Source organism: Rhinopithecus roxellana, chromosome 4 (assembly GCF_007565055.1).
Source record: "Rhinopithecus roxellana isolate Shanxi Qingling chromosome 4, ASM756505v1, whole genome shotgun sequence".
Lineage (NCBI taxonomy): Eukaryota > Metazoa > Chordata > Mammalia > Primates > Cercopithecidae > Rhinopithecus > Rhinopithecus roxellana.
Window position 1 is genome coordinate 166,304,688 of NC_044552.1, and position 214,000 is coordinate 166,518,687.

The 214,000-nt window shown below is 39.8% G+C and overlaps 1 protein-coding gene across 4 annotated transcripts; it reads right to left on the reverse strand.

The window, feature by feature from the left end:
• Positions 1–10,475: 10,475 nt before the first annotated feature.
• FAM184A (family with sequence similarity 184 member A) lies at positions 10,476–141,846 on the reverse strand. Of its 4 annotated transcripts, XR_004056731.1 has the most exons (19): positions 141,236–141,846; positions 74,019–74,873; positions 72,869–73,004; positions 69,641–69,822; positions 66,728–66,925; positions 62,903–63,025; positions 58,039–58,200; positions 55,100–55,221; positions 54,497–54,647; positions 30,925–31,137; positions 30,167–30,320; positions 25,239–25,366; positions 24,365–24,549; positions 23,771–23,917; positions 17,462–17,579; positions 15,295–15,399; positions 12,400–12,602; positions 11,413–11,507; positions 10,476–10,825 (listed from the first exon to the last, which is right to left on the reverse strand). XR_004056731.1 is itself a non-coding variant. In XM_010353249.2 (18 exons), exons 1-18 carry the CDS (start codon positions 141,401–141,403, stop codon positions 10,744–10,746), a joined length of 3,432 nt encoding a protein of 1,143 aa, XP_010351551.1. In that variant the 5' UTR covers positions 141,404–141,846; the 3' UTR covers positions 10,476–10,743. The 4 variants fall into 4 exon arrangements, 3 of the variants coding, with proteins under 3 accessions (XP_010351551.1, XP_030784218.1, XP_030784219.1); XM_010353249.2 differs by lacking the exon at positions 11,413–11,507; XM_030928358.1 differs by having other exon boundaries at positions 10,476–11,507.
• Between the last annotated feature and the right edge of the window lie 72,154 nt (positions 141,847–214,000).

Below are 214,000 nucleotides of genomic sequence, written 5' to 3' on the forward strand. Positions count from 1 at the left end.
ACAAAAAACTAGTAAAACTGGTAAACAAATTCAGTAAAGTTGCAGGATACAAAATCAACATAAAAATCAGTAGCATTTCTATATGCCAAAAGCAAACAATCTGAAAAGGAATCAATAAATTAAGCCCATTTAGAATAGCTACAAGGAAAATTAAATTCCTAGGAATTAACCTAAGCAAATAAGTGAAATATCTCTATAATGAAAGCATAAAACATTGGTGAAAAGAAAATGAAAAGGACACACACACAAAAGGAAAGATACTCCATTTTCATGGATGGGAAGACTAAATATTGTTAAAATATTCATACTACCCAAAGCAACCTATGGATTCAATGCAATTCCAATCAAAATACCTAAGACATTCTTCACAGAAATAGGAAAAAAAATCTTAAAATATGTATGGAGTTACAAAAGACCCAGAATAGCCAAAGTTATCCTGAACAAAAAGCACATAACTGGAGGAATCGTGTTACCTGACTTCAAATCATGCTACAGAGCTGTAAGTAACCAAAACAGCATGGTACTGGCATAAAAACAGACACATAGACCAAGAGAACAGAATAGAGAATGCAGAAACAAATCCATACATCTCCAGTGAACTCATTTTCAACAAAATTGCCAAGAACATACATTGGGGAAAGGACAATCTCTTCAATAAATAACAGTGCTGGGAAAATGATATACATATTCAGGTGATACTAGACCGCTACCTCTCACCACATACAAAAATTACATCCAAATGGATTAAAGACTTAAATCCAAGACCTCAAACTATAAAACTACTCCAAGAAAACATTGAAGAAACTCTGTAGTACATTGGAGCGGGCAAAGATTTTTTGAGTAATACCCCACAAGCAGAAGTAATCAAAGCAAAATTGGACAAATGGGATTACATCAAAATAAAGACTTCTGCACAGCAAAGTAAACAATCAACAACAAAGTGAAGATCCAACCCACAGCATAGGAAAGAATATTTGCATACTATTCATCTATCAGAGATTAATAACCAGAATGGATAAGAAGCCCAAAAAAACTCAGTGGGAAAAAAATCTAATAATTCAATTAGAAGATGGGCAAAAGATCGAATAGACAAATGGCAAACAGGCATGTGAAAAGGTGCTGAACATCACTGATTGTCAGAGAAATGCAAATCAGAACAACAATAACATCTCACTCCAGTTAAAATGACTTTTATTGGCTGGGCACAGTGGCCCATGCCTGTAATCCCAATACTTTAGGAGGCCGAGGCAGTGGATTACCTGAGGTCAGGAGTTCAAGAGCAGCCTGGCCAACATGGTGAAACCCCATCTCTACTAAGTCTCTACTAAAAATACAAAAAAATTAGCCGGGTGTAGTGGTGCATGCTTGTAGTCCCAGCTACTCGGGAGGCTGAGGCAAGAGAATCACTTGAACCCAGGAGGCAGAGGTTACAGTGAACCAAGATCATGCCATGGCACTCCAGCCTGGATGACAAGAGCAAAACTCTGTTTCAAAAAAGAAAAAAGAAAGGCTTTCATCCAAAAGACAAGCAATAATAAATACTGGTAAGGATATAGTGAAAAGTGAACTCTTGTACACTGTTGGTGGGAATGTAGATGAGTACAGCTACTATGAAGAACAGCTTGGAGGTTCCTCAAAATTTAAAAATGTGATCCAGCAATCCCACTGCTAGGTATATACCCAAAAGAAAGGGAATCAGAATATGGCAGGGCTATCTGCACTCCCATGTTTTTTGCGGCACTATTTACAATAGCTAAGATTTATGAGCAACCTAAGTGTCTATCAACAGACGAATGGATTTTTAAAAATGGGGTACATATACACAATAGAGTACTCTTCAGCCATAAAAAAGAATGTGTTGCTGTCATTTGCAACAACATGGATGGAACTGGAGGTCATTATATTAAATGAAATAAACCAGGCACAGAAAGACGAACTTTGCATGTTCTCACATATTTGTGGGAGCTAAAAATCAAAACTATTGAACTTGTGAAAGGAAAATCTTAGGGCCCCCAAATCGCTAAGCTAAAGGGAAAAGTCAAGCTAGGAAGTGCTTAGGGCCAACCTGCTTCCCAATAGGTGACTTCCTATTCAAAGTCACCCCCTTGCTCACTGAGATAAATACATATCTGATTGCCTCCTTTAGAGAGGCTCATCAGAAACTCAGAAGAATGCAACCATTTGCTTCTTATTTACCTATAATTTGGAAGCCCCCTCCCCACTTCGAGTCTTTGCTTCGAGTTGTCCCACCTTTCCAAACTGAAACAATGTTCATCTTACATATGCTGATTGATGTCTCACGTCTCCCTTAGGAGAGAGCACAGTCAAACTGTGCTCTGACCACCTGAGGCACATGTTGTCAGGACCTCCTGAGGCTGTGTCACGTGCACATCCTTAACCTTGCCCAAATAAACTTCCCAAATTAACTGAGACTGTCTCAGATTTTCGGGGTTCACAAACTCATGGAGATAGAGTTTTCTTGGAGTAGCTTTATAGTTCGAGGTCTTGGATTTAAGTCTTTAATGCATTTGTATGTAATTTTTGTATATGGTGAGAGGTAGCGGTCTAGTCTCACTCTTCTGAATATGTGTATCACTTTCCCAGCACTGTTATTTATTGAAGAGATTGTGTTTTCCCCAATGTATGTTCTTGGCAATTTTGTTGAAAATGAGTTCACTGGAGATGTATGGGTTTGTTTCTGTATTCTCTATTCTGTTCTCTTGGTCTATGTGTCTGTTTTTATGCCAGTACCATGCTGTTTTGGTTACTTACAGCTCTGTAGCATGATTTGAAGTCAGGTAATGTGATTCCTCCAGTTATGTTCTTTTTGCTCAGGATAACGTTGGCTATTCTGGGTCTTTTGTGGCTCCATACACATTTTATTCCTATTTCTGTGAAGAATGTCTTAGGTATTTTGATCAGAATTGCATTGAATCCATAGGTTGCTTTGGGTAGTATGAATATTTTAACAATATTTAGTCTTCCCATCCATGACAATGGAGTATCTTTCCTTTTGTGTGCGTGTGTCCTCTTCAATTTCTTTCACCAATGTTTTATGCTTTCATTATGGAGATACTTCACTTATTTGCTTAATTCTGGCTGGGCACAAAATCCCTATTAATTCTCAGGTGCCCCAAATGTGTAATTTTGTGAAGCCTACACACCTACCCACCAACCCACTCAATAGTGGGACCTGGAACTCCTGTTGCATAACTCATTTTATTAAACATCTAAAATTCAGTACATTATAAACATTTTTAATTACTAGAACACTTTAAATTGGGTTCTGATTGCTAGACTGATCTTTGTGGACTGATCTTTGTGGATGCATATGAGACCTGATGCATGCCTAGCTGTCGTAGCCAATAGAAGGATGAATTTCCTCTATTTGCCGACAACATTCTTTTTTTTTTTACATGAATGTTCATAGCTTTATTCATAAGAATCAAAAACTAGAGACAACCCAAATGTCTATCAACAAGGAAATGGATATACAAATCATGGCATATCTGCAACGAACTACTACTCAGCAAGAAAGAGGAACCAACTACTGATACATACAACAATTTGGATGAATCTCGAATGCATTATACTAAGCAAAAGAAACCTTACATAAAAGAGTGCAATCTGAATGACTTTTTTCCTTCAACTTTTAAGTTCAGGGGTACATGTGCAGGTTTGTTACATAGGTAAACGTGTGCCATGGTGGTTTGCTGCATAGATCATCCCATCACCTAGGTATTAAGCCCAGTATCCATTAGCTATTCTTCCTGATGCTCTCCCTCATGTCCCTCACCCCCAACAGGCCTCAGTGTATGTTGTTCCCCAGCATGTGTCCATTGTTCAGCTCCCAATTATAAATGAGAACATGCGGTGTTTGGTTTTCTGTTCCTGTGGGTAACATTCTTTAGAGCACAAATTGTGGTCCTATTTTTAAATGATTAGTAGAAAAAAGTGGCCTGACATAAATTACAAATGTATTTTCAGTAGTAACTGGTACATAATAGTTATTCAATAAAGCTACTAAATGAAAATAAAATCAGTGACGTTTTCACAATCTATAATTGGTTTATAAGATTGCCACCCAGCCACTGAATTTTAGTTTTCTGGAAGGACATTTTGCAACTAAATCTTACACCGGTAAGTCATGCAGCTCTACAATGATGCTTCGGGTGCATAACTAGGCTCTTCTTTGGCCATGGTAGATGCTATCAACAGCTGCTTTAAAAATGTTCCAGCCAGTTATTTCAGCTATGATTTATGATGTGGAACTCTGGAAATACAGCAAAAAGGGCTTTATAGAACTAAAATATATTCAGTTATTATAGAAGCAGCCTTCTGAGCAAAACTTTCATTGTGCTTGAAATGGTCAGAGAAGATGGCAATAACATAGCTGATCTCTGATTTCATAATTTGATGTCGTCTACTATTTCCATATGGTTCTATCACCAGAAATATAAAATAGCAGCATTACAGGTATTATTATTAACTTGCCAGATTGCAACCTCTTACTGTTAGCCAAAAGCCTGAGAGAAGTGACATTTAAGGAAGGTTGTCCAATGGGCTTTTCATTCCTTTATTCTCAATTTTATCCTTGCATCAGATTAGGCCACTAGACAGCTACTACTTACTAGTCTGGCACATTTTGCAGACTCTTACATTGAATTATTCTTAAATGTTGTAATTTCCCTTTTTATCAAAGGTTGCTTCAAGAAACAGCTTTGTGAAACTTACCGCAGCTTTTGTTGTAAAAATAATTGAGAATATCAATCATGACATCATCTAAATGTCTTCTATTAAAAAGTCCTAAATGAGGAATTCCTTTTAGAACTCAAGGCTAGGAAAGCTTTTTCTCCTGAAAATCCTTCCTCTTTTCTGATAAGGGTCATCAGCTAGCCTTTGAGCATCAGCCTAGCTCAAAGATGCATGGAGAAAACACTGAAGTTGAAGCCTGGTTATGTTGGCCTTCAATTACACATTTGTATTCTCCTTTCAATTAGTCCTGATTTTTCACAACTATTAGTAGTTTAAATAAAGAATATACACTTTTAGTATCTTCTATGTAGTCACTTGTAAACCTTTTTGATTGAAGCAGTGTATGAATTTTTCACATGTATATATATATACATTAAATATAAAATGGTAAACTTTAAAGGAATATATCTATCTACAATCACATACACAAGCATGTGTGTGGACACATACACATGACATCAGTTTTTCTGTTAAAGATAACATACCTGTTTCATTCAATTAATCTAATAACCCAGTAGGAATCAGGCATTGTAGCCTAGGTGTGGTGGCTGCATCTAGTCTGAGTCCATGAGGACAGGGATACATGTGTTTTGTTCAATCTATCCCAACCCCATTAAGTAATACCTGGCACCCAATAAATATGTTGAATAACGAATAGCTGCTAAGTGCTATGGATGCACCTAGGAAGGAATGTATAATTCACTGTGAAGCCATGAAAAAAGCCTTCACGGAGCCCCAAAAACTGAGAGATAAGATGTGTGAATGCCTTGGAGTCAGGCACGGTGGTATGTGCCTGTAATCCCAGCTACTTGGGAGGCTGAGGCAGGAGGATCACATGAGCCCAGGAAGACCAGCCTGGGCAACACAGCCAAGAACCCATCTCTAAAAAATAATAAATAAATAAAAATAAATGCCTTGGTAATACTAAAGATAGAATCCATAAGTTGGTCTGTACATGACACTCCCCAGGCATCCGAGGTGATCTTAGGTTATCGTTCTCTGTGTATTCCAAGCACCTTCTGTTCAGATACTGCTACTTAAACATATGCTGAGGTACCAAATAGCAGAACATTCATACAGAAAATGGCATAGAGAAAAAAGCAAACGCAATGAATCTTAAAACAGGAGCGATTTCACCTTAACTGGCAAATATAGCAATTTATAATATAACTTAATTATTGTGTTTATTCAGAATCCAATGCAGAGTCGCTGAGATAATACATTACTTAGCCCTCTTAAATTGTGGTAAAATACAAATAACTTTAAATTGCCATTTTAATCATATTTAAGTATCCAATTCAGTGGCATTAAGTTCATTGATAATGTTGTGCAACACCACCACTGTCCATCTCCAGAACGCCACAAAAATCATTCCAAACAGAAATGCTGTATCCATTAAATAACTCCCCTGTCCTCCCAACTCTACCCTTGGTAACATCTATTTTTGTTTCCATCTTTATGAATTTGCCTATTCAGGTAAATGGAATCGTACAGCATTTGGTCTTTTGTCTGGCTTATTTTACTTTGTATAACGTTTTCAAGGTTCATTCATGTAAGATATATCAGAATTTTATTTCTTTTTAAGGCTGAATAATGTTCCAAAGTATGTTTATACCATATTCTATTTTTCCATTTCATCTGCTGATGGCCATTTGGGTTGTTTTCACCTCTAGTCTCTTGTGAATAATGATGCACCATTAGTGTACAAATACTGTTTGTGTCCCTGCTTTTGGGTATATACCTAGAAGTAGAATTGCTGGATCATATGGTGATTCTACTTAATTTTTTGAAGAACTGCCTGTTTGCTACAGTGGTTTTGCCATTTGACATTCCCACAAGGGCTCCAGTTTCTCCACATCCTTAGCAACATTTGTTATTTTCTGTTTTTGTCTTATTTTTTATGAAAGCCCTCCTAATTAATAAATTATAATGAAGCATCTTGTCTAATTGTGATTTTGACTTACATTTTCATCATAACTAGTGAGGCTGAGCATGAGCTCAGCATCTTATGAGCTTATTGGCCATTTGTGTATCTTCTTTTGAGAAATATCTATTCTTTTGCCCAATTTTGAATTTTGTGGTTGAGTTTTAGAAATTGTTTTTTTTTTTTTTTTTTTTTTTTTTTTTAAGAGACAGGGTCTCACTGTCACCCAGGCTGGAGTGCAGTGACATGATCATAGCTCGCTGCAGCCTCAGACACCTGGACTCAAGTTATTCTCTTGCCTCTGCCTCCCTAGTAGTTGAGACAAGTGTGTACCATCACATCCAGCTACTTACAAAACAAATTTGTAGAGACAGGGTCTTGCCATGTTGCCCAGGCTGGTCTCTAACTCCTGTCCGCAAGCAATACTCTGGCCTCAGCCTCCCAAAGTGTTAGGGTTACAGGTGTGAGCTGCCACACCCAGGCAGGATTCCTTTATGTATCCTGGATATTAATCCCCTATCAGTTATATGCTTTGCAAATATTTTCTCCCACTTTAAGGGTGTCTTTTCACTCTGTTGATAGTGTCCTTTGATGCACAAAAATTTTAAATTTTTATGAAGTCCAATTATTTTTGCTTGTTGCCTTGCTTTTGGTATCAGATCTAAAAAATCATTACCAAATCCAATGTCATCCAATGTTTACTTCTAAAAGTTTTATAGTTTTAGCTTTTATGTTCAAGTCTTTGTTCCATTTTGAATTTTTGTACATAGTGTTAGAAGGCGAGAGTCCAACTTCGTTCTTTTGCATGTGAATATCAGTTTTTCCAGCACCATTTGTTGAAAAGACTGCTTTTTCCCAATTGAATGGCCCTATCACCCTTGTTGAAAGTCATCTGGCCATATGCGAGGGTTTATTTCTGTGCTCTTTAGTCTATTTCCAACAGGTTTTGACTGCTAATAAAAGCAAATCAGAATATTGTTAAAATTAAATATCGCTACCTTCAGAAAATTACAGAGATAATATTCCTGGGATTACCAGAGGTGGTTAACATGTAGTAACCTTCCAAACCAAAATATGGTTTAATCCAGTATCGCAATGATATCATGTGACAATGTTAGACTATTCGTAGTAAAATGAAAAGAAAATGCAGTAGCATATGCCTGTAATCCCAGTACATTGGGAGGCCAAGGAGTATTGCTTGAGCTCAGGAGTTCGAGACCAACCTGGGCAATGTGGCAAAACCTCATTTCTACAAAAATACAAAAATTAGCTGGGTGTGGTGGTGTACGCCTCTAGTTCGAGCTACTCAGGGCCCTGAGGTGGGAGGATTATTTGAGCCCAGGAGGTTAAGGCTGCAAGTGAGCTGTAATCATGCCACTGCACTCCAGCCTGGGCGAGAGTGAAACCCTGCCTCAAAAATTTAAAAAAAAAAAAAAAAAAAAAAGGAAAAAAATTACGCATCTTATTATTTTCGAAGAATATCTCTATTTCAAATCATGTTGTTGATCTTATTTGTTAGAAAGATAGAATATGTTCTTTGTTTATGAAAATAAATACAAGACTGCCTACGGATAATTTTTAGCTGAACCCAAAGCAAGACATTGTTCGCAAATGTTTTCATATGATTTTATCATGAACACAGTTTTGGAATCTGAATACTTAACTAAGAAATCTGATTGTGATCTATTTCCAAATATTTAATTTGTATTGCTTTTTGACAAACTTTTGTATATGGTTCCTGTGGACATGAATAAAGCATTTCCAACTATGTTGTATTTAACATTTTTCCTTTCCCATCCTCTAATCCGCATTAACACTCTCTACAACATAAGACACAGCAAAACAAACAATTGTGGTTTAGCTCATCAAGATGCCCTCTTTCTGCTTGAGCTGCGGTACACAGTACTGTATATACAAAGAAAATATTCCCTACTATTCACCTCTTAGGACCTATCTCTTCACTCCAGATTTAAAATCATAGTGTTTGGAGAAAAGCCACGAATTAGAAACTCAATGTTTTATGATGATGAAAAGGTAAATATTTTAAGATACAGCATTAGTGAAACTTAATACCTACATATAATTGGTTATGAAGGAGTAATAGAATAAGAACTAAGCATCTTGACCTATATGTAAAAATCAATTTGACATCTCAGGTAATGCAATTAATAGTATCTGTTCACTGTGCTTTTACTTCTAAAATCCTAGCATAAAAGTAGTTAGGCTGTTATAATGATATTTACATTACCACTTTTCTGCAAAAACCCTGGCTCCTTTTACCTCTCTCCTTTATACTTATCCAACACTATCCTAATCCTGGTTAAGTCTAAATATCCCTTCCTAGAAACTTGCTGCTAGTAGCTGAAGATGGTCAAAACCCACAATCATGCTGATGGATTTCAATATATAGTCTGTGATCTCAATTATGCCTGACAATCCTTTTACAGTTTTCTAACACATTTGCTCTTCTACTTTTCAAGACAACAATTTTCTCATCTGTAGCAATTTATACGTTTCCTAAGACTTTTAATAAGCTATCTCATATTATCTTCTAGGAAGGTAGGGTGGAAGGTAATATTTATTATATAGCCCAGGAGACTGAGTCACAGAGGCTAAGACATGTGGTGGCAGCACCAGGCTACCCTCAGAGAAAGGAGTTTCCTATCACTGGAAGTATAAAAGCTCAGTCAGGGATGTTATGAAGAAGATTCAGGTACTCTATGGGAGGTTGGTCCCCTTCTCCTCCTGTCCTTTTAATTTCCCTCTCTCCCCTCCAGCATGAAAGTGTGATAAAGTCTCCTAAAGACACAAACAAAGCCCATCTTGACCCTTCCCAGTCTATGACTTCACTTTCTCTTTCCTCTTCCATGTATTACTAAGTTTTTTTCAGAGAGGTTTTTACTCACTGTCTCAACTTCCTTGACTTCCATTTCCCTCTTTCCTAGACAGTGGCTTTTGTTACCACTGTTACGCTGAATCTGCTTTTGCTAAGACCATCTTGTAGTTGTCAAAGCCAATGGACACTTTTCATTTTTTCCCTTTCCTGATACCTATAGCATTTAACATTGTTGGCTGGCTGCTGGGTCTCTCTGAAACTTTCTTCTTCCAGGACACTATCCTTTTTTGGATCTGTAACTCTACTTCTCATTCTCATTCAAACCCTGTCTGTTCCTGACATGTTGGTTTCTCCCAAAGTTCTATCCTCACCCCCCTTCCTTGTTGTTCTCATCCACACCTGTGGCTTTCTCTATCTCATACATGCCATGTTCCAAAACATCTATAGCTCAGTCTTTCTCTTCCTGAGCTCCAGATCCTTATGTCTCACTCCCTATTAATTATGCCAGTTTAGAAAACTATCAAACTGGCTTTTAAGACAAATTAAAATCAAATTGACTATTTATTCCTTACCCAGTGACTTTTGGCCATAAAACATAGTATTAATTATAGATACTAACTGTACTGCAGTTCTAGATCTCAACTATCAAAACTGAAAAAAAAAAAAACACAACGAACATCTAAAAGTCAACAGTATTTCATATACTTGAAAGTCCACAATTTATACAAGCACTTTCATTCTAGCTTTGTAAATTTAGATAACAATTTAGTTAAAATTACACACTGTAATGGAACAAGGGTTTCTATTTCCCTATCCTGATTTTGTTATGATTACTGAAGTCAAATAATTTGATATGACATGATTATAATGCAGTAAAATTTGTTGATAAGTCTTACCTGGAATTAAAAAATATTTAAAAATTAAAGGAAACTTAGAAAAAATAAAAAGCATTATTTTTTGTTCTAACAAAATTTATTATGCAGTAATTACAAAGGTTAAAGACTCTTCCATCTCAAATAAAAATAACAGTTATAATTACACACATCATATAGTACCTTATAGAATGATTCCAATAAATATCACAGGAAATACAGTGCATTTTCAAACTGGAGAGACAAAGACTTTCTCATTCACAGTGTTTGACATAGGAAAGCCTATTTACATATCAATCTGTATAAAGTCATGCTCTCAGTAACAGTCCACACAGGGCTGTGCCAACACAATTCTTTCAGAATGTGAAGTACCGGGCAAACCACTCCTGGCGCTGAGGATCTGGAGAAGCCACTGGAGAAGCTTCACTCTGAGCAGGACTGAATTCATAAAAAGACAGACATGTAACTCAGCATTAAGTCATTGTGCAAAATGAAGGCAAAAGCACATAAAACATCAGCATAGATTACCACAACAGCTTCCCCATGTTGTAAGTCGTATTTTAAAGATTTGCTACTCCCTCTACACTAGAATCGGTTCTCCACTCCATGAGAGCATAAGAGTGCATCAGCAGCTCAAATGAAGTCAGTTCAGGAGGAGCCACATCACAACAATCACAAAAAACAAAAAACAACTGCAAAAATGTCACCTTCTTTGAATAAAAAATTCAGTAAGAATTGTGGGAAATAAGAGAGAATAAAATAATGATCCTCTCTTTCAGCACCTTTTCTCTTTTAGTTGATTTTACAGATGTGTCCTTAAATATAACTAAAGTAACTAGTATTTTTTTTTACTACATGCATTTTCTATTAAATTTTCATTTCATCATTCCCTATGCAAATACTCCAGGAAAGGGAGTACATTAAAAATATAATTTCCCCCCATCATTGATGTTATATAGTTTATACTTATCTTAATTCTAACTAAAGATTCTTTGGGCTACTTAAGAAAACAAAAGAATCCCTACCGTCTTTGGGGAAAATTACAAGGCACGCAACAATGTGTAATGGAAATTCCAGTAGTCATGTTCCTTGAGCTCATGCACATGCATCTTATTGATACCTGAACATACCCATGCACAAGGGAAAATAAGCAACACAAAATATTTAGCAGGAGACAAATTCAGAGGTGTATTTGACTAATTTTCATTCTTGCTATTTTTTTTTTTTTGTTAATCATTAACTATGTCATTAATCACTTAGCCTAAAAAAACCTGTCTACTTGTAAGACTATCACTAGTGACGCTGCTAAGGTTTAGTAAGAATAAGAAAAAAAAGTAAAGCAGCAAAAAATCAGTAATAGTAAGATAAGCATAAAACAACAGTACTTTCTGACTTTATCTAATGGCTAAATTTCTAATGAAATTTGCATTTCATTCAAAATTTGCTAATACATTTAATCAACAACTGCAAGGTAACTTAAAATGGAATGGAAATTTTAAAAATTATTTATTTCTTCTAAATTTAGTTTTTGCATAAGTATATTTAAGTTCCCAGAGTTTGTGTATGTTTTTATTTTGACAATAAGCATATATATATATTTATAAATAATCCTGGCAAACAAGGGAAAAAATAAACATATATAAAAAATGAAAACCACTTAGTAAACAAAAAATTATTTTAAAGTTCTACAATAAGGATGAATTGTTAATTTAAAAATTGGTGACAACACTAAAAATAAAGTAATCGTGCATAATATTAAAATTCTAACCATATAAATCACATTAACACCTCTTCAAGTACTTAGAAAATTGACTGATGACCAGAAATTAGAAAAAAAATTTTAACACAGTCAAAAAGAAGTTCTCTAGAGAGGTGATAAATATACTTTGAAGAAAATATTTCATAGTAAGTTTTCTTAGGTTGTTCTTAAAGTAGTGATTTCTGCAATGTAAGAAGGTAAATTTCTCAAGTTAAAAAAGAAAAGAAAAAAACATTGGTGAGACGGGTCTCACCTCAAAAATGTCTTGGGCCCTTTAGGTGGCACTGGCTGTGGAAGTGGTTTGCTGCTGCTGAACTCAATATCGTGGACTGGAGAATTAGGAATGGGATCCAGGCGGTTAGGATGTCCATTGCCCACTCCACCAGATTCCAGAGCACTTAGATTGGGAACACTCACAAACCTGTTTGTTGGTGATTTATCATTCTTCTTCTTTTGCTGCATTAAAAATAATACATGTGAGGATAGTCCCTGCATGAGGACAAATGAGAAAATAGGAATGGTAGAAGATAGAAATTTGGCATGGGAAAATTTTGGAAGCTTTATGTTAAATTAAGATGTTAATTAACCAGTGTTACCCAAACTGTGGTCTGGGAATCCTTGGAGGTAATTTTTTATCTACATGGAATCCTCAAAGACAGACATGCTACCAGGACAGAAAGAATGAGGAAGAAACATTCAGGAGTCATTCACGAGGAATGGGAGAGAAGGTAAAAAGAGTGCCAAGGGGTAAAGAATACCCTTTTGGGAAGAAAAGAGGAAAAGGGTTGGGGGAGAAAGCAAGTCTTGCAGATAGAAGGTTAAATGGATTTAGGCTAAAATTAGGAGAAGGGGTGAAGTTAAACATAATTTTAAAAGAGAGGTCCATGAAATTTAGCCATCTGTCAAAGGGAGGCAGTTCTTGCCTGGAAAAAAGAAAGGAATGAGAAAATGCTTGGCAATGTAGTTTGAAACAAATTGCACATTTCTACTAAAGACCTAAAGCTGACTTAGAGAAATAATCTGGTTTTAAATTCACTGTGATATCTATCTTTCTGAAGAGGGAAAGTTTTATTTTCATAATTAAGTCTAATTTCCATATTAATTGGCAGTATCATTAATTGGCTCATATTTTTTAAAATTTAAAGGTTACAAAACAATAGTAATCAGCTGATTTTTAAATGTGACTTTAAAATTAACAGATAAAAAGACAAATTCCACTGTAGATTATCAAAATCTATCAGCTTGCAATTCACGAACTTTAGTCTCAAAGTATTTTATTCACATCTCTAGAATCAATGATCATCATATTGCTATGAGAAATAAAAATTAACATGTTGTTAGATATTTAGAATATTCTCATCTTTTACTAATTAGGTGTATACTAATTAAATTTGTAAGTTTTTTTGGAAAATAACTCGAGTTTGGGAAAAATGCAATTAATATACAAGATGGAACTTTTATTTATATTTATCTTATTGTCTAAACATTTTCTTCTGTCATATTCTGTGACTTGTAGAGTCTCTGACAAAAATCTTATTTTAGCATAACCAGAAAAAGAAAATAATAATAATAGCTTCTTCAGAACTATTTGTGAAAACAAAAGTCACTATTAGGAGTCAAAAGTAGTTTGAAAGTTCTTACAAAGATGTATCTTTTGCATTTTCTTATTCTAGTCACCAGAGGGCATAATTAAACCTACTTAAGGTTTCTATTTTAAGAAATCAAAAGAACACTGGTAAAGTTCTACAGTAATCATTTTGCAGCCAAAAAATTTAATTCCAATAAAATAAATAAAAGGAGTATTTTTAGTATATCTTTTTCCACAAACCTCATAATCTTGCTTTATAATTAAAATATTATTTAACCCTAAATTATGAATTTAAAAACTAAAACTAATTATAATTATTCATTCACCAATTATTCACTCAGAGCTTTCTATCTGCCAGGCAGTATTTCAGACTCTGAGATACAGCTACATGCCTCTCCAGTCATTCTATTTTAGAAAACATTCAAGTTTAAAGTTTGGAACACGTTAACTTGTAAAGGAAGGATAGATTCAGTGTTCTTAACAGAGAAGTTTTACGAGCTGTGAAAGGAAAGGAAAATTTCTGGGTAAAGGCCTAATAAAAATTAGGCATGACGTGAAACTTAAAATCTGAATTTGAAAAACAGCTTTGGAACTATCACTTTTGTTTATTCTACTATTGATTTCTGCCATAAGATTCATAATTCCTATGAAGTCAATATATATATGTATATACATAATCATTTATTCTTTATTACTTGCTTTATTCACAGAATAATTTGTGGTGGCTTATAGGGAATGTGATGAAAATTTGCAACTGAACAAATTATTTACTGAATACCTACTATACCCAAAACATGATTGGAGCCATGGGAAGCTAGGGTACAAAGATTTATAAGACTTGGTCATGTCTATTTCAAGGCTCTTCTATTTGTCCCAAGAAAGTAACACGTATCAAAATAAGTCATATTCAATTTTAATTGTTAAGAACAGTCAGAAAGCCGGGCAAAGTGGCATACACCTGTAATCCCATCCACTCGGGAGCTGGAAGCAGGAGGATCGCTTGAGCCCAAGAGTTTGAGACTAGCCTGAGCAACATAGTGAGATGCCATCTCCAAAACAAAAACAAAAAAACAAACCAAACTAAAAAGAACAGTCAGAAGGCTGAGAGAAGTAAAGTCCTTCTCTGATGATTGGTAGGCAACAAAATACATATCCAACCCAAGGTCCATTAAGATGTTAGGCCTTAAACCAGCAACAGCTGTTGGGTATCCAGGGCTGGAGTCTCTTTCTGGACCATAAGCAGAAGATTGTGAGCAATAAGAAAACGACAAGAAATACTCTTAAGAAGAGTCAGAAGGTTAGTTTTCTTTAGAAATATGTAAAAAAGGTAGAACCAAGTTTTATAATATTGGTAAAATATATTTAAAGGAATATGAGTATTACTCAGTTTCATTCTGAAAATGAACATACAAATAATTCATAAGTTTTAGGGCTAGATTATTAAATAGAAGAAAACATTTTTTGGGAGCTTTATCCAACTATGCTGCTCCAAATATTTTCATCAAATTTTTAACCAACTTTTAAACCACATTGCTATTCTACAGTGTTTACGGCACATACCTTAGCCAATGGATTAATAACACCAACAGTAGGACTTGAGTTAAACACTTTGTTGAAGTTAGTTTCTCGATTGACTAATTCCAGCTGATAAAACTTATTATCCTCCTATGCAAAAGAATTATAAACATCTTTTAAATATTTTCTATGGAATTTTTAAAAACATAAATGTATAAATGCCATTTCATTTAAAATTTAATATAAAACCTGAATGAAGATTTATGTACTTTGTTTAAAGAGTTCTAGACCTGATTGCTGCTGTCTTAAGGAATGTTGGGGGGTAAGTTTTCAACACCTTTTAAACCCTATACCCAAGCACTTGACCCTTTTCCTTCAAGAGTGGACCTAAATGGTTTATTTGGTCCCAGCTCTGTTTCACAGGGCTATGCAGTTTGGGTAGATTTAACTTACATTAATGGGGCTCTGGGCATGACTGAATTATTTCCACAGATAAGGATGACACTACATCATTAATCTTTATTTCTATTTCTTTTTATAGGCGTTTTTCGCCATACCCAGCAATTTTTTTTTTTTTTTTTTTTTTTTTTTTTTTTTGGTGTGTGTAGAGGTAGGGTCTCAGTACGTCACCCAGGTTGGACTCAAACTCCTAGCCTTAAGCAATCCTCCGGCTTCAGCCTCCCAAAGTTTTGGGATTATAAGCATGAGCCATCATATCTGGCCTCATTATTCTTCAGTACTATAAATAGATTCGACTGCATCTAATCTGATATATTAATCTATGATAGCAATGGTAATCAAAGAACAGGGAAAAAGTGAAGGCCCATATAGAGATAAAACCTTTACCTTCAGCTTTACCAACAAGATGTGCTAATTAAGTAAGCAGAATATGGGAAGGCCATAAGTAAACACAACAGTGTGTGGGAGAATGCAGGGCTGTGCTCTAGCAGAACTAGATTCTAGTGAAATCTAGTAGAATTCTTTATGCTTCTCTTAGTCACCACTGTCATTCAAATCATTAATCTCGACCTATGTGCCTCACAGTCCATGGAATTAGGCTGTTGTGGAAGGTGTATGGAACAACCCTTGGCTAAAATCTTGGCTCTTCCCTGGTGAGCTGTGTTGCTTTGGAAAGTTGCTTTACTGTATTTGCTGTGAGGATAAAATACAATTATAATATCTCCTCAGTAAGAACTGGGAATTAATAGCTATTTATATGGAACACAGTTTCAATACATTTACTATGCTTGCTGATTTTATGTATGAAATATAATGTGCCATGAGTCTGCTGCTATCAGATGGAGAAATCTATAAGGCCTGTGCTCATGTTCACAATATGTAGAAAATTGGGTGGTTGGTGGATTGAAGCAGCACACACTCATCTCTCCAAAGCCTGCTCCTGGATTCTACCTGTGATCCCCAAGGTACTACCTATTGCTTTCAGCAGGAACCTCTAGTCTCAGACAACAAGCTGCATCTCTTAAATGCAAACAGAGATGCATTGAGGAAAAAGGACTTCAGAAATACATGTTGCTCTTATGCTCTTTTTGCATGCTAAAGTCCAAAGTCTTCAGCTGAAGATATGAACCGTTAAAGAGTATATTCATTGTTAAATCTGTGCTTTTTTAGCTGATAAACTTCAGAGTCATTAAGAACCCAGTGTTACTGACTTTCCAAGAGAGAACCTAGCATTACTGACCTTCCAGGAGAAAGCATGCAACTTTTCTGAGGCTAGACTATGGAACACTTTTTCTATAGAGTAAAAATTCTGGATTAGTGTTTGCTAGGACACATTTTAGGAAATCAATATGCTCAACTTGTTAGTGTACAATACAGGCTAATGCATGAATGTGCTGGCTTTTCTTTGCTAGCCAAGCCTAATTCTACATGTGTGACACATATACATACACACACTTCAATGGTATATTAATTGTATACTGGCAGTGACATATTATTAAACATTCAATAGGTATCAAAAAGACTTTCTTTTTAAAAATATGAAAGACATACAATTCCCTTCCTCTAATGCCGAATTTAAATTTAAAAAATTACTTTATATTTATTCATAAAAATTCAATAAACTTTCAATCACAATGCACATCTTCTGTGTTTTCTATTTTCAGTTAGCATTACTTAAAAAGACTGTCCCATATTTTCCCAATCAATATCTATTGATTACTAACATGGTTAGACTAAAACCAAAATATCTTACAATTAGTTTCTTTATGATCTGGTCTCTTTCTGTAAGCATGGCTTTTAATTCTGTAATCATCTGTATATCTTCTGGTTTTGATTCTCTCATTAGATATTTTTCTTCCATTTCTTCTAATCTGAAAACATGAAAGACTTTAGCTCATTGATATCACTCAGATACATTCTTCTGTAATACCTACATTAAAAAAATTAGTCTAGTTGAACACACACAAAAATCTGAAACAAAACTTCTTTTTTCCTTAAAACTTTTAAGCATAATGACATGACTGCTGCAAGAGCAGTAGTTACATTAAAGGCTTTAAAGGGTAGATGGTACTATGAAAGGCTTTGCAGGTTATTTTCTGAAGAAGTCACTCATTTTAAGTCATTCCAGAGTATTTGGAGAAGAGGTGAGGAGTATTTGGAGATAAGCTCTGCAGAAGAAATTATATGTTGAATGATACTAACCTGACAAATACAGGTTTGACACTAGAAAGGCAGGCTTACTATTACAACTGCTTATCTCAATACAATATTGTGTGATAACACAAGGCTTGGTAACATATAAAAAGGACAAGAAACAAATACAGATGAAAGAAAAACAAAGGACACACATGTATGACATCATTTTTTCCTGGTTTATAGAAGATAAGGTTTAAAATTCTATATTATCAGCCAGTACATACAAACTGAAAAAAAGGTTCATCAGGTAAGAGAAAAATTATGTGCCCTTCTAAGCCTATTCTGTACTGAATGATATGAGGTGGTAATAGGCCTGAATGCCCTGATCACTAAAATAGAGGCCACTTTTTATAAGCAGGTGACATATCCTGCTGAGTCTAAGAATATAGGATGGGGCAGACTGAAGACAATACAAATGGAAACTGTTGGCTTAGTTTCAGAAAAACCACTTTCAATTTCAGAAAATGCAAATAATTAGAACTATTTAAAAAATCTTATTGTTTTCAGGATATAAAGGATAGAACTTAAACAGAATTTCAATAACATTATTCAATAGAATTATGGTTAATAAAGATTCTTAGAAAAAATTATTCATTCATGAATACTGAGTAACTTGTAGTTGATCTGTCTTCCAGAAGTCAGTTATATACTCCTATTCCCACCCAAAACCCTAGAGAGGTACCTGAATCTCAGTGTATTTGAGTACCATAAAATCCCTCCACAAATTCAGCCCAAGCTAAAGATTTGGAGATAATGTATTAGGCTCTCTATCCAGTCCCCTGGCTAAAGTTCTCAATTAGGGTGTTGGGAGGTATGAAGGTGATGAGGAAATGAGGAAGTGATTGTCTCAGGATCAGCTGGGAGTTTGTCAGATCAGTGTGAGGTAAGTTGTACAACAGGGGTGTCCAATCTTTTGGTTTCCCTGGGCCACATTTAAAGAATTGTCTTCGGGCACACATAAAATACACTAACGATAGCTGATGAGCTAAAAAAAAAAAAAAATCTTACCATGTTTCAAGAAAGTTTACGAATTTGTGTTGGGCCGCATTCAAAGTTGTCCTGGGCCGCATATGGCCTTCGGGCCGTGGGTTGAACAACTTTGCTGTACAACGTGTTAAGTTCCACTATCTTTACTTTCGTTCTTTTGTGACAATAAAGACCAAGTGAAAAATAATGTGATTTGTTAACTCACATAAAGTGACCTTGCATTTTTTCCCAATATGGCAGAGTTAATTCTTACGTATTTTATGGGCAAAGATTTTAAGAAAGTCAAGAAATACTAATCTAGTAAAAGAAATAGCAATTTGGGTTTTATGTTGGAGAAACCACAAGATGTCACTGGAGCACTTTCTTTTATCACTTGATATCACTTTCATTGATATCACTCAGATACATTCTTCTGTAATACCTACATTAAAAAAATTAGTCTAGTTGATTCACAATTAGTCTAGTTAGATTCACAAGTTAAAGTGAATCTAAAGCGATCAGTTAAAATCTCTGAACCACTTATTTTGCATAATAAAGGTCTACCCCTGAATCCAAATTGCAGTGTTTTTACTTAGCTTAAACATCCTTTGCCTACAGAATTACTATCAGTTAATCTTCTGTATAAAATATCTGATACAGTTTGGCTGTATCTCACCCAAATCTCATCCTGAATTTTGTCCTCATAATCCCCATGTGTCATGGGTAAAACCTGGTGGGAGGTAATTGAATCATGGGGACAGGTATCCCCTGCTGTTCTCATGATAGTGAGTTCTCAAAAGATCTGATGGTTTTATAAGGGAAAATCTTTTCCCCCTTTGCTTGGCCCTTCTCCTTCCTGTCACCATGTGAAGAAGGATGTGTTTACTTCCCCTTCCACCATGACTGTAAGTTTCCTGAGGCCTCTCCAGCCATGCTGAACTGTGAGTCAATTAAACCTCTTTCCTTTATAAATTACCTAGTCTCCGGTATGCCTTTATTAGCAGTGTGAGAATGGACTAATACAATATTTTTACATCACCAAAAATGTTTAATAAGAAAAATACCTAGATATTAAATAGGAAAATATAATTGATTATACATAGAAAAAACATAATCCATGTAAACACAAACAGGAAAGCATTAAAGGAGAGAACAAGTAACATGATATATATTTAACTTGCAAATATATTTCAATAATTACTAGTCTTTCAAAATTCTTATAGAAAGAAAACTTGGTACTATTCCAATATCCATTTCAAGCCAAGACTAGTCAATATTTTTCTTTTCTTCAGTTGCTGCAAGCAACCCTCGTACCAGCACTGCTTCTAAAATTTAGTCCAGGTGTGAACAACTGGTAACACAGTTTTTTTTTTTTTTAATTATACTTTAAGTTCTGGGATACATGTGCACAACATGCAGGTTTGTTACATAGGTATACATGTGCCATGGTGGTTTGCTGCACCCATCATCTATATTAGGTATCTCTCCTAATTGCTATCCCTCCCCCTGCCCCCCATCCCCCGACAGGCCCCGATGTGTGATGTTCCTCTTCCTGTGCCCATATGTTCTCGTTGTTCAACTCCCACTTGTGAGTGAGAACATGCGGTGTTTGGTTTTGTTCCTGGATACACAGTTGTTTTTAAGTTTGTTCTTCTTTAATCTTTCTAATCACAAGAAAAAAAATTGTTTGGGTGTGTGTATACACACACACACACACACACACACACACACACACACACATATTTTTTTTTTTCTCTGAGATGGAGTTTTCCTCTGCCGCCCAGGCTGCAGTGCAATGGCACAATCTCAGTTCACTGCAACCTCCACCTCCCGGGTCTGAGCAATTCTCCTGCCTCAGTCTCCTGAGTAGCTGGGATTACAAGTGTCTGCCACCACACCCAGCTACTTTTTGTATTTTTAGTAGAGACGAGGTTTTACCATGTTGGTCAGGCTGGTCTTGAACTCCTGATCTCAGATGATTCACCTGCCTCAGCCTCCCAAAAGTGCTGGGATTACAGGTATGAGCCGCTGTGCCCAGCCGGGTCTATGTATCTAAAATGGCCTTCATAACTTATGTTCATTACTCTAGTTCACAACACTCAGGCAGGACTTCAGCGTAAATGCTAGCTAGAATCTAATAACATTGTTTTTATTTGCACAAAATTTACATTTATATAATTGTAGCTTAGCTTCTATTTAGAATAAAGGATAACATTTTTCAGTAGTGATAAATGTTCTACTGTAGTGATATCAAGTTTTCCTGTTAAATATTTAAGTTAAAATAAGTCAATTAAAAATATTAAGAAAATAATACACGTAGCCAGAAATGACCCAATTCCCAGGGATGTATATGAATGATGAAAGCCTGGGAAATGCCGCCTTGAGAGTACCACACAAGTGTAGCCTTTTACTCAAATTTTACAGATTTCCATTAAAGTAATAGAAGAGAGAAGAGAAAGGGGGAAAAAAGGAGAAAGGAGAAGTAGAACATATAAAATTACTAATTAGGGCCACTGATGGATTCTCACCAGGCATGCATGCCCTGCTTTCTCTGACTCTGACAATATATAGGTCAATATCTGTGATTCATGAACAACACAGGACTAAATTACAAATGCCTAAAAAACTGTATACAACATTTCCAAGTTATAGTCTGGTTAAGAAAAAAAAGGATAAAAAAATAAATCAGTGAATTTTAGAACCAAAAATAGTATACTATCGTTTCATAACCAAACAATAGTATATTATGCACACATATATCCTGGGACTTTAATTTTATAAAGATGAAAAAACTCTTATTATATCATCATTTTCTAAACTCTTAAATAAAGGAAATATACCAATTGAAGCACTGTAACGCTGAACCTTTCTTTTCCCATTAATTATGCACAGACTCTGATTTGTGACAAGACTACTTCCGTACCTCACAAAGCTTACAAAAACAATCTGAATGGTAAATTAATAATCAAGGGACAACCACAACAGTTAATTGAGCATTATAGATGAAAGGACTCAACACGTAAAGACAGTAGTAATTCAGGTATGACGGAGTGCTTCTTTTCAATTGGGGATTACTGACCTATTTCAAATCTAAGTACAGAAACTCAACATTTCTCTCAAGAAGAAATCATCTTGTGTGAAATAAACCTAAACAATCAATAATAATCTCAGAATCATCTTTTTGCATATTAACCTCAAGTTGTAAAGAATGTTTTCATTTAGCTTAAACTTTCTTTACTTACAGAGTAAATCATTTAGATAAAAAGAATCAAACATCCCATTCTCTCTCATTTGTTTCTAAAAGAAACCAGAATCAGGACATTTTTATTAGATATAAAGTTTTTACTACTATATCACTGAAAAATAAAATTTTTACAGAACTCTTTGAAAATCTAAGACTTTAACTTTCAGCACCAGAGAACAGGATTTCTAATAATCATCATTCCATAAGCAATATAGAACTCATCACCATTTCTACAATACTTACGGACTTGGGGTATTTCCCATCCTTCACATGTGTTGCCCCACCCTTCCATCTCCAGGAAGGGAGTTCAACAGGATTTGGGGCAGGAGCAGAAGCAAGAAGGTGCATCTGCCCCAAGCTTCCTCAGCGGCAGGCTGCACCATGTCCTTTCAGCCCCTACCACCCACCGCCTTCCAGGAATCTACAGGACTCTTCTGATTTCAAAGTTTTAAAGCCAGGGTGCAGCTGAGAATAAACTTCAATAGAATTCCCCAGTCCCTGGGAACAGTTCATATATTGCTTCCCACAGCTCCATAGGTTGGAACCAACTCTCTCTGCTCATTACCTATCTAAATCCAAACCATTCAGCAGATCCAAGCAGGCTGCATTCAAGGATATGGAACAGAAACAACCAATTGTCTAAAACTACGCTTTACAACACTGTAACCATTAGTCTGCATATGGCTACTTACATTTAAATTAATTAAAATTAAATGAAATTTAAAAATTCAGTTCCTCAGTTATGCTAACCACAATTCAAGTGTTCAATAGCTATTCTTAGCTAGAAGCTACTAACCTGGACAAAGCAGATACAAAACAGTTTCATTATCACAGACAATCTATTGAATAGTGCTGGTCAAATATCAATTTGATATGTGTTTGTTTTTAACTAAAGGAGTAAACACCTAAAGCTAGGGGGTAATTACCTGCTGGCAGAAGGTTTCTGGTGAAAAAAGAAACATGGTTGGTTAGCATGGACCGAAGCAGAAGCATTAAAATGAAAGGAGCGTCTAGCAAAGCAGGTAGTTTACTTACTTAAAAGCAAATACTAATTTTTCGATTATTAAAAATGATCATAAAATAAAAAACTAAGTTTTTTGCTACCTACTGAAGATTCATAATGTGCAAAACCATATGCAACAGAATAAAGGAAAAACAAGGACACAACCTTTCCTCTTTTAACATTCCTAAGGAGAGAGGACACACAGACAGACTGATGTTATTCTTTCTGTGACCATGCTTTTCAGAGCATGAAGTGGGGGATGCCAAGATTTCAGTCTCTGTCTGAGGAATATCACTGAGGCCAGGAAAAAGGACAGCCAAGGAACTGAGTCTATTGTAAATCATTTCTGCCAAAGCATGAGGTTATGAGCTGTTATACAAGGCAGATACCCGAGCTCATAGTTGGCCCAAAAGGATTTAAAAATCACCTCTAATAACAGCAAACACCAAAATCAGAGTGACCATCATCAATCAACTGTCTCATCCTAATTAAAGAACATACAGCACTGCAATTACCATCTGTAACACAGCACTAAAATTTTCTTTTTGAAGTATCCTTTCTATGAGAGTCAAAATAACAGCTAATCTGAGGTTAAACACAGTGCTCCTAAATTTAGTATCCACATATGAATTTTCTTACATAATATAACTTACGACACTTGTAAAGCTGCATTTATTTCCTTGAGTAGCTCGTTAGTCTTATTAAAATCTGCCCGCATGATATTTTTCTCTCTGAGGTGGTCTGCTGTCATGACATCCAACTCTTTTTCAAGTCTCTTGTTTAAATCTTGTTCATGCAACCTGTTTGATTTATTTTTAGTTAAGAAAATGTTATTCTGAAGTCAAGCTTTCAAAACTTTCTATTATTCTACCAGATTTGAAATGGTTTTTGGTATAATATATAGAAAATTAATGTAAACAGCCTAAATTAAGCTACTTACTTTCTGCTATAAGCTTCTGGCTTTGTTAAAGTTGTCTCCTTTAATGCTTTTTCAAATAACATTTTTAAAAGACTTCAGTTAATTATATACAATTTCCAAAGTGAATGAATACACGTACATCATTCAAGATACAAACATTTCATCTGTGTTCTAGATTATAATATAGTCATCAAATAAAGTAAAAAGTGGTCTTCAATATTTTACGAGAGGTAGTCTAGTCACAAAAATAGGCATAGATTACTAAATATCAGCACAACAGTTTTTCAGATGACACTGCATATTCCTTCCATTGTAATTAATGGCATACCTTATCTGTTGGTTAGATTCACTTCGTATTCTGAGAATTTCTTTCCCCTTAAATTCCAGTTCTTTGGTTAGGGCACTTATATTCTCATGAAGGTGCTGAACCTCCTTATCCAATTCAGAGATGTGATGCTCTCTGTGTCTTAGTTCCTCTTGTAGATCTGTAATTCTACACATGTGCTCCTTACTCTGTAAAAACAAAAAAGTAATTTTTAGAAGTTTTCTACATATTTGATTTCTGTGTTTATCTGCGGGAAAGAAAATGACACACTGGAATGTCAAATGTAATCATTCTGACACTGCTTCTTCAAAAGCAAACTGCTGAAGTGAGAAAACCTCGAGGTCGCTTCTCTTTCCACACATGTAAGTGTGTATATGGATATAGCTTCAATAATGTCAGGTTACAAGGAACCCAAAAGGTCAAAGGACATCTCTCTCATTTTACAGATGAGGAAACCAATGCCCAAAGATGATTTATAACCAGTGGCTGAGTTGAGATTAGAACACAGGGCTCTTACATTCTCAGTAAGTTTTACATGATTTTGAAGAATAATTGTGGCACCACTGCCTAGAATCTAGAGAGAAAGTGCATCTAAGGAGGCCCTCCCAAAAGAACACACATCACATGGCTTACAAAGCAGACTTAGTTTAGTGCTGCTCTAGCAGTTATCTGACAGTTAAGCTCCCTTCTGTGATCGTGCCACTCCTCCAGCCTCGGTGACAAAGTGAGACCCTGTCTCAAATAAATAAATAAATTAAATAAAGCTCTTCAATATAAATAGAATGTGATAACCAGTGAAAATAAGAGTTACTACAAAATAATTTTCAGAAAATTATGAACATTCAATATTCAAACAGTACAGAATACTCTTACTTACCTGTCTTCTGCTGATGTCTATGCTTCTCTCTAATTCCATTTTAGCAGCTGCCAATTCTTGATGATGATTATGCCGTAACAAATCAATTGCAGCTGCATGTTGATGGTTGAGTTCTGAGCGCAAGGAAGCTGGAATTGCAAGGCAAAAATACGTTTGGTACCTTTAAAAAATATTATCAATACTCTAGATAAAAATTATAGAAGTAAAACAAATTATTTAAAAATCAGAACACTTGTGTATGTCCATTAAATTAATAGATTATTACAAACTCACAAATTTAAATATTATAGACTACAATATACTATCATGAATTTAAAGTTAATCTAGCTTTGATGAGGATATAAAAAAACTCAAATGTTTAAGTGGATCAAGGTATTTTTATACATGCTTTCAGTATGCAGGTAAAGTGCTAATGGAGATGAAGTATTTTTAATTCATCTCTTTCACTACTAGAATAATAAAATTTGGTCAGGCACAGGGGCTCATGCCTATAATCCCAGCACTTTGAGGGGCCGAGGTGGGTGGATCACCTGAGGTCAGGAGTTCAAGACCAGCCTGACCAACAAGGTGAAACCCTGTCTCTACTACACATACAACAAATTAGCCGGGTGTGGTGGTGGGTGCCTGTAATCTCAACTACTCAGGAGAATGAGACAGGAGAATTGCGTGAACCTGGGAGGCGGAGGTTACAGTGAGCTGAGATCACACCATTGCACTACAGCCTGGGTGACAGAGTGAGAATCCATCTCAAAAAAAATAAATAAATAAATAAATAAATAAAATTTTAGAGTTTAATGGTACCATAACAAATATTTAGGAGGCAACTTCTCACCCAAGTAAGAATTCTTCAAAAATATCCCTAAAGGAGCCTGGCTGGTCAGTGTTGTTAGTGATCTGAAGGTCATCACCTTCATTTGAGTTTGGGATTATTTCATACAGTCCATAAACATTTACTGAATGCCAGGCACTATTCTAAGGGGGAATGAAATATGACAGTATTTCTATAACTGCATAGGGTTAAGGGGAAGACATTATGCCAGAAAACTAAGTAGGGTATCAGAGATGACTATTAGGTATGACAAAAGCACAGTACTGTAAGAACTCAAATGTTCTAGGAAAGGGAAACTGGGGAAGGGAATTGTCACAGTAACGGTCTGAAGACCAAGTAGGAGTTCTCCAAATAGAGAAGGAAAAAGCATTCAGGAAGAAGGGATATCATATATAAAACAGAAAGAACCTGGTCTGTCTGGCAAACTATAAGAGGGTATGGCAGGAGGCCACAGTGCACATGGTCATACTGTAAAGAAAATGGAACCTAGTGGGAGAAAGTTTTAGTATAAAATGTTTTTTATTTTAACCTAAGGCTCATAGTTCTCAAACTTGGATATGTTTGGTGGTATGCGTGAAGGAACCTGATCATCTTCTGAAACATGAATTTTACTTGAAGATTTTTGGAAAATCCATTAATTATATATTACATAAACAGATTTAAGTGAGTAAAATACACATTTATAAATTTTAAAGTGAAAACATGAGACTTCAAAGACAAGCTGTGCTTGTAGCTAGCCAATTCAGGCTCCTCTTGAGACCGCCATGTAAAGCGTAAGTTGTTTCCCCTGGTGTTAAGGCCTTTTTCAGTGGGAAACCTTGACACGCACTCAAGTAGGACATGAGGAATCACTGAAGGATTTGAAGTGGGCTGTCATATGGTGAGATTTGAGCATTACAAAGTTTACCCTGACTGGAGTTTAGAGAATGTACTGTGTGAAAGGAGATCTGCAAGGTTATGGCAATAATCCAGGTGAGAAATGATACAACCAAAACCAAAGTATGGTAGAGGACTAAAGAAGAGGAAAGAAATAGAAGAAATGTTTAAGAGAGGGAGGAACAGATAGGATGTGGCAGTGAGAGAAAAAAAAGTTAGCCGGGTGTGGTAGCTTACGTAATCCCAGCACTTTGAGAGGCCGTGGCGGGTGGATCACCTGAGGTCAGGAGTTTGAGACCAGCCTGATCAACATGGTGAAACCCTGTCTCTATTAAAAATATAAAAATTATCCAGGTGTGGTGGCGGGCTCCTGTAACCCCAGCTACTTGGGAGACTGAGGCAGGAGAACTGCTTGAACTTGGGAGGCAGAGGTTGCAGTGAGCTGAGATGGCATCACTGTATTCCTGCACAGTGAGACTCGGTCTCAAAAAAAAAAAAAAGAAAAGAAAAAAAGTCAATTGTGACTTCCATTTTCCTGGTTTTGGCAAGTGGGTAAACAGTGATACCATTAATTAGAATAGGAGGTACAGGAATATAAACACATTTTGGACTATGGGAGACAGTGGGTTCATATTTTTAAATGTTGAGTATAAGTTAGAATATCTGTCTAACAATGTGTAAGAAATAGAAACCTAAGGTACAAGAAGAGAGGTGTGGCCTAGAAATGAATATGTGGAATCACCAGCACATAGATGGTGGCTGCAACCATGGATGTGAATGCAATAAACGAAGAAAAGGCTGAAGATTAAAGAAGAGACCAGAAGACTGGGGGCTTACTGCGGTTTAATATGGCTTCTCCCCTCTGAAACACATGTTGAAATTTGACTATCATTGTGGCACTGTTGGGAGGTGGGGCCTTTAGGAGGTTATTAGGCCATTAGGAGGGATCAATGGCTTTCTCGCAGGAATGGTTAGCAAGTATAGGAGCTCCACCCTATTTTTTTCTAGCGCTCAGGCCCTCTCCCCACTTCCACTTTTCCACCAAGCTACAAAGCAGCACAAGGCCCTCGCCAGATGTCGCCAGCTACCTGATCTCAGACTTCTCAGCCTCCAGAATCATAAGCCAAGTAAACCTCTTTCCTTTATAAATTAGCCAGTCTGTGGTATTCTGCGATAGCAACAGAAAACAAACCAAGATAGAGCTGAATCCTGGGAAATCCTAATATTTGATGGATGCATGTGGAAACAGGACAGTATATGAGATGAAGGAGTAGAGGTCAGAAAAGTAGGAATATAGTAAGTATAGTATATTATTATGAAAATCAAGTATTTTTTACTCAAGAAGGTTGTAGTCAAAGGGCTCAAATGTTGAAGATAGGGCAAATAAGATGAAAGCTAGTAAGTGGGAATACTTTGGATTTGGAAGTTCAAAGCTCAGTGGTGATCTCAGGGAGAGCAGTTTCAATGAAATAATGGACAAAATGTAGAACTGAAGGATCCCAACAAGGACCAGTATCTACAATATATAAACAACTCTTAAAATGCAACAGTAAAATGTAAACAATCCAATCAGAAAAGAGATGTACAGATGGCAAATGAGCACATGAAAAATGCTCAATAACATGAGCCATTAGGGAAATGCAAATTAAAACCAGTTTTAATGATGAGTTATCACTACATTCCTATCAGAAAGGATAAAATATAATGACAACATCAAATGTTGGTGAGGATGTGAGCAAAATTTCTATGATGCTAACAGGGATGTAAAATGGTACAGTCACTCTAGAAAACCTTTTGCAGTTTGTTACAAAATTACACATGCAGCTGCCATATGACCCAGCAACCGCTGGGAGTTTTGCTCTTGTTGCCCAGGCTGGAGTGCAATGGTGCGATCTCGGCTCACTGCAACCTCGGCCTCCCAGGTTCAAGTGATTCTCCTGCCTCAGCCTCCCAAGTAGCTTGGATTACAGCTACCATGCCCGGCTAATTCTGTATTTTTAGTAGAGACGGAGTTTCACCATGTTGGTCAGGCTGATCTCAAAATCCTGACCTCAGGATTTCCACTTGCCTCAGCCTCCCAAAGTACTGGGATTACAGGTGTGAGCGACCGTACCCGGCCAACAGAGATATATTTAAATCATGTTTAGTGGAGTATGTTTCAAAGGACCAAATAACAATAGTTCCAACACTAGGACTGTTTCTGCCTGCCCTACAAAGCTGTGGAACATGTGTATTCCCTTTTGGCCACATTTCTATAAAGGCTACCTCTACGTTTGACTGCAATTCCTGTGCAAAGACAGGGCAGTAGTTCATTTTTTAATTCTCCTTGCTCAGCAATCCCTAGCACATGAACAGGTTTTTCACAAATCTTTGACAAATGTCTACATTTAATCTGATTTTCATGCTAGCAGTCATAGTGGGTTTTAAAGGAGGAAGAGGAGAGCTTTAACCACTTCGTCTGGGACTCCAAGCAACATTATAGATGAGAAACAGAGTCAGATGGCTTTCCCTTTGAGGCCCAAAATATTGATAACACTTCAGTCTTCTTTGCTCCAAATTCCTACTTGGAAAGAGTGTGCCACTGAAGTATGACAACATGTTACAAATATTAGGAGAATTTGGAATAAAGCCAAACAGAAGAAAACTGAGATGGTAAGGATAAAAAGTTATTGAATGACATTAAAAAACAAAACCCAAAACAAATCTTTAAATACATACCCAGTTTTTCTTCAAAACTCAACTTATCTCCTTATAAAAAGTAATGATATGAACACCTCATAGGTAGAAATCTCAAAGAAATATATATCTCAACAGAAAAGTCAGACCTAATCCTCACTTTTCCCATTAAAACAAAATCTTGAAGTGGAAAAAACCATATGACCACGCAGTGTAAGGACATGTGGCTCCATGCCCTTTCTATTGGGCAGTGATTGATTTCTGGAACACCTCAATGTGCTGAGTCCACTTAGTCCAAAAAGGACAGATTAGAGTACCAGCAGTGTTGCTTGCATAGCTGGAGTACAGAGACAGCTGAGGCGAATTCACTTTACTGTTTGTGTCCTGTCTACTCATCTGGTAACTTCAAATAAAATATGCAATACACTTAGATATTCATTTTGATGTTTCAAAATTTTAAAATAAAACTTGGTGATTCTATGTTGAATTTAAAAAATGTTAAAAATGTACATATGAATATGACAAGATCGTAATCTTTTCAAAATACCAAGCATAGCCTTTCCTTCATCTTCTAATTCAAACCGAAGAGTCTGAAGTTCCTGTTCCATTTCTATTCGGAAGCCCTCCATTGACTCTCTGTGTGCATCTTTTAATGACTGAAGCTCTGCAGAATGCTTCTGTTGTAAATGATTTTCAAGAGCCTAGAACAAGACAAATTCAAATTATTATGCTAGAATACAGGAAGGAAAATGCAAACAAAATAGAAAACAGTTACTAAAACTCAGTTATTATTTAAGAAATACAAAATGTTTAGGTTCATTTTCAAGAAAACTAGACGTAACATAATCAACATTAGAAAAAATAATTAGGGTCATTTCAGTAGAATTAATAAATCATCATGAAACCAGTTTGATTCAATGTATTTTGTCTATATATTGAATGGGCTGGGCACAGTGGCTCACCCTTGTAATCCCAGCAATTTGGGAGGACAAGGTGAGAGGATTGCTTGAGCCCCAGAATTCAAGACCAGCCTGGGCAACATAGCGAAACCTGTTTCTACAAAAAAAAATTAAAAATTAGTCAGGCATGATGGTGTGTGCCTATAGTCCCAGCTATTCAGGAGGCTGAGGTGGGAAAATCACCAGTCTAGGAAGCTGAGACTACAGTGAGCTATGATCGTGCTGCTGCACCTCAGCCTGGGTGACAGAGACCCTGTCTCAAAAAATAGAAAATCATTTTTTTTAATGTAACTAATTATTATTAGGGTGTTGGATTACATTTGAACGTATGTCACATAAAACTTACTCTCTGCTCCTTTTCCTTTTCCTCTTCCATAGTTTGAAATGCAAGGACATGCGCTTCTTTTAATGATTTGTGTCTTTGCTGATGTTGCTCCTCTAATTCTTCAAGCTCTTGCGTAAGCCGCTGTCGTTCTTGCGTAAACTGGGCTTGCAGTTGTTGCAAAGAAGTCTGAGACTGGGAAAGCTGTATCTCCAGATTCTGTTTCAGCAAGGAAATCTATGCCCCAGAATGGTACACAATGAAGAATAAATACAAGGCAGAGTTCACAAACTACCCATCAAAGGGGGAAAAGCACTTCAAGATATTAATGATAGTAAAACAACTGCCTTAATATTTCCATTTAAAACGTTCTAAAATGTATCACAAAAATAACCATTTACTGTCACCATTTAAAATTCTACTTTCTGTAATTATTCTGAAAACAGTTTATTTACATTGTTTATAGACTGTCTAAAGAACACTGCAGCCCACATTTAGAATACAATGAATACCCATGTTATGTTGCAATAAAAATTCATAATATGAAATAAAAACATAAGACAATTAACATTTTCCTTAGGTTATGGTCACTTCAAGGAAGAGTATGAATAGTTACACCACTTATTTGTAAAGCAGTAAAGTGCAATAGGACTGTGAGCTCTGAGTTAAAATCCTAGCTCTGTCACTTGTTAGTATCAACACCTCACCAGGTTATGTTACTCCATATAGCTCACTTTGAACAGACTCTGGCATGTACTAAGCATTCAACAAATATTAGCTAAGATTATTTGAGAATTAAAAACCTACTCTTTAAAAGATATATCAGTTTATAATTTAGAATCATTATGTAAATTTTTATTTTTTATTTAACTCAAAGTGCTTGAAAACCTTTAAGTTTTCAAAATGTCTCAAATGTCCCACAATCTTTTATTCAACCATTATAACAATGTCAGGTACTTTTCTTTGACTATGGAAAACTGATTTGTCACTCCTTTAGAAAACAGACATCAGCCTCAATATGCCTGTATCACTTCTAGATGTCTTAACATACTTACAATTATTTTGTAAGAATAAAAACATAAAACACAGGTATATGTATAGATCATATATGTTCATATATGCATTTGATAAAACCATTTAACTGACCTATTTCTATTCTCATACACAGGATATTGTAACTTGAGAGTATATAACTGTGTTTTAAAAGAAGTCTAAATCTAAGAGGAACTTAGGAGAACCAGATACAAAGTTGTAAAATGTGTTCCATAAGCAACTTAAAACACTCCATGCTTTTATATACTGGTAAAACAATTTCTGTGGCCAAAAAAAGCCAATGAAAAGAGGAAACTTTAAAGTGAGTTTTTGTAAATGGGAAAAGGCTCTCTTTCAATTGATAGACAGCAGACATAAGTTGCCTCACACGTCTCACAAAGAAAGGTACCTGGGAAAGAAAGAGAAAGGTTTGCCAGTATTTTATTGAGAATTTTTGCATCAATGTTCATCAGGGATATTGGTCTAAAATTCTCTTTTTTTGATGTGTCTCTGCCAGGCTTTGGTATCAGGATGATGTTGGCCTCATAAAATGAGTTAGGGAGGATTCCCTCTTTTTCTATTGATTGGAATAGTTTCAGAAGGAATGGTACCAGCTCCTCCTTGTACCTCTGGTAGAATTCAGCTGTGAATCCATCTGGTCCTGGACTTTTTTTGGTGGGTAGGCTATTAATTGTTGCCTCAATTTCAGAGCCTACTATTGGTCTATTCAGGGATTCAACTTCTTCCTGGTTTAGCCTTGGGAGAGTGTAAGTGTCCAGGAATTTATCCATTTCTTCTAGATTTTCTAGTTGATTTGCGTAGAGGCGTTTATAGTATTCTCTGATGGTAGTTTGTATTTCTGTGGGGTCAGTGGTGATATCCCCTTTATCATTTTTTATTGCATCTATTTGATTCCTCTCTCTTTTCTTCTTTATTAGCCTTGCTAGCGGTCTGTCAATTTTGTTGATCTTTTCAAAAAACCAACTCCTGGATTCATTGATTTTTTGGAGGGTTTTTTTGTGTCTCTATCTCCTTCAGTTCGGCTCTGATCTTAGTTATTTCTTGCCTTCTGCTAGCTTTTGAATGTGTTTGCTCTTGCCTCTCTAGTTCTTTTAATTGTGATGTTAGAGTGTCAATTTTAGATCTTTCCTGCTTTCTCTATAGCAAAGACTTGGAATCAACCCAAATGTCCATCTGTGACAGACTGGATTAAGAAAATGTGGCACATATACACCATGGAATACTATGCAGCCATAAGAAAGGATGAGTTTGCGTCCTTTGTAGGGACATGGATGCAGCTGGAAACCATCATTCTTAGCAAACTATCACAAGAACAGAAAACCAAACACCGCATGTTCTCACTCATAGGTGGGAACTGAACAATGAGATCACTTGGACTCGGGAAGGGGAACATCACGCACTGGGGCCTATCATGGGGAGGGGGGAGGGGGGAGGAGGGAGGGCTTGCATTGGGGAGTTATACAAGATATAAATGATGAATTGATGGGTGCTGACGAGTTGATGGGTGCAGCACACCAACATGGCATAAGTATACATATGTAACAAACCTGCACGTTATGCACATGTACCCTAGAACTTAAAGTATAATAAAAAAAAAAAAAAAAAAAAAAAAAGAAAGAGAAAGGGTGGGGAATCACCAGACATGCAAAAGAAGAACGGAGGAAAGAATCATTAATTGGAAAAAGGAAAAGTCACCATATCCCTTTAAAAAGCAGCAGGAGGAGTCACAGACTGTAGTGAGCTTAGGGTGATGATTAGCCTTCCAGAAGGGTTCTGGACAAAGTTATCAATCAGAGTTAGTTATAAAGGTTAGCACATGGCTTTATGGAAATAGTCAAGCACTGGTGAGAAATCATATAAAACAATCTAGGTTTAATCTGTTTTAATGTATTTCCAAATAAGTGACTCTACCTGTTGAAACTTTATGAATTCTGCTTATTAATTTCTACAAAAAACTAAGGTTTCAGAGGTTATTTTAAAGTTTTGGAGCCAAGGTAGAACTGCAACCCTCTGATTCCAGATATCACAACTCCTTATACCTCTAAGTGGCAGCAGCACCCACGATTTACAGACTGAAATAAATCCTGCAAATGTGATATGTGCATAAGAATGTCACAGCCACAGCTAATGCCATCCTTATGGAATATGATAAATTATACCACGTGACTTCTCACTATTTTATGCAATGAAAATCAGGACAAAATAAATATTGAAGACAGCCTAGAAAGAAAAAATAAACCATAAAAGGGTAACAAGAACAAAAACAGACATTGTGAACACTGATTTGTAACTGGTAGAGCCATTCTCTTCCCAGAAAGTTAGTTCTTGAAATAGAGAAGGCACCAACCCACTCTCTTTGGAAGTTCAACCCTAGTCCCAGCCTAAGCATGGGGACCCATGGGACTGCCTTTCTTGGGGATTAAAATCTACCCAGCATTCTGCTCACCAAGCTGTCTGCCCTGGTACAAATCTGTGTCCATCCAAAAAGAATGGACACGTTTTTCTGCTTTGCACAAAGGTGACATATAGGCTAGTAGTGGCCCTGGATCCTATCCTCAAATTTAGTGTGTACTTCAATTAGTAGGAAACCAATTAGCTCACATTGGTGTTTCTTATTTTCTGCAATACCTACTTCAAAAGTTTGCTGAATTGATAGACCTCTTGTGTTAATTTGACTCACATTTGAACTATTAACAGGTGAAACTTATGAAGAAATACAATATTTAAAGTGAATGATCGGAAGTACCACAGTATATAAGTTACATATTTAAAATCTACAGAGTTTTAAATTTCTCCAGCTAAAATAAAATACACATAAATATTTTACATTGTAATATACTTTACCTTGAAAGAACTCCAAAATAGTACTTTCCATCTTAGGATATGTGATTAATCTTTGTATCTACACTCAAGAAAATAATATAAACTATGTGCAGAAAGATATTATCATGCAGTTTAGTGCTCAAATATACTTAGATATTTTGTATTCTTAACTTTGAAAGCATATCAAAATCATATTAAGGCCATCTAAAATCTCTGAATTCATGCTCAAGACAGTAATGTGAATTATATGCAGAAAGCCTTAATCATGCAACACAGCATCAAAATTTATTTTGTTCCTTTTAAAAATAAATTAGTAGAATTGCAATAAATAGTCAGCCTTTATTCAGCATGGCACTTTAAAAGACAATGAGCAAAGCAATGTAAAGTGTACTAATTTTTATAGCTATAAACAGCTGAGTTTAATATAATCAATAGAAATACATATTAATGTAAAACTTTAACTCAAAAGAAAAAAAAAACCTCTGCATTAAAAGATTTAGGCAATTTTGATAAGTATTTTTACAACAGAATTATAGACTATCTAGAAAGGTATGTGTTGAATAAAGAATGAGAACAAGTAGTTGCTTCAAACTATATATTATATTCAAATTATGTAGTGCATGGTATTAGTTTCTATACATTTGTTAAAATTCAAAAAATTCTATTTCTTATTTTGTTTAAATAAACCAAAACAAATTTTATTTTGGAAAATAATTTAGTCTTTAGTTTTTAAATTCTTAGCACAGCCATTTAGATATGAAATATATAATATATTCTACTGGTTGATAAGTGCCAGATATTTTAGAGACAATTTTAAAGGTCAAACTGCACTGATAGTAATTGCCACCTTCTGTCTCTACCATTTAAAAAATGATTGCCTTTTTGAAAATAAAGTTTTACAGTCTTTTTGAAAATGGAATATTAAAGTTTTATAATAATTTCAAAAAGAAAAAATTAAAAATATATGGGTCGGGCATGGTTGTTGCTCATGCCTATAATCCCTGCATTTTAGGAGGCCAAGACAGGTGGATCACCTGAGGTCAGGAGTTTGAGACCAGCCTGGCCAACATGATGAAACCCTGTCTCTACTAAAAGTACAAAAAATTAGCTGGGAGTGGTGGCGGGTGCCTGTAATCCCAGCTACTTCGGAGGCTGAGGCAGGAGAATCACTTAAACCGGTAGGCGGAGGTTGCAGTGAGCCGAGATAGTACCACTACACTCCAACCTGGGTGACAAGAACAAAACTCCATTTTATATATATATATATATATATATATATATATATACACACACACACACACACACACACACACACACACACACACACACACACACATATATGGCTCACTGCAGCCTCAACCACCTGGGCTCAAGTGATTCTCCCACCTCACCCTCCTAAGTAGCTGGGACCACAGACATGCACCAACTAATTTTAAATTATTTGTAGAGATGAGGTATCACTCTGTTGCCCAGGCTAGTCTTGAACTCCTGGGCTCAAGCGATCCTCCTGCCTCAGCCTCCAAAAGTGCTGGGATTACAGGCATGAGTCACTGTACCCGGCCTACTTTTTACTGACCAGTTTCACAAAGATTCTATACCTCTATAATGGTGTTAGTGGAAGAACTGTCTCAAAACAAAAACTGAAATATCAAATCTGAGGTACGGGGTATGACAGAATGTCAATATGAGACATGCCATTAATTATGTACATCTTACCTACAACCTTTGGTTTTTGATGCAATATCGGTGTTTTTTTTCTTCAAAAACCGTTAGAGTCTTCTTACAAAAATGAAAGAATATAGAAAGTATACAAATGATGTGTCCTTAAAATAGAGCACGTCCCGAGATAGTAAATGTAATCTGTGATTCTCAAACCTGGCTGTGTATCAGAATCATCTCTGTAGATTTTCATAAAGACAGTTGCCTATGCCCTGATCCCTTGAGATTCTGATTTAGTAGGTCTGGAATTGGGCCTAGGCTGCCTAAGATATGTTTATTCCTATTTATCAAAGTAAAAAGTGGTTCATTATTAAAATTTAAAAAATGTAGGAACATATAAATAAAAGGAAAAGTCTCCTTCATTCCCTTTCCTCACCAAATCCCAATCCCTAAGGGTAACCGGTGTTAATATTTTGGTATGCATTACTGTAGACTGTAATGGCTTAGGTCTCTCTTGATATAATTCACTGTTTTGTTTTCTTTTGCTTTCTTACCTAGATCATGTGTAAATGGCTAGATGATTTTACCAAATGTAGAGAATATATCTGATAAAATGTTGGCTATGCCTTATATACAAAAGTTACGGAGGCTCCAGGGCACATCTCAAAAGATCAGTGCTTAATGTCCATAGCAGCTGAAACAGAGACCCCTGGGGCAGCTGATGTGGACAGACATCCTATATGTATCACATAGAGAAATAAACACCACTTCAAATTGTGAAACCATGAGAGTGTCTTGACCTGCAGATGTGGATGAGGTGGTTTTCACACACTCAACTTTATATAGCTTATTCCAAGATGAGTATGCTAAGGATTTAATGGTGTTTAATAATTTTTCCAGTAGAGGGAACAGTCAGTTTGTGTTTTTGTAGTTTTTTCCTTCCCTTCAAAGTGGCATTTATAAGGTACTCATGATATTTAGATATGATCCATTCTTTTTAATAACTACATAGACTTCTTAGGGCTGGCACTGCCCCTCACTTCTCCAACAGCTGTTCTCTCTTTTTCCTTTCTTCCCAGTTGGCTGAACACCTGCGTTTGTTCAGGGATTAAATGGAAATCCCTGGAAGGTAAGCCCCTCTCATAGTACCTTCAGATGAATTAGGACTGGGACAAGAAAATAATCTAATTCTAAGGTACTAATATTAACTCCAATCCTTTCAAATATATAAAACATTAAAAACTGCTAGCCTATCAGTCTGAGCAGCTCTCAGGAAAAAACTGCTAACTGAGGCTTAGTAGAGGACAGTAGGAATAACTTATTATTATGTCAATGACTTAATGAAAATGCTCATGTAAAACGTTTAAAGGTGCTCAAATATTTTAATTATATGATTTATTTTTCTTCTTTAATCACTAATGTGCTATTACTGAGGAAACTAGTTAAGAAAAGTAGATTTAAGCCGGAATTGTGATCATTTAGAAAAAATTCTGAATTGTTCTTTTTTTTTTGTATTTTCTAAGATGTATAAACTGAGTTTATTACTAAAAACCACCACAATGCTGCTAATGTCCTTAAGATATTTGTGGAACATATCCCCAATCATCCCCTTATTATTAACTAAAACTAGAAAGTATCTCTAAAGGACAGATGTAACAATAACAGTCACTTGTTTGTGAATGTGCTAAGCACTGAACTCTTGTATGGAAAGCTGGGGTACATACCATGTACTGAGGGAGTGGGCAGGTGCTCACCCTGCAGAGCACAACACTCTGACAACGTCATGTTTTGTTGTGGATGATGACAGAGTGAAAAGGTGATCCTCAATGACTATAACGTTATAAAAGAGATTTCACTGTTACCAGCCCCTTGTACTCTTTTTGTAGGAGATGAATCGAGGCACTTTCATTCCAGTTATTAATAGGTAATTTCAATAAGGTGGTTTTTGTTTAATGAATAAAAAGTACAACTATTGAAGAAAATGTGGCTGTGTTGTCACAAATATTCTAAAGTATAATTCAATTAATTTTTAAAATAATCATATCCTATTTGGGTTCTTATTTCTATCCCAATTAGCACATATGTCAAAATGTCTGTATTGATATAGCTATCATGCCAAAATTTGTACTATGTTCTATGTGATTGATAACAAGAATTTCTAAATATAACCTATTTCAGCAACACTGAGAGAAATGTTCATTATTTCTTTTAAGACATGAAAGAAAATGCTGCTAAATGTATTTGCATATTTTAATTATTTTTTACATAGAAAAAAGACTGAATATGAAAACTACGTAAAATTTTTATTTTCTTGCAGAGTAGAAAAAACTTACAGGGGTATGAGGAAATAGTTCCATTCCAGAAGTATCAGAATTTCATAGGACATCTCTAGGCTCAAAGCTTTGATTTCTCTAGGGCTGGCATTAGTAAACTACAGTCTGTTTTTGTAAATTGTTACTGGAATATAGTCATACCCATTCATTTACATACTGTCTATAAGTATTTTCACACTACAATGGAAAAGAGTTTCTGCCAGAGAAACTGGCCCACGAAGCCAAAAGTATTTACTATCTGGCCCTTTATAGAAAAGTCTGCTGACTCCTGCTTTAGGACATCAAGAAAAATATTCAACAATGTTCAATTCTCTGTCATCTAATTTTAAAGGACAAGTTGAGTATGGGTTTAGTGTGAAAATAAATTTCATTTTTTCTTATGATATACAAAGAAAAAAATTTTTAAATGAGTGTTAAATGGGATATTATTTTGAAGATGAATTTCTGCATACTTGAGTGTACATAAATAAAAAGTGATCACTTTGTCAATTCTTAGGAAAGGGATTTACTCCATTTTGCTTTTCATCTGTTGATAATTATAACATTACAATGTATAAAATATGTTCTAAATCACATAAACCTTCATAACAATCCAGTACTTTTAAAAAAGGAAGTCACTAATGCTAGTTTTTCAAAAAAATAAACAACAACAAAATTTTACATTTATTTCCATTTTTATGAACCAACTAGTTAACAGTTTTTCAAAAATATTACTATATCTTTCAAAATAAACATAAAAATAATGAAATGCATGTCTGAGATGTAAAATCTCAATTGGCTTTATAATCAATATATGCTTATTAACACATGTGGTAGATGTATGCATAAACAAATGGAAGACTGAACGTTAGAAGCTTTTATTACCCATATACAAAACATATCTTATTGAATGCCCAACTATTTTTTATATAAGTTGAAGCTTTAAAGCAGTGATGTTGTTTATGCAAAATGAAAAGTGCAACATGCCTTTGTGTACAAATTGTAAGTGCCGCTCACTTACATTGTTGATAGATTTATGCAAAGCTTCACCCAGAGAGTGCCGCTATGAAGAAAAGATCACAGGAATAAAGGGAAACATTCAGAAATCAACTAAGTGAAAAAAAGAGTAATATGAACAGAGAGTAAAACACAGAACATTAATTATAATGTGCTCAAGAGAAAACAAGTGAAAACAGTTCTAAGAAACAAACTAAACAAAAAGAAATTAAAGACACACAGTCTAAATTATCTATAATCCCTTAAAACGATGTCTGATATATTTGTGGGCTTGTAGACTTACCTATACAAACTACTAAAGGCTAGGCCATATAAATCAGAGTTCAGTTTAAAAGATGATGGTTATTGAGGGACCTAGAGGGGGTATTACTGTTCTAAATTCCTCCCAGAAAGCTACAAGATAACTATTCAAAGCATTACACCCACTTTGCCGTAGGTTCATGGAGAATTGTGGTGAAAACCGCAACACTAACTTGACTGACCATATAATTTGGGAACCAGAAATAAATATGAGATAATCACTAGAAATTAAAGATTTAATAATAATCTGGTTTTATATTAGGGGGAAAGGAAGAAAGATACCTTTATATCTTTTTAATCCTATTTCCTAGGATATATTTGGCAAAATTATTTACAACATAGGCTCATTTTTCAGAAGTTCATTGAAATTTTAAGTGATATACCGATGGAAAAACCTACATACCACTCCCTCCTAACATGGGGGGAAATGAAAATGTAATTTCATTTTCAGTCACCTCATTTTTTTACCCTCAAAAAATACAAAATAATATTTTACATTTATATTGCTGATTTAAATGGAAAAATTGCTTTAACATGGTTTTTACTCTGGACATGATTTTAAGTGATAAACAACTGGAAAAACCTACATACCCCTCCCTCCCTCCTAATACAGGGGGAAATGAAAATATAATTTCATTTCAACCACCTCATTTTTTACCTTCCAAAAATACAAAATAATATTTTTTATTTATATTGCTATATATTATATTGCCTAATTTTCAAACAGAATGCAATTTTCTTTTGTTTTCATTTTTTGCATATTGTAATTATTTCTTGAAGTGACACAATCTAAAGAGTTTTTATTAGAAAATAATTTTTTACTAATAACTTAGACTAAGATATTCCATGATATAACTTAGCCAAGTTGCAAATATGAGATAAAAAGATTAATTTTCTATGATTACTTCATAACTTCTCAATCTCAACTTTCTCATGCTTTTATGTACATCACTACTTAATTTTACTTCTTTCTTTATTCTTTCCCAAACTTATAATATTCTCTATATAATAATGAGAGACTTAACTTCTCCAGACTTCATAAAACGTAAGAAAATTGGAAGAACTTTTAGTTGTAGTATTTTTACATCTTTTTATTTATTTATTTATTTTTCAGACAGAGTCTTGCTCTGTCACCAGGCTGGAGTGCAGTGGCCGGATCTCAGCTCACTGCAACCAAAGCCTCCCGGATTCAAGCCATTCTCCTGCCTCAGCCTCCCGAGTAGCTGGGATTACAGGCGCCCACCACCACGCCCAGTTAATTTTTGTATTTTTAGTAGAGACAGGGTTTCACCATGTTGGCCAGGATGGTCTTGATCTCCTGACCTTGTGATCCACCCGCCTTGGCCTCCCAAAGTGCTGGGATTACAGGTGTGAGCCACAGCGCCCAGCCAACATCTTTTTACTTCTTAGAACTGATGTCCTAGTACTAGAAGTTAACCTAAAATTTATACCATTTACTCAAGAAGCAGATTTTATTTTCACTCTTTAAGGTGTCATCAGACAAAATATGTATGTTATTTAAGATTCCTGAATTATTTGATAAATTGGAATATGCCAAATCAGAGTGACATGCCAAATCATCCCTTCCCTAGGTGTAGATTTGGGGCTTTATATGACAGAAACATATTTGAACATTTGAAATCTAAACTCATATGGTCACGACCTCTGTCCATACCCAGTTGCAGACCATGAAAATATTGAATCCAATGGGTACAGTTGCCCAAGCTGTGACCTCAAGTGAGCTTACATCACAGACCTGGCATGGCAATTGGTAAAGGCACAATAGTGCTGCTGGGTGGCAATACCACTGTTTGTTAATACATAACTGAAGTAAGCTTTTTCATTTAAAAATCCTAATTAGGCTAGGCATGGTGGCTCACACCGGTAATCCCAGCACTCTGGGAGGCCGACGCAGGTGGATCACTTGAGGTCAGGATTTTGAGACCAGCCTGGCCAACATGGCGAAACCTCATCTCTACTAAAAATACAAAAAAAAAAAAAAAAAAAAGCCAGGAGTCATGGCACACACCTGTAATTCCAGCTGCAGCTACTCGGGAGGCTAAGGCAAAAGAATCGCTTGAACCTGAGACGTGAGGGTTGTGGTGAGCTGAGATTGCACCACTGCACTCCAGCGTGGGCGAGAGTGAGACAAATAAATAAAAAATTCGGCCGGGCGCGGTGGCGGGAGCCTGTAGTTGCAGCACTTTGGGAGGCCAAGACGGGCGGATCACGAGGTCAGGAGATCGAGACCATCCTGGCTAACACGGTGAAACCCTGTCTCTACTAAAAATACAAAAAACTAGCGGGCGAGGTGGTGGGCGCCTGTAGTTCCAGCTACTCGGGAGGCTAAGGCAGGAGAATGGCGTGAACCCGGGAGGCGGAGCTTGCAGTGAGCTGAGATCCGGCCACTGCACTCCAGCCTGGGCGACAGAGTGAGACTCCGTCTCAAAAAAAAAAAAAAAAAAAAAAATTCCAGTACTATTATGCTTCAGAAAACATCTTAAGTGCAGCGTGAGATACAGTGTTGAATAAGACTGTTGAATAAGATTGTAAAACAAATGTATAGAAATAAAAAATAAAGAAAAAATAAGTATTATGATTTTTAAAAAGGTTGGTGTGATAGGGAATGACTGGAGGAGGAGATACTGAGTTGATGGTAAGAAAAGATATTTTGTTTAATTTGTTAATTTTTTTTTTTTTTTTTTTTTTTGAGATGAATGAAGTCTTGCTCTGTCGCTCAGGCCAAGTGCAATGGTATAATCTCGGCTCACTGCAACCTCTGCCTCCTGGATTGAAGCGATTCTCCTGCCTCAGCCTCCTGAGTAGCTGGGATTACAGTAGTGTGTGCGACCATGCCCGGCTAATTTTTAGTTTTAGTAGAGATGGAGTTTCACTATGTTGACTAGGCTGGTCACGAATTCCTGACCTCAAATGATCCACCTGCCTCGACTTTCTAAAGTTCTGGGATTACAGGTGTGAGCCACCACGCCCGGACAGAAAAGGTATTTTAGAAGTGTAACATTTAAACTGGGGTCAACACAGAAGCCAAACAGGAGATAAGTTTGGGGAAAGAGTACCTGGCAAGTGGATCAGCTAGCACAAAGCCCCTGAAGGTGAAAGCAAGCTGGGAGCAAGTGGGTGTGGGAGTGGGGAATGGGTTAGTGAAGGACAGCTGGCTGAAATGAGACAGGTGATACACAAACGGGCCAGCTGGCTTAAGGTTTAGTAGGACAGTGAGAGTCAGAATAACAGAATAACAGCCTGATTTCAATGGAGTGCCCCTGAGAGGATTTTAAGCAGGGGAGTGGCATGATCTAATTTATATCATGAAAGATCAGTTTGAGTGCTGTAAGAAAAGTGAAATTCGTGAGGACAGACAGACAGACAGGAGACAGACCTTGGTAACAGTGGCTTGGACTAGTGTTTACTAGGGAGATGAAAGCAAATAGAGCTAAGATATGTTTCAGAGGTAGAATAAACAGGATTAAAGGATTACATGGGAAGTAAAGGAAAGACATGGATGGTATTTAAACCACAGACTGGCTGAGATCCCCAAGTGCTGTGGACTGCATGTGTTCCCTTATCCCCAAATTCACGTATTGAAAGCCTAACCTCCAATGTGAGGGTAATAGCAAGTGCAGCCTTTGGCAGGTGATTAGTTGATGAGGGCAGTACGCTCGTGAATGAGTTTAATGCCCTTATAAAGAAATCCCAGAGAGCTCCCTTGGTGCTTTTACCATGTGAGGACATACTAAGATAGCTGTCTATGCACCAAGAAGCAGGCTGTCATCAGACACCAGATCTGCTGGCACCCTGATCTTGAACTTCCCAGAATCCAGAACTGTGAGAAATGAATTTCTACTGCAGGAAGGCGCAGTGGCTCATGTCTGTAATCCCAGCATTTTGGAAGGCTGAGGCAGGAGGACTGTTTGAGCTCACAAGTTCAAGACCAGCCTGGGCAATAAAGTAAGACTCTGTTGCTACAAAAAAATAAAAATAAAATTAGCTGGTATAGTGGCGTGTACCTGTAGTGCCAGCTACTCAGGAGGCTGAGGTGAGAGAATCACTTAAGCCCAGGGGGTCAAGACCACACTGAGCCATGATTGTACCACTGCACTCCAGCCTGAGAGACACAGCAAGACCCTATCTCAAAAAATCATAAAATAAATTTTAATTAATTAATGAATTTTGTTTCATAAGCCATCCAATCTATGGTCTTCTGTTATAGCAATCCAAGTGAAGACACCATGTCTGCTTAAAGAAATACTGGATAAACTAAACATTTGTATGTAAAAATACTTATTTGGGAAGCATTCACTATGAGTAAGATCCATGTTAACAAAAAGATGGCCTATATAATAGTCAATGTGTTTTAAAGCATCTTAAGTTTCTTGTTAATTTTTGAGATTCATGAAAAGAGCCTTAAGAGAGACTTTTCAACTGAGAAGACTTGGAGACTTCAACATAGAGAGCTTACTGAATGTATTTCAGGAATTTTATTATTGAAGGATAGATATAATGAGACTTTCAGATAAGTGAGGAAGAAAACTTATAATAACTAAAAAAAGTTGCTGCACTTAATTAGAAATTTAGCACTTGGTACATAAAAAACAATGCTCTTAGTTATCTCATTGTTCTAAATCTCAGTTTAATCATTTAGAAAATAGGATAAGGTTTTACAAGCTTGTAATTTGTAAATATGCTATTATGTAAATACTGAAATCCATTGAATTGTAAGCTTTTAGAGGACAGAAGCCTGTCTTATTCACATTCGGCATCTAAACTGGTACCTGTGGCACAGGGTAAATGATTAACAAATGTTTATTCAAAGACTTAACGAATGATATGAACTCTTAACATTGATTAGTTCTTGCTCTCTCTAACTTAATTCTCTCCTCTCTAATAATAACAGAAACAGTAAAGAGAAAATTCTAGATTACTAAAAAGAAAATATAAATCTGAACACAGAAAGGCTTCTAAGAGGAAAGCAATATTCATTGAGTGACACCTAGCTTGTTCCACCCTAATCTGTTCTTCACACTGCAGCCAGAGTTTTGAAATCACAGTATTTGAATATTTCACCCTCCTGATCAAAGCCCTTCAACAGTTCACTGCTCTTTGGATAAAGTCCCAAATCCCTAACAAGGCAAAGAAGGCCTGGTGTGATCTGATCCTGCCTACCTCCCCAGCTTCCTAGCTCTCACTCTCCAGAATAAAGGTGTCATCAGGGCTTCCTCAGTGGCTGTGCACACACTGCCCCTCTGCTCAGAATGCCTTCTTCTGGCCTGACTTCTCTTACAGGTCTCAGGTAAAGAAATCCACATTTAGAGACACCTTCCCCAAGTTACACATGAATGTTTACCACAGTTGCAATTGAACACCCTATTTGCAGTTTAGATTGTAAGCTCCAGGAAGGTAAAGACCACTCTGAGCCAGTTACTATTCTGGCACAAGGCCTAGCATATCAGAGGCACTTAATTTTCACTGAATAAATGGATAAATGCATGAAAGAACATGCAAAAGTAATTTCTTACTACTGATTTCAACACCTGGAATTAAAATAAATAAATAAATATGGAGGTGATGTGGACCAAGATTAGAGCCAATTAAAAAGCCAGAGGGTTGGCCGGGCGCGGTGGCTCACGTCTGTAATCCCAGCACTTTGGGAGGCCTGGGCAGGTGGATCACGAAGTCAGGAGATCGAGACCACCCTGGCTAACACGGTGAAATCCAATCTCTACTAAAAATATAAAAAATCAGCTGGGCGTGGTGGCATGCGCCTGTAGTCCCAGCTACTCAAGAGGCTGAGGCAGGAGAATCGCTTGAACCCAGGAGGTGGAGGCTGCAGTGAGCCAAGATCGCACCACTGCACTCCAGACTGGGCAACAGAACGAGACTCCATCTAATAAAAACAAAAAAATTTTTTTTAAATTAAAAAGCCAGAGGGTTGTCATCACATAAAGCCCTTGAAGTCATACTGAATACTAGGAGTGGGAAATAGGAGACACCCAGAAGACTAATTGTAATTCATCAGAATCACCATACTATTGTGTAATCAAAGCTACATTGCCATAGGCCTTACTAAAAAGCACTACTAATGCTTTATACATACATGATATTCCATATGCATATATTCATGAATTTTCATAATTGTTATTGCTTGACTTTCAATTCTATTTTGAATAAAAAATCTGAAGCAATAGAATGGAATTCTCATTATTGACAAAAGCTGAGTCATTTAAAAAATTTCTAACTTCCTTGAAACAATATTGATACTAATCTTACATTGCAATTCAAGTAAAATACATTAAAGTTTAAAAAAATTCCAATTTCAGGCTGAGCATGGTGGCTCATGTCTGTAATCCCAGCACTTTGGGAGGCTGAGGCCTAGACCAGCCTGGGTAACATGGTGAAAACCTGTATCTAAAAAAAAAATGCAAAAATTAACTGAATGTGGTGATATGTGCCTGTAGTTTCAGCTACTTGGGAGGCTGAGAAGTGGGAGGATGACTTGAGCCTCAAAGGTTGAGGGTGCAGTGAGCCATGATTGTGCCACTGCACTCCGGCCTAGGCAACAGAGTGAGACTCTGTCTCCAAAAAAGAAAAAAAAAATTCCAATTTCAACATTTAAAATACAACACTATAACTTCTCAAAGCAAATTATGTAAACTCTTTTTCTTTTTTTTTTTTTTTTTTGAGACGGAGTCTCGCTCTGTCGCCCAGACTGGAGTGCAGTGGCCGGATCTCAGCTCACGACAAGCTCCGCCTCCCGGGTTTACGCCATTCCCCTGCCTCAGCCTCCCGAGTAGCTGGGACTACAGGCACCGCCACCTCGCCCGGCTAGCTTTTTTTGTATTTTTTAGTAGAGACAGGGTTTCACCGTGTTAGCCAGGATGGTCTCGAACTCCTGACCTCGTGATCCGCCCGTCTCGGCCTCCCAAAGTGCTGGGATTACAGGCTTGAGCCACCGCGCCCGGCCGTAAACTCTTTTTCTAATGTTAATTTCAACTATACTAATATCTAGAGGAAAGTGACAAACAGATCTAAGATATAGAAGTGGGATTCAAAGCTCTGATAAGTTTCCCAAAACAAAAAGTCACAAACTGTTGTTCGATATTTAACTAAAATTCAACGACATGAATTTCATTCATATAAATAAAATGAAGGTAGAAACAAGCTAATGTGTTAGGTTATGCTTAATACTTTTTCTCAGAGACTCAGGCTAACATAACTTTATAATCATATGACCAATGAACCCTTTCAGATTGAAAATGTTTTAATTATTTTTAGCATCTTGTTGCATGAAAGAGAAACAGATTAAGTTGATTTGTTACCATAATGCTATCTAAATGTTCTTAAGTATTTTTCAAGTGTGTCCTCGGCCGCAGCACCTCTGAAGTCACCGACTGGTTTGCATTTCATCCCAGGTGTTACTACAGTATTTTACAGATCAGATTTTGCTCAGTATTCATTAAAGACTGCCCAGTATTCTTAACACACACTCTCTTTTAAAGCTAGGTACAGATTTCATAGTTCTATCTCTTCATTCTCTTCTCCTAAAGGTGACAATTTAAGAACTGGATGGACTTAAATTCTAATAAGGGAGGTTTGGGTAGGGAAAAGAAAATTAAATATTAATTCATAATAAAATCATTTAGATCAATTCAGAAAACAATTTAGCATCGTTTATCTTAGAAGAAAAACCAATCTTAAGAGGAAGAACACTAACCACATAAGTGTGATAAAAGAGGATATAATGTAGCCAAAGTAATACTGTCATTCAGTTTTTTGACTGAAGAGAAATTAAAGACAAACTTTCATATTTAAAGGAAAATATCAGCAATTAACTTTGAATTCAGGACTTGGCATAGGAAAAATAAGGATGATGGACTTGGGTTGGTTTTGGTAGACTTTAATTCCATTCCACATTTTCTAAGAAAGTGAAATTAGGTCATGCCAGCTATTCTCACTTTCCTTTCTAGCTGGCTTTTCTCTTTTCGTCATGTGCTATTTCTCTTTAGTCTTTTTGTTTCTCTCTCCTATGACTTTCCTTTATCTTACTTTAGTCATCTCTTTCCCCCAGGGATCTGAAAGTACATTCAACATAGGTTCCTACTTTCCTGTCGTCTGGAGAGAGGACTCAGAGCCTTCAGGGAGAGCTTCACTATCTGCTGTCACTGCTCAGGGAACCTGTCAAGGAATCTGACTGAGTTATCTCAGGAAGATATTTTTTTTCTGAGACAGAATCTCACTCCATCACTCAAGTTGGAGTGCAGTGGTGTGATCTCAGCTCACTGCAGCCTCCGCCTCCTATGTTTACGCCATTCTCATGCCTCAGCCTCTCAAGCAGCTGGAATTACACATGTGCATGACCATGCCTGGCTATTTTTTTTATTTTTTATTTTTTGTAGAGACGGGGTTTCTCTGTGTTGGCCAGGCTGGTCTTGAACTACTGGCCTCAAGTGATCCACCCACCTCGGCCTCCCACGTGCTGGGATTACCGGTGTGAGCCACCAGACCCAGCCAGGAAGAGATTATTATTCTAGGTATCTTGCTATTCCCTCTACCTCAGAATCTACTTCCATCTATTCTTCCATTGAAAGTAGTGGTATGGCTGGGCATGGTGGCTCACGCCTGTAATTCCAGCACTTTGGGAGGCAGAGGTGGGCAGATCACTTGAAGTTGGGAGTTCAAGACCAGCCTGGCCAACACGGCAAAACCCATCTCTACTAAAAATACAGAAATAAGCCAGAGGTTGCAGTGAGCCGAGAACACCTCATAGCACTCCAGCCTGGGTGACTAAGTGAGACTCCATCTCAAAAAAAAAAAAGAAAAGAAAAGAAAAGAAAAGAAAAAAAATAAAATTAAAAGAGACAGAATATGTTCCTTGGTAACATAATAGAAAATTTAAAGCTAAGAAAATGAATAGCAGCCAGGCGTGGTGGCTCATGCCTGTAATCCCAGCACTTTGGGAGGCCAAGGCAGGTGGATTCCCTGAGGTCAGGAGTTCAAGACCAGCCTGGCCAACAAGGTGAAACCTCATCTCTACTAAAAATATGAAAATTAACTGGGCAGTGACATGCACCTGTAGTCCCAGCTACTCGAGAGGCTGAGGCTGTAGAATTGCTTCAACCCAGGAGGTAGACGTTGCAGTGATGCAGTGGGCTGAGACTGTGCAACTGAACTTCAGCCTGGGTGACAGAGCAAGACTCCATCTCAGAAAAAAAAAAAAAAAAAAGAATAGCAGAATGAGTACTGAGCTCTAATGCCAAATGTAGTCAATAGTGTCATGATCTAGCTAGTCTGCATCAGTACTCTCTAACTGAAACAGGAATGTGAGCCATGTGTATAATTTAAAGTTTTTCGTAACCATATTTAAAAGAGCAAAAGCAAAAGATACTTAGTATCATATTGGATAGCACTGGTCTAAAAATCAGAAAGCAGTTTACAACAAACCTTACTGAAACGGGCTTTTCAATTGCTCTTGATTAAGAGCATTTATTTTAATGCTGTTTCTTAGTCGAGTCATTGCTCTTTCCTACTGAGCATGAAAAATTCTAAAATACACTATGATTGTAAAATCAATACATCTAAGAGAAAACTTATATCTCATCTCCCCAACCACCCACACCCCACCCCAAATAAATAGCTCATCCTGACTTCCTTGTCTCAGATGATGATTTCCTTTTCGTCTGGCTCAAACCCAAGTCAACTTTAACATTTTCTTCTCTTCTACCAAAGCAGATGATTGATCCTTTTACAGTTTCTCTTGTACCTGCTGTGAGATAAACTTAATCCAGGTCCTAATTGGGCAGAATTATTTGTATTTCATGTATCTGAAAACTTCTTTGGTCTCTGTGCCTCATTCTGTTCACTCCATTCAACAACTGCCAAGTGCTTACTATGTGCCAGGCACAGTTTAAGTGCTGGGGATACCCCAGTGAACACCACAAAGGTCTAGGTCTTATGGAACTTACATGTGAATAGGTGAGATAATCAATATATACTGTGTACAAGTAAATGATCTGAAGGAATACAAAGCAGAATAGGGGGCTAATGAAAGATGATGGTGCTATTTTAGAAAAAGTAAGTCAAGAAAGCTCTTTTTGTGGAGTTAAGATTTGGGTAGATAACTGAATAAAGTGAAGGAAAAAGCTGTGCATATCTCTAGAAAGTGGGTTCCATGTGGAGGGACTGGTAGGTGCAAAGTCCCCAAGATGGGTTCAGCTTGTTGTGTGTGTTCCAAGAACTGCAAGGGTCCAGTATGGCTGTAAAAAAACAAAGGGAGAGAGTGATAGGAGATGATGTTGGCAATGCAGCCAAAGACCAGATCACGAGCGTACTAGAGGATATGGCACGAGAAAGGACTGTATTCTAATTGTGGTAGGAAGTCACTGGACATCTTGACACAGGATAGTAACATAATCCAACTTAATATTTTAAGAGCATCACTTTGGCTGGTTAGAAAATAATCTGTAGGTGGGCAAGAGTAGAAACAAGGTAACAGCTGCAGTGCAGGAAAGAACTACAAGTGTTCTGGAATCAGATGGTGGTAGCGGTAGCAGGGAGAAATAGGCAGGTCCTGGATTTATTTTGAAGGTAGAGCAGTGGGGAGTGCTGATGAACTGGTTGTCTGGTGTACAACACAGGAGTCCAAGACGGCTGAGCAGTGAACAGTGAACGGATGCTAGTTCTAGGAAGAGCAGTTTGGCTGAGGTTGAGGGATGCTGGCGGTACATGGTGTCCATTCAAGAGTTCAGTTCCAAACACTTTAATTTAGATATTTAAATTGAAATATCTCTATTTCATTCTTATTTCAATATAAAAGTCATATTAAGCTTCCTAAAATAAAATTTTCAGCATGTTATTCTCTTTTCCACAAACCTTTGACAGAATCTCATAGTTTACCAAATAATCTTTTAAACTCCTAAGCTTGGAAGTCAAGGTTTTCCACAATAACCTCTATCCAAACTGCCCCCAACTCTGTTTTTCTTATTACTGTATTCCTCGTAGTGCCTGGGAAATATGCACATGTTTAATAAAATGTTTATTAAGTGAAAAAAAACCTTTGTACTTTTGTCACTCCTCTGTGTTCATCCTTTGCCCTATTCATGAGTCCCACTAAAGCTGGCCTCCTCAGTGAAACCTTCCCCAAGCACACTGGCTATATTACACTGTTTTTTGACTGTATACTCCTGACCAGCGGTATTTTGGTAAATGTTTAACAGCTCTCTGAAAAGCAATGACCTGATTTGTAGTATTTCCTACAAATGTTATAAATGCTGTGATGTAAATGCAACTACCACGGGTGACTGCAAGTCATCAACATGATGTCCCCGAATGTAGTCTTGGGAAGAGGTGCACAATTAGCTATGATGAGCTGGTAGGAGCCAGTTCCAATACATCATTACTCAGTATAAACTGCTTGGATCATTTTTAAAGTCACCTACTGCACAGTGGCTTTTATTTTAAGTACCTATATATAAATCTTCCTATTAGACTGTAAATTTGTGAAGTGTAAACATTGTGTCAGATACATGGCTATAATCAGCTAAATGACTTTGTCTCAAAGTTCACATCTACAAAATGGAGAGTCAGTCTCAAATTGTAAAATTCCACAGTTCTGTGTTGAATGGTCTGTGTATCTCGCTTCATTTCTCAGTCCAATGCTTTAAGCCTGAATAAGTAAATCACTATATTGGACCCAAAATAAAATCTGCCTTAAAAAAGATGAAAGAAAGGAACATGTGATGGCATTTTAAGATCACAAATAGAAAATATGATCACAGAAAACTCTATATAATCACTTTTCCTTGGATAGAGTTGAAGCATAAGAATGTAGTTCTTTTGCTTTAAAGAATTCAAATGTATACACTGATCAACCCAAGAAGCATAATTAGCCTTGGACTAAAGTGTAATCATTGGACAGAAAGAGAGAACACAATGAAATATTAAAAGGAAACTAAAAGATACAAAATTGACTGAATCGTAGCACAGAATGAGAATAATAGCTTTTGAAAAATTCCATGAAGTGAAAAACATCTGATTCAAGTAAAATGAAAATTTTATGCTTTTAATGCTCATTTTTAGATAGGCAGGCCATGATGGCTGGCTTAAATCTAATTTAACTCTCAAGAGATTCATAGGAAAGACATTTCATTTCTTTCCTCTAAATAGGATGAAATTCAGGTGTGTTAAGGCATAAAAATCTCATGTTTTCACTCAGAAATAGTTAAAGTATGTGAAAACACACATCCTCTGATACTTTTTCATAGTACATGCCTCTGCCTAAGCCCTAGCCACACCAATTCTATTCCTCAGTCTTACTCCTTTAATATCACGAATGCCAAGCCAGGTCTGTTTCCCTTAACGTGCTGAAGGCTGCTGGCCTTGCAAAGGCTAAAGGAAATGAGTGAGACCAGTAGGAGTGAATGCAGGGAAGGGGTCCTAGGGGTAGGGCTTGGGGTGGAGGTTATGGGGAACAGGGCTTAGCAGCAGGCAAAGGCAAGCAGAAGGTGGTAGAGCAGGCTTTAGAGCACAGGCTCTAGAAATCCATCCAAAGGAGTCCAGAGAACAAGATCCGAAGAGCCAAGAAGGAAGGTTTCGTCCATAATGACATTCCATTTAAAAAGAACCACTGGTCCTACTATAATTTTTTGTCATCTAATATGCCTAGAAAGAATGAAACCTTGAAAGCATCATATCCATTTTTATTTTAATGGGGCATCTTTTTGTGCACCTGCTTTCTTAATTTTCTTCAGGCACAGACAATCCTGGAGTGCAACAGCTACTTGCCAGTTTCTCTATGGCAATGCGTGTGCCTAAACAATTTAGAAGTCGGGAGAAAGGAAGATATTATAATATTGGAAGTGGTCTGATGGCATGGAGCATCAGAGAATAGTTTTACCTTTGGAACCCATTAATTCCTGGTTATCTTGATATTTATGGTTAATCTGCTTTGAAAATTGATTTAGAAATTCTGTAAAGCTGGCAAAAACTGGAGCTAATATGTAAAATTATTTTATGATATACAGAGCCACAAGATGCACAGCATTAGGCCCTCTCAGGAAAGAACACTGCAGAATAGACACCCAAAGGAAAAAGAGAAGAAAACAAAATTCAGAGATGTATGGATGACATCCGACAAATTAATACAAGAGATTAAAGGAGTAACAAATAAAACTATTTAATAGAAAATAGGCAGGAGAAGTGGTAGGCCACTTTACAGTGCAAACCCAGCCAAAAACTGTCTATGTTTAATACTTTCTGGTTGAAAAAATACATATTTATTAAATAATCAAACTAATTTAATCTTTCTAAGTGCAGAATCTTACTACTCGTCTAATAAATCAGTACCACTCCACCCGGCAAAATCTGTCCTTCTGGGTCCCTAAAAGGAATGTAAAGTAAGTCTATCATAAGCAATGCTGATGCGGTGTCCAAATTCTAGTAAAAGCTGTTTCCATGTTCTTACTTTTGTCTGAGTTTCAAAGTGACTGACAAAAGCTCACATATACACAAATGTAAACATACACATGTATTCCCTCTTTTCAGAGTAACATTATAAATTATTATGAGATACCAGACACAAATTGGCAGGCCCCTAGTATTCTTGAAAGACACTGCATGTATGTAGCAATGTAACAAATGACCTTACAAAAAGTCTATCCTGTTTATTTTGAAATTCATCATGCTCACAAAAAGAAAGATAACGGTAGGTTTCTGGCACTACATTATTGAGCTGCTTCCTGTCTAAGTTCTGCACTTGCCTGTCAACTGGTGATTCATGCAGTTAATCCTATTTAATGACTCACTCTGTGGAAGAATGCTAAGAATTAATAAATTTACAAGTTGTGTAAATGAGTGAAAATGTGCAAATTCTTTTAATTACAGTTACAAATGTTATGGAAATAAGCAAGCATAACATAAGAACACAGATTTAGGAATATTACTACCTTTTGTTTATGTTATACTCTAAGGGGCTTAAAGTATTTTGAAGGATAGCAGGCAACGCTCCATTGGTGAGAAAAGTAAGCTGTTCATTTTTGGTAAGTGATTTTAGGTAATCACGATACATATAATAAATTCTACCCTCTGTTGCCCACACAGTATCTAATAACATGAAAAAAGATGGTATACTTTCAAAAAATAGGTAACTTTCCCATTTAAAATCTTAAATATATTCAGGCCAAATATTAAACTAAAAAATCATAATACATTCTTCTCAGTATTCATACTGCATATACAACAATGATTTAGCACAATGTATAAGTTTATAAACACATCTTCCTGGTTTTATGTATTTGTAAAAATGTTAAGTTTGCCCCATGAAAAATGACAAAATACAGTGAATTAACAGAGTTTTACAATGTTTCCCTAGCTAGAGAATGTCAAGGGAAATGAACTTTTACCATGTACAGATTATTAATTACCTGGTTTAAGAGATCTTCTACTTTCTTCTGCCATGAATCTCTTGCTGCGTTTTTCTCTCGCTCTTTCAACTGCAGAAGTTGAGACATTGCTGACTTCTTATCCTCTTCATGTTGGAGCCTTAACTCGTCACGAAGTTTAGAACACTCTTGCCTAAAATAAAACAAACCCATTTACTTTGTAAAGAGAATTATTCCTCTCACTGACTGTAATAGAGTCCACCGGTTTTTTAAGTGCTTAATTAATCCTCTTCAAAAGTCTATGATGCTGAGTAAAAGCAGATTATTTACTTAAGGGCTGTAAAGTAAACTGGTAACTTACCCCAATATCACTGATTTATCAATTTATTAACAGCAGAATAGGTACCAGAACAAATAAGTCTTCTGATTTCAGGTTAGTTTTCTGCCTATTTTATATTCAAGGAAATAAAAAAGTAAATCTGAATTCGAACGGGAAAAAAAATCCAATTTCTCTGTCTCTAATCACAGGAAATTTCAATTTAAAATACTGCAACTATGTCTTTAACAATAGGATAATATGAGTTATACAAGAGAAAAACTTTCTTGTATGTCTTTATTGCGAAGATTACAGAACAGAAAATGTACCTAAGATTTTCAGTCCACTTGATTTCTAAGTCATGGGCCATTTTGTCCACTTTGAGCTTCTCGTCTTCTTTCATGGCAGCAATTGTTTCTTCATGCTGTTGCCTTTCTTGTTCTAGCTCACCCTGAAGAATAAAAACTTTTCAATGAAGACTAAACTTCAAAAACAAACACTGCTGGTTATTTTAAATAAGTGCTTGTATTAAAACTTTTAATTTTAAATACTTACAGCCCAATAATTGATAATGCTATCTATGAAAATGACTCAAGATTTTCTGAAAATAAAATATGTAAAACAAATTTTATATTTTAAATGTTCTTGCCTAAACTATATTTTATTAAGGCTTATATCACAAATTATTTAAATAGTTTAAAGTCAGCACTAATCATCTTAATTACACTTTACATATATTAAGTATCTAATGGTAGATTGATCATCCAATTACCTTCACCTGTACACCCATTACATAGATAGATATGTTATTCAAATTCACTCATACTCATATTCAAAAGTATGTTACTTGCTCAGAACTTAAGTATATAGCTGTACCTAACTGACACGATAAAAATAAGTATGCAGAATTTAGGCTACTGTTTTTATTATGTAACTTCAAACTAATTGTCCATGTGTTTGGTGTTACGGTAATATGCGGCAATATATACAAAATTCCTGTAGATTAGCATGAATCAAGTGGCTCTGTGGAGCCTGGGGATAGAGGTGACCTGTTTGGACAACAGTGGCAGCCATCAGCCCCTGCCAGCAGAGCAGCTGCTCTCGGGGCACAAGGCAGAAGAGGAGCAGATGATGGTCTATCTTCCTGTTATCACAATGACCCTTTCGAGATCACCCATTTGCTGATGACATGTGGTGTGGCAGTTTTTGAAGGGTATACCCAGATTAATGATAAAAAAGCACGCCAATGTTGAAATTGCCATTCTACATTGTCAGCCTGGCTACTAAGCAGTGAGTATTGAAAACTGAAGGCAGCCATCTCAGCCAACTGTTCTTTTTACTAAGTGTTCTGCCTCTAGTAACTTCTATATTTTTCACCAAAGGCAACATTAAATGGAGTAGATTGCTTAAAAAGTATTTCTTTTCCTCAATGCAAAGTACACCATTAGATATTATTGGGGCAGAGGAAAAGAGGTACAAAAAAAAAAAAAAAAACACTTGGTCTTAAGGAGCTTACACAGAGTTGTGGTAAACCAGGATGCAGCATCTATATTTTCTCAGTTAAAATTCTGCCCAGCAGAACAGAAAATGAACAACTGATAGAGTTTTGCTTAAAATGTTTATTATTTTCTACTACTGGACAGAAGTACAATGTAAATATGAAAAAAGACCTGAAAGAAATGAAACTGAATCACTAAGCCCAAAACTCAGTGCCAGGACAGCAGGGGGAAAGGCAACCAGGATAAAATACCTTAAAGTCAGGAACTGGGTGACACCAAGGCAAGAGAGAACATACATTAGACCATATAAACACAACCTATATTCAACTAACATTCATTAGAAATATTTTGACTGTTTACTTTTAAATGTATTTGTATTACCTTAAAATACCATTTTCCTTTTATTTTTTGACAATGGAAAAAACACATCTTAATATAGTTTGGTCACCCAGTTCAGTTTCACACCATAGAATGCTACCATCAAGATTATAGTCAATATATGTGGCATCAGAGAAATTAAATATATCAAGTTGTATATTATACTAGCTTTAAATTCCAATTATTTCTTGTTATATATTAAAACTGTCATATCACACAGCCACTGGAGAAAGGTAAACATAAGGAAATGAAGATTTGAGGAAAATGAAGTAATTTATTGTCACACTAATTCAAAATGGAAGATAATAAATATTCAATGCACACAGAATATAATTATAGATAAAATACAAATGTAATTATTTTCACTAAAGTGCCCTTGTTTATATGCTTTTGAAATGTCACCAATTCTAAACTAAAGAAAATTTGAAATAATATTAGTAAAAGGCAATATTTACTGAGTGTTTACTATTTTGCTAAGCACTATGCTGTAAATGGTTTCTCTCATTCAATTATTACAATAGTGCTGTGAAGAGTATTACTACCCCCACCCCTCCTTCATTGTGCAGATGTGGAAGGTGAGGCTTTGCCCAAAGTTACACACTATGTGGTGGATTCAGAATTTACACACAACCAACCTGACTTCAAAGCCTACAGTCTAAACCATCTCTCTGAAGAAAAAGATTAAAAACTCCCTGGGTACGACACACCCAGTTTTATGGATTATTTTTCTCTACTATCTAAGAAAATCTAAATCTTTGCTGTGCTTCATGAGAGTGGAAGAAAAAAGGCAGAGTCTTCCTGAAATCTGCAGACACAGAGAAGCACTTACTTGCTGTATATGAGAGTTCTAACTCTTACCAGTAAAAGAACTGCACATTCCAATTGTTATGGGTTGAACTGTGTCCCCTAAAAGATATATTGAAGTCCTACCCTCCCAGTACCTCAGAATGTGACTTTATTTGGAAACAGGGTCAGTACAGATGTGTTAAATTTAGATGATGTCAAACTGGAGTAGAGTGAACCCTTGTTCCAATATGACTGGTATCCTTTTAAGATGTGAAGATAGGCAGAGACGGAAATTATGCTGCCGAATGCCAAGGAACGCCTGGTGCTACCAGAAGCTGGAAAATACAAGGATGGATCTTCCCTTAGAGTTTAGGAAGGAACATAGCCGTGCCAACACCTTGATTTTGGACTTCTAGCCTCCAGAGCTGTGAGAGAATAAATTTCTGTTGTTTTAAATTCCCCAGTTTGTAGTATTTTGTTATGGAAGTTCTAAGAACTAATACACTAATTATATACAATCCGCTGTTTAAATAGCTGTAGGTCAAATGGCTAAATTATATTTCTATTTTGCTGCTGTTTAGATTATAGTAGAATTATGAAATTACCTCCACATTTAATAGAGCATCCTTGGTCTCCTTTAGGCTGTCTTTAGTCAAATCAAGCTCATTCTGAAGCCTTTCCTGGGAGTCCTGAAGACTAGCAATAAGACCTTCTGCAGAGCCAAGACCCTGTTCACTTTTCCTTACCAGATCTTGGAGGCGGCCAATCTGTAAGTAAATAGGGTACTTTTAATATACTTCATTGTAATAGAATAGCAAAATAGTCTTACAATTTCTTCCTATTTTGGCTGTAATTTTACTGAATGGACAATTTCCTGATTAATTTGGAAAAAGTACTCGAATAACCATGACAGTTTTCTTCTGTTGTGTTTTGAAAAGACTTTCATATTTAAGATTTTCTTTTTTCAAGACAACCATGTAGAGAAATAGACATACCTTTGTCTAACAAAGAGAATTCCTAGTTCTACCATATAATAAAATACCTATAAGAAGCTGAAGCAAGATAAAGATTATATAAAAGAGTAAAACAAAATTTTAGAGAAAAATATCTTAAAAATCGTTCTTTAAAAGTTAATCGCATATTTCATTTGAGTCTCTATCTCCTATTTGCAAAGGAGATAAATTTAGGTCAATATTGATAAGCTGGTAAATGTATTATCAACTAGAGTAAGTTGTGATTCCTCTGTTTCCATACAAAATTTGTCTCATGAAATCTTTAAGAGTTGAATTCATACACTCTTGAAATTAGGAGCTAACAGACAATTGTTGATTAAGCATATCCCTACTGTAAAGTTACGAATACTAAAATACATACATGAAATATTTCAAATTATTTGGACAATGCTATAAAGTAAAAACCCCTTTCTTACAAAATGGCAAGCCTATGAAATTTCTACAAAAATTAAAATTGATAATTTAAAAATAATACTTATTTCTCCTTGGAAATACAGACATTACAAAAAAACAAATTCTCCTTCAATCCTTCTCTGACCCACTATTCCCTCCCCGGGTGCACAACCTTCTGGTCCCCTCTCCATGCAGGTATATGCTCTGCAATACTGGTGGTGGTAGTATTTTATCTTGTTGGTGTCTCTAAAGGAATGCTAATCTCATAAGATAATTAGGGGAGCTACATATCTTTTCCGTAATCTGAAGTATTTTCACAGCAAAAGAATCACCTGTTTCTTGAAAGTTTGGTAAAATTCTTCCATAAACTAAATTATAAAGAATGCTAGGGCTGGGCGCAGTGGCTCATGCCTGTAATCCCAGCACTTTGCGAGGCCGAGGCAGGTGGATCATCTGGGGTCAGGAGTTCAAGACCAGCCTGGCCAACACGGCGAAACCCCATCTCTACTAAAAATACAAAAAGTAGCCAGGCGTGGTGGCGCGCCACTGTAATCCCAGCTACCTGAGAGGCTGAGGCAGGAGAATTGCTTGAACCTGGGAGGCGGAGGTTGCAGTGAGCGAAACTGCACCACTGCACTCCAGTCTGGCAACAGAGGGAGACTCCGCCTCAAGAAAACACCAAACAAACAAAAAGAATAGTATTCTAGTAACAATGTAAAGAATTCAAAGAGAAGCCCTATTAAAGCCATTACAAATCTAATTAGAGATAGAATATTTAAATAAGCAAAAACTTCAAACTTCTGCAAAGTTAAACGTAACAAAATATAAAAAGCAAAGTAAGTGTTGAACATAACTATCAGTTTGTTTTCTTAAATACAATAAAAATGGATACATGGAGAAAACACCTATTGTCTCCCAATAACAAAATCTCCTTATGGCATTTGGGGCATCTACTCACATTCTTTATCGGTTCATGTGGTCTTAGTAAGCATTCAACTTAAACTCCAGAATGAAGCGCTTCATTGAAGCATAAACCAATAAGGTCATCTCATTTTGTTGGTATGGGGATTGGTTCGGGGCAGGCACATGGTTTAAGCTTATCTAGTCACAGTGATCTCAGGACTTTAAAAGGAGCTCCTAGAAAAGGTTTTTTGCCAGCTGCAGACACACCTCAGGGAATATATGATTGAAGCATGAAGTCAACCCAAAGAACAAACCCAATTTAAGAGAAAAAGAAAAGCTGAGTTCTATTGTCACAATTTCAGTTCTGAATCTAGTCTTGCCTGATGCTAACACTATTCTTGGACTTTACAGTCATATGAGTCAATTATATTTTCTTTCTCTTTAGGCTAGTTTGAGCTAGGATTTCTGTCATTTGCAATAGAAATCAATACACAGATTCTCCTTATTAATGTACAAACTGAGGGAATACAGTAAGTAGAAACCTCCTCCCTGATATATCCATCTCTCTGTATTTGTTCTTCTCTAATCCACTGTCCTTGCAACACCAGAGTGAGGTTTTTATAAATTACAAATACGGACATGAGCATAAGCCCCATCCACTGTGCAAGCATCATATTTGCACTTAGCATCTTTCAACTGTTTTCCACTGCCCTTAGGATAACTTTTGAAATCTTTCATGGGGCTTACAAGACCTCCACGCATAGGCCCTGCTGAAATCTCCAGCCTCAGCATGGCATCTCTTCTTCTTGGTCTTTATATACTCATTGAGAGAAAGAGTAGTGCTAGGGTTAAGAATTGAGCTCTGAAAGCATACTACCTGAAATGGAATTCTGACTTTACCTACTTATTATGTGCTGACGTGGGCAAGTTATTTAACTTTTCTGTGCCTTAGTAACTGGTATCTACTGCACAGGGTTGCTGTGAGGATTAAAGGAGAGAACAGTATAAAGAAGAGGCTATATAAAACAAAGTCTGGGACTCAGTAAGCACTACATAAATATTAATTATTATAGTTGCTATCACACTCCATTTTTTCTGGTGATATGGTTTGGCCATGTCCCCACCCAAATCTCATCTTGAATTGTAACTCCCACAATTCCCATATGTTAAGGGAGGAAACCAGTGGGAGGTGACCGAGTTATGGGTTGTGTCTTTCCTGCACTGTTCTTGTGATAGTGAATGAGTCTCATGAGATCTGATGGTTTTTTAAAAATGGGAGTTTCCCTGCACACGCTCTCTTTTTGCCTGCTGCCATCCATGTAAGATGTCACTTGCTCCTCCTTGTCTTCTGCCATGACTGAGGACTCCCTAGCCACATGAAACTGAGTCCAATTAAACCTCTTTCTTTTGTAAATTGCCCAGTCTCAGGTATGTCTTTATTAGCAGCAGTCAAACAGACTAATACAACTGGTATTCTTACAATTCCTAGAGATTTCTCATGCCTCAGGGCCTTTGCATAAGCTTTCCTAAATTTATTATTTTGACAAGCCCTTGTTAATTACTTACCACCCTTTGTAATATGCATCAAACTTGTATTTACTTGTTTTTGTGTCTGTCTCTCCATAGTAGTGGGCACCACGTCTGACTGACTTATCACTGAAACCACAGTGTGTAACAGTGCTTTGGTACCTAATAGCCACTCAATATTTATTAAATAAATGAATGAATTAGTCAATTACAGAAAAAATTCATATATACTTACTAGCAATTAAGAATAAAATCTCTAACATCTTGGAATGAAGGTATTTAACTCCTAGAAGGACCCTAAATGCCTTCATTTTGTTGACCTTGTATTGTACCAAGGCAGTTGCTAGGCCATGTGTGCCTCTAAGCAGGAAAAAGGCAATAACCCTCAGCGTGGAAGCAGTCCCAGAACATGGAAAGAGAAGCAAACAAAACTTGTGTGAACTAGGAAAAGACTCCCTTTATTCTAGGCAGACAGACTTCCGAGAAAATTTAAGTTTTTCTATACTTCTTCTACTAAAAAAAGTGCTGAAATTTTGTCAACAATCCGTAATTATCTGCGTAGGTTAAATACACAAAAATGAAATTGTTGAGTTAAAGCCTTTCTTTAAGGCTTTCATATGTGCCAATAAATCCCTTCCCAGGAAAATTATACAATTTTGTATCCCCATCAGCAGTTTCTGAGTGCTTATTTCTTTACCCTTATTAACACTGCATGGTCTCAATTTTTTTTTATCATTGTTAATTTTATGGTAATGGAATGGCATCTCATTGATTTCATTTCCAGTTCTTAAATTATACGAAGCAATTTTTTTTTTCACGTTCATCTTTGGCTTGTAAAAAGATAATCTGGGTGTCTGTATTTTTCTTACTGTTTTGTAAATACTCTTAAAGTGTTAAAGACACTGAATTCTTTGTTGGTCAATCTGTCAGTCTCTTACTTCATCTCTCCCAGTTTTTCCTCTTTCTAAATTTTGCTTATGGTGTGTTTTGATATAAAGAAGTTTTAGCTTTAACTGTACAAATATTCTATGTTTCAATTCATAACTTTGTTATCATAATCAAAAAGCCTTCTTTGTCCTCAGGTTTGTTATTTTTGTTTTCATATTTTATTTATATTTATATCCATGATTTTCATATTATATTCCAATCCTTAACCCACCTGGAACTTTGCTGATATGAGGTTGGAGAAGAGCTGTAAGTTCCCTCTTTTCTCCTCTTTCATTTATATCTAGTCTTAAAAGAGCAATGTCACAGACTGTAATTCAGACTAAACCTATTGATTCTAGCTACCATCCTCAGTTTCTGTTGAAATTGTAGAAAAAGAGGCGGTATAGAGAATAATAAGCTATTTTTTGGCAAAAGGGCAGAGAATTCTCTTTTGTACTTTTCCTATGTGGTGATATTTTGTTTTGCTTCTCCCCACAACAGCACCTTAATGCTTTTGACAGTAAATTTTACCTGGTGGAACATAACTAGAGTGTCATGAAAAATTCAACATCAATTAAAGTTTTTAAATTATTTTTATTCTAGATATTTTACCTTCACTGAGACTCACCTACCTATACAATGTCACCAGAATAAGTTATTATTATTAATATCTATAACATAGGCAACAGGTCTAAAGAATTCTTGCCTCTTGATTGGCTGTATTCAGCTTGTCTTCCAGTACTTCCTTTAGGTTTTCTAGCTCTTGTTGAAGCTGATTTTTATCCTCTTCTAGGTTTAGTTTCTCTTTGTTATGTTGTTCTTCCAATTCCTTAGAAAAAGAAATTTTTAAAAAATTACAAAATTGCAAGTATTATATACTTTGAAGACTCCAAGAACAAGACTATTCTGTTTTGTATTTTGAAACTTTGCTCTTCAAATTGGCCTTACCCTTAATTAACAATATCTGAGTTAACAGTGACACCCATAGTGGCTTAGATTCTATCATTCTGACTCATTTACAATGTAGTTATAATTTTTTAAATGGTGAGAGCATGTGACTGGACTAGATCAAGCTGAAGTCAAAAAACAGAAAATGTGAGATACAAAATTCTAACTACGTCTTGAATTCAAAAAAAATTTTCCCTCAAATTCTTTTATGTTCACATAAAAAATGAAATCCAGTAACACTTCTACAAATCAGTGGTCTAGCGCTGGAACATAGTAGAGAATGAGCAAGTACAAAATGAAGGCAAATGAAAGAGAAAAACTGGTAAAACTGATAATTACTGAAGACCACTTACTATTTGCCAGGCACGCTACTTAACACTTGGGTAACAAAGGCAATAAGATATGGAGCCTGCCCTTAATAAGCTCATGGTATCAAGCAATTAAATAACATTAACTAAATTAGACATGCATAGGGAGTACGGGAGTATATCGAAGGGGGACTAATAATGTCTAGGTTGGCAGGGAAACCTTTAGAGAGAAAGCAATGTTTAAGCACAGTTTGAAGAAGAAAAGGTGATGGAGCAGGAGGGGAACATCGCATTCTGGCCATGGGAAAAAGCGTGTGCTAACCACCATGAAGGCACAAAAGAGCAGAGTATGCTACATGCAGTTCAATATTTCTACAGTGTAAAATGAGAAGAAGAATAAATAAGGTTCGGTGTCAGAGACCCCAAAACAAACCCAAGTTTGATGATTTACATTCACGGGTACAGTCACACTCATGGCTGTGATTACAGCACAGGACTCAAAGCACACACCACAAAGGAAGAAGGCACATGGGGTGAAGTCTGCCAGAAACCAGAAACAGGTACAAAGTTTCCAAGAGCCCTCTCACACAGGACACGCTTCATACCTCCAGACATCTGTGACAACTTGTGTGAAATGTTGTCCTTATACAAGACAGGCTGAATACCTCCAGCAACCTGTGACAATTTGTATGAATGTTGTCTACTAGGAAAGCTCATGAGAGACTTAGTACCCAGGTATTTTATCGGCGACCGATCATACAGGTATCATCTTCCTGTCACATGTCAAAATTCCAGATTCCCAGAAGGAAAGCAGGTGTTCAGCATAAACCACATTGTTTGCGTGGTTAGGCCACAGCTTAGGCCAGTGAGTCATTCTTATTAGGGAATGGAGGGATCCCTCCAGAAATCCAAGTTCCCAGATGCCAGCCAAGGGCCAGCTTGCCTTTTTAAGGATGGTAGCCTCAAGTCTCCTATGTTAACAGTTTTCTGCATGGGTTCTCTGTACATTCACTCTCAGTTGTGGTGGGTCAACTACAGTTATGGGCAATACAACTCTTTTTGATAACTGAATAATAAGAAAAGAGAAGTCATCTTCACCTAAATGTTCCTTAAGAGAGAATCTGATACTTGAGGAAGACTATTCTGGAAGGAGGCTGGTTTCAGCTTAGGTTCAGACATGAGGTAGACAGGCAAGAGAGGAAGAAAGAGCAAGTGATACACAAGTTACTCTGATAAAAAAAAAAAGAAAGGTAGAAATAAGGCTGCAATAGGGTGGTGAATATGTTCACATATCAGAAATTTCATGTCATCTGTCTTATGGCAACCATATTTTAAAGAAAGACTTTAAGAAATTTAAGTAGCTTAAGGCAGGTGCTAGAAAATTAAAATTTAATCAGATGAAGGGATAATGAGGAGTAATGAGGTAAAAATGACATTGGTGAAAGATGCCTTGATTCTAGCACTTATAACTTAATAGAGAGGAATAAAGGCTAAAGGCAGGACATATGCAATTTATTCCAATAAGAAAGAAGGTGGTTAAGGTGAAAATGAATGTAGAAATGAAAAATAATACCAAAAGATAGCTAGGAAAGAGAGTACAGAAGAAGCAGTTACCATAGAACACTTTTCTGTAAAACTCTGAACATGTGATATTGGCAACCAGAATTGCTAAGCATGCACATGCCTCATATAACTAATGCTGTGCAAACTGGTTCTGGAATAGTGACCTGGCACACAGAATACTACAGTCAGAGTCTTAAGAAATAATGTGTCATTAATTTTTGTCTCTGGCTACATAAACATATAGTAGTAAGTTTAGAAAGAAATAATATTCTAACAGGAAGTTTTATTTGAATTTTAAATTAAGTTTAGGTCTTAAATATTTTTCCCAGCTAGTCGTGTCACAAAAGGAAAGTACTCTGAGGCAGATCTCAATTCATATCCTATCTCTTCTTAATAGCATTGTGGCTCTGAGGAAATCATCAAGGTTTATGTAACCTATTTTACCATCTATATAATAAAAATAACTTTAATCTCCAAGTCATAAGTATTAAGGTATATATGAGAAAGCTCTTTGTAAACTGTAAAGTACCATTCGTGAAATATATAACAACCATCATTACTAAATGCCTACATGATGGTATTTAGATGTCTGGGGTTTGACAGATCTGGAACCTGAGTTCGAGGCCAGAGTCTCACCGGTTGCATGTGCTTGAGCACATCCCCTCTTCAGTAAAATGAGTCAGAAATCAAACCAATAATGTGTCATAAGAGTTACATTTTTTAAAAGATGCAAAACAGTACTGTATATAGTAAGAAGTACTGATAACTAACTTTTATCATCATGTGCTAGAACATGGCTTGGTACTCAACACTTTATCTGACTTAATCCTCAAAGGAACATTTTAAGATGGATCATATCTTCTGTCAGATGAGGAGCCTGAGGCATAGCTTTTGGGGCCCAAAGTAATACAGCTAATAAGCAAAGAGCTCAGTGTAAGGCCAAGGTCTATCAGATACTTTGCTTTTTCTACTCTGCAATTCTGTCTGTCATATATTACTATTAGCAAGCTGAATACTTAATTGAGGAAGAAACAAACAAAATAAAACATAAATCATTTTCTCAAGGAAGAAAACTAACTACGAGAGAATATGTACTTTCAACTAGTTGAACGTTCCTGAAGAGCACACCTATTAGATTGTCTCATGAAGAGACAGTTCAAGAGCAAAAACAGTGTTTCTACTATGGCTTATATGAAGTAGCAATGTCTCATATCAGTTCAATAAGCTATATCCCATATCAAGAACTATCAGGTATGTTACTCTTTGAACCATAACTTCAAGAATGATTACAAGACAGCAGTCATCAAAATGAAGGAAATCAGCCGAGTACGGTAGCTCATGCCTGTAATTCCAGCACTTTGTGAGGCTGAGGCAGGAGGATCACTTGAGGTCAGGAGTTCGAGACCAGCCTGGCCAACATGGTGAAACCCTGTTTGTACTAAAAATACAAAAATTAGCCAGGTGTACTGGCATGCACCTGTAGTCCCAGCTACTCAGGAGGCTGAGGCAGGGGAGTTGTTTGAACCTGGGAGGCGGAGGTTGCAATGAGCTGAGACTACGCCACTGCACTGCACTCCAGCCTGAGAGACAGAGCAAGACTCTGTCTCAAAAAAAAAAAGAAGCAAATCATTGCTCTACAATATAGGTCACACTGGACTATTACAGAAATCTCATCAATTTACAATGCAATGATAAATTAAATTTTTACTCACCATTTGCAGTTTTTTCTTATCCCTAATTGCATTACTGTGGACAGCTTCAATTGCCATATGGTGCTTCCAAGCTAATTCTTCCAAAGTCTTAGAATGGGCCTCGTTTAATTGAGTCACCTCCTCTTCCAATCTATTTTGCAGGTTTTTAAGTTCCCTTTCATAATATTCTTGTTGAGTTCTCTTTGCTTCACTTACTTTCTAAAATTAAAACAGACAAAGATCAATAACTGGCACCTGCTTTTTTCATTACTGCTATTAGGGTAATTTGAATACCCTATAAATATGGAAGATTGAATAAACTGAGTGCTATGGGATCTAGACTATGAAACATGAGAATAAATCATTAGTGTTCTCAGAAAGTGACAGGTGAGCCCACACAAAATCAAAAATTTTAAAGCAAGAGATAAAATAGACTATTATTATATTAGACTAAATGTGAGTTAATACATCTGCAAGCTTAAGAGTAAAGGGCTTCCTTTTACGTCAAAATAGTACACAAAATGGCTTACCAGTTAACCCACTCAAAGGATATCACTCAATACAATTTTGAATGCCAATCAAGTACCTTTTAGGCATTCACAGTTCTAATAATGAAAAAAAGTCAAAAGACTGTGGCAATACAGTTTTATAAGTTCTATGAAAAAGGGATGTTGACACAGGTTTGCATTTTTTTGTCCCCACCAAATCTCATGTTGACATGTGACCTCCAATGTTGGAGGTATGACTAGTAGGAGGTGTCTGGATCACGGGGGTGAATCCCATATGAATAGCTTGGTGCTGTCCTTGCAATGATAAGTGAGCTCTCACTCTGAGTTCACGTGAGATCTAGTTGTTTAAAGGAGGCTGGCACCTCCTTCCTCTTTCTGCTCCCTCTCTTGTCCTGTGACATGCTGGCTCCCCTTCTCCTTCCACCATGATTGTAAGCTGCCTGAGGACTCAGCAGAAGCAGATGCCAGTACTACATTTCATGCACGGCCTGCAGAACTGCAAGCCAAATATCCCTCTTCTCTTTATGAATTACCCAGTCTCAGGTATTCCATTACAGCAATGCAAAACGAACTAATGCAGATGTATATCCTGTGTTATAAGAGTATATTAGAAGGGTGCCTAACTGGGATGGGGTGGGAAAGTGTGTGTGTGTGTGTGTGTCTGTGTGTGTGTGTGTGTGTGTGTCAGAGAGAGAGAGACAAAGACAGAGACAGAGAGATATCAGGGAAGGCTTTTCAGAAGAGAAAGCGTCTGAGCTGGTGATGACATTCTCTCATTTAACTCTTACAACAAGCCCAGAGGAAATTAATGATAAGAAAATGTCAAGCCTACGTCTGGTGTCAAAAGCCTACATTCATAACCATTTCTATTGTTATGCAGCACTGGAAAGACGACAAGTAGCTAACCAGATGGGAAAGTTTAGGGAGAGAGAAAGTCAGTGCAGCTAAGCAGTCTGGATAGAACACAGGACATAAGGTGATAAAGTGGTGACAGACGGGGCTCAGAAGTAGGCAGGAATAAAATAACAAGAAGGGGTCTTTTACACTAAGAACTCTGAATTTTCTTCTGAAGGGACGGATAAATCACTGAAGTTTAAGTTAATGATATACTTTTAAAAACAATCATCTTGGAAGCAGGCTGGTGAGCCAACTGAAATCAGAGATTGCTGCTAGACAGTTGTCCAGGCAAGCAATAACACGTACCTAAAGCTCCGATCTTTAAATGGGTATGAGCAGGGGAGGATGGAATAAAAATATATTAAGGGAGTAGAACCAACAGAACTCTGTAACAGATAAAGGGATTGAGAAAACAGTAATCAAGAATGACTTTCAGGTTTTTTATTTAGCAACTAGATAGACGGTGGTGCTACTGGTTGAAATAAGGAGTAAAAGAAACTTAGTACTTTTGAAAGGAGAAAGTTCTAGGCATGGTAACTTGATGTTTGTGAAAAACATAAATGGAGATATCTAGTGGAAAGGATAAAAGGACTTAAATTCAGAGAAAATGTCTGGCCTGGACCTAAAGATTTAGAAGCTATCCCTGAATAAGTGACAGTTGATGTTACTGGAATGAATGAGTACACAGAATGAGATGAAAATACTGGAAACATCAATGCTAAGGGAACAGATGGAGGAGGCAAGTTCACAAAGGAGACTGCAAGGCCAAGGAGTTAGGAGAAAAATGTGAAAGAATGTGAAATACCAAGAGATGAGAGATTGTAAATCAGTGGTTAGTAAGTACCATGGTAAGATACGATCCACCAAGTCCACCAATCAGAATGTCACTGAGGGCTGAGGCAAAAGCAAAGTCTGTGCACTGATGGTCAGAGAGGACTACACCAGGTTAAGGAATTAATGGAAGTAAGTAAAGAGCAAAGAGAATAGATATTTTCAAAATACTTAGACGTTGAGGGAAAGAGAAAGAAAAGGATGTCCAAAAACTCCCACTTGGTATTGTGGGCATCTGAAAAACTGGAATATATATACAGCAATTACTCTATAAATGATGTCTCACTTGTTAAACTAGAAATTCAATATGTTGGTATACATTTTCAGAGCTTGAAGCTTGTCATATTTTCAGTTCTACAGAAATTTCCTATGTGTATATGCAGTAATATATTTCATTAATAGAAAACAAATACGATTAACTATAAGTATACACTCCACTGAAATAAGAGTTTATTCAATTTCTGGCTTGAAATAGGTTGAAATGTCTTAAGTTTTTATATTATATAGATTGTTATCCACATATTGTGAACATACACACAGTATAGGATAGTCTAGCTGTATACCCATTTCCTCAAAATTAGAACCAAAAATAACCACTAAAGTAGGAAATAGCAAGGAATACTTCAAATACTTCAAATCTGAAAAAGAGGAAAACTGAACTCTTTTGGGAGGGAATGGAGTGTCCATTACTTTTTACCTTCTCCAGTTCTAGAATCTGTTGCTTCTGCTCTTCATCCAGACTTTGGGTTTTGCTTTGCAAAAAAGCTCTTTCCTCTTCAAGTTGAGATAATCTCTCATTGGCTCTTGATTTTTCTGATTCTAAATCTTTAATTGTAACTTCTTGGGTCATTTGAGTTGCTTGAAGCATTCCAATATGACCTATCCCCCGTAAAAGAAAATCCCTTCAATTTAAAAATCAGTTGTACTATGAGATCAAGTTTATATTTAATAACACAACTGTACTTTAGACTTAAGTAAAATAAACGGTCTATATGTACAAATTTTCCTTTTGTTTCTTCACTATATAAAATGGAAATATTTACATGAAAATACTTATTAGCACATTAGAATAAATTAAAATGCCATTTTCACATGATTAATGTTGCTTCCTGCACCTCCCACCGTTTTCCTGCCTTTTTTTTTTTTTTTTTTGAAGACTGCAAGCTAAACAGGTTGAAGTAGGCACAACTCCTCGGGGCTTCATAAGAAAGTCTCCTGGGAATAAAAGAAGGAGGGAGAGGATGCACTGACACTGTGGGGTCAAAATGAGTGATTTGTTCTTTTCTAATCTCTTTATTTTTAAATTCTAACATAAAGTGGAAGAAATCTGTATGTAGGAAACAAAGATGGCAGAGAGCAGTTTGGTTGAAACTGAATTTGTTTCAGGCAAGAGGCCGGATAAAGACTTAAAGCGGAGCCTGTAATCCCAGCTACTTGGGAGGCTGAGGTAGGAGGACTGTTTGAGCCCAGGAGTTCAAGGTTGCAGTGAGCTATGACTGCACCTGTAACAGTCACTGCACTATGGCCTGCAACATGGTGAGACCTCGTCTCCAAATAAAAACAACCAACAAACCAACAAGGTGGTATAAGACATAGATAAAGACAGCAAGGTTATGAAAGAATCTTTTAAAGGACAGCAAAAAGCAGGGAAGGTGGAGAAAAATGAGGTATGAGACAGAGAGATGAAGAGTAAGTGAAGAAAAAGGTCTCATAGGAAGGACAGTTTAAGGCAGAGGTTCTCAAAGTACCCAGGACCAGCATCACCTGCATCACCTGGGAACTCTGGTTAGAAATGTGAACCACCCCAGACCTACTGAATCAGAAACTCTGAGGGTGGGGCCCAGCATCTGTAGTTTAACAAACCCTTCAGGTCATTCCAACGTGCACTAAAGGTTATTAAAAGCAATTGTTTTAGAGGAAGGAAAATCTGAGATTCATTGATAAGCCAATCAAAATGAAACGAGATCCTCAAAGAACCAGCTCAAACAGCCTTCCTGGGCACACTAAACACTTAGACAAAAGATAACTTCAGAACTGACACAAGTCACCCACCTCCTCCAGTAATGGCTGTGAAACAGCATACCAGCCACTTGAGAAACATGCAAGTATATAAAAATGAACCTTAGTAACAAGCCCTAAGAAATGAACTGCTATAATTTACATGTAGTTCAATTAATTTAAACACTTTAAAATGTATATTTTTTCAGTGAGGCCTCATTTTTAAAAAAGTTAGCCCGTGGCATACCTAGAGTCCCAGCTACTGGGGAGACTAAGGCGAGAGGACTACTTAAGCCCAGGAGTTTGAGGCTGCAGTGAGCTATGAACATGCTACTGCACTCTAGCCTGAGCAACAGAGGAAGATCCCATCTCTAAAAACTAAACAAATGCTGGCATGGTGGCTCACACCTGAAATCTCAGCACTTTGGGAGGCCAAGGCGGGACGACTGCTAGAGCCCAGGAGTTTGAGACCACTCTAGGCAACATGGCAAGAGCCCGTCTTTACAAAAAATTAAAAAATTAGCCAGCCAAGGTGGTGCATGTCTGTGGTCCCAGCTACTCAGGAAGCTGAAGTGGGAGGATCACTTGAGCCCAGGAGGTCCAGGCTACAGTGAGTTGTTTTCATGCCACTGCACTCCAGCCTAGGTGACAGAACAAGACTTTGTCTCAAAAAAATAAATAAAATAAATATATATATATATTTTTTGGGGGGGACGGAGTCTCGCTCTGTTGCCCAGGCTGGAGTGTGGTGGTGTGATCTCCGCTCACTGCAAGCTCTGCCGCCTCCCGGGTTCACGCTATTCTCCTGCTTCAGTCTCCCGAGTAGCTGGGACTACAGGCGCCCACCACAACGCCTGGCTAATTTTTTTGTATTTTTAGTAGAGATGCGGTTTCACCGTGTTAGCCAGGATGGTCTTGATCTCCTGACCCCGTGATCCGCTGGCCTCGGCCTCCCAAACTGCTGGGATTACAGGTGTAAGCCACTGCGCCCAGACAACAAAATGTATGTTTTTAAAAGGCAACACCTCTTGAAAAGGGTGCTTCATTTTTCTTTCTTTTCTTTTCTTTTCTTTTTTTTTTTTCATATAGTCTTGCTCTGTTGCTCAGGCTGAAGTGCACTGGCACAATCTCGTCTCACTGCAACCTCTGCCACCAGGTCCAAGTTATTCTCATGCCTCAGCCTCTTAAGTAGCTGGAATTACAAGCATGCACCACCATGCCCAGCTAATTTTTGTTATTTTTAGTAGAGATGGGGTTTTGCCATGTTGGCCAGGCTGGTCTCGAACTTCTGGCCGCAAGTGATCTGCCCACCTTGGCCTCCCAAAGCACTGGGATTACAGGTATAAGCCACCATGCCCAGCCCGTTTTTCCTTCAGTGACTAATTTATTGGTATTTTACCTGCTAACTCTCAAGTTTTCTATAAAAATATATTCCTAAAAATAAAAAAGTTATTTGTGTATCTTATAAGTAATTAGTAAGATATTGAGTCCTTTAACATATTTACAGTTTAAGTAGTTTTAAAATATTAGAAGAAAAAACAAATGCTACCTTAACTTAACATTTAAGTGTTGGGGCCGGACATGGTGGCTCATGCCTGTAATCCCAGCACTTTGGGAGGCTGAGGCCAGGGGGACTGCCTGAGCTCAGGAGTTCGACACCAGACTGGGCAACACAGCGAAACTCCATCTCTACTAAAAATACAAAAAAATTAGCCAGGCGTGGCGGCGTGCGCCTGTAGTCCCAGCTAGTTAAGGCTGAGGCAGGAGACCTGCTTGAACCCAGGAGACAGAGGTTGCAGTGAGCTGAGATTGCGCCACTGCACTCCAGTCCGGGCGACAGAGCAAGACTCTGTCGCAAAAAAAAAAAAAAAAAAGTGTTGTGTTGGTTTTAGCTAAGCATTACATCAAAAACTGTGGTCAGACATACTAGCTTTGAGGACAAGATCTGAAGCTTGCTGTTGTAAACGTTCTCTGGCAGCTGCTAGCTCACTTTCCACTTCTTTGTGCTTGCTTAATAGGGCCATTTCTCCCTCCTTGGCATCATCAAGCTGTTTTTGAAGACCCTAAGAAAGATTAAATAGCCATTATTAAAATGTAGGAATAATACTAAGCTAAGTAATTCATTTAAATTATAAGGTCAGCTTTCTCCTATCAGAAGTCATACTTAAGTATATACCAATTTTTAAATCTGTAAGTATTGGTGACTTATAACTTGATATTTTCATAAGCCACATGACCCAATCAGGAAAGGCTATTCTACACTTTCTAATCCATTCTAATGTTGCACAGATATTAAAAACATGGCTACAAAATTTTCTAAGCCAACAAAACAAAACTTGTGGACTTCCGGCATTTTTGCCCCCAGACTTGTGCAATACCCCTATTAAATTCAGGTTTGGAAAGTAACCTGAATTACTTTCTAATTTAGTTGAGGACATGCAACTTTGTGCAGAAGCTCAGCATGTCCAAGGCATAGTGACCATGTCTAGAGAAGCTGAAGAGATTAGAAGGAAATCTGAAGAAAAATTACAGAGCTTTGGACAGCTTCAAGTACAGTTTGAAAAATTTCTCAATCAGTGTCTAAATATCAGCTAGCAGACAAACCATTATTAGAGAAAGGAAAAGAAAAAAATGTATTTAAACTTTAAGCCCAACATTAAAACCCTTTTGTAAATAATTAGCAATATTTTCCCCCAGAAACGGTATTATCTCACTAAGTGCACTCACCCAGGCTGGTTTCTAACACCTGGCCTGACGCGATCCTCCTGCCTGGACCTCTCAAAGTGCTGGGATTACAGGTGTGTACCACTGTGCCCAGTCAATAATTAACAAGGTTTTAAGCTTGTCTTTTTGGGCCCCTAATATCTGAAATTCTGAAATAACTACTACAGGGTAATATAAATTATCCTGTCATTAATTTTTCTCACAGAGAAAAAGCAGGAAAGTTAAAAAAAAAAAAAGTCTAAGTGGTGTGAAGCCAGCTGATTCTAAGTGGGCCAGACTGCTCTCCAGCCTACAAAATACATATATTTAAAAGAAAAAAAATCCATTTGTTGAATATAATATTCTTTACTTACCTGAACATTGTTCTCTGCTGTGGCAAGTGCCGTCTGAAGCTTTTGGCATTTGTCAAGAAGACTTCCAGCTTCATCCTGTACCATCTGTAACTCTGTCTTTAATTTTCCTATGGTTTTTCGTAAAATTGCTTCTTGTCCCTGAAATTCTTTTCTAAGATCAGCTTCCTTTTCTTTGCTGGCCTGGAGGCTTTCTGCTGTAAAAAGCTGTGACCTTTTCAAAGTATCAAGCTCACGTTCATAAAAGCACTGAGCTTTATTCAACTTGCCTTCATAATCCTCAATTAGTTTCTTCTGTTCAAGTCTTAGCTCCTCAAGCGTTTTGTTTAAGGACTCCACCTCCATTCTGTGTAGTTCCTCTGCCTTCTCCTGCCCTTTATTTACTGAGGCACTGTGATCCTGCTGTGACTTCAATAGCTCTTGTATCTCCCGTCTGTGTGCAGTTTGCAGGTCTTCCAATGCCAATCGTTTGTCTTTTTCAAACTGTACCTGAAGCTGTCCAAAGCTCCGTAATTTTTCTTCAAATTTCCTTCTAATCTCTTCGACCTCTCTAGACATGGTCACTATGCGTTGGACATGCTGGGCTTCTGCACAAAGTTGCATGTCCTCAACTCTGCGCTTATAAGCTTCAAATTCTGTCAAAGCCTGCTGCTTCATTTTTATGTGATCTTCTAATGATGCTTCTAAAACTTGAATCTTTCTTCTAAGGTCTAGCTCCTCTGTTACTTTGCTTTTATACTGCAATATTCTTTCTCTTGTTTCTGCAAGAATTTGTTGAATTTCTTCTTCATGAGCATCTCTGAGGGCTTGAATTGCAGATTCATGCTCATCATTTTTAGTGTTTAAAGCATATATTACCTGCATGGTTTTGAGTAAGAAGAGAGAAGAATTGTGAATCCATATTATTTTCTAACTTGAAGTTAATTGTTTCATTTGGATTGATATTTTTCTATGCAACACAATATTGGCCACGGCTAATGTTAAATACAGAAACTTGACGCAATTGTTTCTGTACTCACAGAACTGATTTGCTTAGCAAATTTCTACCTTAGCACGATCTTAAGATTTGTATTTAAAGACTTTTTAGTTATAATTTTAAAGCATTCAATTTAAGACTGTTTCTTACTACAAATGAAACAGCGAAGAGGAAATGGACAAAGGAGGCAATTGGCCTAAGAGAAAGGAGTTCTCACATGTCCCAATCTAGCTTACCAGGGACTGTGAAGGGGTGCTCAGGAGATAAAGCCTCATAGGAAGACTCTGCCCTGTGTTGGTGTCCTAGAGATACGAGAGGCTTCACATGAGGAGAAGCCCTAGGCCCTAAGTCTTCCCAAAAGCCTTTTATCTTTGTAATGGCCTGTTTAAATATTTTAAATTTTAAAATTTCCTTTCCCAATTCCCCTACAGTTTGCTTTTAAAGTTGATCCTCTTCTCTCTTCAAGTTTCTAGCGATCTCTTTATAAAACTCAATTTGTACTTTTTCTCTTCATAATTCAAATGCCATAGTTTTTACTCCTTGGCTAATTCTCTCTCTGCCTCCAAGCAACCCAATTCCCTAAGCCAGTGTTTTGAGTACAGGTCTTTATCTTCATTTTAGTTTCTGGGTTTTAATGATTTCACTGAGATGTCCCAACCTTAATTTCAAATGACAACATATTCCCTGTACAGTAACACTCTCCTTCCTTCCCTCTGTTCCTTGGATGCCCTCCATCATACCACTGTGGTCACACGGTGAAATATTCATGACTGTTATTTAAGGCTTAGAGATGTGTCCACTTTCTTTCCCCTGAAGCGAAAAGAAGTAAACACTATACAATCAAAAAATCCAGCAGCTAAAAATCAGTGTCTGGAGATTTGCTCATTTTAATGTGATATTACTCTGACTTTAGAAATGAATTCCAGCATCAGACACCAGAAACTGCAGTTATGATGGAAAAGTGTTGCCATTTTTTGTAGAGAAATTATTCATCCAGCCTGAGGCAACTGTGGCAGACTGGCTGGTTCTCCAAATACCACAGTAACTCCAGATCCTACTTGCTAAAGATAGGCTGTCACTCTCTGGGACTGCAGTTGTGCTTGCAGAAGAAACAAGAAGCCTGCCTCACCACAGGGACATCGCTTTCTCCACACAGGGCTTTGTCTTCCAGATCCAGTGGCCCTGTCCATATACTTGCTTGCTCTGCCATCATACCGAAGGTAAAAAGATTGAGAGATGGTAGGAACCCATCTGTCTTGCCATGCTATCCCTTTTTGCAAAGTCTACAGGAAAAAATGTGAACAGGAGTACCTATTCACATTCTGTTTTTTAAAAAACTCTAATTTCAAATTCCAAATTATGTCCCCAATAAGCTAACACAGATCCCAAGGAGGACTCCCTTCATTTACACACTTACACGTAAAGGTAGCCTATAAACCAAGAAAACTTCCTATTCCCATCCCCTTGGGTTATATCCACCCACCAAGTCAAATGGTCATAAAAGACTGAAAGGATCTGTGATATAACAAGGGTACCAAAAATAAAATTCTAAGCCCCCCAACCGATTAAATGGACCCGCCTCTTAGCCAAGTGGACCCCAAAGAAAACTGAAAAACTAGTTTAGGCCATGACTGAAAGGGAGGGGTCAGACATGCCTCATTATGGATTGGACATGCTGGGCTTTTCTGCACTCTACACTTCGGAGTTTAGACACAACTGACTGATGTTAACATTAAAACAGAGACCATAAGACTGACAAAACAGACTCTTCATAGCAATAAAATACCAAATTCCAAACAACATCATGTGATGCTATACCAAGAGTTAGGTTGGAGTTTGGTATTTTATTGAAGGCCTTGAAGAAAATCAAAGTATTTTACCCTAAAATTTTTTTGTTTGACATTCCATATTCTGAAATGGCCCTGTAAAGCTGCCTCTTGTAAACTAAATTTGCGTTCTGTAGGGAATCTCCTTCCCATACTAGGTCTTCTCCAGAGAGCATGACACATTTTAAGGTCTGATAAGAGACATTTACCACCTATTCTCTCTGAGGCCTGCTACCTAGAGGTTTCATCTACATGACAAGAACCTTGGCTTCCACAACCCCCTTATCTAACTAAACTCAAGCATTTCTTTATGTTGAATTCAACTCTTTAGTCAGGGCTTACCTCTTTCAACAAATTGCCAATCAGGAAATCTTTGAATCCACCTATGACCTAAAACCCCTCTCACGCCCACCTAGAGATGTCCCACTTTCCAGGCTGAACATTATATATACTGATTAATGTCTTTGCCTGTAACTTGTGTTTCCCTACAATGTATAAAACCAAGTTGTAACCTTGGGCACATGTTCTCAAGACTCCCTGAGGCTGTGTCACAGACCATGGTCCTTAAGTTTGGCAAAATAAACCACTAAATTGATTGAGACCTGTCTCTCATACTTTTTGGTTTACATAAGAAATATATATTTGTTCTCTGCCCCCAGTTCCTGACATAAAGCTCCTAAGACTTTTGTAATTTCCTGTGCAATAGGATCATGGGACACAGTGAAATATAGCTGGGACCCCACCTCTCCTTTTAGGGACCTGCAAACCCCCAAACATGGAAATAAAGGAAAATCCCAAAGTTCCTTTAAGAAAAATTCCAGGAGGACGGTTCCAAGATAGCCGAATAGTAACAGCTCTAGTCTACAGCTCTGAGCGTGAGCGATGCAGAAGACAGGTGATTTCTGCATTTCCAACTGAGGTACCGGCTTCATCTCACTGGGGCGTGTCAGACAGTGGGTACACGACAGTGGGTGCAGGACAGTGGGTGCAGCCCACCGAGCGAGAGCCGAAGCAGGGCGGGCATCACCTCACCCGGGAAGCGCAAGGGGTCAGGGAATTCCCGTTCCTAGCCAAGGGAAGCTGTGACAGACGGCACCTGGAAAATCGGGTCACTCCCACCCTAATACTGCGCTTTTCCAATGATCTTAGCAAACAGCACACCAGATTATATCCCATGCCTGGCTCGGAGGGTCCCACGCCCACAGAGCCTCATTCATTGCTAGCACAGCAGTCTGAGATCAAACTGCAAGGTGGCAGGGAGGCTGAGGAGGGGTGCCCGCCATTGCTGAGGCTTGAGTAGGCAAAAAAAGCAGCCGAGAAGCTCGAACTGGGTGAAGCCCACCACAGCTCAAGGAGGCCTACCTGCCTCTGTAGACTCCTCCTCTGGGAGCAGAGCATAGCCAAACAAAAGGCAGCAGAAACCTCTGCAGACTTAAATGTCCCTGTCTGATGGCTTTGAAGAAAGCAGTGGTTCTCCCAGCACGGAGTCTGAGATCTGAGAACAGACAGACTGCCTCCTCAAGTGGGTCCCTGACCCCCAAGTAGCCTAACTGGGAGGCACTCCCGAGTAGGGGCAGACTGACACCTCACGGGGCTGGGTACCCCTCTGAGACGAAGCTTCCAGAGGAACAATCAGGCAGGAAATACTTGCTGTTCAGCAATATTCACGGTTCTGCAGCCTCTGCTGCTGATACCCAGCCAAACAGTGTCTGGAGTAGACCTCTAGCAAACTCCAATAGACCTGCAGCTGAGGGTCCTAACTGTTTGAAGGAAAGCTAACAAATAGAAAGGACATCCACACCAAAACTCCATCTGTACGTCACCATCATCAAAGACCAAAGGTAGATAAAACCACAAAGATGGGGAAAAGACAGAGCAGAAAAGCTGAAAATACTAAAAATCAGAGCGCCTCTCCCCCTCCAAAGGAATGCAGCTCCTCGCCAGCAATGGAACAAAGCTGGATGGAGAATGACTTTGACGAGGTGAGAGAAGAAGGCTTCAGACGATCAAACTTCTTCGAGCTAAAGGAGGAAGTTTGAACCCATTGCAAATAAGCTAAAAACCTTGAAAAAAGATTAGACGAATGGCTAAATAGAATAACCAGTGTAGAGAAGTCCTTAAATGACCTGATGGAGCTGAGAACCAAGGCACGAGAACTACATGATAAATGCACAAGCTTCAGTAGCTGATCTGATCAACTGGAAGAAAGGGAATCAGTGACTGAAGATCAAATGAATGAAATGAAGTGAGAAGAGAAGTTTAGAGAAAAAAGAGTAAAAAGAAATGAACAAAGCCTCCAAGAAATACGGGACTATGTGAAAAGAACAAATCTACGTCTGACTGGTGTACCTGAAAGTGATGGGGAGAATGGAACCAAGTTGGAAAACACTTTGCAGGATGTTATCCAGGAGAACTTCCCCAACCTAGCAAGGCAGGCCAATATTCAAATTCAAGAAATACAGAGAACGCCACAAAGATACTCCTCGAGAAGAGCAACTCCAAGACACATCAGATTCACCAAAGTGGAAATGAAGGAAAAAATGTTAAGGGCAGCCAGAGAGAAAGGTCAGGTTACCCACAAAGGGAAGCCCATCAGACTAACAGCAGATCTCTTGGCAGAAACTCTACAAGCCAGAAGAGAGTGGGGGCCAATATTCAATATTCTTAAAGAAAATAATTTTAAACCCAGAATTTCATATCCAGCCAAACTAAGTTTCATAAGTGAATGAGAAATAAAAGCCTTTACAGACAAGTAAATGCTGAGATTTTGTCACCACCAGGTCTGCCCTACAAGAGCTCCTAAAGGAAGCACTAAACATGGAAAAAAACAACCAGTACCAGCCATTGCAAAAACATGTCAAAATGTAAAGACCATTGCTGTTAGGAAGAAACCGCATCAACTAACGAGCAAAATAACCAGCTAACATCACAATGACAGGATCAAATTCACACGTAACAATAATAACCTTAAACATAAATGGGCTAAATGCTCCAATCAAAAGACACAGACTGGCAAACTGGATAAAGAGTCAAGACCCATCAGTTTGCTGTATTCAGGAGACCCATCTCACATGCAGAGATACACATAGGCTCAAAATAAAGGGATGGAGGAAGATCTATCAAGCAAATGGAGAACAAAAAAAAGCAGGGGTTGTAATCCTAGTCTTTGATAAAACTGACTTTAAACCATCAAAGATCAAAAGAGACAAAGAAGGCCATTACATAATGGTAAAGGGATCAATTCATCAAGAAGAGCTAACTATCCTAAATATATATGCACCTAATACAGGAGCATCCAAATTCATAAAGCAAGTCCTTAGAGACTTACAAAGAGACTTAGAATCCAACATAATAATAGAGACTTTAACACCCTACTGTCAACATTAGACAGATCAACAAGACAGAAAGTTAACAAGGCTATCCAGGAATTGAACTCAGCTCTGCACCAAGTGGACCTAATAGACATGTACAGAACTCTCCACCCCAAATCAAAAGAATATACTCAGCACCACATTGCACTTATTTCAAAATTGACCACATAGTTAAGTAAAGCACTCCTCAGCAAATGTAAAAGAATATAAATTATAACAAACTGTCTCTCAGACCACACTGCAATCGAACTAGAACTCAGGACTAAGAAACTCACTCAAAACCACTCAAATACATGGAAGCTGAACAACCTGCTCCTGAGTGACTACTGGGTACATAACGAAATGAAGGCAGAAATAAAGATGTTCTTTGAAACCAAAGAGAAAAAAGATACAGCATACCAGAATCTCTGGGACACATTTAAAGCAGTGTGTAGAGGGAAATTTATAGCACTAAATGCCCACAAGAGAAAGCAGGAAAGATCTAAAATTGACACCCTAACATCACAATTAAAAGAACTAGAGAAGCAAGAGCAAACACATTCAAAAGCTAGCAGAAGGAAATAAATAACTAAGATCAGAGCAGAACTGAAGGAAATACAGACCAAAAAACCCTTCAAAAAATCAATGAATCCAGGAGCTGGTTTTTTGAAAAGATCAACAAAATTGATAGACCGCTAGCAAGACTAATGAAGAAGAAAAGAATTTTTGCAATCTACTTCATCTGACAAAGGGCTAATATCCAGAACCTACAAAGAACTCAAACAAATTTATGAGAAAAAAACAAACAACCCCATCAAAAAGTGGGCAAAGGACATGAACAGACATTTCTCAAAAGAAGACATTCATACAGCCAACAGACACATGAAAAAATGCTCATCATCACTCGCCATCAGAGAAATGCAAATCAAAACCACAATGAGATACCATCTCACACCAGTTAGAATGGCAATCATTAAAAAGTCAGGAAACAACAGGTGCTGGAGAGGATGTGGAGAAATAGGAAGACTTTTACACTGTTGGTGGGATTGTAAACTGGTTCAACCATTGTGGAAAACAGTATGGCAATTCCTCAAGGATCTAGAACTAGAAATACCATATGACCCAGCCATCCCATTACTGGGTATATACCCAAAGGATTAGAAATCATGCTGCTATAAAGACACATGCACACGTATGTTTACTGCGGCACTATTCACAATAGCAAAGACTTGGAATCAACCCAAATGTTCATCAGTGACAGACTGGATTAAGAAAATGTGGCACATATACACCATGGAATACTATGCAGCCATAAAAAAGGATGAGTTCGTGTCCTTTGTAGGGACATGGATGCAGCTGGAAACTATCATTCTCAGCAAACTATCACAAGAACAGAAAACCAAACTCCACATGTTCTCACTCATAGGTGGGAATTGAACAATGAGATCACTTGGACTCTGGAAGGGGAACATCACACACCGGGGCCTATTATGGGGAGCAGGGAGGGAGGAGGGATGGCATTGTGAGTTATACCTGATGTAAATGATGAGTTGATGGGTGCTGACGAGTTGATGGGTGCAGCACACCAACAGGGCACAAGTATACATATGTAACAAACCTGCACGTTGTGCACATGTACCCTAGAACTTAAAGTATAATAAAAAAGAAAAAAATGAATAAAATAAAAATTAATAAAAACAAGAAAAGACAGAAAAATCAAACAGACACAATAAAAAATGATAAAGGGGATATTACCACTGACCCCAGAGAAATACAAACTACCATCAGAGAATATTTAAACACCTTGAAGCAAATAAACTAGAAAATCTAGAAGAAATGGATAAAATCCTGGACACATACACCCTCCCTAGACTCAACCAGGAAGAAGTTGAATCCCTGAATAGACCAATTAACAGGCTCTGAAATCGAGGCAATAATTAATAGCCTACCAACCAAAGTCCAGGACCAGACGGATTCACAGCTGAATTCTACCAGAGGTACAAGGAGGAGCTGGTACCATTCCTTCTGAAACTGTTCCAATCAACAGAAAAAGAAGGAATCCTCCCTAACTCATTCTATGAGGCCATTATCATCCTGATACCAAAGCCTGGCAGAGCCACAACAAAAACAGAGACTTTTAGACCAATATCCCTGATGAACATCAATGCAAAAATCCTCAATAAAATAGTGGCAAACCAAATCCAGCAGCACATAAAAAAGCTTATCCACCACGATCAAGTGGGCTTCACCCCTGGGATGCAAGGCTAGTTCAACATACGCAAATCAAAAATCCAGCATATAAACAGAACCAAAGACAAAAACCACACAATTATCTCAATAGATGCAGAAAAGGTGTTTGACAAAATTCAACGGCCTTTCATGCTAAAAACTCTCAATAAATTAGGTACTGATGGGACGTACCTCAAAATAGTAAGAGCTATTTATGACAAACCCACAGCCAATATCATACTGAATGGGCAAAAACTGGAAGCATTCCCTTTGAAAACTGGTATAAGACAGGGATGCCCTCTCTCACCACTCCTATTCAACATACTGTTGGAAGTTCTGGCTAGGGCAATCAGGCAGGAGAAAGAAATAAAGGGTATTCAATTAGGAAAAGATGAAGTCAAACTGTCCCTGTTTGAAGATGACATGATTGTATATTTAGAAAACCCTGTCATCTCAGCCCAAAATCTCCTTAAGCTGATAAGCAACTTCAGCAACGTCTCAGGATACAAAATCAATGTGTAAAAATCACAAGCATTCTTATACACCAGTAACAGACAAGCAGAGAGCCAAATCATGAGTGAACTCCCATTCACAATTGCTTCAAAGATAATAAAATACCTAGGAATCCAACTTACAAGGGATGTGAAGGACCTCTTCAAGGAGAACTATAAACCACTGCTCACCAAAATAAAAGAGGACACAAACAAATGGAAGAACATTCCATGCCCATGGATAGGAAGAATCAACATTATAAAAATGGCCATACTGCCCAAGGTAATTTATAGATTAATGCCATCCCTATCAAGCTACCAATGACTTTCTTCACAGAATTGGAAAAAAACTGCTTTAAAGTTCCCATGGAACCAAAAAAGAGCCCACATTGCCAAGACAATCCTAAGCCAAAAGAACAAAGCTGGAGGCATCATGCTACCTGACTTCAAACTATACTGCAAGGCTACAGTAACCAAAACAGCATGGTACTGGTACCAAAACAGAGATGTAGACTAATGGAACAAAAAAGAGCCCTCAGAAATAATCCCACACATCTACAACCATCTGATCTTTGACAAAAGATACAAAAACAAGAAATGGGGAAAGGATTCCCTATTTAATAAAAGGTGCTGGGAAAACTGGCTAGCCATATGTAGAAAGCTGAAACTGGATCCCTTCCTTACACCTTATGCAAAAAATAATTCAAGATGGATTAAAGACTTAAATGTTAGACCTAAAACCATAAAAACCCTAGTAGAAAACCTAGGCAATACCATTCAGGACATAGGCATGGGCAAGGACTTCATGTCTAAAACACCAAAAGCAACGGCAACAAAAGTCAAAATTGACAAATGGGATCTAATTAAACTAAAGAGCTTCTGCACAGCAAAAGAAACTACCATCAGAGTGAACAGGCAACCTACAGAATGGGAGAAAATTTTTGCAATCTACTCATCTGACAAAGGGCTGATATCCAGAATCTACAAAGAACTCAAAGAAACGTACAAGAATAAAACAACCCCATTAAAAAGTGCGCAAAGGATATGAACAGACACTTCTCAAAAGAAGACATTTATGCAGTCAACAGACACATGAAAAAATGCTCATCATCACTGGCCATCAGAGAAATGCAAATCAAACCCACAACAAGATACCATCTCACACCAGTTAGAATGGAGATCATTAAAAAGTCAGGAAACAGCAGGTGTTGGAGAGGATGTGGAGAAATAGGAACACTTTTACACTGTTGGGGGAACTGTAAACTAGTTCAACCATTGTGGAAGACAGTGTGGTGATTCCTCAAGGATCTAGAACTAGAAATACCATTTGACCCAGCCATCCCATTACTGGGTATATACCCAAAGGATTATAAATCATGCTGCTATAAAGACACGTGCACATGTATGTTTATTGCAGCACTATTCACAATAGCAAAGACTTGGAAACAACGCAAATGTACATCAATGATAGACTCGATTAAGAAAATATGGCACATATACATCATGGAATACTATGCAGCCACAAAAAAGGATGAGTTCATGTCCTTTTTAGGGACATGGATGCAGCTGGAAACCATCATTCTCAGCCATCTATCGCAAAAACAAAACCAAACACCGCATGTTCTCACTCATAGGTGAGAACTGAATAATGAGAACACTTGGACACAGAAAGGGGAACATCATACACCAGGGGCCTGTCATGGGGTTGGGGGAGCGCGGAAGGACAGCATTAGGAGATATACCTAATGTAAATGACGAGTTAATGGGTACAGGGATAGCATGAGGAGATACACCTAATGTAAATGACGAATTAATGGGTGCAGCACACCAACATGGCACATGTGTACATCTGTAACAAATCTGCACGTTGTGCACATGTACCCTAGAACTTAAAGTATAATAAAATAAATAAATAAGTAAAAGTAATGGCAAAAACCGCAATTACTTTTGCACCAAGCTGTTCAAAAAAAAAAAAAAAGAAGAAGAAAAAGAAAAATTCTAGGCATGTAGCTAGCCTCAGAGGTAATTCAGCAACTTGTTAAATGAGAAGGTAATAGTATCCTAAGAACAATAGCCAAGGAAGTTAAAGCTCCAGAGATGTTTGCTTTTCTTATAGAAACTAAAGCTAACATCCTAACATACATCCTTGAGTTGTCTTTTAGAGGCTTGAACCCCCACTGAATGGATCTGCTGGCATACAGACTCCAGATAAGAGGGAAATGAAGACTAAATTTTAGTTATTACCCCTTGTTTTATTAATAAGTTTCTTTCTGAGGAACTCAGAGAAAGTCATTCCCTCTAGCAAGTTAACATTTTTCTACTGAACCAAAATGTTTTAAATAAAGCTTCCCTTCCTTAATCAATTGCAAATCCGAAGAGTTCTGAATCTACCTACCACCTGTGAGTGCCCGCCACTTCAAATGTCCTGCCCTTTTAAGCTGAAGCCAATGTGTAACCTCCTTGTATTGACTTATGATTCAGCCTGTAGCTTCTGCTTTCTTGAAATTTACCCCTGCCTTTAAAAATCCTTGCCTGCAAGCCATTGGGGAGGCTGGATTTGAGCATTTAGCTGCTGGTTCCCCCTGCTTAGCGCTCTGCAATAGGCAACTTTCTGTCACTGCAAAAACTTTGAGGTATGCTTTCACTGTGCCAGGCAAGCAGACTCCAGTTCAGTTCTATAACAGCAGAGCTCCTAAATCCCTTGGAATCTCTTGGGTGATACGAGCATCTTTTGTTCTAATGATGTGACTCCTGGTGGGCCCTTGGGATGGCCTCAAGATGGGGGCTGGCTGCCAGAGGAACCCATCATGTGACTATACAGTTGGAACTTTCAGCCCCATACAGGGACCTCTAGGGAGGAGATAAGGTCTGAGGGCTGAATTGATCACCAACAATCAATGACTTAATCAACCACGCCTACATAGTGAAGCCTTCATAAAAACACAAAAGGCAAGTTTCCAGATTTCTGAACACATTGAGGTGCTGGGAGGGTGGCATGCCTGGAAAAGGCAAGGAAACTCCTCATTCCTTCCCATAGACCCTGCCCTATCCATCTCTTCCATCTAACTAACTTCTTCTGTACCCTATAACTGGGGGTAAACGTGTTTTTCCGAGTTCTGAGAGCCATTCTAGCGAATTAATCCAACCCAAGGGAGGGTAGTATGAACCCCCTATTTATGTAAGTTTGCCAGAAGAACTTGCAATTGCCATCTGAATGAGGGCAGTCTTGTGGGATTAAGCCTTTAACCTGTGGGATCTGACGCTATCTTCAGGCAGATAGTGTCAGAAATGAACTGAATTATAGTATACTCATTTGGTGTCCACTAGAGAACTGGTTGTTGGGGGAGAAAAGCCACACACATTTTGGTGACCAGAGGTGAGGTGTTACGTGTTCCTATCCAGTGTAAGGGTAGGAAAAACTGTTTTTTCCTATCTCAAATAGGGACACTAAGGAAAAACCAGCCGACCAGCCAGAGAGAAGCCCATTTGCTAGAGTGCCTAGAGCAAAGCTGGTACAGGCCACAGGCTTCAGGCCTTTCTAGGGCGGGTCAGTCCTAGCCACAAGGAAGGAAAAGGGAATTCAAAGAGGTAAAATCCAAAGAGAGAACTAAGTCACATCATTAGCATTCTGCTCCCGGAAATGATCTTGGAAAGAACCAGTCCCTGGTGGAATTCATATTTTGGGGATGAAACGAGGGAAAGAGGAAATATGTGAGTTTCCCCTTGTTGACAATTTATTGAAATAATCTTCTCTTTTTCCTAATATTTAATTTCCCTCGAAGCTCTGATGAATCAGTTCCAGTCCTGCCTCCTTTAATGAGTCTCCATAAGAGTCTATCTTTTCTTTATATCTAGAACCTCCATTGCCTTACCTCACTCACTCCTGATTGTCAGTAAATATGTAATTAAATTTGGAGGAGTCTTGATAAGGTTGGAAAGATGTATGAGGATATTAGAGAACCTAAAAAGAAGCTGAAGATATAAAAGCACCGTAGCAATCAAAAAGGTGAAATTTAAAAAGAAAAATGTACAAATTAAAGCATTAAGTTAGAATAGGATTTAAGTAAACAAAACTAATAAATAAAACAAATAATTTTAAAACTATTACAGTGAGGAGCTTTTATTTCACTTGATATTCTAATGATATTCTAAGGCAGGAGTCAGCAAACTACAACGTGTAGGCCAAATATGGCTGCTGCTTGTCTTTGTATTAATGAATAAAGTATGATTGGAGCACAGTTATGTCTACTTGTTTATGTATTGCCTATAGCTGCTTTCCTACTATGACAGCAAAGTTGAGTAGTTGTGGAAAATACATTATTACCAACTCCTGTTCTAATCTATACATAGACAAGCCATCTTATCAGCCAAAATTGGCAGCCACAAATACAAAATAATAAAAGATCTAAATTTGCACTAGCTTGGTTTACTCCCTATTAAATAGCACAGGGTTCTTTCCACTACCACTCATATACTGAGAAAACCAATTAAGTGATTCTGGAAGCATATTTTATAAAAGAACATATATTCATGCTGACCATATATTGGTATTTTCCAGGGAAAACCATGTTAAATAAGTTTCCAAAAACTTAAAAAAGAAATAACAAAATGAAGCCAAACATAATAACAAATTAATACTGCTTTCATTAGTGATCACTTGAAATACATCACTACTAAATTATATTATTTTTAAGTAAGAGTGCTACATATGTATTTTCAAGTTGAGCTTAACTGGATATAGTATCCTCCAATTGTTCATTTTTCTATGTAATTATAAAGGTAACTATTTATTAGTATCTTTCTCTGAACACTATTTTTCAGATCAAGGTAATATAAAAATTCCCTGTATTATTTGAACACACAGAAGATATAACAAAGGTTTGACACTAGACAAAATCACTTAATTTCTTCAAGCTTTGAGTTTCTCAAATATTAAATAAAGATCTTATTTAGTAGCACCATTGATATAAGATCAACTGATCACTGAAATTTCAAAAATTGATGTTATGTAACTATTTTTAAAAATACATGTAACGCACTAAAACATGGTAAGACTTCCTTATTAGTTGCATTATTTATTTATGGAGACAGACTAATTTTAAAAGGAACTTTAGTAAATGATCATAATCACTCATAAAATTGGCTATTTTTTTCCAAATAGAAAAAGAAAACTCTTAAAGTCTCTTTTCATCAAGTAAAAGACATTAAGAGACATTTGCAGTTTTTATGGAACTATGAACATTCATGGAATGGAATAGTACATGAATCATTTCAGCAATTTCATAGTTCCATTTCATGCCAATAATGCATAACTTAACTATGTATTTCATGATGAATAAACAATAGTGATTTTTACTTTTCCTATACATCTTTTACTTTTAACTATGTATTTCATGATGAATAAGCAATAGTAATTTTTACTTTTCCTATGATAAATCTTTTACTTTTCCTATGATAAATCAGATAATCTTTTCCACAGGTAAAATGAGAACAATTCTAGATTCTAGGTTTAAAATGATACTCAGGTAAAATAAGAAGTTTCTGAAATAACCCTCATTTATGCTTGCTCTGGACCAAATTGCCTTCCTGAATATGAAGCCCTAACCCCCAATCTGATGGTATTTGGAGACGGGGCCTTTGGGAGGTAATTAGGTTTAGATGAGACCATCAAAGTGGAGCCCTCATTCTGGGATTGGTGCTATTACATGAAGAGACACCAAAGAGACTGCTTCTGCTCCCTCTTTGCAGTGTGACGACACATCAAGAAGGTGGCCACCTGCAAGCCAGGAATAGAGCACTCACTGTGGAACTGAGTTGGCTGGTACCAGGACTTCCCAGCTCCCAGACTGCAAGAAATAAATTTTTATTGTTTAAGCCACTCAGTCTAGGGTATTACATTATGGCAGCTCAAGCTGAATAATGTCTTGGCAATATGTAAATATGTTCCCACTAAAATCTAACTCATTAGTCATAAGGTAAATTCACTGAAAGGGTAATAAAGCACATTTGTAATAACGTACACTCACTAAAGTGATATGTATTAGCTTAGCAATGTAAAATATTTTAACTGGACCTTAACTGTTACATATTACACCAACAGGCTTAACACTGCTAAGGTAAGGGAATCACTGAATAAATAATGGTATATTCATACAATGTAATAACATAAAACCATCAAAAGCACATTTCATTTAGAAGAGTATTTCACAATACAAGAAAAAGTGATATAAGGTAAGTATATAAGTTACATTCAATAAGATCCAATTTTACAGGAGGAAAAAGTGAGTACAGCTATGTAGATAGATATAGATATAGATAGAGATAGAGATAGAGATAGAGATAGAGATAGAGATAGAGATATGTAAAGAAATAAACCAGGCCGGGCACGGTGGCTCACTCCTGTAATACCAGCACTTTGGGAGGAACTAGGTGGGTGGATTACCTGAGATCAGGAGTTCAAGACCAGCCTGGCCAACATGGCGAAACCCCATCTCTACTAAAAATACAAAAATTAGCTGGACATGGTGGCACGTGCCTTTAATCCCACATACTTGGGAGGCTGAGGCAGGGGAACTGTTTGAATCTGGGAGGCAGAGGTTGCAGCGAGCCAACGCTACTGCACTCCAGTCTGGGCAACAAAGTAACTCTGTCTCAAAAAAAAAAAAAGAAAAGAAATAAACCAAATGTTTACTGACGAGATTCAGTATTTCTACACATTCTATAATGAATGTATATTCCTATTATAATCAGAATATATTAAGCCTTTTTAATAGGTTAACAGTGACTGCGTGACTGCCAGTCTCAATCTCATTTTTTTACTATTAAATTCTGGATACTGCTTCTCTATTCCTTCCAGACCAGGGAGGGGCAGGGGGAGGGGAAGGCGGGGAGAGGGAAGAGGGAAGAGGAGGAGGAGAAGGAAGAAGAGGAGGAGGAGAAGGAAGAAGAGGAGGAGGAGAAGAAGAGGGAGGGTAGAGGGAGGGGGGGAGGAGGAGGAGGAGGAAGGGAGCAAAAGAGGAAGGGAGGGAGCAGGGAGGTGGAAAGGGAAGGGAAGAAAAAGGGTGGGAGAAGACTCTCCCTCAGAATACATAACCACTACATGAGGCAAAAGGTAGCTTACCAAGTCAATAAAGGAGTAATCTCGGATTCAATAATTGTTTAAAAAAAGACCTGGCAAATTTTAAACAAAGAGAATGTTTGTATTATTAAATCTTCAATTCTTCTAGTTGAGCTAATCACCAAAAGGTTACTTGAGCCATAAGACATCAGAGTTAAAGAATATTGAAAACTCTCAAACTTGTCAAAAACAGTGGCTTACTTCCTTTTGTCAGAGGCTATTCTATCAGTTCCAGAGCAATAACATACACTAAACCTCTGTACCTCAATTTATATTCAATGGTACTCCCAGACCAGCCTTATAAATACAATTTTTTTTGCAAATTACCCAACTTATTAAAAAAAATATTAAATATTCCCAATGAGCCCTAAATAGCTTACTAAGGAAATCTTATGTTTCTATAAAATGGTTCACTGTTTGGAGCCAGGGTATTAGCACCACATCTCAATATGTCATCCTTACTGTATAAGGGCATGTTAATAAAATGTTTTTAAAGCTGGTTTGCTTTGGAGGTGATGAAATTGCACAAATCACTCCATATTTTCTTAGCTATTCTACTGGTGATCAATAACAGCATACATTTATGCTACCTAGATTACCTGGATGACAGGATTAATCACTGCAACATAAGAAAAGGCCGGGCATGGTGGCTCACACCTGTAATCCCAGTACTTTGGGAGGCCAAGGTAGTCAAATCATGAGGTCAGGAGTTCGAGACTAGCCTGGTCAACATGGTGAAACCCCGTCTCTACTAAAAATACAAAAAATTAGCTGGGCGTAGTGGCAGGTGCCTATATTCCCAGCTACTCAGGAGGCTGAGGCTGGAAAATCGCTTGAACCCAGGAGGCTGAGGTTGCAGTGAGCCAAGATCATGCTACTGCACTCCAGCCCGGACGACAGAGTGAGACTCCGTCTCAAAACAAAAAAAAAAAAAAACAAAAAAAAAAAAAAAAGGAAAGAAACTAAAAAGTTATAGAATTAGGCCAGTGTAGTGGTTCACACCTGTAATCCCAGGGCTTTGGGAGGCTCAGATGGGTGGATCACCTGAAGTTAGGAGTTCAAGTCCAGCCTGGCCAACGTGGCAAAACCCCATCTCTACTAAAAGTACAAAAATTAGCCAGACATGGTGGCACACGCCTGTAATCCCAGCTACTCAGGAGGCTGAGGCAGGAGAATTGCTCGACCAGGGAGGCAGAGGCTGCAGTGAGCCAAGATCATGCCACTGCACTCTACCCTGGGTGCCAGAGTGAGACCCTGTACCCCCCCCCCCCAAATTATGGAATTAAATTCAAGAAATAGTCTCTGGCCGGGCACAGTGGCTCAAGCTTGTAATCCCAGCACTTTGGGAGGCCGAGACGGGCGGATCACGAGGTCAGGAGAGCGAGACCATCCTGGCTAACACAGTGAAACCCCGTCTCTACTAAAAAATACAAAAAACTAGCCGGGCAAGGTGGCGGGCACCTGTAGTCCCAGCTACTCGGGAGGCTGAGGCAGGAGAATGGCGTGAACCCGGGAGGCGGAGCTTGCAGTGAGCTGAGATCCCGCCACTGCACTCCAGCCCGAGCGACAGAGCGAGACTCCATCTCAAAAAAAAGAAAAGAAAAGAAAAGAAATAGTCCCAAGTACCTCACACTAATAAAATGAGGCAGATGAAAGAAAAACTGTTTAAATGAGGAGATCATAAACAAGCATTCTAAAGAAAAAAGCAAGAACCAAAACTCATAGACTATCACTTAGTGCAAAATGAATGTTAGAAAGAAAAATCCCAAACTCTTTCACCAAGCATTTGTGTACACATATGCATGAATTTTCTTTTTTTCTGAATCATTTGAAAATAAGTTGCAGCTATCAGGACCCATCACTAAATATCTTAGTACATTGTTTCATAAGATCAAAGACAGTAGCATTATTGTTCCCAGGAAATTTAACTTAATAGAATATTATCTAACACACAGCATATATTCAGGTTCACCAAATTATTCCAATAGTGAAAACTACAGTTGTTTTTCTTTGTCAATGAATATCCAATCAAGGATTCGACACTGTATTGAGTTGTCATATTCTTTCAGTCTGTTTTAATATATAGTTTAAAAAGAAAAAAAAAAACCTTCGCTTTTTGTTTATTTATTTCATCATGTTAATAAATGATGAAATTTTTTTATTTTTTAGAGAGGCCAGGCTGGATGTTTTCTAGAATGCATAGACTTTTATAGTCTTTATCTTATAGGTTTTTAATGTCAAGTTTCTCTCTGTGGAAATCTTACATTGTAGCTTCTCAATCCATCCTACCTACCACTGCTTAGAGTATCTAATACATTATCAGGGCACATTTTATCAGTGTGCTTTTCCTATACTACCCTTCCCCCAACCCTCTGCTAAACTAGTGTTCTTCTTTTGTAATGTCCGACTCAGTATTAAGAGATTAGAAAAAATACTAGAAAATGAATTTTGTTTACAAAAGGTTTAGTCCCTAAGACAAACTAACCTACCCCTGTGTGGCAAGCCCTTTAGGAGGACTGACGAAGCAGATGTTTTGTAGCAACAAGACACCAAATTCCAGCCTGGTTTACAGGACACACAGCAAGCCCTGAAAGAAACTGAAGTATTTCACTCCCAAATACATTTCTTTGACATATTTTGAAATGGGCCTGCAAAACTGTCTCTTGTAGGGAAAATCTACATTCTGTGGAGAATACCCTTCCTTTTCTAGGTTTTCTCCCTCACCCAGGAGAGAATTAACTGAGTCTGGCATCTTTTTAGGTCAGATAAGAGCTCTGAAGCCTGCTACCTGGAGGCTTCATCTGCATGATAAAACCTTCCTCTCCACAACCTTATCTTAACCCAAACACTCCTAGGTCTTCAGATAACAACTCTTTTAACCAGCTGCCAAAAAAAAAAAATTTTTTTTGAATCCACCTATGACCAGAAACCCCCACCCTGTCCCCAACCTTTTGAGTTGTCCTGCCTTTCCCAATGGAACAAATGTACATCTTATGTGTAGTGCTTTATGTTTTATGTCACCCTAAAATGTATAAAACCAAGCTACAGCCTGACCACCATGGGCATGTGTTCTCAGCCTCTCCTCGAGCTGTGTCAGGGACCACTGGGCACTCATATTTGGCTCAGAATACATCTCTTCAAATATTTTACAGAGTTTGACTCTTTTCGTTGACACCATATTAATACAAAATATTGAGTCACTTATCTATTTCCTATTAATGACTAGAACAGGATCTACTAGAGAGATGTACTGAAGATCTGGAGTTCAACATGAATAGCATGGGAACAAATGCTACCTACACAGAATAGTTCAGCCCCATGAATGACTCACTTCCTTTTTTTTTCCCTTGGTCCAGTATCTTTTTTTTTTTTTTTACTAGAAAGGAAAATCAAAAGACAAAAGCTGTTCTTCATACATTATGTAATCATATGAATTTCAGCAACAGACGTGTGTCCAATGAAAACATTTACAAGGCAGTTCACAAAAGGAACTCATTTGGATTTATTTAAGCCAAGGACACTATAAAACTCTAATTTTAAAACAACTTTAAAATCCAATTGCTCTGGGAAATTGTCTTTAAAGATATATTTCCTCTCTATATGATTCTATAATTATTGCTGGGAAATCTTTTGGAAAATATTGATAAAGTCTAATAATGTTGGAGGTATCTTTGTGTACAGTAATGTAGAATACATATGTTTCCCCAGATTTAACTTGAATTCTCAAACAGCAAGCAGAAGTCCTACTAGATAGCTATTATTCAGGATCTGTGCAATGGGATCTGGGTTACCACACTTCAACAACAACAAAAATCAAAACAACAAACATTTTGTGAATGTTCACTACATGATGCTCAGTACTTTTTTATATGCATTCCAGCAAAGAAAAGTATGAATGTTCTTAATCTTTCTGAAACAGACCTGCTCAAAATAAAACATATTTTTTTTGTCATAAAATATAATGGCACACAATTCGAGATAATATATATTAAGTGTCAAGCTGTGTAGTACAGAATACTGTGACACGGCATAACAAGTTTTCAGTAGAAAGAACTGGATAAAGATTGCAGTAATTAGAAAGGTATAAAGGGTCAAAGTCAGTTGTAGAGAACTATGAGTAAAGCAACTTCAGTTAAGGCACAAAATGTGAATGATTCTTGTGGTTGGTGTGGTCCAATAATCCTGGACACTGAGAGAGTGAGTACCATGGAATGTCAGTTAGAGTTAAAAAGTTCCTGGGTATTAATTTGCCCCTGAAATTTAACTGGAAAGTCTCCTTATAGTAATTTTAAGATTTAGAATCTCTGTATATTTTTCTGTTTGTATGCCTACAATGGTACTAGGCAATGGTTCTAAGATTTTTTTCTTTCACATTTGAACATTTCTTAAATCAGTGTTCATCTTACTGTCAATTGAATATCATAGTTTAATTGACAGCAGGACAAAAGGATAGCAGTTTTTAGGGGTTTTTTTTGATGTTTGTTTTTAAGTTTTTTAAGAGATAGGGCCTCACTACATTGCCCAGGCTGGCCTTGAACTCCTGGGCTCAAGTGATCTATTGCCACAGCCTCTTGAGTAGCTGGGACTACAGGCATGTGCCACCACACCTGTCTTTGATAATAGTTCATTGGTTTATTCTGATAACATGCCTTCACTGTTTGCTATCTGACCAATACAAACACCCTCAATATTCTTGAATGAGATGGCAACACCAAAACTGTGTTTTGCCCTTTGGAATAAAAAATGACAACATCTAATGACAAATAAAAAAGAAAATTAAATAATAACAGTAACATAGGTTAATTGTGGTAGTCTAACTTAATTTAGAATACGTAAAAAATAATATTTGCTAAGCATTTGCAAAGCCATTTCTTTTTGTGTTTTATACTACAGAAGCTACTGATAAGTTTCAACCTTCAAAATTTTACTTTAGAAAATCAGCAAGCAAGAAAACAGTACGAAGACAGTAAATAGATCAGTCGTTGCCAGGGGTCGAGGAGAGGGTGGAAGGAATAGGCAGTGTTACAGGTATCATAGCTAGGCAAGGTTGGGGCAGGACAGGGCTCTGCCCCGCCCCCCACTAGAAATGTCAGGGGATGGTTTGGCAATTATCACACTGCCTCTCTAAAAATAATAATTCAGCAGCACCAGGGAGAGGCCATTTACTGATGGTCCACACCTGTTAACATCAAAATGTTAACTGAATGCAGGTCCCAGATGTTTGGACAAACGGAGGCAAGATGGCGCAGTTCCGGGTTCTTCACCCTCAACTTTCCCGTGCCCGGGAAAGACACCAGTCGACTGCACAGGCGCAACCCGACCTCCGACTGAGAAGAACCGGAACCCGCCTAGCCACGCCTACCGCCCCACCCCTGACCCGCCTATGTCCCACCCACTGCCCTCCCACTCCCAGGCCCAGGACATAAAAGCCGCTCCCGGAGGGCGCGCGGAGCGAACTTCCTAGGCCCCTCCTCGTGCGCGGGACCTGGGAACCTTATCCGAGAACGCTGGTGCGAACTTCCTTGGCCCCTCCTCGTAGGCGGGACCCAGGAACCTCGTCCCAGAACACCAGTGGGAACTTCCTTGGCCCCTGCTCCTGTGCGGACCTAGGAACCTCGCCCGAGAATGTCGGAGCGACTTCGTTGGCCTCCACCGCCGGAGACTGGTGAACCTCGCTCCCTCCTTCACATTGGCTTGTAAATAAAGTTTTTTTTGCCTTGCCTACTTGCCTTTTCTCTGGCATTTGCTCTGGGGGTCACATTAAAGCAAATCAGCTGGTGCCGAAACCCGGGAGGAGACCCCTCCTCAGGGCCCCCCAAGGTCTGAGGAGCCTCCTCCTTCCACACCCCAGACGGACCAGGACCTGGACATCGCTTTCAAGTCGAGACCAAGTCTCCTAGGGGTGAGTACCTTTTGCCTCTCTCTCATATTCCTTGGCCAGAAGTCCTGTGCAGGCCCAAGGCTTTTTTTTTCCGGTCACCAGGTGACCCAGGGAAGTTCCCAAAGCCAGAGACTGTTTGCCCAAAGGAACTCCATTCCGTTCCGTGGGAGACCCGTCCAGGACGGAGACGTCCGCCTGGAGGTAATCTCCATTCCGGCTCCAGGAGCCTCTCACCGGTCTCTAGTGGCTCCAAAGGACGCTTTGTAGCCAGGTAGAGTTCGGTTTCCGTTTCCGCCTATTGGCGAGAGGAAGGCAATGGGAAACCCCCAATCCAAAATACCTAGAGACTCCCCTTTAGGGTGTCTTCTAAAAAACCTCAAAACTTTGCAATTAGAACAAGATCTCAGGCGAAAGCGACTGGTGTTCCTCTCCACTGTGGCGTGGCCACAATATAAATTAGACAATCAGTCTCAATGGCCGCCTGAGGGCACTCTAGACCGTAACATTTTAACCGACCTCAGTAGTGTTTGTCAACGCTTAGGTAAGTGGTCCGAAATTAATTATATACGAGGATTTTGGGCCTCACGTTCTCGTCCGGACCTGTGTAGCCAGTGTTCCTTGGCTCAAGTCATGTTGGCTAAGGACGTAGGCCTAACAATGTCCAAAAAAGAGGAGTCATCTTTCCTGTCTGAGTTGCCCGAAGACCTTACTTCCCCTCCCTCCCTTCCACTCCCGCGGTATACCCCACCTCCCCATCCCGCTTCGGCCCCACCTCCTCTTTCGGCTCCACCTCCCCCTCCCGCTCTGGTGGTGGTTCCGCCTCCCGCCTCAGCCCCTCCCACCATTGTTGAGGCTACACTTCCCTCCGACCCCTCGGCACTTCCGCCTGGTCATCTTAGTTTGCCTATCTCTGCCCATACCCGCTCTAAGGATTGCCTAACTGCCCCTGCTCCTACTCCCACCCTATCCAACCCCTCTGCGGTCTTAGCACCCTTGCATGAGGTGGCCGGAGCAGAGGGCATAGTTAGAGTTCATGTTCCCTTTTCATTAGCAGATCTTTCAAAGATTGAAAGATGCCTAGGAGATTTTTCTGCCAACCCTACAATTTATACCAAAGAATTTAGATACCTTTGCCAGGCCTATGATTTAACCTGGCATGATCTCCAGGTTATTCTTACCTCTACTCTAAACCCTGAGGAGCAAGAGCGCGTCCTAGTGGCCGCCAGGCAGCATGCCAACCAATTACACTTAACAGACCCTGCGTTCCCACTAGGGGAACAAGCAGTACCCTCTATAGACCCAGACTGGAACTATCAAGTAGGCCAGCCAGGCCGCTGAAGATGAGATATGATGACTCAATGTCTTCTGGCTGGTATGCAGGCGGCCTCAAATGAAGTAGTAAATTTCAATAAACTAAAAGAAATTATTCAAGGTCCAGATGAGAACCCGGCCACATTTTTAAACAGGCTAACTGAGGCTTTAATTCAATACACTCGGTTAGTCCCAGCTTCCCCAGCTGGGGCCACTATTCTAGCATCATATTTTACTTCACAGTCGGCCTAGGATATTCGGAAAAAACTCCAAAAGGCAGAGGATGGACCTCAAACGCCTATTCAAGACCTAGTCAAGTCGGCCTTCAAGGTCTATAATGCAAGGGAGGAAACGGCTGAGGCCCAACGACAGGTCCCGCCTAAAGCAGAAGGTACAGCTCCAGACTCAAGCCTTAGTTGCTGCTTTGCAGCCTAGCCGTAACCCAAAACTGGAGAGCAAAACCCCCGGAGGCTCAAAGACAATAAAAGGGGCTTGCTATAAATGCGGTAACCCAGGGCATTGGGCTAATAGATGTTTCAAGAGTCCCCAACCGTCTGAGCCAGTGCGGCCAGTGCTACAAGTGCGGAGTAGCTGGACACTGGGCTAAAAAGTGTCCTAACTCTCGTCTGCCAACAACTCCTTGTCCAGCATGCCATGAAGAAGGGCACTGGAAGTCTGACTGCCCCACCCTGAGAACGGGCATGGCGCCTCAACATGATGTCCCTTCTCAGGACCCTTGGAGCTCCTTCCAGCTCTTACATCTGGATGACGACTGAAGGTGCCGGGACTCGGGGACCCCCATCACCCTCGCCAAGCCGCGGGTAACTCTCCTGGTAGCGGGTAAGACAATTAATTTTTTAATCGACAGCAGGGCTACCTACTCTGTTTTGCCATCTTTCGAAGGGCCTAGCCTTCCCTCCAATATTTCTGTTGTAGGAGTAAATGGCTCCCCGTCCAGCCCTCGAAAAACCCCACCCCTTAATTGCTGCCTGGCCAACAACTATTTTGCACACTCGTTCCTCATTATCCCCTCATGCCCCACTCCCCTACTGGGCCGAGATGTTTTAAGTCAACTGAAAGCCTGTATCTCCATCCCTACTAGCGCCTCCCAACCTACCTGCCATCTGCTTCTAGTATTGACTAACTCAAATGACTCCAACAATCCTACTAACCCTTTCCCCGATTTCCCCATTCCTATCAACCCCCAAGTGTGGGACACCTCCACTCCTGTCGTGGCGGACCATCATCCACCAATACTTATAAAACTTAAGAAACCATCTCGGTTTCCAACCCGCCCACAGTTCTCTCTCTCTCCACAGCACTTACGAGGACTAAAACCAATCATTACTAGGTTACTCAGCCAACACATCCTCATCCCCATTCATTCTCCCTGTAACACCCCAATCCTACCTGTAAAGAAGGCAGATGGAACTTTTCGGTTAGTGCAGGATCTTCGTCTTATCAACGAAGCTGTTTATCCCACCCATCCGGTAGTTCCCAACCCCTATACTCTTCTTTCTCTCATTTCACCTAATACAACACACTTTACTGTACTGGATCTAAAAGATGCATTTTTCACTATTCCCCTGCACCCAGATTGTCAGTTTCTTTTTGCTTTTACATGGGAAGACCCAGACACCCATACCTCCACCCAACTGACATGGACAGTGCTTCCCCAAGGGTTCCAAGACAGCCCCCATTTCTTTGGGCAGGCCCTAGCAAAAGACTTAGCCTCCTGTCCTCTTACCAATAGTAAAATTCTCCAATATGTAGATGACCTTTTACTCTGTAGTCCCACGGGACAAGACTCTCTTTTAGACACTGCGATCCTCCTTAATCATCTAGGATCCAAAGGTTACCGAATATCCAAACACAAAGCTCAACTCGCACAACAATGTGTCATATATTTAGGTACTGAGATCACTCCTACGACACGCTCACTTACTACAGACCGCTTAACTCTAATACAAAATCTTTCTCCTCCTCAAGACGCTAAGGAAATTCAATCCTTCCTAGGCCTAGTAGGATTTTTCAGACACTGGATTCCTAATTTCGGAATCTTGGCTAAGCCTCTATATGCAGCTGTCAAGGAGACTCCCCAAGGACCTTTGTCTAACCCAAAGTTAATCTATAAACATTTCACTCACCTGAAAAACTGCCTTCTCTCACATCCTACTCTCTCACTCCCAGACTTCCAACGCCCCTTCCAGCTTTTCACAGATGAAAGACAGAAAGTTGCAGTGGGTCTTTTAGCCCAATCTATAGGCGCCACCTACCGCCCCGTGGCATATCTATCTAAACAATTAGACCCCACCATACAAGGGTGGCAGCCCTGTCTTCGGGCCCTAGCAGCAGCAGCCTGTCTAACCCAAGAAGCAAAGAAACTCATTAGGGGTGGTAACCTAACAGTCTTCTCTACTCACCGCCTTCAAGATCTTATTGCCCACAGAAGTATTAGCCATCTAACCCCGTCCAGACTCCAACTCTTTCACCTCTTATTCATAGAAGACTCCACCATTGCCCTAGGAGTCTGTTCCTCTCTGAATCCAGCAACCCTACTTCCTGACCCTCTCAAGCAACCTAGTACTGAACACTCCTGTCCAGAACTTTTAGAGGCCCAACCACCTAGTCACTTACATTTACATGACCAGCCATTGGAAGGCTCACAGTTAACCCTATTTGTAGATGGCAGTTCTTTTATAAATTCTCTAGGAAACAGACAGGCAGGATACGCGGTAGTTACATCTTCTGCTGTCCTAGAAGCCAAGCCTTTACCACAAGGAACAACATCACAGCAGGCAGAACTTACCACACTAACTGTTCCCCTCCTATCCAGAGGAAAAACGGTAAACATATACACAGACTCCAAGTATGCCTTCTTGATTGCACACACCCACTCTGTCATCTGGAAAGAGAGAGGGTTCCTAACCACCAGTGGTACCCCTATAGTCAACAAAAAACAGATACTCAAACTGCTAGATGCTTTATCAGCGCCTTCCAGAGCAGCCATCATACACTGTAAAGGTCATCAGACTCCATCTAACTCGGTGGCGGCTGGCAATAACTTTGCCAACACCACTGCCAAGTCGGCAGCCAGATTCTCCACTCCCACACTTCCCTCTATTTGTTTTCTCTCTCCTCAATATACCCCTACTTATACCCAAGAGGAAAAGACCAAACTATTACAAGATTCAACAGCCAAACTAGCCGCAGACAATTGGATTTACCTCAATAATAAATTAGTTATTCCTGAAACTCAACTCCACACCATTCTAAAAGACATACATAATTCCCTACACATAGGACCCAAAGCTTTATATAACCTCCTAAGCCCCCTCATTCACTGCCCCTCACTCATGAAACACCTAATTATAATCAACCGACAGTGTTCCACATGTCTCAAGTCAAACCCTCAAGGTGCACTGCGCAACCCCCATCCGAGCCATCAACTCAGAGGGCACCAACCAGGCGAAGATTGGCAAATTGACTTTACCCACATGCCAAGGCATAAAAAATTCAAATATCTCTTAACCCTCGTTGATACTTTTTCAGGATGGATAGAAGCCTATCCTACTACAGGAGAAACCGCCAATATAGTTGCCTCCATACTCACTGAACACATTATTCCTAGGTTTGGCCTCCCGCTCACTCTTCAGTCTGACAACGGCCCAGCATTCATCTCCAAGGTAGTCCAACAGGTGGCAGCCCTCCTACACATCACCTGGAAACTCCACATCCCTTATAGACCTCAGTCTTCTGGTAAAGTAGAGAAGGCCAACGGGCTCATTAAGCAGCAACTCACCAAACTCTCCCTCGAGACTCAACGATCGTGGGTAACTCTCCTTCCCCTGGCCCTAACCCGGCTGCGAGCAGCCCCATGGAGTCCAACAGGCCTCAGTCCGTTTGAATTAGTTTACGGCCGGCCCCTCACCCTTCAGCAGTTACCCACCCTTTCTTCCCCGCTAGCAACTTATCTCCCATACCTCACCCTCTTGAGACAACTCCTGAGACAACATGCAGAACTAGCACACCCCCCCGCAACACACCTATAGCCCACATCTCTCTCTCAGCCCAGGAGACCAAGTATACTTAAAAGATAGCCAAGCCAAAGATCTTCAGCCTAGGTGGAAAGGCCCCTATACTGTTCTCCTATCCACATACACAGCAGCCTTCCCCTAGTCATCGGAGTCTCCCTGGCCGCCTCCTTAGTGGCGTCAGGGCTTGGAACTGGGGCACTTGCCCACTCGGTACAGTCTACCCAATCTCTAGCAGCTCAAATCCGAGAGGCCATAGAGGCTTCAGCTGAAAGCCTGGCCTCTCTGCAGCGTCAAATTACCTCAGTGGCCCAGGTAGCAGCACAAAATAGGCGAGCATTAGATTTACTTACTGCCGAAAAAGGAGGAACATGTCTCTTCTTAGGAGAAGAATGCTGCTATTACGTAAACGAGTCAGGCCTAGTAAACACTAACATCCAAACCCTAAACAGGATTAAAGCAGAATTAAAAACCTACAATACCCCCTTCACCCCCAGACCACCGGTATGGCTGCTGCCCGTAATACAGCAGATGCTCCCATTCCTAATTCCCATACTAATCCTCTGTTTTGTCTTATGTCTCGCTCCTGTTTTAATCAAATTTCTCTGAGCCAAAGTTCAAGAGATCACGCGCATCACCTTCAACCAGATGCTTCTTCATCCGTACGTCCAAATACCAACCATAGACCCCAACCTTAACAACGTCCCTTAACAGCAGGAAGTAGCCAGACAGACCACAGTGCCCCTTATCACTATTATCAATAAAAGGTTGGACTGTTTGGACAAACGGAGGCAAGATGGCGCAGTTCCAGGTTCTTCACCGTCAACTTTCCCGCGCCCGGGAAAGACACGGGTCGACTGCGCAGGCGCAACCCGACCTCCTACTGAGAGGAACCGGAACCCGCCTAGCCACGCCTACCGCCCCACCCCCGACCCGCCTATGTCCCGCCCACTGCCCTCCCACTCCCAGGCCCAGGACATAAAAGCCGCTCCCGGCGGGCGCGCGGAGCGAACTTCCTCGGCCCCCTCCTCGTGTGCGGGACCCGGGAACCTCGTCCGAGAACGCCAGAGCGAGCTTCCTCGGCCCCTCCTCATACACGGGACCCAGGAACCTCGTCCGAGAATGCCAGAGCGAGCTTCCTCGGCCCCTCCTCGTGCGCGGGACCCGGGAACCTCGCCTGAGAACGCCGGTGTGAACTTCCTTGGCCCCTCCTCGTACGCGGGACCCAGGAACCTCGTCCGAGAACGCCGGTGCGAACTTCCTTGGCCCCTGCTCCTGTGCAGACCTAGGAACCTCGCCTGAGAATGCCGGAGCGACTTCGTCGGCCTCCACCGCCGCAGACCGGTGAACCTCGCTCCCTCCTTCACATTGGCTTGTAAATAAAGTTTTTTTTTTTGCCTTGCCTACTTGCCTTTTCTCTGGCATTTGCTCTGGGGGTCGCATTAAAGCAAATCACCAGGGAGAAGCAACTTCCTGGGCATGCAGATTAAGAGACAAAAATGGCAAAGTAACTTCTGGGTATACTAGCCTGGAAAAAGGAAGAAAGCCTCAGATGGGCATGTGTATAACTCCCTAAACACACTACGCGTGCTCAGGCAGCCCATCCTTAGGGAAAAATCGTGGGAAAGAGGTGAGCCTATAAAGTCCTAGCATCATGGTTAAACGGGGACTTGACCTTCTCTCTTTAACCTTCATATGCCTGCTTGGGTCTCTTCCAAGTGCACCTTCCTTTCTCCGGTTCTAAGGCCTTTTAAATAAATTTCCATTCCTGCTCTGGAACTTGCCTCAGTCTGTTTTTCTGCTTTATGCCCCTCAGTTGAATTGTTTCTTCCACGGAGGCAAAGACTGAAGTTGCTGTGGACCTGTATGGATGTGCCGCCAGTGATCTCGGGGTACCTCAGATGTCTTCCACCGCTAACATATTTGGTGCCATGACCTTCCTAGTGGTCAGAGATTTCTATGCCTCACCTTCTTCAGCTGGAGACATCTGACCCACATGCATGGCTTTCCTCTCTTTCCTGCGTACTAACAAATTCCCCAGAGTAATTCCTCTTGGCCAGAGTGACTCTGCTCCGCCCAGCTGATTTCTCAGCTCACCTTGACTGGTGGCTTGCAGAGGCGGGAGGGGCTTTAGCGTTTGTACCAAGCAGATCCAAGGCATTATATGGCCCTCCTTGACAGGAGCCTTGCACAAATGGTGGGGCTAAAGCTTAAACCATGTAATGTCTGGGGCTTCCTCTGCTTTTTCAACTAAAATCGGCTCTTTTCCGAGGCAAATATGAATTGGAACCCTGGCTTTGCTGGCTTTTTACAACTCACCAAGTGCTTTTGGTTCCTGTTATGTCCCAGGGCTAAGTTTTCTAATGGCTCTTAAAAGCTGCTCATCCACCTGCACAGACCTTCACTCTGGCCCTTTTTAAGGACTCCACCCACTTGCTTTTTAAGTTAGCACCACTTTAGGAGGTGGAGAAATTCTTACCCCAAGCCGCAAGTCCTCAGGGGTTACTGATTTATGTTTGACGTTTTGTTGTAGAAGGTGAACAAATGCTGCCCCCTTGAATCCAAGGGCTGTGTTTTTGCAAGCATTTGAAGGGTTTCCACGAGTATTCCTTCCACTTACTCCTTCAGCTCCCATTTATTGAATTACTTCCACACCCTTTTCAACAGGCAACAGGGCCTTCAAAGTCATATTCTAGGGGAGAGAATTCCAGCCCCTGCAGCAGTTAATGGAGAAATAAGCTTCTAAGAAAAGACATGATCATTTTATTACTAAAATACTTCGAAGTGAGGGTATTACTATAAGGTCGTGGTGACAAGGCCAGCCCAAGGCCACACACACAAGAGATCCACAGGACAGAGATGAAGGGTGGTTCTAAGCTAAAATTGTGATGAGATGGGACTGAGAGACAGGACTAGCTGGATTTCCTAGCCCGACTAAGAATCCCTAAGCCTAGCTGAGAAGGTGACCGCATCCACCTTTAAACACCAGGCTTGCAACTTAGCTCACACCTGACCAATCAGGTAGTAAAGAGAGCTCACTAAAATGCTAATAAGACAAAAAACAGGAAGTAAAGAAATAGCCAATCATCCATCGCCTGAGAGCACAGCGGGAGGGACAATGATTGGGATATAAACCCAGGCATTCCAGCAAGCAACTGGCTACCCTCTTTAGTTCCCCTCCCTTTGTATGGGAGCTCTGTTTTCACTCTATTAAATCTTGCAACTGCACACTCTTCTGGTCCGTGTTTGTTACGGCTCGAGCTGAGCTTTCGCTCGCCGTCCACCACTGCTGTTTGTCACCCTCGCAGACCCACCGCTGACTTCCATCCCTCCGGATCTGGCAGGGTGTCTGCTGTGCTCCTGATCCAGTGAGGTGCCCACTGCCACTCCGGATGGGGCTAAAGGCTTGCCATCGTTCCTGCATGGTTAAGTGCCCGGGTTCATCCTAATCGAGCTGAACACTACTTGCTGGGTTCCACGGTTCTCTTCAGTGACCCATGGCTTCTAATAGAGCTGTAACACTCACCTCATGGCCCAAGATTCCATTCCTTGGACTCTGAGGCCAAGAACCCCAGGTCAGAGAACACGAGGCTTGCCACCATCTTGGAAGTGTCCCGCCACCATCTTGGGAGCTCTGGGAGTAAGGACCCCCTGGTAACAGGACCAAGGGTACCCAGTAAGACTGGTTAAGCCCGGAACCCAGAAGTGAGGGGACATGGCAAGACCAGTCAAGCCTGGAACCCAGAACTAGGGGAATACGGTAAGACTGGTTAAGCCCAGAACCCAGAACCAGGGGGCACATGGTAAGATCGGGTAAGCCTGGAACCCAGGACAATGAGGGATGCCTCATCCAGAAGAAGAAGAAGAAAGGGGGAATGCCTTCTTTTTCCTTTTTCTTCTCCTGTGTTCTCTCTTCGCAAGTGGTAGATGGGTAATCATGTCTCCATATGGCAGGGCATGTTCCTCAGATGCATTCCCCAAAACTGGGAAGTTTAATTTCCCTGAATTTTAAACTACTTGGCTTAAAAATAAACCAGGAGGAAATCACTTCTAAACGTCCATTCTTACTCTTGGTCTCTCTCTTTTTTTTTTTTTTTTTTTTGCTTTATGCCCCTCAGTTGAATTCTTTCTTTTGAGGAGGCAAAGACTGAAGTTGCTGTGGACCCATATGGATTCACCACCAGTAACTCGGGGTAATTCAGAGCTGATTTCTTCCACCGCTAACAAGAGCACAGAGAATTTTTAGGGCAGTGGAACTATTTTATGTAATACCACAAGAGTGGACACATGTCATTATACATTTGTCAAAATCCCTAGGATGTACAACACCAAGAACAAATCCTAGTGTAAACCATGGACTTTAGGTAATAATGATGGACTTTGGGTGATAATGATGTATCAGTGTAGGTCTAGCGATTCTAACATATCACTACTACATGATGCTGACAGTCAGGGAGGTCATGTGTGTTGGAGAAAGGGAGATGGGAACTCTGTACTTTCTGCTCAACTTTGCTGTGAACCTAAAAACTGCTCTAAAAGAGTAAAGCCTATTTTTTAAAAATCTACATCCTGAACAATGTGTCCCCAGGTCCCCAAATTCTGAATTTGGGGAAAATTCTGAATGCCAAGAGTCAGGCAGCAGGTTAAAGAATTATCCGAAGAAAATTAAATATCTATTCACATTGACATTTGGATGTGTTCAATTTATTTAAAAAAAAAATCTGATGGGGTTCCAGTTTCCACCTAGAATGTAGAAATATAAATGGAGCAATGTTCTACCTAATAACTGTGAAATAACCTGTTAACTCATCAATTTTCATGAACCTATCAGAGAGCTGAGATCACAATGCAACCAATTGGCCTTCAGTCTAAGAAAAGTCTCCAAGGACAGACGGAACACAGGCATTGGCTCACCTGTGGCAGAACACAGAAGGAAAATCAGAAGGTCACATCATAAGTGGGTAAGAATTCAGCAAAAATTTATTAAAAATTGCTAAAGGCAGAACACGGGCAAGTGTGAGAAAATGGAACCCAGGGAAGCCACAGACACAATCAAGTTTGCCTACTCATAGTCTCTTTCCTATGACCCCAGTTGGTAGCCACAAGAAAAACTGTTTACTGGGTAGGAGACTAGAGAAAGCTTTCCTCGGAGAAACAGGCCTCCCACTGCAGGGAAAGCGCAAAAACTCTACCCAGATCCTTCTCATCTAAGGAACAAAAGCCATAAGCTACTAGGATAAGGGCAACAAACCCTCTTTTCCTACCCCTGCCCCACCTCTGCACCTTTACCCCCAGGGTACATGTGATAAACCTAGTGAAGCTGCAGAAAGAGAAAAAAAGAAAAACTCTTTGGGAGAATGGGCAGGAAGCCATTGAATGTAAATGAAAACAAAATGTATCAAAACTTGTAGGATGCAGCTCAAACAGTGGTCTGCAACCTGTTTTGTAAATAAAGGAACACAGGCATGCCCTTTCATTTATGATTGTCTATGGCTGCCTTCCCACTATACTGGCATAATTGAGCAGTTTTTATAAACTACACTGAAAAAGAAAGACCTCAAATCAATAACCTAAATTCACACCTCAAAGAACCAGAAAAGGAAGAGTAAATGAAACCCAAAACTAACAAAGAAAAGCATAAAGATTAGAGTAGGTATAAATGAAAGAGAGAATAGAAAACAGTAGAGAGAACCAATGAAACCAAAAGTTGATTTTTTAAAATGATCAACAAAATTGACAAGCCTTAGACTGATTAAGACAAGGGAGAAGCACACTTTTACTACTGTTAACATTGTACTGGATGTCCTAGAGATATAAAGCATCCAAATTGGGGAAGTAAAACTATCAATTATTTGCAGATGACACAATTTTTTTATGTACAAAATCTCAAATGATCAACAAAAAACTATTCAAGCTAATGAATTCAGCAAATTTGCAGAAGATTAAGAAGTGTTAGGTCTCTGAGGCACAAGAATCACTTGAGACCAGGAATTCAAGACTAGCCTGGGCAACAAAGCAAGAGTCTGTCTCTACAAAACATTTAAAAGTTAGCTGGGTGTGGTGGTTTGCACTTATAGTCCTAGTTACACAGCAGGCTGAGGTGGCCAGATTGCTTTAGCCTAGGAGTTCAAGGGCACAGTGAGCTATGATCTTGCCACTGCATTTCAGCCTGGGTGGCAAAGCGAGAACTTATCTCTCTTTAATTAAAAAAAAAACAAAAACAAAAATCAACAGACATCAATTATAAACTTGTCAATGAAGCAACGAACATTCTGAAAAGAAAATTAAGAAAACAATTCCAATTACCCAGGAACTACTAGTGCTGTGACTTACATGCCCCAAATAATTTAATGTTAATAGAGTCTGGAGTTTGTAAATGTGAAGAAAAGGAAAGCCTTAATGGCTAGCACTGGGAATTGGGTATAACTCTTAGTTGATCTCATCTGTGTTGGAGCCTCTAGAGAGTGACAGCTACTGATATCATTAATCTATGTGGTGATTAGGAATTAAAGTGCTTTATTTTCTTCTAAAATTTATGGAGTTGGTCTGTACCTGGCTCCGTACATTGAGGTACATTACATAGGTAAACATGCACCAAATATGTCAAGCAAGGACCACAATTCTAGCGATCTCTTCTAATTTCGAATGCTGTAACCTAAAACCTATGCTTGCTCTCAAAGCATTTCTTATGGGTTCTCCAACCAGTTCTTGCCCCTCCATCTATTCAAGGATTGCGGATATTCTTAGGCAGAAGGGAAGTGAAGCCAAAAGTGACATTCCTTCCCTCATCTACTCATCTAGTTCACAGCTCTATGGTCATATCAAAGAAAAGAAGCTGAGAAATCTCTGGTATATTGATAAAAATAAATGAGAAAAGGAAGGCTATCTTCCTCTACCTGCTAAAACACTGTATCAGTTTCTCAATTTTTTTTTTTTTTTTTTTTGCTATTCTATTCATATACGTATATCAAGGAAAGAAACCCTAATAGGAACTAGACTCTTCTTTTAAACACTTGTTTTCTAAATGTCCTTCTTAAACCTACCCGATGAGCAGCTGACATAACCATCACCCAGGGCTGGCTCAAGGTCACATGTAGGCCTCTGCAAAAGCCATTTTGGCATTACAACCTTGGAGAAAAATCACCCACAAAGCAACCTTGGAGCAGTGACTTAACAGCAGATTTTTCTTCTTGGTGACTGCACTTTGGAATTGAAAGAGGCAGAAGAACAGTGGAGAGGGGATGTAGGGTAGGCTACAAAAATCGCAAGAGACCAGACTGCCTGCCTGCCTCGTACACAGATAGAAGATGCAAAATGTACCACAATGAAATTACTAATAAGAGCAACAAATACTCAAAGCTGCAATAACAAAGATTTCCTGTATTTTCATGCTCAAGTTAGACAAAATTTCTTCTTAAATACCAATTTAAGCCAATTTTTTTTTAAAAAAAATTTATATTGCAAAAATCTGGATTAGGTAAGTTGATAAATATTTAAGAACTAATTATGCTTCTTTTTCTCTACACCTTTGCCATTACTAGTGATCTCCCTGGAATGTCCTCCTTTTGTCATATCCCTACTGAAAATGATGCTTAGGAAAAAGTATATGTACTATATATTCCCTGATTACTAAAGTAATCACTATTCATTGTAGAAAATTTGGAAAATATATTAAAAACAAAAGAAATAAGGAAAAATATGTCATCCTTTATCTTATTACAACTGTTACCTTTTTTCCATATCTCATCTTGTAAGAGAACCTAATAAGAGGTTGGATATAGGGAATGAAATACAAAGAAAAATTAAAAATCACACCAAGTATTTGGAATCTGGCAAGTAAGATAAAAGTTGTGGTCATGATAGAAAATGTATACCTTTTATTTGAGACAGGGACTCGCTCTGTTGCCCAGGCTGGAGTGCAGTGGCGTGATCCAGGCTCACTGCAACCTCTGCCTCCCGGGTTCAGGCAATTTTCCTGACTCAGCCTCCCAAGTAGCTGGGACTACAGGCATGCGCCACCACGCCCGGCTAAGGTTTGTATTTTTAGTAGAGACAGGGTTTCACCATGTTGGCCAGGCTGGTCTCAAACTCCTGAACTCAGGTGATCCACCTGCCTCGGCCTGAAAAATAATTTAGAAAGTTAACTACACCAAGTTGATCTTCAAATGACCAATTTTGTAGTAATTGTTATACCTACAAAATAAAAAAAAATTATCTAAAAATACACCATAATTTTTACTATGCCCATGCAATTTCCTGTCATCAAAAGCATGAATTCTTTGTGCTGTATATCAAGTAAAGTAAATTATGACTAACATTTCTTTAGTATTTGGAAAAGGCCATATGACACCACAGTCTTGCTAATACATACCCCTGAATGGCCAGGAATGCAGAGCAGATCTTAGGAGCAACTACCACTATAACCATTACAGGGTATATCATAGCATCCACAAGATCATGGAATCTATTTTTAAGAATATCCTGCACCAAGGCAACCAAAGCAAAAATGAACAAATGGGATCACATCAAGTTAAAAAGCTTCTGCACAGCAAAGGATATAATCAATAAAGTGAAGAGACAACCCACAGAGTAGAAAATATTTGCAAACTACCCATCTGACAAGAGATTAATAACCAGAATACATAAAAGCTCAAAAAACTGTATAGGAAAAAAATCTAATAATCCGATCAAAAAATGGGCAAAAGATTTAAATAGACATTTCTCAAAAGAAGACATACAAATGGCAAACAGGCATATAAAAAAGCGCTCAACATTATTGATTATCAGAGAAATGCAAATCAAAACTACAATGAGATATCATCTCATTCCAGTTAAAATGGCTTATGTCTAAAAGACAGGCAATAAGAAATGCTGGCAAGGATATGGAGGAAAGGGAACCCTTGCACCCTATGGGTAGGAATGTAAATGAATAGAACCACTATGAAGGGCAGTTTGGAGGTTCCTCAAAAAACTAGAAATTAAACTACCATATGATCCAGCAATCCCACTGCTGGGTAAGTATCCAAAAGAGAAGAAATCAGTATATCAAAAAGATACCTACACCCTTATGTTTGTTGCAGGACCGTTATAATAGTTAAGATTTGGAAGCAACCTACGTGTCCATCAACAGATGAATAGATAAAGAAAATGTGGTACACAATTACAAAGATGAAGGGGATGTTACCACTGATCCCACAGAAATAAAAATAGCCATCAGAAACTACTACGGACACCTCTATGCACACAAACTAGAAAACCTAGAAGAGATGGTCAAATTCCTGGACACATACACCCTCCCAAGACTGAACCAGGAAGAAATTGATTCCCTGAACAGATCAATAATGAACTCCAAAATTAAATCAGTAATAAATAGCCTACCAACCAAAAACAAAAAGCCCAGGATCAGAGGGATTCACAGCCAAATTCTACCAGATACAAAAGGAAGAGCTGGTACCATTCCTACTGAAACTATTCCATAAAATTAAGGAGGAAGGACTCCTCCCCAACTCATTCTATGAGGCCAGCATTAGTCTGATACCAAAACCTAGCAGAGACACACATAGAAAAAAAGGAAACTTCAGGCCAATATCCTTGATGAACACCAATGCAAAAATCCTTAACAAAATACTTGCAAACCAAATCCACAGAGAGTAGAATGATGGTTACCAGCACATCAAAAAGCTAATGCATCATGATCAAGTAGTCTTCATCTCCGGGATGCAAGGTTAGTTCAACATACCCAAATCAACAAATGTGATTCATCACATAAACAGAACTAAAGACAAAAGTCACATGATTATCTCAATAGATGCAGAAAGGCTTTTGATAAAATTCAACATCCCTTCATGTGAAAAAAAACTCAATAAACTAGGTATTGAAGGAACATACCTCAAAATAATAATAACCATCTATGACAAATCCACAGCCAACATCATACTGAATGGGCAAAAGCTGGAAGCATTCACCTTGAAAACCAGCAAAAGACAAGGATGCCCTCTCTTATCACTCTTACTCAACACAGTATTGGAAGTCCTAGCCAGAGCAATCACATAAGAGAAAGAAATAAAGGGCATCCAAATAGAAAGAGAGAAGTCTGTTTGCAGATGGCTTGATTCTGTATATAGAAAATCTCATAGTCTCAAGCCAAAAGCTCCTTCAGCTGATAAACAACTTCAGCAAAGTTTCAGGATACAAAATCGATGTACAAAAATCACTGGCATTCCTACACAACAACAGCCAAGCTGAGAGACAAATCAGGAAGGCAATTCCATTCACAATTGCCACAAAAATAATAAAATACTTAGGAATACCTGTGCACAAAATATCACATGTTCTCACTTATTTGTAGGTCGAAAAATCAAAACAATTGAACTCATGGACACAGAGAGTAGAATGATGGTTACCAGAGGCTGGGGAGGGTAACGAGGTAATGGGCGAGGGTAGTGGGGGATTGGCTGAAAGATCTCCACAACGAGAATTACAAAACACTGCTCAAAGAAATCAGAGATGACACAAACAAATGAGAACACATCCCATGCTCATGGATACAAAGAATCAATATCATTAAAATGGCCATACTGACCAAAGGAATGTACAGATTCAATGCTATTCCTATCCAACTACCAATGATATTCTTCGCAGAACTAGAAAAAACTATTTTAAAATTCATATGGAACCAAAGAAGAGCCCATATAGCCAAGGCAAGCCTAAGCAAAAAGAACAAAGCTGGATCCATCACATTACTTGACTTCAAACTATACTACAGAGCTATAGTAACCAAAACAGCATGATATTGGTACAAAAACAGGCATATAGGCCGGGCGCAGTGGCTCACGCATGTAATCCCTGCACTTTGAGAGGCCAAGGCAGGTGGATCACCTGAGGTCAGGAGTTCGAGATCAGCCTGGCCAACATGGTGAAACCCTGTCTCTACTAAAAATACAAAAATTAGCTGGGTGTGGTGGCGGGCACCTGTAGTCCCAGCTACTCGGGAGGCTGAGGCAGGAGAATCGCTTGAACCTGGGAGGCGGAGGTTGCAGTGAGCCCAGATTGTGCCATTGCACCCCAGCCCAGGGGACAAGAGCGAGACTTTGTCTCAAAAAAAAAAAAAAAAAAAAAAAACCACACACACACAAAAACAAAATAAAACAAAACAAACAAAAAACAGGCACAAAGACCAATGGAACAGAATAGAGAGTCCAGAAACAAGACCACACACCTATGACCATCTAATCTTTGACAAAGCTGACAAAAACAGGCAATGGGGAAAACATACCCTACTCAATAAATGGTGCTGGGATAACTGGCTAGCCATATGCAGAAGATTGGAATGGGACCCCTTCCTTATACCATATACAAAAATCAACTCAAGATGGATTAACGTCTTAAATGTAAAACCCAAAACTATAAGAACTCTGGAAGATAACCTAGGCAATATCATTCAGGACACAGGAATGGACAAAGGTTTCATGACAAGGACACCAAAAACAATCACGACAAAAGCCAAAATTGACAAACGGGATCTAATTAAACTAAAGAGCTTCTGCACAGCAAAAGAAACTATCATCAGAGTGAAGGCAACCTACAGAATGGGAGAAAATTTTTGCAAACTATGCATCTGACAAAGGTCTAATATCCAGCATCTATAAGGAACTTAAATGTACAAGAGAAAAACAACCCCATTTAAAAAGTAGACAAAGGATACGAACAGATACTTTTCAAAAGAAGACATACATGCAGCGAACCAGCATACAAAAGAAAGGTCACTATCACTGATCATGAGAGAAATGCAAGTCAAAACCACAATGAGATACCATCTCACACCAGTCAGAATGGCAATTATTAAAAAGTCAAAAAACAAGTGCTAGTGAGGTTACAGAGAAAAGGGAACACTTACACATTGCTGGTAGGAGTGTCAATTAGTTCAACCATTGTGGAAAGCAGTATGGCAATTCCTCAAAGAACTAAAAACAGAACTACCATTTGACCCAGCAATCCCATTACTGGGTATATACCCAGAGGAATATAAATCATTCTACCATAAAGACACATGCAGATGAATGTTCATTGTGACACTATTCACATTAGCAAAGATATGGAATCAGCTTAAGTGCCCATCAATGACAGATTGGATTTTTAAAAAATAGTACATATATACCATGGAACACTATGCAGTCATAAAAAAATGAGATCAAGTCTTTTGCAAGAATATGGATACAGCTGGAGGCTATTATTATCCTTGCAAACTAACTCAGGAACAGAAAACCAAATATTGCAGGTTTTCACTTATAAGTGGGAGCTAAATGATGAGAACTCATGAACACAAAGAAGGGAACACTGGGGCCTACTTGAGAGTGGAGGGTGGGAGGAGGGAAAGGAGCAGAAAAAGTAACTGTTGGGTACTAGGCTCAACCCCTGAGTGATGTAGTAAGTTGTACAACAAACCCCTGTGACATAAGATTACCTATATAACAAACTCACACATGTACCCCAAACCTAAAATAAAAGTTTAAAGAAAGAAAGAAAATGTAGTACATATACACAACAGAGTACAATTCAGCCATAAAAAAGAATGAGATTCAGTCATCTACAACAATATGGATGGAACTGAAAATCATTAGGTTAAATGAAATGAACCAGGCACAGAAAGACAAAACACTACATGTTCTCACTTATTTGTGGGATCTCAAAATCAAAACAATTGAACTCGTGGACATAGAGGGTAGCATGATGGTTACCAGAGGCTGGGGAGGGTAGTGGGGTTTTAGGGAAGAAGCAGGGATGGTTAATGGGTACCAAAAGAATAATAATAACTTAATTGTACATTTTAAAATAAAGACTGTAATTGGATTGTAACTCAAAGGATAAATGCTTGAGGGAATAGATACTCCATTTTCATTGACATGCTTATTTCATATTCCGTCAAAACATCTCATATACCCCATAAATATATACAACTACTATGTACCCACAAAATTTTTTTTAAAAAGGGAGTATCTTGCCAAGAAAGAAAAAAAAGAATATCCTGCTATTGGTTTGAGAGGTAAAGTAAGAATAAGAGGGCTATAATGTGTTATCTTGTCTGATCACGGGACTCAAATATAGGCTTTTGAATAAGAACTTGGAAATTAATAAAAGTTACTGAGGTGAGTCAGGTAAGACTGGAAGATTATTTTATGCAACAGAAAATAAGCACTGTAGAATCTGGTTGTATTTGGTGAGAAATCCTCTGAAAAGCCAGAGCCTTCAAAGCCAGCAGCCATTGGAGGCCCAGGTTCCCAAACAGCAGTACCTATGTATGAGACTCAGGTCCTGAGTTGGGGTGCAGATTCCCTGAGTATCTCCTGAGGTATGACTGTAGTCTCTCATATAGTGATCTCTATTATGTCAGTCCTTGAATAGACCTAATGTTCTGCCAATCACACATTCTCCTGTAATTCCTAACATTAGCTACCTAACTCAAGCATAATTCAAGGACTGAAAATAATTTCAATTACCTATTTTGGATATAGACACCTATATTCTATTTGTTTCTTCATTTCTTCCTTTCACACCTAAATGTACTGTGAAAGAATGAAAATACACAAATATATTACCTAAGAGTTCCTCCATTATGTACTCTTCTCCTCCTCCTACCACGAAGCCATTATTAGGTCCCATTAGTTCTACTTCCAAAATACATCATGATGTCTGCACTTACCTCTGTTTCCATCACAACCACCCTAATGCAAGCCACCACCACCTGGCATTAGGCCTAGGACCACTGTAGTGGTCTCCTAACTGATCTTCCAGCTTCCCCTCATGCTGTGCCACAATTCATTCCTCAATCAGTAGCCAAAGTGGTCATCTCAAAACATAAATCATAACATAACCCTTGCTTGCAGCCTGCTGATCATTTCCCACCATACGTATACAGGAGGAAAAAAGTCAAACTCCTCTCTGTGGCCTTCAGAGTTGTATCTGATCTGGTTCCCACTCCTGATTTAAGCTGGCAGCCACTTAGACCAAATGAATCAACAACCAACCACCAGAGGCAGGACAGGAAGCAGCCCTAGCTGAAAGAGGCCAGTATCACACAAGCTGTATAGGTAGAGGCTTTGTGCAAAACACACAAGGAATTTGAATTTCTAAATACACTGAGTTGTCTTAAAGGAAGGTACCCCAATATAATGAATCATCTAACAGTCAAGTTATAACATTGTGCCAAATTCAGTAAACACTCCTTTCTTCCTAGGTAATGCAGAACCAGTGAAGGGATTTAAGTAGAGGAATAATTCAATCTGACTTGCATTTTAGAAATTAAAATTCTGGTTGCACCGTGGAGGATGTATTAGATAGGATTTGATTAAAGAACAGCCAAAGGCATCAAAATACCCCAGGAAAAGAGCCCTGTGGTTCCTAACACAAACCTTGGGCTGGAGACCTGAGACCTGATGGAAGAGCTATTTGGGTCATACATACATACAGCAAAGGAAGCTGGTGGTTGCTTGAAAGTCAGGGGAGAGGTGCCCTCTCTCAGTTGTTTAGTCTGTTATGAGGTCATGCACCTCTACAAACTTCATTCTATCTTCAACCAAGGTTTATACTTTACAAGTCATAGAGGACTTGCACAGCACCTGCTAAGTGAAATTACTCATGTAACCCCCAGACAGTGACCTGCTATTTCAGACAAACCCGAGCTGGAATGGGCTATTATAACTCAGGCACCTCTGACTCCTGTGTCTATAGCTCTGTTCTTAGCTCCTATCTTCCCAGCAAAGCAGGCACATCTAAAAACACATCACCCTAAATTTCTCTGTGTAACAGCCTAACACCAAATGTGCTTAACCACTTTTCTGCCCAATGACCAAAGGGATATTATACTTCCATTAATACCTTTTGATCACTGTGGCAATATTTTCAATTTGGGGTAGGGGTAGGATGTAGTATATACAAGAATCACTAAGTGGCCCTTTAAAAAGACTACACGTTCATTCCCATTCTCCATCTTATGGCCAACCACACACCCACCAAGGGAGGCAACTGAGTGGAAAAATGATTGACAACCACCTGCTTTACTAAATACAAAGATAAGGGCCAATAAAATTAATTCAGTTATTAGAATACTATGCCAAACTGTTTTTAAGAATTCTGAAACATAATAGTAGTACCCCAAACAGAATTCTTAGAGAAGTAGCTGTGTTTTAAAATACTTTTCTGTTGTTTCCTATGGTGATAAACATTTTCAAGTCCCAATCTACTTCTCAGCAGGCACTACACATAGTTTAATGAGACGAATATGATGATGCGCTCCCTGCTGAGAAAATTTCAGTGCCATAGTAAAAGGATTTAAAGTTAATGTAATGAAGTTCCAGGAAAAAACCTTAAAGTTCTCAGCATTCAAATCCTTTAGAGAAAAAAAATCATATATAATCATATATAATTTAATGACAACCTTCCCATTCCTCTTTCTACTATCCCATCTCCACTATTTTTTACAGAAAATGAAAACATTGTATGTAACCCTAAAAGCAAAGCTGAAATAAATGACTGAATTACAATAAAAATGAATCATGCTAGCTTAGCAATTACATACAATAATTCAGAATTGTTTTAGTCTGTTTGGGCTGCTATAACAAAAATACCATAAACTAGGTAGCTTATAAACAACAGAAATTTATTTCTTACAGTTCTAGAGGCTGGAAAATCCAAGATCAGCAGCAGACTGGGTGGTAAGGGCCTGTTCCTCAGTGACAGTACCTTCCATGTGTGCTCACATGGCAGAAGTGGCAAACAAGCTCCCTTGGACCTCTTTTATAAGGGACGTAATCCATTAATGAGGGCTCTTTCCTTCTAAAGGCCTCACCTCTTAATTCTATGGCACTGGGGATGAGATTTCAACATATGAAGTCTGGGGGACACAAACATTTAGACAAGAGCAAGAATTTCCTAAAGTGTGAAATAAGAGGGGACTTTAGGTAATCAATGTTTTTATTTGATATGTATGCATTTATATTAACCGTCATTAAACCTAAGTGGTCCACCAAATCGGTGAAGTTATGTGTTACTGCTTAGGATAAGATTAAAGTAGGCAGAGAAATTCACATAGACTTCTTGCCTTATAGGTCCTATACTCAGGAACATTCACATTTTGAGTCTTGAGTAACTGAGCCTTGTGACAATTTTTTTTTTTTTAATAACAGCTTTGAGATATAATTTATGTAACATAAAAAATCACCCCCTTTAAAGTATACAATTCGGTGGGTTCTGAGTATATTGACAAAGTTATGCAACCACCACCGCTACCAAATTCCAGAATATTTTCATCCCCCTAAAAGGAAACACCACAGCCATTAGCATTTCTTCCCACTCCCCCTTCCCCTCACAGCCCCTCTCAACTATTACTCTACTTTCTGTCTCTATGGATTTGCCTATTCTGGACACTTCAGAGAAATGAAATCATACAATATTTAGCCTTTTGTGTCTGGCCTCTTTCACTTAGCATAATGTTTTCAAGCTTAATCCATATTGTAGCACATATCAGTATTTCATTCCTTTTTATGGGCAAATAATATTATATTGTATGGATATACCATATTTTATTCATTCATCAGTTGATGTTAACATTTGGGTTGTTTCCATTCTTAGCTATTACAAATATGTAATGCTGTTGTGATTGTTTGTATATAAGTTTTTGTGTGGACATGTTTTTAATTTTCTTGGATATATACCTAGAATTGCAGGGTCACATGGTAATTGTTTAACCTTTTGAGAAATTGCCAAACTGTTTACCAAAGTAAGTGTACCATTTTATAAACCCACCAACAATGTATAGGTGTTTTAATTTCTCCACATCCTTGGCAACAATTTATTGTCATTCTTTTTAATTACAGCCATCCTAGTGTGTGTGAAGTGGTATCTCACTGTGTTTTTTATTTGCACATCCCTAATGACTACTCATGGTGACCCAATTCTTTGAAAGTATGCACAGTAAACATGCTATATATCTCTGGTGTAAAATCCCATATACTGCATTTCTTTGGGTATTACAACATACTTTTTTAGCCCTCTGATACTGTCTGCAATGGGCATGACTTATTATGGGCTTCATCCACCCTTTTCAGCTCCTGTCTTGGCTACCTTCCCAAAAGCACGCCCCTTGCCTAATATATCTACTCTCTTCTTCCTCCTCCTACAAAATCCACAATCTTCACTTTTCTGGGGCCTGGTCTTTATAATATCTCTGCTCCCCCTCCTGATAAGAGATATGATAAACACATGCAGAGGAGTTTAGATTTGATGTAGTAAATAACAAAGAGAAAATGAGTATTTATACAGGGTACATTTATTAGTACTACCATATCACTAAGCAGGATAAACTGAAATAGAAGAGTATGAAAGGAAACTTTGCAAAAATAAGGGCTACACTGATTCCTACTTGTAGGAAATGCAAATGAAAAGGAAAATCTAAAAGATATTTCAAAGAAAGAAGTGTAAATACTTAAAAGAAAAAAGAGGAAATTTTAATTCAAATGTTCCATTCTAAAAGATTACATTTAAGGCAGAGTCAGACAGAAATGCTAGATTGAGACAAGAAACTAGGTTTTTGGTTTATTTGTTATTTGGGATATGGGGGATGTCTGATGAGGAAGAAGATTAATTAGATTTTGGACATGTAGTATTGAGGTCACAGCAGACATCCAGGTACAGATGAGTCGTAAAAGATGAAATGGACAGAAACTTCCCAAAACAAACCTAGAGTTCTACCGTCCCAAAGTAATGTTTTATGCTCACTAGAATACATTTCTTGTCTTATCCATGGACATTACCTGGCATTGGACATGAAATTTACTGCCTACTAAACCATGGTTCTAACACCGTTATTCAACTCTATCACTGAAATCCTCAAGTATCTCCAAAGACTAATGCTATTCATGTAGCCTACTAGGGACTTCCTTTCCAAAGCGATGTAAGTTGGGATGTTCACAACATGCCAAGCATTTATACATGATAGAATGAAGCCAAGAGACAAGAGAAGAAAAGCCCAACTATCACAAACATTCTATAATGGAACCACTAGATCGCTAACCTCCTTAGAACCTCCCCTGACAAGGAACTACATCCCATATAAGCCTGGTCTGGTGGGTACTCACCACTGTGTACTAAAGATGTGACTTTCTTCCTTTCTGACACAACTACTACTCATGTCACCATCTGCCCCTTTCTTAAATGGGCTAAGAGGATAGAAATGAGAACTTAATCATATTGAGAAATTTATTCCACAGTATGTTTAAGAATTAACCCATTTATGCCAGAGGTTGCAATTTTCTGATTTTTTGGAATCAGACCTTGAGCAGTAGGATATAAACAATTCACATGCCTAGCATTCCAATAACGGAACACAAGGCATAAATCAGTTAATTAATGCAGTCTATCTTGAAACCAATAAAAGCTGCTGCTGCCCAAATACACATATATATACACTATTACTAACGAAGTAAAGATCCAAATCTTGGAAGTGATAATCCTAAAGCCTTGAAATTATGGTTCTCTTTCTTACTGTTCCAATAGCTAAAAGACTGGGAACTGTCTGAGCAGTGACAACATCCAAAGTGCACATGATTATATAGTGTAAATTCTAAATTTCTCCCATGCTTATAATATAAAAGTCTTTCTTATTACCATATATCTAAGAATTCCTTTGTTTGAGTATAGGACTGAGGAAAAGCATCACTGTTAATTTAGAGATTCTAAATTTCTGTTTAAAATGGCAAAGAAGGCTGGGTGCTGTGGCTTGTGCTTGTAATCCCAACACTTTGGGAGGCCAAGACAAGAGGACTGCTTGAGGCCAGGAGTTCAAGACCAGAATGCTCAGGATAGTGAGACCCCCAACTGTACCAAAAAAATTTTTGTAATTATTCAGGTGTGGTGGTGCACACTTGTAGTTCCAGCTACTCAGGGGGGCTGAAGCAGGAGGATCGCTTGAACCCAGGAGGTGGAGACTGCAATAAGCCGTGATCGAGCCTGTGCACTCCACCGCAGGCGACAGAGGGCAATCTTGTCTCTAAATATAAATAAATAAATAAATTTAAAATAAGAGAAAATGGCAAAGGAGAGGTCTTTCTTAATGATCCATATCAGGTTACATTACCAACTCTCTTCTGTGTGTGTGTGTGTGTGTGTGTGTGTGTGTGTGTGTGTTTACTCTCTTAAAAGTTTGTGGTGGCTGGTCTGATAGTAGTGGGTTATCAGAACACATTAACATTAGTGTTACTGAAGTTAGTATAAAAATCCCCCAATCCTAAATGACTGGCTTAAAAAATAAAATGAAACTCTGTGGCTAATCACTGAAAGAACTGTTAAGTATGGGTTAATGTTTTTCCCTCTTCCCTGAAAGTGTACTTTATTTCCCAAAGGTGGCCACAATATTTCCCATCCCACATGCTCTTCTACAATGTGACCTTGCCACTCTCTCATCAATAAGTAGAGTCCAATTCTCCTTCTCTCTATTTTTTTTTTTTTTTTTTTTTTTGAGATAGAGTCTTGCTTTGTCAACCAGGCAAGAGCGCAGTGGCATGATCTTGGCTCATTGCAACCTCTACCTCCAGGGTTCAAGCAATTCTCCTGCCTCAGCCTCCCTAGTAGCTGGGCTTACAGGTGCGTGCCACCACACCCAGCTAATTTTTTTGTGTTTTAGTAGAGATGGGGTTTCGCCACGTGGGCCAGGCTGGTCTCAAACTCCGACCTCAGGTGATCTGCCCACCTCAGTCTCCCAAAATGATGGGATTACAGGCGTGAGCCACCATGCCCAGCCCAATTCTCCTTCTCTTAAATCTAGGCTGGCCTCAATGATTCACTTGTAACCAATAAAATGTGGCAAAAATGATAGTGAATGACTTCTGAGTCTAGTTCAGTAGGAGCCTGGCAGCTTCTTCCTCAGTTTCTGGAACACTTAGTCTCCAGGTGCTGCCATGCTATGAAAAGCCTCAGCTACAAGGAGAGACCTACACTGTCCTCCAGGTCCTCTGGTCTAGCATTCCAGCTGAGCCCAGGTTTCGAGTCATCCTGGTCTAGGTACCAGATGAGTAAAAAAGTCAAAATGGAAGAGGATTCTCCAGTTCTAGCTGTTTCCATTCCCAGCAGGTCTAGACACACCCAGCCATTTGAGTCTTCCATTCTGAGGTCCCACATAAAGCACACAGCTGTCTCTTCTCTGAATTCCTACCTCAAGAATTTGTAACCATAATATAATGGTTATTTTATTTGTATCTTCTTTTATATTTATTTTTTATTATTTTATTTTATATTTTATCTTATTTTATTTTGAGACAGGGTCTTGTTCTGCTAACAGGGTCTTGCTCTGTTGTCCAGGCTGGAGTGCAGTGGCACAATCTCAGCTCACTGCAACCTCCACCTCCCAGGTTCAAGCAATCCTCCCACCCTGGCCTCCCAAGTAGCTGGGACTACAGGCAAGAGCCACCACACTCAGATAATTTTTTAACTTTTTGTAGCTATGAGGTCTCACACTATATTGTCCAGGCTGGTCTTGGACTCCTGGACTCAAGCAATCCTCCCACCTCAGCCTCCCAAAATGCTGGGATTATAGATGTGAAACATCACCACCTGCCCAGTTGTTTTATACAAATTTCAGGTGGTGTAAAAGATAGCAGTAGATAACCACAGCAGCGACAGGTAACTGGAATCAAGGTTGATAATGTGTCTATCTCTTCACTTCAATAAACATTCCACATTTTTCTTCCAATCTACTTTACTGAGATTTTATTTCCAATTAATTTTTTTGCCAATAATAAACATCCACTATTATGTTCTCCATTTATTTTGACAGTTCAACTTGAGAAACCATTATACATCTAACAAAACCATTTCCTAGAGCTTGGTTTCCAATTTGTTTTAAAAGCTTCTTTCTTAACATCCTCTCCACTTAGTGGAATTATTTCAGTTTTTCACCCTTTCTTCCAATCTATGTCTAAATTAGGTCACGACTAAAGACATAATTACTTGAAGCAAAATGCTGTGCACCCAACTATAAACACGATAAGTAAACATTCTGTCAGGTATAACAATTATTCAGCACTTACTATAAACAAAGTATAATACCAGTACTTCAGATGTTTATAATTATACATGCTTTATTAATGAAAATGGCTATATTGAGTTTTATATACACTCACCACAAGTATGATTTTGCCAGAAAAGCACATTTTAATATTTTCAACAAAAAGACTATTGCTTGGTATAATTTTAATATAAGCTTCAAACCACTGTATTTTTATAAATACAGGTTATCTTATAACTTACCACTCTATTTAATAGGTATAAATTGGTCACTAATCACACGGTATATGATTCTTCGTAACTACCTGGCAGAAAAAAACGTAATCCTGCTGCCTCTAAGTGTTTAGTCACTTCTAGATTAAAGTTTAGATTTTGGAAGATATTTAGTTAAACCAGGTACTGTTGTTAGGTACTGTTTGAGGCCAGCCTAGATGACCCTGTCATCTCAGTTACAATTCAAAGCTCCTTCCTATCATTCTTTCCCTCCTAGTATCATATCTATTTTCACCCTGTTCAGCCTTACAGGAGTGGCTACAGGGATACTGCTTTCTTGCTGGCATATATTAAAAGGGAATGAGCTGTATATTTGGTCAGTATTATCCTTTTGCCAGTTCTAGAAGGTACAGTGGAAAAACATAGGCAAGGCAGCTAACAGTACTGACAAGACAGTGGCTAAAGCAACAGCCCACAGTCTAGCACAGACAAAGAATGAAATGAAAACAGAGATGATGAACAGGGAGAAAATGAAAAGGCTATAAGAATGAAGAAACAAAAGAATTGGTAGAATTTGAAAAAGGGAGAACTGAAAGTTTAAGACATTCATTCATTTAATCAACAAATATTAATACCTTCTAACATGGTTTGGATCTGTGTCCCCACCCAGATCTCTTGTCAGGTTGTAATCCCCAGTGTTGGAGGTGAGGCCTGGTGGGAGGTGATTGGTTTCTAATGGTTTAGCACTATCCTCCCACTTGGTATTGCATAGTGAGTTAGTTCTCCTGAGTTCTGGTTGTTTAAAAGTGTGTAGCATCTCCCCCATCTCTTTCTTCCTCCTGGCCATGTGAAGCTCCTCACTCCCCCTTTGTCTTCCATCATGAGTAAAAGCTCCCTGAGGCCTCCCCAGAAGCAGAAGCTGCTTTGCTTCTTGTACAACCTGCAGAACAATGAACCAATTAAATCTCTTTTCTTTATAAATTACCCAGTCTCAGGCATTTCTTTATAGCAGTACAAGAATGGACTAACACACCATCCATGTGGCTGGAAGTTCTGGAGTTTAAGATTCAGAGGAAACATGTATGAATAGCTTGATTAAAGATAATGATGACAGAATTTGAAAATGTCAAGAAATGCGAAGCTAGGATATTAGATGAACCCACGGACTGTGTCTCTTCAAGAGTAAGAAGCAACAGGGAAAGGTATAGGTAAAAGAGCTAGTTGGCCTAAACCTCAAGGAGGAATAGTTTACAAGTTGATATGAAAACTAGAAGAAAGAAGATTACCATCTTTAGGACCTCTAGTTGATGAACTGTGTGAAAATGAGCTGTGTTCACCTGCAAAGGCTACAGGAAAAGCAATATCCTGAGGAGAGAGCCAGGATTACTTTTCTTTCTTTTTTTTTTTAATAAAGATAGAATCACACTCTGTCATCCAGGCTGAAGTGCAGTGATGCAATCACAGCTCACTGTAGCTTCAAACTCCTGGACTCAAGCAATCCTCCTGCCTCAACCTCCTAAGTATCTGGGACTACAGGTGTGTGCTACCATGCTGGCTAATTCTTTTTCATTTTTTTTTTTTTTCTTTTTGTAGAGATGAGCTCTCACTACGTTGCCCAGACTGGTGTTGAACTCCTGGCCTCAAGCAATCCTCTCTCAACCTATGGGCCACCACATCTGAATTACTTTTCAACTAAAGTGAGGAGATTGAGTGATTTATGAAGTGTGGCTGCAGAGAAGTTTGTTCAGCATGAAATAAGAGCTCTACAAAGGAATTATAAAAATGTGATGAGAGAGGTTGGCAAGGACTTGAGGAAGGGAGGGATAGGGAAAGATTTGTTAAAGATACAAAAGTACCCTGATCTGATCACTAAACACTGTATGTATCAAAACATCATACGTACCCCATCAATATCTACAATTATTTGTCAATTAAAACAAAAGAAAAAATAGGGGCAGGCACAGTGGCTCACACCTGTAATCCCAACACTTTGGGAGCCTGCATTTGGACCTGGGGTCCAGGTAGACAGGGTGAGGCAAGATGGACTGAGTTGCTTGAGGCTTCCAAGACACACTCTAGTCTTACCATTTTGAACACAGCCAACTAGGTTTTACACAAGATTACAAATATGCTAGAGAGAGGTGACCAGGGTTAGCCTTCTTACTTACAAATGTATAACTTTGAAAAAGTTATTTTAAACATCTCTAAGCCTCAGAGTTTTTGGTAAAACAAAGAGAAAAATATCTACTTCAAGAAGTACCATGATTAAACAGCATAATGTATGTATAGTGCTTAACACAGTAATGCACAGTACACTTTTCGGTTTAATTGTTTTTGTTGTTACTAATGTGGTCCTCCAAAGAAATTGTAACCAGGTACACAGGGCATAGGATTGGTTAGTTTCGTCCTGGCATGGTGGCTCACATCTGTACTCTCAGCACGTTGGGAGTCCGAGGCAGGCAGATTGCTTGAACCCTGGAATAAAAGCCTGGGCAACATGGCAAAATCCTGTCTCTATAAAAAATACAAAAATTAGCCAGGTGTGGTGGTGTGAGCCTGTAGTCCCAGCTACTCAGGAGGCTGAGGTGGGAGGATCACCTGCACCTGGAAAGGTTGAGGCTGCAGTGAGCTGTGATCGCACCACCGCATTCCAGCCTGGGTGACAGAGAGAGACCCTATCTCAAAAAAAAAAAAAAAAAAAAAAGAGATTGGCTAGTTCCACTGATCACACCTCATGGTAAAAGCGGTTGCACTTGGTAGAAGAAACAAAAGGACTCAGAATGCTCTGAGTTGGTCACAGTTTCACTCAGATAAAGCTAAACATTAAGAGGTTTACCAAAGACTGCTTTGTCTCAGGTATTTTCTGTCTTATACATCTGTTAGATTGCAAGCTCCTGAAGCTTAACTTGTGTCTCCAAGAGTACAAACAGGAATAAAATAAAACAACATTGTATACCTCAGGGATGGTAAATCTAGAGGCTACATTTAACACAGTATCTCTCCTTCTGTTAAAGAACTTCATTGTTAATTTTCTAAAAGACATTTAGATTGAAGAAAGTCATTCAGATTTAAGATTAAACATCAACAAAAAGGTGAAACCCCCACCACCACCAAAAATCCATATACCTAGTAAACAGGAGACTATTGGTATATGTATTCATGTTATTCATTATTTTTCAGATGACAAAATATGCAAAAATTTTGTATAAATGAATAATCAGGTTAGAAAAGACAGTATAATCAACTCACTTAAATACATCACATTTTGCTGTAAAATTTGTGTTGTTTAACATTTGTTAAATACCTGTTTTTCTAGTTGCTGTTTAAAAAAACTTAGGCACAATAAGATTTTGCATTCTAAGACTATATATTCCATATTATTTAGCTACATGACTGCAGAACATGCTGCATGCTAAATTCCAATATCCATCCTCATTCCTGGTTCCTCCCACCAGTGACTGACCCCTACCCTCCATTATACTCTCTGGAATCCCTGAGCCAGCATTTAAATAACGAAGCAAGCACACACACAAAACTAATTCCCTATACCCTCAAAACCCCCTTTCTGCCCCATTTCTTGCTCAAGCCTGGCTCTCCAAGACACAGAATCTGTTCCAACAGACGTTGTACTTTATGTTGCTCCTAACTCATCATGGGATTCAAAAATGATTCGGGTATTCGCCTAGCTGCCCAATGCGGTTCTCTAAAAAAGGCAATATGGCACAGTCAGACAAATCCATGTTCAAATCTCAGCTCTTCTAGCACGTGGCCTCAAGGAAGTCACTTAACCTCTCTAACATTCAGCTTCATGGTGAAATCTAGTATCAACCTCTTGGGATTATGGTAAGCATGAAATTAAACAGTATAAGAAAATAGCAGGTAATAGTTGCTCCAAAGTGGTATTTACTATTATTAATTAGACTCAGTATTCTTCCCTCATAATAAAAAAAAAATGCCTCTTATTTTATAACTGTTCCTATAATTCAGCTTTATCAGTTGACTGACTTTGTCATAGTCATAAACCAGGCTCTGGGTCACTACACATTAGTGTAGATTAAGCCATGAGACTCACAAATCTCTCTTCCATCTCAACCCAATTATCTTTGGAGAGTTCAAAAATGCATGTGGAATCCAAAATATCAGACTTAACAGTTCTTTGGGATTCGAAATTCTAATGATTTTCACCCCCCATAAACAATCTCAAGACTGTACCCTGGATCTTGTTATAACTTATCCACCTCTGAAGTCTTCACATAGCCTCCTCAGGCTACCACTCCTTGCCTTTATCCCTCAACTTCTAGGCATTATCTTCATACATATCAATTGTCCTCTCACTCCTTAAGTTTTCTCTTAATTTATTAGCTCCATCCTACTTCCCTTCCTTTCTTACACAGTAACTAATGGTAGATTAACCAAATTACTCTCTACAAAAGCTCTTTAATTCTCTTAAAATGCAGTTCTTCAGCTACACCTACCAGGCAAACCTCAGGCTCTGGATTTGTAACCTGACTGCTTCTCTCCTCATATGCTCAGCCACGGTCCTCTCCAAAGGACTGCATAGGACTTTCAGAAAACTGTAAGGCATTCAAATTGAGGCTGGGCATGGTGGCTCACACCTGCAATTCCAGCACTTCGGGAGGCCAAGGCAGAAAGATAGCTTGAAGCCAGAAGTTTGAGATCAGTCTGGCAAACACAGTAAGATCTCATCCCCACACCAACACACACACACAAATTAGCTGGGCATAGTGGTGCATACCTGTAATACCAGCTGTTCGAGAGGCTGAGGTGGGAAGATCCCTTGAGTCCAGGAGTTTGGAGCTGCAGTAAGCTATTACTATGTCACTGGACTCCAGCCTGGATGACAGAGGGAGACTCCATCTCTTAAAAATAACAAAAAATTGATACCAAATACGATGTTTCAATTCCTCTTGGGACAACCGGATGTCTTATAGATACTTTCCTTTGTCTCTGGTCAGCTCTTTTCTTCTCTTTTCTTCAGCAACTATTCCAAATGTTTTCTACTCTGCTTAAGGCCCAACCAACTACACACGATTTTAATTACCACCTACACGCTAATGACTTTAACGATTTTATTTCTACTATTGATCTCTCCCTTTAGCATAGACACATATCCCAGTGCTTACTAAATGTTTCTACCTAGATGTACATGGCCAACTAAAACTCTCAGAACTCTCCCATCAATTTTGCTTCTCTTGGGATAAACATCCTCCAAAATAACCCCTAGTGATGTCTATCTCCTAGTATTAAAATCTTTGTGCAGTTATCTCCTACACTGTACCATGGTTGGTCCATGTAACCAACAGAATACAGCGAAGATGATGATGACCTGTCACCACTCTGTGATTATGTTATGAAAAGACTATGGCTTCCATCTTGGTCTCTCTCCCTTCCCACCCCTCAGATCACTTGCTGTAAGAAGACCCATATGGTAAATAGTCTCCTAACACCCACATGAGTGAACTCAAAAGTAAAATTTCTAGCCCTAGTCAACTCTTTACAGAGACTATCGCCCTGGCCAGCAGCTTGAATGCAACCTCATGAGAAGCCCTGAGCCAGAAGCACTCAGTTAAGTGACTCCTGGATTTCTGAATCTCAAAAGTGTCAGATAATAAACTTTTGCTGTTTTAAGCTGCCAAATTTGGGGATAATTTTTTACCCAGCAATAGGTAACAAATATATGTCCTTCCTTTATTCTTATCTCAGTCAACATTAATAGCTATCTAGTCCATCTAGTCACTCATTCACTCTCTCATTCATTCAGGAAACACTTAAGTACACAGTATATGATAGACCCGTTATCCTCAATCTTTTCCGACAACAAACTGTCACAAAGTCCTGCCAAATTTATCACCAAAATGTTTCTCAAATCTCCTCCTCAGATTTGAGATTTCTCAAATTTCCTCCTCAGATTTGAGATTTCTCAAATTTCTTATCTCTCTGCCACTATTGTCCTAATCCATGGCTCTCATAATTTCTCACCAATACTATTACAACAGCTTCCCATTTAATTTCCTTTGTTTCCCATCTGTCTCTGTCAAGGGTGATCTATGTAAGACATAGAAAAGCAGTAGTAGTACACGAAAGCTAAGGCAGTTAAGAACCAGGAGAAAGTTCTTTTCATGAATAAATAACTCCAGTATCTTTGCAGACAAGTAAGTTAAGCTTGCTAGTTTCAGTAAAATAGCAGCTTATCCATCCCATGTGTACAGAGAAAGAAGAGAGGACACACTTTCCACAGCTGTGAACAATTCAGGCAGAGAACAACATCATACAGTGCAGCAACACTGAGTGATCAGACAAAATTGGACTACATGATTTTGTAGAGAGCCATGTTGCGGTAACAATTTAACACAAAGTGAGTGTCCTAAAGCAACACAAATGTACTAAACTTAGAATTCCTGAGGTCAGAAGTCTGAAAATAGTTTTACTGGACCAAAATCTGAAGGCTCTTGGGGAGAACTTGTTTCCCTGCCTTTTCTAGCTTCCAGAGGCCACCTGTGTTCCTTGGCTCCCTCTTTCACTTAGAAGGATCCTTGTGATTACAGCTGCCCATCCAAAGAGTCAAGGATAATCTCCCCATCTCAAGATCCCTAACCTAACCACATACGCTAATGTGAGATAACATCTTCACAGGTTCTAGGATTAGAATGTGAACATCTTTGGGGGTGGCACTGTGTGCTACAGTCCAGTTCCATAATTTTCTCTAGCAATGCTCCACAATCCAGAAGTAGGAATAGAGAGAGCAAATAGCAACAGCGACTCAGGATTGAAGAAGGTTAAAGATACACATGGTCCTAAATAGAGCAATATTATAGTAATGAGCTTGGCTTCTGATCAAATTGCTTTTTATTCCAGGACAGTTATCTTTGCCAACTCCCTCATGATCCAGTAGTACTCTTAACTGGATTCCTTTTTCTGATAATTACTAGGGGGCTGAAACAAGAAGGTGTGGACAGATATGAATATACACTACCAATAAAAACACTGAAAATGCACATTCTTCTAGGTCATTTAAGGAAGGCATATATCAAGATAAAAACCAGTAAGACTAACTGCCTAAGACATTCTATATTTGAATAGTTTTGTACAAGTTTTCTGTATGCGGCATAAGGTTAATTCAGAAACATCCAACCAAATGTGCTATAGCCTCGAACTGTTTAAGATCTCAAGTTATCCTTAGGTACCTAGACAAAGACTTTTAATGAAACCAACTCCCACAGTGACAATTTATGCTAGAAAAGAAGTAACTGCAAACATGTTTTAGGCAAATGATGACTATTAAAGATTTTATTTAAACTAAAATAAATTATTTTTTAAAGGTTTTGCTCCATGCCCTGGAATCATTTACATTTTTTTTTTCCTTTTTCTGACCTAGGGCAATGTGATAGATTTAATTTTAGATCTTGAAGATTACAATTAACATACAAGGAGAGAATTTTATCCGATGCTTATGATTGTAGGGTGGCCTGTAGGTGATTGCCAACTCACACAAAAGATTAGTATTTCAGCCTCTCCTATCCTTTCCGCCCCTTTCATCTGAGGGTGTTTACCGAGATAATGAGTCAAAGTCACAGTCACGTGAGGGTGTTTAGGGTGGTAATAAGAGTCATAGTCACTTAGGCCCCTAACAATAGCTGATAAACAGCAGGAGCTAAGAAAACAGCAGATGCAAAGTTGTGCCTCCATTTTTAGATACAGTTGATCTTCTCTACTCATGGACTCCATATTTGTAAATTATCTTACTTGCTAAAATTTATATGTAACCCCAAAATCTAACGCTCGAGGTGTGTTAAATAACCTTTGTTCAGGCATGAGTTACAGTGATATTTGGCTGTGGGTTCACTGTTAATGCATCAATATATATTTTAAAAGGTGTTTCAAACAGAAACACACATAAAACAAGGTTATACATTGATCAGTTGGTGAAAATGTTGTGACCACAGGGTGTCAGGAACCTAGCTCTGTATTCTCCCTAGACCATGGAATACAACTACTACGAATAATGAGAACTGATTATATTTTATTTGCTGTTCAACCTCTACTTGACAGCTATGGTCCCTAACAATGTAGACTATATATCCATCAGAAAAGAAAATACAGCTGGGCACAGTGGCTTGCACCTATAATCCCAGCTACTCGGGAAACTGAGGTGGAAAGATCACTTGACCCCAGGAGTGAAAGGTTGCAGCAAGCTATGATGGCACCCCTGTACTCCAGCCTGGACAACATAGCCAGACCCCATCTCTAAAAAATAAATAAACAAACAAAATAAAGATATATAAAAAACTACTTTATTGTTTTTGTTTTTTCGGTTTTTTTTTTTTTTTTTTTGAGATGGAGTTTCACCGTGCACCCAGGCTGGAGTGCAGTGGCATAATCTCAGTTCACCACAACCTCCGCCTCCTAGGTTCAAGCGATTCTCCTGCTTCAGCCTCCCGAGTAGCTGGGATTACAGGCATGTGCCACCATACCCGGCTAATTTTTGTATTTTTAGTAGAGACAGGGTTTCACCATGTTGGCCAGGCTGGTCTCAAACTCCTGACTTCAACTGTGATCCACCCACCTCAGCCTCCCAAAGTGCTGGGATTACAGGTGTGAGCCACCGTGCCTGGCCTAAAAACCTGCTTTATCATTAAAGAGTATGTCAGCAGAGGCTTAACCAAGTCAGGAGGGGATAGTGGGTTCAAACCGACTCCTCTCTCCCGCATCAATTATCTCCTTTAATCTTTACAATAATTCTATGAAGTAGGCTTTGTTATTCTCATTTTACAGATGAGGACAACACAGCCTTGAGTCGTTAAAATATGTATTAAAAGTCAAACACTAGGAAGTGGTGAAGGTGAAATTCAAATAAGGGTATGCCTAATTTACTGAACCACACCTCTGACCCATATGATGGGCACTGCTGCCTGACTGGGCCGTTTGGCTCTGGGAACAGTGTGGCCCTCCGGCTGCCCAGGAAAAACCTAAACCTAACACAAACACATTAACTCCGGGGTTTCTAAGACTGAAATTTCCTTTTAACCACTCTACCCCCCAGCCAAATATATTAGAGATTTGTAACCAGAATATGTCAACTGAGGCATCAAAACCTTATTAGAGAATTTAGAAGGCATCCGCATAGTTTCTTTATCCAAGAAAAGCACGTATATAAGTTCTACCCAAAAAGAATGAAACCAAATAGAAAAAGTTGCCCATGATTACACATTTAAAATTTGTCAGAATTAATGTACTGATAAATATGTTGTAATTAAAATATACGATTAATATATTCCAGATACATTTTCTCAAGTCAGTCGGAAAAAATAAGTAAAGTATTAGGTTGGCACAAAAGCAATTGAGGTTTTTGCCACTGAAAATAAAGGCCCAAACCGCAATTACTTTTGCACCAACCTAAATACATAGCCTGAAATGGAATAATAAATAGTATTAAATAATTAATAGTACCAAGCACAATGTCTTTCATATAGTAGGCATTCAACAAGTTTACCAAACACATAGACCTACATGTTCTACTTTGGTCATATCTAAGTATATTTTATTACTCTGAGTAGACCGTTAAACACACACACACACACACACACACACACACACACACACACACACATCTTCCTCCCAAAATTCACTAGGTGAAACATCTAAAAGTAGGCAAAGAATACTATTTACTATTTTGGTCATAAAATGTTTTCTGAAAGAAATGAGAATCTTTAAAACTGTGCTTAAGGGGCTACAGGATGAAAAATGCAAATACCTGTGAACACAGACACACATTTGCCAGAATAAATAAAATCTACTCAACCACCAAGGCCAATGTCTAGAATCTGTAAATATTCAAATGTGGCACTTCATTTTATAAGAAAGACATGAAAAGTAAAAGGGCAAGTAACAATTTATTCAGAAATTAAATATCAGCATTCATAGGTCTGGCCTAATAGGACTAGTATAAGTTTGGTCCAATTTCACAGTGATCTGGAGTTGATGAAGAACTCCAGTGTGATATATGAACGGTATGATGTAAATGTAAGTATACTATTAGAAAGTGAAAAATTATTAACTGCTATGGAAACTTCCAGTTAACTGAAATAACTCATTCTCTAATAATTTAGTATAAATAGGAATTTATCCTATTCTTTTACTAAAATTATCAATTTTATTGATAATTTAAATATTAGTAATGTACTTTATAGATGAAATGTTTTACTTTCCAACTTCCTTAAACTTCAGTATAGAGATGGTACATATAAATAAGGAAATACAGATTAGCAATTAAAAAAATCATTAGAAGTACTATCTCCTTTACAATTAAATGAGGTAGCACACAGTAGCCAGGTCTAAAATATCCAAATTCCACATATGATTGTTGATCACTAAGTCTTTTGTTTTTCCATGTATTAGAGATCCTTTGATCGTTTCAGCCTCCATTAACATCTCAAGATAATACTGTAAGATACGGGATAAAAAATTCATATATTCAACTTCACTATTTTTTATACATTCTCATTGAAGTTTCTGTAGAAAAGAAAGATGTAATCCTTGGTGAAATAAGGCTACAAATAACAGTTATTCACTGATGTAATTTAGTTAAAAGTTAAGAATCACAGATTTTCTAAAATATTTGCTTTGGTCTTAAATGTTAAGCATCCCAAAACACTACAACTGGCAATCTCCAACTTGCAAATATCATTGTTTCAAAAATTCATTTTTATATATTAATTGATTGGTAGTCAAAGAATATTTTCCAATATTTTGAAGGACCATTAAGTCTCTAGGTCAATCTAAAAAGTCCCCTATGGTTTAGACCACACTTGACATATAAAATATAAACCTAATAGTTTGATATGATTCTCCCATATCAAACTACCATTTATAACATCGGTTTTCTTTATTTTTATTTTTTAAAAAGTAGAGACGGGATCTCAATGTTGCTGTTTTTATTTATCTATTTATCTAATCCTGAATTCAGTTAGTAATTGTCTCCCATAGGTGTCTATCTCCAAAAAAGGACGTGGCGCACCAACTGACACTTACTTAATGTCCTTTACATTCTAAAGTGGCCTGCAGGATAGAAACTTCCTGTGGTAAATAAAAAGAATGGCATTATGAACTCCTGTCATTCACATCCTTTCCATTTCATGGCATAATATTCAAATTGATTTGAATGCTTATAAAGATTTTCTTAAAAAGAAAAAACTCATTAAGATCAATTGAAAGCGCAAAATAAAAGTATTTTATCAATACTCCCCTGGCCCCATTACCTCCTATTTTCTTCCACAAACTAACTAGCTTTATAGACCCAGGTTATTCTCCATTCTCATCTCACATTTAAGAGATACAAAATTTTCAAAAATATCACAATTTTAAAAGTTAAAGTATAGGGAACTTATCAATTAAAGTGAAGAAATTACTCCAGTCACATATTCCTGCTGAATCTTTATCTTTATAACACTTTTTAAGACTGCTGATTAGAGGCTACCAAAGGATTTTCATAAACAAACAAAACAGCTAGTGAAGTCAATAAAAACTGCATTTTACTGCATTTAGGAACGGGGTCTAAGCAACAATCTAATCAAGAATGAAAGCAGTCAAAAGAAAGACATCTAAAATAACCATAGTAGTAATTTTCACCCCAAGTATGGCAGTCTCTAAGTTAATGTTATTTTAAATATGTTTCTTTGGAATGACTAAATCTGTTAATAAAAACGTGAAAATATTATGACATTAAGCTGGCAGCACATACAAAAAACCTGTTACAAAGTGACCAAGTCATAGTATACAAAACATACAACCTATAAACCCAGAAAGTTCTACAGAAAGTATACAGAGGAGAGGCAGGCTGGTTTCACCCTTATCAAAACTCTGTGATTCAAATGGTAAGTAAAACACGATTTCAACATGGAAAAACAACAACTCTGTGGTCTCTCATTGAATAAGTAATATTAGAAAGAAGATAGACACAGGGAAAAGAGGCCTGTTAATGTGGCCGCCCCCGCCTAGACCAATCTAGAGACCTGAATGTGAGTTCAGGTTGAGTAATCTTCAAATGACACTGGGCCCTCACCTTCCATATCTATAAAATGAGAGAACGAGAGGGTCAGCTTGATCAGTCTAAAGTCTAAACCTTTAATCTTTTTTTTTTTTTTTTGAGACAGAGTCTTGCTCTGTCACCCAGGCTTCAATGCCGTGGTATGATCTCAACTGCAATCTCCACCTCCTGGGCTCAAGCAATTCTCGTGCCTCGGCCTCCCAAGTAGCTGGGATTACAAGCACCCATCACCACACCAGCTAATTTTTTGTATTTTTTGTAAAGACGGGATTTCAACATGTTGGCCAGGCTGGTTTCGAACTCATGGCCTCAAGTGATCTGCCTGCCTTGGCCTCCCAAAGTGCTGGGATTGTAGGCGTGAGCCAGGGTGCCTGACCTAAACCTTTAACCTTTAACTCTAAATTTTTAAAGGAAGTCCCTTTATAAGTTTGTGACCAATTAATTAATAGGATACTATGCTTTTGTGTCCATTAGTAAAATGCAAGAAATTAATCCAAACCACTCAACTATGACTAAAAGATTACATCTAACCCACTGCATAATAGCATGGCAAAGCTGCAATGTAACAAAGAAAAAGAGATGCTGCATTTGGCATGTACTAGTGCTAAGGTGAAACTCAGCCAATTGCTATGTTTTATGAGGCCACTTACCACTCTTGTTCAAAGACTCAAGCCATAAGCAACACAGAATTACTATGAAAGAGTATCTAGGTAATTCAAACAAACCAATTAGTGAAAAATCGTTTATTTCATGAAGAGACAATAGTATTATTTGAAAAATTCACTGGTTTTGGTGTTATATAAACACATTTTGGTTCTGGATATAGTAAAAGCAGAGTTAGTATAAAATGACTAATCACAAGGCTTTTTTATATTTGCTAAGAAACTAGTATATTAATTACCTACACTTTGAAATGACAAATATTTATAAGGTAGATAAAGAACTTTACATTTTTATTTTTTACATCAAAAATATCTTAAGAAATAAAATAGCTTTTTGAAGCAGTTTAAAGGGCAGTCAATAAACATTTACATATTTAGGAATAATTTAACTCAGTTGAAATGATCTGTCATTAACCCAGAAGAGTAGCAGATACAATTCCTAAAATATACTGCCTTTTGGCCGGGCGCAGTGGCTCAAGCCTGTAATCCCAGCACTTTGGGAGGCCGAGACGGGCGGATCACGAGGTCAGGAGATCGAGACCATCCTGGCTAACACGGTGAAACCCCGTCTCTACTAAAAAATACAAAAAACTAGCCGGGCGAGGTGGCGGGCGCCTGTAGTCCCAGCTACTCGGGAGGCTGAGGCAGGAGAATGGCGTGAACCCGGGAGGCGGAGCTTGCAGTGAGCTGAGATCCGGCCACCGCACTCCAGCCCGGGCGACAGAGCAAGACTCCGTCTCAAAACAAAACAAAACAACAACAACAAAAAAAAACTGCCTTTCTCTGTTGTATAACAAAATTACTTGCTGTATCATTATGACCACTGTCTTCTTCAGTAAATACTTACTAAGCTTTGGTACTATGTGCAAATCATTCATATTAAGGTTACATGAAATAAAAGATACAGTCCCTAGAGCTAAGAACCTTACAGTCAAATTATGAAAACAAAGTATATTTATAAACACAATAAACAGTATTTGCAAGTCTGCATTATTAAGCATCAAGTAAGAAGTACCAACAATCAATGCTAATGCACAGCAAGGAAAGCCCAACAAGGGTAGTTGGTCAGGACAGTTTTAGTAGCAGAGCCATAAGCTGGGTAAAATAAGAGGACTTGATCCTAGCATAGAAAACACAAAAGAAACTACTTCCTGCTGTTTGGGAACTTACACTGTACCATATATTAGTTATGTCTCTACTAGTAAGTGACAAATAGACTCTATCAAAAGTGCAATCAACTAAAGAGGCATTTGATAAGCAGCTAACACAACAAGGTATTAAAAGCGAAGTTTCTGCTGAGAACCAGACGACAGAAATGACATTCCAAAGCAGCTGCCAGAACATTCTCAAAAATGAGAAGAGGCAGTCTAAAGAAAAGAGTGCTAAGGTGTGTTCCTGTCTACCCCCACCACCAGTGAGGTGGCGCTTCAAGGAGATTACAGAGCAGGGTTCAGAGATTTCCCTGGGGAGAGCTGTGGTAACAGGGGCCTGTGTCTTCAAGGGGGAAGGGTGGAAGATGCTTGTCCCACATCTAAAGCCTAGGGAAAAACGCTTTGCGGGGATGACTTGAAGAACTTGACATGTGTCTCAAGCAGTTTGAAGAACATGCTGACCTGGTACCTGATTAATCCCTGGAAAATCTAAAGGATGAGAAGCTGCATGAAGAGGCATGTAAGAACAAGAGAGAGGGCTGAACTGGGACCACCAGCAGAGTTTGTGCAAAGAATGAGTGCTCCCTATGTGGCCTCTACAGGAGAGTGAGCAACCTGGGGTAGGATCACACGAGTCCATGCAAGAGGGGCATCTAGAGTTTGCACAGACCTCTGCAAAGTGAAGGTGAAGGTACTGCTAGCTCTAAGAGGCTCAGGAAGGAGTAAGCAACCAACCAGAACGTAAGGGAATTCTCACTGTTAAGGACTTGAGGTGAAAATCTAGAGCCACTGAGGTGGGAGGTAGAGGATTCTCCAGTGAAAGAACAAGCTTTAAACATCTGCAATGGCTACAAAAGCACTGAAACTAAATCACCAGCTAGCTTCTTCACTAATCAAGTAAAAGTTTGCTGCTCCTCTTTACTCTTTTTGCTTCTTCCTTGTCCAACTTTGGAAGGGTCAGAAACCAGAACTGGCAAGACAAAGCAGGAAGAGTAGGAAAACCAGGTAAGAAGTAAAAAGGCAATGATATCCCCTTCCCCAGTTACTGGCTTCCTCCTTGGAAGAGACAGAACAAGAGACCAGTTAAAGGAGAAGCTTCATCTTTATTTCAGGCTTGGTCTGCAGTTTTTACTTGTTGGTACTGGGCATTTTAATTTTAATAATCAAATTGAGACTTTTGTGACTTTGTTACTGAAGGATGATTTGTATTATCTAAGAGCAACCAGAAAAATTAAGTTAATCCATGGCAGAGGATGAACCAGTCTCGAAGAGTAAATTGAAAGAGACAAAAAGGGAAAAAAATTTGAAGTGACAAAAAAAAAAGCTTTCATAATTACATCCCACAAGGCCTGCTTTTCAACCTAATATCCTGAAAAGTCAACACAGTGGAGAGCACAGAAGTATACAAATGTGGTCTTATAAAACATAACTGAATCCATCCAGCTTCACTGCCTATCCTGAGATAGTTCAGCCATGAACATTTGCAGAAACTTGCCATAATGTAGCTCAAGAATCTAATATTAATTCTTAAAACTTGACATGAGTGACCCAAATATGCTAGGCTTCCTTTAAAAGGCAGAGACTGTGTCTTGCTCCCTGCTGTATCTGTAACATTTCCCAAAGTCTCCCTTATATTAAAGGTGCTTAAAGAACTGCTGTTCTCCTTACCATGAGAAGGTTGCTATGTTAGGCTCTTAGGAAACAGGATCTGAACAAATCTGCAGACAGCAAAGACTGCTTTTTAGTTAAAAATATATTGAGCTTCGCTATGGGCAAAATTATAATATATATTACTTTCATGCTTATCCTTTCATAGCGAGCCAAATCTTTGAAACATGCACACTGTATTTTCAGTATATACTACCACAATACAGAATAAATGTGAAAACTTTCAACTTTGATATTCGAGGGAGAAAAAAATACTACTATATACACATTTTTTAAAAGTTTAGCAGAAAACGCTCAAAATAAGTGCACTATCATACAACACTGTTAAATGCAGAATGGTTTATTTTAAAAGAAGAGAAGCATTTTAAAAAATATACATATTTTATTGATACTCATATTAGTATATGTCTTTTCAGTGACAGCCTGAATCAAGAGCCTACTATGTGCCACTACAATTCTGTAAAATAGGTATTATCATCCCTATTTTAAAGATTAGGAAACTGAGGCTCAGTGTTTAATGGCTTGCTCAAGGTCACAACAGTAGTAAGAGGTGGAGTGAGAATTTTAACTTAGTGTGTCAGGTTTCCACACTGCTCTTAAGTGTGCTGCTGCTATAATGCTGAAGAGTTAAGTTCTACTGACTTCTTTCCAAAAGAAATAAAATCCAATTTTAATGGTTACGTTTACAGTGTACAATTATGAAATATAAGCCACTGTCGAGTTCCAACCATAGTGGGAACGCACCTCTGCTAATATGAATAAACTCTTCATGAGTAAAAATTCTATATGGCAGATAGTAGTAAAGTTCGTAACAGTCCCTCTCTATGTTTATATACATTCATGATGACATGCTTATGGTACAGTATTTACAATAAGTGTATATGACCATAAAATTTGACAACTTTCAAAATGGTACATAAAGAAAGCAAGTCTTATTATATGTCTGTAGAAATAGATGTTGGCTGCAACAGAGTCCTATTATCAGACTGTTTCATTCTCAGGCTTTATCTTAGTAAATAAAGGCAGGATAATCCCCAGATATTTCAGGATACGTTAATGGTTCTTATTGGAATGATTCTGTCCCAACTACCTTGCCCCATCCTGGGAAAATCTGGTAATATCTGGAGGCATGTTTACTGTCATGACTGGGAGTGGGTGTGGGAGGGTAGCTACTGGTACCCACTGAGTACTGCCAGGGATGCTGCTAAACATCCTGTAATGCACAGGATATCCCACAACCAACAAGGAACTATCCAGTCCAAAATGTCAATAATGTGACAATAACCAGTCCAAAATGTGACACTGAGAAAGCTAGTATGAAGGATTAAATGTCTGAAGTACTTAGCAGAGGGGGTGGAGAGTGTTTAGAGACTGTAACTACAAACACAAAACCACAGAGTCCAAGTAACGCTCAGTAAAGATCAGATGAGGCATTCAAGCGGTGTGAGAGCACTGGCCTGAGAGCACCCTCTTGTCTCATTAGATATGAGGTGGGTAATGTAATGGCAGAAAAGACCAGCTTCCAATCAATACACCTACCTTTACCGGTGGTGCTGACTGATTTTTTTCTGATAAAAGAACAGGAAACTGAAAAAGTGTTAAGTAGAAAGAAAAAAAATGTACTGAAGAGCAACAGCTTTTATTAAACAGTACACAGTCCCACAACCAATTTAATGAGTTTTCCTATTACTTACAGTAGGGCTCTAGAGGGTTACATCTAAAATGAGAACACTGGATGTTATGGACACATCATAAGAGAAAATCAGAATAAATATTCATGTGCTTCATTCAGGACATCAGTATTCGGAAGATCAAACACTGCTGCAGGAAGCCTGGCTTTTAGACTCCAAATGTGTAAATGTTCTGATGATACACTACTATCATTCCTTCTTAGATCTTCCTTTCTCTGAATGCAATACTCTGACAAAAAAGGAAACAAAACACCGCACAAACAACTTCTGAGTCAGTGCTGAGATAAAACAAAAGACAAAAAAGAAAACTTCACAAGACGTTGGTTGAGTTTAACTGTTACCTACCTGTAACTTTTCTTTTGCTCTTCCATTTGTGCTCTCCTTTTGTAGTCAGTCCTTTTATGTTATCTTTTCTGTCCTCAGTCACATTTCTTTACTAAAATCTTTTTATTCTCTTTTCATCCTTTTTTCACTCCCATTTCCTTCCTTTCCTCTCTTCGGAATCTCATGTCTGTCTTCACTCTCTCAAAAGTGCCAACCAGCAATGGGATTATATGAGAACTTTAGAGTTGAGTCAGACTCAGAGGCTATCTAGCAGTAACCCCCATGATGCCCATCTCTCTTTAGCATACGAACTCTCCTAACAAGCTGTTAGGAGACAGCTTAAACACATTAAGGTACACCACATTTCTTAACTTTCAGACACCATAAATCACTTCTTACTGAGAGGTATTGCTAGATTGCTGGTGAGATCTAAGCAGAGCAATAGAACTGATAGGAATTGCTCTTGCTTCACAGATACCAATTCCTTCTCATTATCAACATTTATTAAATTAGAAAAAAGTCCCCTGATTTAGGTACAGTCTAACTACACGTGGCTGAATTTGACGGCTCTCTGCTCCTTGAAAATTATCCTTCCATAGACAAACATTGAACTAGATGCAGACAGTGTGATTCATCTAATAAGCCTTGTTTGGCATTTTGTCAGGATAAGGAATGACTCATTAAATGCCCCAAACTGGCACTCAAGGTATGTTTTACCCTTCTACATTCCTCTGAAAGTTGAGTCTCCCCTTAACTAACCAGTAAGATACTGTTTAATTCCGAGTCATATTATGTAAATACGGTACTGTACTTCAAATGGTACTGTAGTGTGATGCCTCGTGGGGCCCTGGCAGATGCATGGGAGCAACAGTAAAGTGATTTAGTATTGTGGAATAAAGGAACTAAATCCTAATTTGTTCTGTGCTGGCTTAGCCCTAAAGGGCAAGCAGGTGCAAGTCCCTTACACCCACCGTGCCGTTGTGCTGTCTAGTTTAAATTCATGTTGACAGCGTTACACCTAAGTTTGCAGGGTTTTGGAGGTGTCTCCGGCTGGTGCTTCGGCGGAGGAGTCGCGTTCGCCTCGCTGCGGGCGCAAGGCGTGCTGCCTCCCAGGCCGGCAGGTGAGTCTGGCGCGGCCCGCACAGGGTCGCCACCCGCCCCGCCGCTGCGCCCCTTACCTTGGTGAGCTGGGCGATTTTCTTGCTCATTTTCAGGTGCATCTCCTGGCTGTAGTCCATACTGTGCCCAGCCAGCTGCGCGGCGGCCGGCGAGGGCGCGAATTTGGCAGCCCCGGCCGCCGAGCCGCCGTAATAGTGCTGCGGCCAGCTCATGCCTGGGGTCGCCATCTTCCCGACAGACCCCGGCCGGGGCACCTGTCCCCGCGCGCAGAGGCAGGCCCGCGGAGCAACGACGCCCGCGAGGCAAGAGTCGTGGCGGCCGCTTCCCGACCCGACACCCGGCGCCCCCCAAACTCGGTCGCAGGCGCCGTCCCGCCCGCGACTCCCGGGTCACCCCTGGAAGGGACGGGGCGGTCCCGTCGTCCGAAGCCGCGGGGACAACGGCGCGGGGCAGATGCCCGGGGTTGAGCGACGGCGGCCGGGGGCAGGGTCTCCTCTCGCTGGCTCCTCAGCCCGCGCCCGGCGGAGGCGTCGAGGACAGAGTGGCTCCGCGAGTCCCGCTCGCAGCCCGCACCGAGGACTCGGCGAGGCTGCGGAGGGAGGAGGAGACGGGGCGGGCTGCGGCGGGGGTAGGCGGGGACATGGAGGAGGACGCGGGACCCGCCGTTACCAGGGCGCGCGCGGGGACGGCGACGTCATTTCCCCGTAGCCAAGCCCCGCCCCGCCCCGCGCAGCCGCCGCCACCGCCAGTCCCGCAGTCCTGCGGCCAGTGCGGGCGCCTAGCGAGGTCGCGCCGGGACCGCGCCTCCAGTGCTTCCACCGTGTGGCGGGGACCCGGCAGCCCAGCCCTGGCGGCGATCCTCCAGTGGCGAGCATGAGGCCTGACGTAAAAAAAAAAAATTCTCCCCAAGAAGACAGTGCGGTGGTCACCTTCGGTTAGAAGAACGGGTGTCGGTTTACAGACCCTTTCCACGTGCGTCCTCTTGTGTGCAGGGCCCCAAGAAGTGGCTCTTCCCCAAGAGCGGCAAGCCCAACCCAGAGACCTGAGTAGTGAAGTAGCGAGATTTCCCTGCCCTGACCTTCCTTCCAGTGGCACACAACTGATCGTAACACTGTCTTAGGCCCCCTCCTCCGTCCCCTACTGAGTGCCCGGCCACTGCCCCCAGTTCAGTGCTGAGTGTATCTGTGGAGGGAACACTCCTTTTCAGTCAGCTGGTGGAGCACCGCATAGCTACTTTCCCCCAGTGGAGCCGAAGACAAATAGATACGAAACTACTTGGCTGGAAATAAGAATAGGATTGGAGTGAAAGTAATGGGAAAAAATTGGAACAAGACATCAGTGCTTTAAGGATTTGGAGCTGGACCAAAATGTGTCATAACTTGTGCATTTTCACCTTTCCTAAATGTGTTATTCCCCACTGATTTTCTCTTAACATCTCTACTCCTGCAAGTCAAATGATTTTTTAAAAAATTTTTTGTATCCTGCATTGAAGCATGTGAGTCATTTTAGGGCATGGATAATACAAACTTTAAAAATCATAGAATTGTACCTGTGTTTTAAAAAAATCTTACCACGCAGTTTTGCAGAACCAAATTCCCCAACTCTATGTGATTTCTTTTTAGCATGCAGGTAGCCAAAATATAAATCTGAGAATATTAACAGACTAATTGAAAGCCAAATTAACAAAGACTGTCTGGATGTGACAACATCTAAACAAGGTGAAGATTTAATCGGACCCTGAAATACTTTCAGATCTGTTGGAATTTCAGAAAGGAAACTTGAAATTGGCTGCCTCTTTTCCCAGATGTTAGGTACTCAGTCGCCGTTAAATACACCTTCCAGGAAAAACGTCTAGTTCCAAGGTTCTGTATGGAGCATATTGCCAGAAACAAATATCCTGCAAATGTTGCTCCCTTCTTAAGCACTAATGATCAAATAAAATTAAAGCGAATTAGGAGCTAGTGCTATTTCATCAAATTCTAGGCATGGAAGATTCACAGTCATTTTAGAACTCACATTCTTTATGTTCTAAGCAGAAATGTGTGCTCAAAAGGCTCTGTTTCACTAAATTTGCATAGCCAAGTCTTGCTAGGACAAAGATGTTTTTGTTTTTGTCACTATGATAAAGTGGAAAGAGACTGAGACTGGAAATAAGGAGACTAATGGGTAGCCTTAGTTGAGTCACCCAATCTGTTCACTCCTCAAGTGCTTCCTCTGAAAAAAGACGGGTGTTACCAGCTCCTTCCACCTCGGACTTGATAATTAGAAGTTAGGACCCTGGTCAACTGGTAATTCACTCTGAACTCCATCACATGAGTTTCCATCATCACTGTGTGGCATAGCCCAAAGGACCCTTTTCTTAAATACTGTGCTCAAAAGACATCCACTGTCACTTCATGAATTTAATATTTTTCCCCACTACACTGGGATAAAACAAGTCACAATTAAAATTATATTTAATATAAATAATGAATAGAAACATAATATACAGGTTGATTATCCTTTATTCAAAATGCTTGGGAACAAAATTTTCTGGATTTCAGACTTTTTAGGATTTTGGGATATTTGCATTATGCTTACTGGTTGAGCTTCCCAAATCCAAAAATCTGAAATCCAAAATGTTCCAATGAGCACTTCTTCTGAATGTTGTGTTGGCACTCAACATTTCTGGTTTTGAAGCATTTTAGATTTTGAGTTTTCAGATTTGGGATGCTCAGCTGGTAAGACACCCTGTATTAGTCTGTTCTCACATTGCTGTAAAGAAATACCTGAGTCTGGTATTCATAAAGAAAATAGGTTGAATTGGCTCACAGTTCTGCAGCCTGTACAGGAATCATAGAAGCTTCTGCTTCTGGAGAGGCCTCGGGAAACTTACAATCACTGCTGGAAGGTGAAGGGGAAGCAAGCACAATTTACATGACTGGAGCAGGAGGGAGAAAGACAGCAGGGAGGTGCCACACACTTTTAAACAACCAGATTTCATGGTAACTCACTATCATGAGAACAGCACCAAGTGGATGGTGCTAATCCATTCATGAGAACTTTGCCTCTCAGAAAACTTACAACATGGAGGAAGGTGAAGGAGAAGCAAGGCACATCTTACATGGTGTCAGATGAGAAAGAGAGAAAGAGAGACAGGAACTGCCAAACACTTATAAAACCGTCAGATCATGTGAGAGTTCACTCACCATGACAAGAACAGCATGGGGGAAGTCACCCCCATGATCCAATTGAAACGGGAAAAGTTCCCTTGTCCCCTTCGCAGGGCATGCAATGGGAGTGTGACTCCTTCAGTGCCCTGCTGGTCAAACCTCTAGGGGACCACACAGACAGGCAGGCTGTGAGGCTCAGACGCCAAGGCAGTGTCTAGGGTTGAATGTTTACAGCTGAAGCCCCAGTGGGCATGTGTTACAGGGTGCTCTTTTAGCTTAGCTGTCTGTAGGTGGCTTGTGTTAGCCAGCTCAATTAGACCCCTGCCTTATCACATCTGTATCTTGGGGTTCTTGCCTTGGTATACTGAAAGAATTGGATCACACGTGGGCTTGGAGAATGAGTGCAAGGTTTTATTGAAGGGAAGTAGCTCTCAGCAGATGGGGGAGCCGGAAGGGAGATGATTTTCCCCTGGAGTCAGGCCACTCGACAGCCCAGGCTCTTCTCTGGCTGCCCCAATCAAACTCCGTGTTGTTCTGCCAATTGACAGCCTGCTGGCATGCTGGTGCCTATCAGTGCATTCCTCTCAATGTCCAGCTACCTATGTGTCCCTCCACTGATGTGCTTCTCTTGACATCCAGCCACCTGTGTGTTACTCCACTGATGTGCTCTTCTCAACATTCAGCTGCCTGTGTGTTCCACCACTGATGTGCTCCTCTTGACATCCAGCCACCTGTGTCTGCCTGCTAGGGTCTCCAGGTTTTTATAGGCACAGGATGGTGGGGGTGGCAGGCCAGGGTAGTCTTGTGAAATGCAACATTTGGCCAGGAAAACAAAAATGTCTGTGCTCACCTAGGTCCATGGGCATAGGCCTGGGGGTGTAGCCCTAGCCAGGGATGACAACCTTCCCCCTTTCTGTATTATTTGAAGGGACTATGCCCTTCTCTTCCCAGCACTTTCCTTCTGTATCACAGTCACCTCCCAGCAGGTCCCTCCCTTGACATGTGGGGATTTCAATTCAAGATTAGATTTGAATGGAGACAACCAAACTATGTCATTCCACCCCTGTTCCCTCCTAAATCTCATATCCTTCTCACATTTCAAAACACAATCATGCCTTCCCAACAGTCTCCCAAAGTCTTAACTCATTCCAGCATTAACCCAAAAGTCCAAGCCCAAAGTCTCATCTGAGACAAGGGAAGTCCATTCCACCTATGAGCCTATAAAATCAAAAGCAAGTTAGTTACTTCCAAGATATAATGCGGGTACAGGCATTGGGTAAATGTTCCCATTCCAACTGGGAGAAATTGGCCAAAATAAAGGGGCCACAGGCCCCATGCAAGTGTGAAAACTGACAGGCCACTCCTTAAATCTTAAAACTCCAAAATAATCTATTTTGACTCCATGTCTCAAATCCAAGACATGCTGATGCAAGAAGTGGGCTCCCAAGGCCTTGGGCAGCTCCACTTCTGTGGCTCTGCAGGGTGCAACCCCCATGACTGCTTTCGTGGGCCAGTGTTGAGTGCCTGTGGCTTTTCCAGACACATGATGCAGGCCTAATATTATGGGGTCTGGAGGATGGTGGCCCTCTTCTCACAGTTCCACTAGGCAGTACCCCAGTGGGGGCTCTGTGTAGGGGCTTTGACCCCACATTTCCTTTCTGCACTCTGACCTAGCAGAGGTTCTCCATGAAGGCTCCACCCCTGCAGCAAATTTCTGCCAGGACATCCAGATGTTTCCATATATCCTCTGAAATCTAGTCAGAGGTTCCCAAACCTCAGTTCTTCTGTGCACCTGCAGGCCCAACACCATGTGCAAGCCACCAAGGCTTGGGGATTACACCCTCTGAAGCAATGGCCTGAACTATACATTGGCCCCTTTTAACCATGGCTGGGATAAAAGGCAGCAACTCCCAAGACCATACATAGCAGCGGGGTCCTGGGCCCAGCCCACAAAACCATTTTTTCCTCCTAGGCTTCTGGGCCTGTGATGGGAGGGGCTGCCAGGAAAATCTCTGAAATGCTCTGTAGATGTTTTCCCCATTGTCTTGGCTACTGATATTCCTCTTCTTGTTACTTATGCAAGTTTCTGCAACTGGCTCAAATTTGTCCCCAGAAGTAAGTTTTTCTTTTCTACCACAGGGTCAGGCTGCAAATTTTCTAAACGTTTATGCTTGGCTTCCCTTTTAAATAGAAGTTCCAGTTTCAGATAATCTTTTTGTGAATGCATATGACTACATGCTTTCAGAAAAAGCCAGGTCACCTCTTGAATGCTTTGCTGCTTGGAAATTTCTTCTGCCAGATACCCTAAATCATCTAAGTTCAAAGTCCTACAGATCTCTAGAGCAGGGGCAAAATGCTGCCAGTCTCTTTGCTAAACCATAGCAAGAGTGACCTTTACTCCAGTTCCCAATAAGTTCCTCATCGTCATCTGAAACCACCTCAACCTGGACTTCGTTTTCTATATCACTATCAGCATTTTGGTCAAATTCATTCAACAAGTTTCTAGGAAGTTCTGAACTTTCCCACATCTTCCTGTCTTCCTCTGAGCCCTCCAGACTGTTCCAGTGTCTGCCTGTTACCCAGTTCCAAAGTTGCTTCCACATTTTTAGGTATCTTCACAGCAATACTATCCCAGTACTAATTTTTTATATTAGTCTGTTTTCACACTGCTATAAAGAATACCTGAGACTGGGTAATTTATAGAGGAAAGAGGTTTAATTGACTCTCAGTTGCACATGCTGGGGAGACCTTGGGAAACTTAAAATCATGGTGGAAGGCAAAGGGGAAGCAAGGCACATCTTACACTGTGGCAGGAGAGAGAGAGAGAGAGAGAGAAAGCAAAGGAGGAGGTCCCACTTTAAACCATCAGATCTCGTGAGAACTCACTCACTATCATGAGAATAGCATGGGGGAAACTGTCCCCATGATTCAATCACCTCCCAGCAGGTCTCTCCCTTAACACATGGGGATTACAACTCAAGATGAGATTTGAGTGGGGACCCAGAGCCAAACCATATCAGGGCATATAGGCATTGGGTAAACATTGTCATTCCAAAAGGGAGACATTGGCCAAAAGGAAGGGCCTGCAGGCCCCATGAAAGTTTGAAACCCAGCAGGGCAGTCGTTAAATCTTAAAGCTCCAAAATAATCTCCTTTGACTCCATGTCTTACATCCAGGGCATACTGATGCAAGGGGTGGGCTTCCAAGGCCTTGGGCATCTCCACCCCTGTGGCCTTCCAGGGTGCACACCCCACAGTTGCTCTCCTGGGCTGGCATCATGTGCCTGTGGCATTTCCAGGCACAGGGTGCAAGCTGCCAATGGCTCTAACATTCCAAGGGCTAGAGGATGGCAGCCCTCTTCTCACACCTCTACTGGGCAATGTCCCAGTGAGGACTCTGTGTGGGATCTCCAACCCCAAATTTCTCCTCAGCACTGCCCTAGTAGAGGTTCTCCATGAGGGCTCTGCCCCTGCAGCAGGCTTCTGCTTACACATCCAGGTTTTTCCATACACCCTCTGAAATCTAGGCATAGGCTTCCAAGCCTCAACTCTTGCACTCTGCACATCTGCAGGCTTAATACCACCAAGGTTTATGGCTTGCATCCTCTGAAGCAACAACCCAAGCTGTATCTGGAGTCCTTTGAACCAAGACTGGAGACAGAGCAGGGAGCAGGGTCTTGAGGCTGCACAGGGCAGCAGAGCCCTGGGTGTGGCTCATGAAAGCACTTTTCCCTCCTAGGGCTCCAGGCCTGTGATGGGAGAGGTTACCTTCAATGCCTTTGAGGCCTTCTGCCCACTGTCTTAGCCATCAGCATTTGCCTTTCTTTTCATTATGCGAATTTCTGTAGCCTGCTTAAATTCCTTTGCTGAAAATGGGATTTTCCTTTCTACCACATGACCGGGCTGCAAATTTTCCAAAGTTTTATGCTCTGCTTCCCTTTTAAATGTAAGTTCCAGTTTCAGATAATTTTTTTCTCACATATATGAGCATACATTGAAAAGCAGCCAGGCCACATCTTGAATGCTTTGCTGCTTAGAAATTTCTTTTGCCAGGTACCCTAAATCATCACTCTCAAGTTCAAAGTGTCACAGATCCCTAGAGCAGGGACACATTCCAACCAAATTATTTGCTAAGGCATAACAAAAGTGACATTTACTCCAGTTTCTAATAATTCCTCATCTCCATCTGAGACCTTCTCAGCCTGGACTTCATTGTTCATATTACTAACAACATTTTGGTTACAAAAATTTAACTAATTTCTAGTAAGTTCCAAACTGTCCCTCATTTTCCTGTCTTCTTCTGAGCCCTCCACAGTCTTCCAATCTCTGACAGTTACCCAGTTGCAAAGTCACTTCCACATTTTCAGGTATCTTTATAGATACCACTCCTTGGTACCAATTTTCTGCATTAGTCCATTCTTACATTACTTTCTACAGAAATATTTGAGACTGGATAATTTATAAAGAAAAAAGGCTTAATCGGCTCACAGTTCTGCAGGATGCACAGGAAGCAAAGACGCTTTTGCTTCTAGGGAGGCCTCAGGAAACTTACAATCATGGAGGAGGGTGAAGGGGAAGCAAGCACATCTTACATGGCCAGAGCAGGACAAAGAGAGAGTAGGGGGCGGGGTGCTACACACTTTTAAACAGCCAGATCTCATGATAAGTCACCCACTCATTATCCTGAGAACAGCACCAAGGGGATGGTGCTAACCTATTCATGAGAAATTTGCCATCATGATCCAATCACCTCCTACCAGGCTCCACCTCCAACAGGACATTACAGTTCCACATGATATTTGGTAGAGACACAGATCCAAACCACATCACACGCATAATCCCATCACCAGAACCTCACTTTTAAAAAAATCTAGCAAAGTTAGCATGCAAAAGAGAGAAAATGAGAGAAACTAGTTAGGCAAGAAATCTTGAGATTGTTTATGCAGAAATATTTGTTGACTGCCTATTGTGTTCCAGGTACTGAGGCTGCAGTGATGACTGAAAGTAGTCTCTTCAGGACAGTAGTCTCTATCTTGAAGAAGTCAGAAGTCTAGTGAAGACAGACAAATGAAGAATTAGGTGCTACAAAGTGGGGGAGTGTGAAAGGAACTCCAAGAGGGTCACTTAACCTAGACTTGGGTGTCAGAGAAGGCTTCACACACACAAACGTAATGCTTGAATGGACCTTGAAGGCTGAGTTTTTCAGGTAAAATGGGTAGGAAGGTAGACCACAAGCTCCAAGGAGGGTAAGGGCAAAGCCCTGGAGATTAGATGACAGCATGACCTATTTAGGGAAAAGCAAGTAGTGTAATATGGCTAGAGCACAGTTTGAGAGGGATGTCAGAATGTGAGGTGGAACAGGTATCAAGATTACTCATGGAAGGGGGACTTACATGCCTTGACAAGAGGATTGGGTCTCTGTTCTGAAAGCAATCATGAGCCATTGGAAGGCTTTAAGCAGGAACATGAAATAATCATATTTTCATTTTAGTTACATAATTCTTGTGACTGTGGAAAATCGATTATGGGACAAGTCTATAAACCAGGAGACTAGTTAGCAGGCTATTGCACTTATTCTGGCAAGAGATGATGAACCACTGACCTAAAATAATGCAGTGAGAGTAGGAAAAAGAAGGATGGATGTGAAATATCCATAAGGTAAAACAGACAGGACACTGAGGCTGAGGAGCAGAGAGCTGTCAAGTTTGCAAAGAGGGGAGGCTCCTAACACACGATACATGGTTATAAAATTAAGTAAAGGTTTGTAAAAATAACATTCTTTGTATTTTTTAAGCCTTCCCAAATTGTGTATGTTAAACCTAGATTAACCCCAGGCAATAGCAGTTAAGGTTAAGAATTAAAATTAGGATAGAGATGTGAGCTCAACATGTAATGGACCAAAAGCATAGGCAACAAAAGAAAAAATAGACAATTTGAACTTCATCAAGATAAAAAATTTTATGTGCCAAAAGATACTAACAAGAGAGTGAAAAGGTAGCCCATGGACTATGAGAAAGCATTTGCAGATCATGCTTCTGATAAAGGATTAATATCCAGAGCACATAAATAATTTCTAAAACTCAACAATAAAAAGCAAATAACCCAATTAAAATATGGACAAAAACTTGAATTGTTATTTTTCTAAAGAAGATATACAAATGGCCAATAAACACATAAAAAGATGCTCAAAACATCACTAATTATAAATGCAAATCAAAGCCGCAATGAGATACCACTTCACACCCATTAGAATGGCTGCTATCGAAAAAACAAAACAAACCCAAACAGAAAATAACAAGTGGTACATGAAGAAATTGGGATCCTTGTGGTTGAACTTGCTGGTTGAAATGTGAAATGGTACAGCCACTGTGGAAAACAGTATGCTGGTTCCTCAGAAAATTGACAGAATTACTGTATGATTCAGAAATTTCACCTCTAAGTATATACCCAAAATAATTGAAAGCCAAGACTTGAAAAGATATTTGTACACCGATATTCACAGTAGCATTATTCACAGAAGCCAAAAGATGGAAGCAGCCCAAATGTGTATTGATGGATAAATATAGATATACAGAATGTGGTATATACAACAGAATGTTATTCAATCTTAAAAAGAATGACACATGAATGAAACTTAAAGATGTTACATTAAGTGAAATCAGCCAGTTACGAAAGGACAAATACCATACGATGTTTTACTTATATGAAGTAGCTAGAGTACTCAAATTCATAGAGACAGAAAGTAGAATGGTGGTTTCCAGGGGCTAGAGGGAGAAGGGAATGGAGAGTTATTGTTTAATGGGTGTAGGGTTTCAATTGGGGAAGATGAAAAAGGTCTAGAAATGAATAGTGGTGATGGTTGTACAACAGTGTGCATCTACTTAATGCACTAAATGATACACTTAAAATGGTTAAAATGCTAAATTGTATGTTATTTATATTTTGCCACAATTAAGAAATGGTTCATCAATGAAAAGTACTCTTGCTACTTATGGGAAGTGCATTCCAGTGAACAGACAATCAGATAATGCTGTTCTGTCAATCAACAAGCATTTGTTGAGTGCTTTCCTCATGGAGGTGAAATAGACATTTCCTACCCAAGGTCATGGTTAGCTAAAGAGGACATCTAGACATAAGGTTTGAAAGAAGGAGGTAGAGGAAATGTTCTTTTTTCTTCTTTTTTCTATTCTTTCTTCCCATTTGGGCCAGAAGAATCATAGAGACCAAATTAGGCAGTCAATTGAAAATGATGTGAAATATCTACAAAAGCACCTGTACTAAAGATCTTCAAAAACTTCTGTGGGGTTTGCCAGGTGATCTCGAAGGTACTTTCAGCTCTCTTCTTATTTGCATCTCAATGTTATGCCTCTTAGGAACATTCAGTATTTGAATGGGACTCAATCTAAGGCCATACAGCAAGGTATAAGGGACTTAGAATCACTATAGACTATGTACAAGCAACTGAACTCCAATGGAATCAATAATCATACGAGTTTTCTGTAAGACTTCACACAAATAAGGAAAACATTTTGAGTTAAACATTCTCTAAATGACAAGTCTTCTCTTGGCACTAGTCTCCATGTATAATGGAAAGATAATCAGAATCTTGGTTGGTATTCTGGGTCTCATTTTGCCACTAAGCCTTCATCTGTAAAATGAGGACACTGGACTAAATGATATTGCGTGTTTCTTATATATCTCTCATGTTACATGTTGAATTATTTAATATTTTACATTATTTATTATTTAAGACAAGATCTTTCTCTGTCACCCAGGTGTGAACTCTTGGGCTCAAGCAGTCCTCCCACCCTTGGCCTCCCAAATAGCTAAGACTTATTTTTTTTTTTTTTTTTTTTTTTTTTTTTTTGAGACGGAGTCTTGCTCTGTCGCCCGGGCTGGAGTGCAGTGGCCGGATCTCAGCTCACTGCAAGCTCCGCCTCCCGGGTTTATGCCATTCTCCTGCCTCAGCCTCCGGAGTAGCTGGGACTACAGGCGCCCGCCACCTCGCCCGGCTATTTTTTTGTATTTTTAGTAGAGACGGGGTTTCACCGTGTTAGCCAGGATGGTCTCGATCTCCTGACCTCGTGATCCGCCCGTCTCGGCCTCCCAAAGTGCTGGGATTACAGGCTTGAGCCACCGCGCCCGGCCAAGACTTATTTTTTTTAAATTATATATATATGTGTGTGTGTGTGTGTGTATATATATATATATATATATATAGAGAGAGAGAGAGAGAGAGAGAGAGAGAGAGAGAGAGAGAGACAGAATCTCACTCTGTCGCCCAGGCTGGAGTGCTGTAGCTTGATCTCGGCTCACTGCAACCTCCAACTCCCAGGTTCAAGTGATTCTCCTGTCTCAGCCTCCCAAGTAGCTGGGATTACAGGCACCCGCCACCAAACCTGGCTATTTTTTTTTTTTTTTTAATTTTTGTAGAGACAGGGTTTCACCATATTGGCCAAGGTGGTCTCAAACTCCTGACCTCAAATGATCTGCCCGCCTTGGCCTCCCAAAGTACTGGGAATATATTTTTTTAAATTCTTATAGAGATGGAGTCTTGCTACATTGCTCAGGCTGGTCTTGAACTCCTGGTCTCAAGTAATTCTCTTGCCTCAACCTCCCATAGCACTGGGATTACAGGTGTAAGCCACCATGCCCAGTCATTATTTCATATTTTCAGAACAGAATTTTGTTGTATTTGTATGGATATACCACACATCAATCATGCTCCAACTCTCACTTCTACCTCCTAACACACCCGAACCATGGTACACAAAATAAGCCTAAATAAGGTGGTTCTTGTTTCTTTAGATAAGTGGTTAATCTAGACAGCTGCAAGCTGGTGAACATCATGATAAAAGAGTTTGACTATGATTTGTTGGTTCTTGCTATGTGCTTCTTTCTCTGTTTTCCTTATTTTTGTTTCTTCCCCATGAATTCAGAAAACTTAGCTCTATCGTCAATTGATAATGATATTGAAAACCTTCTAAAATGTTTGATACATAATACATGCACAATAAATGTTTATTTCCAATTTTTAGTTAACTTCACTTTCTCGACCAAAACTATCATTAGCTTTTTCTCTAACAACACAGCCAACCCTTTCTATGAATATCACAATCAACCAGCAGCCAACTGGTTTATCCATCTACTTGGCTTCCTTTGAAAGCAGGGACTGAATAAGTTTACTTGGTAAGTGATCTTGAGAAGCAAGAATATGAGAGAGATAAGGAAAAGCCATTGAAGGACACACTGTTGAGTTGGTTACCACTTTGGTCCACCAGGACTCAATCTCTGAAGAATCTTGTAAAATCAATCTTAGAATTTTCTCCTCAAAGACGAAAGACGGACACATTTATCTGCTGTCTCCTTTCACTCACTGATCAAAGGTGGCTACCAGGGGAATTAATGTCTCTGTGTGTCTGGTTATTCAATGTGAGCTTAGTGAACTCCTGTGGCTTTGGAGACAGTGGGAGTCAGGAAGGGAGAGAGATCTAGTAGGTGCTTAAGGGAAAACTATGGCATGCATAGGAACTGTCCAACACCTTTGCAGCTGAAATCAAAAGAAGTGGCACAGGACATCAAAAGTATCTCCTATAATCTATCCCTTAAAACTTTCAGATCCATTTTTGCTCTATATGAAATTCATTCTGTCACCAACTCTTTAAGGTCATAGCTAGCTGCTGATTGTTAAAAGGACTCCAGGTGAGACTTAGCATAGCAAGCAGATGTCCCTTGCTGCAACTGCTCCAAAGGCCATAACTGATATTCATCAGGTCCCCTTCAGATTTCCACCACCCATTCCAGATTTTCCTTACCCTTGGTGAGCACTTCAGCTAATCTAAATTATTTGGTTGGTGGGGAGATCCAAGTGTCTTCATTCTTGAGGAATCCAAGCTCTTGGTTGGCTTACCCTTGTCAAGCTGAGGTTGCTATAATTTTTTATTCAGTGCTTTTATCAGGTATGACAGAACTAGGTGAATCCCAATGAATCTTTTGAGATCTAGAAATAGTCCTTACTGTTTTCATTATTTAGCAATAATCCTAGATGCTTATGAAAATCAGGATCAATTACCTTGCCAGTATGAAAAATGCCTTTCTTTGTCTACTAGTCCTTTGGCATAAAGAGCCAAAGTGAGCAGGGGGTAGTCATAGCTATAGGTCCAGTGAAGACTCTTGCTGTGTATTCATGCTGTGTACTAATACTGTGTATTGATTCAAGTCATTTTTCTCCCTCCCATCACCAGTAAAAATTTATAAAAATAATTATTTGTATTTTTAAAGAATGTTAGCTGAGCCTAAGGATATGAACATAGGAAGCACAAATTCTGCAAGTGGGTCACTGGGTATGATGGCGAGAGAAGCCATTTCAACTTCTCCACCTTGGTTTCCAGACTTACGTATTTCAGCTATTGGATACACAGCATTGGCTCAATGCATATATCATATCCTGTAGGCCAAATTCTAACCATGGAGAGTATTATCTCCAAGCTAGCCAATCTCTTAATTGTTCATTCCAACATTTTATCAGTTCAGCAACTTGTGAATACTGTGATATATGGTAGGAACAGTGGATCCCATAGTGTTGTGCCCTTATGGTCTTGTTGTGCTTCCTTCACTATGGGTCCTTTAGTCCAAACTGATGTTATGCAGGTTACCACGTTAGTAAATGAATCATTCTGTAAGCTGTCATATAATAATCCTAGAAGCTACACTATGAGCAAGGAGGACAAACTCATATTCAGAACAGGAAACAATTCCAGTAAGGATGAATCACTCTCTTCTCTGGAGGGAGGATGAGGGATCTGATGCAATCAATTTGCCCCTAAGTTCTTGGCTGGTGTCCTCGAGGGTTGGTACTCTACTGAATGTGTAGTATTGGCTTTTCCTGCTGACAAGTCAGAACTTTGTAGATGCAGTAGCTATGCCACCTTGGTGAGAATGAGCCAATATAACTGGGGCCTTGCATGGCCTCCATACCTGCTGACAAAGCTACTATGTTGATAGGTCCATTGCACTGGCTTTGGAGTGCCAAGAATAGAGGCTGGCTGAGATCTACCCAAGGAGTAGCCTGTTTTCCTGGTTGTTAAGAGCCTCCTCAGTTATGGACTCTCTCCAGAGAACATTAGTGTGAGGCATGAAGATGTGCATGTTCATTTCTACTCCTATTTGTATATCCACATGACTTTTATTTGCCTGCTTATTTACTTATTATTTGGGGGACAGGATCTCACTTTGTCACTCAGGCAGTGCAGTGGCATGACCATGGCTCACTGAAACGTCGACCTCCCAGGCTCAAGCAATCCTCACACCTCAGCCTTCCAAGTTGCTGGGACTACAGGCACACACCAGCACACCTGGCTAATTTCTTATTGTTTGTAGGGACAGGGTCTTGCCATGTTGCCCAGCCTGGTTTCGAACTCTTGGGCTCAAGCAGTCCTCCCACCTTGGTCTCACAACATGTTGGGATTACAGGCATGAGCCACTGTGCCTGGCCAATTATTATTTTTAATTGACATATAATTATACACATTTATGGAATACAGTATAATATTTCAGTGTGTACACAATGTGTAAGGATCAAATCAGGATAATTACCATATTATCCATCACCTTTATCAGTGGGGCCATGATAGCATTTGGGTCCCCTGTTATTCGTGTCACCTCAGATCCTGTATCTAACAGCCCTTGAAAAGTCTGAATAAATAGTCATAGATCTCTTTGGGGGAAGAAATGGAGAGTTTATATATATATAAACTCTCATATATATATATATAATACTATCATATATATGAACTATCATATATATAAACTATCATATATATAAACTAACATATATATATATATGATGTGATTGTAGGGCCTTTCCTTGAGCAGATCACACGTCCCCTTCAATCACTGGGCTCTGGGTCTGATAACTCACTCTGGTCTAAAAACTCAACAGAATATTATGTTTTTCTACTGTGGCACTGATCCTAGCCTACTGCTCACCTGTTTTTACTTTTTCTCTGGTTATGAAAGTCATGTAATATTTTTGTAGGCTGCCTATGCATCTCACTCCTGGGGACATGAAGATCTATTAACCATTATCAGAAATCTCTAGGGACCTGACAAAACCCTGGTTACCCCTGTAGTCTTGTTGCCTGTTACATGAATTATCTCCATCTAGCCTTTAATGTTTAAGTGCAGCTACCTGGACTCACAAATAATTGAATACTTTTTATTCCCATTGACCCTAGAGGGCTCAATTCTGTGGCAGAATTTTATTTTGTGAATCCCAATTCATAGAGGACACTGCCACTAACCTTTCATAAAATGTTGGTATGTTCCTCCTTACCCTTGTGAAGGGAGTACACTAGGAAACAGTCAGACGATGGGTCTCACATAAAAATCTCATTCTCTTATGCCCACTTCCTTGAGCCTTCTGACCTTTTTTTAAATAGACAACTGTGGCATCTCTACATTGTTATCATGTACAAGTTTCAAGGCACCATTTTTGCAGTGTGTTGGGACAAACTCCAGGCGTCTTTGACAGTATGTTACCGTGAGTCATGGGAGAATTACATTCTCTATTCAGCCTTACATCTCACTTACCTATTCAATTTAATAACACCTTCAGATTTATTCCCATAGATCTTTTCCTCTTTCTTGTCAGAATTTTTCTGTAATTCTTTCAGCAAATCATTTCTTCCCATAGAAGAAACAGTACCTTCCCTCTTATGGTATGCTAGAACTCGACACATTTTCAAGCTGCAGGCAGTTAGGGGAGTCACTGGAGTGATCCCAAGGAGGATGAGAAACATCTTCCAAGACACTCAACTCAGGAAGGTTTTCATCCTCTTCAGGCAAGGGAAGACTGCTGTCCTCCAGCAAAAGGCAGGAGACTGGCTTCTGTAGCCTCCCTGATTCAAGAGCACCCAGGATTTAAGGTCCTCATCCATATCCTCACAGATGCCTCCATCCCAAGTCTGAGTCCCACCATTTCCCTATCAAAGCTGTGACTTTAGCATAGATGTTTAAAGTAGAAGACCTGTATATTCAGTCTCCTTTGCCATTCTGCCACCCCCTAAGATTAAATTTGGAGCTTGAATTTTAGCACAGACTGTCCTTTCGTCTCCCCTTCCTCCCTTCCTTCCTTCCTTCCTTCCTTCCTTCCTTCCTTCCTTCCTTCCTTCCTTCCTCCTCCCTCCCTCCCTCCCTCCCTCCCTCCCTCCTCCCTCCCTCCCTCCCTCCCTTCCTCCCTCTCTCCCTTCCTTCCTTCCTTTCTTTCTCTTTCTCTCTGTCTTTTCTTTTCTTTCTCTTTCAGAGATGGGATCTCACGCTGTTGTCCAGGCATAATCATAGCTCACTGCAGCCTTAAACTCCTGAGCTCAAGCGATCCTTCTGCCTCAGCCTCCCGAGTAGCTGGGATTACAGGAGCAAGCCACTGTGCCTGTCCGGACTGCCATTTTGCTACACAGTCTCTTTACTTGCTGTCATGGAAGACTTCTGACTTTCACAGAATGTCTTGACCTGATAGTTGGCTGATCTGCACTTGTCTTTGTCTTTCTTTGAGGCACTCTTCAAAACTTTTATGGCATTTCACAAAAGCCAGTCAGTTCCACTACTCTTATAATGACCATTGCCCCCTTTTATGCCAGTATTAGATTCTATATAAGTGAAACTTTCCCTTCCACAACATCCTGTCCACCACAGGTGAGAGTTTGATTGTTATGCCAGAGGTTATCAACACCACAATTACTACCAGCAATGGAGCTTTTGTTTTCATCTGTCTGGTGAGTAAACCTCTTCCAGAATACCATCTTGAGGGGATGCTTTCTCCAATTACACCAGGTATTACTGTCTTAGTTTGGGTCCACCCAAAAGCAGAGTATGAGGTAAGGAATTGAGTTCAGGTAATTTATTTGCAAGATGACTCCAGAAAGTAGGAACGAAGGAGTAAGCTTATTGAGAGAAGGAAGATGGAAAAGTGAAAAAAAAAAAAAAAAGAAAAGTATGTTATTGAACTAATTACCACAGTGGCGATTGGGCTTAAGCGTTCTGAGGATCCTTTGAGGAACCATGTGGAATACACTTGAGAATGGCGCCTGCAAAAGAGGGGAGGCTGAACAATTTATCCCCTGGCTTGCAGGCACCACTGGCTGGGATTCTAATGGGGGAATATTTCTCCTTTGGGCTTGCCCTGTACACATATAAGCTCCTAGCATATAAGCTCCCACTGCTTCAAAAAAAGACTTGGGAAAGGAAGTCAGAGAGATGAAGAGGAACTTGCGGTGGGACTCTGTCAGCATGCATGGGAAAATGCATTATAGCTGCAGCAAAAAAATCAAAGGTGGGCTGAATGTGTGTAGAGCATCTACTTTATCACCAAAGCCAGTCCCATACACCCAACAAATGGTCTCCTTTAATTAAATATTCCCATCTCTTCCTTGCTAAGAACCCTACTTGTAAGCCCTATTCATTCTTACCAGGATAAACTTTGTCTCTTCAAAGGCACTGAATGAGAGAAGAAACAACCCATGTGTGTTTTGTAAAATGCGCTGAAGTCAGGAAAGATCCTAGTGAGAGGCATTGGTGAGTTCCTGTTAGGTGTTCTTTTTTTACATTTTGTATTAAATTACTGGGGTAAAACTATAAGCAAGTTATAGTTATCCAATCCCTTGCTCCTGGCTTGAAAATCCAGTGGCCAGAGACATAATTTAGCTCTACCTTTCATGGCACTCTTTCGGTGGTCTCTCAGAGAGGATATTATAATATCTAGATGAGAAATAATACAGGTTTTTATTTTTATTTCATTATTTATTTATTTATTTTAGAGATAGGTACTCATCTGTTGCCCAGGCTACAGTGCAATGGTGTGATCATAGCTCACTGCAGCCTTGAACACTTGGGCTCAAGTGATCCTTCTACCTCAGCCTCCTGTGTAGCTAGGACTACAAGTACACACCACCACACCAAGCTAATTATTTTTATTTTTATAGAGACAGGGTCTTGCTATGTTGCCCAGGCTGGACTTGAACTCCTGGCTTCAAGTGATCCTTCTGACTCAACCTCCCTAAGCACTGAGATTATAGGTGACAGCCACCATGCCCAGCCAGGTTTTTCTATTTTTGTGTGTGTGTGAACTTCTGGTCCATCTTCCATTGCCTTCCAATGGGGGCAGTTGGTTGAAGTAGCAAGATGTTGACTCTTCTGGGTTTCTCTTTCACAGTAGGTTCTTCTGTGAGTTTGGACTTTGGCTTTGGCAAGATTCTTCTTTGTTTGAGCCTATCTCATTCCACCTCTCCTCCAAGCAACTTATGTCATTTGAAAAGAATTCTTTAGGCCATCGATTAAAAAAATCACTCCTTTGAGTTGGTGAAATTGGCTAGCAGGGGAAAAAGGTACCTACTGTGTATTCTGGTCAGTGGCTTGAAAACAGCCACCTCCTCAGCTTGCTGTCTTTATTGCCTCATCTCTCATGACACTTGTTTTCTTCACTGCTCCTGGCATGTCTTCAGGTTATTGACTTCTGGGATTTGCAGATTTGGTAATGTGGTACTGCTTTGAAAGGAGTACTTTACACTGCTTTGGAAGAATAGAAAGAAAGAAAAGGTTAATGCTAAGGACTATTATTGGTATTGGTATTGGTCTAGGCTGAGATTCAGTATGGGAGTGATAGCACTCTGGATAAATGCTTGAACACACTTTTGTCTCTCCTACCTCCTGACACCAACTACTTACCCACCCCTACTCCTCCCCACTTGCTCCTCTCAGGTCCAGGCCTGTCCCTGTCGGAAGGCATAGGCTGGTCTCCAGGAAGCCCGTCCAAGCTCAGAACTTAGAGACAAAGCAAAGCATTCTGCACAGTCCTGCTTGACATTTCCTGTCTTTTCTCATTTGAAGATTTTATTGTGTTACCTTGGTGATGAGAAATGTGGTTAAGAAAGAGGAATTCACAGAGTAGAAAGTATGGGGGCCAGAAGAGGCAGTAAGAGTCCAGATTTAGAAAAATCCTATCAGAAGGAATGCTGGCGTCAGAACAATGATGACATTTCATTCCACCCTTCCCATCTTGCAGTTCACACAGTTCTCTCTCACCTCTGCCTCATGACTGGTTTTATTCACACTTAAAAAGTAATACTTCCTTTTTCAAAACATGTTTTTTTCACTTAAGAAACAGAGCTCAGCTTTCAGTTCTCCACCTCTTTTCCTCTTCCTCCTTCCTGTCCTACTCTCCAATTTCTTGTGTTCCCTTTATAAAACGAGCAATTAAAAGCAAAGACAAACAAAATGTGAACCATCACAAACACACGCTTGTAAAGCAAGTTTTATGTAACAGAATGAATATTCAAAAATGAAAAACAAATGTCTTACTTCAGATTTCACCCAAAAGTGAACTCTGAGACAAGGATTTGGGTGCAAGCAGTTTATCTGGGAAGTTGTGGTACTATTTTACATATACATTTATATATGTATAAATCTTTTCTACCACGGTTCCTGGCTCATAACTCCCATAGCCCTTGTTACTTGCTAAGTGGCTGAAACAATAAACATATCTTTTGCTAAAGGTTTTATCCTTTTGTCTTTGGTTCCTGAAGCAGCTTCAGGGTGAAAAAGGTAAAAGGTAGTCTGTTGGTATAATGTTGCAATACCTTAGGCCTCAGAACTAGACCTTAGGAAACAGAATCTGTTTCTCTCTCTCTCTTTGACCTGCCTTCCTTTCACCTGCTCCTTTTTCTTCTCGAGGCAGGCCATAGAAACTAAAAATATACTCTAATCTTCCCTCACCTTTCTGTCTTGGAGCTGGCCATAAAGAAATTATCTGACTACATTGTCTGATTGTAGGCCATAATGTTACTGAACCAAACTGGGGTCCTCACACCGGGTGCAGTAAGGCCGAACAACCACACTGAGGTTTTGCATCGGGAGGAGAGAGGGTGATATGGTTTGGCTGCGTCCCCACCCCAATCTCATCTTGAATTGTAGCTCCCATAATTCCCATGTGTTGTGGGAGGGACTTGGTGGGAGATAATTGAATCATGGGGTGGTTCTCCCATACTATACTCGTGGTAGTGAATAAGTCTCATGAGATCTGATGGTTTGATAAGGGGAAACCCCTTTTGCTTGGCTCTCATTCTCTATTGGCTGCCACCAGGTAAGACGTGCCTTTTGCCTTCCACCATGATTGTGAGGCCTTCCCAGCCACGTGGAACTGTAAGTCCATTAAACCTCTTTTTCTTTATAAATGACCCAGTCTCCAGTATGTCTTCATCAGCGGCATGAAACAGACTAATACAGAGGGAATTTCTTTGCAGAATGCCAAGTAAAGAAAACCAGGCAGCTCACACTTAAGACCCAACCTCCCTGTATCTTACAAGCAAGACTTTTTAAAGGCAGGGGTAAAGTTCAACAAAGCAGAAATTACAGGCAAAATCATAAATGTATCAAGGCTAAATGTTGGTTTGGCTTAAAAAGGTGAGATATCTTGAAGTGGAGTGTTACAGGTCATAGGTAGATTCAAAGTTTTTTTATTTGAAATTGGTTGAGGAAGAGAAGCTTTCTTTAAAATTGTGAGTTCAGCAGACAGAAATGATAGGTCTGGCCCATGGGCATGACTTCCTCAAGGTCCCTCAGGAAGAAATTTAGAACAAAGAACCATGGTAAGAGTTCAGTCCTCAATTCTTATCTGAGGTCTTCGTGCCAGTGGACCCATTTAGTGGGGGTCCAAGTTTCTGAAAAACAACTCAGGTACATGTATTAAGATGTTATCTTTAGGCCGGGCATGGTGGCACTTTGGGAGGCCAATGTGGGTGCATCACCTGAAGTCAAGAGTGGGAGACCAGCCTGACCAACGTGGTGAAACCCCGTCTCTACTAAAAATACAAAATTAGTTGGGTGTAGTGGTGCGTGCCTATAATCCCAGCTACTTGGGAGGCCAAGGCAGGAGAATCACTTGAACCTGGGAGGTGGAGGTTGCAGTGGCCGAGATCACACTGCTGCACTCTAGCCTGGGCAACAAGAGCAAAACTCTGTATCAAGGAAACAGCAACAACAACAACAACAACAAAAAAGATGTTATCTTTAGCTTCTGCAAGGAACCAAACACCTCATGACTGTAACTTCCTCGTGGATTGTCTTAAGCTACTATTACTGTCCTGCTTGCCAAGTTGCTCATTTACTTCTCAGGGCTGGCTAGATGCCTGGAATTTCCCCTTAAGGAACTAAAGATTTGCTTTTATTTCATGCTTGGGGGAAGAGGTTCCAGTAGACCCCTAAGAGGGGTCCCTGCTCCATCTCAATAAGACCCCCATTTCAAAAGGAGTCCTGCTCCATATCCTGGAAGAAGGAAAACTGTACAGACAGGCCAAGAAGAATCTGGACAGACAAGCCTTGCTGGGTTTCTCCACCCAATCTATTAGTATGAGATCATACACTTTTTACCCAATCACATTTCTCACAGTTGCCAACATTCCTATCCATTGAAGTCTCCATAAAAGGCCCAAGAGGACAGGTTAGGGAGAGCTTTCAGATAGCCTAATACGTGGAGCTTCCTGGAGGGGGGCACACCTGAAGAGGGCATGGAAGCTCCACACCCCTTCCCATACCTCACCCTATGCATCTCTTCATCGTATCCTTTGCAATCTCCTTTGTAATAAGTCAGTGTTTCCCTGAATCCTGTGAGTGACTCTAGCAAATTAATGGAACCCAGAAGCAGGGTTTGGGATCTCCAGTTTATAGCTAGTCAGTCAGAAGCACTGGTGAAAGAACATGGACTTGAGATAGGCATCAAAAGTGGGAGAAATCTTGTGGACTGAGCCCTCAACCTGTAGGATCTGATGCTATCTCCAGGTAGGTAGTGTCAGAATTATGCTGGAGGACACCCAGCTGGTGTTCATTGCAGGAGTGATTGCTTGCTGGCTGGTGGGGAGAAACTCCCACACGTCTAGTGGGAGAGTACGGTGGGAGAAACTGAAACAAATTATCTTATTATCTTATTTATTTGTTTTGAGACAAGATCTTGCTCTGTCACCCAGGCTGCAGTGCAGTGGCATGTTTCCCATTTTCCCAATAATTTTCATCTAATACAAAGCTGGTCTTGCCCTTTCAGTAATAGAAATACATTTAAAAAACCATACGCATTGCAGAAATTTATTATAATCTGTACGTTGACAGCAAACATCAAGTACATTTATTGCCAAGATTCATAGTCAGTTGGCAAGCATTTTTTTAGTTAATTAAGTATGTATAACTAACATAAAGATATCAGTCATGAACAGCTGAATGTCAGTAAGTTACCAGCTCCATAATTAAACAAACCACGTCACTGTTTAAGGTCATATAATTGTCTTAGATTTTTGGCATGCTTTTTAAAAATTGTCATTTGTGAATTGGATACTGCTAGAAAAAGAAATGCTATTAAAAAAACCAAAATGACATATTTAAAAAGAGAACGTATTAAATGATAATTTGTACAGCTATTACTCAGAGTGGGACCTTTCGTCTTCTCATCTGCGTTCACAGTCTTAGGATTTTGAAAAGTAAGCCAACTACTGGCTGTGCCATGAGGCTATTAGTTTAACTTTTATAACTAGAGGTCATATGAATCATTCAGAGTAAACTCAGTATAACCACTTAATTGGCTGGCTCTAACTTTAGTTTTGAAACTAATTGACTGGTTGGGCTTCGGTAAATTACTTAATCTTTTTGTGCCTCAGTTTTCTCATCTCTAAAAAGGACTAATTGTAATTATCTGATATGGCACAAAGATGTTGTAACAAAGTAAAGTAATAGGCATGAAAAGTGTTTGGGAGGCAAGGTTTATTTCACACTACAAAAAGTTCTTTGTAAATACAGATATTCACTGAAAAAAATCCGGTAAGTTATGGTGAATGGGAAAGGTTCTGGAAGAAAACAGAGATTGGTAATTAGGAGTAAGTTTTTCCAAAAATGAGAAAAAGCCATAAACATTTGTTGCACTAATTTATCCAAATTACTCACTTCATGAAATGTTTTTGTAGGCCATATATTACTTTCACAGTTCTCATGGGAATATCAACATTTGGGGTAAATCTATTATCCTGAAATTGTAATACAGAATTGTTAATGGTAAATACCACTTCATGTGTAGTAAACATTAAATGTATAAGCTGTACATGAAAATAATTTCTACATGACTTCAGTCTGCCAAAGCCAATAATCTCTCTCATGGAAACTTATGTTCATATACCTTTCTTAGGTTGTCATGGGATTCTTAAGTTTTAAAATACTTATGTTTACTAATATTACCATTGTCATTCCAAAAAAAAAAATGACACTAGAAAAAATTATCTCTAAATATGATGGATTTACTCAGGAATAGAAGTAAAGATTATAATTTGGAGTACATGGAATGGCAAGCCACCAGTGCATTTATTTGGCAAGGGAAGGGTAAGGGGAGCTTTTATTAGGAAAAAAGAGTCTTACATAAACTGCTTAGAAACAGAGTTCATTCGGCCGGGCACAGTGGCTCATGCCTGCAATCCCAGTACTTTGGGAGGCCAAGGCAGGTGGATCACCTGAAGTCAGGAGTTCAAGACCAGCCTGGCCAACATGGTGAAAAGTCATCTCTAATAAAAAACCAAACCAAAACAAAATACATTAGCTGGGTGTGGTGGCGGGCACCTGTAATTTCAGCTACTCGGGAGGCTGAGGCAGAAGAATTGCTTGAACCTGCGAGGAGGAAGTTGCAGTGAATGGAGATCTCGCCACTGCACTCCAGCCTGGGTGACAGAGTGAGACTTTGTCTCAAAAAAAAAAAAAAAAAAAAAAAAAAAAAAAAAGGAAAGAAAGAAAGAAACAGAGTTCAGAGTTCATTAGTTCTCAAGGTTCAAAGTCAGAGTTATTGTCAGTTCATTGTTGGAGATGCTGTTACTGGACAAGTGTTCCTTGGAGAATATTATATCTGCAGTACTGCAGTCTTCAAGAATGTCTAGTGACATACCTTATTAAAGCAGGAGGTGCATGAAGCCCTCAAAGGGTTTTTATAAAGTCCTTTGAAACAGTTCTTGTCTCAGACATGTAAGCATGAGCCTTCTCTCCTTCAGGCCTTGCTAACCCTGTTTGTCTGGGTCTGACATCTTGGTATCTGCAACTTTCACACAGTGAATGAGAATACAGGGTTTTGAAAGCAGAGCAGATTATTATTTGCTTACTGCAAATAACCATACCAGTTCTCCTTTGCCTCAATTCTAAACTCTAAGATCTTAACACTAAGACCTAGATCAGATGTCAGCCTACACATATCAGAGTTTGTAATGTAAGTGAAGAATCCTGAAAACGTAAATCTGGACATTTATACAGGAAATAAATAGCTGTTTCCCCTTCTCTCCTGAAATGTGGGGGCAAAAACCTTTGTTCTTTCAAAAGAATCCTGGATTCTTATTCTTACACTTTGAAGTGTAAATAAATCTCTCCAAGGGAAGATAAGACTAGTAGCTCCTTGGATGGTTTTATAGTAATTAAAGCTGCCCCAAATGTGTTGAAATAAAATGAGAAATAGTAGCCACTCTATCACTGCAGGCTACCAGGATACATTTGAAAGGTTTAAAAACTTTTTAAAAGTATGTCATAGATGGAAGGATTATGGAATAGAGAATCTCCAAACCTTTTTTTGAGTCTGTCATATGAATTTTAAAAAGCAATGCTTTTCCCCCCTGCTCTTAGTATTCTAAAGAAATTTAGGATATATTTATTAGGTGACAATATTCTTTACAAATATGAACTGTATTGGAATAAAAGGTCAATTAGATATTGCTCTATGCTTGACTAGGGTTTTCCAGAGAGCAGAATCAGGAATTCTGGGAGTGAGGTCTAGAATCTGTGTTTTAACGAGCTCTCCACATAATTCCCAAATTTGAAAGTTTGAGAAGCACTGGTTAGTGTGCGTGTTTTGTGTGTGTGTGTGTGTGTGTGTGGTGTAATGTGGTGTGGTGTGTAGGGTTCTTGTATGGTTGCCATGACATTCATTTTCTTCCTTGTTTTTAGTAAATATGAGTCACTCATCCAGACCTTTTGATGCCTTGATATATGATGGGCAAATTTCCCTTGACACTCTCACTGAATAGTTTTTATTGAATGAGATTGGAGCACCTGTCTGGAGTAGAACCATCACCAAGAACTCGAGTCTCTTCTCTCTCCTGAAATGCTGCTAAATGGCCTCTACCCTAGGCTCTATCGATGTCCTCTGCACTTCAGTTTGCCTCCTCCAAGTCAGCAGCTCTAGAACTGGCTAGCACTGGTGGCAATTTTGTTTTCTTTGCCTCTGCCAAAATTCCATGGTGGTATACTGGGGTTGTCACTCTTAAAAACTTTTTCTTGACTTTTTAAAAGACTGTCTACCTTTTCAAATCATAATCTTCTCTTCAAATTGCAGGCAGTGCCTGCAATCCTCTTCATGGATTGAAAATGACGTACCCTCTGGAAGTTGGGTTGGTTCCCTCTTTGGAAGGAGTCACCCACGGGTTGATGGATGGTGTTTGATGGATAGTGAAGAGAAGCTGCTGGCCCAGGAACTGAGACTCAGCACAAGCTTGGGTACCTGGGATGCTCCTGGGTTTCCCAACCATTAAAGCTTTGAGTGGAGTTGGGAATGCCTGAGCCAATAATCTCCACACTCCAGGAAACAGAATTCACTTCTGCTCAGCTTCTAAATATTTTCTTCTTAGCTTTTGAGGGTGTCTATGAGTTGACCCAATACTATAAACCTAAATTTACTCCCCACTATTTTCCAAAACAAGCCTTCCTTCCATGCCACAAACAAACCAAACATATGCATCCCTTTTTGACTTTGCTTCCTTTCTACTTAGAAAGTTATTTCTTCAACCATCTCCCTTTGTAAATTATCCCTATTCCTATCTCCTCCATGAAACCCTTTCCCAACTATTCTTGGTCTTATAGTTCTCCCTGCTTTCTCAATTTCTGTAGCACTTGTCCTCAAACCATATAATTTAGCCGTTAATTACATACTGTGCCACACTATTTGCTCTTCTGCTAATGTGTCTTTACTTTTTTATTCTCCAACTAAATTATAAGTGTCATGAGACATTTCCCATCTCTTACTTTACAAATGTAGAAACCTGTTTAAAGTATACAGAAGAAATTAGAGTCATAGATTTAGACCTGATTTTATCACTTAAACCTCAGCCTCTCTCACAGTCACTCTCCTGTTTGGTTCCATCCCTTTGAGTGCTCTGATTCTAGAATATTTTCTCCAAGTCTTTCATTTTACTTTTTCTGTGAACCTTCTCTCTCTTTCTGTCTCTCTGTCTCTTTCTTGGATGTTGACAAATGTTCATTTCACTGGATGAATACTTTAGCTATATATACAGAGCACCAAATGTTTTCATTAAAAAGATATGGATGAGGACAGGATTATCTTGACTTTGTGGCATTTCACAAATGAGTTATTATAACATTGTGGCAAAATCTGACAAATTGAAGCTGTTAATGAACAGAGACTCCCACATTCATGAGGATTTTTATGAGAAATCTTAGAAACCCAGCTCTGCTTTTATTATTTAAAATGTCATCCTCTTCTCCTACTTCTACTCCTAAATGCCATTCCTTTATTTATGGAAAAGTCTACTAACTCGTTACTTTAAATGTTGCATAATATCTGCCTTAGTATTTTTAGACCTACGTCTGATAAAAATGTAGTTCTGCACTGCATTTTAGGCACTTTTTCTCAATTAAAAAATAAGCTAGTGTATTAATTGTCTTTATCTTTAAACACACATTTAACTCATCTACGTGTCCCAGGGACTATCTATCCATCTCACTTGGGGGTTGGGCTCTGCTTCACCTAGCATAAGTCTAAGTATGGTGCTTTAACTCAATAAGGAAATATTTTTCTCACATAACAGGAAGTGAGAAGTCCTTGAAAGTCCTTGAAAGTAAGCAGTCCACCTAGAGTTGGGTAGCCCAGGGACCCTGGGGCACCTTACCTGGGCCATCATCACCCCAGGCTCCTTTTTCTACTCTGCAGTGCTTAACATGTGCGTTTACTTTCCTGGTGGTCTCATGGTTACAGCATGACTGTCCCACCTTTCGTTTTCCACCCAGGTTTTAGGTGGGAAGCAGCCAAAACAACAAACAAAACACAACAAAAACAACAAGGAAGAACCGGAGGAGCCTGTATCAGGAAAGCAAAACTTTTGATCTCAAGCAGAGTTGAGCTTCTATCTCCAGGACAGAACTGTGTCATACACTCATCTTGGCTGCAAGAGAGGTAAGGAAATGATTTTTTTTTAGCTGGGTACACTGTGACCTAATCAAAATTGGGGTTTTTATTTGTAGGCAAAAAAGTGAAAAGGATATCGGATAGCCAACTAGCAGGGTCTATCCCATGGAACAGCCAGAGGCAGTTCCTCTGAATGATGAAGACCTACTTTCAGAGCTTGAAGATGTGGCAAGATTATGCATGTGTGGTTGGCTGAGACATTTCAGGCAAGACTGTGAAAGCTGTGAGCAGAATTTCAAGCACTCAGATACTGATTCACCATTCTTTTATATTTCACAATTAAAGTACTCCTTATTAGTTAAACCCACACAAATGCTTCCAGCGTTTCTTACGTTGAACATAGGCGACCTGGGGAAAAATGTGAATTCCATTCTAAAGAGGCAAATTTTAACTCAGTAAAAAACTGCTGTGGTTTTGCCAAACATTGGATCTAGTTCATGAATATTTGCTGCCACCTGCAGTTTAAACTTGATATTCACTCTGGTCACCACCTGTAACTGAAGCGTGGCCCAGCAAATGAAAAGGAAGGTTGCGATGCGTATCCTCGTCATTGCTGCAGCCTTATGCTTACTTAAAATTGAAGTTTCTATTTGTACATCCCTGTTCATAGCAACATTATTTATAATAATCAAAGAGTGGAAGCAACCCAAGTGTCCCTTGATGGTAAATGGATAAACAAAACATGTTATATACAAACAATATAATATTATTCAGCCTCAAAAAGGAAGTTTTGACACATGCTATCACATAGATAAGCCTTGAAGACTTAACTGCAATAAGCCAATTACAAAAAGATAACTAATATATTATTTCACTTATATGAGATTCTCAGAGCACTTAAATTCTCAGAAGCAGCAAGTAGAATGGTGGTTGACAGCAGGTAGGGAGGAGGAGTTTAATGGGTACAGAGTTTCAGTTGGAGAAGATGAAAAAGGACTGGAGGTGGATGGCGATAATGGTTGCACAACAATATGAATGTTCTCAGTGCCCAGAATCGTACACTTGAAAATGGCTAAAATGGCAAAAGAGAATTTTTAAAATTGTTGAATTTCCAGGGAAACGAGGAAGCTGATTCCGCAGACTACAGAAACTGGGCGTATTCCAGCTTATGTTACCATGTAATAATAAGTTGGCACTAAGTCTGTTGGGTTTCCCCATTCCCGAAAGAGAAGGTGCCTTGTCTGTTGATGAACAGATTGTCATGTTCTGGTCACAATGCAAATTATTTTGGTGGTGTCGGGAATGCAGCAGTTTAATGTACTACAAAAAAAGCATGTAGTCGATTTAGCTGCAGGGAAGGAGGCAAGTTAGGGTAATTTGGGCACCTCATATTTCTCTATAAAATCCATTTCTTGGTGTATAGACTGAATGTTTTCATTAAAGAAATAGTTTTTGGACTGTTTAGTAGCCCTAGAGAAATTAAAAAAAAATTTTTTTATGGTCTTTTGGTAGTTTCAGAACATAGCAAAATAACAAGGCCACGTACTGCATATTATTCTAACTATTAAAACTATGTAATCCCTGATTGTGTTTATTCTGGAAAGAAAGCAGGTGGGGACCTCCTATGTCCATGAAATGTGTTATTATTATACATAAGGTGTCTGAATGATCATATTTCTTTTTTCTTTCTTTTTTTCTTCTTTTTTTTTCAGATGTAGTTTCACTCTTGTTGCCCAGGCTGGAGTGCAATGGCACAATCTCGGCTCATCGCAACCTCTGCCTCCTGGGTTCAATGAATTCTCCTGCCTCAGCCTCCCTAGTAGCTGGGATTACAGGCACGTGACACCATGCCTGGCTAATTTTGTATTTTTAGTAGAGATGGGGTTTCTCCATGTTGGTCAGGCTGGTCTCGAACTCCCGACCTCAGGTGATCCTCCTGCCTCTCAAAGTGCTGAGATTACAGGCGAGAGCCACCGCGCCCAGCCTTGAATGATCGTATTTCAAATTGAACGTGTCATGACTTCCATTTGTGTTAGGTTTAAACCATTTAGAAAACTCTTGAGGTAACATTTTTAGTTTTCCGGCCATTGAAAGTTGAATGGGTTTTAGAGTAGAGCAGTCTCCTTTATCCTTTTCACTTTCAGCTTAATTGATTTCCACCCTGACACTTGCAATTCAGATAGTCAGGAGCTATTACCTGTAATACCCTGAAGAGTGGCCCACAGCCAGGCATCACTCTACAGAGAAACTGAATTTTATTCTTTTGGAAAATGGACTGCAATCCTGTCTCATAACTTGAGATAGTCATACTATTGTTTAAAGAAAATGTATGGAAAAGATAAAAATGAAATTGAGAAAGGTAGTTAAAATATGAGGAGAGTTGAAAAACGATAGATGTGGAATCCAAGGCATCTATGGAAAACTTGTTTGTGTGGGATAAAGGATGCCTTCTGCGAAGAAACGCAGCAAAATGACCAACTGCCATAAAAGGGCATTTGCAGTACGTTTTTCCTTACACCAAATGCTAAGTGGAGCTGGAGAAGGGAGCGGAATGTTTTACTTCCTGTCTCTCGTGGCAGAGGGGAGCGTAGTTGGCTACCAGCTCCCTTGCTGTTCTCTGGGTCCACACTGCCCCAGGATGGCTGCAGCCACCGACTGAGCATGACGGGGTACTACTGCCAGCCCAGTTCTGTGGCATGGCCACTGTGCTCACGGGCAAATTTCCTGATCACCATGATCAGATTATTTGACTCAACCCTTTAAAAAAATGCTCTCATTGTGTTCTTGAAACATTAGAACTGTGGCCAAGAAACTCTCTCGCATGCTCAACCCACCCCCTAATTTCCCCAGATCTCCCTGGACTCTTAACGTCCTTCCCTTTCACTGTTTAAATGAGGCCTGGCTGTGTCCTGAGTTACGGGTTCTCCTGCAGCTTTCTAAAGTCCCCATTATGACTTGGTGCCTGGATGTGGAGACTTGCTTCCCAAGGATGCTTCTGAAACCAGTTTTCTTCCCTTTTTTTCCACCCCACCAACCCTCACCATGCTTCTTTGAAGCTCATGCCATACAACTATAGTTCTCAGTCCCTCCTTATCTGTGGTTTTGCTTTCCAAGGCTTCAGTTACTTGAAGTCAACTGTGGTCTGAAAATAGGTGAGTACAGTACAATAAGATACTGAGAGAGAGAGAGAGAGAGAGGGAAAGAGAGACAGAGAGAGACAGAGAGAGACCACATTCACATAACATGTATTATATGACTGTAATCCCAGCACTTTTGGAGGCTGAGGTGAGTGGATCACTTGAGGTCAGCAGTTCGAGCCAACCTGTCCAACATGGTGAGACCCCCTGTCTCTACTAAAAATACAAAAATTAGTGGAGCATGGTGGCGCATGACTGTAATCCTAGCTACTCGGAAGGCTGAGGCGTGAGAACTGCTTGAACCCAGGAGGCAGAGGCTGCAGCGAGCTGAGATCATGCCACTGCACTTCAGCCTGAGCAACAGGGCAACTATATCTCAAAATAAATGAACAAATAAATAAATAACATTTATCATAGTATATTGTTATAATTTTCTATTTTATTGTTATTGTTGTTCATCTCTTACGGTGCCTAGTTTATAAATTAAACTTTATCATAGGTATGTATGTGTAGGAAAAAAGCATAGCATATGTAAGGTTCAGTATGATCTGTGGTCTCCAGGCAACCACTGGGGGTCTTGGAACTTATCTGCCATGAATAAGGGTGACTACACTATCCCATATTGCTATTATCTCTCATTCACAGAATAGCTTCCAGGGCAGTGTTTCTCTCTACCTGGGTTGTCAGATTTGGCAAATAAAAATACAAAATGCCCAGTTAAATTTGATTTTCAGACAAACAGCAAATAGTGTTTTATTTGGCAACCCCCTATTGTCCCTGATTCCTCCCATGAATTTCAGTGTTTCAGTGTCCACAGGGATGACCCCACTAACACCGTCTCTGTGTTGCTAGCTTCCTAACCTTCCATGACCGTATAAAGGAATGGACTTTCCTACCCTCTGAGGTCACCACTTCATAGATTCTTCTCTCTTGTCAATGCTCCTCCAGATATTGCCCCATTTATCTGTTATTTATTTTTTGTTTTATCTTATTTATTTGTTTTGAGACAAGATCTTGCTCTGTCACCCAGGCTGCAGTGCAGTGGCATGATAACTACTCACTGCGACAGCCACCTCCTGGGCTCAAGTGATCCTCCTGCCTCAGCCTCTAGAGTAGCTGGGACTACAGGTGTACGCCACCGTGCCTGGCTAATTGTTGTATTTTATGTAGATATGGGGTTTCACCATGTTGGCCAGGCTGGTCTTGAATGCCTGGGATCAAGTGATTCGCCTGCCTTGGCCTCCTAAAATGCTAGGATGACATGAGTGAGCTACTGTGCCTAGGCTTTATTTTGTATTTTGAGACAAGGTCTCACTCTGTCTCCCAGGCTGGAGTGCAGTGGCACAATCATAGCTTACTGCAGCCTCAACCTCTTGGGCTCAAGCAATCCTCCCACCGCAGCCTTCTGCATAGCTGGGAGCATTTTTTCAGGTGCTTATTGACCATTTGTATATATTCTTTGGAGAAATATCTATTCAAATCCTTTGCCAATTTTTCAATTTTTAGATAAATATTTACTTAATATTCCAAATGATTATAAATTTGTCTTTTTTCAAAATGTTTCTGATGGTCTTCATTTTTCCATCAACCATATTTAAACTGGTCACAAAGAAACTGTTTATTCCACAGCTCAGATAAAATTGAATTTTCATATTCCAACAATATTTAAATATAGTTCATTCAATAACCATTTATTAATTATTTTATTATAGGCACTGAGAAATGGGACATTAATAAGATATGGCTCATATGCCTAATAATTCTGTTCTGATCACCCTGCAGAAGTAGGATAGACTCCCATCTGAAATTTGATTCAGATGTCGAGATTGATGATGTGACTGAGCGAGGTAGCTCATGCCTGTAATCCTGGCACCTTGGGAGGCCAAGGCAGGAGGATCACTTGAGACCAGGAGCTCGAGACCACTGTGGGCAAAATAGTGAGACCGTGTCTCTATTTTAAAAAATAAAAAATAATTTTAAAAGACTGACGATGCCACACATACATCGAGAAGTTATGAAAGGTTTGTTACTTACATAATGAGACTTTCTGAGTACAGCAGGTCAACTTTCCCAAGCTGGTTCGAATGGCTTAAGAGAGCAGGGTATATGGCAGGGTGCGGTGGCTCATGCCTGTAATCTCAGTAGTTTGGGAGGCTGAGGCAGGTGGATCACCTGAGGTCAGTTCGAGACCAGCCTGACCAACATGGTGAAACTCCATCTCTACTAAAAAAAAAAAAAAAAAAAAAAAAAATTAGCCTGGCATGGTGGCACACGCTTGTAGTCCCAGCTACTCAGGAGCCTAAGGCAGGAGAATCGCTTGAATCCAGGAGGTGGAGGTTGCAGTGAGCCAAGATGGCGCCACTGCACTCCAGCCTGGGTGACAGAGTGAGACTTGGTCTCACAAAAACAAAAAACAAACAAACAAAACACACACACACACACACACACACACACACACACACACACACACACCAAAACAGAGAAAGAGAGAGAGCAGGGACTAGAGACTGTCTTGGGGCTTTATGGTGGTTAGGAGATGAGGCCACAGTGAGGGTTTCCCTGTTCAGGGTTTGAATTTCCTATCAGCTCCAAAGGAGAAAGAGCATGGCTTTTTGTAATGGCTTGCTCAGAGGTGGGGGCAGAAGGGGAAAAGGGAGTGGTGGGCTTGAAAACTGCCAGTAGTCCATTATCCTAAGTGACTTAACGCAAAGGCAAAAAATCAGATACCACATGTCCTCACTTACAAGTGAAGTTAAACACTAAGTACACATGATCATAAAGACAGGAACAATAGCCACTGAGGATCACCAGATGAGGGAGGGAGGGGGCATGAGCTAAAGGACCCCATGTTGGATACTATGCCTATGGCCTGAACGACAGGATTGTTGGGACCTCAAGCCTCAGTGTCACACAGTTTACCCATATAACAAATCTGCATGTGTACCCTTAATCTACAATAAGTTGAAATCTTTCTTTAAAAAAGAAAACTTTCAGTAGTCAGACATAAAAAAGAGAGTCAGGCTCTTTATTACAAATCCCAGTCTAGTGAAGGAGAAAAGCAGGTGAATCAATGAAAACATTACAAGGTGATAAATGTCCACAGTGCTGTGCAAGTCCAGAGAAATGAGTGTCCAGCTGCCTGTGGAAGACTTCATAAAATTGGCATGACTGGATCTTGAAGGGAAGAAGACTCTCTCAAAGCAGAGGAGGATTAAGGAGGACAGGAGGAATTTTCAGGCTTAGGGAACAGTATTTGGAAAATCACAGATGTATGAAAGTGCATGGTGTATTCTGAAAACAATCCACAGTCCCTTTGTAAAGAGTAAGGGGCATTTGGAGAGGGAGCAGAGGCCGGAAGAGGACGCTGGGGAGGAAATGTGTGTGTGTGAGATGAGCTCTGTATGGTATTCTAACGTTCTGACTTTATCCTTTGGAAAACAGGAAAGCCTCCCAGATAGGACTGTATCTGCATTTTAGAAATATTATTCAGGTCTTAGGAGAACTGGTGAGTGACCAAGTAGAACTACCAGATGTGACCAGCAGGGGACACTATTGCAATCATCAAGGTGGGAGGCTAGGAGGATGTTAACCAGACTAGGGGGTTGGGAGTGGGCGTAGATTTGGGAGACAAGTCTGTGGATCATTTTGTATGTAAGGGTGAGAGAGAGTGAGAAACAAACTCTTGGGATTTTAACTTGGACTACTGGGAATCAGGAACGATCAACAGATTTCTGATTTTGGTGACCGTGTATATAGTGGTGCCCTTAACTGAGCTAGGAAACAGGGAAGAGGGAAGAAGAAATAATGAGATCCATGCAGAGAATGTTCAAGTAGCAATGCCCTGGCAGGGCTTCCTGGCTAGTCCTTTGTGTACAGGAAGTTGTCAGTAGGCCATACTGCCATACAATAAATTTGAGTACAGCAATGTATAATCAGACCCTAACCCAGGCGGCCTCTTCCACCGTGGTCACCTTGAGAGGCTATATCAGTTCTGTTGCTGCTGTCAGAGGCCCCAGTACTTTGAAACATGCCTGCGACTCAAACGTAAGACCTGCTGCTTATGTACCTTCACAGTTTATGAAGTACTTTATCTTAGGTAAACCTCAAAACAACCCTGTGAAGTATACAGTAGGATTATCATTTTTTACAGATAACAAAACAGACTCAATGAGGTTGCTTCTGTAGTTTCACATGGTTAGAAATGGAGGACTTGAACCCTCCTTTTTAGTGATTAATTTAATTGGTTGAGGATTTCTAGGACCTGAAAGTTTAGCTAGCTGTGTGGAGTCTGCCTCTTAGTGCAAGTTTAACCAGCAAAGGTTTGAGAGAAACAGGCAGGGGTGGGGGTCTCCCAGAAGCAGGACCAGTCAGGGACTCAGTTACAGGAGAGAAGCAGTCAGGGACCAGAGAGCTGGAGGCAGGTTGTAAATTCTGGATCACCCAGAGGGTCAAGAAGAGATGAAATGACACCAAAGATCACTCAGATCCTAAGGCAGAAACTTCGCTTTCTGGATTGTTGTATATGGCCTTTGGGGCATGGGAAGCGCTGACCTGCAGTTGTTAATTAAGCCAGGACCTTTCCATAGATGCAGAAGTTTGGTCTTCCAAAATCAAGGATAATTCTTATTTTTTATACTAATGAAAAACTGGAATGAATGTAAAACAGTACACGGACTCCACCATTCACTAGCTATAAAATTAATTGAATATTCATTTCTTCCTATGTAAAATGTGAGCATAAAAATCACCTACCTTATTGTCAGTATTAAATAAAATAATACATATAAAGGGCTTAGAATAATACTTAGCTCATGTTAAGCACTCAATAATAGTTACCTTTATTATTGTGGGATATGATCTCACAAAGTTTATACAGCCATTAAGATTATGTTTCTGATGAGTTTGTAATAAGATGACATACTTTAAAAATTGTTAGTATATGAACACAAAATAACCACAACAGTAAAATTAAGAAAAAAATAGACTGGAAAAAACTTCTCCAACATGTCATCAGTTTTTGCTTTTTTAAAAAAAGTCATAGCTATATTGAGGCCAGATGTGGTGGCTCTTGCCTGTAAACCCAGCACTTTGGGAGACAGAGGCAGGAGGATTACTTGAGTACAGGAGTTCAAGACTGGCCTGAGCAACGTAGTGAGATTCCGTCTCTACAAAATACCAAAAAAAAAAAAAAAAAAAAAAAAAAAAAAAAAAAATTGGGGCATGGTGGTGCATGCCTGTAGTCCCAGGAGGCTGAGTTGAGAGGACTGCTTGAGCCCAGGAGGTCGAGGCTGCAGTGAGCCATGATTGTGCCACTGCAACACAGCATGGGTGACACAGCAAGACCCTGTCCGAAATGATAATAATAATAGTCTTATTGAGACATAATGCACATACCCTAAAATTCACTCTTCTAAAATACACAGTTCACAGTCAGTTGTTTTTAGCATATTCACAGACTTGTGCAAGTATCACCAGCATCTAATTTTAGAAGCTTGCATCACTGCAAAAAGAAACCCTGTACCCATTTGCTGTTACTCATAGTCCACTTGTTCTTCCCGGCCCCTGGCAACCACTAATCTACTTTCTCTATGGATTTGCCTGTTGTGGACATTTGATAGAAGTGACATCATAAGATATATGGTGTTCTGTATCTTTCAGGAAACACAATGTTTTTAAGGTTTATCCATGTTTTAGTACGTATCAATATTCATTCCTCTTTATGGCCAAATAATACTCTATTGCATAGACACACTACATATTGTATAGACACTCTTCTTCAGTTGATGGACATTTGGGTTTTTTCTACTTTGGGGCTATTATGCTGCTATCAATATTAGTGTTCAAATGTGTGGACAAATGTTTTCAGTTCTCTTGAGCATATACATAGAGGTGGAGTTGCTGTGTCATATGGTAACTCTGTGTTTCACATTTTAAGGAACTCCCAACTGTTTTCTAAAGTGACTGGACTAGTTTACAATCCCACTAACAATGTATGAGGGTTCAAATTTCTCCATATCCTCATCAACACTTACTATTGTCTGTCTTATTAACTATAGCCATCCTAATGGGTGTGAAATAGGATCTAGTGGCAGAGCTCTTTCTATTTGAGTGGAGAAATGTATTACTTTTTATTTTTTTCACTCAATTTTGTGGACTAAAAGAAAGTGATGGTTTTTCTTTCTTTCTTTTTTTTGTTTAAAAGACAGGATCTTGTTCTGTCACCCAGGCTGGAGTGCAGTGGCACGATCAGCCTGCCTGAAACTCCTGTGTAGCTAGGACTGTACGCAGGCACCATCACACCTGAAAAATTTTATTCTTTTGTAGAGATGAGGTCTTGCTATGATGCCCAGAGTACTTTTGAACTCCTGGCCTCCAGTAATCCTCTCACTTTGGCCTCCCAAAGTAGTGGGATTATAGGCGTGAGCCACCATACCTAGCCCTGTATTATATTTTTAATAGAAAAGTTTTTTGTTTGTTTGTTTTGAGACAGGGTCTCACTCTGTCACTCAGGCTGGAGTGCAGAGGGAAGATCACGGCTCACTTTAGCCTCAACCTCCTGGGCTCAAGAGATCCTCCCACCTCAGCCTTCCAAGTAGCCGGGCCTATAGGTGCATGTCATCATACCTGGCTAATTTTTGTATTTTTTTGTAGAATAAAGATAGGGTTTTGCCATGTTGCCTAGGCTGTTCTCAAACTCTTGAGCTCAAACAGTCAGTCCACCTGGGCCTCACAAAGTGCTGGGATTATAGGCGTGAGACACCATGCCTGGCCTTTTTTTATTCTTTTTAAAGGAAAATCAGATCCACAAGCAGATTGAGAGTTTTAGTTTCAGTGCCATTTCCATTAGTTTTAAATAGTCCCTGAAATTGCATAATCCAGAAATTAACAAAACTTAATGATGTCAGCAAATTTTAAGTGGCAACTTTACTTATTTATAAGTATTTTAGCAGCACTGACATTCTAATGAGGACATCTAAGATATTTGCTATCAGTTGAGTGATTATTTGGTATTTAAGTGTAAATTAACCCATCAGCTATATCACTTATATCCAGCTTCATGCTAAATAGTTTAGAAGGCTAAGTGGTTTGAGAATAAGGCAAAGTGATTTCTCAAACAGGCATGAAGATCTGAACTGTCAGTTAAACAGAACCGTATTGAATTCTGCTTTGCCAAGATAAGTGACGCAGTACTTAACATAATTTGGCCCTATTTATCATCCTTTCTATGTAGACTCTTAGTAACTTTTTATTTTATTTATCTACTTGTTTGTTTCTTATTTATTTTTATAGAGATGCAGTTGTTGGCCAGGGTGGTCTCGAACTCCTGGCCTCAAGCAGTGCTCCCACCTCGGCCTCCCAAAGTGCTGGGATTGCAGGCAGGAGCCACCACGATGAGCTTGGAACTTTTTAGTGCAACTCTTTTCTATCAGAGTGAATTAATTAATCCATCTCTTAGGAGTGCTACTACTCTTTCTCTGTGGGGATGTAGACCTTTCTAGAAGCACTAGAGAGACAGCCCTCTCTATTCTGGACCTCCTGCCTTAGTGGTCAGGGAGAAGTGGGAAAAGGCCTCTGAAGGGAATGTCTTGGATTAATAGGGCTTCTAGAGGGATTCAGATATTGTTGGTCTAACAAGAGCAAGCTCCTTTTTTATGCCTCTGCTGTGTTAACTTAAAAAAATACAATTTATAAATTTAGAAGAGTAGAAGAGGAGACTTTATTTCTTAGAAAGGTTTGTAGCCAGCAAGGTGCCCTTTCTGACAGTCTGGGAAGCATAGTCTGTGGCCAGAAACCAGAAACAGATACTTCAGAGGAGGACAAAGGGAACAGGAATGTATGCCAAGTAGAGTGGCCAAAGATACATACTCAATAAGCTGTAAAAGGAGTCATGAATATTTATGAAAGGAGAAACGTATACATGCACAACTGAGCTTCCTGCTTCTTCTCCATGTTCAAAAAATGGCATTAGGCAGGGCACGGTGGCTCCTGTCTGTAATCCTAGCACTTTGGAAGGCTGAAGGGGGCGGATTGCTTGAGTTCAGGAGTTCAACACCGACCTGGGCAACATGACGAAACCCTGGCTCTACAAAAAATACAAAAATTAGCTGGGCGTGGTGGCGCGCATCTATCGTCCCAGCTACTTGGGAGGCTGAGGCGGGAGGACTGCTTGAACCTGGGAGGTGGAGGTTGCAGTGAGCCGAGATCATGCCACTGTACTCCAGCCTGGGCAATGGAGCAAGACCGTGTCTGAAAAAAAAAAAAAAAAAAAAAAGGCAGTGATCTGAGGGTGGAGTTTTCAGTCCTTTGATGTCAAAAAGTGAAGCAGAGGACATGAAAACCCTCACTGTGCATTCTCCAGGGACTGGCCAGAACCACTCCATGGTCTGTGGTCTCAGGCAAAACAGTAAGGGCAGGCTGGGCGGTGGCTCACACCGGTAATCCCAGCACTTTGGAAGGTGGAGGCGGGCAGATCACTTGAGGTCAGAAACTTAAGACCAGCCTGGCCAACATGGTGAAACCCCATCTCTACTAAAAATGTAAAAATTAGCCGGGCCTGGTGGTGTAGGCCTGTAATCCCAGCTACTAAGGAGGCTGAGGCAGGAGAATCACTTGAAACTGGGAGGCAGAGTTTGCAGTGAGCCGAGATCGCGTTACTGCATTCTAGCCTGGACAACAGAGTGAGACTCCAACTCCAAAAAACCAAAAACCAAAAACAAACAAACCAAAAACAAAAACAGTAGGGGCAGTGTCGGGTGGTTGGTTCATGTCAGTGGTAACATGATTTTAAACATGATTTAAATGCTTAAATCAAGGCAATAATGATTATAACTATTCCATTGGCTTTAACTTTTGAAAGGGCTGAGTTCTGTTAGGCCCTGAGGGAAGAAAGCCCAATCATCGTTGGCAAGAAAGAGAGTCTGACCCCGGCTCCCATCAGGGCCGAGAACTCTGTTTTCAGTGTTACTCAGGGTCCCCTTGGCAAAGAGATGATCCATTCAGTCCGTTGGAGGCCTGGAGTTTTATTTTTAGTTTACCGTTGTTTACGTGGACAAGTTGATTGCTGTTTATATGCTGTTTACAGTATATGCAGGTGTTTGGGTCACATCTTAGGAAATAAATATGGAGAGTTATATACTGTAGAGAAATATATTCAGAAACATTTGTTTCTTCTCTACTCTATTTTAAATTAGAAGTTAGCCATTTGCTGATAGTGCCATTACATTACAGTTGTAAAATGCAAGTTTAGATACATCCTCAGACACAAACATTTGCAAAGCACACTCCAAGATACAACTTTGCACACTCCCAAAAGGTAGTGACTATTGCTATTTGTGGAACCGTGTGTTGCTGGTTATAATATCCACTGTGAAAATTCTCATTTTATTCTTTTTTCAAATTTAAAATATTCTCAGTTACTCATAGTCTTAGCCAATCAGTGTTTATGCAGTTACAGACGACAGCTAAAGAAATATTTTAGTTCAAAGGATGTTTATCTTTTGTTTCATTTGGTTTAATTATCTGGCCTGGAACAACTTAAATTCTGGCAGGGTTGCTCTTACTCTAGTTCTTAGCCTTGAAAACTTCTTATATATGTCAACTATGTAAATAGCTTTACACTATCAACATTCTTCTTGTAAGTTCAACAACTTTTATTGACTGGCAATGCTTTATGTAAATTGTAGAGTTATGTTGAAACTTATAAGGTATATCTTAAATGTTTAAATCAAGGCAATAATGATTATAACTATCCCATTGGCTTTAACTTTCTGCCAGTAATTATAATTATAATTTTAAAAATCTGCATTTATTTATAAAATTTTACCTGGGGGTGTAAAAGCCTTCTCATACTCTATTAAAAAGACCATTATATGCTGTTAAAATGAGTGAGGCTGAAATCATTGCTTACAAAGGGTTCATCTAAATGATAATGGGTATAAAAAGGAAGTTACAACCTGGTAGTAGAGGTCTTTTTTTCAATCTGGCAAATCTAATAAAACATGAAAAGACATTAAGTCATGAACAAACAGCCCAATTAGAAGATCAAATAAACCATGCCCCTAATGGTTTATTTTATTTTATATCTTTAAAGTACTTTTGGTAACAATTATTAATCTGTATATTCCAAGTAGATACAATCTCAGAAACTTTATAATACAACATTTGTTTTTAGCTTTCATGAGGTTATGTAGCTGATGAGAGAGATAAACATTTTGCCACAGGAAAATGCATATGTGCTTACTTGATTTTGCATAAAAATCCCAGGGATCCACAGTCTCCTAGAACCCCTGTTATTATATTGTATTATTTGTTATAATTAAGCTATTTTTTACTAACGCTTTGAAAGTGCCTTGAAAGGTGTTATGTACAAATCATTCTTTATAAACATTGTTGTGGCTTGATATTCAGGCATTTTAATTCATATCCAGGCAGTTGCATCTATTAATAGTTTTTTAGAATAAGCTTTCAGAAAATTTGTATATAAGTCTGGTCTATGACTTCAAACAGCTTTATTAATCAATCAACATATATATGGTTAATAATTACTGTCTGGATCTCTTTCAGCAAGTCCAATAACAAAATAATATTTCTTTTTTTTTCTTTTTGAGATGGAGTCACGCTCTGTTGCCCAGGCTGGAGTGCAATGGCGTGGTCTCTGCTCACTGCAACCTCTGCCTCCCAGCTTCAAGTGATTCTCTTGCCTCAGCCTCCCAAGTAGGTGGGACTACAGGTGCCTGCCACCATGCCTGGCTAATTTTTGTATTTTTAGTAGAGATGAGGTTTCACTATGTTGGCCAGGCTGGTCTCGAACTCCTGACCTCGTGATCTGGCCACCTCGGCTTCCCAAAGTACTGGGTATTATTTCTTCGTTTTAAAGCTCATTTCTTTACATTCACCGAAGAGCTGGTTATAAACCTAGATGGATACACCAATTTGCCTACCATTATTGGATAGCATGAGTTTTCTGGCATATATATATCTAAACTTTGCAGCCACAACTGGCAGGCTACTTTTACATTCCCAGAATAGTTGATCTAATTATACAGTGGATCAATAGGTCAACTTTCTGTGAGGACTTTCCAGAGTCTTGCTCATCATATGTGCCCAGGGAAGTTGTTGGAAGCAACTAGCAAGCAGTAAGTGGAGGACTGCCCAGTAGAACTGTAGCCACTCAGAGTTATAAAATTTCCCTGAATCTGATCTGTTGTAGTTTCAGTGTAGACGGTCTATTCATTTTCTATTACTGCATAACTAATTACCATAAATTTAATGGCTTAAAACAACAGCTTATTAGCACACAGTTCTACAGGTTAGAAGTCCAGACATGACACAGCTAGGTTCCTTGTTCAGGGTCTCACAAGAGTAAAATTAAGGTGTCATCCAGGGCTGTGATTCTAATCTGAGGCTTTGGGTCATCCAAAGTTATTCAGGTTGTTGGCAGGATCTTGTTTCCTGTGGTTGTAGGACTGTGATTGCCACCTTCTTGCTCGCAGAGTTGCTCTCAGCTTCTATGGGCTGCCCACTGTTCCCTACCATGTGGCACCTCCATCATCAAAAGTCAGCAACTGGAGAATCTCCTTTGCATCAAATCTCCCTCATGCTTCAAATTTCTCTTTCCAGGAAGAGCCCAGTCACTTTAAGGACTAATCTGATTAGGTCAGGCCCACCAAAGATGAGCTCCCTGAAACAGGACATTTTCCCTGACCTCTTTGTAGCGGGTGGGAACTGGACTGTGGGCACTGGAGCTAGCCAGCTGCTTTGGCTGGCTTCACTTGCTTGGATCCACTGCACTCCAGCCCTGGTGGGACGGGGAGTGCAGCTGAGTGGGTGCAGGAGCCAGGGCGAGTGCTTCCGGGCACCGGCAAGAGCAAAACTCTGTGCAGGCCCTATGGCAGCATCTAGAGGGGGAGTACCTGTGACTCCCGAAGCCCCAGAAGGAGTGTTACAGTCAGTGCTCTTTTAGTTTTGCTGTCTGTGGACGGCTTATGTGTTTAACAGCTCACTGAAGCCTCTGCCTTTTTGTGAGGGCAGAGGGTCAGTGTGATAGCTTTCTGTACCCCGAGCTCTTGTCTGGCATCCAGGAAAAATCAGGTCTCACAAATGAATTTAAGGATAGTACATGTGGGGGATTTTATTGCCAATGGAAGTGGCTCTCAGCAGGGAGGGGAGGTGGAAAGGGGATGGAGTGGAAAAATACTCTTCCCCTGAAATCTGGCTGTCTCTGGACGTACTCTTCTCTGAAGTCCAACCATTAAGCCATCCCTCTGCAGTCAAGCTGCTTTTCCCCAATGTGCAGCTATTTCTTCTCCTCTCAATGTTCAGCTGTTTCCTTTTCTCTGCCGGCTGGGTCAGGGATTTTTATGAGTGCAGGATGGTGGGTGGGGCAGGCCATGGGTGGTTTTGGAAAAGGCAGCATTCAAGTGGGAAAACGGGAATGCATGTTCTCACTTTGGGCTGTGGTTCCAGGCTTGAGGGTGGGTCCCTTGCCGGGAACCCCACCCTTTTGTGCCTAGAATTTCTCTGCCCCCTGTCCCTACCATCCTTATCTTAAGGTCAACTGATTTGGGCCTCAAATTTCACCTGCAAATCCCTTCACAGTAGCACCTAGGTTAGTGTTCGACTGAAAAACTGAGAAAAGGTGTGTGCACACTAGTGGTGGTGAGGTATCTTGGAGGACACCTTAGAATTCTACCTACCACAGTGGAAGGGCAGGGCCTAGGGACTGACAAGGGAAACAAGTAGCTAGGACTGTTTTCTACTGTTTAGAAAAAACATCTAAACACACGCAGATTGTGAGAGGACATATCCTGAGTATCTGTCAATGCTGGTAAACCTCATAGAAAGATACTTTGCCCAAGACTTGGGAAATAAGCCCCTGCCATTACGTAATTATGTGATATTGGTCAAATGATTTAACTTCTCTGGGTTTGGAGCCGAGAGGATTGAATGGATCAGGAATTCCCTACCAGGCAGGAAAGCAGGAGGGAAGCAGCTACCCCGAAGTCAGCTGGGGAACTTTTTCAAAGCGAGCATTTCTCCTTCCTTCCTAAGATGTCGTAACAGTGTTGGGAGTAGGGAGAGAAAGGTTGAGAAGGGAGGCATGAGTATGTGCGGTGTGCAGTTGTTCCTCAGGTCATTCCCTCATTCATTCATTCATTCATTCATTCATTCATTCAACACACATTCATTGACCATCTACTTTGTGTCAAACACTGTCTTAGGCACTGGGAATGTTAGAGTTGTAAATCAAAAATAAAATACTAAGCCCCTCAACCAACTAAATGGACCCCCTGCTTGGCCCAGGAGATCCCAAAGAAACCTGAAACACTAGTTCAGGCCATGACTGGAAGGTGGAGGTAGAGTAGCCAGACATGCCTCCTTATAACCTCCTCCCTTTGGAGTTTAGACACAACTGACTAGCATTAGCATTAAAACAGAGATCTTAAGACTGACAAAAAGATCTTTGTAGCAGCAATGTAAGCAAACCCAGCTTCAGCTGCTCACCCCTGGAAAACCAGACATGAGAGACAAGAATTGGTGGGAAGAAAAGCAGGCTTCTTTGGAAAGCCGGCAAAACTGAGAAGATGGTGAACTAGTCACAAAGACCATCTTAAATTTTAAAATTTTATCATAGGGTTTTTAAAGGGAAACTTGGTATGGAAGACATGCGGGACTAGTGCAGGGTGAAGGGTCTGTGTGTTTGTTCTGATGGCTATCTTGGGTAATTGCCTATCTGGAAGTATGGTTGGCATTATCTTGTCTTGGGCCAGATGGTGGTGGACTAATTGAGACTCCTCCTAAGCAGGAGGATTCAGCAGGGGCTCTATGCCTTGTTTGTTTCAAGATTAGCTTCTGAAATTTCTTAAGCAAGAACATAATTAGATAAACGTGAATTACTTGGAGGGGAATGTCTAGAGAGGGAAGGAATAAAAGGGTGAGTGGGGAGGAAAGGAAGAAAAAGAAAATGTGTGATTAAAAATATTTTTAAAACTGAGGTCCCCAGTTACAATAAAATACCAATTTTTATTTACAATAAAAATACTGACTCTGGTATAGCATCACATGGCAGATAGCAGGCCCAGAACGATATCAAGGTATTTTACCCTCAAATATATTCTTTGACATATTTTGAAATGGTTCTGCAAAGCTGTCTCTTGTGGATGGGAGAGGGGGCCTGGACTTTGCATTCTGTAGAGAATGCAAATCTCTATGGAAAGGGTTGGTGGAATGCCTGTTGTTGGCAAAAATCTACTTAATTATATAAACTTTAAGCCCAGCAGGGGCAGGGACACACTGCAAGTTCCTAGCATCCACAGCAAGATGTAAAAACAGAGGCTCGCAAGGATTTAAAGGCTCCCCTTCCCTTACTAGTTCTTTTCTGGAGAGCCTGACACCTTTTAAGGTCCAGTAAAAAAACACTGTTTATTCTCTCTGAAGCCTGCTCCCTGGAGGCTTCATCTATAAGAACCTTAGCTTCACAATCTCCCTTATCTTAACTCAACCATTTCTTTATGCTGACTTTAAACTCTTCAGGCAAAGCTCAACTCTTTCAACCAATTGCCAATCAGGAAGTCTTTGAATCTACCTATAACCTGGAAGTCCCTCTCCCCCAGATGTCACACCTTTCCAGGTCAAACCAATGTGTACCTTACATGTATTGATTTACGTCTTCGCCTGTAACTTCTGTCTCCCTAAAATGTAAGAAAACCAAGCTGTAACCCAACCACTTTGAGCACATGTTCTCAGGACCTCCTGAGGATCTGTGGCTGGGCAGAGACACCTAAATGTGATCTGCAGAGGACTGCATAGAGAAAGCTCTGCCTGTGGTTGACATACTGAGAGCTAACCTGGGCGCCTTCCAGCAAAACCAGCCATGAAGCAGATATGGTGGGGCTTTCATAATCTTTTAGGGCCCAGATGCATTTCACTGAGATGCATGTTGCCTTTTTCTGAAAGTGTCTCATAATTAGTCTTTACGTGTGTTTCAATCTGGTTTCACACTCATAATTGCTTAAATTGTAGAAAGTGCATTTTATTTTAGTCCACTAGAGGGAACCAGAGGGATTAGGCATTGGCGCTAACAAGCCTTTAACTTTTTTTTGTGTTTGTTTTTGAGAAGGAGTCTCGCTCTGTCGCTCAGGCTGGAGTGCAGTGGCGCGATCTCGGCTCACCACAAGCTCTGCGTCCTGGGTTCACGCCATTCTCCTGCCTCAGCCTCCCGAGTAGCTAGGACTACAGGCCCCCGCCACCACGCCCGGCTATTATTTTATATTTTTAGTAGATACAGGGTTTCACTGTTTTAGCCAGGATGGTCTCGATCTCCTGACCTCGTGATCTGCCCGCCTCCGCCTCTCAAAGTGCTGGGAACACAGGCGTGAGCCTCCGCACCCGGCCTTAACATTCTTAATGTTGTAATTAGAGAAATTCCTAGGGGTTCTCAAAGTGAACTGACTTTGAGATAGCTGACTAGGGGAGTGTTTTTTGGTTTCATTTTTGTGTTTTGTGTGTGTGTGTGTGGGGGTGGGGGTTGTTGTTATTGTTGTTTTCTTTTTAACTTACTTGCATAAAAATACTATTTTTTAGAACAATTTTAGGTTCACAGCAACATTGAACAGAAGGGGAGTTTTAAAATATGTAGATTTCCAGCCCCTGCCCCACATCCACAAGATCAGAAGCTTTGGGGATATTACCCGGGAATCCCTATTGAAAGGGTTGGTGGAATGCCTGCCTTTTGCAAAAATCTACTTAATTATATAAACTGTAAGCACACCAGGGGCAGGGACACACTGCAAGTTCCTAGCATCCACAGCAAGATGTAAAAACAGAGACTCGCAAGGATTTAAACATATGTTTTTAAAAGAGGTGAAATACTTGGAGATTGTCCATATTTGGAGTATGAGTCATATATTTTTCCATGTCAATATTTGGAATATGAGTCATATATTTTACCAATTAAATAACTTCAACTGTTAAACATAATCCACATAATTTACTTAGAGCCAGAGGAAAATCTGAAAACCACCATTTGAGGAAGACTTCCGGCTCCAGAAATGAGATTTTAGGGAGCCCCCAAATCAGAAAACAGTATATTGTTTCTGAAATAAGCATTTAGTGAAAGACTGACAGATTCCTGTAGATCTTATCCAGACTCGGGGAATAGCAATAAATGCCCTAGATTCAATTGCCACGAGACACAGATGTTTCCATAGTATCAAATACATCTGGCACACTGGCTAACAGACACAAGTTGGAGTTACAGGGAGAAGACAGGCCATAGAGATTGTCACGGGGGAGAATTTAATAAATTCTACTTCATAAAAAGCAGTTTAGTATAAAATGAAGATACTCATTGATTTATAGGGGAGTATGTTAGGTAGCCCAAGTGATATGAAAAAATTAGCAATCTAGTTTAAGAAACACAGAACTGCCTACCCTGATGGACTCTGCTGCACTGTGGAAATTTACAAAGTAATTTGTTTAAACAAACGTCAAATCACCAGAAATCACATGATAAGAGCCAGTCTTGGTAACAGGTCTCTGAAACTCTGGTTTGAATATCAAATAAAAATTCAGAACAATGCTCTGCCTTTCCCAAGGTCCACTCGAATTGGGTTATTGACATAGTGTCCTGCTCAGAATTGTATTTCTTTTTCCTTTTTTTTTTTTTTTTTTTTTTTTCTGAGATGGAGTCTTGCTCTGCACCCAGGCTAGAGTGCAATGGTGTGATCTTGGCTTACTGCAACCTCCGCCTCCTGGGTTCAACAATTTTCTCTGCCTTATCCTCCTGAGTAGCTGGAATTACAGGTGCCTGACACCTCGCTCGGCTAATTTTTGTATTTTTAGTAGAGATGGGGTTTCGCCATATTGGGCAGGCTGTTCTTGGACTCCTGACCTCAGGTGATCCATCCTCCTCTGCCTCCCAAAGTGTTGGGATTATAGGGGTGAGCCACCATGCCCAGTCAGAATTGTATTTCTTGATGCCAGTGAATTTCCTAAGTCAAAGGTGGAAGGGAATGGCCCTTTACTTCCTCCATCTGAAGACATAAAGATTCTCAGCTAGTCAGACTTGAAGCATTTGTCCTAAAATATTGTTCTGAATTAATTAAATAAAACAATAATTCAAAAATATTACAAGGCTCAGTGATAAGTTTGGAATAAGTGTGGAAACAAGATTCCTCTCTTTAAACTTCTGCCTGAGGCATCTGGGTAGACTGGTGGCAATCTTAGACTTCTTCCTTATTCTTTTGTTTCAAAGGTTTTTTTTGCCATGTATGGAGGGCATTCATACACTTTTATTTATTTATTTTTTGGAGAGGGTCTTGCTCTGTTGCCCAGGCTGGACTGCAGTGGTGTGATAATGGCTCACTGCAGCTTCAACCTCTTGGGCTCAAGTGATCCTCCTAACTCAGCCTCCTGACTAGCTGGGCACACAGGTATGTGCCACTATGCTAGGCTAATTTAAATTTTTTTTTGTGGATACTGGGTTATTGCCCAGGCTAATCTCAAATTTCTGGACTCAAGCCATCCCCCGACCCACCCCCCAAAGTAGTGGGATTACAGGCATGAGCCACTGTGCCCAGTCTTATGCACTTTTATAACCTAACCTACTATATCATAAAATAAAATCCTGTATTGTGTTTTATGCTATAGATACATTTTAATACAGGAAGACAGTGGAGTATTGGAAGATGTGGTAAGGAGAGTTATAGGGATAAAGCTATTTTTAAATTTATTCTCAAACTAACATTTGGAAGAGAGGTTATATGAGAGAGAACAGTACAGTTTTTAATACTCAAATCTTCCAAGTAAAGCTTGTAAATGAATAAAATTCCAATCCTAGCTAACTTGGTTATATTTCCTTTCTTGCATAATCATGCCTCATTTTAAGAATAAAATTTTAAAAACTTTACTCCCCCATAAAAACATTCCTTTGTTTATTTCTGTTATGAAATAAAAATTCCAAATTCTGTGTAGGTTTTAATGCTATTGAGTGTCAGAATATATATCATTTCTCTTATAATAAAGAATCAATTTACACTGTTAGCCATCCTCTAATAACTGCAGAATCAGTTTTAGTCTCTTATCTGCCCCTTTCTGCTAAGAGTTTTTCTTCTATCGGCCTGTGGTTGCAAATGCAATGTAATTTGCAGTAAGCTGGTTGGCAGCAAACCCTGGTAAATCCTAGTAGCTGGCTTGGCTAGAGGACAAGAGCTCTTGTTTGAGGTTCTGATACAGCTCCAGCCACAGGAGATCATTAAAATTGTCATCTGGTGCTACAACAGCTGCCTGGATCCCAGTCTCTATAATTCATGCACTCCAAATCCACATTTTTGAAGAGAAAGGTAATTACAATTGTAAAGGCCACTTTTCATTCATTTGCAAATTTTTTTAAAAAACATACTCAATTTTCCCACACATTAGCCACCCCTTACTTCTGCCCTGCCTAGTCTACCTCTGAGAGACATTTCTAACGGACTACAGCTCTCTTTTCTTTTGAATGGGGATGTAGCTCTCTAATCTTCAATACAGTGACCCAAGTTGTTGCTGCAAATTGTTGGAAGTTGGCACTTGAGGTGCAATCTACTTATTACCTTGGCTTTCGGCTGCACCTTTCAGGAATATTAGATTTCAATTAACTTTTCCCTTGATAGTGAGGAGCTTAGAAGATGGGTTGACTGGGATCCAGATGTTCATATGAGGCCCCATCATTTTAATCAACTCTGAGAGTTGAAATACCAGGGGACAAAGTGAAATCAGGCTAAGAGCGAAATCAGATAGGATTTGTTCATAAATACTACTGGTTTGAGACTTCTCACTGAGTTGAAGAACTGGGCTGTAGTAAATCTTATTTGATTCTACTTGTTTATACTCAGTTGTGGATGTTTTGTGGGATCAATGAGATAAACTCATCAGACGTCTGAGAATTAGCAAAGTCTTAGGAAGAAGCATGTGTTCAGAAGAGAAAGCTTGGCAAAGTGTTTGGCACATAAGTTCACTAATTGGTTGTTGCCAACTGCATTTTACAGCTCAGTTCCTATATAGGCTTTTTTTTTTTTTTTTTTTTTTTGGCCTGAGTTTAATGTATTCTGAATTGTTTTACTAGTTTATCATAAATTATCTCAATTAAGGATTGATAAAAGTAATTGTCACAGCTTAGGATCCCTAGGAAGACTCCGAGATGGAGATTAACATGCAGGAGGATTATTAGGGAGTGCTCTTGTTGTTAGCACCTATGGAAGGGAAAGGAAGGAAGTAGGACTGGGCAGAAGTAAGAGAAGCAGGGGGCTGCCGTAGAGCCTAGGGAAAGCCTCAACCTACCCTACAGAGAGCTCTGAAAATAGATCGGCTCTTTGGAGTTGGCCTGACTTGGGGTGAGTAAGTTGGGCCTTTGTACCTCACGTTAACCAGCTACCTGAGGTAGGCTGCCCCAAGAAATGGGTGTGATGTGGGAAAAGTGACTTTGTTCAGCTGAAGAAGGCTGACAGTTGAGGGCTGTCCGCCAGCAGCACTCTTAGCTGCTGGGAGAATTACTTCGCCTCAGAAGGGGGTCCTCCGAGTCACATCGCACAGTCTCTTACAAGCACACAGGTGCATACCACCACACCTGGCTCATTAAAATAAATTTTTTTCTTTTTTGGTAGAGACAAGGTCTCATTATGTTGTCCAGGCTTGTCTCAAACTCCTGGGCTCAAGTGATCTTCCTGGTTTGGCCTCCCAAAGTGTTGGGATTACCGGTGTGAGCCCTTGTGCACAGCCAGTAAGCGTTTCTTGAAGAAGACACAAAAGTGCAAAATATGCAGGAAAAGATTAATACACTCAGTTACGTTAAGACTAAAAATCAGGTCATCAAAATACATAATAATGAGAATAAAAAAGATAAACTAAAAATTGGGAGAAGGTATTTGCCACTCATACTATTGACAAAAGATTAGTATCTAGAATATAAAACATTGAAGAATAAATATAGAAAAGACAAACTAATACAAAAATGGGGAAAACACAGGAACTCTTAAAAAGGGGGAATACAAATAGTCTATAATCTTAGGAAAATGTCAACCTCATTGGTTATCAGGGAAATGCAAACTGAAACTAAACTGCGCGGTATCAGTTTTCAGTTATCTTTTGCCCCCAAAGATATTATTGCACATCTAATAGACTGACACAAATTTGAAAGTCCATTGGGGGGGGCCAAGATGGGAGGATTGCTTGAGTCCACAAGTTTGAGACCAGCCTGAGCAATGTAGGGAGACCCTGCCTCTCCAAAAAAATGAAAGTAAATTAGCTGGACATGGTGGTGTACACATGTAGTCCCAGCTACTCAGGAGGCTGAAGCAGGAGGATCACTTGAGTCCAGGAGGTCGAGGCTGCAGTGAGCCATGATCGTGCTACTGCACTTTAGCCTAGGTGACAGAATGAGACCCTGTCTCAAAAAAAAAAAGAAAAAGTATATCACTCCTTATCATAGAAGGACACAGTTATACTCACTGAGATCACATGGGAAAAACTCACGGGCAGAAGAGTTAACAGAATGTGAGTCCTCCATCCTCTTGATGTCTTTTCTTTCTGGGGAGAGAGAGAGGTTCCAGGGGCATTAAATCATGTTGGTGCTCCTCAATCCAAGGGTGTGGAGCAATGGAAACACTATCCCCTGCTTGTGGGAATATAAACTCGTATAACCATGTCCAGAAATTTTTGCAATATTGCATTTTGCATATTGGAGAGTTGAACATGTGCCTAACTTTTGATCCAGCAATTCCCTCCTAGTATGTTCCTTAAAAATACTTTTGTACATAATGCACTAGAAAACATGTTTGCCGAAGCCTTACTCTTAAGAACAAAAAGTAATAAATCATCCATAAATGGACAAACTAATTATGGTATACTTATAAAGTGAAATACTACCGAGTCATGCAAAACGAGTGAACTACAGGTACATGTATCAACCTTAGGTAATCTAGGAAACAATATTAAACAAAAGACTCAAGTTGCAAAGGAATATGCACAATATATTTTTTTAGAGAGCCATATATGTGACACAAAACTATACAGAAAAGAGAATGGTCAATACCCAATACAGAATGGTAGTCACACCTGTGGGAGAGGGATCAGGAAGTAATTGGAGAGGAGCATAAAAAAGGTTCTTAAGTACTGGTAATGCTTTTCCTCAGAGACCATGAGAGCTTATTATTATTCTTTAAACTGCAGCTACATTTTAGACAATCTTTTTGTAAAAATGATAAGACTCATAATAAAAAAATTAAAGTATTCCTTAAAAAAGACATAATTTAAAATGGAAGAGCTATTTCAGTGAGTGAATGAACGCTCTTAAATATTCATCACAACACATCAAGCATCTCCCCATCTTCCATTCCTCCCTATCAGAATAGAAAAGCATAGATGGACTGAGCCTGGAAAAGAGAGTTGAGTTTCCACAGTTCACAGATGTTACTAGAAAAGTCTTGGTAATTTGCTCTCAGAGTTCCCTCAGAGAAGAGCTAACCTAGAATAATAAGCCGAAATCCATATTTCATGCAAAAGAAGATTAGAATTTGGTTGAAATTGATTCACCAGGTGAATTCTACTATTTTTTAGGTCTGTAACATTTTAGTATTAAAATGTTAAAATATATATTACTCTCTTTATTCTCCTAAATGTTCAAATGTTTCAGAATAGAAATCTTATCAACTCTGTTGTTACCCAGATGGCCCTAAATATTAGGGTTTTCCTGCTGAAAAAAAAAAGCAGAAAGAATATTTCCAAAAATATAGCACATTTCTAATGTGTATACTAATCACTAAACTTTCTAAAAGTAAAATTCTTGCCCAGTTATAGATAGCTTTCAATATGTATATGTGTTTTAGTTGCATAATGATATCGAGATAATTTATTGGCATTAAAAAAATTGGCAGCACAGATTTGATAGACCCATGTGTCACTGAGAGTTCTTTGGGTGCAAGCAACCAAATCCAAATTCAAACTAGAAAAGTTTTTTTTGGAAGGATATGGACTGTTTCATCAAAGTGAAGAAGCAACCGACCAACCAGGCTTTGGAAAGGGGTAGGAATTATGGTAGCTCCAGGAATCTAGATAGTGGGACTTGTCGGGCAGCATTTGTTCCTAGATACTATTATGAAAATAAACTAGCTTCAGTATTTTTTCAATTCTTGTGTCACTGTGCTCAACTTTCAAATTCCTGCTACAGTCTGGCCTGGTTTGGGCCATATGCCCATTTCTTGGCAAGAGAAAATATGGCATAATTGACAGTTCCACTAAGACTGCTACAGTGATAGGGTTGACATGGTGCCGGGAGAAGTCTGGGATTGTCCAAAGGAAAGCCAAGGTGCTGTTACTAAAAAAATGGGGGCATTGATGCTGGACTGGCAAAATCGCAGATAACTACTATAACCCCTTTAGCAGAAATTAATTTTGCTGTAATCTTCTTATCCAGAACAATTGTACAATTTATATTAATGCTACAAACATCTGGGCACTGTCCCGGTCTGTTCAGCTGTCATCACAAAACACTATAGACTAGGTGACAGACTGTTTAAAGTAGACATTTATTTTCTCACAGTTCTGGAGGCTGAAAGTCTGGGATCAGGGTGTCAGCACAGTCTGGTTCTGGTGAGGGCTCTCGTCTTCGCTTGCAGAGATCTGCCTTCTCACTGTGACCTCACATGGCCTTTCCTGTGTGTGTGTGTGTGTGTGTGTGTATGTGTGTGTGTGCCAGAGAGAGACAAAGAGAGAGAGAAGAGAGATAAGAGAGAGGAAGAGTTCTTTCTCCCTTTTGTTGTAAAACCAATCATATCAGATTAGGACCCCATCCATATGACCTCATTCAACCTTAATTATCTCCTGAAAGCCCTAGCTACAAATACAGTCACAACTGGACCTCATTTAATCTTAATCACCTTCCTAAAGGTCTTATTTCCAAATACAGTCACATTGGGGGTTAGAGCTTCAATATAAGAATTTTCAGAGGACACAATTCAGTCCATAGTAGGCACCTACTATGGGACTCAGAATTTGCTAACTCATTTTTGATAATCTTCTCATTCTTATGCACAAATGTGATAGCAAAGTCCAGTGAGTGAGCACCAGCCATTTCCTGAGTCATCTGTCAGGGGTTTGTCAGGCTCTATGGGGTTTATTGCTGTTGGCAGTCCTGTTTCTCCTCCTCCTGGACCAAGAAACCCTGTCCTCAGAGCCAAGGCCCTGTCTCCGATGTCCATGTGCCAGGCTAGCTTGTTTGAGTCTATTACTATTCTGTAGTTCAGCTCTACGGCAGTCACTGCTCCAGCCTTTGTAGTGGTTTCTCTTCTGTTTTGCAGATACCCCAACAGAAATTCTTAGCAAGGCCAGGTGGAATAGCAGACAGATGTGGAAGTCAGAACAGCCGTGTTCTATCCCGAGCTCCAGCCCTTAGACAGGCTATATGAATTTAGGGAAATCACTTAACTTTCAGTAAGGTCTTTTATGCCGTAAGGTGTGCATTGCTTTCTTCCAAGTTTTGTGCTAGGTATTGAGAAGACAGTGATACATACTATGAAGGAAATATATAGAATGTTATGAGCGCATGAGGGTTGGGGGAGGTATCAGCGAATCTGGTGGTGTGGACTGCAGAAGGTTTTCCTGAGGAAGTGACTCCTGTTAAGAAAAGTGAAGGATGAACAAGAACCTGTGAGAAATGGTGGGAGCAGGTGGGGAAGGAAATGCATCCAAGACAGAGGAATAGCATGTGCATAGGCCCTGAGGTAAGAGGGACTTGGCACATTGAGCTTCTGGTTGGATTCATAACAGGTATGGGAAGAGTGATGCGAGATGAAGTTGGGCAGAAAGGCATGGGCAAGAGCATGCAGCCATCGGGTCTTTGCAAAGATTTCGTTCTGTGTCCCAGGACCTGTGGTGGGAGTAATGGGGAGACATGATCCAATATGTGTTTTTAAAAGGCTACTCAGACTAAAACATGGAGGAATTACTGGAGAAGACCAGAGGTGGCTGTGGCTAGACAGTGGTGTGGCCAGAAGGATGGTGGTTTGGAATAGGATGGGGAAAATAGAGATAAATAAACATGTTAGTCATTCCTAACAAAGGTTACTGTGCCTGTGGATTGTATTGTATCTACCCGACTGGGTCAGAGTGTTGTGTACTGACTAATGCACGCAACTGAACAATTATGATGTGCCAGACATTCTTCTAGGTGCTGAGGATATAGCTGTGAACAAAACGAAGACACTGCCCTCAAGAAATTTACTTTCTGGTAAAATGGTTTACATTCGAGTGTAGTTGTTGTAGGATCAAATGAGATATGTGAGCTACCCAAATGCAAATGGCTACTTTGGGATCTGGAGTTCATTGATTTCTATAATAGACAGTACTGTTTTTCAGTTTCCTTCCTCTTAGTTTCTTGTTGCTGCTATAACAAATTACCGCAAACTTGGCTTAAAACAGCACCCATGTATTATCTTAAAGTTCTGGGGGTCAGAAGTCCAAAATGTGTCTCACTGGGCTAACATGAAGACATCTGCAAGGCTGATTATGTAAGCTCTTGGGGAGAATTCATTTCCTTACCTTTTCCAGCTTCTAGAAGTGACCCGCATTCTTGGTTCATGGCTGCCTTCCATCTTCGAAGCCAGCAATGGCCAGTCAAGTCTTTCTCACATTTCACCACTCTGACACATTCTCTCCTTCCTCGCTCTCTCACTTATTATTATTGTTATTATTTTTTGAGATGGAGTTTGGCTCTTGTTGCCCAGGCTGGAGTGCAATGGGGCGATCTCGGCTCACTGTAACCTCCGCCTCCCGGGTTCAAGTGATTCTCCTGACTCAGCCTCCCAAGTAACTGGGATTACAGGCATGTGCCACCACGCCCGGCTAATTTTGTATTTTTAGTAGAGACGGGGTTTCTCCATGTTGGTCAGGCTGGTCTCGAACTCCTGCCCTCAGGTGATCCACTCTCCTTGGCCTCCCAAAGTGCTGGGATTACAGGCATGAGCCACCGTGCCCAGCCCCTTTCACTTATAAGGATTCTTGTGGTTCTATCAGGCCCACTGGAATAATCCAAAAAACCTCCCCATCTCAAGATCCTTCACTGAATCCCGTCTGCAGAAGCCCGTTTGCCATGCACGGTAGCAGATTCACAGGTTCTGGGGGCCAGGATGTGGACCTCTCTGGGGGTGGGGCTTGGTCCTGCCCACTCCTCTCCCCATGCAGCTCCAATCATGAAACAGAAGCGAGCTTTCCTTTTAGTTTTGTTCTCAGTGAATAACTGAGCAGTAAAGTGACTGAAACACAGGGACAACCAAAGCGAAATCAGCCTCTTTCTCTGGTGCCTGAGGAGTTTCAAAAGAAGCCCAGAGAGCTTGCTCTTTATCAGCAAGTCAAGTGGCAAAACCACAGGGCTCTCTGGAGCGGCTGGGGAGAAGGGCCCAGCAGGTTGTTGCTGGTTATCACACTTGACTCACGGTTCTCAGAATATTCCAGCCAGTATCTGGAAATCTTTAACCGTGAGTGCTCTGTCGAGCAAGATTTCCTACCTACAGGGATACTCGTGGGGAGAAAAAATAGGCACTTTAAAGAAAATCTCTGACATGTTTTACAGCAGAGACAGGGAAAACATTCAAGTGAATAAGAAAAGATATGGAACTTGTTTTCTTATGGGAGACAAGATTCTAAGCAATTTCTTAAAGTATTACACTTTCTCCTAATGTTATGTATTTAAAGTGGAAAAAAAAAAAAAAAACACTGGGGATATTTGGTGACCCGTTTAAAACTAAATTAATTGGCATTTCATTGTCAGGGTCCAGGCTGTAGTTTTAGAAATTTCTCTCTCTGGCCCTTTTAGAAAAGCGGCTTTGAAAAAGAAACAAAGGGTTGTCTTCAAGTCCTCTTTTTTCCTTCCAGCAAATGACTGGGCTTTCTTGATTCCAGGTAAGAAACTGCCAATTCAATCACAGCAAGTGAAAAATTAACCCTTTCATATGCACGATTGTGTGAGACGTGAGTGAATTCTGCAGCTGCTGCAAACGTCTGTGCTCACTCCCCAGCTTTGAACAGTGGTGCCTTGCTGGGGCCGCCCAGGGTGGCCTGGACCTCAGGCCCCTGAGTGAGAGGGCTTAAGGACTGGCAGTGGGGAGTTGTTAAAAATGTGTGGGTCTTCACCTGTAAAATGGATTAGTAAAAAAAATATGTGTGGGTGAAAGTGGGCTTAAGAGGCAGCTTGGGTACTAGAATGTTCAAGAAGGTGAGGTTATCCAGGAGGAAAATGGTGCAGTCTGCCCTCATGAGTTGCCTTGGGTGTGATAGGGAGAGGACATTGAGGATGTAAGGGAGTACCAACAAAGGGGAGCAGGAGAATGCATTTTCTGGCCACGTGTCTTTATTGTTTGCCATTTCCCATGCTAGTGAGTTGTCTGATCAGATTTGCTTCTTCAGTGAAAATGATTCTCCACTGTCCCTGGCCTCATGAGAGAGCCCCTGGGAGAAGCAGTGAAACTGACTTCAGACAGGATGGGCCTCATCCTTGAAGGACAAATGCATGTCTGGTACCTAATATGCAATATCCACTTTCCCGAACTCACAGGGCGTTTCTTTCTTCCTTTCTCAGCCATTTTCAGAACCATGCTCTCCGCTTTCCTTCAGTCCTTGTAATCAGCATCATCTCATCCGCACCTTTCAGCCACTGGCAACACAATGCCTGCAATCTGGTTCCCTCGCCTTCCTTCTCTGCTGTTGCAGTTTGAAGTCTCAAGGGCACCAGCAGAACACAGAGGCTGCTTCTGCCAGAAATTGAGAGTCTCCTTTCCCACACTCCAAGCAGGAAAACCGGTGAAAGGGAGGCGAGGGAGGGTCTCTCTTTCCCTTTCGCAATCCTGGCGTGAGAACCCTGCTAGGATTTACACACAGCACTTTATTTTGCATCGTGGTCTACAGCCACTGTCTTTTCTATTAATGCTAGAATTGATTCACTAGGTAATAAATGGAGGAATCCTCCCCAGGCTTTCCAGCAAAATTACTTATGCTATTAGTAGCATTAAGCAGGCATTTACAACTGGAGATAAGCCACCTGATGTTCTGTCTGCTGGGATATGTGGAAGCCAAGGCTACTTTATATGACCGGGAGTAGGTGATAGGGACAAAGGAGAATGTAACCATTTGCATCTCAAGTCCTTTTCTAAGATTTGGTCATATTAGGAATTGTTCTTCAATTCTTTTACTAGAGAGCCACAGCTCATTAAAACTAACTAGACCCAGAGAGCACAAAATAACAACACTTTAAAACTCAGACTTTGCCTTAGGGTTTAGCAACCTGCCTGGTCGAATTGCCCTGGTGTTGATCTTACAGCAAAGCTGCCTCTGTAAATAAATCACCAGGTGGCCCTGTTCAAGCCTCTGAGAAGTCTGTGTCACTGAGTTTGTCACTTCTTCCTTCCGGGTGGTTGCAGCTCGACAGTCGAGTGCAGCGTTGGCACCAACCGGAGGTTCCTGGATGCAGGGCTGCTGTCTGCTGCATGGCGGGTGGGAGTCCAGGGAATCCTTTGCCTGAACTCCTTTATTTTGTTTTATGCTTTTGAGACAGAGTCTGGTTCTGTTGCCCAGGCAGTGGCGCGATCTTGGCTTACTGCAATCTCTGCCTCCCAGGTTCAAGCAATTCTCCTGCCTCAGCCTCCCGAGTAGCTGGGACTACAGGTGTGTGCCACCATGCCTGGCTAATGTTTGTATTTTTAGTAGAGATGGGGTTGCACCATGTTGGCCAGGCTGGTCTCGAACTTCTGACCTCAAGTGATCCACCTACCTTGGCCTCCCAAAGTGCTGGGATTACAGGCATGAGCCACTGTGCCCAGACCCTGTACTCCTTTAAAAAAAAGTCCATCTTGGGGCCCCAGAGCTGCATGTTGTGGAAAGAAGCTGTGTGATAAATATTCCGTAGCACCTATTCCAATAGAGGAGCTCAGATAAATTTGAAGTAAAAATACATTATTGTTTTATTACATCATCTCCTTAAAGGAATCACACAACAAATCCTGTCTAAGCCCAAATAATCACCCCTTAATTTTATCTCTTCTAGAAATGCTGATTTTCATATGTTGGAGAATGGTTATTCCTCTAGAGTGCAGGGCATCCGGGTACGTCAGCCATTTAGTAGCAATATAGTTAAAGTGCTGCAAGTTAATCATTTCTATCCCTGCTTCCAGCAAATCTATTTTGTATGCCCCAGCTTGGAGAATGTTACGGAGGACATGGGCGAACATCTGAAGACAATATATCAGCTAGGCAGCCCAAGCCTCTCTGGGGTGTGGTATTTATGGATGTGATGACCACTGAATGGGCCGGGAGAGGACGTAATGACCTCGAAGCCCTGATGGTGTCACTTCCTGAGATCATCCCAGGCACACTGTTTCTTCTAGGACGAGGAGGACAACGCGATGCAGCAGACGGCGTGTTCTTCAGAGGCCAAAGGCCACAAAAGTTAGAAAGTTTCTAAAGCCAGGCTTTATCTACTGAAGTCCACACTTAACGTTCTTCATCCTCCCAGGGATGAAAACAACATTGAACATTTAACAACTCACCGTGAATGCAGACCCGGTTGCTACTAGAGTGGAACTAAAAAAAAACAAGAATGGATTTAACATTGTGAGACAAGGCAGCAGAGGGAGAAGGAGGTTCTTGCATTCAGAAGACAAACGAGCTAAATGTCAGTTTAGCCATGTCCGTAACTCCTCTCCAGTACGAAGCCTCAGCATCTACAAAATGGACTTAAAATTCTCATAGACCTCCTGGAGGGGAGTGTTGTGGTTGAATTGTGTCTCCCTGAAAGATATGTTGAAGTCCTAACCTCAGCAGCTGTGAATGTGACCTTATTTCCAAATGGGTCTTCATAGATATAATCAAGTTAAGATGACGTTATACTGGATTAGGATAGCCCCTAATCCAGTTATTGCTGACCCGATAAAATGAGGGAAATTTAGAAACACACAGAAAAAGCATGCCAAGTGAGAACATAGACACTCAAAGGGAAGATGGCAAACAATGGCGCTGTCTAGCTACAAGCTGAGGGCACCAGGGATTTCTGGCAATCACCAGAAACTAGGAGAGAGGTATGGGGCAGATTCTCCCTAAGGCCTCCTAGGAAGGAACCAATCCTGCTGGTACCTTGATTTTCAGCTTTTAGTGTTCAGAACTGTGAAAGAATACATTTCTGTTGTTTTAAGGTACCCTGTTTTTGGTACTTTGTTGAGGCATCCCTAGGAAGCTAATACTGTCATTATTCCTTTAGTAGGAGAAAAACACAGGTTTCAGAGATGTTAAAGAAATTGCCTAAGATTGCATAGCTGGTAAATGATTAACATAGAGGATTAAAATCCAAGGTTGTGACTTCAAATCCTAGATCCTTCCCCCAACATGAACTTGCTTTATGGGATGCAGAGAAGCCCACATTGTCCTGTTCAGAAAATCAACTAATCTATGTCTCTGAAAACAGTCGGCATGGAGGTGAGTAAAACAAAAGATGTGTAGCAATTCCACATCTGGGTATAGGCTCAAAAAGAATCAAAAGCAGGGTCTTGAAGAGATATTTGTACACTTACGTACATAGCATTATTCACAATAGCCAAGAGGTGGAAACAACGTAAGTATCCCACGGCAGATAAATGGATAAATGAAATGTGACCTCTACATGAATAGAATATTATCCAGCCTTAAGAAAGAATGAAATTCTGACACATGCTACAATGTGAATGAACCTTTAGGACATGATGCTAAGTGAAATAAGCCAGTCACAAAAGGACACACGCTGTACGATCCCACGTGGATGAGAGGCATCTAGAGTAGGCTAATCCAAGATGAGAATGAGGAATTGCTTAATGGGTTTAGAGTTTCAGTATTGTAAGAAGAAAGAGTACTGGAGATGGGTTTTACAACAGCGCCAGTGTAGTTAACAACACTGAACTGTATACTTAAACATGATTAAGATGGTAAATTTTATATGTGTGTTGTACATTTAGAAAGAGAGAGAGAGAAAGAGAGACGTGCATGGGGCTTTTCTGATAACAGCATTATTAGTTTGGCCTAGATGTGAGAAGGCAGTCTGATAGAACAGTCTGGTTTCCTCATTCAAGAAAATATTGTTTCTGCCTGACTGGGACTTGCGTCCTATGGAAGGATTCACAGAAAGGGGGCTGCCTACCTTACTCCAGTGGGGCCTGGAAGCCCACAGCTCTGACCGGTGCTGGCTTTGCCCTTCAGCCAGCACACACTCTGCCACTGTTAGTTCAAACTGCTGTTAGAGTCAGCGTGGCTCAGGTGTTTAGCATCTGCTCCTGAGACTGACAGTGCTAGGTTCTTTTCTCAAAAGACTTGGGGAACAAACTTTTTCTGTGCTAGTAGGTGAGTGATTTTGATTGCATTGCTTCTTCATTTTGCTAGCTTGCGGTGAGGATACAAGTCATGAGGGTCTTTTCTATGGACTGTACCTGCCTCCAAAAGCATGCTGCTTAGTAGCAAAGCTCTGGCTAAGAAATGGGAGCCAGTGCTGAGCTTCTGCCAGCTCCCATGAAGTGCCTCCTGGCCTGGGGAGTGGTAGATGGGTGGTATATGCGTCTATTTTGTTTGCACCCCTACTTGTCTTTATGTCACTGACATACACATTCACAGTCTGATTTACTTAACGTCTAAGTAAATTCTACTGAGAACTCTCATTCTACTGAGAGTTTACAGAGTGCAAAAGGGCATGATAGATCTAGCAACATCATCGTGTTACGTGATAAATGTGTTGGTCCCTCTCTGTCTGACCCTCCAGCTCCACTCTCCAACCTTCTCTGCTGACCTCTAAGCATAGCATGTCCAGTGCTTCCCTTGTGCTGTAGCTGCAGCTGCTTTGTTTCTGAGTGGCACTGGCCAGAGATTGCCAGGCAGGAGGAGAACCCATCCATGGCAGGTATTCTCTCTGCTCCCTCCCTGCTGGTCCCTACCAATGTGGAGACACCTGAGGAGGGTTGGGTGGAGTGGTCTATCCTGGCTACAGCTCTCCCCAGGTTGCAGCAACACCTTCCTCCCATGTCTGTTAGGCTGTAGGGGTGTAAGAGCTTCCTGTTGTTGCTAGGACCCGGGAGATAACCATCTTTTGTTGGCTTCTTCTCTCTTTTTTTTTTTTTTTGAAACGGAGTCTCACTCTGCTGCCCAGGCTGGAGTGCAGTGGTGCAATCTTGGCTCACTGCAAGCTCCGCCTCCCAGATTTACACCATTCTCCTGCCTCAGCCTCCCCAGTAGCTGGGACTACAGGTGCCTGTCACCACACCTGGCTAATTTTTTGTATTTTTAGTGGAGATGGGATTTCACTGTGTTAGCCAGGATGGTCTCGATCTCCTGACCTCATGATCCGCCCGCCTTGGCCTCCCAAAGTGCTGGGATTACAGCCACTGCGCCCAGTCGGCTTCTTTAGCTCCTACCCACACTTCTGCAAATACACCCTTCTGTCATTAAACCCTTCAATCACTCCTTTGGGTACGATCTGATTCCTGCTGGGACTCTGACTGATTCAGTGAGTGCCAGGAAAAAAATATCATAGAGAACCAAAGGGCTAGGAAACAACAAGTCATATCAAAAATAAAAGTGAAAAGTTGGTTGATACACTTAGGTTCACTGCCTTACTGGCTGGCGTTTTTAACATGAGAGGCCCTTTGGCTTGGTTTCTTATTTTCAGTAGTCTGCAAATCTTTTAAGACATCCATCCTCTGTGTATTTCAACCACATTCCTCTCCATAGATAAGGCGTGAGTGTTTTAAGGACCAACTATTAGGAAGAGGTATGCACCAGTGACCCAATTCAAAAGGATAATAGTAATCATACTAATAATAGTGACCGCTAATATTAATATTTATTGTTTATCGTATGCCAGACATTGTGCTAAATCTTTTATGTATCATCTCACTGAATCTTCACATCAGCTCCATTAAGCAAAAACATGATTTTACAGGGAAGGAAATCAGACTTAGAGAGGCTAAATATTTGCACATGATTTTACAGCTAGAAGTCGAACCTAGGCAATCTGACACCAGAGCCAGAGTTCTTAACTAGTATTGCACAAGTATTTCCCCAAATGTGGCCCTAGTACCAGTAGTGGCATAGGAGACCATTTGGGGACAGTCTATGGGTGAAGACTTTGATTTGTTTAGTTACGTATTTATAGTTAGGATTACTTTCTATTTATGACAGGTGATATTGACTTTTTATTTTCAATAATGATATAATTTCCCTTTCAAAATAAATGTAATTAAAAACAAATAAGTAAATTTAAAGAAAAACATTGAGGAACTATGTAGGCTGAGTATAGATATGGCCAAAATTATGACTGAAATTTGGAGAACTCTGTATACTCCACACTGGCCCTCAGTGTGCTCCACATGTTCACACAGAACAAGACTGCTAGAAATGAGAACAATTATACACTGTCTGCTCTCCAGTGCTTTTCCTGATTAACTTACGTGTGTGTGTGTGTGTGTGTGTGTGTGTGTGTGTGTGTATTTGGAGACAGAGACTCGCTATGTTACCCAGGCTGGAGTGCAGTGATGTGATCATAGCTCACTGCAGGCTTGAACTCCTGGGCTCAAGCGATCCTCCTGCCTCAGCCTTCCAAGTAGCAGGGACTACCAGTATAAGCCACCATGCCTAGCTTAAATCACCCATGTTTTCCCATTTCCAGATACTGTTCATAATATAGTCAGTTTTGTCATAACTAGGGTTTCTGTGTCACCAATTGGCTCTTATGAATTTGACAAATAAGGAATAATGTCAGTATATATGGGGGTTGTTGGTTGACTTTTCCCAGCTGAGAGATGCTGTAAAAATGGGAGTAGAGTTAAAATCACCAGCAGGAAAGGAAAAGTCGCCCTCTCCCCTGGTGCACAGATTGGAGCTCTTCCAACTCTCCTTGAATTAAAAAGGAGTGTCTGTACCCAGGTTTTCCTCCCAGAGATGTGCACCTCCAGGCTTGCATTTGTAGCTCTTGCTCTTTCCACATGATAGTCACTACATTCCAGAAAAAATCAAATGTAGTTTACTAGCCGGATAGAGCCAGGGCCCCAAACCCCAGTTAGAGGCACTAAGACATCCAGCAGGGGCAGTGCCAGGCTCTGTTTTTTTTTTTTTTCACCCAGATGCCTACAAAATGTGCCAGCCTAACATCAATACCACCAACACAAGCACCACTTCGTCCTCTTTCTCCTGAAGTTGAATTCTCTTCCAAGTTCCTCATCCAGTCATGACTAAGGCAGCAAATAATCAAGTTGCTTCAGCTACATACTAGTGGCTGGGAGAGGGTTTAGCATGGGTGCATCCTAGCTGTGGGTCTGAGCGATGATACAACCTGGTATTAATCACCGGGCTTCCAACTGGTCCTGTCCCCTTGAAGACTTGATTCTGACTGGGGATAGGGTGGGTGGGGCCTTTTGCTAATTCCAGCTCCTCACTGTTTGCTGACATAAGATGAGGGCTCCCAACACTGACCACCTCTTCCCAGGCTGATCCTTGCTTGAGTTATAGCCCCTCAAAGTTGATAGACTGAATATAGAAACAGGCCAGACGACATGTAAAAATAGACCTTTGACCCACTCTCTGTACCAGAGAAGAAAACCAACCCCCTTATGTACAATAAACAACCCAGGAAGTCAGCCTGCTAGAACTCAGACTTGTAGGAAGCCAGGCTGCTATCTCCGGTGACAATCCAGGAAGCTGAACAATGACTTCTGTAACAATCAGCCAAAAATGGCCAGGACCTGATTAATAACTGACAGCTTCCCTAACTTTCATTACCATTTTTAACTTAGGAGAGTTTAACAATCAGAGAAAGCCAAATCTGCACCTACCCCTAACCAATCACACAGTGTGCCCTGCTTCCAGTTAGCTCACCTGCATCAGGGCACACCTGAAGACTTTTTTCCCACTCTAAAGCTTTCCCAGTGCTTTGCCTGCGATGGGGTCTCTGACAAAATGCAAGTGATGGTGGCCAACTTCCTTGCTATTAGCAAGCTCAGAATAAACAGCCTTTGCTTTTCTCATTTGGTTTGTCTTTGTCTATTTCCACGGAACCTATAACCTGCTTACTGTCTACCCACCCACCCTAGTTCCCTGCCGAGCAATGAAACTCCATACCTCAACTTCTCCTATGTGGACAACATTTCTTCCTCTGCTGGAAAGAAGAGCGTGAGACCAGGAGAGTGTCAGCAGAAGCACTTTCCTGGGAAAGAGCCCAGGCAGGGCTTGGCTGGACTTCTGGTGGTCTCCTGAGTGAGGTGCATGGAATGCCTGTCTTCTTCTAAGAGCCAGTGACCAGGGAAGACTGTAACTGGGTTTTAGCTCCAGTTGCTATTTTATTTCCCAGTCCCACCTACCGCACAAGAGTTGGAGCCTAGCCTTATTCTTGCCAATTCCTCCTTTTCAGTGATGAAAGTGTTGCGTATGAACCCAAGCCCACTAGTATGGCCCTAATCCCAGGGGGTAAATGTCCTCTCTGCCACCTGCCTGTCCCCATGGCCAAGTCCAACTGTCTGGATTCTCTTTGTCCCGCCCCTGCTCTGCCTGCAGGGAGCCTCTCAGCTCTTTCTTTCTTAACTCCTTCCCCAGCACACTGTTGCTGCCTGTATTAGATGTGTGACTAGCCAGCACTGTTCTACAAGCCTCCCAACACCATGAAACTGGAATCATTCAGTCACCCTGTCAGGCTTGGATCCAGCAGAATTTTTGCACAGATTGAGAAGTGGCCACATGATGGCACTATAAATCTAGCAATGCCCTCAGAAAGTTGGCAAACTGCAAAGCCCCAGGGAGTCAGGATCTGTTTTTTGTTTTGTTTTGTTTTGTGTTTTTTTTTTAATGAATGTTAGAAAAGTGAAAACTGGTAATGGTCAACAGCCCCTGGAAAATCTTGATCTTATTTTGCTAAGGATTCTTCCTGATCAGTGGCCATTTGTTTTTGACACTTGCCAAACATTAGCTATCCCTCTTCAGCACGCATCCCACCACCCAACACTGCCTTCGCTTTGTACTCAATGCAGGCACATTTCTGTTCTAGTCTGCCAGGTTGCTATGAACACAAAAATAGACACACAAAGATTTAAGAAAGATGGAAATGTCTTACCTAAGCATGAGTAAAATGATTTCTGCTTTTGTTTTGGTCCATTGTTATGCTACATAAACGGAAGCCTTTTCCCTCTTCATATACAGAACTGAGCCAATCACAGGCACAAATGAAAATTGCCTATCTCTAGAAACAAATCCCTTGGCCGCCCTGGTTGATTAGTCATTACACATTTACATAGCGCAGAAAAGGTTGCCCAGGTAATCATACAAACATTTGATATTTTCCCATGCCTTCTCTTGGCTGATCCAAATTCTTTGGAATTGAGATTTGTTTTGTGTACCCTTTTAAAAATGAGTACTGTGAGATTTACTCAGACCTCTTATTTTTTCACGTGAGTGAATCATAGCCTGGTATGCTCTGAGCTTTGCATGAAAGGCAGCACAGCACAGTGGAGAAAATACATCTTCAGGCTCAAGTGGTGGTAGGTAGTGGCCAGGGCAACCTGAATCCTGGCTCAGCTCTTTCTTGCTTTCTTGGCCAGCTATTCTCTACTTCTTTGACTTTCAATTTGCTTATCAGTGAACTGGGATAAAGAGTACTGAACTTCTAAATTTGCTTGGGAGACTAAATGAGATCATGTAATGTATATACTAGGTGTTCAACCAAGCGTAGCTAGCGTTCTTCTGAGTAGAGTGGATGACTATAGTATGTAACCTATGACCAAGCAACCGAAAGGTGGAGAAAGTTCTTCATGCTCTTTTGGAAATTTCATGTGGTGATTAAGAGCGTGGTTTTTTGCATCAAACTGTCTGCATCCGTACCCTAGTTCTACTATTTGTGTAGTAGATGCAAAAGAAAAGTGTAAGCAAAACTGTCTAGGTCTCGTCGTCTCATTTCGCAATGTCAGTAATCATAGCCCCTGCCTCATGATGCTGGTGTGAGCATTGAATGAGACAATGCATGTGTTAGGGGTTGGATTGTGTCCCACAAAACGTGTTGAAGTCTTAATACCCAGTACTTGTGCGGGTGACCTTATTTAGAAATAGACTCTTTGCAGATGATCAAGTTAACATGAAGTCGTTAGAGTGAGCCCTAGTCCAGTGCAACTAATGTGCTTATAGAAACAGGAAATTTGGACACAGAGGTACCCACGCAGGGAGAACACTGTGAAGATGAAGGCAGAGATCAGGATGATGCATCTGTAAGCTAACAAATGCCCAAAATTGCCAACAAACGATAAGATGCTAGGAGAGAGGTATGGAACAGATTCTCCCCGACAGCCCTCAGAAGGAACCAGCCCTACTGACACATTGATCTTGGACTTCTAGGCTCCAGAACCATGAGACAATACATTTCTGTTGTTTAAGCTCCCAGTTGGTGGTGCTTTGTTATGGCAGCCCTAGCAAACTAATACAGCATGGATGTATGTGACCCAGGGCGTGCCTCCTAGTAAGCATCCAGTAAATGTTTGACACTATTGCTGTTGATGTGGCTAGTGAGATCTCCACTTTTTCTTTTCTATTTATTTATTTATTTTGAGACGGAGTCTTGCTCTGTCGCCATGCTGAAGTATGGTGGCATGATCTCGGCTCACTGCAACCTCTGCCTCCCAGGTTCAAGCGATTCTCCTGCCTCAGCCTCCTGAGTAGCTGGGACTATAGGTGCACACCACCATGCCCAGCTAATTTGTGTATTTTTAGTAGAGACGGGGTTTCACCATGTTGGCCAGGATGGTCTCAATCTCTTGACCTTGTGATACGTCCACCTCAGCCTCCCAGAGTGCTGGGATTACAAGCGTGAGCTACTGTGCCCGGCCACCACTTTTTCTAATCAGTAGCTTCACACAGCAATATCCCCAGCTGGTTTCTCCTGCCTGTTACTAGAACCTGCTTTTCACTGTGATGCTTAAACATGTGCAGAAAAGAAAAGAATATCCAAAAACAGATTTCAATCAAGCTGTTTAGATTTTTGGACGATTTAACACCTTGAGCAGAGATTATTAAATAGAAAGTCCAGTGTATAAAGAATGGTTTTATACAAGGTGAGGGTAGAACCAGACAACACCCTTGATTACACTGCGAGGTGTTTTGGCAGATGTCAGGTCCGTGGCTAACACAAGACAAACCAGCAGTACTGAGTGTGGGGATGCGGATTCCTGAGTTGCTGTTCACGCATCTCTAGGGAGGGGAAGTTCACCTCATGAAAGGCACATGATTCATAGCAGGGCTCCTTGGTGGCTGCTGTTTTTAAACACTTGTTCTGTAGCAGCACAATGGAAGCAGTTTTATTCTGTAATTTCTTGATATGAACTGTCTCGCTGATGATAACTGTGCAGAAGTCTTGCAGAACGTATCTGGCGTGTAACTTGAGTTTGGATCTTGGCATCCTAACTGTCTGTAAGCCAGCAGAATCTCTAAAACCACCTACACAGCAGAGAAGCCTGTGCAGCTCCGGACTCATAGAAGGGTTCAATAATAAGTATTTGGTGTTAGAATAAATGAGCTGTGGGCCAGGCGTGGTGGCTCACGCCTGTAGTCCCAGCACTTTGGGAGGCTGAGGTGGGTGGATTGCCTGAGCTCAGGAGTTCGAGACCAGCCTGGGCCACATGGTGAAACCCCATCTCTACTAAAATTAAAAAAAAAAAAAAAAGATTAGCTGGGTGCGGTGGTGCATGCCTGTAATCCCAGCTACTTGGGAGGCTGAGGCAGGAGAATTGCTGGAACTTAGGAGGCAAAGGTTGCAGTGAGCTGAGATAGTGCCACTGCACTCCAGCCTGGGCAACAAGAGCGAGACTCCATCTCAAAAAAAAAAAAAAAAAAAAAAAAAAAAGCTGCAAAAATAAATATGTAGTTTACTAATACTTGATTCTGGGATAGAAAGCTCATTAGGACAGCCTTACAGGAAAATATGCTTTTAAAGTTTGAGGTAGTAAGCCTTGGTGGTCTTTTTTTTCCTGGAGATATTAAAATTTCAAGCATTTCCTTCCTCTCATACATGCTGTGTACAAACTATCCCTAAAAATGAACTGTCTGGGGTGTTTTATTTCTTAATTAATCCAGTTTTGCTATTTGGTATAAATAGGATGATGTTCATGCTGAATGAAGGAACAGGAAAGTTTAGGGGATACAATTCAAGGAGGAGTTTCAACTCCCTCCACATCTGCTGCTCTATTTCGCTTTAAATTAGATTTTAAAATTAATTTAATTTTTCATTTGAAACTGCTGCGCTCTCCCCCACCTCTCTTTCTTTTCTTCCAGTAACTGGTCCTCCTCTCTGTGGCCCTGGTCCTTCCCTAGGAGACCAAACACTGCATCATCTGACAGTTCTTTTTCCATCATTTTTTTCCCATTAGTTAGCCAGGCAGGTAATCTTTTAGTAAGAAGAAGATGGTATCAGCTGACAGGACTAGGCTTAGGGGCATATGAGAAAGACAAAGATCTCCCTCGCCAATTATAGAAATTCCAAGTTGTGATCCACTTCTTTCTAGTAAGCACCACCCTCTTTTAACATGCAAAGACTCAAAACACAACAGTACATAATTTGACACGTCACCTTAACTTCCGCATCTGGAAAACTGAGACACAACATGGGCTACCTATTTCATGGAGCTATGGTTGGAAATCATATTTTCATGTATTTATTAATTCTCAGCTTCCCACCAAACAAAGTTTTGATCTTCTGACCACAGACATCATACAAGAAAAGAATGTAAGATAAAATAAAGGAATCGGGAACAACGAAATTATTCATAATGGCCGAGGCGGGCGGATCCTGGCTAACATGGTGAAACCCCATCTATACTAAAAATAGGAAAAATTAGCTGGGTGTGGTGGCGGGCGCCTGAAGTCCCAGCTACTCGGGAGGCTGAGGCAGGAGAATGGCGTGAACCCGGGAGGCGGAGCTTGCAGCGAGCCGAGATCGTGCCACTGCACTCCAGCCTGGGCGACAGAGGGAGACTTCGACTCAAAAAAAAAAAAAAAAAAAAAAAAAAGTCAAAACTAAGGGAATATATGTTCAGATATTGGAGAGGGGTGGGCTACATAGTTTTTGGTAAATAAGCTTTAAATATGACTCTGAGATTCTTGAAAGTTCAATGTTGTTACAGTGATGTCTGTGGTCAGCAGATCAAAACTTTGGTGGAAAGCTGAGAATTAATAAATACTTGAAAATATGATTTTCAGTTTTGTGGTTTTCACGATCAGAGAGAAATGTAAGTCTTTTATTTTTTCTTTTTTTGAGTTGGAGTTTCACTCTTGTTGACCAGGCTGGAGTGCAGTGGTGGGATCTTGGCTCACTGCAACCTCCACCTCCTGGGTTCAAGTGATTCTTCTGCCTCAGCCTCCCGAATAGCTGGGATTATAGGCATGCACCACCACGCCCAGCTAATTTTTGTATTTTTAGTAGATATGGGGTTTCAACATGTTGGTCAGGCTGGTCTCGAACTCCTGACCTCAGGTGATTCACCCACCTCAGTTTCCCAAAGTGCTGGGACTACAGGTGTGAGCCACTGCGCCTGGCCAAGAAGTATAGGTCTTCTAAGAGATGATGCGTGGCACTTTAATGTCCTTAGCCCCACCAGCATGTGGGTACAATGAGGTGACATGTTCATTAAAAACAGTTTCTCCTGACTTTTGTCCCCTGCTTGTTGATTGTAGACTCTTCTCATTCCTTTACTGCTCTTCTCCATCTCCCTGCATCTATTTCTTGCAGCCACAATACAAACAAACAGTGACAATAACAGCAACCACAAAACAAGAACAATTTCCCACAGACATCAATTCGTGCAAGCAGACCTGAGCAGGGAATGATCACCAATCTCTCGTGAATTACATGAAACCAGACTCGAGATTCTGTTGAGGCTCTCTGGGACCCTACCCTATAAGACTCGCCCATGCAAAGTGATACACAAGTGTAGGATTTTATCAGCGTGTCACTGAAGACATTTAAAAGCCATTTAGGAGGTGGAAAGGAAAGGTGGAGACTGAAGACAAATGCTGGCTCTTTCCCCAAGTTTCTTTGCCTTGTCTCTAGGCTTTTTTGTCATTGTTGTTAAACCCCGATTTCCTTAGTATTCTTAAGAAGTGGTGGTGGCCGAATCTTCTGCTTAGTGGTGGGGTAGGTATGAACAGGGAGAACTCAGATCTTTTTGGTTTTTAATTTAAAGTGGTCTCTAAGTTACCTATTTTGAACACAGTTGAAACCCCTTGGGTGGAGGGGATAACGAATTAGGGAATTAATAGAAGCCAAAAGAAAGAAACCAGGAGAAGTCTCCCTGTATTCTAGCTGAGGACTAGGCTGCTGACCAACAGCGCCTGTCAGGCTCTCTTCCTTTTTTGCTTTGGAGAGCTCTTCAGGTTACACCCTAATATACCCTTAGCAGAGTATTAGCTCTGATGCTGGGCAGCATCACTTTTTATTAACTTGTCTGTCTCTCCTTCTGGACTGTGACATTACTTGAGGGGACAGTTTTGTCTTTTATCTCAGTATCCCATTTCCTAGCGGATTCTTGGCATCAAGAGGGAAGAGAATTTATTTTATTATTTCCTATACCTCTTACTCAGTCTCCAGTAAATATTTATTGTACGGATAAATAAGTTACCTGGCAAATTGTAGGCACTTAATAAATACTTGTTCAATTATTGAATTGTACATGGAAATTAAGTCATATTTTCATTCAGTCAGGAAGTTACCTATTTTGAGAAACATCTAATGTATCCTATGTAAAGCGACTTTCTTCTCCACTTAAAATTCCTAGTTTTCTTTTTAGTTTTAAATAATCTGGAAAATAATCTATGTTACAGAAAATCTGGAAACCACAGAAGAAAATAATGATGATGCAGAATCCTTTCACGTCAGATTAAAAACTTGTATGGTGTATATAATTTTAAATCCTGCTTTTTACATAATCATTACTATTTTGTTACATCATTAACCTTTTTGGCTTAACGTCCTTTTTAGTGGCTATACAACATTCTGACTTATCAATGTGTCCTAATTTTAGCTATTTTGTTATTTACACTGTAGGTTGGTTTTAATTTTTCACTATTATAAATGACATTTAGCAATGAAAAGTTTGAATATAAATTCCTGCTTGCTTTTCTGATTATGTGCTTAGAATAGATTTTAAAAACTCTTCTTTTTCTCCTAAGGTGTTCAGGGCAGTGTATTCGAGTACAGACTGGCATTTTCTGCCTTTCATTAGTGACGCTGGGTAAAGGTAAACATGGTTACTAGCTGTGAGTTTGCCAATTGTCCTTTCTTAAAAGATAGTGACCCAATATTTTTGAATCCTGTAGCCTTGTGGCCAGCTCCCGAACTGTATCTTTAACATAGCCAGGCTTATAACCCAACCCTCTATCTCCCACACCCTCTGCCCCCAAACCTGGGTGCTCTGGACATTCCCATGACAGCCAAAGAACAATTTTGAAAAAGCTGAGATTGATGTGGCCCATTCAGGCGTGCAGTCTTTAGGTGGAAGGGATAAAAGGTAAGTGCATTTTTATGATAGCTTTCAGTCATCCTGAACACCTATTGCCCTAACTGAACTCACCCCCTGAGTTTATGCCCCTGGTAACTCTCTGAAGAGTATACTGGGTTCTAATACAAACTCGAGGACATGCTGATTCTTTTTTTTTTTTTTTTCTTTTCTGGGACAAAGTCTCACTCTGTCCCCCAGGCTGAAGCTCAGTGATGTGATCTCGGCTCACTGCAACCTCCACCTCCCAGGTTCAAGCGATTTTCCTGCCTCAGCCTCTTGAGTAGCTGGGATTACAGGCATGCACCACAAACACCTGGCTAATTTTTGTATTTTTAGTGGAGACAGGGTTTCACCATGTTTGCTAGGCTGGTCTCAAACTCTTGACCTCAGGTGATATGCTTGCCTCAGCCTCCCAAAGTGCTGGGATTACAGGTGTGAGCCACCGCGCCCAGCCAAGGACACGCTGATTCTATAAAGACAGTGTAGGGCAGCAGATTATCCTTTCTTCTTGCTGTCTAAAATAGCCCATTAGAAGAGGAGACCAGGTGACGTGGCTCACTAGCACTTTGGGAGGCTGAGATGGGAGGATCCCTTGAGCTACGAGTTTGAGGACTTTGTTAAAAAAGATAAAGAAGAGGAAATAGGTATATTTTAGTCCAATACATTGTATAAGCAATGCCACAGCATGAGGAATAGCATATCTTTATATTTATTTAGAGACAGTCCATTCTCAGCTAAAAACCTAAGTGGCTATTGATTTTAACTGAACCGAGCAGAAATTGCCACA

Coding starts and splice junctions, on each gene's coding strand:
- FAM184A (XM_010353249.2), bottom strand. CDS start 141,403: ATGGCGACCCCAGGCATGAGCTGGCCGCAGCACTATTACGGCGGCTCG. Junction 66,926..69,640: donor AGATTCTAGAACTGGAGAAG/GTAAAAAGTAAT, acceptor TTTTAATTTTAG/AAAGTAAGTGAAGCAAAGAG. Junction 24,550..25,238: donor TAGACATCAGCAGAAGACAG/GTAAGTAAGAGT, acceptor TTGTTTTTACAG/AGTAAGGAGCACATGTGTAG.